Source organism: Lagenorhynchus albirostris, chromosome 7, assembly GCF_949774975.1.
Source record: "Lagenorhynchus albirostris chromosome 7, mLagAlb1.1, whole genome shotgun sequence".
In the NCBI taxonomy this organism is placed as follows: domain Eukaryota; kingdom Metazoa; phylum Chordata; class Mammalia; order Artiodactyla; family Delphinidae; genus Lagenorhynchus; species Lagenorhynchus albirostris.
In genome coordinates, this window is record NC_083101.1 from 5,979,110 (window position 1) to 6,222,902 (window position 243,793).

At 54.8% G+C, this 243,793-nt stretch overlaps 2 protein-coding genes across 12 annotated transcripts; both read right to left on the reverse strand.

Moving 5' to 3' along the window:
• Positions 1-31,139: 31,139 nt before the first annotated feature.
• On the reverse strand, positions 31,140-81,813 carry ASS1 (argininosuccinate synthase 1). Of its 7 annotated transcripts, none has more exons than XR_009541458.1 (17): positions 81,649-81,813; positions 74,449-74,558; positions 72,471-72,539; positions 70,623-70,811; positions 64,756-64,812; positions 62,717-62,791; positions 59,433-59,503; positions 58,831-58,861; positions 53,674-53,764; positions 50,728-50,812; positions 50,127-50,191; positions 41,903-42,034; positions 36,548-36,704; positions 34,995-35,040; positions 34,200-34,316; positions 32,621-32,686; positions 31,140-31,425 (listed from the first exon to the last, which is right to left on the reverse strand). XR_009541458.1 is itself a non-coding variant. In XM_060154060.1 (15 exons), the coding sequence occupies exons 2-15, from the start codon at positions 74,551-74,553 to the stop codon at positions 31,380-31,382; spliced, it is 1,239 nt and encodes a 412-aa protein (XP_060010043.1). In that variant the 5' UTR covers positions 74,554-74,558; positions 81,649-81,807; the 3' UTR covers positions 31,140-31,379. The 7 variants fall into 7 exon arrangements, 3 of the variants coding, with proteins under 3 accessions (XP_060010043.1, XP_060010045.1, XP_060010044.1); XR_009541456.1 differs by having other exon boundaries at positions 34,967-35,040; XR_009541457.1 differs by having other exon boundaries at positions 34,963-35,040.
• Positions 81,814-91,680: 9,867 nt separating this feature from the next.
• HMCN2 (hemicentin 2) lies at positions 91,681-242,298 on the reverse strand. 5 transcript variants are annotated; one of them, XM_060154065.1, is made up of 98 exons: positions 241,992-242,298; positions 221,559-221,629; positions 220,212-220,370; positions 219,267-219,389; positions 213,112-213,283; positions 212,344-212,450; positions 211,384-211,504; positions 209,092-209,355; positions 206,508-206,652; positions 205,892-206,013; positions 203,798-204,070; positions 202,553-202,694; positions 201,949-202,076; positions 201,118-201,231; positions 198,743-198,892; positions 191,451-191,639; positions 189,808-189,903; positions 189,373-189,500; positions 187,584-187,728; positions 184,177-184,289; positions 183,893-184,052; positions 182,697-182,862; positions 173,405-173,532; positions 170,731-170,985; positions 169,997-170,083; positions 166,593-166,787; positions 165,546-165,676; positions 165,062-165,209; positions 164,512-164,638; positions 163,531-163,685; positions 162,271-162,549; positions 160,484-160,765; positions 160,016-160,124; positions 159,616-159,785; positions 158,580-158,734; positions 158,043-158,139; positions 157,474-157,569; positions 155,746-155,922; positions 153,961-154,118; positions 153,013-153,136; positions 152,412-152,587; positions 151,302-151,398; positions 151,006-151,125; positions 148,453-148,614; positions 147,350-147,631; positions 146,142-146,309; positions 144,872-144,985; positions 144,353-144,439; positions 143,453-143,644; positions 142,428-142,601; positions 142,190-142,303; positions 141,611-141,753; positions 141,102-141,252; positions 140,035-140,253; positions 138,266-138,379; positions 137,673-137,860; positions 136,948-137,044; positions 136,015-136,176; positions 135,729-135,842; positions 134,553-134,755; positions 133,761-133,842; positions 132,047-132,178; positions 129,189-129,332; positions 128,941-129,100; positions 128,728-128,852; positions 128,085-128,268; positions 125,298-125,395; positions 124,487-124,753; positions 123,552-123,742; positions 123,006-123,087; positions 122,774-122,910; positions 122,012-122,153; positions 121,780-121,924; positions 120,783-120,910; positions 119,776-119,932; positions 118,857-118,978; positions 117,840-118,004; positions 116,466-116,573; positions 116,097-116,231; positions 115,649-115,783; positions 114,912-115,102; positions 113,315-113,528; positions 111,913-112,047; positions 110,719-110,909; positions 109,084-109,165; positions 103,584-103,853; positions 101,095-101,244; positions 99,520-99,657; positions 99,298-99,419; positions 98,730-98,967; positions 98,523-98,585; positions 98,290-98,412; positions 97,449-97,583; positions 96,222-96,350; positions 95,349-95,666; positions 94,494-94,613; positions 93,532-93,658; positions 91,681-92,522 (listed from the first exon to the last, which is right to left on the reverse strand). In XM_060154065.1, exons 1-98 carry the CDS (start codon positions 242,239-242,241, stop codon positions 92,177-92,179), a joined length of 15,219 nt encoding a protein of 5,072 aa, XP_060010048.1. In that variant the 5' UTR covers positions 242,242-242,298; the 3' UTR covers positions 91,681-92,176. The 5 variants fall into 5 exon arrangements, with proteins under 5 accessions (XP_060010048.1, XP_060010047.1, XP_060010049.1 ...); XM_060154064.1 differs by having other exon boundaries at positions 142,190-142,306; XM_060154066.1 differs by lacking the exon at positions 129,189-129,332 and having other exon boundaries at positions 142,190-142,306.
• Positions 242,299-243,793: the final 1,495 nt, after the last annotated feature.

Below are 243,793 nucleotides of genomic sequence, written 5' to 3' on the forward strand. Positions count from 1 at the left end.
CGGGGTGGGGGGCGAGAAGAGAATGGTGGGAGTCCCCGAGGGCTCAAGGTGGTGGACCTGGGGGTGTGCATGGGGGAGGGGGGGGAAGCTGGAAACCTACAAGGCCAGGCCCAGTTTCCCACAGAAGCAAACCACAGTCCTTAAACACTCCCCAAACAAATTTATGATGTAAATCTGGTTTCGAAATAATAACAATAATGATAAATAAAAAGAGTGAGCGGATGCGAGAGGGAGGGAAGGGGGGCTCAGCCAGGCCCCTCCCCTGGGACACCGAGGGGGGAAAAGCACATGGAAAAATTGAAATTAGTTGTGACAGCTGAAATTCTCTGCTCTGCAGACGACATTTGACAGGGTACTTAAAAAAATAATAAGAAAAGGGAAAGTGGATTGGGCTGCCCGGGGAAGGGGGAGATGGGGGGATTTCAAGTGACACAAGACGCATATTTCAAGCTTCTTAGATTGCAAAAGCTCTTCTTACCTAAGGGGCCTGCTGCCTTTATTTTTATCCAAATGGCTCAATTACCTCAAAGCCCCACAGAGAAAATTACCGATGTTTGCCTCTATTTTTCTCCTCTTGTCTCGACAACTGTAGATATTTTGTTTTCCTTCTTTCTCTCGTGCTCTCTCTCTCTCTGTTTTTTTTTTTTTTTTTTTTTTTTTTGTGGTCGGGAGTGAAGAGAGTAGGGGGGTGTTCAGATGGGCTAAGGGGCTGGAGGCTTTTGAAATTGCTCCTCCAAGCCCGCGTCGCACGCGCGCGCGCACACACACACACACACACACCCCACAGTCTTAGGCCACACCACAACTGGTCTTTGTGTGCGTGTCCATTTTGACGTTTGTCCTTTCCATCTTCCGATCGTGTCCGATCGCGCTGTTCCGTTATCCTCCCTGTGCCTCCTTTCCCTCCTCGGCCTCCTGCCCTGCACCAGTGGCGGCAGTTCCCTCTGGCCTCCCAGCTGCCCAGTGGGCACCCCGCCTTGCGGCTCTCTTTTCATCTCAGCTATTTCCAAACCCTGTAATAGACACAGGGAGGCGCCAAGGTGCCCATTTTCCAACCTTCTTATTGGGTCTCCATTTGTCATTTTCAGAATTGGTGCTCCAGGGAGCCGGGCCTAGACGCTGCAGCGCTCGCTCACACCTGCCTGCTCTGAGACTTGGAAGCTGCCTCCAGTTCCAGAAAGCTCCGTTTGGGGCTCTGGGGGTCCAAGGAATGATGTCTGAGCATCAGGCTCCAGGACCCTGGTGGGTGGGCTCTATGGGGGATTTGACCTCTCATTTGACCTCTCACTTGACTGGGGCCTGTGCCTCCCTCTCCAGCCCACTTTCCTGGCCTTCTTCTCCTCACCATGGCCCCAGCCTCCCCTTCCACCGTCTCCCTTCCCCCTTCTGGTCCCTCCCACCAAGCCAGGACCCTCTCTTCCCTTGAACCTCTTCTGGTTCTTTGACCTTGGGATAAGCCCTTCATTGGCCTGGCTTTGGGCTAAAAACTAAATCTCCCCCCACTCCCACCCCTCAAGGGCCTCCTTCCCTCCAGCTTCATCATGGAGTCTCTCTCTATCCCCTCCCAGCACCTTCCCACCCTGGGCCTTTGCAGCTGTGTCTCCTTCCTCCTGGCTTGTCTCTCTTCACCCACCTCACTCTCACTCAGCCTCAGATATCCCTGAAATGTCCCCTCCTCAAGCAGCCTTCCCAGCTCACTCCTGTCCGCCATCAGGGCGGGCCCTCAAAGCTCTCTGTAGCCTCTGCACCTGGGGGTACCACACAAAAAAGTGAGCTGTAACATAAACATAGGGGATAGTTTTTTATGAGAAATGAAGATGGGCAGTTGTTAACAGGCTTATTGACTGTATATAAACTCGACATATCTGGGGAGCAGGAAAATAAGCATTCCACTAGCATTTAAAGAATTATTTTCCCCTTAAAAAGAAAGATGTGAACAACCTGCGAAAGATCAATGAGCTCCCTGTGCGGAGAGACTATGCCATAAAAGCGCCCATGACGACATACTTTGTAGAGAGGGCAGTGCTGAGAAGCAGAGCAGCTCCTCCAGAGGGGAGCACGCTCCCCAGTCGTGGTACCCCATGTGGGTTACTGCGCAGCTTAATCCAGCATCAGTGTTGCAAAGCAATGTGTCGCAGGGGCAGACTTACTGGAACTCCGTGCCAAACCACGCGGCAGCTTTCTCGAGCTGGGGCCGGATGAGAGTTCCAGGAGGGACCCAAGACATCAGGGGTGTCAGGAGGTGCCCTGCAGAGCAGAGGGAGAAGAATTGGGGGGTCTTTGGGGCTGGGGGTGATGAGCAGAGGTGTGGGGGGAGCACGGGCCTCTCTGGGACCCCCTAGCCCAAGCAACTCCAGGAAAGGCCACAAAATCCATAGATGCCGGTGTGAGCGACTCTACAGCGGGGGATGAGGATGGAACGGGGGCTCCTCTTGTAGTTGCTGTGAGAGAAGGTGGACCCCCAGAGGCAGAGCAGGAGGCCAAGAGGAAGGACCCCTAATGCTGCCCCCAGCACAGGCATCCTGGGCAGCCTCCAGGGCCCACATCCCAGGATTGGAAGTGACCACCCACAGTCAAGGGCAGGGAGGCAATTAAGTTACTTTCATTTGCAAGATTTTTTTTTTTGTGGTGCCTCTGAAATCACACGCACCAAGGACGGTTAAAGTTTGCAAAGCAAAACTAAAGGAGGCATCAGAAGCAATGATGAAGAGGGTGGTAATTATACCAGGAACCTGGGAAGAGTGAGTTATTTTGACCAACGGTTCACTTTGACTTTGAGCTTCCAAAGACATGGCCAAAAGGGAAACTGGCAGAAGCGAAAGACCGGGTGGTAATAATAACCAGCATCTCACAATGTAGCAAGGCAGGCAAAAGAAGTAGGGAATATGATAGCAGCTCCGGTGTGCTGGGCACTTCCTTGAAGCCTAGGGCCTCGTCGAGACCTCTCCGTGGCCTCCTGGGGAGGCTGCCATCACCATTTTCGCCGTGCAGATGAGAGAGCTGAAGCTCAGAGGACTGAGCAGCATATCGGAGGTCCAGGAGCTGCAGAGGCAGGCTTCAGACTGGGGCTGCTCAGACCCAAGCCCACACGTGCTGCCTGCACCCATGGCTCTCCTGCCTCTGGGGAGGCGGCAGGTGGAGGCTACAGCGTGGCCCAGCGGACAGGGCTATCTTCACATGCAGGTGCAGAGGGGTAAGGACTTGCCATCCTCAAGACCCCTGGCCTGACAGCTGCCAGCCAGTGCCTGGGCCCCTTAATGGAGTCCTGATACAGTGCACAGCGGTGACAGTTGAGCCCAGAGATAGCAGGGTGCGTCGCACCTGTCTGACAGAATGGACAGGTCACCCGCAACCCTGTAATCCTCTGATTTCTGCAAGGCTGAGGCGCTTAACCCCTGCCTCTCCAGACTGGGCAGCGGCCACACCAGCAGGGCCAGCGAGCGGGGGGTCCTGAGGATCCAGAGCAGGGGACACTGGCTCCTCCCTCTTCCCATCCCAGGGAGGACCTTTCACTTCTGCCACCCAGCCAGCGCCTGCTTGGGCTGTTGGAGCAGCGGAGGGAGAGCTCCCTACCTCTGCTCTCAACCCCTGCCTCCCAACTCCTTCTCCACCTGGAAGCTAGTAGGGGTCTTTGAAAAAGAGAAATTTCGTGAGAACACCTTGCTGTTCTCATCCCTTCCATGGCTCCTTATTGCCCTCAAGATAAAGCCAAGCTCCTTACTGTGTCCCGCAGGGTCCTTCTGGCCCGGTTCTTGTCACTTCGCCAGCCTTTCCCCTGGGCTCCTTTCCGGTCCTCCAGTTCAGCCCTGCCTCAGGACCTTTGCATATACCGTTCCTTCCAACTGCGGTCCCGCCCCACCTCACCTCTGCCCACACAGTGTGCAGGCTCAGCTCTTAACCATCAGGTCTCAGCTTAACCTGCCTGATTTCTGAGATTGGGTCAGGGTGCCCTGTAATGGTCCCCAGCAGCCCCCGTCCTTCAGACTGTGATTCTCTGAGGGCTGGGGAGGGCCTGTGCTCACGACTCCAAGATCCAAACAGGCACCACCTCAGTGAATCCTCGTAGCATCCGTGAGGGCTGACATTGCAGCTATCCTGCTTTCCCCACCAGGAAAGTGATGCTCTGAGAGGCTGGGGCTACACGTCACATGGGCTGTCCGGAGCAGTGTGAGGATTTGAACCCGGGTCTGTCCAAGGCTCTGGAGCAGTACACCAGGCAGGCTTTGGGAGCTGGGAGAGACCTTAGCCGCCACGGTCCAAAACCCTCCAGGGACGTAAGCGGAAACTGAGTCCTAGAGTTGGGCAGTGACCCTTCCCCCTCCCAGGGTCCCGTCGCAAGTTGGTGGGGTGCCGGGAGAGAATCCTGTCCCCCGACCCAGGCCTGTATTCTTCTCTGCCCCCCACCCAGTGAGCCCTGTCTCTTCTCTCCTAGCGAGAGCCTCCCGGTGCAGAGGCAGGAGAGGGAGGCGATGCCTGGGCTAGGACACTTCCCTAGGAGCTGGGCTGGGAGCAAAGGGGCTGCTCACAGAGGTCCCCTCCTCACCCCTCCCCCAGCCCTGCCAGCAGCTGCTTAGCACAATTAGCCAACAAGTGGCTGTTTTGTGGAGTTACTGCTGATGTGTTTTAAGTGGCTTTCTGAGTGGGAAATGCTCCGTAGGAGAGACAGGCAGACTAAGGGGAGAAAATGCATTAGGTTTTATCGGTCTGTTTGGCACACATCTGACAGCGCTCTTTGAAACAAGTTCTCTTTAGCCCTGGGAGAATGATAAAGAGACGAGAGCAAGAGAGTGCAGACAGGCAGGCACGCTCGCTCGCTTGCACACGCACCCGTCCTCCGAGTGGAGGCATAATGGCCAGAGACATTGGAACGAACTGTCCAACAGATGGGGCCTGCCCTGCTCCGAAGGAGAGGCTCAGGCAGCAAAGACAGTCTTCAGGTGAAACAGAATAACTGAATTAGCCAACCATTGTGCGGTGAGAGGGTAGTGCGTCCGCCTCCTCCTAATGGCCGCCCAGTTGCCAGAGAATGAAACCTCTTCTGATCGCGCAGAGGATCCAAGGACAGAAGTCACCGAGAGATGGCAGAGGGAGGGGGGAGAAGGGAGCCCCCTACCTGGGTTGAGGCTTGGCCAAAGGTCCATCTCCTGGCCACCCTCATGCCCAGGGCTTCTGCTCTAGGCTTGGTAAGAAGTAGTGAGCAAGGAAGTAGCTGCTTGTGAGGGGATGCTGGAGTCGGGGGCAGGGGTCCTGGGAGCAGGAAGGAGTGTGGCAGACAGGCAGTTGACACAAGGGTACATAGACAGTGGGATATGGTCTGGAGTTAAAGCAGTTTTCCTTAACCTCAATTCAATGCAGCCATCTTTATTTATTATTATTATTATTTTTTGCGGTACGCGGGCCTCTCACTGTTGTGGCCTCTCCCATTGCGGAGCACGGGCTCTGGACACGCAGGTCCAGCAGCCATGGCTCACAGGCCCAGCCGCTCTGCGGCATGTGGGATCCTCCCGGACCGGGGCACGAACCCGTGTCCTCTGCATCGGCAGGTGGACTCTCAACCACTGCGCCACCAGGGAAGCCCAGCCATCTTTATTAATCCTCTTTTCTCCCAGGTCTTGCTTCTTAAAAGGAGAGGATTTGATTTAACCCATTGTCCATCCATCCATCCGCTCAATTATTCATCCATCCAGATGGACAGTCATTCATTTAACAAGCACTTTTGTTCAATAAAGGTTAAAAATATTTTATTTTGCTGTACATACAGCTTTGAGTACTGAGGTTGACATACACTTTCCTACTATCATTCCTTGTTCATAGTGAGCTCTCTCCCTGGAAACCCCCATCTTTCCACCTTTGTTGATTGACATTTTATCTACTTTCAAAGCCCATTTTGCATGCTAGCTCCTGGGTGGCTCGTTTTCAGATCCATTCACCTCTATTTGAGTTATAGATCATTTAATAAGTATTTTTTGAGCCCGGATTATGGGACAGGCATTCTGCTAGGGGCTGGGAATACAGAGTGAACGAGAAGCTCACAGGCTAGCAGACGGACAGATGATAATGAAAAATCCCAGAGATAATCCTTAATTATAGTCGTGACGTATACTCCGTGGAGAAGCTGCACGGACCTGTAGGGCACCTTGGTGGAGGGTCGGGAAGACTGCCTGGAGGAAGAGACCTTGGGGGGGGGCGGTGCTGGGAAGTGGGGCAGGAGGAGGGGGATGGGGGACACTGAGAGCCTCAGATGGGCAGAGAGGGAAGGAAAGGAGACATCTGGGCAGCAGAAGGGTAGTGAGAAGGCTCTGGGGACGGACAGAGGCCTGAGGAGTGGGAGGGGACACACGGAGGGCCAGTGAGCCCATGTGAGCCTGGGCACAGGGGTGAGACCAGGATGGGTCTCTGTTCCCCACGTTTCAATTGTAAACACTGGCAGTGACAGAGGGGCGGATGAAGGGAGATGCCAAGGACAGTCCTTGCCCAGGAGGAACTGGCCTTGGAGGGGAACACAGTCTGGGCTGGGAATCTAGTTGATGGAGGAGAAGGACACTCTTTTTATCAAAAGCAAGAATTTCATTCAACTCACCAAAACCTTCTTGCGGCCCCTGTTCCTCGCCCCACCCCCCAGGCCTCTGTTCTGGGCCTTCATCTGCTCTGTGCATCCCTGAGGGCCTTGGTCAGAGGCTGGAGGACAGGAAGGGCATAGAACGAACAAGGAGAATAAGAGACCGATATGTGTAACAGGCAGGCTCGGACTCGCCCTGCTTAAAGTTCCCTAAGTTGGATAAACCATCGTCAAGGGGCACCTGGGGAAAGATGGCGCCCCCTGTAACGCACTCCCCTCAGGGTCGCTTTCAACAAAGAGGATGCCTTTTTCTCCCTTCAGTAAAAGATGTACTTTCTTTTTTCTTTCTCATTACAATAGTAACAGGTATTTGCTGAAAGAAAAGGTCAAAAGTCACAGAACTCAACAGACCAGAACCTTGGGGCCCCCTTTCCTCCCACCCCCAGGTCCAGTCCATCAGCTAATCCTATTGGCTCCACTTTCAGAATCAATCCTGACTCCAACCCTGGCTATACCACTGCCGCTCTATCGCCTGGCCCAAGCCCCCATCATGCATCTTCTAGACCTGGCAGTAGCTTCCTGATGGTCTCCAGACTGAGCTCCTGCCTCAGGCTCTTCTCTCAGCAGCCAGTGGGGACCATGCCATTGCAGCGGGGGAACAGCGAGGGACCGTGACACATCTCTGCCTAAGAGCCTCTGGTGCCTTTTGTCTCACTCAGAGCAAAAGTCAAAGTCCTGGGACTTCCCTGGTGGCGCAGTGGTTAAGAATCTGCCTGTCAAGGCAGGGGACACGGGTTCGAGCCCTGGTCTGGGAAGATCCCACATGCCACGGAGCAACTAAGCCCGTGCGCCACAACTACTGAGCCTGCGCTCTAGATCCCGCGAGTCACAACTACTGAAGCCTGTGCACCTGGAGCCCATGCTCCGCAACAAGAGAAGTCACCGCAGCGAGAAGCCCGCGCACCGCAACGAAGAGTAGACCCCGCTCGCCCCAGCTAGAGAAAGCCCGCGTGCAGCAACGAAGACCCAACACAGCCAAAAAAAAAAAAAAAAAGTCAAAGTCCTCTTCTCTACCCACAAGACACTATATGATCCGCCCTCCGTCTCTCTCCTCTTCTCTCCCTGCCTTCCTCCCCTAGTCTTTCTCCCCTTCTGTCCTCTACCCACCCCCTTCCCCACTAGCAGCTTCCTTGCTGCCCTTTAAACCCATGACCTCACTCTCGCCTCAGGGCCTTTGCACCTGCTACTTTGAACATCCCTCCCCCACCCCCCATCTGGAGGGCTAGCTCAGGTTGCTCCCCAAATGTCACCACTTCAGAAAGGCTTCCCTCACTGCCTTGTTTCAAATAACCCCTTCCCGGGCTTGGGGGGAGAGGGATATGGGGAGTTACTGTTTAATGGACACAGAGTTTCAGTTTAACAAGGTGAAAAGTGTTCTGGAGATGATGGTGGTGATGGTCGCATGACAACGTGAGTGTATTTAATGCCACTGAACTGTACACTTGAAGATGCTAAATTTTTCATTATATGTATTTACCACAATTAAAAATAAAAATTCAATCAGGTATGCAAATACAGCAGATGGTACTCCCATGGGTAGAACTCATAGGAGGTGTAAATACCTGAAATGCAGCCTCTAACCTATGAGCAGATATTTTCATTCTTTGAGACTCTAATGTGGAAACAAGTGGATGGTTTAAATGCTATTTTCAATTACCAAGTAATGTCATGGCTCTAGGGGAGAGGGCAATGCCAGCATTCACTGCCATGGAGCTCATTATAATAAAGCAAGTCCCAATGAAAGAAAAAAAAAATAGTCCCTTACCATCACTCTCCACCTCTTTGCTCTGCTTCATGTATCCCACTAGCCCTCATCGTCATGTGACATTTTATGCTATTTGTTTCCAAGTCTGTGATCTGCTCCCCTGCGCCTTGAGTGTGGGCCCCATAGGCATAAAAACTTGGCTTGCCAACCAGGGCATCCTCAACGCCTGGTGGAGTGGAAGTTCACAGAATGACTGTGGCTGGACCAAACGCTGACCTTCCATCACCTTCCTTTCCCTCTTTCTCTGGTCGTCAGAGCAGGAAAGGGGGTGGCTTCTCTAGCCTTGTTCGTTCGTTCTTTCATTCATTTATTCAGTGCATGTTTATTAACTCCTGCTCTGCCCCAGTTGTCCTCCCCTTTAGGATCAGGACAAGATCTTATTCCTTTCTGTCCCTTCTGGTTCCCCCCAGGGTTAGCCCAACAGCTGACGCACAGCCCATCAGTGCCCACTGTGTGCAGTGCCTTGTGCCACAACTGAACTCCCTCCCGTTGGTCTCTGTCACCCTGGCTTCTGAGATGAGCCTGGCTGTGACGAGTTCCTTGCTATCATCCCGTGTGAGTGAGATAAGGAAGCCAGGCGGTGGGTAGGGGGAGATGGACACTTGCAGAGCTTGCGGGTCAGGGAAGACAGGTTTTATTTTTCTTAGGATAGTTTGTCCAAATGAATCAGGTGTGATTTTATTTTCCTTCTCCTTGGCCTGACTCTGGTGATGCAGGAGAGATTTAGAACAACAATGACAAAAATGTTGGGTTTCATCTGAGGGCACTGACTCCAGCCCACACTGAGGGAGAGACTAGAGACGTCAGGGAGATGGAGGCCCTCAAGGGCCCTGCCCAGCATTCTCCTGGTAAAAACTCACAGGCTATGGACCCCAGAGTTGGGTGCTGATGGCCCCTCGTAGACACATTAAAATAGTCTGAAGACTAGGGGACAGGCTGGGTCTGGGGCTCCTTCCTCTTAACCTCTCAAGCAGCTGAATGAATAATTTTAGTAAAACCAGTGAGACCCAGCAATTCCACTCCTGAGTAATAACAGATGAGTGCCTAGGAAACTAACGTACAAGAATGTTCAAAGGAGCTTTACACCTGTGCCTCTAGTAATTTTTGATTATATACTGAACATTGTAATGATGCGTTGTAGAGACTCTGGATTCTGTTATCTTCTTAGGAAGACAATTGGTTCTTATTGGAACAGGCAGTGTCATTGCTAGCTGATCACCTTGGGCTCAGGCATGCTTGGTTTCGTACCTTGTTAGAGCAGATCTATAGAGAGCCCAAGGTGTTTCTCAAATCCCTCTAACTTGGCAGGTGTGAAACTCTTAATTTTGCTTCCCCTGTGAATCTTGTCAGGGTTTGTTTTTTTGTTACTAGGACATGTAGACCTTACTGTAGGGCACAGTCCTCCTAAGGGGAGACTCTTCAGGTGTCAGAGCTGGAGGCCCACGATGTTAATGAGGTCTCTCCTCTCTGGCTGGACCAGAATGCCAACATCCCCCCCGCATTGCTTGATTTCAGTATCTCCGTCCCACTCCCCACCCTATAGCAGCTGCTCTCTGGGCAGACCCAAGGGGTCTTGTCCTGAGCACATACAGCCCAGATCTGGACCAAGGACTTGCTGAGAAACCCATCGCTGTGCAGCAACCTCTTCTCCAGCCCCATAGGTTCCAGCTGCTTTAGCAGCTCCAAACTCTGACCTCTGCCTCCCCAGCTCAGTGGGATGACTGTATTCAGCTCGGACCCCAGCTCTCCGGTCTGTGGTTGGGGCACTGGCCCCAGGCAGAGGGCCAGGTGAGTGCGGAGCTCACCTCACAGGTTTCCCTTCTCCCAGGGATTGTAGTCTTGACCTTCCTGAAAATAACCGCCTCATATATTTGATCCAGTTTTATGGCTGTTTATAGTGGGAGGGTTAGTTGGTACCTATTACTCCGCCATGGCCAGTAGCAGATGGTTGCTACCAGCATTATTCATTTGCTTCTTAAGTAACATGTTTATTTTGGGATAATTTTAGCTCTATAGAAAACTTTCCCAGATAGTACAGAGAGTTCCTCCATATGCTTCACCCAGTTTCCCACCCTGCAGTTAACATCTCATATGGAACCACGGCACATTTGTCAAAACTCAGAAATGAACATTGGTCCAATATTATTAAATCAGACTTAGATCTGATTTTACCAGTTTTTCCATTCATGTCCTTTTACTGTTCTAGAATCCAAACCAGAATCCCAGGTGCTAGCAGCTCGATTTGACTAGCCAGAAACCAGGAACTGAAATATCCATTAACAGAGGATGGGTGAATAAATCATGGTACCTTCATGGAATGAAATACTATGTAACAGTGAAAAGAAACAAATTGCTATATAGGCAACAACATGGATAGATAGATAACAGTGAAGTTACATCACTGCTACTATGTAACAGTGAAAAGAAACAACTTGCTATATAGGCAACAACATGGATAGATATCATAGACACAATGTTGAGTGAAAGGAGCCTTACACAAAGAGACACTGATTCCTTTAATGTAAAGTTCAAATTGATGATGACAGAGGTCAGGATAGTCATTACCATTTGGGAGACAGATCCTAGGATGAGCCCCACAATTCCTGGTGTCTACATCCTGTATAATCCTCTTCTCTTAACTGTGGGTGGGACCAATGATTTACTTTTGGCCGATAGACTGTGACGAAGGGGAAGGAGTTTTGTGGATGTAATTAAGGTCCCAAATCAGTTGGATTTTGAGTTCACCCAAAGGGTGGGCCGGACTTCATCAGGCAAAAGCCTTCAAAAGAGAGATTCTCCTTTTTAAGCAAGCTTCTGTGTTGTGAACTGCCTGTATGAGGGCCACATGGCAAAAGCAGCCACAGCTGACAGCCAGCAGGAAAACAGAGACCTCGGTCCTACTGCTGCAAGGACCTGGATGCTGCCAACAACCATGAGGTCTCAGAAGACAGTTCTGGGCCCCAGAAAGGGACACGGCCTGGCCGACGCCTAGACGGCAGCCGTGGGAGATCCTGAGCAGAGGGTCACAGAGCTGTGCCCAGACCCCTGACCCACGGAGACTGTGAGATCATAAGTGGATGCTGTTTCAAGCTGCTAAGTGTGCGATCATTTGTTGTGCTGTGATAGGTACCTAACACACCCTCGGAAGGAGAGTGACTGGGAGAGGGTATAAGGGGGCTTCCAGGATGCTGGAAATGTTCATTTCTGGATCTGGGTGGTGGTTATGTAGGTGTATTAAGTAGTAAAAATTCATCAAGTACACTTAAGATTTGTGGAATTTATCGTATGTAACTTATACCTAAATTAAAAAAAATTTTTTTTTCCATTGGCGAGCACGGTGGATGGCCAGCCCTGGTTTTCTATCCCTCCCTTCCTCTCCCACCCACCATCTTCTCTTATCTATCCAGGCACTCAGGACCACCAAGGCCTCTCTCCAAGTGTCAGACATCCTCTCTCCTCTTTCCCTATTTGTCATCACTTGCAGAAAATCTCACTTACTTGGGCAGCATTTAGAGAGCAGAGGCGGTAGCCCTTTTCAGGTGACCATCTTTCCAAAAATTTAAATCAAAACATGTCACCCCTTTCCAAAATCCTCCAGTGGCCCGAGACTCTGAGCGATTAGGGTCCTGCCCAAACTACCACCCATCTGGGACCACCCCTGTCTCAGCCACCCCACCTCTCTCTGCTTTGTTTGGGTGGGATCTGTTTTGTTTTTCTTTTTTGTTTGTTTGGTCACACCGCATGGCTTATGGGATCTTAGTTCCCCGACCAGGGATCAAACCTGGGGCCCCAGCAGTGAAAGCACCGAGTCATAACCACTGGGCAGCCAGGGAATTCCTTATTTCATTTTTCTTCAAGTGAGTTGCCATGTGCTGTTCTGAAGTTACATCAAATACTTTTGGACACAAAAGAGTATCCTCAACCCAGCCCCCTTCTTCCCTCCCTTCTTTCTTTCTTCATCTTTAGGCTCTTTCTTTAGGGTAAAGATCTTAATATGTACACAGTCCCCCCTCCACACACATGCCTACTTATTTAACTTAATGAGACCAGCACCTCTCATTCCTTAACATGTATGTGAATCAGCTGAGAGCCTTGCTGAAATACAGATTCTGATCAGTACACCCTAGGGAAATGGGCCCCTGATTCTGCTTTTCTAGTAAGTTTCCAGGTGACCCCTTTGGTCCATGGACCCTGCTTGGTGTAGGAGACTGGAGAAACACCCCGTCTTCCTGCTGGCCCCACTGGTGAGGGTGGCAATTCACACAATGACTGAGGAAAATTTGGACTCAAGGCCCTCCAGCTTTTGGTAAATTTCCTCCCTAAATAAAGGTCACTGTTCTGTCTGGGGAGTGAGAGGGTCTGAACACAGGGTGACTCGGTGCCTCTGGCCTCTGCCCTTGGTGGGATGGTTTCAACTGAGACAGAAGACTGTCCTGAGGTCTGGTTTCTACACGTGGAGTCAAGGGCAGGGAGCTCCCTCCTGGTGGCACGTTGGATCCACTGAGGTCCGATCTGAAGGCTGTGGGAGAGACAAGCTTGGCCTTCCAAGGTGCCAGTGACACCCCAAATACCAGGACTGCCACCCTCGCCCACAGGAAAAGCCAGAAGTGCTGAGCAGGGAGAGGAAAAACAAGAGACCTCCTTGAACTTGCTCTGTGACCTTGAGGAGCTCCCTCAGCCTCAGTTTCCCCATCTGAAACCTAGGTGGCTGGGCTCAGCAATGTCCAGCTCTTGCGGGCTCGTGCCTGAGACACTTCGGTGGACAAGCCTGGAGCTGTCCTGCGCCCACGTGTGCACGCAGACCTCAGCTCAGTGGCTGCCACGGTGGGGTTTCTGGGGGAAGGGGTCCTTCTCTGCTGTCCTAACTGGCCCACTCGGGGCTGTTTTTCACAGCACCGCTGATCCTGGAGATGCATTACATCTCCGCCCCCCCCCCCTCCCCCGAGGTCAGGGGTTGGGCAGCCCAGCTGGTAAATCGCCCAGGGGCAGCGTTTTAAAGCCCTGCCCTGTGTTTTGCCTCCTTGGGGCCTAGCTTGGGAGCAGCGCGGCTGGGGGGAGGCCACTGAAGTTTGATATGGCTCTGGGGGCTGGCAGGGGCAGAGGGCTCCAGCCAAGGGAGGGACAAATAGATCAATGCGACACTGCCATGACCTCATGACCTCAGAGATGGCTTCAAACCATGTTCTTAACATGCCCGAGTAAATCTGGGAGGGGATCTACCTCCCCTGGGGACAGTGGGGACTGTGTGGACAGGGGCAAGGGGGAGGTGAGGGAGGAGATGCCAGGGAAGTGACAGACGATGGCCCAAGTGGCTAGATGCCCAACGTCCCTGGGTTTGTCTGCTCTCCTCTGTCATCATAGAATGGGGTCACAGCATCTTACAGTTTGCACTGAACTCTCCACGCCCTGTCCTTGTTGCAGCAGACTCTAAGGGGGTGGGGTTCCTGGCCTCCTCTGACAGCGGGGAAACCGGGCTCAGACTTGGCTCAGCTCGCTGGTGGCAGAGCTTTTGAGGATCTGCAAAAGGGCCACTTTGGCTGGGGGACAAAAAACAAGGAGGTCCAGACAAGTGGGGGTGAGGCCACAGAGGTGGCCAGAGACCAGCTTCACTCTTTAAGGAGCCACAGGGGATGTCAGCTCAGGGTGGGGAGGGGCACGGCCTGATGCGATTACTGCTCTGGAATGCTCCTGGGGCGTGGGTGTGGCGAAGGCTCACGCATGGTCATCCGGGGGCTGCTGATGGATGATGGGGTTTAAACTTCCCTCCCAGCACCACTCCTGGCCCCCACCATCTTCCCAGACAATCACCTCACAGTTCCCGGACAGACCTGAGTTCCATCTCTGCCCACGACTTGCTGCGTGGATGTGGGCAAGGGACTTCGCCTTCCTGAGCCTCCATTTCCCCAGACTTACTTCTACGAGTGTGAAAGGTTTAGCAGCGCCTGGGGTGGAGAAGTGAGTATGGCTGCTGTCTTTACCCCATTTCCCGTTTCCTCGACCTCAGCATCCCTCCCCCCGATGACTCAGTGCTCCTGGCCTTGGACTGCTCTAGCTGCCCTCCAAGGGGGCCTCCGGAGGTAGACATCTCACCTGCAGGTCCCTGGTGCCCAACACGGTGGGCTGAGGGCACAGATGCAATGCAGAAGACTGGGGCATCTGCCTCCTGGTGACACTAACTGTCCTTGCTGGACCCTCCAGCCCTCCGGGTGAGGTTCATCCAGACGCCAGTGGGCCCAGGTTCCAGCCCAGGCTTTGCTACAACTGGCCCTGCACTGCATCTTCTCTTTGGGCCTCAGTCTCCTCATTTGTATGATGACTGGTGTTTCCCCAAAACAACAGGCACAGCTGGAGGCCCACAAGCTGTTAGGATTTTGCATGTAATAACATCAGACCCTGTTGTGATAAAAACACTGTCCTTTCAATTCTCTTCCAACTCTTCTCATTATGTCAGGGAGACTTGGGTTGGTGTTGATTTGTCTTTAGTGGCTTTTTAAAAAAACTTTTTATTTATTTATTTATTTAGTGTGTGTGGTATGCGGGCCTCTCACTGTTGTGGCCTCTCCCATTTCGGAGCACAGGCTCCGGACGCGCAGGCTCAGCTCACGGGCCCAGCTGCTCCGCGGCATGTGGGATCTTCCCGGACCGGGGCACGAACCCGTGTCCCCTGCATTGGCAGGCGGACTCTCAACCACTGCACCACTAGGGAAACCCAAAACTTTTTATTTTATATTGGAGTGTAGTTGATTAACAATGTTGTGATAGTTTCAGGTGTACAGCAAAGTGATTAAGTTATGCAACAAAGTGATTCAGTTATACATGTATCTATTCTTTTTCAAATTCTTTTCCCATTTTAGTTGTTACATAATATTGAGCAGGGTTTCCTGTGCTATATAGTAGGTCCTTGTTGGTAATCCATTTTAAATAGAGCAGTGTGTACATGGAAATCTCAAACCCTCAACCATCCCTTCCCCCTACCCTCCACCCCTGGTAACCATAAGTTCGTTCTCTAAGTCTGTGAGTCTGTTTCTGTTCTGTAAATAAGTTCATTTGCATCATTTCCTTTTAGATTCCACATATAAGCGAGGTCATATTTCTCTTTCTCTGTCTGACTTACTTCACTCCATATGACAACCTCTAGGTCTATACATGTTGCTGCAAATGGCATTATTTCATTCTTTTTAATGGCTGAGTGATATTCCATTGTATATATGTTTGGTGCCTTTTTAATCCTTGCTAAACTCACTTTTAAAAAATGTTTGGGGCTTCCCTGGTGGCGCAGTGGTTAAGAATCCGCCTGCCAATGGAGGGGACATGGGTTCAAGCCCTGGTGCAGGAAGATCCCACATGCCATGGAACAACTAAGCCCGTGTGCCACAACTACTGAGCCTATGCTCCAGAGCCCACGACCCACAACACCTGAAGCCCAGGCGCCTAGAGCCCGTGCTCTGCAACAAGAGAAGCCACCGCAATGAGAAGCCCGCGCACCGCAACGAAGAGTAGCCCCCGCTCGCCGCAAGTAGAGAAAGCCCACGCACAGCAACAAAGGCCCAACACAGCCAAAAATAAATAAATAAAATAAATAATAATTTTTTTAAAATTAAAAATTAAAAACATGTTTGAACATTAAAAATTGTTTTAAAAAATGTGGTAAAATACACATAACATAAAATTTACCATTTAACCATTAAGTGTACAGTTCTGTAGGGCTAATAATCTCCCTTTTTATCAGAGAGAGCAGAGTCCCTTAAAGAAATAAGAGCAGGGCTTCCCTGGTGGCGCAGTGGTTGAGAATCTGCCTGCCAATGCAGGGGACACAGGTTCGAGCCCTGGTCTGGGAAGATCCCACATGCCGCTGGAGCAACTAGGCCCGTGAGCCACAACTACTGAGCCTGCGTGTCTGGAGCCTGTGCTCTGCAACAGGAGAGGCCGCGATAGTGAGAGGCCCGCGCACCGCGATGAAGAGTGGCCCCCGCTCGCCACAACTAGAGAAAGCCCACGCACAGAAACGAAGACCCAACACAGTCAAAAATAAATAAATAAATAAATAAATAAAGGAGTTCCTTTAAATAAAAATTAAAAAAGAAATTGGGTCATTAAAAAAAAAAGAAAAAAGAAATAAGGGCAAGTAAGTAGATAATAGCAGTTAAGTTGGTCCCCTGCAGGAGGATGACCAGGTGTCCTCCCAATTCTTACACCTGCTGTGTCCACAGATGGAGCTGATGTGGGGCTTCTGCACACACCTGCAGAAGGCACTAAACATATAGACAATGGAATACTACTCAGCCATTAAAAAGAATGAAATAATGCCATTTACAGCAACACGGATGGACCTAGAGGTTGTCGTATGGAGTGAAGTACGTTGGCTGGTGGGCAGACCCAGCTCAGCCGGGAGGCCTGGCATTCAGGGCCTGGGCTCTAGCCTGTGACAGTCCCGGGTTCGAATCCTGACTCTGCTTCTCACCAGCTGGGTGGCTTTAGGCAGAGAGTCTAACCTCTCGGCTGCCGTGTCCACACCTGTGAAACAGGGCTGCCTCTGCCACAGAGGGTCTTGTGGAGGTAATCTCCGAGGAGGCACGTCATGGACACCACGGCTGCCATGGTCAACATTAACCAGGGCTAAGTAGGGGTGACAGATGCAGCTGGAAGGCATCTCTTTCTGGTTCTCATCCTAATCTCCAGACTGCCCCATGGTGGCTTAGGGCACAGGTCTTTCTAGAGGCTCCTTTTCATTTGGAAGACTACCCTCCTTGACGCTTGTTCCCACCCTGACGCTTCCCAGGACCAGAGAAAGGGAGTGGGGAGCGGGCCCAGGAGATCTGGTTACAGGCAGCTCAGCCTCACCTGTCTCCCTTCTCCCAAAGGGCAGGGCTGCACAAAGGGCCGTGTCACTGACCAGTGCGATAGAGTGACCAGATTGCAAGAGGGTGCCTGTGTAGTTCTCTTGTCCCCCTCCGAGGTGGGGGATAGCTTTGACAGGCTGCCCCCCCAGGGCATTCGTTTGTCCCCGGCCTCTTTCTGCATCTTCGGCCTCAGGAGTCAAGGCTGAGGCTGCCGCCTGGCCCACGTACCAGCCCCGGCCGTCCGCTTCCCAGTGATCTGCCCCGAGACACACATAAAGCTGCCTTTCAGAGCTTCGTTCAGGCCACTGTAGGGGGCCGGGGAGGAGTCCTGGGGTCCTTGGAGCTGGCAGACAAAGCCGCCTTGTTGGGAGGGTTCAGAGAGAGCAGGGACCTCCCCCCCGCCAACCGCTCCGGTGAGACCCTTCCCCTTAGGGTCTCTCCCGGGTGCATGGGGCCAGCTGCTCCCAGGGGCAGGGCATCAGCCTCACTGAGTCCTGGGTGCAGGAGGGCAGAGAGGGTGGGACTAAGTGGACTGGATCCCTGAGAGCAGGGCTCCTGGATTTGGGGGTGCTCTTCTCAACCACATAAGCCACCCGTTACCCTGGATGGTCTTAGAGCAAACCCAAGGCCCATGAGGCTGTGGGTGACCTGGCTGAGCCCACCTCCTCAGGCCCTCATTCTCTCTCTCTCCTGAACCCATTCAGCCCTTTCGGATGCTTGAATCTCAGGTCTTGGAATGTGCGGTTCCCTCTGCCTGGAATGCCCTTCCCAGCACTTCTCACGTGGCTGCCCCCTGCTTACCATCCTCGGAGGCCTCCCTGGCTCCCCTGTCCAACACCGCTCCCACCTCAAATCCCATTTACTCCCCCTCTCTTTTTTTTTTTTTTTTTTGCGGTACATGGGCCTCTCACTGCTGTGGCCTCTCCCATTGCGGAGCACAGGCTCCGGACGCACAGGCTCAGCGGCCATGGCTCACAGGCCCAGCCGCTCCACGGCACGTGGGATCTTCCCGGACCGGGGCACGAACCCGCGTCCCCCGCATCGGCAGGCGGACTCCCAACCACTGCGCCACCAGGGAAGCCTATTCCCCCTCTCAACGTCCCTCCAGGACACAGTGGAGGTAGGGGGAGCTTGTTTTCCTCACCTAAAACAGTGAAGAATCTAGAACAGCCAAGCACCTAGGACATGGGCAGTAAATAATTGTCGAATAAAAGAAGCAGCCCTGTTTCTGACTTACTTCACTTACCATGTGACATCACGTACACGTGGAATCTAAAATATGGCCCAAATGAACCTATCTACGAAACAGAAACAGACTCACAGACATGGAGAAAACACTTGTGGTTGCCAAGGGGGAGGGCTGGACTGAGAGTTTGGGTTTAGTAGATGCAAACTATTACGTATAGAAGGGATAAACGGCAGGGTCCTGCTATAGAGCACAGGAAACTATATTTAATACCCATAATGAAAAAGAATATAAAAAAGAACGTATATATGTGTATAACTGAGTCACTTTGCTGTGCGGCAGAAACTAACGCAGCATTGTAAATCAACTATACTTCAATAAAAAAATTAAAAAAGAAAAGAAGAAGCAGTCCTCTTCCCCGAGGGGGTGTCACCCAGCGAGTGGAAGCAGAGGCCAGGGCCTGGACCCTGCCCGTGTTTATCCCAAAGCTTTTCTTTGGGATAAATCGCCCACCCACAGCTGTAGAGTGTCGCCCTTGGGCCACTCCCACCGCAGGAAAGGGGAGAGGTCCCTGTGCCCCTACCTCTGTCTCATCACCCACCCTGTCCTCTGAGTGGTGCTGAAGGGCTGGGGCCTCTCCACAGCCATGACCGGGACATCTGTCTTCATGATCGGGGCCTGGCAGGGGCAGGGCGAGGCCCAGGGGAAGACCAGCAAAGACAAATGGGAGGTGGGAACCGGGCCCGTGCCTGTGTAAAACGGACGTAAATAAATGATCACACCAGGCATAAACGGCCGGCCTGGGGGGTTTGGAGTCCACAAAGTGATTTCTCAAACCTCAGGCAGGAGTCGGGTCAGCCGGGGTCCCAGATGGGAAGGCATCCTGTGTCATAGCCGCTTCATTACCGTCTTAACTGAGTGGCCGGCTGGTCCCTAGGAGCCCCAGTGGAGGTGACTAACATCGTGATTAGTCACAATTGGTGCCTGTGCCCACCCTCAGGGTCAGGATGTGGGGGAGGGGGAGTGTGTGGGGTGCTGGTGGAGTTGTGATCATTAATAATAATAGAACAACAGTTCTCGTTTCTTGGACAGTTACTAGGGGGCCTGGCCTGGTTTAAGCTCTTTAAGTGCGTTACGTATTCCTCAGGCCAGCCTCAAAATGGACCCATTTCACAAATGAGGAAACTGAGACTCAGAGAGATGAAGTGATCGACTCCAAATCCAGGTCCACCTGAGCTCTAACTGGAGTTTGCAGCCACCGTGCTCTCCACTGTTACCGTGGCTCTGCAGGGAGCCCTCAGAGGCCCTGGCAGCTCTGGCCCTCTTCCCCAGGGAGGCTGGTGAACACGGCCAGTGCCGGCTGAGTCTGCGCAGTCCTGGTTAAACACACAGGTACTTGGTCCCACCTAGATCCTACGGAGGCGAGACGGGTAAAGAGGAATCACCACAGAACACATTCATCAGGCCTCCCCCTTGGTGGATGCAATCAGCCACCATCTCTCCAGGCCTATGGTTTTCAAGTTTCAGTGAGTACCAGAGTACACAGGCAGCTTGTTAAACAGACAAGAAGTGCCCAACTCAGGAATCTGCCTGTTTATCAAGAAACATCGCACCACCAGTGGCAAAACACAGCTCTACCATTTCAGGAGTCACACAGGAAATGAGCCCAGAGCGCTGTCTCATCGGCCTCCCTGAGCTCGTCCAGAACGCAGACAAGTGGGCTGGAACCACATCTAAAATTCTGACTTGTTCTCACTGAGCTCTCCAGGCTGTCACCAGCTGGGACCCTGGAGATTCACGGGGAGGATGCTGGAGTGGCTCTCACAGCCTCACAAGCTGTAAAAAGAACATTTGAAAAGAAAGGGAACCTAGAGGTCGTGCAATCTAAGCCCTTTGTTTTACATTTGGGGAAACTAAGGTCCCTGAAGTTAAGGGACCTACCTAAGGCCACACAGCACGTTAGTGGTAGAGTCACTTCAACAATTTTCCAGGATGTCAAGCTGCTTGGGGCAACAGGTGTCTGGGGTTCCATCCCTGGAGGGCTAGTACTTACTGCCAAGTTCTCTCAGGCGCACATGAAGCCGTTACAATAAAGGGCTTTGTGTTAGCTGGGCTGATGTGTTCCAGCCTGGCACGGGGCCTGGAATATAGAAATTGCTCAGTTAATATTTTAGAAATATGCGCTGAACATCATCTACAGCAGTGGGCAAAACAGACGCAGCCCTTGCTGTTACGGGGCTCACAGCCCGTCAGGCCTCCGTGGCCTGTGAGCCAGGGTAAGGAAGATTAGGCAGTGGCTCCTCTTTTCCAGGGGAGCAGGCTGATTCTCTTCCTTTTCCTCACCTCTCTATGCCAAGACCTCAGTTTCACTGATCCCAGGTCGGACAGGGAACTACATGTATGAAGCGGGTGGAATGTGAGACATTAGGGAGAGGTAGGGACTGTGGCCAGCAGTGATGGCCTTTGAATCCTAGTTTTTTTCAAGAAGTATCGAGCCAGACAATGGAAAGCACTGACATACCTAAAGGCCAAGTGTGGCCCATGGCCGTGGGTTTGCCATGGCCAGCATGCTGTGTAGTACTGGATCAGGAGTCTGAAGACCAGAATTTATTTCTGGTCCTTGGCTGACTGAGTGACACTGGGTGAATCACTGGCTTCAGTCTCCTCAACCATGCCCGGAAGGACTGGGTCATGGTCACCTCTGAGGCTTTGCGCCAGGAAGCTGCCAGGAAACCAGGACGGACACCAGCATGCAGCGAGGCTGCTGTGGCTTTAAAAGTGCCTGGACGGCCCCAGTGGCAGCAGCTAGCGGTGCGGGCCACCTGCGGAGCCCGCCACAGCTGGGAAGATTAGTCTCTTCCACTAGACAACACCCATTACCATGTTCCAATAGCCATCACTTCCGCTAGGAGAGCTGCAGATGAGATATCGATTGCACTGACCCCAGGTGAGCCCTTTCCCCAGCCTGAGAGGCGTGCAGATCAGCTCTGCACACTGCTGGCGGCTGCCGGGGCCCTGCCGCCTCCTATCTGCAGCACCCCCCCCCCCCCCCCGCCACATACCGTGTGCTCAGGATCCAGGGGAAGCTGACAGCAGCCCCGCCAGGTGCGCTGATCTGGGTTGGCCAAGGCCTGAGTTCTACAGGTTCTTTGCTTTCAAGAGGGAGAAGGGGAGGGGGCAACCTCGAGAGTGAGGTCTGGCTGGGCGCCCGGGAGAGGGAGAAGCAGGAGGCCAGGCTGCAGGCGGGGCAGGACGGCCTGATGCCAGCATTTGGGTGGGCAGTGCCAACTTTGGGACAGGAGGTGACACGACCTCAACTCCACCTTTGCCCCTTGAGAATCCAGCCTCCTCTCTAGGCAGCCCGGCCTGCTGGCAGCTCCTAAGGTCTGTCCCTTCTCCCTCGGTTCAGGCGCTGGAGCACCGGAAATGGAAAGGGGATGCCCACGGGCCTGGGTCCTGGAGGTAGGCTCCCTGAGGGCAGAGGCTGTGTCTGCCCCTCCCTGCCGACCCCGCCACACTGCCCCCACCATGGCACGGGGCTGGGCGCATTGCCCACGTGAGAGGTGGAATGCCTTAGTAGAAATCAGCTGAGCGTCAGAGGCAGGTGCAGCCTCCTTCACGCATTCACGCATTTGTGGAATCCTGCAGGGCAGTAACCAATCAGAGCTCTCCTCTCACAAGCAAGATGCTCTCGCTGGCCCAGGCCATCCACGGGCACTGTGACGGCCGCAGCCCAGCTGGCTTGAAGCTTTCTTATTTGCCCAGCACACCTCCGTACATTTTTTAAAAGAAGAAAGGCATTCCCCTTTTCTTTTTTTAACCCTGTGATTTCCACCAGTCTCACCATGGCACCGAGGAGCCTTCTGGGCACTGGAAAGTTTCCGTAGCTTCACCTGGGTGGTGGTTACACAGGAGGATACACAGGGAAAAGTTATCAAGCTGTCCACCTCAGACGTATGCACTTTTCTGTGTGTGTACGCGTCTATGCGGGTGTATGCATGTGTGCGTGTACACGTGTATGTGCGTATGTGTACACGTTTATATGCACGTGTCTGTGTATGTATATTTTACCTCAACAAAAGCCAACTCTATCTTCCGCCTTTGAACAGGAATGTCTTGCTTCTTCCAGGGAAGCAGGAGGGGTCTGGAAGGTGGGTTTGGCTGGCCGGTGGCCTGGACCCCACCTTGGCTCCCCAGCCACCGAAGGTGAGGGGTCCTGGGGTCCTGGCTTGACCCACCCTGCTGAAGCCCAGCCTCCCGGCACCTGACTTCTCAGGATCCCCCCAGACATGAGAAACCCCCCATTGCCCAGCCAGGAGCTAGAGGAAGGGGGGGGGATTTACAAACAGTAAAGAAAATAATAAAATGATAACCAAGAGGGGATGGGAGAATCCCATCATTCATTCAGTACAGTTCCATTGAGAGCCTCTTACCTGCTAAGCCCTGTGCTGAGTGCCAGGTGATACAGTGGTGGGCACAGCAGACATGGTCACTGCTCCCAGGGTTGCCTGCAGCCTGCAAGGAAATGGAATTCATCCCAGGCAGGTCCAGGGCTGGGCATTTAAGGAAAGCTGGAGGATGTGGTTTCTAACCTCAAAGGCCAAGAAGGTCACCCTTGTCAGGGCCCAGGCTCACCAGCTCAGAGGCAGCAGCTACCAATAAACAAAGTGCACCCAACTGCCACGTTGTGACTTTGTAACAAAAAATTGAACTGTCACACAGGCCAAACTCGCATCGATAGCAGCTGCTCCCTCTAAGCGTGCTGCACGGGCTGTCACACTGTGGTGAGGAGCCAGGAGCCCTGAGACCAACAGTTGCTGAATAAAAAAGTGCTCCTGCAGGGTGGGCACTATTGTTATCCTGTTTTTATAGCCAAGGACACTGAGGGCCATCAGAAGTACTGAAGAAGTCAACCCAGGTCCCCAGTTAGGAAGTGGCAGAGGCAAGATTTGAACTCAGGTCTGCGCAGCCTCGCCTGTAAGATGGGGATTCCCCTCCCCGATTCCCTCACCACGATGGTTTTCCATGGCATAAAGGAGAAAAAGAAAGGGTCTTCTGAACTGTCCACCCAGGGCACACATGAAGGACAGCTTTTATTTGCCTTGACGAGATTTTTGTGGTGCTTCCGTGCCTGTATGTGGAGTGGTGACTGAGACCAGGCTCTGTCTCTGATGTCCCGCTGGGTGCCTCAGTGGGGCCTCCAATATCCCAGGAGGAAGGGCCCCTTAAGGTCCCATCCTACAAACAGAGAAACTGAGGCTCAGGGGGAGTGAAGTTCTTGCCCAAGTTCTCACAGTGGAGGGGGGGTAGCCAGGATTTAGCTTGAGTCTAGCCTCAGTCTGGTCCCCGAGCTGGGGATCCATGCCCCGCACTGCCCTGCCACCCTACCTGCTTGCCCACAGTTGCCTTTCGAGGATCCGCTGCTCCACTCTGGCCGAACATCTTCTCTGTACATGTCAGAGACTTGCTGCAGCCCAGCGCTTTCCTGGCCCACGCTCTTTTCCATTCCTTTCTTTAACACTGGCCATCTTCCCCCTACCCCTTATCTTTAAAAATTTATTTATTTTTAATAGCTTTATTGAGATGCAATTTATATCTCATACAAGATTCACCCATTTTAAGTATACAATTTAAGTTTGTTAAGAAGCCTATTAACAATGTGGAGAATTAATTGCACTATTATGGTACAAAGGGAGAAAAAGAAGCAAATGTGCAGGTACACAATGTAAACAAATTACGTTACCTGCGTGAAAACATGTTGCACATGCAAAATGGCTAGCAGGAAACTCATAAAAATATTAACCAAAATGTTTTGGTTAACATGTTGGATTCAGAAATGAAATTTTTTCCTAATGATTTTCCAAAGTTTCTGTAATTTTCGATATTATTCTACTAGGACAGTCTGGCTGAGCCCCAGTAAAAAATGGTGTGAGATTCCAACACCCCCATCTATACCCCAATATCTGTTTGCATTTCCTGATTGAGTCGAGCTAAGAACATGCCCAGAAAAAGATCTCCAGCGTTGGGAGTGACCTGATTCAGACATACTCAGCCTTCTCTAATGGTCTGGGGGCAACTCCATAAAAGCCTTATAGCCAGGGGTGGGGAGATCTAGGGTCTCCCAAGGACAGAATCTACCCTGAGAAGGCAGACTCAGTCCAGACCAGCTAACCCCTGCGATAGGATCTGCTAGCTGGGGGACGAGGTGGTTCTAGCGGCAGCTGGGGGGTGTTGATTGAAACTACTGCCAATCCAGACAATTTGACGACACCTGCACACTCAGGTGGAGAGCGGCTGTGTACACGAAAAAGTAAGAGTTCTAACGTCTCGGTGTCCAAACAACCCTACTCCAGATCCCCTAAGTGGTGGTTTCCTACCCACTTCTCCGTGGAGTTGGGGTTAATGGTCTTGAGAGCTGGAGCAGCAGCCAGTGCATGGGCAGGGGCTGAAGTGGAGTGACAGGAGGGACAGGGAGGTGGGTGAAGGCAGGTCCTGGGCTGTGGCATGAGGACTGGATTGGAATGGCCCCTGAACACCTACGCACTGCTCCTTGGGCTTCTAGAGCAGAGAAAGCCCTGAAGTGGGGGGAAGGAGTGTGTGTTCCTGAAGTTCTTTGGACGTGGCTTCTGAGCTAGCAAAGGTTGGATTGATAGTCATTCCTTCAAGAAATATTTATTGAGTAAATGTTATGGACCAGACATGGTGTTGGCACCTGAGACACAGCTGTGAACCAGACAGAGCCAGTCTCTTCCCACGTGGAGTTTCCTGTCTAGTGGGAGAGACATTCAACAATGCCCAGCACCCAATAAAAAATTATTAGACACACAGAGCAAATCAGTGCATAATGTCAGGTGCTGATATGTGCTATGGAGAAGAGAAAGGCAGGGTAAAGGGTATATGCCAGGTTTAGGCTCTATAACAAGTGAGCCTCGTGGCTATATCTGGGGGAGGGAGGAGGAGGCTCCAGGCAGAGCTTGGCCTGTTTGACGAACAGCAAGTAACACAGTGGGCTGGAGCAGAGTGAGAGGGAGAGTGAAGGGAGGTGAGAAAGAGAGGAGGTAGCGAGCCAGATCATGAAGGAATTTGAAGGTCATAGTAAGTGTATCAATTATCTGTTGCAGCAAAATAAATAATGAAAACTTAGTGCAATAGAACAGAACTTTATTTATTCTCATGTACCTATAGGTTGTCAGTCTGGTGGTTCTTCTGCTGGTCTCATGTGGGATCATTTAAGCAGCTACTGTCATCTTATGGCTTGCCTGGGCCTGGAGGTTCCCATACACTTCTATGTCAGGGAGTTGGTGCTGGCTACAGTAAGGACTTTAGATTTTATGCTGAGTGAGACAGAAGCCATGGTGGATGGGTGTTGGTTCAACAAGGATGAGACATTATGTGACTTAGGTTAATAAGATAGTAAACGGGACCCCAGGCCAGGGTGGCCTATGGGTATTTGGATTGTATTATTGTTAAATTGAAAAAAAAAATCATCTTCCACTTCTGTCCATGAAGCAGTAAGGTGGTCTAGAATTATACTCCCATCATAAACAATAGAAACTGGACAAAACACAAGGAACAACTATTTTCAGACATTCAACCACAGGCAGCACAGGACTGTGAAAAAAGAAAAACAAGATGAATCCTACTATTGTCTAGCTTCCTGCCTGGAGATAATTCCCGAAATGCAGAATGGAGAAGGCAAGACAAAAAAGTCCAGTGATCTTACTGAGCTAAGAAGACAGACGGGATCTGGGGCGACCAAGGCGGCTGGAATTGATGGGACTGATGACCAGAGAGGAGGGAGTTACTAAGAGAAAGAGCTCCAGTCATCTGCATAGTGTCCAGCTGAGACTTTGGCAGGTGCCACTCTCTTCAAGCAAAATCCCACGAGCATACACAAGAACAATTTTCAAGAAAGAAAAATTACTAGGAATCTTATACAGGACTGGGAATTGTTTAAGAGTCCTCCGGCTAGAGGAGAGAGACCTCATTGACTACAAGTCATCAAGTAAGAACACTAGAAAGGCCACACCTTAGAAGTAGAGCTAAATTATCCCTAGAATAAAAACTAGAGCTGCTCTAAAAGAGCTTAAAAACAAATCTTGAAAGGATCAAACTAATCTATAAGTAACTAAACTGCCTTCTCTAAAGAAGTCCAATACTCTTTAAGGAAATACAAGAAAACCTAACCATGCATTGTTACAATGCCCAGGGTCAAAGTTTTTAAATTATGAGCTATACAAAGAAGTAGGAAAAAAATCCCATAGTTAAAAGAAAAATCAGTCAATAGGGGCAGACCAAGCAGTAACGGGGACGATAGGATTAACAGAAAAGGACATTAAAGCAGCCATTATGAATTGTTCCATATGCTCAAGGATGTAAAGGAAAACATAACCATGAAATTGGATATACAAAAACGACTCATATAGTGACGACAAAAATACACTTGATGAGATTAATAGCAGATTTGATAGTGTCGAAGGTCAATGAAGTTGAACACATACCAACAGATACTGTACAAAATGAAGCTCAGGAACTTCCTTGGTGCTCCAGTGGTTAAGAATCTGCCTTCAGGGCTTCCCTGGTGGCGCAGTGGTTGAGAATCTGCCTGCCAATTCAGGGGACACGGGTTCGAGCCCTGGTTTGGGAAGATCCCACATGCCGCGGAGCAACTAGGCCCATGAGCCACAAGTACTGAGCCTGTGCGACTGGAGCTTGTGCTCTGCAACAAGAGAGGCCGCAACAGTGAAAGGCCCACGCACCGCAATGAAGAGTGGCCCCCGCTCGCCGCAACTAGAGAAAGCCCATGCACAGAAACGAAGACCCAACACAGCCATAAATAAATAAATAAAATTAAAAAAAAAAAAAAAAGAATCTGCCTTCTAATGCAGGGGACTAGGGTTTGATCCCTGGTTGGAGAACTAAGATCCCACATGCCTCCGGGCAACTAATTCCGAGCACCGCAATTGAAATTAAATAAATAAATAAATATTAAAAAAAAAAGATACCAGACAACTATTAAAAAAATGAAGCTCGGGCTTCCCTGGTGGCGCAGTGGTTGAGAGTCCGCCTGCCGATGCAGGGGACACGGGTTCGTGCCCCGGTCTGGGAAGATCCCACGTGCCGCGGAGAGGCTGGGCCCGTGAGCCATGGCCGCTGAGCCTGCGCGTCCAGAGCCTGTGCCCCGCAACGGGAGAGGCCACAGCAGTGAGAGGCCCGCATACCGCAAAAAAAAAAAAAAAAAAAAAAGAATAAGGGAGATTGATACAGCCACTATGGAGAACAGTATGGAGGTTCCTTAAAAAATTAAAAATAGAACTACCATACAACCCAGCAATCCCACTACTGGGCATATACCCTGAGAAAACCATAATTCAAAGAGTCATGTACCACAATGTTCACTGCAGCTCTATTTACAATAGCCAGGACGTGGAAGCAACCTAAGTGTCCATCGACAGATGAATGGATAAAGAAGATGTGGCACATATATACAATGGAATATTACTCAGCCATAAAAAGAAATGAAATTGAGTTATTTGTAGCAAGGTGGATGGACCTACAGTCTGTCATACAGAGTGAAATAAGTCAGAAAGAGAAAAACAAATACCGTGTACTAACACGTATATATGGAATCTAAAAAAAAAAAAAAAAAAGGTCATGAAGAACCTAGGCGCAGGACGGGAATAAAGATGCAGACCTACTAGAGAATGGACTTGAGGACACGGGGAGGGGGAAGGGTAAGCTGGGACAAAGTGAGAGAGTGGCATGGACATATATACACTACCAAATGTAAAATAGATAGCTAGTGGGAAGCAGCTGCATAGCACAGGGAGATCAGCTCGGTGCTTTGTGACCACCTAGAGGGGTGGGATAGGGAGGGTGGGAGGGAGGGAGAGGCAAGAGGGAAGAGATATGGGGACATATGTGTATGTACAGCTGATTCACTTTGTTATAAAGCAGAAACTAACACACCATTGTAAAGCAACTATACTCCAATAAAGATGTTTAAAAAAAAAAAAGAATAAGGGAGGACAACCTACTATGTACTAGATGTTATGCTAGACCCCTGAGCTCTACTAACACCTACTAACAGCCTGCTTTTCTGTGACTCTGTTCTACAAGTAAAAATAAGTAGTAACATATGTGATAAATAAAAATTCTCAGAATTCCCTGGCAGTCCAGTGGTTAGGACTCTGTGCTCTCACTGCCTAGGGCCCAGGTTCGATCCCTGGTTGGGGAACTAAGATCCCACAAACCACGTGGCATGGCCAAAAAAAAAAAAATCTCTGCATGTCTCAGCAATCCCTGGGGGGAAAAAAGAATACGGGAGGACACAAATCACCAAGGTAAGTAATGAAACAGGGACATTGCTATCAATCCTGCAAACAGTTAAGGATAATAAGAAAATATTATGAAAAGCTTTATGCCAATAAAACTGACAATCTAAATGGAATGGGCAAATTCCTCAAAAGACACAAATTACCCAAAGTTGACCCAAGAGGAAATGGACAACATGAATAACCCAATATAACTAAAAGAAACTGAATTTATACCTTAAAAGCACTGCCAAGAAATCTCTAGGCCCAGATGGTTTCACTAGTGAATTCTATCAGAAATTTATGAAAGAAACATTGCCAATCCTACACAGGATAAATATAAAACACATATCGTTCTTATTTTTAATCTTTGAAAAACGATATTTGACTACCTAAAGAAAAAATAGCAACATATTGTGGGGCAATTGTAGAAGCAATATATATGACAACAAAAGCACAAACTGAAATGTTCTAAGATTGTATTGTTGTAAGATTCTTATATTACACATGAGACGGTACAACATTAATGAATGTAGCCCGTGGTAAACTAAAGATATATGGATACTGTAGACCCTAGAGAAACCACTGAAAAGACAAAAAGCATAGCTAATAAACCAGCTACTAAGAATACTCAATTAAATCCAACGAAAGGCAGGAAAATAGTTTAGAGTGAAAAACTAAATCTATAAACGGGGAAAGGTTAAGTTAACAGCTATCAATATAATAGAATATTACATAGTTGTTGAAAGTGTTTAAGAGTTTTTGACGAAGAAAACTGTTTATGATGTAATGTTAACTTAAAAGCAGGGCAAAACACTTGCTTTTAAAATACTTTAGGGACTTCCCTGGCCGTCCAGTGGTTAAGGCTCCCCACTTCCACTGCAGAGGGCATGGGTTCAATTCCTGGTGGGGGAATTAAGATCCTGCCTGCTACATGGCACGGCCAAGAAGAAAAAAGAATACTTTATCCTAAATAACTCTGTAAAAATATTTATAAGCATAGAAGAATTTGACTGAGAAGAAATTCACTAAGTATAAGCAGTGTTTATAATTGGGTGGTGAGATGATGGGTGATAGTTATTTCTATAAGATTGTGTTTTGTTTTGTTTTTTTAATAAGATGCAGCCAATGACTGTTAAGGACATAAACACACAAGATTTGGGGGCTCAGCCAGGCCAGAGTTTGGTTCTTGCCTCTGTCACTTGCTAGCTGACTGAAAGCTGGCAAAGCAATTCCTCTGCATCTCAGTTGCCTCCTCCACCAAACAGAGATAAAAACATCTACCTCAGTGTCACTGTGAAGATTCAAAGAGATAATGTGAATAAAGTGTGTAGCAAAGTGTCTAGCACAAAGTTAAGATTCATTGAATAATTCATTTGTAACCTTCACAATAAGAGGAAAACAAGTTTTAAAAACAAAATTTCTTTTGAAAGAAACCCTCATTCACGAAGGCAATGGAGTGGAGGTCAGAACCAGAGCAACCAGCACTCAAGGCTTCCCGGTAACAGTGCTTCTGTCTGCAAATACCACAAACTCTCTCACCAGCTTAATTAAGCTCTAAACGGTAATTGGTTATGAGAACACCAGTGTCTCAGAGAATCCAAGTTAAGAAATGCCGCCAGCTTCCGTGAGGCCTACCGGGATGGGAACTGGGATTCTAAACCGGACGCCCACTCTTCCCATCACTCCCTTTTCCCCCTCTGCTTCTCCAGCCACAGGGCAGCCCACCACGCCTAAATCCCCTTGTCCTCGCTTCCGGCCGGTTCCCTGGGCCCCATTACTGGGACTGAGATTCTGATTGGCCCAGCTCTAGTCAGGTGCCCAGCCATGGTCCAATCAGATATGACCAAAGGGGGTGGAGTCAAGTACAAACATGGCGGCTTTGAGCCGTGGTTTGTGGAGGAAGGGTGGAGGGAACCGTGTAAGGCAGGTAAACACGCCCCACCACCACCACCAAGTTATGTCTGTGTTTTTGTCCTCTGTGCTCAGGCTGCTCTTCTTACTTGGGTTCTTTCTCCTCCTTGATGTAGGACGCTTAAGGCCACCCAGCCTCGGTGGGGAAGCCTGGTGTGGTCAGTTGTGGCCATTCCCGGGAGTTCACTGCGGGCTGCGGGCACGACTGCCCCCAAGTTTGTCACCTAAACTCGCCTTGGTTTCCCTGGCACGTGCCACAGGGGCACAGCTGGTAACAAAATGCCAGGCGTCTGGGCCAGGGGCTGACGCGGGTGGGCGCTTTCGGATTCCATGCTTTTTGCTGGAGAGAGGGGTCGATTCTTCCAGATAAACAGGTTCTCTGGTAAAAGGTGGCCTTCGGCAGTGCTTTAGTCAGAAAACACAAAGGTTGGTCTAAGAAAAGCATGATTCACCACACACACACACTCTTACTCCTCTTTCTGCAGAAATAAACAAAAGACCAATGTATCATTTTTTTTAATTGTCATATTACAGCTCCTGCCTGCAGCCGGCCCCCACCCCGTCCGTTCGCTGACCACTTCTGCAGGCTCCAGGGGACCAGGGAACAAAGCCGGGGCCTGGCACCCGCACTGCACTGCCAGCCCTGGAGGACAAGTCACAACTACAAATTATCACAACAATTAGCGGCTGCACTTGGGAGATGGGCAAAGCGAGGAGGCCCAGCTCCCCATTATCAGCCGGTTTATTTGGCGGTGACCTTGCTCTGGAGGCGATGATACTCCTTCAGCCTGTAAACCAGATTCAAAACAAAGAAAAATGTAAATTAACAATAACAACATGCACTCAGTTCAATTAATTCAGGCAGAGGTGGGGTGGCAGGGGCAGCTGTTTGCTAAGATGTGTGTGGAGTTGTCTTTTTTTCTCCCTCTCTCCCTCTCCTGCCCTGGCCCCTCCTGCCCTCCAATCAGGATAATGTAATTAATTTATCTTAGGGGGAAAACATTGCTTGCCATTGTTTAAGACAAAGCGTTAAACTGGCAATGGGAGAAATGAAGAGGCCATTATGAAAACCCCGTGTGTTCGGAGCCATTTAAAAGGGTTTATAGAGTCATAAAACACAAAAGGGGTGAAGGAGGCGGGGAGGTGGAGGTGACTGTCGGGTTGGAATCCATGTCTCTCCCAGTCTCGGCTCCAGGGACAGGAGGCTGGCTCTGAGAGAAAATGGTTTCGTGCTGGGGGCATGTTATCAGCGAGAGGAGAGAAACTCAAGCCCCAGGAGAAGGAAGATGGGGATTAAGAACCCAGAGGTGGACAACTCAGCCCCACCGAGCCCCTGCTGCTAGGCACTGTGCCGTTCCTGGGTGCCAGGGTCTGGGCAGAGTGCTTGATTTCCATGAACTCAGATCAAACTTTCACTGCACCTGTGAGGCAGGTATGGTTAACATCCTATGATTTCCAGAAGTTCAGAAGGGTTCCGAGACCCAACTGCAGAGGCAGGATTCGAAGCCAGGTCTGAGTGGCTTCAGACGGTGTGTGTCACCCCACTGGGCCATGGAGATCCATGGTTCCAGTTAGACCTGAAGCTCCTGTATGTGGACGTGAAGGCAGGAGCCAGCCAGGTGACCTTCTGTGGCTTCTTTCTACCCCTCGGCCATTCCCCTTGCTAACCTGCCCAGGAAAGGGGCTCCTAGTGGCTGGAGAGGGTGGGAGTGAGTGTCAGAGGCAAAGAGCCGAACCCAGAAACCGGGAACTCAAGTGCCCAGGACCCTCTGTTGCTCTTGGCTGTCACAAGGGTGCCTTGTGGCCCTGCAGAAGATGGGAGCAGGCTGGGTCCAAAGCAGGCGCTGAGGATGTGGCGGGTGGAGGGACAGGAAGGTGGCGCTTGTCTAGGGCAGAGCAGTGGTCAGAGCATTGGGGTCCCATCAGAGCCTGCTCCCCGCACCTGGAGGGTCTGAGGACCCATCAGGGCCCAGAGCTTCTCACCTGAGGGAGTTGATGTTGATGAAACCAGTGGCGTCAACTGGCTCGTACTGTCCCTGCACATTCATGCTGCAAAAGAGTAGGAGCTCGTCAGCATCCCCCGGCCTTGGCCTTGGCATCCAAGGGACCTCAGCCTCACAGACCCCCAGGCATTTCCTCAGTGTTGATCCAACACTCCCTGCGCTTTGGCTCTTCATTCCATTCCTTCCAATTCAGGGAGCCCTACCTGGGGCCGGGGATCATGCCAGGGCTGCAGGGCAGGGAGCCGTATCCCTGCTACGCACATGGGCAGGTTGGGTCCTGGTCCAGCCAGCGCCAGCCCAGTGAACTGCTCCCACGAACCAGAGCACTGCATCTGTAACCTCAGGACATGCACTGGAGCCAGCTCTGCCCTCGGGCTGTGGAGGGCTTCGACGAGTGCCCAGGAACAGCTGGTGGTGTCCAGTGGCCTGAAGGCCTGGGAGGCCAGGAGTTACACACCAAACAGCCTCAGATATGCGTGACGGCATCCCTCAAGCTGCAGAGAGGCCCCAGCAGTTAAGATCTGTCCACGAAGTCTTCTTCACCTTGTCTGCCCATTGAGTGATGGGCACCCATCACTCTAACCCATCCTCAAACATGGGCACCCACCCGATGCCAGCTGGTTTTGAAAAGTGCCCAGTCAACCCCTGCTATACTCAATGGAACAGATTTTGCCCCCCATCTGCAGTTTCCGTCTTCCAGATTCGACAGCCTTCATCTTTTGGGTGTTCTCACTTAGCTGCGCTTTGGAACCCTCCCCAACCACAGTCAGCCAGGTCCAGCCACCTGGGTGAGCATCCTGGCTCCACCCCTGCCACAGACCTCAGGGCAAATATTCTCGCGCTTTGAGCTTCAGTCTTTCACTTGTGAGCTGGGGCTCTCAGCCTCATCACTGGCTCCACGTGAAATGATGTACCTGCCACCTGGCACCAGGTAAGCACTCAGCTTTACTAACATCATTCAGTCATTCATTTACTCAGGGATTTATTAAGCACCTACTACCTGCCAGGCGCTGTGCCAGGTGCTGAGGAAACAAGAACCAGACAGGAGCAACACCCACGTGGGGGGCGGGGGGTGGTGGGGTGGCGAGTGCAGACATAAGCAATCAATCATCCATCTGCCTTCGATAATTACAACGGTGATATGCTCTTTGAGGACAAGTTCAGGGCGCTGTGGTCTCAGATCTGACTCCACGAGGCCACCCTCTGAGCCCCCTGGGGGAAGGGGGTCCCTCCCGTTTCTCACGGGCCCCTTGTTGCGTCCTGCTCTGAATCAGCCCCTTGTCTTCATGTCTGCAGAACTCCAGCCTCAGGACAAAGCAGTCTCAAGGTTCGAGGACAAGGGGGTGGCCTGTCCCCTCAGGAGCCTTCTCCAGAGAGGTGAGATCGGGGAGGAGGGCAGAGGGGTTCTGCCGTTTTTCTGAGACCCTGAGGCTGTGCCTCTGACCGGCTCTTTGTGGACTGTGGGCTTTGTACAACAAACGGGGTCTCTACGCCCGGCTGCCCCGCAGCTTGTCAGGACTTGGGCTCTGTGCCTCCCCCTGCCACGCCCTCGCCCTGACCTCCAGGGGACCTTGAAGCTGGAACTCCCACGCTCTCAATGCTCCCTCCTTTTCACCTCCATCCGCCCCTCCAGGGCTCAGGTGGCTGAAGCCACCAGGAATCGACTAGCAAGCTGCCTGTAAAGGGAGAAGATGTCAGACATCCGAGGGGCTGAGCCTGGCACCCCTCACCAGGCAGGGGAAAGGCTGGACCCACCGAAAGCGCTTTTGCAGACCTTGCTGGGGTAATAAACGAAGCTTATCATGACCCCGCCCTGCGCCTCCACACCCCCATCCCGAACCACCACACAGCTTCGGACTCCTGGCCTTGCTCCCGCTGTCTGAGGCGCTCGTCCCCTTTGGAAGGGCCCCTGCGCTCAGCCCAGGGAGAAAGCAGGGCTTGGACCCCCTTCCTGCTCCCCGCGTGCATCCATCCTTTCGCCACCGTCTCTCACGAGTCGAAATAAACTCTGCTACGCCCTTGCCCCCAAACAGGCCCTTCAGACCACCCCAGCAGCCCCTGCAAAGAGAGGCCCACATCCAGGGACAAACTTGTCCCACGGGACTGCTGAAGTACTCCCAGAGGTGTTTCTCGGGCACCGAAAAACCTCTTTTAAAATTTGTGGTTTCGGGGGGTAGGGGGTACCGGTGGAAAAAGTTTACAATGATTTTTTTTTTTTTTTTTTTTTTTTACCTCCCCTGACGGTCTACAGAAAACCTCTGTGCTTTTATTTTTGTTCATTCGAGTGGCTCTGACCTGCTCTATAATTACGGTACTTTCTACCTACTGTGCCGCGGCATTTCCAGTTCTGCTACCTCTCGCGGTTTCCTCGCTGGTCCCTGTGACGCTGTCACTCAAGGGCTTTCAAGTCAGCGATGTAGAAATCAGAAAGAAAAGGGAAATGGTCGGAGACACAGTGAGAATAAATGCTCCTGCTTTTCTCTTTTTTTCCCCGTTCCCTTTTTACTTTATTCATTTAATCTCCCTGAGTGAGACTGTAAGGCTTAATGAAGGGTTGGACAGATTATTAGAGGCTGTTGATTTGGAGGGGGAGGGAAGAAAGAGCCAGAGAGAGAAAGAGAGAAGATAATTTGACATTTACCCCGACTGATCTAAACTGATTCGGCTATATTTATGGCTTCTAAAGTGTTTAGGAAGATTGAAGGGGGGAGAGAAACGCAACACGGCAAAGAGAAGGGAGAGAGAAAAATAATATTGACCGCTAAACAAAACTCGTACTGTAATTCCTGACCGGCTTCCGGGAGGGGAGAGCTGGCCTCAGCGTGAGCCAAGCTGGACCTGGGACTTTATCAGGTGGGGCTGCCTGTCCCCACCTCTTGTTTGGCCAGGTGAACTCCAGACGGAACACCTTGCTCCTCGGTCAAGGCCAGTCTGTCATTCAGGATGCAAACACAGGTGCAGCTAATAGGCAACTGCTACCTTGGACCCAGCCCGCCAGGGCTCCCCAGCCTCTCCCACGTCCTTTCAGCGCTCTCAGCCTGGCCCGTCGGGAGGCAGCTCCTCAAGGTTCCCTCCTGGCTCTGCCGCTCCCCTGGGCTGTCTCCTCTTGGCCCCATCATCCAGTGTCCTCAGACCACGTTTCTCCTCAACTCTAGCCCTGTGTTTCCAGTGGCCGACTGTAGTTCTCCTGGCCTGTCTCAAAGAAAACTCATCCTGCAGTTGTCCAAATCCAAATGCATGATTTCCACCCCCCATTCCCTCAACTCAGTCATCGCCACCAAAGTGTACCCAGCGGCTCATGCCAGAAAACCCAGGGTGGTTCTGAACCTTTCCATCTCCCTCCCCATCCAAGCCCTTTCAATCCCACCTCCTAAATATTTGCCAACTCCATCTGCTGCTGTCTATTCCCAGGACCAGCAGCCTGGCCCAAGCCACCAGCACGCCCCACGGGGAGCCCTCGTGTCCACCCTTGCCAGGTTCTTGTAGTGCCTGGGATGTTCTGGGTTCTTCCAAGGCTCTGAACCTCTGCACAGGACAGTCTCTCTGGAAACTCTCCTGCCCCCTCTCCACCTGGTTCACTCCTTTCTTTTGGAGACCAGCTCAGAAACGACTTCCATGGGGAAACTTCCCCACACCCCCGTTATTATACCCAGCCCAAATATCCTGTATCTCCCCACAGCCCAGCACCTCCTTCCCTAATCCTGCGCTCGGGTGATCCTTTGACTGGGGCCTTTCTCCCCATCTAGCCTGTACATTCCATGAGGGCAGAGGTGGTGTGGATAATCTTCAGGACTGTCTCCCCCATACCCTACACGTGCCTGGGCCTATCTTTGCTGAGAAAGCCAGTCGGAGGAGATACTGGACATGAGGGTCTGTGCCCAGCTGGGGGCAGGGGTGGGGCGCCTACCTCACCAGCTCCTCGTTGTAGAGGGACAGTGGGGACTCCCGGCTGAGGATGTACACCTGGCCCTTGAAGACGGATACCCGCACTTTCCCTTCCACGTGCTCCTGGGACTTGGCGATGCAGTGGCGGACAAATTCACACTCGGGGCTGTGCCAGAAGCCTGCAGGGAGGAAGAAGCGAGTGCGCCGGGGAGGCCCACCGCGTGCCTCGGGCCAGGGCGTGGGGAGGGCTGGGGCCAGGTCATGGCAGACGTGAGCCTGGGAGGGCAGTTCCGCATCTGCCCTGTTCACTGTGGAGTTCCGGCATGACATGCACTTGTAAATGACAACAGTGAGGACCAAGCCCGCCTGCCCCTGTCCCGTGACCTTGTAGGGCTCCTGGGGGTAAGGAGGCACCTCTACACCCTGCAATGCAGTCACCCCCTAAGGGTCAGGGGCAGGGGATCTAACCTGCTGCTTCACACCACAGACATTCAGTGGTGAAGGGGCCCCGTCCTTTGCCCACAGGGGGCTGCTTTATCAGGGCAGCAGACAGTTGGGCAGGAGACCTCAAGCAAGACTCAGACATATGTTACCGGGGCCGAGCGATGGGGGTGCCCAGCTGAGTGGTGGGTTTGGGGTCAGAAAGACCAGGTGTGTGGGGCCTTCACCTCTCTGTGCCTCTGTTTCCCCATCTGCTGAGTGGGGATGACACGGCCTCGCCCTCCCAGGACTAGCAGGCGTATTGTACATGGAGGCCCTGGGCTCAGGGGCTGCTGCGAACGCTGCTGGGAAGAGCCCCACCCCTCAGGATAGGCAGACCCCTTGGAAATAAGTGACCGGTCTTTAAAATACCGCTAATATTTTCACACGCAAAATTCCTACAGATGAAGCACAGGCGCCATGCTAAGTTCCTTAGTGGGCCGGCTCTTTGGACCCTCCCAGTCGCAGGAGAAAAACCTCTCTTAGCCTCTTTCTTTTCTGCGTGAGGAAGTTAGGCTCAGGGAATTTGAGAGACTCTGCCACGATCACACAGGCTGTAGTGGGGGGCCTGGACCTGACCTCAGTCGGCCCCAGTTCTAACAACTGTGCTTCATGTGATCCTTTTGGAGCTTCCCTGTCTACATCTGCGACACCCCCGAGCTGCCTGAGACATGCGCTGCCCCCATCCCCCGTTACCCATATCTGTCCCCCAGATCCCTCAGGCCACAGAGGGCCGCGTGCTCAGTCCCCCGTCTGCCCAGGGTCTGGACAGTGGCTCCTCTCAGTTTCTGCCGAGGGCAGGGGGGCCGTGGCCAGGGTTGGGGGAGGGACAGCGAGAGGGGTAGGGTTTCTCTGAAACGGAGCCGGGAAGGTGAGCCCACCTGGGCAGCTGTGGGGCCAGATGGTGCGCGATCTCCTGCCCTGATAAAGGGCTGGGTCAGCCCCGGCTCTGCGGCTATTGTTGGAAGCCCTGGCCTCCAGGGGCACCTGCTGAGGCCCTCCGTGGGAAAGGGGAGCAGGCCTTCTCCACGACGGGTCCGGTGGCTTCCAGACGTGGGGGAGGGGCGGGCAGGGAGAGAAGGGGTTGCGTCCTCACTCTCCGATGTCCTGCCTTTTGAGTTCACCTCTGGTTCCACCTTGACAAGCCACGTGATCTCTTTGTGCCTCAGTTTCCTCATTTGCACAAGGAAGTAATACTAACCATTCTCTGGGGCGGTTGTGTGGATTCAGTGAGAGTTTTTGCTTTCAAGATTTGAACATGGCCTCTGCCGGCCCTCACCGTATACAGGGAGACAGACACCCAGAGAGGGAAAGAACCTTTCCAAAGCCACACAGCGAGATCCAGAGTGCTCCTGACTCTAGCCCAGAGCCCCGTGGGAGGGCACACTGATGGCCCCCCCAACCATGCCCCAGTGGCTCGACCATCTTTCTAAGTCGGGATAATTAGACCATTAGGTTCCCAGGCGGGAAGAGAGGTGGGAGATGGAGCCAGAGATATGGGGGCAGAGACCCCTGTGGGAGTGCCTGGCCTGGGCTTTATCTCAGGATCTCTCCCTCCCGCCACGGGGGCCTTGTGCTCAGATATCTCTTCCCAGCAGACCCAATCTGGGGTGGAGGGCAGTGAGTCCTGAGTGCCGCACTGGGGAGAGCCTGCGTGTCCCAGGCTGGGGGATGCACAGTGGGTGGGGCCTGGAGCTGGGACAAATTCTGTACCAAGCAGGACAACAACCCTCTGTGCATTATACCCATTTTACTGCTGAAGAAACTGAGGTGAGGGAAGAGGTGAGCTATACCCCCTAAATGAGATGGGTCTTGAAGCTGGGGTCATGCCAGAATGACCCTGTGGGGTGAGGCCAGTGTGCTCCTGGAGGGAGGGGGTCTGTATAAACCTCATAAAGGCAGATCAGGAAATTTGGGGGGGATGGGGTGAGAGGAGGGGGAGACAGTACTCACAGTAGTCAGGGCAGCTAGGAGTGGGACCGAGGCAGAAGGGCTTCCCCGGGCCTCCGTCTCCCTGGGCCCCGAGTCCACAGGGGCTCCGAGGAAGCTGAGTGCCATAGCAGAGTGGTGGCTCTATAACTGGGGAGCTAGACAGAATGGAGAAGGGACCTGGACCTGTGCCCTTTATTTTACAGGAGGGGAAACTGAGGCTCTGGGAGGAGACAGACCTACTCAACATCATAAAGCCAGCCAGAGGCAAGGCCCCATTCTCCTGCGTCCATGCTCAGAGACCATGCCAGGCAGTGTCCTGGAGGCTTTGCAAATATCCATGCATTGAGGCCTCACTATAAGACTATTATCCCCATTCTTCAGATGTGGAAACCAAGGCACAGGGAGGTCAAGTAAATTGCTCAAGCTAATCCCTGCTCTCTAGCCTTTATGCATCCCAAATGCGAGAAATCCCATCAAACAGACCGACCCTCTGAGCTGTTGGGGGGTGGGGACGGGCTGCTGCCAGAGGCCGACCCTGACATCTGTGGGAGCCTGGTCGTCAGAGGCACCTGGGCGAAGTTAATGTTAATAACAACTACCCGGGAGGAGCCTCCACTCTGAGATTTTATTTCCTTTTAAACCTAATCACTGTAACACTTGGGGAATTAGAGGGCTCGGTGGGTGAGAGCAAGGACTCAACCCAGGCAGCCTGGCCCCACACCAAGGGCCAAGCTGTGCTCCTGACACCCAGGGCTGCCCTGTGCACACCACTGCGCCCCTTGATCGCCCCTTGCTCATGGCCCCAGCCCAGCTTCCTACCCACCTCGGATCTGCTGGAGTGGCCGAGAACTTGGCCTCTGAAGCTGGCCTGTCCTGGGCTCCAAGCCACTTCTCAGCAGCTGTGAAACCTTGGGCAAGCGTCTTCATCTCACCTCTGTGCAGCTCAGATTAGATAATACCCGTCAGTGCCCAGCTCAGGGCTGGGCAGCAAGAGAGGTGGCAGCCGGGCTTCCCTGGTGGTGCAGTGGTTGAGAATCTGCCTGCCAATGCAGGGGACACGGGTTCGAGCCCCGGTCTGGGAAGATCCCACATGCCGCGGAGCAACTAAGCCCGTGCACCACAACTACTGAGCCTGTGCTCTAGAGCTCACGAGCCACAACTACTAAGCCCGTGAGCCACAACTACTGAGCCTGCGCGTCTGGAGCCTGTGCTCCCAACAAGAGAGGCCGCGATAGTGAGAGGCCCGCGCACCGCAATGAAGAGTGGCCCCCGCTCGCCACAACTAGAGAAAACCCTCGCACAGAAACGAAGACCCAACACAGCTAAAAATAAATTAATTAATTAATTAAAAAAAAAAAAGAGAGAGGTGGCAGCCGATCTAGCGTGGGGAGGGAGGCTGGCGGCCTGGCCCCCTCTCGGCCTCCACGGATGCCCCCTGAGCAGAAGCAGCCCCGGCCAGGTGCCGTCCCCCCATCGCAGCCTGCCGCGTCGTAACGACTCTCGCCACTTTGTAACCAAAATCCACCTTTCAGTGTGGAAACCCCGCTGAGCAAGAGAGCCCACAGGAGACAATGTTATTTAAACACCTGTCTGTACCTGGGAAGGGGGGGGACTGGGCTTCAAAGCTCCTGGGAACAATGGGAGGGAAAAATAATGCCAGCCAATAACCACCATGTCCCCTTGAAATCCCGAGATGAGTTCCAGCGATTAGGAGGTTTCAGAGGAAACAAAACCTCCGAGTGGGGGACGAGGGGAAGAGGTGAGGGCGGTGGAGGCTTCTACCAGGCAGTTACTGTTACTATTAACTTTCCTGGGGTCCCTCTGACATCCAGGTCCCCATAGACGGCAGCCTGTCCCCCCCAACAGCTCAGAGGGGCTGTTCGATGTGATTTCTCAAATTAGGGAGATGTTAATGTCATAGAATAGAGTCAGCCCTTTCTGGAAAGGGCCAGATAGTAAATATTTTAGGCTCTGCAGGCCACGTGGCCTCTAGCAACTACTCTGCTGTGCCGGTGTAGCTCTGAAGTAGCCACAGGCAACACGGACACGAATGAGCAAGGTGGTGCCCAAAACGACTTATGGACACTGAAATCTGAATTTCCCGTAATTTTCACGCACCATGAAACAGTATTATTTTTTAAAAAATTTTCCCAACCATTGAAGAATGTAAAAACCAGTCTTAGCTCATGGGCTGAACAAAAACAGGCAACGGGCTGGATTTGGTCACCCCGGTATAACGCGGGGGATGGATCTGGAGTCGGGAGGACTGCATTTCTACTCTGTGGCAGCAGGTAAGGCACGGAAACTCAGTCTGGAGCCCAGCCCACACTCCACACATGGGCTGGGCATTTGGCCGTCCCGGTGGCTTCCCAGTAGGGATCTGGCTCAGGCAATGCCCAGGCCCGGGGCCCCGCTCTCGGTCAAGGTAGGCTTTCCCTTGCTTGCGGCGGTTCTTGTAGCGGCTCCGGGTTCTGCCTGGAAACAGGCTGACCTGGGCTCCAACCCAGCTAGGCTACATCCAGTTGTGTAACTTTATATAAGCTCCTTTTGCTCGGAGACTCAGTTTCTGGCCGCAGCTCTCTTAGGAAACTTGGGAAGCCCCCTAGGATGACTTGTGTTCCCATACAGTGCCAGGTACCCGGCACGTGCTGGATAACACTTGGCAGCCATAGGCATGACACAAGATGCTTCCCTGGCCCTGCGGCCGTCATGCGGGTCGCAGGCGGCGGAGGCAGCGGGAGGCAGCGGGACAGCCCGGGGAACTGGTGCATTTCCCTCCACACCTTGTGAACAAGGCAGGTCCCAACATCCCCTCCTCGCTTCCTCGTCCCCTGCCCTCTCTCCACCCCCCCTTCACCCCGCATCTTCCGGGGGCTCTTCAGCAAGTGGCAGTGGGCAAGGCGGGACTGGAGGAGGGTGCCCCTGGGTGAGGGAGGGGAGGGGAGCAGCTGCAGGGTCAACGCACCCGTGTACACCAGCTCGGCGAATTTCAAGCCCAGGCCTTGTTTGATTTTTCGCACTTCCCGATCCATGGTGAAGGCCTCGATGTCTAAATGAGCGTGGTAAAGGATCGTCCCCGCTGGGGTCTCGTAGATACCTAGCCATTTTTCCAGGCAGGGGGAGAAGAAGAAAAAAGAGAGAAACGCGTGAAACCCAAAGTGTCAGCAAATGACAAAAAGAAAAAAATAATAATGACTCGTCTGACAGGAGACAAGCCGGTCGGACCCATTCACTCCCAGCTTGCCGCAAAATGCATCCGTCATTATATTCATGCTGGGGCCACGACAGTCCACTCTGCAGCTTGTGGAGAAAATGTCTAGATGCCCCCCTTTGAAGAGGCCCTCAGACGTTGGAAAATAACAGGGTTTCAGAGCTGCTCCCCCCTCCTTCCCAACTCGTGCCCACCGGCCCGCAGCTGAAAACCTGTAATTAAACCGAGTCTGGTGGAGCCCAGGGTCCCGGATGTCCCTTCCTGCCTTCCACCAGGGAGCCAGGGGAGGGGACGGCTGTGCACACGCATGCACGCGTGTGGACGTGTGCACACACATGCCACCTTCAGCCGGCGGCTCCCCTGCAGCTGTGTCTCTGCAGAGATATCCTGACTGCCTTGGTCACCTGTGCTGACCCCACTGTACAGCCGGGAAAACTGAGCCCTGGAGGAGAAGGGACTTGGCTGAAGTGGAGCTGGGAACCGAATCTAGGCCCCCGCGTCCCTGAGCAGCGCTGTCTGCTGCCCTGTGGACCAGCAGGTGATGGGGGCCAAACCCAGAAGGTCATGGGAAGACGGTCTTGCTAGGTCCCCTCCCCACGATCTCAGGCCCAAATCCTCCATTTGCTAAAAAATCTGCTTGAACTGCATGGTCTCCAAGTGACAAGGGGCGCCTGGCCCTGGCTGGGTGTAGCCCTGAGAGGAAGGTCTTGTAAGCAGCACCACCCCAGATTTGGGGGCACTAAGGTTCGAAGAGGCAGGATGGCCCCCGGGCACATGGCCGGGCTCCCTCTTCGCAGCAGTGCAGCCTCGTGAATCAAGTTCAGGTGAGCACCTTGGATAAACCTGCCCCGTGTCTGCTGTCCTGATGGAGGGCTAATAACCGCCCCATCCCCACAAATGCCACCCCCGCAAGTCCCTTTCTTCCCACCACATAACACTAACAGCGTTAAAGGGGCAAGTTTTCAGTTATCCTCAAAATTTACCGCCATCGTCTTTCCACAGAAAGGATTTGTACACCCAGGTTCATGGCAGCATTATTCACAAGGGCCAAAAGGTGGAAGCAACCAAAATGCCCATCAAAAGATGAGTGGAGAAACAAAGTGAGATAACTACGTACAATGAAACGTTCAGCCTTAAAAAGGAAGGACGTTCAGACACACGCTACACCATGGGTGAACCCTGAGGACAGGACACTCAGTGAAATAAACCAGTCACCAAAAGACAAATACTGTGTGGTCCCACTTACGTGAGGCTCCTAGAAGAGTCCGATTCGTAGGAACTAAGTAGGATGCTGGGTGCCAGGGGCTGAGGAGGGGAAATGGGGAGTTAGTGTTTAACGGGGCTTCATTTTGGGAAGATGAAGAAGCTCTGGAGATGGGGGTGGTGATGGTTACACAGCAACGTGAATGTTGTGCTTAAGGCCACTGAACTGTACACTCAAAACAGTTAAAATGGTAAGCTTTATGTTTTCTATATTTTACAATTTAGAAAAATGCTTTAAAAAAACCCCAAAACCAGAAAGGAGATTGTTTCCACTCTGAAGTCCAAAGGGGACACGGGCAAGACTGTGTCTGATGTGAGTAGCCAGAAACTTTCGCCCTAGAGAACTTCTCTGGTCTTTAATCTTTAAGTCTGGGAACCACAGGAATGTCAGGGCCCTTGAGGATCACCTGCGTTCCCCTAACTTAGCTGCAAATGCTGTATTCGAACAGTCTTAGGTGGAAGCTCGGCATGTACGATCGAAAACAATGGCCCACTGTGGGGAGCAGAGGCCCCTCTGCAAACCCTGGGCTCCACCAAGCAGTCCTTAAAATGCTAATCTGGCCCAACATACCAATTGCACAGATGGGAAGACAGAGGCCCGGGGGAGGGACATGACTTGCCCAGGGGGAGTGGAACCTGCATCTAGGTTTTCCATCTCTGCTCCAGGTTGCCTCTTAGGGCCTTTGCCAAGTGATCCAGCGCTCACCAGGCACGAAAAGGACACCCAGGTCTGAGGCGCTGTGGCCGAGGAAGACCCTGGGCTGTTCCCAAGGCTCCGAGGTGTTCCCTAGGGGAAAAGAGCCTCTTGGCAGGGGCGGGGGGTGAGTCTCTCTTCTGCAAACCCCTGATGTCCTGGTCTCGGGGGACATGCACATCAAAGAGACCAGGAGCTGATGTGATTACCATGTGCCTGTCCTGTTTCACTTGTGTGGCCGCAGCTCTTGGGCCACCTCTGCTGTCCTGAATCAGTTGTGGGAGTAAATGCCCCCCCGGTAGGAAAACACCCACATCCCCAAGCTTATGCACCAGGCCCAAGCCCTCGATTCTCTGGGGAGTTCCTCAGGCCCTCACTAGGCCTCGTCGTTACCCTTATAAACATGGTTCAGACAGGCTCCGTCACCCACTTCTGCAAAACGGCTCAGAGACACAACCCAGAAAGGGCTTAGAAAGGTTGATGGGGTTGGAGTCAGACGGGTGGCCGAGAAAATGACAGCATGAGGGGGGGGGGGTGCGGGGACACAAAAGAAACTATGAAAAGCAGACAAGAATTCAGCACAGGATTTGAGGCTGCTCCTTGTGGGGACAGCATGGTGCCACCAACAAGTGGCTCCCAATGGCCCCAGGTCACTGAGAAAGGCCTGATGCTTCAGCAGTGTGTTTCCAAAGACAGAGATGTGCAGAACTTTTGAAAATATCTGCCTCCCCCAAAATGGCAGAAATGACCACAATGCGAAAGGAGCGAGTTTTCAATTACCCCATAAACTTTATCACCAAGAGCCACCAGAAGCAAGACAAGAACAAAGCCCTATTTGTCTTCTCATCCTAGTATATACTAAGGACTCAATATAGATTGGACTAGAAATGGGCCTTCTGCTTCCCCCTCATTACTTTTGCCACATTTTGTAAAAACTCAGAAACTTTCAAAGCCTTCCTTACGCTGGTACACACAACGGCAGGCCAGTAGCAGGGGCCCTCCTCATTTTCAGCTCCTGGAGAACCTAGCTGCCTCCTGCTCTCCTGTCTTCATCTGGCCAGCTGTGGGCAGGGTGCAAGGTGTATTTGTAGGGCCGGAGCTGTAGACCAGAAGTCTCTCGCAACTTATACTTTTACGGAGAGTGCTCAGCTCAGCTCTGCTATGTGACCTTGGCCCACCTCACTCCCCTCTGAGGCCCCGGCCACCTGTCCGGAAAAGGAGAATGTTGCAAGTGTCTGCTGCTTTTCCTTCTAACTTCCACCGAGACCTGCCTGAAGGTGGGCCCCCAGACACCGACCCCCAGTGCATACTGGTGGTTTTGTCTCTGGAACACTGCAACCAGCTCGCTAGCACCACTTCCCCGCAGTCCAGACAGGGAACAGCACCGGTGGTTTGCAGGGCGAGAGGACATCCATACTTTCCACTGAGGAAGAGCTATGCTTGCCCTAGGGCCCCCGCTACTGCCCCACCTGAGAGGCTCCCCAGAAAAAGAGCAGAGAGTGCCTGGCAGGCAGAGTCACCCATTCTTGAGCCCTCAGAACCAGCCTCACAGCTGTCAACCCTCCAAGGCTGCCGCAGGAAGAGTCATAGGCAAGAAGAAATGCCGCAGCTGTGAAACACACCAGCACAGTTAATATTCCTGTTCCTTTTCTTAGAAGGTGTTAAAGTTAATTGTGACTGATCAAAAAGCCTGTTTTTTCAGGTTGCTGCTGTGGTGTGTGTGTGTACGTGTGTGTGTGTGTGTGTGTGTGTGTGTGTGTATCTTAAAGATCTTCCCTCTCCTCTCCACAGGGGTAGGGGGTACAGATGATTTCTGTGTATTTCTTCTGGAAAAGGAAATAACTTTAAAAAAACCAGTGACAGAATCCTGATGCTAAAAGACGATGGATTTGGGGCTTTTGACAGCCGGCATACAAACCACTGCGCAAAAAGAAGGAGGAAATGACAGGTGAGTCTCGGTGTCGCTGTGGAAGAGACAGCAGACATCTTCGGAGTGACACGCACAGCGGATTCAAGTGTCTATTTTCATCTCTCCGTGTTTACAGGAAAAAGACAGAGGTGTCAGCGGTTCTCCGTGGAGCAGCTTCAATCACACCGTAATTACTGCCAAGGAGCGGGTGGGGAAGAAGGGCGAGGAGCTGGGGGGTGGCCGAGGTTGGGGGAGAGTGGACCAAGGAGGAAGAGGTGGGGACCAAAACAGCTGCCACCGCTTAAATCCTTCTCACCTGTTCCTGAGGCTGCCAGGTTAGCCCAGATCGAGCAATTTGGCAGAATTGAGTGGGACCCGCCAACTCGGCTGGGGGTCAGGGGCGGAGCTGGGGGCTAGGGCACCTGGACCAGAGCCTCTGATCCTTTCAGAAAGCAGTATCCAGAGGGAGGGATTTGGAAAGGCCAGGGGAAGGGAGCTTGGCTGGAGCCCAAGGGCTCCCCTCTTAGGTACCAGGGCCAAGGATAGAGGCGGTTGCCATGGTGAGGGGGAGGCAAGTCCCAGTGGGGCTCTAGCCATCCTCTATGCTCCTGGAACCCCACAGGCCCCATCCTGGGAATCAGGGTAGGCCTCTGAGTCTGGCCATTCCAGGCTTCTGGGAATGCAAACACCTTTGCTTCACAGGTCTCCCTCCACTCTGGAACATTCCATCTGAGTGGAGCCTCTGGGAGGCCTGGACAGGTGGGCGGCAACCCTTGTTCCTTCTTAGCCAGAAAGTGGAGGAGTGAGGAGGAAGTGAGGGAGGACGGGAGAGTGGGAGAGAGATGGGAAGGGTGGAGGAAAGGGGGGAGTGGAGGGGAGAACAGAAAGCAGGCAGTGAGGAGGGGGCGGAGGGGGTCGGCGGCAGGCAGGGGTGAGCCCCACAGGGCAGGGCCGGGAGGAGAGGAACCAGCCGGAGAGAAGGCGAGGGAAGGACCCGTGCTGCCTCCTTCCCTGCTTCCCTCCTGCCTTCCTTGCCCCCCTTCTCCCCCCCACTGATTACATTTACTTCACTTAACTAGCCCCCCTCCAGAGTTAAAAAGATAATGTGATAATGACGATGTGAACAGCCACAATACAGCGAAAGCTATTCCATCTGCAGCTTCCCCAGCCCCCCGCCCGCTGACCCCATGGCCCCGAGTGCTGCCGACCCGGCCACCCCAGACCCAGGGCACTAGCACTACCCAACTTCCTACCCATCCACCGCCACCCACTCCCACCCCAAAACCCCCAAGCCCTTAACGAATTTCAATTGCGAGCTTTGTAAAATCAATACAAATGACATTTTCCCCTTGTATACCAAGGTACAGACAATAGCATTTTCCTGCTGCGCCCTCAATATAATTGACAATTAACAGCTTCTCCCATGACCGTGACCGTAGACCTGTGGGGGAATCCACTTCGTCCTCGTTTATTGCCCCGACCCCCTGCCTTTCTTTCTCACAGTGAATTATTGGGAGAAATAAAAAACAAGACCTCCCCCTAAAATTATGAAGCAACTTCCTTTTCTCACCCCCCAACCCAAGTCAGAAAATAGGCAAGTTAGAACTTCCAGAGGGAGATGGGGAGATCACCTAGTGTGCCCATCTCTGTTGGTGAGAGCCGTAGAGAGGGAAAGCAACTTGCCTAAGGTCACACAGCAAGTTCTTGGGACTTAGAACCCTGGTTGTCTTCCCCAAAGACTGTACCACGCTCAGGCTAAAGTCTATGCTTTTAGGGACAGCCCCCCACAGGTACACACACAGTACCTGGGTAGAGTGAGGGCTGTGCTCCAGGAATCTTTTCCTCAGGTGGGTGGTCAGAAGCCAAGGGAGTTGGAACCGAGTGCTAATCTCGTGACTCCCACCTTCAGTGGTGATGACGCCCCCAGTTCTGGGGAAAAGGTGGGAAGTCTACCATCCAGGCACAGCTCCTGCTATGGGTCAACAGGTCTCTGATCTGCACACAGCCCATTTCACAGATGAAGAAGTTGAGGCTCAGAGAGGCTATGTTGCTTTCCCAACGGTGATGGAGCCAAGATGGGGAGTCAAGGGTGGTAAACAGGGCCTGGCCTGTGCCCTTCAATGTGCCTTCCCAAGGTCTCCAGGGGCTCAGTCAGCCTCAGACCCAACCCACCACCCAGCTGGCCACTTGGGGCTCCTCCTACCTTCTCTACCACTCCTGCTGGAAGGCTCCCACTCCACTCTGTTCCACGTTCTACCAGTTGAAGCCTATTCTCCTGCCACCTCTTTCAGGATGTCTTCCCAGATCAGCCCAGTTCGCGCCTTTATGACTACCTCCTTCCGTTCAAGTTCACTTGCGTGCCAGTTCAGAGTGACCTCAGGCCAGCCCTTATCTTTCCATGGTCAGCAGCACTCATCTACATCCACAATCAATTAGTGATGCCTGCCTTGGGCGTGGGAGGGACGTGACAACAGGCGCAGAGTGGACATCTCTGAGCCACTCGGACGGTACCCAGAGGGCATAGGCTGCCTTTGCCCTTTCAGCATCCCTGCGGGGCTGCTGCCATCTATGAAGTTCCTCCCCTAGGCCACTTCCTGCTATTACACATGGGCTAGAACCCCGATCTAGCGGAGTTCAAGCTCTCAGCCCTCCACTCCATGCCTCTCTGTGTCTGGACATCAGTCCTGGTCCTGGTGCCTGTGACTTCGAGCCTTGGTTTCCCTGCCTGTAAAACGAGGGTGCTGGTCTCTGGCTCCCCAAGGTCCCTCCAGGGTCTGCCTTGCATAGTTTGCATTGTGCTGGCTCCCAAGGGCAGACTGAGACAAAGCGACATTTAATCAGATGTTAATATAGGTAAGATACAAAGGTAAGTGAGGATAAAAGGGAGCAGCTAATTAGTAATATTGTCCTCCACAAGGCCTTCCCGAGAGAGTTTCAATTAGGTTGTTTCTCACAGAGTATATGTGTGTCGAAGAGGAAACAACACACGAAAGAGGGAAAGCCACTTTCCTTCCTTCCTCCCCTTTTGAGATAAATTCAAACAGGTCAGAGCCAGAATGATCCCGTTCCCATCCCCATGCCTACCGCATTACACCTGGGGAAACTGAGGCCCAGAGAGAACAAGTCCAAGGTCATCTAGCAAGACACAGCGAACCTGGCATGAAAGCCCCAGCATCCTGCCTCCCGACCAGTGCCCTTTCTAACTGCTGAAATCCAGCCATCGGCTCTCTTTGGAGTTTAGAATCTTAGTAAAAACACCCTGAAAGACAAAGGGCCATGGCTATACCCTGGCCTGGCTTTATTTGGCTGTCATCCTTCTAAATTGACCCTAAGCAAAGCGAGTTAAACACCTGCCCACACAAGAGGCCTCAACCCCACCCCCGGTGCTTAGAGACTCGAGTGCCCAACCCAGGGACTCTGACTGCTGAAAGCTTGCCCCTCCATCTTGAAGTCCAGAAGCACGCGGCGTTGCTTTACCACTGGGGAACAGGAGATCCCCTCATGTGGATGGGGGGAGGGTGTGGTCCAGACAACACGATGAGTGACCCATAGGGACCCATGGGGCTCTGCTTACTAGGAGGAGACAGAGCTCCTGCTTGGGGACCAGCCTATCCTCCCTCCAGGCCCAGCCAGAGGTGGATATGGGCCGGGCAGCTTAGCCAAGGTGGCAGCCACCCAGCACCAAGGCAGAGCCCCGCCCCCATGCCCTGCCAGGCCCTGGAACAGGCCCTCAGGCCCTGGCTGGCTCACAGCGCCCACCCCTGGCGGGATTCCCACCCCACCAGGCCAGCTGGCCTCGTCAACGCAGCCTTAATGACCACGAAATCAGCCCTGCACGGTCTGCTTCTAAGCCTGGCCGACCCGCCCCAGGGCCACAGGAGAGCACGACCTCCAGGCCTGGCCCCCGTCTCCTCTCTCCTCTGAGCCTCTCCCTGCTCCTGGGACAGCTCTTCTCGTGATGCCTTCAGACATCAGTCCCAGGAGGGAAACACTCTGGCGGGGTGAAAGGACTCGCCCAAAGTCAGCCTGGGAGGAGCAACGCCCACATGTGACTGGGGTGCCAGGGGTCGCCGGGAGCCGAGGCCTGCGCCTGCGGCTGGCGAGCGACTTACCCCGCGACTTCATGCCGATGAAGCGGTTCTCCACGATGTCGATGCGGCCCACACCGTGCTTGCCCCTGTGGGGAGAACCGGCCACTCGGGGTCACAGGCAGGGCGTCAGGCACCAGCTCGGGATCCAAGACTCAGAGGACGTGTGAGCCAGGACCCCTGGTCCAACCACCCATTGGACAGATGCGGAAGCTGAGGCCCAAGGAGGGAAGGGCTATCCTAGGACACACAGCGAGTTCAACGTGCAACTTCCTTTATCTCTGTCCTGGGCCTCACGTGGCACCCAGCCCTATCCACTGCTCATCTTTCCTTCTACCCTGGTCTCAGATCCAGTAGAAAGCTTGGAAGTTCTGGACCGTCCCTAGGGGGCAGTAGACCCCTGGGGTTGTTACCTTCCAAGGCTGAGGGCCACCAGGATTCTCCCACGGAACCAGAGGACCTCATGGCTATGGGGCCGTGCCGAGGCTGACTGCGGGACACTGGCCTGTCCTCCCTGGCCCCTCGGCCTCAGGCTGGGACCATCAGCCCCCCCACAGTGGTCCGGGCTGGTGCTTGCCCAACATGGTGGCTTCCCAGGAGGCCGGGCAGGGCTGCGGGCACTCACGCGACTTCATTCAGGTACAGGAAGAGCTCCAAGGCCGTGCTGTGGGTGGTGCCGTCCCTGACGTTGGTCACCTTCACAGGGACCCCTAGGGCAGGAGGAGAGGGCAGTGGGCCCGTGGCTGGAGCTCAGCGGACGAGCCTGTGCCTGCTACCCCGCCCCTTCCCTCCACCCGAAACGCCTTAAATGGATGTGACAGATATGGACTCCAAATGACTCCTTGAAAAGCCCTGTGCAGGTTGAGGCCTGCTGGGGAGAGAGAAGGGGAGAGAAAGCCCCCCAGAATGAAAGGGAAAATGCAATAAAAACCTCTCCCCCACCCTTCCCATTCTCTTTGCTCCTTTTGCATTTAGGGGCTGTGAAATTGGAACCAGGCCCTGAACTAATTGAATTTCACGCTCCACCATTGTCTTACGAGGCAGTAACGGGGGTACCTTCTGTCCCACCAGTTACGGGGCGGGGGGAGCGCCTGGCTGAGGTGCGGCTGAGCACACACACACACACGCACGCACGCACGCACGCACGCACGCACACACACACGCAAACACGCACGCACGCACGCGCACACACACACACACACACACGGCCCCCGGCCACGTCTGTCAGGCGGACCCCCAAGCCCCAACCCTGTACCCCAGACCCGCACACAGCCATCTGATTGACGGGGGTGAAATGATGCCCGCGCCAGCAGGCAAGGTGCTGGAGGCGTCTGCATTCTGAGAAGTTGGGTCTGGGGTGGCAGGAGGGCAGCAGGGAGGCAGCCGCTCGGGGAGGGAAGGGCCGAGTCAGGGGGGGTGGCTGGAGGGGGGCAGTGTGTGGGTTCGGGGTTGACTCTGAATAGCAAGGGGCGCTTTCTCGAGCGGTGTGAAATGAGCAATAAATGTATTAGAGGACTAACAAGAGAGCTGTAACAGTGACAAAGAAAAGCTGTTCAAAGTTGGCGGCTAATCCCCCACCCATCTGCCCAGCTCATTACCATGTGGCCGGCCATCGGGTGCCAATCAGGTCTCAATAGCGGCTTTCGAGTCTTTATTAGCCGGGCGCCGCCTGGAGGGGCTGCGCTCAGGGGCTGTCAGCCTCACCATTCTTAACCCCCATTTCCAGGGGTTTTATAACTTGGTTGTAAATTGCTATTAAATGTAAGTCTGCCCAATAATGAACCTTAAGCCCCTCTCGCCACCCCCCGCCTCTCCCCTCTCCCTTTCTCTCCCTCCGGGTCCTATTATGGCCCTCGCGGGGCCTTGGATGGGGCCTGCCCCAGAGAGGAGCGGACATTGTTGGTGCTGCTGCCGGAGAAAGCCTCTTAGCCTTTAAAATAGTTAATAATTAGATTAAAACTTCAAATAAATTAACTAGAGAGTGAATGGGGAGTAGCCGAGGAGGGTTCCTCCCGTCTACTTTTTTCTTTTTTTTCCAGACAGTCCCCAGATCATTAAAATGGATCACGTTTCTTCTCGGGCTCAGCGCCTGTGTTCAGGACCCTATGCTGCCTCCTGCCCACCCTCACCGCCCTCCCAGTTTTCCGGGGGACCTGGGGTGGGGTGTGCTGCCTGGGTTCATCTCACCGTCTTCTCAGAGATGATGCCCAAAGAGGCCCCACGCCAGCACAGCCCTGGGGCAGAGAGAGTGGGCCTAAGCTGGACTTAGTGCTCCAGCTACCTTTAGGAACCTTAGACTAAGGGCCTTTTGGTCCCCAGGGGGCATGAAATTCAAGGGTTTGAACTGACAGCGGCGGGGCGGGGTGCGGGGGGAGCGATGAAAATGCCCGATGACTTGGTCAGGCTCTTGGGAAAGGCCGGGAGGAGGCAGTTTACTAAAGTGCCAACAGGCTTTTTTTCCCAGCGCCTCACTCCATACCCCGTGCTCGGCACCTGCGAGCATCCTTTCTGTGGCCCATTTTACAGGCGAGTGAGCCTGACGCCCAGAAAGGTGAAGCTGGTTGTCAAGGTCACACTGGCAGGTGAGAGCAGGGGACCTATCCGGGCCCCTGCTTGGCCCTCCCCATCCTCCGTCTCCGAGGTGCCTTGGGAAAGGCCTCTCTGCAGAGCCCCCTCCCTCTGCTCCCTCCCTGCAGCTGCCTGGTGCACAGAAGGGCCAGCCTCCCTGCCTGGGCTTGGGATGCCCTCACGCCCCCTCTTGGTTCCTCCGTCTCTGCCTCTCCGATTTCTGCAGCCTCCTGGAAAAGTCCTCTCCTTGGACACTCCGAGCCCTCACCTTGAACCTGGTCCCGCTCCTTCCATTACCCAGCATGCCTTTCTTTCCCTCCATCTTTCAGGGCAAGGGGGTTGTCCCTGGTGCCAGGCTCAAGGCTAGGCACTCAGTTCAGGCCAGCAAACACTTCTTGATGGTAGCAGACAAGATGAGGAGATCAGGACACAAGCAAGAGTGGCAGCAGCTTTGAACCCAGGATGGGGGGTAGGGAGACGCATCAAGCAGCTAACTCAGGACTAGCTATGGGGTCGGGGGGGCCCCCGAGGCTGGCTCTGTAAGACTCATAACTGGCTGAGCACCTCTGTGGTGCAGGGCCCTGCGCTGGATACACCTCGTCCAGATCTTATTCTATACCATGAAAACACGAGGCAGTGGATACTCTTTTATCCCCAGTTTACAGATGAGGAAACTGAGGCCAGGAAGGTGGAGTGACTTGCCCAAAGGGCCAAAGCAGTCGGCGAGTGGTTGCTCAGGGGCTAGAATGCTCCCTCCAGACCTGGTGCCCACGAACTGATGGACACCAGCAGAGGGTGCTTCTTCCCAAGCCTGGAGGCTTCCACAGATCACGCCATCTGGGGAGGCGGCAGTGGGGAACATTTGAAGCCCCAGCCTGGACCCTGGCTTCCAGGAACACAGGAGGGATGCAGAGGACTCGTGCCCAGGCTCCCGGGCAAAGAGGGGAAAAGAGCCAGGGCCCCAGGAGTCCACGCCTTGGAGTCCCGACGGGCGGGCACCTACCTTTCTTGAACTCGATCTCAAGGATGTCTGGGCTGTTGGGGGCTTTGGCCGGGTCCTGGGTCTTTGTGTAGAGGCCTGGAGGCGCTTGGTTCTGACAAAAGACAGAAAGAGGTTGGAGGGCGGTGTACCAGAGCCAAACCATGCCATGCCGGCCCCCGGACACCCTGCCTGCAGCCCCCTGCGCCCCTCTCCAGAGCCAGGGCGCTGCTGGCGCTTGCCATCGGCTGGCCAGTCCGGCGGGCCTCCCAGCCCCCCACCCGGAGCCAGCCCCGCTTGCCAGGGGCCTGGGAAACAAAGGGCTCAAGAAATCAGACAATTTTTCCCCTCAACTTGATCTCATCTTTTTCTTTGACGCCCCCGCAGCTGGAGGTAGAATAGAGCGGGAGGAGCCAGTCAGGCAGGAAAAGCGTGACTTCGGGGGAGCGAGGCGCTAGGCGGGCTTCCCGGGAGCGGCTCGGGCGCACACGCTCTCCCCGGCACCGGCACCGGGAATTGGGGTTTATTCTGCAGTGACCGCAAAGCTAATGACTGCGCGTGACCCCAGCAGGTGCTCTGGCGAGCAGAGCCGTCCCCGGGGTCCCCGAGGTTAATACTCACAGGGAGAAAAGAGAAGAGCAAAGCAAAAACCCATTTGAAAACACATCAACCTCTATGTATATTTTTTTCTTGGGCGTGTTGGAAAACGGGCCTCTCCCTCGTCTTGATGAAGCAGCGGAGGGGCCACGGGCTGCCTGGAACCCTCCAAGTCCCTCCTGCCTCCCGCTCCCGAGGCCCTGACCGGCCCCCCACCCCCCACCCCCGCCCCCAGGCTGTGGCTTGGACACTTGCCACGGTGGGGGCCGGGGCCCTTTGGACCTGACTGCTCAAGTCCGTCCCAGGGGGCAGGCCAGGGCCCAGCACTGTTATCCACCTGCGGACATCCTGGGAAGTGCAGTCCCTTAAATCTTGCCTTTCAAAACCCTGCAAACATTCCCATGCCACTTTGCAACTGCAGCTTCCTTTGTGTTCTCTGCAGCCCCGTTTGGTAAGAAGGTCAAGTACTGTTACCCCACCTATGGAGGAAGAACTAGAGGCGGAGGGGGACTGTAGGTGCAACCCTGTATGCTGTGTGGAGGTGGGGGGCCACATGGCCCAGGGCAGGAAGCCCACGAGGCCCTCAACAATGATGTGTTGGATTTCAGAGTGGTGGCAAATACCCCCAAAGCCAGGAGTCGAGACCTCAGGCTATGGGGTCTTGGGCAAGTTGCTTCACCCGTTCGAGCCTCGGTTTTCTCATCTGTAAAATGGGGGGAAATGATACCTGCCTTTGACTGCCTTACAATTTAAATGTATAGACAACTTTTATATTTTTTTGCTGGACATGAAAATCACCCGAGAAGATGCCAGAGAGGGCCTGGTGCGCTGTAACCTGCCCTGGCGACAGGACTGCTGGGACAGCCTCCTGGTGATGCCACCCTCCGAGAAGAGCTGCTCCAGGAGAGGTGGGGCTGCCAGGAGTTCCTCAGATCCCTCATCTGCGGTCACTTTGCTTGCTGGTTCTATGTCAGGGTGTGGCCAACCATCCCGGTTCCCATACCCTGAGAAACCCCCCAGTCCTGGGCGAACAGGGACAGGTGATCCTTCTAGCTTTACTTCTGAGCTCAGATGGATGAAGCCCTCACACCTCCAAAGGGCTGTGTGGCTTGAGGCCAGCTGCATCCCTTCATCTGTTTCCATTTGTGGGGCAGGAACAAGAACCCAGAACAGACCTCCAAGACAGACCCAAGGAGGAGGAGGGTCCTTAAGGACCTCCAGCCCGATGCCTCCATGGACCAGTTGGAAAACTAAAGCCAAGAAGCCGCTTGTCCAGATCATACCACCCCACCCCATCGGCATGGGACTCAGCCCCGAGGACCCCAGAATCCCTATCCTGTGCTCTTTCCATCACCCCATGCTGTTTCCCAGCCGCTCCGCCAAGAAACAGCACCAGGGATGTGGCTAGAGACAGCTCGGGCATCAGGCTGGTTTCAGAGCAATGCCCGGCTCCCCAGGCCCTACCGGGTCCTGCCGACCTCCACATTCGTTGGGAACAGACGGGCCCGAGGGCCATCCTTGGCCATAAGGCAAAGTGAAACAGGGCTTGGGACCTCCGGGTGACCAACAGGACTCCAGAGCTCCTTTCCCACCTGCCCGGGGCTCCTCACTGGCTGTCCAGCCCAGCCTGAACTCAAAGCAGGTACCAGCGCTGAGAGCCCGGGCGCCTCCACCTGAGGCCGCCTCCCCCCCCACCTCCACCTGTTCTGCGCCTGCCCGGCCCATCAGTTCCCAAACACTTGACGGAGCCACGAACAGGATGAGAATGTCTGCACTGGGAGGAGAGAGGAGGTGGGAAGCCCTCGAGGGACCAGCATCCCAGCTCTCTGCAGTGGGAAGTAGGAGGCTTCTGACACCCTGACAGCACCGATTAAATAAAATAACTAAATAGAAATAAAGAGACATTTGCTTTGCATTCCAAGGTGGCGCATGCCTGCCTCCTTTTTACTCTCCCTCCTAAAAGCCCAGTTCAAATGACAAATAGTTTGTTGCTGAGTATCAATAACATCTATTTATCCATCCCAGCGGGAGGGCTCACTTCCAATGTCATCTTGGGGGGGGGTGTTGGGGGAGGGAAGAGAGTGAAGAAAAAAAAGAGAGAGAGAGAGTGGGAGGGGGGATGGGGAGAGGGCGAAAGAAAGCATGAAACAGGGCCGAGAAGGAGAAATTGAAAGCAAATGGCCCATGAACTAAACCATGATGTACAGGCATGATCGATGCTGCAAATGGTTTATTCATCCATCAGATATGGCGGGCCCGCAACTGAATGCACTCTTTCACTGTGGGCTGTATGAAGTTAAAGCAAGTAAATTTCTATCTTTCTTCGCATTAGCTGCCTCATTGCCCTTCAATCAGCCCTCATGGAGGCAGAAAATGGCTCCGCCATCTGCCTTCGAACCCTCCCCTCAGCAGGTCTCGGGCTTTTTCTGGAGAGGGGGAGGGGGCACCGGTTCCCTGAAGCTCTGTCTCCCCAGCACCTTCCAAGGGGCCCGGGGCTGCCCGGGGTACAGCGGTTCCTCCACCGTGGAGAGTAGTGCCCCCGGGCCCCTAGCGGCTTCCCCCTCATTCCTGGGATCTACTGGTGGCAATGGGAGGACAACAGGCTCCCCTGGCCTGCACCCTGCAGCGGAGCCGCCTGGGAAAGCAGGGCCACAGGGGCCAGACCCTGGGTCCCTCTGCCTGGCCCTACACTTCTCAGCGGGAATGTTGTCTCCCCCTCGACTCACACGCAGCCCAGCCTTTCCTGCCTGATGAGAGGGGTCCTTAGGGAACCTTGGCTCCTTCCTCCCCAAATAATCTTAGTTGGCTTGAGGAGGGAGGGCAGGACCCCTGGCTCCATGATTGAGGCCTTGCCCTGTGCTAGGAACAGGCCAAGTGCTTTCGATGCCCCAGGAGAGAGGTGTTGTGATTGACCACTGTTTGCATAAAGAGTCAGAGGTTCAGAGAGGCTGGGTAACTAGCCCAAGGTTGCACAGCAATAGAAGCAGAGTCAGGATTCAGACCCAGGTTTCAGATCTCTGGGAGCCAAGCACTAACTTTCCCACCTTGACTGGGTGGTAGAATCCTGAAAAATGCACTCTTTATCGCTTACTTACCCATCCACTACCCTCATTTCTAATGAGGGGAGGGGACCTGCACTGCCCGGCACTGCCTGAGAGGCGATTTCCCCTCTGGCCTTGGCTCTGCTCCCCCAGTCCTGAGGTGAGAGCGCCACAGGCCGCTACAGAAGCGGTAGGATGGTTGCCCAGCGGGCCTGGAGCCTGGGGGACACCCACCTGCAAGCTGGCTGCCTGCCGCGCTCAGCCCCCTCCGTCCCCCCCACCCACACGGCACTGGCTGACTGCCTAATTAGGGGTGGCTGGCCCGAGTGCCCTGGGGTCGGCATAGCATGAACTGGAAAAGCCCGGGGCCGGCAGGCAGCCCCCAGGGGATGAAGGCGCAGGCTCTCCTGAGCGACGCGGCTGTGCTGAGCTGGGTGCGGAAGGGAGGCGCGGGTCGCTGGGGAACCACAGAGGCCGGAGGGCCACTCCTGCGATGGGGCGACACGGCCACCAGGCCTGCTCCCTTGCCGAGCAGCTGGTGCCCCGGGGCGAGTCACTTCCCTGGGCCTCAAGTTTCCTCACTCACGAAACCAGGAGGCTCAGAGGCAGCAGCGGAGGAAAGTGAGCGGGGAAAATGCCAATGCCAGGCCGGGCTCCAGAAACGGTCACTGGTTCGCGTTATATTATTGCCAACTCCGACCAAGAGGCCTGGTGCCTGTGGGGAGCCACCCGGGGCCAGGCAGGGCTCCAGCTCACCCCACCTCCCCCAAAGCACCCAGCCTCCTCCACTCCAGCTGGTCTTCCTGGACCCCCCAGACCCGGCCTCCCAGCACACTTCTCCCCTAACATCAGACGAGCACCCCACCCCCAAAGCAGCCGCCCGCCGGGGGTGGTGGGGGGGTGGTGGTGGTGCAGGGGGGCTGAGCCGGGCAATGGAGACACAGTCCTTCAGGGACAAAGAGACTTTTCTCTTCCCAGGGTAGATCTCCTCCATCTCCCACGGCGGGCGGGGGGAGATACAAAGGAAAACCCCCCAGGGAGAGAAATCCTAAACTTCAAACACGGCCGAGGCCCAGCCTGGGAGGCTGGGGACAGGGGCATCAGGGCGGCCTGACGCAGGCGGGCACAGGCCCAGACGAATGGGTCCTGAGGCTCTGATCTGTGCCACCTCCCCCGATGGCAGCAGCGGCCTGAGAGGGCACAGGCTGGGCCCTCCCACAAGTGTCTCATCTGCCTAATTGCTTCTTTATTGTCTCACAATCACGCTCTGGCTCTATGCTGCCCTGAAATATTTCCTTCTCCTATTCATCCCAACAGCAATTAGGAAAAGAGCACCAGAGAAGGGGGTGGATCTTAAAACGCAGTGTGGAGTGGCCAGGCGGCGGGGCGCCCGGTGGGGAGGGTCGGGGAACACAGGCCGGACTCGGCCCCAGCCCCACGCCCGGCCCCCCGTGAAATTTCAAATTAGGCTACAAACACACCAGACAGTGTCGGCACAGGGCAGCCACCGCTAGACAGCCGGCTTGGGGAAATGGGGAATTACCTTGGGGTTCTCCAGGATTCCAGCCTCGTAGCTGTAGGGGAGAAGAAAGATGGGGGTCAGTGGAGGGGGGCAGAGGGACACAGCCTTGACAGCCCTACCCCCAACGTAAGTCCGGTCTGTCCTTTTATCTCTGCCAAAGCAACCGCTACCAAGCCCGCCTGGAACTTTCTGGGCCACCGCAGTTGGCCGTGGGAGCTGCAGGCTACAAGCGAGGGCCTGGGACACTTCCCTGTCTTCAGGGCGCCAGATCCAGGGGGCCTTCTCAGAGGGCTGTTCCCAGATGCTGTTCCCTCTGCTTTCGATGCCCTTCCCGGAGCCCCGGCCGGTCCCTCCTCATCCTTAAGGTTCTAACCTCAAATGCCACTTGCTCAGAGAAGCCCTCCCTGACACCCCAGCCGAGGCCAGGTGCCCTTTATCTACGGCTGGCACTCAGCAGAGCTGCAGCGAGAGCTGGGAATGAGGTGGCCTGTCCTCCTCGAGGCCCCCGGGCTCCGTAAGGGCAGGGACCGCATGTCGTGTGGGCCACCACTACATCCCGGCCCGACGCAGACAGGCGCCCACTGACGCTAAGCAGAGCAGTGGACAGGTGGGCGACGTCTTACCTGATGTGCATCAGATTCTCGTCCATGCTCCACGGGTTCTTGGGGGTGACTGGGACGGGAATTCCATGTCGCTGCAGGTAAGAGGCAACACCGCGTTGGTGTGAGGCAGCTTGAAGTAGACACAAGGGTCAGGCCCAGCTGCCTTGGTTTTCTTTCAAGGTCAGAGACATCCCCAACCTCTGGCTCCCATGCAGGCAAGGCCCTGGACGCACCCCTGGTTTCCTTCCCCTCCCCCAGGCTGCTCAGGGAGGGAGTGAGGGCCCATTTCCAGACATGCCCAGGCAGAAACTATAAGACCCTGTGTCTGAGATGCTGTGGAGTGGATGCTGGCCTTGGAGGTTTCTTCCAGAAGATTCTGAGTCTATACTTCAAGTGCCCCCCGAAGCACTTAAGAGTGTGCCAGGCAGTGTGCCGAGGGTCTCCCAGCACCACCGGCTGAGCCCCACCGTGGCCCTATGAGCCGGGAGCTGGAATGGACCCAACTTCCAATATGGATCTCATCTGCACCCACAGAGGTGCTTAACGTTCACCCAAGGAAGCGAGAGGCGCCCACGAGAGCTGCTCGCTCAGGACACTTGTTTACGGGGCATGGCCGGGCGCTTCCCGGGGCCGCTTCTCCCCACTGCCCAGCAGTCACCACACACATCTCTCTGCAGCCCTGAAAAGGAAGAGCCCCCCTCCTCCCTGTTGGTTCTGATTACGTTTTGCTTCCCAGGTGATCCGTGCCTTGGTCCAAGGAGAAAAGTTATCCCTCCGGAGACCCTGGGCCTGAAAGGCTGTTGGTGACACTCGGAAGGTCTTTCGGGTTAAAGATGCGGCTGGCTTCCTGAGCTGCCCCGTGCTGCCCTGGCTGACACCTGGTTGGACCCAGCACGTGCATTACATCCTGCTTTCCTCTCCTGGGCTTACCGGGCACAAAAGCGGAGTGGCCCAGCCGGGCCCCCTTTAAGTCAGCGAGATCGTCCGCTCCGCCTCCCAGGCCCCCTTTCAGCACCTCGCCCCCTGGGTGGGTCCCCCAACCTGGCCAGCTCAGGGTCCCACAGCCTCCACCAGCATCGCCCCGTCTCCCTTAATGGGGCTCTGCCCAGGCTCAGCTCACGCCCACAACTAAGATTCTAGAGGCTTCCTCCAGGGAGCCGCTGTTTCCGTCATCAGAACCTTAAAATTTCAAAATGAATTAGGTTATCCCCTCTTGATTTTTGTCAAGCTTTACCCAGAGGCTCCTTTTAAAAGAAACAGCCCACACCCACCCTAAAATCTGCGTACTCTTCAATGCAAACCACGTGGGCAAGTGGAGCACCTCACTTAGAGGCCGATCAACGGCAGACGAAGCTGCCCAGAGTCAAATCCACACGCTTGCCCTGTGCCGTCTCCAGGTAGAGCGGCCAGGTGTGGGGACCAGGACCTGTGCCAGATGGGCTGAAATCCCCTCAGAGAGGACTCCCCGGGCTGGGCTGAGAAAACCAGCAGGCGGGTTCCCTGGAGCCTTTCTTCTGGGGGGTGGTTTGGAAACACTCTTGCCTTTCCTCTTTCCCACTGGGGCTCCATCCGAGCGAACGGGAGGTAAGGGGCGGAGGAGGGAGGAACAGGATGGGCAGCCCTTCCTCAGCAGTGAGATATATACAAATGCCAGACATAGTCCCTCAACCAAAGAGATTTGTTTCCCCTCCCCTCTCCATCCTGAGCTCCCCGCCAACACACACACACTGAAAATTCTGGATGCAATTGAGAACAGAAAACAAAACCATCTTCAGCATGTACACAGGAGACTGCCCTGCTTTCCAGCCCCCGACCTTGCACACTGGCTCTAAAAGAATTATGGTGACAGGGATAAGGATGGGGGTGATTCTAAGTGTTTTTCCCTTGGACGACGGATTTGCGGGGAGGTGGAAAGCGATGCTAATGCACGTTTCCGATGAGTCTCCTAACAGCACCTTGTGGCCTTGACGACTTAGGAATCCTGAAAGCAGGGCTTTTCAAAGCCCCATTGATTTCCGTCTCAGCTGAAGCAGCTGCCTGGCTCTGAATTTTGGACAGAGTCTGCTTGCTGCTCTGTCATTCTGGTCACTGCCCGGGTGCAGGGACACTGCCTCCGTCCTGGAATGTGGTCAGATTGCCGAGAGCTCCATTCTGATCCCAGCCTCCGAGGGAGGGTCGGTGGCCGGAGACACAGACTCATCTCTCCGGGGCAAACTTTCCTGTTTAAAAGGTTATTTGAGACAGTAGCTGAGTCTCCCCAAAATCTGGGAAGGAGGGACAACAATACCACCGAAATTCATCTTTTCTGGAAAAACCAGGGGCCGCTTTTGTTTGGGAGCTACGGAAATGAAGGGCAGCGTATGGGTCAGGCCTCTTGAACCACAACTGCAGGCGTAAGAATGTAGATGGGCGGGGGTCTCCATGCATCGCTCTTAGAGATAAAACGTGCTTCGTGTTCTGTATCAAGGAGACCAAGGAGGGGAAAAAAGCCTGTAACCTTGTTCTCTTAATAGCTCTGCTATTTGAAAATTTGTTTGGCAACATATGGGCTTGCACTTGTAAACTCCCCTTTTAATAATAAAACAACAGATGGTAGAGGAGATCTTTCCTCCGAGCTCTCCAGGTCTTAATGGGATGCTGGCGGTAGGGGCAGGGCTGCGTCCCCGCCGTGTCCCCTACCATGCGGCCCCTTGGCCGCGGCAGGAGCTCACAGCCAGCCCTGGTGACTGCTGTTTAAAACCCCGAGCAATTTTCTGGTGTGCGCACGGGGTTGCTTTCCCCTGTCTGACTGATTGAGGCTGTTTTTCAAGGGCTGCCATTGAGTCGCTAAAAAGAAAGGTACCCTGGGGAGTGGCTACGGATCCTGATGCAAAACTTCTAACATGGTTTACTGCAACTTGTACTTCAAAAGGGCTGGCGCGACAAAAGTCTTTGTCCGCCTCTGCCCCTCGGAGCGCCTACCTGTCCCTGGGAAAGCACTGGGGACAATTAGGTAACGGAGGGGCACACAACAGCCGGGCCCACACCCCCCATCCGCCCATCCCCTGAGCGACACACACCGCAGAGGTGGCAGTTGGAACAGGAAGTAGAGGGGGCCCGTCGCCCTCCTGCTCGGCGGACTGGGGGCTCCCTCGGGAGATGCCCCTGGCAGTGACCACACCTCAGCGGAGCCGGCCCAGGGAACAGGTGTAACGGGGAGGAGGGTAGCTCCCAGCCCCGTGCCTCTGGCCCAGACAACCCCCTTGGAGGGCTGTGCCTGGAGGGCACTGGGCCAGGGTCGGGGTGATGGTGGGGTCTGGCCATACCTTCGCATATTCCATCAGATCGTTGCGGCCCTGGAACCGGTTGTAGAACTCGGGCATCCTCCAGGGAGCGATGACCTGGACATGGGGCAAGGAGTCAGGCCCGGGCAGCCTCTCCTGGCTTTAAGCTGCAGAGCTGGCCGCTCTGGTAAGGGGCCTGAGGCTCCACTGGGCACCTGGGTGGGGGCTCTGTGTACCCCACGGGGTGTGGGCAGGGGAATGACACGGCCTGCCGTCCTAGAGGGTGGCTTTGGAGAGGCCCGAGCTCTGTGGCAGAATGGCCGTGCGTCCCCAGGCGGGTCCCTGCCCCTCTGGGCTTCAGTCTCTCCAGCTGAGACTTTGAACTAGATAGGCCTCAAGTTTCCTAATGGCACCCCTGTCCAGAGGGCCAGGAGCCCGCATCCCTGGTGACTAAGGAGGGGTTCACGTTGCTGCAGCTACACCGCCTGGCCCTGCTGCGGGGCAGTGAGGCCCATGCGACCTGCAACGTCCCCTGGCCCACCCCTCTTACTCCCCTCCCTTCCCCCTCCCCCGGGGCTGCTCTGGCTGGGGAAAGGAGGGGAGCTGGACCGAGTTCATCCCACCAGCCTGGGGGGTTGGGGACAAGTCCCCAACAAAATCTCCCGCTCAGCCGTGGAGCCAGCCAGGCCCCTGCCTCTGCCGACAGCAGCCTAATTGGGGTGGGGGTGTCACCTAGATGGACAAGCCGGTGTGATTTCCGGGCTGGGAAGCTGATGAGAGTGGCGTGCGTGGGGTCCCCCAGGCCTGGAATGAGCAGTGCCTGGGCGCGGAGCTCCCTCTGGCCTCATCCTAGCTCCTGGAGACCAGCCCGGGGCCCTGTCCCCAGCCCCATCCCACCAATGGTCTTGGCCTCTGCAGACAAAGACCCAGAAACCGGACACCCTGGCCCCCCAAGCTGCTGGGGGAACAGAGAATGGGGGTCGGGGAAGGGCCTCACGCCCACCCGCCTACAGCATCAACAGGCAGCTACCTTCCGGGGGGCTTCTCTGCCGCCTGGTGTTTGGGGTCAAAACAGATCATTAGAGTTCATTACCGCTCACCTCCAGGCCACTCTCACCCCCCAAGCAGCTGCTGGCTGGTTAAAGGGACAGAGAAAGATGTTCCACTTAAAAGAAAAAAAATGAAACCCCTTAGGGACCCTTGTGGGCTTGGGAGGGGCCCGTTTTCTGTAGCTTTCTCCCGAAGTGGGCTCAAAGGAGCTGGACACACGCCCGCCTGTGCCGTCCAAGATGGTACCCGGGTGCCACGTGTGACCACCACGGCCCGAATCGTGGCCGGTCCCATCTAAGTGCAGAGCACACAGTGGGTCTCAAAGGGTTAGTACCAAAAGAATGTAAAACATCTCAGTAATTTTTTTACATCGATAACATGCTGAATGGTACCACTTTGGATACATAGGGTTCAATAAACCATAGTAAAATGATGTCACCTGTTGCTTTTTAACTTGATTTCTTTCTTTTTTTTTACGTGGCCACTAGAAAAACCGCGGTCGCCCTTGGGCCTTGTGTTTGTAGCATTTAGTGTGTTTCCATGGCTCGGCCTCGCACCCTGGATGCCCAGGGGCCTGATCCTACTGACTCCCATCCCAGAAGAGAATCCAAGACCCCGGGGGTCACGGCTCAGGCAGCCGGGACGGGGAGGGCCTTAGCTGGGTGGCCCCCACTGGGGCTGAGAGGGCTGTGATCAGCCCAGATATTGGCCAATCGTGTCTCAGAATGGTTCCAATCTGCACCCGGGAAGCCAGACCCGGCTTGGCGAGGACCCTGGCGGACGGGCAGCCTCATCTTTCCCTCCAGTGCCTGACCCGCCCAGGCACCTGGGCAGTGTCTCGGGAAGGACAAATGGTCAGGGACAGAGTGCTGTCACCCTGCAGTTGGCGTGAGTGAAGGGAGCTCTCCATGGGAAAGAAGGGCGCCACCCACAAGGTCCCTGTCTGGAGAACCTCCCAGAACCCCATGCCCCACACCCCCAGGGGCCTCAGCCCCCACGCCCACCCTCTAGGGGGAGGAGCAACATCTTACCTTAATCTCGGGGGCCAGTGAGTAGCAGGTGAGCTCAAACCGGATCTGGTCGTTCCCCTGAAACGTGGAACGGGCCGGTCAGGAGCCACAGAACAGGGACCAGTTGCGGGGGGCGGGGCCGGGGGCGGGGGCAATGCCGCATGACCTTCAACGATGCACCCGAGAGCCACTCCGGGCAGACCCCCTGGGTGGCTCCCTTCTCCGCATGTGCTCACCTCCAACCTCACAACCTCCTGAGGTGGGTCCTACGAGCCTGTTTGAAAGATGAAGACTGGGCTTTCCTGGAGAGGGCTTTCTGCTCTGGACTTGAACCAGGGCTCCCCAAGTACAGAGCTGAGCTGTGCGGGCACTCAAGTGTGCAGGACGTGTGTCTATGTGTCCGCAAGATGCCCACATGCCCCTTGTGTGCTGAGCTGTGATGGTCGTGACCTTGTGTGCACTGGTGTGTGAGGGGGCGTGCACACGGGTCATCACGTGTGTCTGCACTTCAGGGGTTGCACACACATGCAGGGCTGGAGGCCTGTCCCCGCCGAGACTCCAGGCAGCCCCCGAGCTGCCCACACGTCAGCCTCTTCCCGAGGGCCTCCCACCTGCCTGGCCCCGCCTGCCCCACTCCCACGGTTCCACGGTGCTTTGTCCAGAAAACCGGGAGTCCTGTCTCCTCTGGGAGCCTCAGTTTCCCTGTCTACACAGTGGCTGGCTGGGGTAGGGGTAGATCCAGGTGACCACCAAGGGCTCCTCTGCACAGAGAGGGAAACAGGCCCAGAGGTGGAAGGGACAAGTCCAAGGGCACAGAGCCAAGCCCGGGCACTGGGCCCCCACGGCCCCCACCAGCCTTGGGCAGGCGGCCCTGCCTCCCTGTGCCCGCGTCCTGTCCTCAGAGACAATGGCTGCCAGCCGCCCGCCCGCTTCCCATCAGCTCGGCAGCCTGGAGGGAGGCTTAAGCGCTGTGGAAATATCAGAGGGACCTCTCGCCTACTGTGAAAACTGCACGGGCGCAGCGAGGCAGCGGCGGGAATAACATGTTATTTTCCAGAGCCTTGTCAGGCGACGCGGAAATACAGGTTTCAGCCCCTCTGCTCGGAGCCAGGGGCTAAGGGGCCAAGGCCGCTCCTCTCTTGGTATCTCCCGGGGCCACAGGCTGTGTGGGACCAGCCACCCCACTCACCCTCCATCCCATCCCTTCAGTGAGCGCCTACCATGCCCTGGCTGCCACACGGGAGAGCCACCTGGCACCAGCGGGATTTTTAACCCTGTTTTACAGATGAGTCAATTCAGGCTCAGAGAGGTGGAGTCACTTGCCCAGGGACACACAGCCAGCAGGCACCACTCCCATCCTAATAGCTCACAGTCAGGTAACGGGTCTGAGCTCCACGCATAACTCATTGAACCCTTACGGCAGCCCCTGAGGTGGGTTCTATTATTATCCCCATCTCACGGATGGGGAAACCGAGGCACAGGCTGTAAGACTTGCCCGAGGGCCAGTGACCCGCACAGTTCCTGGAGCAATGGTGTCTACAATACAAAGCAGACTTATTTTAGATTCGTAAAGCATATGGTCTAGTGTTGCATATCCTGGTGATTTTTTTTCTCCAGGGCTTCAAGTTTCCCCTAGCACAATGGCAGCCTGTGCCTCCTTGGACGGGCATGCCGGGCTGGGGTCTGCCCATCAGGATCGCCATGGGGACACCCATCTGTTCCCGAGCCAGAGACCCTCGCAGAAGCCAAACAGGCTCCCCAGGTTCAAAACTCTGTCCCAGACAAGAGCCGAGGCCTGTCCAGTCCTTCCCTCCCTGACCCCAGGAGCCCCAGCTCCAGGGTGGCCCTGGCAGGCTCCCCGGGGGCCGGGGAGGAGGTGCAGCAGGTCCCACGTGCTGATATACACGTGTGAGTGCGGGTGCCGCGCCCTCGGGGACTGCACGGGGCTCCCATCTGCTCCTGGCCTCACCATACAGATGGCGTCATTTCCAAACCCCTGCCGCCACACCCCTTCCCGAGCCTCAGGCTCCTATTTCCAGGCCCGTCTTCCAAAACTGGGGGGAGGAAGGGGGCCCTCGAAGGGCCATCCCAGCTTCTGGGCAGCTCTCTGGTGGGGAGGATGCAGGGTCCCCGAGGGGTGTGAAGGGGTGGACCCCCGCTCTCTCTGCACCAGGTGCCGCCTGGGCTGGGCCCTGGGTGAGAAGCTGCCTCTGGCCTCCAGGCCTTTGCACAAGCTGCTCCTGCGGCCTGGGATGCCCCTCCTCCTGTCTCAGCATCACCGTCACCCCCGCTGGGTCAGGGCTCCCAAGCCCCCTGTATGGGTGTCCCAGTGTGTGGAGGACAGCCAGGGATGGGTAGGTATTCAGTGGGGCGTTCAGTGAGCCAATGCATGAAGGCGACATCGGCGGGGCTGGAACAAGGGCCCGGAGGCCCTGAGTCTCTCCATCGCCCGACTCGGGAGCCAGAAGCTGGGAGAGGCCGGGGGCTCAGGACGGTCCCTGCTAGAATCTCCCCATCTGGGGAAGCCCCCCTGCAGTCTGCTTACACCCAGCTCTTTCTCTTCACTGCGAACCCCTTGCAGAAAGTTTGGCCGAGTGTCCTACCCAGATCTGCCTCTGGGTGCCAGCCTCCTACAGGCCACACTCACTCACTCTGGACACCCATCTCCTGCCGTGTAAAGTCACTGATGCGCCCCCCAGCCCCTCCCCCCAGCCAAGCAGACCACCGGCCCCTGCAGGTAGCTGGCCCCTCCCTCCCTCCCCACCACCCCCTGCCTCGCGCCTGGCATCCCTCCGGACCCCAGTCCAGGCCCTCCAGTTTCTCCTCACTCACACCGCCCTCTTCTAGTAAACTGTCTGCAGAGGCTGTTGGGGGCTTCCCCAGGTCCTATTAAATAAGGGGAAACTGAGGCACAGGAGTACACCTTGCCCATCGACCCACAGAAGAGATGGGAGATTTCGGGGTGGGGGGCACCGGACCCCACCATCCCCTGTGGCCTTCCCGCTGCTGGTCTTGGAGGCCCCCCAGTGCTGTTTCAAGTCGGAGTGTCCCTCTTGCGGACACTGAGCATGAACTGCAGGGACGTCCCCGAATCTCAAGAGGCTACGGAACTGCCGCAGAGGGTGTTCTTCTCAGAACCGAAGCCCCACAGAACCAGAGTGGGAAACAGGACCCTGGGTGGCCAGGGCCTCCTCCAGCCGCTTCCCTGCAGGGTCAGCCTCGGGAGGCCTCAAACCCAAACCTCTGGTGCCCTCTTGTGGCCAAACGGAGCAGCGCACACAGCCGCTGGCAGCTATTCCCAGCTGCATGTGAGCTAGTCTAGTGCGGGGTGGGGGTGGGGGGGCGGTCTCTCCCTGGACCCCAAGAGCCTCCCAGGCCAGGGGCAGACCCACCACACACACATTCACTCCACTAGCCCTGAAAGCCACCCTTCCTCAGTCCTGATGGTACTTCTGGGGGGAACTTCTCCAGGCAGGAGCCCTTCCATAATCCTCACTTCCTGGCCGCAGCTTGAATACCTCCTGGAACAGGGAGCTCACTGCCCGGCTGATTTCAGCACAGACAGCTGAGATGTCTCAGAGGTTCATTCTGCACTGATGTTTGTTCTCAAAGCCCCAGCACAGGTCTGATGATGGTGCGAGCAGAGCACTTCCCTCTCTGAGTGTTTACGATGTACCAGGTCTATGCCGAGCGCTTTATTGGCACGATCCTACTTCCTACACGCAGCTCCCCACTGCCCCATGAGCGGGTTCTATTTTATCCCCATTTTATAGATAAGGAAACTGAGACTCATGGGGTGAAGTCACACAGTGTGAAAGCAGGGGAGCCAGGATCTGAACCCAGCTGTACTGGCCCCAAAGTCCCAAGTCCTGAACCTCTGGGTTCCTCTGTACTCTCTCCTACCGCCTGAGTGGAAGGCGGTATGCAGGTCTCTGCCCAAACGGCCCGGTCCACCCACTGCTCCACCTATGATTCCCACCACCCCGCTCAAAATGTGCTCACGACTAGGGTGTTAGTGAAAACTAGGGCCACGCTCACCAGTCCGCTTCTTTTACAGGAGCCCATAGTTTCCGTCCAGAACACTCCCCTACATACCATGGGGGTGGGGGAGGGCCACTGGCCACCCCTGTCCAACTGGGGGTTTGAAGCCAAACCCCGCAGCATGGCCCCGGCCCAGCCCTGGCCCTGCTGCTTCTCCCAAGGCTACAGCTCCCACCACGTGTTCAGGACCCTCGTCTCCAGGCTTTTCCTCAGGCTGTTCCCTCCGCCTGGCACTCTCTTCCTGTACCCATTCCTCCTCCCTCAGGGCCGTGCTCTGCACAACAGCCTTCCCTCGGCCTCTGCCTGCTACCCCCTCGGCTCCCCTTGGCTCCCCTGGCACTGACCCTACTGCCACCCTCTCCTGCATCCATTCTCTCCCTCGCTAGGACACAGGTCCCCTGAGGGTAGGAAAAAGGGCCCGCGAAGTTCAACACTGTTCCGGTGTCCAGCACGCACTCAGCGCTGTACAGACGCCAGTACAAGCTGGCTGACCGAGCGCCAAGCAAATGAGTGAGCTTCCAAAGACACCACTACCGCCTGGTGGGGCAACTGTTTGCAAGGCCACCCCCAAATCACACCTCCTCCGTCACAGTCTGAGCCGTGAGCGTCCCTACATCACACTGAGCCAGGGCCTGCTCCCCCACTCCCGACTGCCTCGATCAGCCTTGCGGGGGGCGGGCCTGGGTCAGGTCAGGACATGCGTGCTGAGAGGTAGGCCCCCTGCCCCCTAACCTGGAGCAAGCTGTTGGCGGCGTGTCCGCTAACCGTGAGCTCATGACTCCAGAGTAACACTGCCTACAGTCACCTACATCGTTAAGAATCTTGTTTCTTGAGCCCTGCCACCTGCGGGACGGGGGCTGAGGGCTTTCCTGCCTTCTATCCCCAGGGTCGTCCTTCAGTCTGCACTCCTGCACACAAGGGCCAGAAGTAGCTGGTGTGTTATCGGTTGAACTGTGTCTCCCACAAAAGATAAGTTGAAGCTCTAACCCCCGCAATACTTCAGAATGTGACCTTATTTGAAGATAGAGCCTTTACGGAAGTAATCAAGTTAAGGTGAGGTCATTAGGGCAGGCCCTAATCCAGTATGACCGGTGTCCTGATAAAAAGGAGAAATTTGGACATACAACCAGACACGTGCTAGGGCAGGCGATGTGAAGATGCCCCGAGGAGACGGCCACGTGAAGATGTAGGCCTGGAGTGATGCACCCACAAGCCAAGGACACCTGTGCTACCCGAAGCCAGGGGAGAGCCCGGAAGCGGCCCTTCCCTAGCACCTCCAGGGGGAGCATGGCAGCCAACACCTTGATTTTGGACTTCTGAAACCTCCAGAACCGTGAGAGGATCCGTTCCTGGTGTTTATGCCGCCCAGTCTGTGGTGCTGTTGCCCCGGGAAACTAAGACAAGGCCTCATCCCCATATTGCAGGTGAAGAAGCTGAGGCTCAGGAAGGGCAAGGGCCTCGCCCAAGGCCACACAGCTGGGATTCAAGCCCTTTGCTACCTCGTGGTCTCTGACCCTGCCCACTGCGTTAAACGGAGACTCCCACAGTGACCTTGGTCCCTGAGCCTCAGCAGCAAATTTGCAAAACGGGGTGACACTGCTCAAACCACACGTGGAACAGGCACACGGGACTCACACACTCGGGGTGCAGGGCAGAGCCGTCCCTAACTCGCTACTAAAAACATTCCTCTTATTCAGACTGGACGGGCCAGTCTGTCCTCTGCATACCTGACTGTGCTGGGGGAGAACCTACAACTGCTTGAGGACCGTCCATTGCCTGGCTGCCTGTGTGCCCCTCGCAGGCCCCCTGCCTCCTTCTCCGTCCCCAGCCGTCCATCCTGGTCTCACCTTTCCTGTGGCGCCATGTGACACGTACTTGGCTCCCTCCTGCTGGGCGATCTCCACCTGTTTGCGGGCAATGCAGGGCCTGGCAAGAGAGGTACCCAGGAGGTAGCGGTCCTCGTACAGCGCGCTGGACTGGATGGCGGGCCAGACGAACTCCTCCACAAACTCCTTGCTGACGTCCTCGATGAACACCTATGGGGAAAGGAGCCCATGAGAGCGAGCCTTGGCAGGGATGGGATGCAGTCAGAAAGCAGAGTCCCAGGGGCCTCAAGTGGCCTGCATCTAAGGCAGACGCTGTTAATGGATCCCCGGGCGAGCTGTACCTCCACTTTTCCTTCTGCATCTGTAGTAGACATCATAAATCAATCCAGCATACAGTGCTGATACTCTCCCTCCTGCACTCAGGGCAGACATTACTAGTCGATCCTGATATACCATCCAGGCGAAACTGGATGTGGTCCTCAAATCCCTCCCAACATAGCATTCTGGGCCTGAGCTGAAACAAGATCTAAATCTAAGATCTAAATCTAGATGTAATCCACAAAAGCCAGGGATTATTTTGTCCCACGGGTGGCAGCTGGCAATATCTGGAGATATTTTTGGTTGTCATAACTGATGGGTTGTGGGGGTCATTCTGGCCTCTAGTGGGTAAAGGCCAGTGATGTTGCTAAACATCCTACAATGCACAGGACAGCCAGGCACATGTCAATAGTGTCGAGGTTGAGAAACCCTGATCTAGAGGAATTATTCTCAAAATGTAAACCCCCTAGAATTCCCCAGACCCTTTCAGGGAGACTGAAAACATTTTTTATGATAGTCAGTTGATATTTGCCTTTTTCACTCTGTTGACATTCACATTGAATATGCAGAAGTGATGATGGGGGAAGGGGCTGGCACCTTAGCACAAATCAGGGCAGAGGCACCACAGTCCTCAGACATGGTGCTCCTCAGGCCTTGCTCTCACAGTGCAGATTTCTCTTAAGAGTGGTCTTGAAAATGCAGTAAACAATGATTAACTTTTGTTATATCTCGACTCGAGTACAAAATGTGAAATATACACGAAGCATATCTGCTGCATTCACAAGTGAGTTAGCTCAACTAGCCCCTTTTCTCATAGAACATCGTTCTTGAACAAAGGACCGACGGACAAAACAGGGTCAGTGCAGACTTGGGTTTTTGGCCAACATTTTCATAAGAATGAAGTGACCCTATCACTTCAAGAAAAACTGAATTTGTTGCCAAGCTTTCCAGTAAGAGTTAGAATTATGGAAAACTTGTATCTGACACCGTGAACTTGACAGCTTCCTAATACATCTGATGTGAGTTTTATTGCGTTTTAGTGTGCTTTGCAGATATTGCGTTTCTTTTGCACTGTTAGCCTATGTGAGCAGGGACCACACTGGCCACGTTCACCTTATGGGCCTGCTCACCACGTGATTAGATGCTCAATCAATGCACTGATTCTGTTGAATGGATGGAAGGATGGGTGGATGGACAGAGAGCTAGGAGGGATGGACAGGTAGATGGATGAGGGATGGATGAGTGAGTGGATGTGTGAATGGACAGCAAGATAAAAGAGGGATGGGCAGGTGGATGGATGGATGAGGAAAAGACAGGTGGATGGGGAGGTGGGCTGGGGAGGTGACTGGGTAGAAGAGTGGCCGGGGGAGACCAGAAGATGATGCCCTTTGCACACCAAAAGCAGAAGGAATTGACCTTATACTCCTGGAAGCAAGAGGACCAGTTGGAAGGCGTGGGGGAGACAAGGAGCTTTGGGACAGGACCCCCCACAGCTGCCCCCACCAGGTCAAATCCCGTTTCCAGCCCCAAACCCTGCCTCCCGCGTGGTACCTTTCTAGCCCCAAGCTTCAGCGCCTTCTTCCTGGCTTCCTCAAAGTCTTCCTTCTGGCCTACGTTGGCCTGATGAGCAGAAGCAGAGAGGACCCATTAACCCAGGGGAAGAAAGAAGAGCTGAGAAGGATGTCCCCCCCGGCCCCTCCCCTACCCTGGGGTGAGCCGTGGGCAAGTGTGTTTCACACACAACAGCCCTCAGATGGCGGTGGTTTCGACTGGATCGCTGAGGTCAAAGTAGGAAGGAGAAAGGGCGCAAACCAGGGTCTGGAGAAGCTGTAACACTCTCCAGAGCTAATACTTGGTTGGAGGACGGACCGAGCCTGGCCCCGTGCACCCAGGCTGCTAGGTTGCAACATTTGCTGTCACTGCCTTGAAGGTCTAAGGCTTCCCTTGAACCCATCTAACTCTTCCCCCAATTCCCCCAAAGTCAGTACAAAGGTTGGAGAGTCAGCAGCTGCCCGACTCTCAGCTCACTTCCCCAGCCAAGTGCAGCAACGTGACTGTCCCAGGGCGCCTGAGCCGGCTCGAGGCTGAGGCCTGGGCTATGGGCACCCAGCTGCCCCCCTGCTGGAGCGCAGCCTCTGGTTCCGACATCCCCATCTAGACACGGGCATTTATTTTTTGCTGGCTGCACTCTGGCCTCCTGCCTAGACGCTGGCCCTGGCTTCTGCTCAACAGACTCTGGAATCTTCCCAGAGTCCAGCTGCAGGTGCTTTTCTGAGGTCACTCAGCTTTTAAATCTGCCGGGGGGGAGCCCGGGATCTGGACGGCCCACCGCTGCTGCTGAGGACAGGGTGCACACACCCCAGGCTCTCTGCATCCGCTCAAAGCCCTGGCTCTCTCTCAGCAGTGAGCCAGGCGCTTCCCCTGCCCCACCTGAGGGACACGGGGTCAGCACTGTTACGGATGGTAGATTGACTTCAACTGCAAACAAACGGTTCTTGACAACAGCTGGACTTTTCCTGTCCAGGGTGCCACCCTCACTTCCTCTGCAAAGAGAACCTTCTCTCCTGGGACTTCTTTCCACAGGGATGGGTGAGAGCACATCACGTCACCTGCTCACTGTAGGGACACAGCCATACTGACAAATGCATGGTGGGCAGGGACTCAGGCCAGTCAATGGGAGTCCCCCCTGGCCCTTCTGTCAGAGCCTCTGCAGGAAGCTCTCCTTGCTCTGGGAAAACTTGGATATGATGATGTGGGCCTTGCCTGCCCCGTGGAGAGGCCAAAAATGAAGCCAAGCAGAGATGGAGGCAGATCTGGATGAGCACCTGGATCCAGCCTTGCCTGAAGCCATCATACCCCTGGCCTTCTCAGTTACATGAAGAACTGTATTATTTTGGTTTTCTTTTTATTTTTGGTTTTGTTTGGCTTAAGCTGGGTTTCTAGAATTTGCAGTCATATGGAGAAAGATTCAGAGGTTATGTCCAGGTTTATCAGAAGTTGAGCTGGTTTAATTAGGTAGGTCTGCTACGGACCCTGGATGGATGATGGCATCATACATAACCTATGGCCCGTGACCTATTTGCTATGCCAGAATCAGATGATCTCCAAGGGCTCGTCTAGTTTAGCCAGTGTAGCCTCCTACACTCTTTGCTGAATTATTGAGGGCTTTGGGAAAGGGGAAGATTGTATGCCTTCTCGGGGCCTTCACCAGATCCAGGCCCTTGGTCCCTCTCCAGGGAGGCTGGCCCAGCAGCTCTGCCACGCTCACCCTGTGCCCCCTGTCCAGTTACTCGCACGGAGACTCAGCCTCCTCCGTGATCTGGGGGGCACCTCAGACCTGGGGGACTTCCAAGGTGTTCACTCGACAGATGCAGAGAAAGAGGCAGTAAACGAGAAGCATTTTCCTACAGTTCAGGACAGGCTTAGAGAGGGGGAGCTGGGTTTGCATGAGTGACAGTGGGCAGGTGGGCAAGCTGGATGGACAGCAGGGCCGACAGTAGAAAGACACACATGCCAGGCGCCCCCTCACCAGGTAGGCGATGACGTCATAGCCCTGCTCCTTCAGCCACACGAGGATGCAGGAGGTGTCCAGGCCCCCGCTGTAGGCCAGAACCACGGAGCCTTTGCCGGACATCGCGTCTGGAGGGAGGACACGAGGAAGAATGTGAGTGACCCAGAGCCAGCCCCGCCCCCTCCTCGTCTGCCAGCCCCTCCCGACAGCTCCCTTCTGGCCTGTCCCCCAGCCCCGACCTCGGCCTTGGGCAGTCTTATCCCCTGGACAGGCCGCCACCGTGAGGTGTGAAACAGGATGTTCATCTGACATCAGGACCAGCTGAGGAGCCGCTCCTTCCTGCAGCCTCACGCCTTCCACCCCCGACACCCTCTCAGGGGACCCACACACACCACACTGGGGCCTGGCAGGTGGAGGCATGTCTTAGAGCCAGTTCCCCACCAGCTAGAGAAGACGACGGGGTCAAGGTCAAGACGCAAAGGGGTGCACAGCGTCAGGAGACTTGGGAGAGGCCGTGGCCCTGAGGCCCGGGCAGCCCACACATCTCTAGTCAGAACTGCTCCTTGCTAGGCTGGGCCAGTGCGAGTGAGGCATGGCCCTGGCGGACTCGTATAGATCACCCTGCACCCGGACTATGACCGCATGAGGTAGGAGCTGTCATGCATGTCGGGGCAGCAGAGACTGGGGCTCAGAGAGGTCAGTGGCCAGCTCGAGGTCACAGAGCACGTGTCTGTGTCTGGCTCCAGAACCTGGGTTCTTCCCAGCATGCAGGGCTGCTTCCCAGCTCCACAGGGAATAGGATGCCCACCTGGACCTCTCCCACCTGGGCCCCGGTGAACCTTCACACAATGCGACTTTAGGCTCTTTTTAAAAGCAAGTACCTCTGAGAGGGGAAACACGAGAGACCCCAAACACCTCAATGAACCCAGCTCCAAAATGATTAGTTGGGAGGGGCTCAGAGACCAACTTCCCCATGTGCAGAGGGGGAACCTGAGGCCCAGAGGAGGAAGGTAACCAGGACGTACAGATGGTAGATCTGTCCTTCTGCAGCAGGACAGATGTGCCCCACGCTATCCCTCCCTCTCTTCAGCTACACTGAAGCTTCCAGAAAGCACCAGGGCCTCCTCACTCCTTTTGCCTTTGCAGCCACTGTTCCTTCTACCCAGAAGACTCTCCCTGAGCCCTAGGGCTGCATCAGGCCCTGCCTTCCCCCCACTCTCCACATGGCCCTGAGAGTAGATGCTGTTATGTGCCCACTTTGCTGAAGAGGACCGAGGGTCAGAGAGGCGAGGTCACTTGCTTGAGGTCCTGTGGTCAGCAGGGGGCAGGGCCAGATTTGGATCCAGTCCATCTGTCTCCAGCCTCCATGGACATGGCCCCAGCATCCTGCATTTCCTGGGTGTGTGCTTGTGTCTGGTGGGAGCATTTGCACTGGAGGCTGACCAAAGTCAGGGTCCTTAATAGAATCTATTGGGAAAGGCTGTGGACATCCCTGCACAGATCCATGTGGCCTCATCCAGAAGGGCCTCTCCCCAAGGATGCAGGCTCCTGTATACTGAAGGCTTCTCGTGTGCCTGGAGGCTTAGCGGCAAAGTGGTCACCCAGCCCTTTGCAGTAGAACCCAGCCCAGCCGAGGGACAAGAACACATCCTATGTGCTGTCCCCGGCATCTCACCAGGCCACCTTCCAGCCAGTCCCAGGGCTCACATGTCTCTACTGCCTTGTGGACTTGGAAGGGGAAACACTTCATGGAACAGTGAGGTTGGGGGCAGTTCTGATGGCTGGGTGTCCACAATTCCCCCCTTCAGTGGGCATTCAGCCACCTGCCAGGCTGTCCCAGGCCAGCTGGGGCCAGCAGACATGCCCACGGCAACCGCAGCCAGGCAACAGGCCATCCAGGATGGAGGGGAGGAGGTGGGAGGGAGGCAGGAAGGACTCATGGCAGGAAGTACCTGGGGCTGAAGGTGTGGGTTGCGGGCTTCCAGAATCTGTCTTGATGGCTCGGCGAACCACCCTGCAAATGCAGGCAGCTGGGTGACACCAGAGGCCATGAACCCAGCCTACCCAGCCCCTGGACTCCCCTTTGGGCAGCCTCGCTGAGTGGGGAGACTCAGGAGCCCCAGAGCCCCGTCCAGCGCCCTGCTGCAGCGTGCGTGCTCCCAGCCCTGTGTTCGTGTGCGAAGGGGCTGGTGGTGTGGTCGGGTGGGGGGTGTAATGTTGCGTATTTGTGAAGCTCTATTGAGATATAATTGACATGCAATCAACCGCATATATCTAAAGCGTACAATTTAGTGAGTTTGGGCACGTATCTACAGCCAGGAAGTCATCACCACAGTCAAGATAATGAAGGTCTCCATTATAAGCTGAGTCCTCCATTTGTGTTACCCCCAGTTTAGAGACAGGGAAACTGAGGCTCAGGTTAAGGAACTTGCTCAAGGCCTTGCTTGGCTGGCGAGTGGTAGAGCCCGGATTCACACCCAGATCAGCTAGACTCGTAAGTCCAAGGCTTCCCCTCTCTGGGAGGTGCAAGGAAGGGGATCCCTGGACAAGGTGTGGTCTGGGAAGCCACAGGTGGCTCAGACACCCTGGAGTGACAGGGAGAGATGATGTGGGCCCGAGAGTCACCCCTGCCGTGCCACCTCCCAAAGGCCCTGGGGCCAGAGGATGGGCACCGGGTGGGGGAGGGGCAGCTCCATGGAACAGACCTCCTGGGCCTGTCCTGTTCTGCCTCAGCGATGCCCCTGTGCCTGATGCATGGCCCATCACAGCACAGTCACAGTGTATTCTAACTGCTCCCGCTGCCCACTGTGAGCTCTGTGCGGACAGGGACCACCTCTCAGCGCCTGGCACATGGCAGGCACTCAGAGAAAGACTGCTGATTCTGCGGCCTGGAGGTCAGTTCCTCACCTATAAAAAGAGAGGGTTAGGGCTTCCCTGGTGTTGCAGTGGTTGAGAGTCCGCCTGCCGATGCAGGGGATGCGGGTTCGTGCCCCGGTCCGGGAAGATCCCACATGCCGCGGAGCGGCTGGGCCCGTGAGCCACGGCTGCTGAGCCTGCGCGTCCAGAGCCTGTGCTCCGCAATGGGAGAGGCCACGGCAGTGAGAGGCCCGCGTACCGCAAAAAAAAGAGAGGGTTACAATCCCCTCCAAGTTTGGAATTCCATGCACGTTCTCATCCGGAAACTTGTGAGCCCCTCCTGCTTGCCAGGCCATGTGCATGCACGGCTAGAGGGCCTCAGCCTCTGGGTCTGAGACAAGTGATGGAATGGGTGCACCCAGGAGTGTGTGCCTGAGTGCAGGGGTGTGTGTGTGTGTGTGTGTGTGTGTGTGGCGTTTGAGTCTGCGTGTGCACGTCCAGAGATTAGCTGGGCAGGTGGGCTGGGACAATGATATAATCTGACACTGGCATTGCTCCACCCTTCCTGGCGAAGCTCCCGCCTCCCTCAGTCAGTGAGGTCCCGGCAGACTAGTGGGGCAGAAACTAAAGGAAGCTGAGGCCTCAATGTGGGGGAGGGAGAGTGGAAGAGACGAGGGGCAGAGCACAGTGGCTGGGTCCTCCAGACCTGGGTTCAAGCAGCTTAAGCTGCTCACCTGCAAAACGGGGTCAAGAACAGCCCATCCCTCCACAGGCGACAGTGGATTCCGTGAGATTCCAGGAGGAGCCCAGAGCTGGGTACCACACCTGTGCCCACCAAGCTCTCCTTACCACTGGGTCCTGGCTGACCTTGGGCAAGCCCCTCACTCTCTAGGCGTCAATATCACCACCTGCTCAACAACCTGCAAGCCTGAAAGCCCTTCTGGTTCTGACACCCCAGGACACCGGGCTTCCTGCCTGAGGATTCGGCCTCCCCCAGCCCAGGGGGGCTGGACTCCTGGGGCTCTGGGGCTCCTGAGTCTCGGCCTCCCGCGGCCCCAGCTTTGCCGCCACCCCATCCTCCACGAAGGGCGCAGGGCAGGTGCCCCAGCTCCCAGGCACATGACCACTGCCAAGAACATTCATGCCCCCAGCTCCCGGGGCCAGCCCAGACATCCTGCTCCAGAAGAGGGACACCTGGAAAGGGAAGAAGAGAGCCTCATGCCAAGACGCCTGCCAGCCTGGCCTTAGTTGGCAAGGCAGCGGGCATTCTCCAGTGCCCCCGCCACAGACATCCCGCCAGCTCCCAGTGAATGTGCCAGGCCAGCCTGGGCAGTTGCTCGGCACTAAGAAAATTCATGCGGCTCTAAAACGTCGAAGCTAGAAGGATGACTAGAGCAGTTACTGTGTGTAGTGCCACACGTGCATCATTTCAAGGCGGGGACCGTTATTACCACCTATTTACAGATGATGAACCCGAGGCTCAGAAAAGTCAGTGACTTGCCCAGGTCTCAAGCTAGCGGATGGCAGTGCTGGGATAGAAACCCAGGCTGACTGCAGACCACCTGCTCTTTACTGCTCTCTGCCCTACACTCTCTGGTCTCTAGGAGACCACAGACCGTCTCCCCCTCCCGTTACTTGTCTGCCAGAAGACAAAATCCTCAACGCACCATCACCAGTCAGTATTCTATTTCTCTGTGCTGCGGCAACACGAATGTTCCCCTGGAACCCCTCCGCTCCCATTCTAACTCAGTCGAGCTGAGTTCATTATAGTTTCTAAAAAGCCTAGCTCCACCAAGGCCATAGAATTCTCCCTGACTTAGGGGTTTGCTCATTTTAGGACTGCAACTCTCATCCTCTTGCTGCCCTCATTCGTGTCTGATAGAGCTAGGGGGCAATTCCACACTTTGACCAGGAGGTCAGAGTGTCAGGATTCAGCCTGAACATTTGCCTGACACACTCAGCTCATTTCATCTGCATACTTGGTGAGACACAGAGGAAGGATTTCTGTGTCTGATGAGAAAGCTGAGGGCAGTAGGGGTGCTCTAGGCTACATACTGAGCTGGCTCTCAACTGCAAGTTCCTGGGGCCTGAGATTCAAATCAGGAATGCCAGGCTGTCTTCGGGACACCAGCGCTCCAGCGAACCTCCTCTGCCCACGGTGCGGGGGGTCCTTTGGGAGTGCCCTGGCTTAGGAAGATTGGGTCTCCGGTTTCGACGAGAATGTCCTGAGGTAGGAGGAGGTAGGAAGACTAAGTGGACCTCACCAGGCCCCAGTGACAGGCACTTAAACCCTTTTCAGAGCATTTGGTTATGGAAGAAAGCATGAGTTCATTCATCTGTTTACTATATTGAAATGCCCATGGGTGCCTGGCCTACCCCAAGTCTGGGGAGGGCGTCTGTCCCACAGGACGGAGCGAAGGCCTGGTAGATCAACCTTGCCCAAAGTGTTTCAGCAGAAATCAGAGCCGTAGACCTTGAATTCCAGAGGTTATCTCTCTCGGCATGGATGCCCACAGGCAAGGCGCTCGCTTCAGAGGCTGTGCGCTCAGCTTCTGGATGAAGGCATCTGGCTGTCTTGGCTTTTGCCTCCCAGGACCCACAGGACGAGGGCGAGATGGGGCATGGGAAAGTGCTTGCCCAGCCGGTGAGCCTGGGCCTGGCCCCCCCGCAAGTCAGGCTCCTGGGGCCCTGGGCCAGGGAAACGGTTACCATCAGAGCCAACCGACCACACATGCCCAGGGGAGGCAGGCAGCTGACGGGGGCACCTGTGGGTACTCAGGGGGGCTCAGACTGTGCTGAGTGGGGGCCTCCCTCCACCCCATCCTGTGCCTGGCCTGGGATCTAGGCGCTCAGCCGGAAGCATTCCCCACTCATTCACCAGCGCTCAGCAGAGCCAGAATTACTTCTCAGCGTAACGCACAGGTGGCTCCACCGGGACGGGACCCCCTGCCCTGGCTCTGAGACGGGGATGGGCGGGGGGAGGGAGTGTGGAACGGAGACTCCTCCAGTTCCTATCCAGGTCCCATGCCCTCTGTGGCTGTTTCTGCCTCTGCTGTCTCCCTCCCCCACCAGAACCTAAGACAGGAGGGCAGGGACCCTGTCTCCTGTTCTGAACGCCCAGCGCGGTAGCACCCGGTGAGTCACTCCCCAGACACAGGGAGTGAACGGACCCAGGCACCCTTCTCAACAGTATACATCCCCTTACTGTTTCCTGAGCCCTGAGCCTGTGCCAGCCATGACGAATGGAGAAACTGAGGCTTAGGACTCTGGGAGGCTGACCCGAAGGCTCACCCAGTTGTGGAGTTGTGCCTGCCTTCCGGGCTGGGGTCTGCGGGCCTCCAGAACCTGCCTTCTTCTGTCACCAGCCTGGGTGTGGCGGGGAGGGATCAAAGCCCAGGGCCGATTTGATCCATCCCTGGGGAAAGGACAGGTTTGCTCCTGCCCGGGATGTGCAGCCAGACGGCGCTGCTCTCGGGAGGAGACGCCCCACTTTGCAGAGAGGAGCACTGAGGCGGCCAGGTCACGGGGCCTCCTCGGGAAGAGCCCTGGCAGGATGGGAGAGGAGCTTCCTGCATTTCACAGAGACTCTCCTTCCCCGGAGGGCGAGGCCGCCCCAGGGGCCAAAGGCAACAGGCATCAGGACGGCTGACATTTCCTGACGAGCCGTCCCTCCCACAGGCCAGTGCCAGCCGGAAACCGGGCACCGCGGCGAGGCGAAGCCCCCGCCCCACCGGCCAGAGAACGCAGAGCCCTTTCAGAAGGCAGAGCCGCGCGACTGACGCCCCCTGCAGGGGAGGGAGCACAGCCACACCCAAGGCACCGGGGTGGGCCACCCGGAGCCCGGAGCGACCCGCCCGGGGGAAACTGAGGCTGGGGCTGTGGGAGGGGCCGAGATGCCCAAGCCCCGGGGGCGCGCGAGGCGCAGCGGTGAGGCTGGACCTCTGGTTGCGGGCAGAGGAAAAGAGGCGGAGACAAGAGACCAGGGCCAGAGAGGGGCCGAGAGAATCGGGAATCCTCACACCCTCCGGGTTCCCAAGGTCTCCACTTGTGGGGCTCGCGGCATAAGGGAAATTGGATCGGAGAAGGAAAATCCAGAAAGGACCTCGGCCCGCAAAGGCGACAAGTAACCCGACCTGCCCCTCAGACCCCCGGACTCGCGCCCCGGCCCCCTCTCCGCGGCCTAAGGGGGCCAGGAATCCGGCCGCCAAGCGTTTGAGCAACAGGAGTCCGGGCGTCGGCCCCCTGCCCGCCCGTCCAGGTCCGAGCCCGGGGCGCGCGGTCCCCTCCGCCTCCTCGGCTCGTTCTCGGTGGGGTCCGGGCAGAGGGCGACCTAGGCTGGGGAGTGGGAAGGGGACTCCTTACCGGGAGGCAGGCGGCAGCGGCAGGCGGTGGAGCAGGGCTGGTTGCGGCGCGCATCCCGGGTTATAAGCACGGGGCAGAGGGCAGGGCCGGGGGCCGGGGACAAGTCGGAGGAAGAGAGCAACAGACCCCGCCCCCGGGCCCGGCCCCCTCGCGGAGCGGCTCCGCGTTCGCGGCCGCCGGCGGGGGTCGGGGCCAGGCCTTGCCCCGCCTCCTCGCCCCTCCCCTTTCCCGCCTTCCCTCCTGCCCGGGGCTCTGGCGGCCCCGGCCCGCGGGCTGGCGGCTCCCCTGGGCGCGGTAGTGGCTGGAATCCTCGCGACTGACAGGGTGACAAGCCCTCCTGCCACACTTGCCGCCTGGCCCGTGGGGAACGCTCAAGCGCTTCGCCGTGGGAGTGGAATAAAAGCCCCTTAAGCTCGTGAGTTTCATGCCCAGTTTTGTGTCGTGGTGGCCTTTCTACAGACCTCAAAGCCCCTCCCTCCCCCCCTAGTCCCCGTGAGCCGGAGCCCATTGTATTGGTGAGAAAACTGAGGTGGAGGTGGCCCTAGAAGGTCGGGGTTTCATCCCTCAGTCCAGGGCTGGTTCCTGGCTGTCTCCCCAGAGCCTGGCACCTGACCAAACTCCCGAGGGCACCCAGTAAATAGTGAATAGAAGACTGGCCCACTGCTAACCCGTTGAACAGCCGGGAAAATTGAGGTTCACAAAATAAACGGGGAGTTGTGTCCCCAGTCTGGCCTCCAGAAGGTTCTGTGTCAGAAGTTTTCCAGCCTGGTTTATAGGCCCCAAAGCACCAGTTACTGCAACCACAACCCAGTAAAACAGCTGGTCCCAACCTGTCCAAGACAACACCTCGGTTAGGACTGACCCCCAGAGGGCGGCTTCCCAGATCCTCCAAGCCCCGAACCGGCCCTGGAGATGGGAGCCCTGAGGCAGCCCTGCCAGGTTAGCCATCCAGCCATCATGGAAAAGACGCAGGGGTGTAGGTCACGGTAAGGAGGCAGCCCTGTCCCAGGCCCCTTCCTGCAACCAAGAAGCAGCCACAGAAAGGGAGCCTCTGCAGAGAGGGGTGAAGGCTGCTGGTCTAGTCACTCTTAGTCCTCTGCCGCCCAGTCCCCTGTCCCCCTGCCGCACACTCCCGTCCAGTCACTCAAGCACCTCGGCCAGATGAGTAGCTGTGAGTCCTTCAGGAGGGAGAAAGCATCAAACCAACTTGAAAGCAAAGCCGCAGCTTCTTGTGAGCCCCCCAACCTCTGGCACCCAAGCCCCAGAAGTGACCGTGATGGCACTGTGAGCCCAGTGGGGCTGGGTGACTGTGGTGACTTGAGTCACCTTCCCGCAGGAGGTTGGGATGGTGGCTGAACCCCCTTAGCCCACTCACTGGGCCACCTTGGGGCCATGCAGAGCCGCCCCTGGCCTTCCACACTAGCAGCGGGCGAGTGAGGGGCAGCCACAAAACAACACTCCCTCAAGGGTCCCTGACCAGGGATCGAACCCATGCCCCCTGCAGTGGAAGCCCAGAGTCCTAACCACTGGACCACCAGGGAATCCCCTCTGCCCTGTCTTTAAGCCTCCATCCCCTGGCTTTGTGCTCTGTCCTTGTTTCTTCCTCTAAGATGTCACTGCCCTTCGAGAAAGTTGGGGAAGGCATGGATGGAGCGGAGCCACCTCCTTGGACTTATTGCAGAGGAAGTGGAGAGGGAACCTGGGGCAGGAAGACCTAATGTTCTCCCAAGCTCCCCAAAGTCATGGTGGCCCCAGAGAGAATCCCTGTTACCCAGACCTTAGGAAGAGGGTGGGGTGAGGGCTGAGCCCCTCCAGTCGAGGATGGATGGGTGGGGGGCATGGGGTGGAAGAAGAGATAAGTCAGCATTCCCTAGGATGTCTGGTTGGATCTGGGCCATAATAACCACAACCCTCACGGTTATCACTGAACACTCTTTTATGCTTACGTTCATTTGATTTTCACGACTACCCTGTATGAAGTCGCTATCATTGTCATCCCCAATTTACCGACAGGAACCTGCAGCTCAGAGAGAGGGTGTATCTTCCCCAAGGCCACACAGCACGTAAGTGGCAGAGCAGGATGAGAACCCAGGGTCTGGAGCTCTAGCCCAAACCCTCTACTCTAGCTCAGGCTTAAACTGAATTGGTGGAGGAGCCAGAGCCTCAGTCCCAGGGCCACAGGCTGTGGGGACCTTTACTCCCTGCTGCAGAAATGGCTCCAGCCCAGAGGACTGTCCCTTCCTGAAGCATAGGCACTGGTTACGTGAGGAGCAGTGAGGTCACAGCTCTCCTGAGAGGAAAACAGGTGCCCACTGGGCACCAGAGTGGATAGTTGCCCAGGGGCACAGATCAAGGTGAGAAGAGACTGAACTCGGATGGTTCATTTTTTTCCCATATGGGTTCCCCATTGTTCTAGCAACATTAGTTGGAGACTTTTCTCTCCCCATTGAACTGTGTTGGCACCTTTGTTGAAAATTAATTGACCATGTAAGTGTTGGTCGATTTCTGGATTCCCTCTTCTGTTCCATTATTTATTTATCCTAATGCCAATACCACACCATCTTGATTGCTATAGCTTTACCATGAGACTCGAAGTCAGATAGTATAGATCTTCCAACTTTGTTCTGTTTCAAAACTATTTTAGCTATTCCAGGTCCTTTGCATTTCCATAGACATAGTAGGAAGAGCTTGTCTGTTTATATAAAAAACCTGCTGAGATTTTGATTGGGGTTTGCAATAAATCTATATATCAGCTAAGGGAGAATGGACATCTTAACAATATTGAGTTTTTCAATCCATGATCGTGGTATATCTCTCCATTTATTTACGTCTTCATAAATTTCCCAACATTAAAAAATACCCAAACTTAAAACTGTTTATTCAAAAGGATTAATTGCTGTTTATATGAGCAATGAGAAAGAAACTCAGGTCAGTCTACATCTTGAGATGGTCTTCATTTGTGGTGAATTCAATATGTGCTTTAGATCAGAAGTGTATCTCTGAGATAATGTTGAAATATAGCAGGTGTCACAAAACAGCTCCTTATTTGACATGAAATCTCAGGTGAGGCTCTTTTAAGGATATAGACCAGCAGGACCCAGAGCTACAAGAGCTAGAGTTTCAAAGGTCCCTGCTGAGGGCTTCCCTGGTGGCACAGTGGTTAAGAATCCGCCTGCCAATGCAGGGGACACGGGTTCGAGCCCTGGTCTGAGAAGATCCCACATGCCGCAGAGCAACTAAGCCTGTGCTCCACAACTACTGAGCCTCCGTTCTAGAGCCCGCGAGTCACAACTACTGAGCCCAAGTGCCACAACTACTGAAGCCCGCGCACCTAGAGCCCATGTTCTGCAACAAGAGAAGCCACCCAATGAGAAGCCCGTGCACCGCAACGAAGAGTGGCCCTGCTCACCGCAACTACAGAAGAGCCTGTGCGCAGCAACAAAGACCCAACGCAGCCAAAAATAAAAATAAATATATAAAAAAAACAACCAAAAGGTCCCTGCTGAGCATCTTTTCATGTGTTTGTTGCCATCTGTATGTCTTCTTGGGAAAAATGTCTATTTAGGTCTTCCACCCCTTTTTTTGATTAGGTTGTTTGTTTTTTTGATATTGAGCTGCATGAGCTATTTGTATATTTTGGAAATTAGTCCCTTGTCAGTTGCTTCATTTGTAAATATTTTCTCCCGGTCTGAGGGTTGTCTTTTCCTTTTGTTTATGGTTTCCTTTGCTGTGCAAAAGCTTTTAAATTTAATTAGGTCCCATTTGTTTATTTTTGTTTTTATTTTCATTACTCTAGTGGTGGATCAAAAAAGATCTTGCTGTGATTTATGTCAAAGAGTGTTCTTCCTATGTTTTCCTCTAAGAGTTTTATAGTGTCTGGTCTTACATTTAGGTCTTTAATCCATTTTGAGTTTATTTTTGTGTATGGTGTCAGGGAGTGTTCTAACTTCATTCTTTTACATGTGGCTATCCAGTTTTCCCAGCACCACTTATTGAAGAGACTGTCTTTTCTCCATTGTATATTCTTGCCTCCTTGGTCATAGATTAGCTGGCCATAGGTGCGTGGGTTTATCTCTGGACTTTCTATCCTGTTCCATTGTTCTACATTTCTGTAAATCAAAGCTACAATGAAGTATCACCTCACACCGGTCAGAATGGCCATCATCAAAAACCCTACAAACAATAAATGCTGGAGAAGGTGTGGAGAAAAGGGAACCCTCCTACACTGTTGTCGGGAATGTCAATTGGTACAGCCACTACGGAGAACACTATGGAGGGTCCTTAAAAAAACTAAAAACAGAGCTACCATATGACCCAGCAATTCCACTCCTAGGCATATATCTGGAGAAAACCAGAATTCGAAAGGATGCATGCACCCCGATGTTCGTTGCAGCACTATTTACAATAGCCAGGACATGGAAGCAACCTAAATGTCTATTGACAGAGGAATGGATAAAGATGTGGTACATATATACAATGGAATCTTACTCAACCATAAAAAGGAATGGAATAGTGGCATTTGTAGAGACGTGGATGGACCTAGAGATTGTCATACAGAGTGAAGTAAGACAGAAAGAGAAAAACAAATCTCATATAATATCGCTTATAAGTGGAATCTAGAAAAATGGTACAGATGAACTTATTTGCAAAGCAGAAATAGAGTCACAGATGTAGAGAAAGAAACTTATGGTTACCAAGGGGGGAAGGAGAGGTGGGATGAATTGGGAGATTGGGATTGACATATATACACTACTATGTATAAAATAGATAACTAATGAAAACCTACTGAATGGCATGGGGAACTCTACTTAATGCTCTGTGGTGACCTAAATGGGAAAGAAACCTAAAAATGAGTGGATGTATGTATACATATGGCTGATTCACTTTGCTGCACAGTAGAAACTAACACAACATTGTAAAGCAACTATACTCCAATAAAAATTAATTAAAAAAAAAAAAAGGTCCCTGCTGGTGATCAGGGGTTGTAAATGGACTAGGCGAGAGTAGACGTCCTCCATCTGGGAAAGCATGTGTGGCTATTATGGGAAAGGGCTGGCATCCGTGGCATCAGTGTGAACAGGTCACCTCTTGCGCTAGAAGAGATAGGGCTTCTTGGGGTCAGAGGTATGGCTGCTCCAGAGACCGGCTTTGAGATGGATATTTTATTGGACACCTTGGATGACTTGCCAGGTGGAAGCCTATTCTCAGGCAAATGCCCAAGCTTTTGTTCAGAGAAGACGAAGACCTGGCATGTGGGGCATCTCTGATGGGTGGTACAAATGTCCTCATTTCAATAGGAGTGCCGAAAGCTCCATCTTGACTCAGGTGTCTAAGCAAAGTTTTATAGTTTTCAGTGTACAGGTCTTGCTTATCTTTCATTAAATTTATCTCTAAGTCTTTTAAGTTCTTTGATACTATTGTAAATAATATTTAAAATTTTATTTTCCAATCAGTTGTTGTTAATATATAGAAACACAACTGATTTTTGTTTACTGGCCTTGTCTTCTGCACTTGCTAAATTTGCTGATTAATTGTAGTAGAGTTTTGTAAATACCTTAGGGTTTTCTATACAGACAATAATGTTGACTGTGAATAGAGACAGTCTTCCCCTTTCCCTGTATTATCTTTGTGCCTTTTTTCTTGCCTTATTCCAATGGTGAGGACCCCAGTACAATGTTGAATAGAATTGGTGGGAGTGGATATCTTGGCTTGTTCATGATCTTAGAGGATCATTCATTCACTCTTTCACCATTAAGTATGATGTTAGTTGTAGGTTTTTATTAGATGTTTTTCACAGGTGAAGAAGTTCGCTTTTATGTTTTTGTCATGAGTAGGGGCTGAACTTTGTCAAATGTTTTTTTCTGCATCTATTGAGACGATACGATTTTCTCTTTATTCTGTAAATGTGGTAAATTACATTGCTTGATTTTCAGGTGTTGAACCAACCTTGCATTCCCAGACTAATTCTACCTCAATAAAGTTTGTTTTTAAGAAAAAAAAAAAAAGAGAGACAGGGGAACTTTGAGTTAAAAGACACGCAGAGGATGTAATCAATCATAACATGTAGCCTTTATTTGGATCCTGGGGTTTTTTTTTTAAGCAAAAAAGAAATACCGTCTTTATGAGCAATTGGAAGTTTGAACACTGACAGGATGCTTGATAGCAAGGAATTATTGTTGATTTTTTAAAGTATGATAATGGTATTGTAGATATCTTTTTTAAAAATATTCTTGAAAGTCTAGAGATAATGAATTCTGAAATATTAATGAGTTGAAATGATTTCTATGAAGACTTTGATGGTCCCCCATCATTCTTAGGATAAAATCTAGAACCCTGTACTTCCTCTTCTGCCCTCACCCACTGAACTCCAGCTGCACTGGCCTGCTTGCAATTTCTTCAATGTGCCAAGCTCTTCCTTGTCTTACGGTCTTTGCACATACTATTCCTTGGGGTTGCTTCTCTGACCCCTTCCCCTCCTCCCACCACATTGGTCCCTTGTCATACGCTGCCCCTCATGCCGGCACACAAGAGTTGCCTGAAATCTCCGGCAACAAAAGAGAGGAAAATGAGGGCTCTGGTCCCCTCCCCCTCTCCCCACTGCTGTGGTCTTTCTTTTTTTTTTTCCCTTTTTATTTAATTAATTAATTAATTTATTTTTGGCTGTGCCGTGCAGACTGCGGGATCCTAGTTCCCCAACCAGGGATGGAACCTGGGCCTACGACAGTGAAAGTGTCAAGCCCTAACCACTGGACCACCAGGGAATTCCCCTCACTGCTGTGGTCTTAGATCACCATCACCTCTCACCCGTACCTCTGCAGGAGACACCTCACCTGTCTTCCTGTCCGCTCTAATGCACCCTCCACACTGCAGCCAGGGTGCATTTTCCAAGGGTCAGCTCTGACTGTGGGGTCAACTTGTCTGAACTGAAGGGCACACTCAATGGATGTGACCTTGTTAAGTCCCCTGGCAACCTAAAAACATAGATGCAGCCTGTGGACCTAACCGTGGAGTAGGTCCCTCTTATCCTCCGTCTCTCCTCTGCCACTCAAGGGCTCTGCACTCGCAGGTCGTGGAGGGCCCAGGGTGTGTAGGGACCCCAAGCACCTCGCCCAGCAACCATCTCATGGTTGATACCAGAAGCCACTTTGCTGCTGTCCAGGCCTGGGCACTGGCCCCAGAAACAAAGAGTGTCCTCTGGGCTGGACCCCAGGTTACCAGTCCCTGCCCAGAGGGAACATAAAGTCCAGTGTGGGTTCTTAGAAAAGCTGCATCAGGGAGTTTAATGAGTGACCTGCAGGACTGTTTTCCAGCCCTGATGGTTCAGAGAAGCCTCAGAGGCCGGGCAGCTGGATGGGGCCCTGGCCAATGGTGGCGGCAGCTGGAAAAGCAGAGTGGAAAACACCCCTTTGGAGCTCAGCTCCCTTGGGAGGCACCTCCTCTCCTCGGCAACCATCCTGTGGATGTGGGGGGAGTGGGGAGCACGAGACTCGGAATCACTGCCTGGATTCCAGGCCAACTCTGCCCCTGGCTTGCTGTAGGACTTTGAGCAATCGCTCCTTCTCACTTGCCTGTTTCAGAGCCTCGAATGGGAAATATAAGAGAAGGTGGGAGAGAAAGGAGGCCGACAGAACGCACACTCCCTGGGCAGCTCCTCCGGGCTTGAGTTGCCGACGTCCCTCCTTTTCAGCCTCTGCATCTGGACCTTCCTCTCTCCCCATCTTCCCTCCTCGGAGAATGGAGGCAGGGGAGCCTGGAGGCTGGAGGCCTGGGCTGCAGAGTCAGATGGGCCTGCAGGGAGTCCTTCTCTTCCCCTCCCCTCCATGCTGTGTGAGTTTGGACAAGTGGCTCACCTTCTCTGAGCCCCCATCGCTCATCTGTGAAATGGACATAATATTCTTTGCCTCTGGAGTTCCTGGGAGAATTAAATAAACTCAGGTCTATAGGGCATTGAACAGTCTACAAATGGTATTTTGACAAACATGAAGGGCCAGGGTGAGTCTGGGGAGCACGAGGCAGGAGAGAGCAGCAGTTCTCAGCGCTTTGATGCCACGGCCCCAGGGCTGACACTTGCATGGGCTGCAACGTCCCTGGCTCCATAAAATATTAACAGCCCAGCAAACGGCAGGGGTCAAGTTGTGACCCATGGCCCCTAGGGCTGCACAAAGAGGGTAGTTCAGTCCAAGTAAAGTCTCTACAGGTTGGGCCCTGGACAAATGGCGTATGAGGGGGAACTGGGAAGCCCCTCCCTCCCTCCCTGCTTCCCTCCTTCCTGGAATCTCTCCCCACCCAGCCTGAAATTTCACCATTGGTAACTTCTGTGCTTTAAACAAGGGATTGGCAAACTATGGTCCCTAACTGGTTTTGTAAAGCTTGCAAGCTAAGAATGGTTTTTGCATTTGTAAATGGTTGAAAAAAAATCAAAAAAAGACTTCCACGACACATGAAAATGACATGAATTCGAAGTTAGAGCCCACAAAGTGTTACTGGAACTCAGCCACACTCCTCCTTTGTGTGTTTGCTGTGGCCGCCTTTGCCCTGCAACGGCCAGGGGAGTAGCTTAATACGTTCCCCAAAGCCAAAAAGATTCACTATCTGGTCCTTTACAGAAGATGTTTGCAGACCTCTGATTCAAAAGAAACCAACTTTGAAAGTGGGAGTGCCCTGGGGAAGATTCAGTTGGGGCTGTTGGTGGGAGTCAGGAGTCCCCGTCTAACCATTAACCGGTCACCTATCAAGCAAGTGACTGGGCCATGTTCCCTCTGGGCGTCCTTTTCTCCATCTGTAAAATGCACACAGAGATTCCTTCTCTGTTCACCCCAGCATTGCTGGAAGGCTCCGTTTATGAAGTCTGATGGTCATTCATACCTTAGTGGGAAATAACTCAGCTTTCCTTGTTGCCCAGATGAGAGACGGGGATGCTAAGGGGTAGGTGACAGAGTCACACTGACCAAAGACAGCCGGAAGAAAGGATCCCTCCTCTCCAGAACCACGTGCAAGACAGACAGCCTCCTTCTGCCAGAGACTGTGTGGAGGGACAGCTGGCAGGGGCTGCAGGCAGCCCAGGCAGGAGGGCAGGGACAGGGTCGGCGGGGAGTGGGAGGAAAAGCGGCGCTGGGCTTCTCAGGAGTCCTGTCCCAGCACACTGGAGACAGGTCAATACATAAATAGACATTCTAATCGTGTCCCTCCCCAGCTCCCCCTGTCAAAGCCAAGAGCCCTACACGGGCCCAGAGGCTCCCAGGATCTGCCCCACCCTGCTTACCTTTCTAATCACACCTCCCTCTTCCTTCCCCCCACCGACCCCCAGCTCCAGCTACCCCCCCAACACCTCCTTGCCAGACCACCACCGCAGAGCATCCTCCTGCCAGAAGGCCCTGGTATTTGCTGTTCCCTCTGCCAAAACACCCTTCCCGCAGATGTCTGCACGGCTGTCTCCCTCACCTTCCTCAGGTCTCTGCTCCGATGCCGCCTTCTCAGTGAGGCCCGCGCTGACGGCCTATTAAAAACTGCTCCCTAACCCGCACTTCCCAGCTTAGGTTTTCTCCCCAGCACCCTCGCTGACGGACGAGTACACATTTCACTCTTCATTTCCTTGCTGTTTATAAACCCTTCACCTTGAAGAACGTAAGTTCACAAGCACAGGGATTTTTACGTTCACTGCCTGGCACATAAGCAGGACCTAATGAATCTTCGGTGGATGACGGAATGATTAAATTTAATTAATTCATTAAATATAATTAGGACTTATTCTTAATTAAGCATTACTTTTCGCTACCATGGATAGCTGCTGTCTGTGTGATCAATTTCCTTCTCATGTAATTCTCCCCACAGCCCTGGGGGCGGGGACACTGTCGTGTTTTCATATTTTTGGATGAGTGAACTGAGCCCAGAAAGGTGCCGGAGCCGTCCTACGAATAAAGAGCAGAGGCTCCTGGACTCCTCCTCTGGTGCTCCTGGACCAGAAGGGTGTGGTCTCCCTCCCCGCCAAAGCCCCTCCTTACCAAAGCAAGATAACTGGATCAAGAAATCGAATTGGTAAAAGCAAACGTTTTTATAGTATACATACACACACCGGGTCAGGATGACAGTGCCAGGTATGGGCGGGTGACAACTGCCGCCGTCCCCACAGGGTAGGGTCTGCCCCTCCCCTCGGGTGTCTTGGTGCCGTGTCCCAGGCCAGGTTCCCCTGGGGCTTGGGGCAAGCCTGGAGAAGCTGGTCAGGCTTCACCCCAACCCTTTGCCCTTTGCCACCTAAGGGCAGCCTTTGTCACCTGCCTGCCGGGCTCCACCCCCACGGGGGGGGCGGGGGACTAGGGGGAGCTCGGGTTCTCGCTGTCCCAGGGTCAAGGCTGCGCGCAGGGTCGTGTTTGCTGCAGGTCTCGCTGACGCACGGGGACGGGAGAAGATGACGTCGCTTGCCACAGCAGGTGGCGTGGGCAAGGGCCACCTGGGCGGTGCGGCCGGGGCCTCTCCACCCCCCATCCCCGGAGGTCGCTGGCCCCAGAGCCGCTGCCCACGACCGCGACCCTCAGTAGGGGTAGGGGGACACGGCGATGAGCAAGACGAAGACGCTTTGGTGGCGCGGCGCCGCGGCGCGCACGGTGAGCCGGTAGAGGCCCGCGCGGGTGAGCGCGCGGCGGGTGTAGACCGCGCCGCGGCCGGCGCGCAGCGGGCGCAGGGCGAAGGGGCTGCGCGGGTCGGACTCGAGCACGCTGAGCTCCGTGAGGTTGGCGGGGACGCCGGCCTCGGAGAGGGCGGCCAGGCGGGCCACTTCTTGGAGGGCGCGCACGCCCAGGGGCAGCGGCAGCAACTTGTACTGCAGCGTGGAGGGGCCGCCCGCGCTGCAGTCCTGCGAGCAGCGCCGAAAGCACGTCCTGCGGGCGGGGCAGACCGACGGACTCTGGGTTGCCATCTGAGCGTGCCCGGTCGCATAAAGCGGATCTCACCCCCGACCTCCGCAGTTCAACCATGCGCCGACCCCCCACCCCACGCGCCCTGTGCCTCTCTACAAGCGCCACTGTTAGCCCATTTTAGAGAGCGGCAAACTGAGGCCCCAGGAAGCCAGAGACGTGCCCTTTCCCATCTGAGCAGGTCCCCCCCATAGGTGATAAAATTTACAGCCCTCCATGTCCCCCGGAGCCCCAGAGCTGTCACGGGGTCTGGATTTGGGGGGTGGGGTTGTACTCAAAGACTCGTGCTCAGCCTTGCCAAGGGCGCCCACTCCCTCTTTCCCCCCACCTCAGCCTAGGCTTCCTGGTTAGTAGAGTCCGGGGCAAGTCGCCACCCCAGGTTCCTTCCCCTAACAGCTGCAGCTGGTTGGCGCTAGCCAAGGCCCGTCCCCACGTCTGTGCGTGTCTAGGAGTGTCTGTAGCCATAGTGAGAGAAATGTATTTTGTGTTTGTGTAGCTGCGCATGTCTGAGCCCTGGGGTTTTGTGGGGGATTCTGGGTGGGGTTTATGCACCTGCACGTGTGTTCCTGTGTCCAGAGTTTCCTGAATGTATGCATGTGTTCCCATGTGTCCCTGTGTGTCCATCTCCCAGCACCCCTCCTTCCAGTTCTCTCCCGACTCTGGCGTCTCCCAGCCCCCTGTGCTCCATGCATGGCCCAAGCATCACTGTGCAGGGAATGACACTGTCCAGGTGAGCTCACACCCCAAGTGGCTGCAGGAAAGTGCTTGAGGGCACACTGCCCCGTGAGCTCAGGGGCCCCACCCAGGAGTCCTGGCAGGGTTGACCCACTGACCCTAAGAGGGTCTCTGCCTGAGGGTTTCCTTCCTGGAGGCCCTCCTTCCTCCTTCCGGCTATACAGGAGCCAGAGTGTCGGCTGCCCAGATCCTGGCAGGGAATCCTCCCCATTCACCCCCTTGCCAACTCAGCCCTTACCCAGGGCTGGAGCCCTGCTGGAAGGTGGCAGGACACGGCGTGTTCACACACTGGTAGCTGCCGCGGGTGTTGAAGCATATCTGGCCGGGCCCGCACTCGATGCCGTCCTCCTGACACTCGTCGATGTCTGGGCAGGGAAGTAGGTGAAGAGATGGGGGGTAAAAAGATGGAGCAAAGGGGGAGGGGCCCAAGAAGGAGCCAGGGAAGGCGTGGGGGGAGGGTTAAGTGGCAGCGAGGTGCACGGCCCCTTCCCCGGTCCCCAGCCAGCCTGACCCATGATAGCCCAGGTGGCAGTCTCCTAGCACCTCCCCATTTCCCCAGGTGGGCACTCTGGGGACCTCCTAAGGCTACAGCTGGGGTGGAGAGGCTGGGGGAGATGAGGGCTGCCTTCGGACTCAGAGGAGCCAGTGCCCATGATCCTCTCTGCCCCCCGTAGGAGCCCCACTCTCTCAGAGGACATTCACTGACCCCCGTGACAGAGGGGGGTGGTGGAGACTGGCAAGGCAGACATGATTCCCGCTTTACAGGGAAGAAGCAGCATGGCTGGCCAGATCCCAGAGCACCTTAGTTAGGGAAAATGCACTGGCCTGGGAGTTGGAGGACTTCCCTGCTACTCCCAGCAGCAGCTGCCTTGCTGCGAGCACCGGCTCTGTGCCCGCCCTCCACACGTCTCTCCCCAACATTTAAGGGAGGCCTCTGTTAGCCCCATCTCACCAGGAGACTGAGGCACAGAGAGGTGAAGTGAGTTGCCCAGTGACACACAGCAGAGCAGCAGCCGACCCCCAGGGCTGTTTTCAGAGCTGCCCATGCAGTTTCTTAGCTCCTGCTTGGAGTGTGGGTCCCGGCCTGGCTCTGGCCACCCGGGGGTGGCATTTACCCCCTCCCTGCCCCTCCCTCACATGAGATGGTTGGGAAGGGGCTGGAGAGAGCAGACTGGGTGGGAGAAGCCCCTTCCTGCTCACCCTGGCAGTTCTTCCCGCTGGGGAGGAGGCGGTAGCCAGCGGGGCAGAGGCACTGGTGGCTGCCCTCGGTGCTGCGGCAGGCGCGCCGGCACAGGTTCCTCACCCAGCACTCGTCCAGGTCTGGCCCGGGGCGGGGGGCGGGGACAGAGAAACACTGAGTCACAGACGCCCAGGTGGCCACACGACTAACCGCAGGGCTCGGGACAAGCCAGCGAAGTCCCTGCCTTAGGCACCCGGCCTTCTCCCTGCCCTGCCCCACCCAACCCTGGATTGCGAGGTTAGGAGACTCCCTGGGCTTGCTGCGCACCAAGGCATGGGGGGTGGAGACAGCGCTTCCAGGACACCCTCTGCCCAGGTGGCAACGCTGAAGCACATCCGCCCTCCAGGCTACCCTCCCCCTTCGCACCTCTGCAGCCCGGCGCCAGTCTCCGCAGGGCCCAGGGACTCTCCTCGACACCCCCTGCCCCTGTAGCAACCCCTGGTCCCTGTTCACATTCTCATGTCAACCTGGAACATACTCCTTCCCTGCCTGACTACTTCACCTCTGCACACCAAGAGGAGTGTTCTCAAAGTGGGTTCCTGGGAACATCTGCCCTCCCTCTGGGTAAAGTGTGCTGAAGTCAAATGGTTTGGAAAGGACTCCATCCGCTGTGGAAGCCCCTCGCCGATGAGCACAGCCAGGACTCCAAGAAACCTTGTAGCAAGGAGGCTTCCATCTGCCTGCACCGCCTACCCCGCTTGCCTGTGAACCCTGGGTTTCTGAACACGGGTGTGGTACCCACACGCCCAGCCCAGGAGCCTGAGACAACATAGCGGGGTGTGTCCCCGGTGGGCACGGCTGGGGCTCGGTCTTACCCGTGCAGACGCCGTTCTGCCGGATGAAGCCAGGAGGGCACCAGGCCCGGCCCGTGCTCAGGGCTCTGGGGCCCGGTTGGAGGGAGACCCAGGCGTGGTAGGACCCAGCGGGGACGGGGTCGCGGGGACGCAGCCAGGCCACCAAGGGGTCCCGGTGGCTGACGGTGGTCACGTTTGGTCCACTGCGCTCCAGCGGGGCGCAAGTCTTGCCGTCTCGGAGGAGGGTCTGGCCTGGCGGGCACAGGCAGCGGTAGCTGCCCTGGAGGTTGAGGCACTGGTAGGCACAGCTCCGGGGCAGCTGCCGGCACTCGTTGATATCTGGAGAGGAGCAGAGCCAGGCAGGGTGCCAAGGTGGCTCAGGGCGCGCGGCAGCCGCTCCACCGGGCTCCAGCCGCCTCTGCTGCTCTCCGGCCCTCCCCAGAATCCAGCTGCCTCACCCGTGCACACAGGCCTGTCCCCAAGTCCTCCCTCTCCTGGACCACCCCCAGCCTCTTCTCCCGCTCCAGCCTCTACTGCTCAGAGGGGACCCCCCACCGCCCCCAGCTCTGGGCTCCGGACCCCAGTGTCCCTCAGCACCCCTCCCTTCAGCCTCCTGTGAGGTCCATTCCACCTGCAAAGCCTCTCTGAGACCCACCCACTTCTCTCCACCCGCCTCCTCCTCATGGGCTCCCAGGGAGGGTGACCTGGCCGGGCAGGGGGTGAGGTTTTGGTGGAAACAGCAGGCAAAGCACGGATCAGGCACATGCTGGGCACGCAATCGGTGTCGGCTGCTGTTCTATTCACAGGACTCGGTGCCACCCGTCGTAACTGATCCCTGCCCGTGAGCTGTGGGTGCTGACCAGGGTCCCAGGGAGGGCGTGGCTCTCCCCATACCTAGGCAGGGCAGGCCGGGGCCCTGGGCCCGGTACCCCCTGGGGCAGCCGCAGCGGTGCCCGCCTGGGGTGTTCTCACAGATCTGGCTGTAGTGACACTCGTCCGTCTGCTCCAGACACTCGTCCACATCTGGAAAGGCAGGGGCGAGGGCGGGGGGGTGCTGAGCCCACAGTCCCTCCCCTTAGGACATACCACGCGTCTCCGCATCTGGGCCTCATCTGCGTCCCCATCTCCAACTTCAGTGCCACCAGGAGGAATGCCAGTGTTTGCCACCACCCTTCCTACTTATACCAGCTTTGGAGGGTAAGAAGGTTCTGGGTCCCAAAGAAGGAAGGGGCTTAAAAGGTGGGCTTTGGAGGCAGAGTCCTGGGTTTGGACTCAGCTCTGCCATGTCTCTTGATCCTTGAGCCAGTAACTGTCCCTCTCTGAGCCTCAGTTTCCGCATCTGTAAAAAGGGGTCACGATAGGACTCCTTCATGGGATCATGGGGAGAAAACTGGATCATATGCACCTGAAGGGCTTAGGACCCTGGTCTATGGGCCGGGCTCAAAAACTGGTGAGAAGAAAGGAAAGGAGGGCGGGAAGAAGGCAGGAGCAGCCCTAGAAATGGGATGAAATGGGATGAAATAGTGGGAGGACTGCCTCTTCTGAGTCCAAGTTTACCTCGCTCTCCCCCTCCACTGACGGCCTCTCTTGGGGAAACCAGGAGGACCCACAGTCATGAAAGCCTAGAATTCTAGAACAGGAAGGACCCCAGAGGTCACCCATCCAGGGGTGGCACCTAGGTTTTGTCTCAAAGGCCCACTGCCACTGATTCCTAGTAGCCACTGTAGCTGGAGCAGCCGTGTTGAGAAGGATTCAGAGGCTGTCTGTGGGCTGGACCGTGACCCACGAGGGGAAAGAGGGGAAGTGGCAGTAGCTGTAGCACACGTGTGCCATCCCTGACCTGGTCCCCCTTCATCAGACAGATGAGAAGCCTGAGACCCAGAAAGGAAAAGACACTTGCCAAAGGGACTCAAGTCACCAGCAGCCAGGCTGGGTCAGGACTCAGACCTCCTGAGCCCAGCTCAGGCTTTCTCCCCGGCCTCACTCGACTCCTTCCGCCAAGAGAGTTCCAGTTTCCCTGAAGGCCCAGCGTCCCAGTGACACACAGCATGCCCTCTGCTGAACCCTGGCAACCACTGGGTCCCCGGGAGTCGGGACAGCCCGGCGCCCTGCCCCTGTCACCTTCACAGCCGGCTCCACCAGTGGCCACCCGGAAGCCGGGCTCGCAGTTAGGGAGGCAGCGGTAGGACCCCAGCAGGTTCACGCAGCGCTGTCCCTCGCGGCAAGGGTCGGGCTCCCAAGCGCACTCGTCCACATCTGGGGGGGGGACGGGGGCAGGGGCTGCAGGAACACTTGTCCCCAGGCCCCGCCTACCCACACAGCCTTTGTCCTTAGGCCCAGAAGCCCCTGGCAGGAAGGTCCCCACCCCTCCTGCTAGCTCTGTCCATCATCTCGGCACCCCCAGACACACAGGGCCTCCTCTGAGGGGCCCGGAGGCCCTGGCCTGGAGCATCTGAAGTGAGGCTGTGATAATGCCCTTTGGGTGCCCCGAAGAGACTTGGCCACACCAGGCCCCGCGGGTGGGATGGAGGGACACAGGTGTGGGATCAGAGTCCAGACAGCGTCCCAGGGTCAGATTCATCGTCCAGCAATTTCACTATGGGGGCAAGCAGGGCAAGCAGGCCAGATGGGTATCAGCTCACTTCCAAGCCCGGTGGACTGGAAATGCCTGCTGAGGGCTGGGAAAGCTGCTGAGGCCGCGTCCAGGCTCAGCGGGTGTGCGCGCCGCGAGCACGTGGCGGCCACGTGCGTGTCTTTAGAGATCCCCATCGCCCCCAGTACTTGAGCCTCTCCCCTCTGTGGCCCTCAAAATGAGAAGTTCTCAGTGGGAACAGGGCATGGGAACCCCTAGGTTCACGTGCCCTGAGGGATGTGCCCCCTGGCCAGGGTCCCAGCCCCGGAATCTCCCTGAGCACACCTGGGCCGGGTCCAAGACGAGCCTCTCCACCTGGGGCCCACTCACCTCTGCAGGTCCTTTCGTCCCTGGCCAGGGTGAAGCCAGCTGGGCAGGAGCAAGAGAAGCGGCCGGGCACGTTGCGGCAGGAGTGGGTGCAGGGGCTGGGACTGCCCGAGCACTCGTCCCTGTCTGCGGGGTGGGGAGTGGTCCGGTGGTCTGCGCTCACGGGCCCTCCAGCCCTCCGTCCCTCCCAGGCTGAGGCCTCCCTCGTCCCTGCCGGGGTGAGGAGGGGTGCTCACCCACGCAAAACTCTCCCTGGGTGTCCAGCTCAAAGCCCTCTGGGCAGCCGACTTCATTCTCTTCTGCTAGGCAAAGGGGACAGACCCTGAGGACACGAGGGCCCCAGTGCCCAAGGCGCCCGGGGATAGAGAGCCCAGGCCCTTGTGGGGGCCCTGGCAGGATCTGGCTGGGGCAGTGGGGGGGTGGAGAGGGCACGGGGTCCTCACCAGCTTGCAGGGCCGTGGAGAGCTGGAAGCGCAGGGCCTTGGCCTCGGGGTCGAAGGCCGAGCTGACAGCGGAGGCCCGCAGGTGCTGCACCAGCTGGGGCTGGGGGCCCTGGGCCGCGTTGTACCGGATGCTGTGGTTGCCGCGCAGGAACGACAGGAGGCCGTCCTGCAGGAAGCTCTGCGTGGAGCCCACAAAGAGCCGGCCGGGCCCCGTCTGCACGTACTGCTCCTGGAAGTCCTGCAAGAGGCCGGCGGGGAGGACATCACGACGTCGACTTCCAAGGGGCGAGGGACCCTCCGCCCCCAGTGGGGATGCTGGGGTGTGGGGCTGGTGGGCCTTTCAGCTCTTCTTCCAACCAGCTGGGCACCCTCGAGCTGTCTGTGAAGCTGGGTCAGAGCGCCCTCCTGCCGTGGGGTTATTCCTCCCCTGGGCCCAGCCAGGCCACGCCCCAGACCCTGCTGGGGAGTCAGGAAGGAAAGTGGGCCCAGCTGCTCGGGGAGGGCTGGGGCAGGACAGGCCACTCTCTCGCGCGCGTCCCATCTGCACACCCCAGGGCTCTCCCCCCACCTGCACTTGCAGATCTGCGTCCGCCAGGCTCTCGGGGACGATGCCATTGACCACCACGTCGAGGAGTAGGAAGCCATCGGGATCCAGGCCCCGGGCCACCTGGGTCATTGTGAGCAGCTCCCCTGCAATCCATCCCCACCCAGCCTGGAGTCACCTCGGGGGAGAGGCCCTGGGCTCAGACCTCAGCCCCACCTGGCCCACCTCGGGGAGACCCCCGCTCACCTGTGGCAAACTCCACATGCGACTCCTGCTGGAAGCGGCCGCCCGTCAGGGAGTGGCCGTTCAGGGCATCTCCACTCTCTCTGGCCAGAGCCCAGTAGATGGGGGCGATGGTGACCACAAGCACCCGCATCAGAGGCCCTGGACGGGGTGGAACCAGAGGCTGGGTTAGAGCCAGACCCCGAGGGCAGCCGCTCTCCTGCCCAAGATCTCTCTGCAGCTCCCTACTGCCCCCAGGAGAGCTCAGCCCTTTGCCTCCCGACCCAGGCCTAGCCCGTGATTGCCTGGGCCGGGAATTAGGTCAGAAGGTGGGAAGCGGTGAAGACAAAAACTACTTCGCGGAGTAGTTGTGAAAATTAGCAAAATATATTTATACAAAAAAGTGCCTTTAATATTCAACTGAATTCAATAAATATTGAGGGCTACCGGGTCCCCACAGAGCATGGGACTGCATCGACCATCACTACATACACGCTGGACCAAGCAGAAAATCAACTGTCTCCTAACTTGCAGACACCTTCCGGAAGAGCCTGGAAGAGGGAGGATGGTTCTAAACCACTGACTTGGAAGAAAGAGCCCAGAAGTGCCCTGGACACGGATTCTCAGACCTTTTCCCGCGATGCCCAGCCCTCCTCTCTGGCCAGGGGGGGTCTGGGACTGGGGAAGGGGCAACGCTGTTTGCTTGGGGCCAGGGACGGTCCAGCTTCTCAGCCACACTGCTGGCTCAGAAGAGGCACAAGAGGGCTGACGTTCACAGGAGCCAGCTGGGCCCCCGTCCCTGGGAGCAGAAACGTCTCGGCCTCTCTGTGCCTCTGCTTCCACTAAACAGAGCCAGGCACGCCCGGCCTGGAGCCAGATGCTTCTCCGTGGTTCCTGCTCCTGAAGCTGGAAGAAGCAGCTACACCTGGGCAGCGTCTCACTTCACTCCCTCTCTGCCGACAGCCAGCCCGGAGCGACCCCCCCACCCGCAAGCCAGAGTCCCCTGACCCCCCACTGCTCACACAGTCTGTGGTCAAGGGCAGCTCTGGAGGGGCTGCTCTTAGCAAAGCCCCTGTCAACACTGCCCTCTCCCTGCTCTGGACCCCCATGAGGGGATGCAGGACCCCCTGGGCAGGGTGAGACGGCAGAGTCCATTACAGCAGCGTCTGTAACGTCTCTCCAGAACATTCCATTTGCTTAGGACACACTATTTTATGAATCTGTTTGGAAGTGGACATTTCTTGGTTCTCTGGGCCTTCTAGCTTATTTTGTTCTCCACGTTTCCCCTTTTCTGTCCCCTGCAGCCCACATCCCTTACTCCTTGCTAGTGACCCCTTCCCTTCGGTAGCAGCTCTTAGCCTTAACAGTGGGGAAAAAACCTCACACAGCAATCAGTGGTTTCAAAAGTCACAGTCTGACCCTGCATTCACATAATACTGGTAATTTCGCACTCTCGGGCTGATCTTAAATGCAGCTATTTTGGTTGGTTGGGGGCTGTGGGGTGGAGAGGAGGTGGCCTGCACCTCGATCCACTTTGACTCAGACTCAGCTCAGGTCGGAGGGTCCCCAGACGCAGGAGGTGCTCTGGCCCCCACTTACCCACACTCGCAGGGATGTGGCTGATGCTGCTGCAGATGGTGGTGACCCCAGAACGTGCCTCCTGCCGCACGCTGGTGTTGAGGACAGCCGTACCAAATTTCTGCCCATTGATCACCCCAGTCACGCTGCCCCGGCTCCCCCGGGGCTCCCCTGTGAGGAAGGAAGAGAACAAGAGCGACACTATCCACCGCTGTGCCCTCAGGGATATGCAGGTACTGTTTTCCATTTCATGAAGGAGTAAACCGAGGCTCAGAGAGGGGCAGTAACTTGCCCAAGGACACACAGCTAATGGGCGATGAACTCAACACTCAGGGAATCCTGGCTACTAGACAGAAGGGAGACATTTAAGAGGAGCCCCACACAGGAACGGTACCAGCTTCTAATTCTGGCTCTGCCATCACCTTCTTGAAAACCTGGGCACGTCTGGCCCCCAAGCCACACCTGAGTTGGCTTATCTATAAAGTGAGGAGGTGGGACCACAGATGCACCAAAGACCTGTTGGGTTCTAAAATGCCAAGTGATGGGGGCGGGGGGCCTGGCACACTGGAGGAGGCAGGGCACCGGGCCAGGAAATGAATGCTGCCACCTGAACGCTTCCCATTCCATCAGTGGCCCTGGCTCCAGCTGCCCTGCAGCAGGCCCAGCTGGGGTGGGCTGAGTTCCTAGCAGCCGCCAGGCAGTCTGCTAGCAGATGCTCTTCAGCACTAATCAAATGGATTCCACAGGCACAGGGGGATGCTTCCTCTGGCTAATGGGCCGGCTGCCTCGTTTGGACAGATGGCAAGAGACAGAAGCTAGCCTGACTCTCCACTCACCAGCCTCCAGGGGAAATTGACAACGAATTGCCAATGATCTGTCAAAAAACTAACATACAACACTCCACTGCCAAGATCCTAAGTGGGTAGATCGGGGGCTGGTTAATTCTGGATTCCAGGAAGCAACGCCATTTCCTGCAGCCCTTAGCTGGGGTTGGATGAGATTTGATGCCCATCTGGGATGTCTCTCGTCAATACCTGCAGCTCTGGGATTTATGGGGGGGACAGGAAAAGGCCATGAACCTTCCCCTGGCCTTGTAATAACGGGGTAAGGAGGTGTTGGGAGCAACAGACAAGAAGGCAGCAGCATGACCCTGGCAGTTTTAGAAGGGGACAGGAAATTGGAGGCCAGGAATGACAAGCCACTGGCAACCTTCTCAGACATGAGGTGACTCAGCAGCCTCTTGTCCCCCACAAGGCCAGGATGCCCCTCCCCAGACTTATGGGAAAGGAGGGAGAGAGTTAGGGGGCCTCAACGCCTTTGAATATCTTTTATATAGCAATGTCCCTTGAAGGAATTTATCCTATAGAAATATTCAGTCCAGCACACAAAGATGTGCACCACAGGACTGTGTTTGGAGGGGAAACTGGAAAAAAACAACAACCCACAAACCTGTTGTTTATTTAATGAAGCCAACAGCAATTAAGTTTAAAACATGTTCCTATGGGGCTTCCCTGGTGGCGCAGTGGTTGAGAGTCCGCCTGCCGATGCAGGGGACATGGGTTCGTGCCCTGGTCCGGGAAGATCCCGCATGCCGCGGAGTGGCTGGGCCCATGAGCCATGGCCGCTGGGCCTGCGCGTCCGGAGCCTGTGCTCCGCAACGGGAGAGGCCCCAACAGTGAGAGGCCCGCGTACCGCAAAAAACAAAACAACAACAACAAAAAACATGTTCCTATGGAATGGTATGAAATCATTACAGAAGGTGTGAACTAGGCTACTGTCCATGATAGAGTAAGAAAATATGGCATGTTGTAAACACAACTTGTACACTTGACCTCATTTGTAAAAAGAAAGAAGTGTATCTCTTTACATTCAGAGAAAAAGTGTAGAAATATATACCCCAGATAATTACCTGAGCTATTTCTAAATGAATTATGGGAGCTAACTGATCATTACTTTTATCTTCACACATTTAAAGAAATTATCTGGCCTTTCTACAATTAACATACACAAGGTACAAATTAGTTGTTTCCATTAAAAAAGTAAGGATGCTGTTATGGGTTGACCTGTGTCCTCCTAAAGGATGTGCTGAAGTCCTAGCCCTCGGTACCCGAGCACGTGACCTTATTTGAATGTAGGGTCTGTGTACAGAGGTACCCATGTTAACATGAGGTCGTGAGGGTGGGCCCTAACCTAATATGACTGGTGTCCTCATATAAAGGGGAAATTTAGAGACAGACACGAGCACAGGGAGGATGCCACGTGATCATGGAGGCAGAGAGAGGGGTGCCGCTTCTACAATCAAGGAACTCCAGCAAACTCCCAGAAGCTAGGGGAGAGGCCTGCAATAGATTCTCTATCATATATCTCAGAAGCAACCAACCCTGCTGTCACCTGGATCTTAGATTTTCACCCTCCAGAACTACAAGATCATATACTTCTGTTGTTTTAGGCCCCGCTGGGCAGGGAATCCCACCCCTGTCCACAAAGGTCTGGGCAGGGAGGTTCCATACCTCTCACGGCCAGGAAGGCCCGGGCTGTGGCAGAGCCCAGGAGGTTGTGAGCAACGCACTCATATGCGCCCGCATCCCCAGCCTCCACTCGCTCCAGCCACAGGCTCCCGTCCGTTAGGGTCCTGAGCCGCCGGCTGGTCCGCAAGGGCTGGCCCGCTCGCAGCCACTCCACCGTGGGCACCGGCTCTCCAGAGGCCTGGCACCGCAGGGCCACGGCATCCCCAGATCTCACTGTCACGTCTTGGGGCTTCACCTGGAACACTGGGGCACCTGTGGGAGGTCCAGGGCAGCTTTTAGAAACATCTTATTATTTTTGTATACAGGCACACGTTGGAGATACTGCGCGTTCAGTTCCAGACCTCTGCAGTAGAGCAAATATCACAATAAAGTGAATCACATGAATTTTTTGGTTTCCTAGAGCATATAAAAAGTATGTTTATACTGTAGTCTATTACGTGTGCAATAGCATTATGTCTAAAACTACAACCTATATATCTTAATTTAAAAATAACTGATTGTGGGGCTTCCCTGGTGGTGCAGTGGTTGGGAGTCCGCCTGCTGATGCAGGGGACGCGGGTTCGTGCCCCAGTCTGGGAGGATCCCACGTGCCGCGGAGCGGCTGGGCCCGTGAGCCATGGCCGCTGAGCCTGCGCGTCCAGAGCCTGTGCTCCGCAACGGGAGAGGCCACAACAGTGAGAGGCCCGCGTACCGCAAAAAATAAATAAATAAATAAAAAGAGGTCTTTCCTGATCACCCCCCAAAATTGCCTGAACTTTGAATTACTCCACAACCATGCTCCGCTTCATTGATGGAAGATGGGAGTTTTATTTTAATTTTCAGAAGTTTGCCTTTAATTTTTAGAAGTTTGATAGCAATGTGTCTCAGTGCAGACATCTTTGGGTTTATCCTGTTTGAGTTTTCCTCAGCTCCTTGAATTTGTAGGTTTATGTACCTGGTGAAATTTTGGGGAATTTCAGCTCTTGTTTCTTTGATTACTTCTCACCTGTCTTTCTCCTTTCCTTCTGAGGCTCTAATGAATGAATGTGAGATCTTTTGGGGGTAGTCCCACAGATCGCTGAGGCCCTGTTCATTTTTCTCCCCAGTCTATTTTCTCTCTGTTGTTCAGACTAGTTAACTTCTACTGTTATATCTTCAAATTTGCTAATTCTTTCCTCTGTCCTCTTTGTACAATTACACCCATCCACTGAGTTTTTAATTTTGTTTATTATAAATTTAGTGCTAATTTGGTTCTTTATATCAGTTTCCTTGCTGAGATTTTCTACTTTTTCACGTTTAAGCATGTTCACAGCTGCTCATGGCCACTTTCAAGTCCTTGTTGAGTTGAGATTTTCCTTGTTCTTGGTATGATGAATAAGTTTCAAGTGTATACTGAACAGTCTGAGTTGAAAGACCCTAGTTCTTTTAACAGGCTCCCTCTGACGCTGCCACGGGAAGGAGGTGTGGCCTCATTATTTCCAGGTGAAGGTAGAAACCCCGCTTCCCCAGCTGGCCTCCACTGACACCCCAGAACAAGAAGGGGTGCTTTACCATCGCTGGGCAGGCACACAGTTCAGAGTTCACACTAGGCCTCCACGGATATCAGACCTGGCTGGGAGGGTGATTGCCCCCACTTGGCCTCATCTGACACCATGACCCCCTGCCCACCCCGCAGTGCGGGGAGAGGGGTGCCTCGGGACAGCAAGGAAAAGGCAGAAGTGTAGGTTTCCCACTTGGTCTTTGTAGATGGGTGTTTGGCTGGAACAGGGTGTCATTAGCTAAGTTTTCTAGCTTGATATGCTGTCCTTTTTCTGGTCCTTTAGCAAGAGAGAGCAGACTTTTGGGGGGCCCTCATTTTTTTTTTTTTTTTTTTGTCTGAGCCCATTGGTATTTCCAGGTTGCTGTCTTCTCAAGCATCCTGCCCAGGATATATGAGGCAAAAAGAAAAACTAGGGATTTTGCTGCCATATCATCCCATAGGTCCCAAGATCCTTGGCCCACCCTTCTTTTCTCTACCTTTCAGAGTCTTTCAGTGTTTCTTTTCTATATAAAGTTTAGAGTTTTTAAGCTGCCCTTAGCAAGAAGCATAAGCAGAAGTGCCTCTAATTCCATCTTGCCTGGAACCAGAAACCTCCCTCCCTCACCCCCAACCACGACAAAAACTCTCAACAAACTAGGTATAAAAGGGAACTTCCTCAACCTGGTAAAGGGCATCTATAAAAACCCATAGCTGACATCATACTCAGTAGTGTAAGACTGAATGCTCTCCTCCCTAAGCTGGAGACGAGGCAAGGCTGCCTGCTCTGGCCACTCCTATTCAACCTTGTGTCAGAGGTTCTAATCAATGCCATAGGCAACATAGAGAAATTAAAGGTATCCAGAGGGGAAAGGAAGAGGTAAAACCACTCTACTCATAGAAGACATGTGGAAAATCCTAAGGAATCTGCCAAAAAATTACTAGAACTAAATACTAATTTAGCAAGGTTGCAGGATTTAAGATCGAGATAACAAAAATCAATTGTATTTCTATGTATTAGCAACGAAAAATCCAAAAAATCAAACTAAGAGAAGAATTCCCTTTACAAATAGCGTCAAAAATCATGCAATACTTAGTAATCAATTTAACAAAAGTACAAGACTTGTACCCCGAAAACTACAAAATATCACTGAGAGAAATGGAAAAGATCTAAATAAATGGTATAGAACAACTGGATATCCATATGCCAAAAAAAAAGAGGAATTTAGATCCTTATCTCACACAAACATTAACTCAAATGGATTTGGCCTAAATATAAGAACAAAAACTGTAAAAATTACAGAAGACAATGTGACCTTAGGTTAAACAAAGATTTTAAAAATATAACACGATCCATAAAATACTATTGGACTTCACCAAATTTTAACACTTTTGCTCTTCAAAGGCAAAATACAGGAAATGCAAATACAGGCCACAGACTGGGAGAAAATATTTGCAAATCATCTATCTGATAAAGGACTTGTATCCAGATTATGTAAATGACTCTTAGAACATATTAATAAGACAATCCAATTTAAAAATGAGCAAAAGACCTAAATAGGCACTTAGCCAAAGAAGTCATATGAAAGAGTAATAAACACATGAAAAGATGCTCAATATCATTAGTTATTAGGGAAATGCAAATTAAAACCACGGTGAGATACTACTTTGTAACCACAAGGATGGCTAAAATTTAAAAGACTGACATTACCAAGTGTTGGCAAGGATGTGGAGAAACCAAAACCTCATACACTACTGGAAGGAAAGTAAAACTGTAGAGCTTAGTTTGGTGATTTCTTAAAAAGTGACCTATACGGTGATCAGGTCACCCAGCAATTAGACTCCCAGGAATCTCAAGAGAAAGAACATATATCCACACAAAGACGTATACACAGATGTTCACAGCAGCATTATCCACAAGAGCCAAAAACTAGAAACAATCTAAATGTCTAGTGACTGGGGAATGGATAAACATAATGTGGTCAATCCAGACAATGGAATACTACTGAGCAATAAAAGGGAATGATGTACTGACATACACTGTAACATGGATGAACCCCCAAAACATCGGTAAGTGAAAGAAGTTGGAACCAAAAACTGCGTATGATTCCATGTATGTGAAATTACCAGAAAAGGTACATCTATAGGGACAGAAGGCAGATCAGCAGTTGCCTGGGGCTGGAGGTGGGAACGGAAATTGACTACGAATGGGCAGAGGGAACTTGGAAATATTCTAAAAATGGGTTGTACAATGCTATACATTTACTAAGAATCACCAAACTGTATACTTATAATGGGTGGATTTTTTCACTTAAAAATTGTGGTAAAAAACATATAACATAAAATTTACCATCTTCCTCATTTTTAAGTGTACAGTTCAGCAGTGTTAACTGTATTCGCATTGTTGTGCAACCAATACCAACATCCATCCCCAGAACTCTTTCATCTTGCCAGACTGAACCTATATCCATTAAACACTAATTCCCATTCCCCTCCCCCCAGGCCCTGGCAACCAGCATTCTGCTGCCTGTCTCTGAGAACTTGACTGCTCTAGGGACCTCATACAATTAGAATTACACAGTATTTGTCTTTTTGTGACTGGCTAATTTCACTTAACATGACGTCCTCAAGGCTCATCCATGTTGTAGCATGTGACAGAGTTTCCTTCTTTTTTAAGGGTGAATAATACGAATGGGTGAATTTTATGGTATGTAAATTATGTCTCAATAAAGCTATTTAAAAAAAATTTTTTTGCGGTACACGGGCCTCTCACTGTCGTGGCCTCTCCCGTTGCGGAGCACAGGCTCCGAACACGCAGGCTCAGCGGCCATGGCTCACGGGCCCAGCCGCTCCGCGGCATGTGGGATCTTCCCGGACCGGGGCACGAACCCGTGTCCCCTGCATCGGCAGGCGGACTCTCAACCACTGCGCCACCAGGGAAGCCCTAAAGCTATTTTTAAAAAAGGCAAAATTCTGGACGGTGATTCCCTCGAGAGGGGGTAGAGACTGGAAGGGGGCATGATGGGGGGGGCGGGTCTGGGAACTGTTACTGTTCTATTTTCGGATCCGGGTGCAGGTTACCTGGGCGGGTTCATGTTATGAAAATTCATTGAGCTGTACTCTTGTGACATGTACCCTCCTCCTGTGTGTGAATCTTCAATTAAAAGTTTCATTAAAAATCCTTATTTATTCCTGTTTTGTAAATAAGTTCATTTGTATCGTTTTTTTAGATTCCACATATAAGCGATATCATATGATATTTGTCTTTCTCTGTCTAACTTACTTCACTCAGTGTGACAGTCTCTGGGTTCACCCATGTTGCTGCAAATGGCATTATTTTATTCTGGTGGGGGAGGGATAAATTGGGAGACTGGGACTAACATATACAATACGCACTACTATATATAAAATAGATAACTAATAAGGACCTACTGTGTAGCACAGGGAACTCAATACTCTGTAATGACCTATATGGGAATAGAATCTAAAAAAGAGTGGAGATATATATATATATATATATATATATATATATATATATATGTGTGTGTATATATATGTATAACTGATTCACTTTGCTGTACGGCAGAAACTAACAACATTGTAAATCAATGATACTCCAATAAAAATTTTTTTTTAAATCCCTATTTAGACTTATTTTTAGCTATAACCTGCTTGGCAAACACAGGCGCTGTCACTATGATCTCAATGACAGTTTTGAGTTCTGAATAAACAGGCCCCCCAGGCCTGGCTGCTGGGTCCCCAGTACTCACCAGCCCCTAATTCCCATTCCACATTGGGGAGACAGTTCATGGGACTTCAACTGTGTGTTCTGAACAAAGATTCAGAATGGCCCTCCATTCTCATCACACAGCCTGGGCGGCGGCAGCCACAGCCTCGGCACAGCTGCCCCCTGGGCGCCCACCTCACTGGGTGCCCACCTCACCTGGTCCCCACCCAGGGCCCAGGAAAGGTGGGGCTGAGACTCACTCTGCAGCACAAGGACCACCACTTTCTCCACCGCGCCCAGCTCATTCTCTGCCAGGCACTGGTATCGTCCCGCGTCGTCCTTCTGTGGGTGGGCATGGGAGTGGGGGCGTGGCATTCAGGAGAGGAGGACGAGGGGGCGGGGAGCATCTGGGGACAGTTGGGCACAGACAGGGGCACCTGGAGCAAGACCCATCTAACCAGGAGGAGCTTAGAGCATAAGCCAGCCAGGGGCCCGCAGATTCCACCAGAGGGGTTTCCATGGCTGCCTGTCAATAGAATCCAAAGAGAATCCAGCCCCTTTCACCCCTGGAGCTTGGGGTGGTGACAACTCATTGCTCTAAGGGGAGCTATATGCTGCAGAAGCATGATTTAGATGCACCTCTTCCAAATTGTGTACGTTAAAGTATTATGACTCCACGGCACATTATTAGGAATTCCTTAGAAAACGGGTTTTGTGTTGGAGCAAGTTTGGGAAACACTGAGGTAGACAAGAACAGGTTTCAGCACTGCAGGCTCCCTGGGGCTTTTATTGTGCGAGTGCGCACTTCGAGTCTTCCAGAGGGGGAGGGTTTGCAGCACTTCCTGGCCTTGGTGATAGGGAAGTTTCTTCCCAGGATATCCACGACCATGGCAGTGATGCACCTCAGGAAGAATGCTGGCTCAGATTCGATTCCAGTGGCAGCACCACCATGAGATGGAGCTGGGGCAGCCTGAGGCCACTGTCCACGCCCAGAAGATAATATCCCGGAGGCCACTCCCAAGGGACTGTCAGCGGGCAGCACGGCATGCAATTAAGAGTATAGATTTGGGCATCAGTCCGAGATGGGACCGAATCCGGGCTCCACTGTTCACCATGTCTCTGGAGCCTCAGTTTCCCCATCTCTAAAACGGGGATAATAACCGATAAGATTGTTGTAAGCATCAAATGAAATCATGCTCCCTAAATGCAAGGCATGGTGCCTGGTCCACAGCAAATACTCAGGTCACGGCAACCCTTACTGCTGCTGCTGCTGCTGCTGCCTTTACCAGTCTGAGACAGGCTCCAAGATGGGCAAGATCAAGGACCCCTAAGATGAGTCCTTGACATCATCGAACTGTGGAATTCTGCAGCACCACTGGGACTTGGGACACAGAAGGGAAGGGAAGCAGGGGCTGCCCCTGAGCTCAAGCCTTTGGAAATGGCGTGGAGTAGGAATCAGGAGACCTGGGCTGGGGTCCTGCCTCAGGTGCTCACTGGCTGTGGGCCTCTCTGACCCTCGGTGTCTTCATCTGTAAAATGAGGCACTCTTATCCGCTTACTCTGCTCCATGGGGTTGTTATTAGTAACATATATTGGCCTTACTGAGGGGCCGATCACTCTTAAGCACCTGGTGTGGGTCATCTCACTGACTTCTCACTATAAATCTATGAGGTAGAACCATTATTAGCCCCGTTGAATGGATGAGGTAATGGAGGCACAGAGAAGTTAAGCCACCGGCTGGAGGTCACCCTAGTTAGTCAGGCGAGGATCTCTGGGTACAGGCAGGAAAATGCTTTGTAGACTGTAGAGGGTGGTGCCAACCTAAAGAACCGTCTTGGATAATCAGACAAAGTGGAGGGTTGTCCCAGGTGGCCCCAGCCCAGGCCCCGCCTTGCCTCGGTCCTACGGATGGTCAACGAGCCATTCTGCAGCCTGTGCCGGAGCCGGCTTCCCTGCAGCAGAAGGCCATCTTTGATCCAGTGGATGTTGGGTGCCGGGTCTCCATGGACCACACAGTCCAGCCGGACGCTGCCCCCAACGGGTTCCACCAGGTAGGAAAAAGCCTCCCCTTGTAGGACAGGAGCCTCTGCACAAGGTGACAGTGGACAAGGAGTGAGAAAGGAGGTTTCCTTCAGGCTAAAATTCCCATAAATTCATCCCCAAAAGCCTGCCAGACAGACCCCAGGAACCTATGGAGGTTCCTGCTGGCTCAGCACGGCTGTGTGGAGTCAATACATCTGGGATGGCATACAGCTTCCATGTCGCAGGTCAAGTGAACTAGACTGGCAGTGGCTGCCAGGAACACTGTGCTGAGAAGGATTTGAAGTTGAGTGCGGATAGTGCTATGATTGATTAGTGATGCCTGAGACAGGCACAGGAGGGGAGAAAGTGTATGAGTGTCATACACTCGCGCTCAGAGACGGATTAGCCCAGTGGCAGGGTACTTCGGAAAACAAGGGCTACACAATCATTAGGACACCTCTGTTGGACATAGCAACACTAAGACATCCCTGATTCTCATTTCATGCAACTCTTAAACCACTCTTGGATGCCCTGTGCTGGTTTTCATCCCTGCCAGTTTCCTGAGGTTGAATCTACCAACAGTACAGTTGAATCCTGGTGCCTTGGGCAGCTCATTCCCCTCCATCAAGCCCCACCCTCCCATCCTAAAGTTGGACATACAAGTCACAGTGACATGAGGGTTACTGTGTGGGGCTGTGGGGGGCAGGGCTGTGGGGAGCAACTGGCAGGCTGGCGAGATTCACGCATTGTTTGCCAGGGTACCTTGGCCCCCGTCCCCCTCCCACATGGACACCATCCAGCTGAGGGCAGTGCTTCAGGCTGATGAGTCAGATCTCAGTTCTCCCTAAAGCCGGTCATCTGGGGAGGGTAAAAAATACTGATGTCGAGGCCTCACCTTTACTGAGTCGGGGGTAGGGCCTCGGTATTTTATAAAGCCCCCCAGGAGATCCTACTGCCCAGCCAGGGTGGAGAGGTACTAGTTCAGCGATCAGGAGGCCAGTTTCTTAGAAAAACCACTAGGTTGGGTCAGCAGAGGTCTGGAGAAAGACCACATGGTCACTCCCTACCCTTCACGTGGACGAAGCTGACCGCTTGCACCCGGTCCACTCTGTTCTCGGCCCAGCACACGTAGGTCCCGCTGTCCTCTCTGGTGACTGCCGTCCGCTGCAGTGTGCTGCCCCCGTTCTGCTCGGTCACTCCCTCTGTGGCAGAGAAAGAGATGCCCCAGGGGGCTCTGAGCTCAGGGTGCCAGGGACCTCCTGCCCTGAACACTTAACTCAGGCCTCGGTGTCCAGCAGGTGCTTCATAAAGGCACAAAGCGTCCCCTCCCTGCTGGAAGCCTAAGCAAGTGGGATGCTATCGTGGCAGGCACAGGATCAGGTGATGAGGGTGAGGTTGAAGACCTGCCTTTTCTCATTTTCAAGTCCACACCGCGAGTATGGTGAGTGGCCAAGGGTAGGTCTTCGGGGGCCTATTAACATGTGGCACTTATAGAGATATTGTCATGCGTTACATATAGATGTATATATATTATATTTTTAAATTAATTTTTAGGGGGGCTGTACCACACTGCATGAGGGATCTTATTTTCCTGACCAGGAATCGAACCCGTGTCCCCTGCAGTGGAAGCGCAGAGTCTTAACCACTGGACCTCCAGGGAGGTCCCAAGATGGTTGCTATTAACAGCCTTTGTTTTCCCTGTAATCCTTAGACAGTGCCCCTCCACCAGGAATAAGGACAAGTGCTACACCGACGGGGCATTTACTTGGGCGAGGCCTTGCCACGCAAGCCTCCTGCATTAAATCATTCCACCCTCAGGACCCCTGTTATCTCTATTTCAAGATGAAGAGCTGGGCTCAGAGAGGCTGAATCTCTCTCCTGATCTCTCCGCCCAGGAAGCAGTGAGGTTGAGGCAAAGCCTTCTGCACAGGTAGGCAAAGCCTTCTGCACAGGTGTGCAAAGGTGGAGCACTCGTTTCCCAGCACCTGGACTTGGGTACAGGAGGATGTGAAAACATCACTTTGCAGCGGAGGAGACTTAGCAACTCATCCATTCGGCAGACGTTTATTGAGTACCACAGGGCCTGTGCAGGCCTTGGACCTCCCTAAAGGTCACTGGGGACCCAGGTGAGAGGAGAGAGCCCCCCATGAATGGAGTGTGTTGAGGGGCCCACAATGGGAGCAGCAGCGCTAGGCTGGAGCACAGGCCCCTCTCCCGGCCCTGAGGTCTCCAGGGTTGAGTCTTTTTCACAGGTGGCTTCTTGCTGGGTCTGACGTGTGACTGGTCACATAGGGCCACATGTGTGTTTGCCCTGTGCCCCAACGCAGGGCCAAGTCTGGAGACCCAGAACCCACAGGCTGACTGGTACCGTCTTCCTCTTCACCGGGTTGGGTCACCCCACCCCGCCCACCCTCTTCAACCTCCCAGGGTCCTGGGTCTCTGTCCCACCCGCCCCCAGCAGGCCCAGACCTGTGACCGGTTGGTTGTTGACAGTCCAGCCTATTCGGGGCGTAGGGCTGCCACGGGCCGCACAGTGAAGCCACAGCCTGTCCCCAAGGTTCAGGCTGCGGTCCCCAGGTAGGCTGGTGAAGACAGGCGGTGCCAAGATGGCGAGGTGCATGAGGCGGCGGGCGCGGCCCACGGCATTCTCGGCAGTGCAGGTGTAGGTGCCTGCATCCTGGCTCTGTGGGCAAAGGGAGGGGTCAGCCTGATAACCGCCCCACCCCAACATGGGCCAGAATGCCCCCGCGGACCTGCTCCCTGGCAGGTTCCCATGGACCATCCAGCCCAGAGAGGCAAAGTGACTTGCCCAAGGTCACACAGCTAGCAAACAGCTCGGCTTCACCACTGCACCTCCCTGCAGCCTTCCTATGGCTATGCGCTTTGATGAAATACAATTTATATTTTAAGGCAGGACAAGAAAAACTAAACATGAGATTCTCTGTCTTTCTGGGCCCCTCCTTCCATCCCTAACGTGCGGTGTGTATCTGCACTAGACATTAACCAGAGCCCCTCAAGGACGGGTGTGCCTGCTCCGCTGTAAAGACCTTGTTTTCTTTCCTTTCCTCTGACGCTAGCAACGTAACTTCCTAAAAGAATAGCGTTCCTTCCCAGCTCTGTATGGGGTCATGGTGACTCGCTGTTCATTTTGTACCTGCTTACCCGGACTGTGTGTCTTTGGTGAACTTTATGTGAAAGACGAGTATGTCATTCTGATGTATGATTCTTCGTCTTGAAAATGTGTGTGACCGTGCCTTTACTTCTAACAGGTCTCCCCGGTTATAATCCTCAACTTGGCTCCAAAAAATTCCCCTTTTTTCCTTCTTAATTTGACTGTTAATTGAATTTTCAGCCTTCATAATCTAAGCCTGACCACACGTTTGTAACAGTCACCATTTACTAAGCACCTCCTATGTGCTCAGAACGGAACCCGCACTCCGCTCACCTGTGCTCACCTCATCCATCATCCCCGAGGGGGGCCCTGCTTTCGGTGCCTTCTTCTCCGAGACGAGAAGTTCTGTGGTGCATCACAGCAGGGCTGGTGCACTCACCACTGCACATCTGGCTCCCCGTGGGGCAGGATCCCCAACCCCATGGCCCCCTCGAGATGTGCCCACCCAGCAGCCACCCATCCATCTGGACAGCGACTTCTTTTGTAATTACAGAACATGATGAGTACTGATGGGGGAAGGGAGCCGGGGTCCCACCCATGCCTGTAGCTCAGGTTAAGAACATTTGAGGCAGTTTGGGGACACAAAGTCATCGCCACGCTCCCCCCTCCCTCTCTTCCAGGGCTCCTTCCCTCCCCCAGGGACTAGCCATAGAGGTCCTGATTCAAATCTTGGTTCTGCCTCTTGGCAATAGCACGTCTTCAAAACCTGGGTACACTCTGAACCTCGGTTTCCTCATCTGTAGCTAAGGTGATAACACCTACTTCCCCAGGTTCCAGGATTAAGAAGCTGCACAGCATTCAGCACAGAGCATGGCGCTCGGGGGTGCTCAGCAGGTGTTTGCCGCTCCTGCTGTTACTATTATTCCCCTCTGCTCCCCGGGGCCAGGCCCTCACCTCTGAGTTCTTCACCAGCAGCTCCCCGGAAGGCTGGATGGTGAACTTCCCCTCAGCTCCAGACACAGGCTGGCCGTCCTTTTCCCAGGTGATGTCGGGCTCAGGACTGCCGCTGGCCGTGCAGGGCAAGAGGGCGTGGGAGCCTTCCGTGGCGGACAGGTCGGGAAGGCCAGCCTCGATCACAGGCGGGACTGTGGGGATAGGGAGGTCCCCTCGGTGACTGGGCTGGGCTGGGGTGGGCTGGGGTGGGCCATCCCTGCCCCAGTGCCCTTGGCACTTGACACACCCTCAGCCCCTTCCTCCATCCCTGTCTGCTGCCCCCACCGGCCCCGTGGTCTGGATAACCTGGGGACTCTCTGGAGCTTGGTGAAGAAGCTGTGACAGAGTGACCCATTCGCCCACATGCACACACAGTGACTAAAGGGACGGAAATGGCTGTTGCTACTGGAAAGCCAAAATGAACGAAGAATGACCAGACTGGTTTCCCAGGAGGGGCCAGAGGAGGCAGAGGGGACCCTGGAGTTACCGTCTGAAGCCAGACCTTGGGTGCAAAATGGGAGCCGTTTTTTTTCTTGAATTCCTTCTAGAACCACAAGCCGTGCTGGAGTAGGGGTGGACGCGGGGACATGCCCCGCCCGGGACCAGGGCTGGGCAGAGAAGGGAGGGGCTCTCAGGAGCCTCAAAGCCCCTAGCTCGCTGGGGTCCACTTCAGAGCCACCCACACCCCCGGGGCCCACCTTGCACCACCAGCCGAGTCTTCCCCAGGGCACTGCCTGCGCTGTTCTGGGCGACGCAGAAATAGTTCCCAGCATCCTCTGGGCTGACATGGATAATTCGCAGCTGTCCACTGGTTAGGACCTGGGTCCTCACCCCTGGGTTTGGCGGGAAGGAATTGGGGGCCGGTCGCTGGGGCGATAGGACCCCCGAGGAGGGCAGGAAGGCTGCTTGGGCTGCCCTGTCTGACCGGCCGAGTGACCTGCTGTGACCACAGGGTGACGAGGGGGCAGAGCGAGCACGGGAGCCGGACCCAAACTCCCAGCCCAGCCACCGAGTGCTCAGGCAGAATCAAGGGCTCTGGGGTGCTGAGGGGAGACGGGCGGGCAGGAAGTGAAGCGGGGGCAGGAAGGAGGACCGCAGGTTCATACGGTCATCCTCCCACCCACGCTGGCTGCCAAGGAGACTCACCTGCAGGGACGGTGAGCCCCTCCTTCTGCCAGGTGATGCTCGGCCGGGGGATGCCCGAGGCCTCGCAGGGCAGCAGCACCTCCTCCTCTGCCACCGCCCAGACCACACTGGGTAGTGGCTTTACCACGGGGGAGGCTGCAAAGGAACAGGGCTGCAGAGGTCCCTGGGGACATCGTTAACACCCAGGCCTCTCCCACCAGGGGCTGTCTGAGCACCAGAGAGAGAGACTGCCAAAGGGAACAAGGGGTTCCAGAAACGTCGGAAAGGAGGGCACAGGCGGGCTGTTTCTTTTCTCCCAAAGAATCCTCTAGCCCTCTGCCAGCTTCCCTGCCCCAGGAGCCATGGCTGTCTGGCCTCGGGGACGCTTACCTTGCACGGTGAGGACCACGTGCTTGTGGGCCACGCCGGCGGAGCTGCGGGCCGTGCAGGTGTATCTGCTGGCATGGATGGGGAGGGCCTGCCTGATCTCCAGGGCACCTGTGGACGGGAACAGGGCACAGAGAGGGGTGAGGGGGCCTGGGACAGATGTCCCAGGGGTGGAGCCGGCAGGGCTCTTACACACCCAACCCTGGTGTCTCTGTTACAGGCCACTCAATCTGCCTCCCTGCCCATTTGTAAGCAGCACGGGGGAACCTGGGCCTGCCTCTGCTCCCTGCTCAGACCATTACCGTAGGCAAGTCCCTTCTGCTCTCTGGTACTTCTAGTCTCTGGGCCAGGTGTACAATGAGGAATCAGACAGGATGCTCTCTAGACCCTTCTGGCTGTGATGTGCCAGGATCTGCCACTACCCGGCCTGGAATCCCTGGACTGCCCGCGCCTGGTTCCACGGGCCCTCACCCTGCTATCCTTGCTGCACTCTGCTCAAAACCTGCCTCTTCCAGGAAGCCTCCCCGGATTGCTGCCTCCTCTGTCCTCCCTTTGCCCTCTCTCCCTCAGCCTTGGCTGCTCAATGAATACCATTTTAACCTTCCCAGACCACAGGCTGTAAGTCAGGTAAGGTGGTTTCTAAACCATCCCCCGTGGACCCCTGAGGGCCTGCTGAGGGGGCAAAGGGAGCGAGGCCCACCTGACTCTGGACCACCCCACAGCCCCCATCCCAGCCTCAGACGGAACCAGAACCTAGCTTCTCTCACGTGTTGGGCTTCCCCATAACCACTTGTCAGAGGAAGTGTTCTATTGCTTTGGAAGAGTTTGAAAACCACAGATCCGGCCAGTGGTTCACAGACTTTAGGATTTCACTAACCAACCAACTAAAAAATACATTTAATTTAGAGAATCCCCATAAAGTTGCCAGCTTTTTATTTTAACAAGCAAAGACACTTAAAAAATTACCATGTACTATCATCTTAATCTCATAAAAGAAAGGCACTCTCAACACCAAATTATTAAGAAAAGCATTATTTCAGAATAAAGGCCAATCCTTCTAATGAGCTAAAACTAGCTTTATGAAAACTCTCATGTCGCTATTATTTTTCTCATTCTGCCATAAGGAGCACCAACTTAACTAGCATCAGGGACCGACTGATGGATATCAATACTCTAGTGCGTGGACGGGGACACTGAGGCCTGGGGGGTGGGGCGCGAGGGGGTCCTCCCAGGTCACACAGTGAGCGAATGGCAGAGCCAGGCCAGAACTTTCCATCTTCTCAACCACCAGGCCCCAGCGGGCTGCTTTCACAGCCTCCGCCCAACGCCCCTTAGTGTCCCCTCAGCAGCAGGTCCACGTGGCTCACCCTTACTTACCCGAGGGTGACACACGGTAGCCGTTCCCCCGCAACCCCAGCTGGGTGCCTGCTTTGCTCCAGGACACAACTGGGGCTGGCACCCCTGTGCTGTGGCACGTGAGGACCACGGACGCCATCATGGTCACGGTGAAGTCTGTCTGGTCGTCGGCAATGGTGGGAGGCGCTGAAACGCAAGGCAAGGCTTGAGGCCCTGCTGAGGTCCCCTGGGGAACACACAGCCACGGGGCCAGGTGGACGAGAAGGATAAACAGACTACGACACAAGGTGACATCAGTGACGAAGCTCCGGGGAGGGAGGTGCGGCAGTCACATTTCCTCACTCAGATGTGTTTTGCCGGGCGTGTGGGATAGTTATGAACTGCTTTCTATAGATACCAGCCAGGTATCTCAGGGAGCGTTTCACAAGACAAGTGGGCTTGGTGGGGGTACAGAGTGAGGGAGGCCAGAGAAGGTCTCTGGGGCATGTGGCATTTAACCTGAGATTTGAAGGAAGAGCAGATATTGCTTGGGTGAAGGGAAAAGTGTTCAGCAGAGGGAACAGCATGTGCAAAGGCCCCAAGGTAAGGAACAAAAAGTTGAGAGGCATGAATGCAACCCAGAGTGAGGCAGGCCATGGGGTGAGCTGAACCTGGGGGGTCAGCAGGGCTGACCTTCTGGGCCCAGGTGACACCATGCATTCTATCCTGAGGGCGGTGGGCAGCCATGGTGGGAGGGATTTTAACTGGGGCGATGACAAGGTCAGATTTGGGTTCAGAACATTCTGGACTTGGGAGAGGCCTCGCCTACGAGCTCCCACAGGCCAGGAACTGTGCTGGAGTTGGGTTATGTCAGTGTGGGAGGGCAGGATCAGAGAGGGCTTCCTGGAGGCGGTGACCCGGGAAGCACAGAAAGGCTCAGAGGGAAGCCGTGCAGGTCCCTGGAGGCAGAGAGAGCACCCAGGAGAGAGAGGCACTGTCCCCATCCCGGCCTCCTCATCTGCCCTCCCTGTGAACAGTCACTCCTGAGTGTGAACTCACCGTGAACCGTCACCCAGTAGAGCCTGTGGGCCTCGCCCAGTTCATTGCTCGCCACACACTCAAACTGGGCTGAATCCTGAGGGCTGGGGGCTGTGAGGAGCAAGGCGTTGGAGGGCAGGAGCCTGGACAGACAGACGGACGGTTGTCTGCTAAGTGACTGGCCGGGCTGACCTGAAACCAGCCAGCGTGACCTCCCTACCCGGGGAATTTGGAGGCGAGGGATGTGTTTCATGGCTATTTTCCCTTCCTGTAACCAGCCCCCAGCCTCGACTCTAGAAGTTTCTCCTAGAATTTTCTACCTCCCAAGGTCTACCTGTTCAGTTTGTGGGCAATTTTAATGTTTGCCTCTGGGTTTCTCCATAATCCTAAAAATGTCCTGCAGTCACCACCTATGATAACGTCTGCAGTAGTAACCATATCCAAAGCCCTGATCAGAACTGCTTGTGTTCACCGAACACCTGCTTAGTCACAAAGCTCCACGATGAGCTGGCACCTAACACAACACATATCTGGTGAATTAATTGGTGAACTGACCTCTTAATACTCCCAGGGATCATTTCAGGGTCTGCTGCATTTGAGAAACGGGGAGACCGAGGCTCCTGCAGGAGCCATGGGTCCAGGCTCAACCGGCATGAACTTGGGCTTCTACGTGGGTTCTTAAATAGTGACTAAAGTGGTTGCAAAGGCCATATATTTTCCATTTGGCTGTATGTCCCAAATGTCCCCACCTCCAACCAGGTATCTTAGTGTAAAGACCCTCATGGCCCTTTGAAGTCAGGACACAAGTTCTGGTGCTGGCTTTGGTGAGACCCGAGCGCGCCCCTGCCTCAGTTCGGGCCTGGCTCCCCTTCTCTGAGACAGGCACGCCCTTCCCCACCCCAGGCATCTCATGACGCTCCCAGAAGGACCAGCTCAGTACCGGTAGGCTCCCTGCTGCAGGCGGAAGTCCAGCTTCTGTCCATCCTTCCACCAGACCACAAGGGGCTTGGGAGAGCCTCTGGCCTCACAGGGCAGTGAGGCGGCGGTGTCAGCAGTCAGAGTCAGGTTGGAGGGGCCGGGGGCGATGGCTGGAGGCTCTGGGGAGAGAACAGTGATCAGGAGACGGGGTGTGGGGTGGGGGCAGGGCGGGGGTCTCTAAGGTAAAGCCCAGGAGCAGGAGATACTCCAACCACCTTCAGCCCATCCCTGAGAAAGCAGGAGCGAGGAGGCAGGAGAAACTCCCCGAGCGGATCTTCCAACGGGTTCCCAAAGCTGGGGCGATGGGCCCTTTGACCACCCCTGAGGCTGGCATCCCCCTAACTACACCTCCTTGAATGGGGCCTCCAGGGCGCAACTCCCCGGCAGCCCCACCCGAGGCCAGGGCCCAGCAGCGCAGCCTCCACCAAGGTGATCAATGGGATGGAAGAGCAGATCAGAGCCCCTGGCTCAGTGATCCTGAGTGTTCTACAGCTCGTGCATGTTTTCTCATTCAGTAGAATAGCATAGTAGTAAGTGTATATAACGTATGCATGAAGATAAATATGCATCTTTTTTTTTTTTTTTTTTTTTTGCGGTACGCGGGCCTCTCACTGTTGTGGCCTCTCCCGTTGCGGAGCACAGGCTCCGGACGCGCAGGCTCAGCGGCCATGGCTCACGGGCCCAGCCGCTCCGCGGCATGTGGGATCCTCCCGGACCGGGGCATGAACCCGTGTCCCCTGCATCGGCAGGCGGACCCTCAACCACTGCGCCACCAGGGAAGCCCCAATATGCATCTTTGAGTGTACACGCTCAAAACTTTTTATTAATAGGATTCATGGTCAAAAATATTTGGAGATCGTTGCTCCTGGCTCCTGACAGCTAAGATGAACCAGAAACTAAGCAGGACCCGGTCCAGACAGGGGGTGGACGCTGAAGGCAAAAAAAACACACCTTCCCTCCTCTACCTACCGAAGACCCGGAGGTCGCGGCCCTGCCGATCGGAACCTGCGGCGTTGGACGCCAGGCAGAGGTAGTGGCCGGCATCCTGGGTGAGGACTGGCTGGATCCTCAGGGAACCCTCAGGCAGAACCTGAAACCTGGAACACAGGGAGGGGTTGCCATGGATACCGGCAGACCAGCAAGTCCCTGGGGAGGAGCTGGACCACTGATAGTGTCTCCAGCGAGACCCTCCCCTTGGTCCCTGGCTTTCTGAGCGAGAGGATGCTGACTCAGGAGTCCTGCATCTGTGAGGCCAAGGTCGGTGGCGGGGTGGGGCGTGGGGCCACAGCCTTGGGCAGTAACCTGCACCACAACCCAGCATCAGAAAGGGTGAGAGGGGCTGCTTCAGGCCTCCCATGCTCCCACCTGGGCCCAGCCTCCCCCCAAGAGCCAGAGGGCAGTGGTACCCCAACCCTTTCTGAGAACAGCCCCTCAATTAGGTCGGAAAACTGCCCTTTCCCAGGGGCCATGTCTGTACTGTGTGACCCCGCCCCTGGCCACAGCCGGTTGGACGGGGGATGGACACATCATGCAGGCTGAGCCAATGGAATTCTCTGCCCTGGGAATTTGGAACTGGGATTCACAGACAGCTCACCAGGGTCTGCAGGTTGTGTGAACACAGCAGCTATAACTCGGCTGGGGGTGGGGGGGGCGGGGGGAGGTGTGTGTGGGGAGCCCTTCTGCCACGTTCTTAGAGAAAGAAGGTGTAGAAAATTGGTCTGAGAGAGAGAGAGGCATGAAGCCCTCACACACAGAAACAGACTAGCCACCAAGAGTCAAAACTAGACAGACAGACAGACAGACAGCCAGCAGGGGTTCTCACGCCCTTAATGAATGGGCACGTATGTCCTTGGGTTCTGAGAAGACCCATGTCCTTTCTGCTCCAACTGCCCAGGTGGGCTTCCGTTTACAACCCGTAAAGAGGTACCTGAGCCCCTCCCTGATGCCCTCCCCTACCAGCTCCCACCTGGGGCTCTCAGGATCCAGAGGGATGCCGTCCTTCCGCCAGTTCACAAGGGGCGGGGGGGCACCGTCTGCCTTGCAGGACAGCAGAGCCGTCTGGTTCACGGAGGCGTTCACTGCAGGTGGTCCCGGCCGGATGGTGGGCACCGCTGGAGGAGAGGCACAGAGGGGGCGGGTGCTGGGACCCTGTCGCTCTCAGGGAGGGGGGGCAGGGCGGGTGGGGTGGGGCCACTCACTGTGGACCTCCACGTGGAAGGCCACACTGGTGCTGCCTGCAGCATTGCGGGCTGTGCAGCTGTAGTTGCCACTGTCGGCCGTGCTCAGGGCCTGCAGCTGGAGGAACCTGCCCTGCTCTGGGAACTGGGTGTGGGCATCTGCCTGTAGAGACCCCCAGGGTGGAGAGACCCTCATCAGTGCTGGGCTGGGCCAGGCCAGCCCCCCACGCACCAAGACCAAGGAACCAGCGGGGCCGGACAGTGGTCTCTGCCCCATTCATTCTGGGCCGGCCTGCAGCCCCTGAACTGATGCGCAGCTGAGGACTTTCTGGGGAAATAGGCTCCTTTGGGAGGGAAAGCGCATCTTCCCTGGAGCTCTGCCTGTCAGGCATGTTGCAGGGGGGACCCATGCTCACACTAGGAGCTGGAGCTTCCACCAGATCTACAATCCTTGGGTCCAAAGCAGCAAATTGGCCCCATTTCAGGGGTGAGCGCACAGAACCGCAGTAACTGGCCCCAAGCCACACAGCCACTAAGCACAGCTCAAAGGTACAGCACAGATGTGCATCAGAAGCCCTGGGGTACAAATCTTAGCCTTGCCTCGGTGTCCCCATCCACAGTATGGGGGTGACAATAGTAACAGGGGTGGAAAACGTCAGGAGAGCAGGTATGCAAAGGGCCGGCCCAGAATAGGCCCTCGGCACCTGGGATCGAGTCTGGTCAGGGTCTGGGGCCTGAGAGGAACAGAAAGCGGTGCCCCGGGGTCCCCAGCCTGGCACCCACCTGCAGCAGGATGCCATCACGGTGCCACTCGATCTCCGGTGCGGGATCTGCCTCCACCGAGCACTCTAGAACCAGCTGTCCCGGGGCCAGGCCAACCACACCGTGGGGGCCTTGGGGCCCAATGACATTTGGGGGGGCTGGTGAGGTGGGTAGGGAGGACATGAGAGAGGGACCCACCCCTGCAGGTCCCATCCTGCCTCCCTCTCCCGCCCCCACTCTGGCAGCCCCCTACCTTGAACTCTGACCCGGAAGCTCTTCTCGATTTCACCAGCAGGGCTATGGGCCAGGCAAGTGTACAGCCCAGCGTCACCCACCTGGGGATGGGGCAGGGTGAGCAGCTACCTCCGGCCCCACCCTGCCCACCTCCTGATCTGGTTTCCCTCCTACACAGCTGAGGACCCAGGATTTAGCCTCAGGCCTGCTGAGTCAGCCATCCTGCCTTTCCCACCAACCCCTTCTCCTCTCTGGGATGTTTCTTCCCTATTACTGGCTCACCCTTGCTTTAGGGCTAGGGCAGAGTCTGCCTCCTCCAGGGAGTCCCCCTTGACTGTACCAGTTCTTTTCTGGTGGGGTTAGGGATTTATCTGGTTTCTGTATCAGCCTTGGGTCTGACCTGACTGGGAGCTCCCAAGGGCATGGCCCGGGGCCGGGGTGGGGGGTCCTCTTCACATCCTCATACCCCGAATAAAAGTGGAGCTTGGGCAAACCCTGCCAAGTGCCACTGGGTCCCTCCCCTCCTCTCCCCAGCTTCATGCCACAGCAGGCGGGGCAGCAGCACCTGCACACCCTCCACCCGGAGCCCCCGCCCGGCCCTCTTGCTGTCCTTCGGCCTGTTCAGGGCCTGCCCATCCTTGTGCCACGTGATGCTGGGTTGCGGGGTGCCCCGGGCATCGCAGAGGAGCTCCAAGGGGGTGCCGGGGGTCAGCAACAGCTCTGCAGGCTGGCCTGAGTCCTCGATGTGGGGGGGATCTGCAAGACACCCTGCCCTGGGTCAGCCATGGGGGCCATGCCCAGAACACTAGGATGTGGGGTTCATTCCCCTCCCCCACCATCCAGATGCTGACAGTACATGGGCCTGCAAACAGCAGGCTGGTGATTGTGTTGGAGGGTCCTAAACACGTCCGAGCATGGGCCCATCTGCCTGGGACAATGATTTGCGCTTAAAAACCAACAAGGAGGGCTTCCCTGGTGGTGCAGTGGTTGAGAGTCCGCCTGCCGATGCAGGGGACACGGGTTCGTGCCCCGGTCCGGGAGGATCCCACATGCCGCGGAGCGGCTGGGCCCGTGAGCCATGGCCGCTGAGCCTGCGTGTCCGGAGCCTGTGCTCCGCAACGGGAGAGGCCACAACAGTGAGAGGCCCGCGTACCGCAAAAAAAACAAAAAAAAAACAAAAAAAACCCAAGGATACAGTATGGAGGGAAACGCATCTTTCCAGTAGGGCACACTTGCAAAATCTTGTGCTTCAGACTTAGAGCCCCAAGATTTCGATGGCTTTGTTCCTGCTTTACAAGGTTCCAAGGACAAGATAGAGGGGCACAGCCCCAGGAGAAGGAAGCGTCCTGGCCCCCAGCCCCTGCAGCCAGGTCAGCGAGGCCTGCTCCCTAAGCCCCAAGCCGCCAGGGTGCTCACCTCTCTCACCGCCTCCATCGCCCCCCGAGGGCCCCCGTCCCGTCCCTGGCCCAGAGAAGCTGGCGCTGGGGGCAGGTGACCCACCCATCACCGTCAGCCGGAAATGCCTCCTCGCTTCCCCTGCCTCGCTCACGGCCACGCAGGAGTAGATCCCTGAGTCGCCAACTCCCGCTGTCTCCAGCTGTAGGCCAGGCCCCTGTTCCAGGCTCCGGGGCAAAAAGGGTTCCCCATCCTTCATCCACAAAACGAGGGGCGGGGGGCTGCCCCGGGCTTCACAGGGGAGGACCACCGGGGAGCCACGGACCACCGCCACGTCATTCTGGAACTCGACTGGCTCCAGGACAGGGGGCACTGCACAGGGCAAAAGAGTGGGCACGAGCCAACTTATCCAATGCCAGGTGGCCCTCGCCTCTGGACTTTGCACAGACTGTAACTATGGGCCAGAATGCCCTTCTCCTGGACTATTCCTTCTCATCTTCAGTCCTCAGCTTAGACCTCACCTCCTCCAGGAAGCCCTCCCTGAATGCCCGAGGCCAGGTGAGGTGTCCTCCTCTGTGCTCCTGTGGCACCCTCTCCTTACCCTGGTATCACTAGTTGCGTGGAATTTTAACTTTACAGAGCTGTTTCCCTCACCGACTTCCTGGTGTCAGGGCTACCTCTGCTCACTGCCATATTCCAGTGCCTGGCAAGGCCCTGGCACACTAGTGTCCAACAACTACTTGTGAGATCAATGAATGAGTGACCGAATGAATCAGAGACTGAGTATTTGCCCTGCCCTGACATCCCTGAGGGCCAACCCTTGGTTTCACCCAGATGGGCAGAGGGGAGGGGACAAGAGCCTTGATTCTCGCCCCTAAGGCCGAAGGACCCGCTAACCCACTCCCCTGCTCCTTACCGTGCACCTGCAAGGTAAAGTTCCTGTCGGCCACGCCCGCTGGGCTCGAAGCCACACAGGTGAAGATGCCGGAATCTGCCAGCTGCACCTGGGAAATCCTGAACCCCGAGAGCAAAGGGTGGGGGATGAGAGAGAGAGAGTGAGAGAGAGAGACAGGAAGAAAGAGAGAGGGGAGGGAGGGGGGAGGGGGGAGAGGGGGAGGGGGAGAGGGGGAGGGGGGAGAGGGGGGAGAGGGGGAGAGGGGAGGGGGGAGAGGGGGGAGAGGGGGGAGAGGGGAGGGGGGAGAGGGGGGAGAGGGGGAGAGGGGGGAGAGGGGAGGGGGAGAGGGGTAGGGGGAGAGGGAGGAGAGGGAGGGGGGAGAGGGAGAGAGACAGGGAGAGAGAGAGAGGGAGAGAGAGGGAGAGAGAAGGGGAGAGAGGGAGAGAGAAGGAGAGAGAGGGAGAGAGAGGGAGGGAGAGAGAAGGAGAGAGAGGGAGAGAGAGGGAGAGAGAGGGAGAGAGAGAGAGGGAGAGAGAAGGAGAGAGAGGGAGAGAGAGAGAGGGAGAGAGAAGGAGAGAGAGGGAGAGAGAGAGAGGGAGAGAGAAGGAGAGAGAGGGAGAGAGAGAGAGGGAGAGAGAAGGAGAGAGAGGGAGAGAGAGAGAAGCAGAGCGAAGGGGAGAGAGGGAGAGTCCCCACCTCACCCCCGACCCCTGCTGCCTTCTCTGCCCACCTCACTCTGCAGCCAGACTTCCTGCTTCCCAAATTCTGGAAGCTCCACTGGCCCACCCCCGGACAGCCTGTACTCCCACCCCCTTCTTCTAGACAATTCCTCTCAGCTTTCAGGACTCGCCAGACTCGTCTCTACTCACTGTCTCCACTGCCTGAACCCTCACTGTCTCTCAAACTCCCTTTTGCCCCGACCACTCCTCCTGAGCCGCCCTTGTCAACGTCCCCAGTGACCCTGAAACGTCTGTTATAACCACCCTAATGCTGGCAGCCCAGGCTCAGTCCACACTCACTTCCCGGGGCCCGCAGCCCATCCTGGCTTCCAACACCACCTGTTCACTGACAATCTCCAAACATCTACCTCCTAAACTCCTGACAGGAGTATCAAATGCCTGGTTTCCATCTTCCCTGTATGTCCAAGAACCTCTCCAACCAACAGGTTGGAACAGAACACCGGTCTCACCCCTCAGCTTGCCCCTCCCACTGTGGACCCATCTCAGAAAACAGACTTCAGCCTTCCGGGTTCCCAGATAGAGACCCCAGAGCCCTGCTCAACCCCTCCCCGTCTCTCCGCAAACACCGCCAGCCGGAGCACCTCCACCACGTGGCTCTGATCCAGGCCCCGCCACGTCTCACCTGGCTTGTGGCCGCAGCCCTAAAATGCCCTCCCACTCTGCCCTTGGCCCTACAGTCTGCTGTCCACACTGCAGCCCGAAGGATCGTCTAAAAACCTAAGTCACAACCGCAAAGAAATGAAAGTAGAAGCTCAAACAGATAAGCCAACACCCATGTTCACAGCAGCATTATTCACAGCTGCTAAAATGTGGAAGCAAACCAAGTGTCCTCGATGGGTGAAAGGATAACGTGTTCTACACATACCAGGCGATATTATTCAGCCTTAAAAATTAGGACGGAAAATTTGACACATGGTACAACATGGATGAAATCATGATGCTGCGTGAAATAAACCAGTCACAGAAGGACAACGATTGCATGGTTCCACTTATCTGAGGTACTCAGAATAAGGCAGGTTCACAGACAGAAAGTACAGTGCTGGGTGCCAGGGGCTGGGGAGCGGGGTGGGGAATTAGTGTTCGATGGGGCAGAGTTTCCGTTTGGGGAGATGAAAAGGTCTGGAGATGGTGAAGGTTGCACAACAATGTGAATATACTTAATGCCCCTGAACAGTACACTTAAAAATGGCTAAAATGGTAACTTTTCTATTATGTGTATTTTACCACATACACAAAATTTAAGTCACGTCATGATGTGACTTCTCTGCTAAAAACCCTCTCAGGGCTTCCCTTCTCTCCTTAGGAAAGCCCAAGTCTTTTGAAGGACTTACGAGGCCCTATGTCACCTGACTTCCCCCTTCATAACCGACCCTCCAACTCTGTTTCGAGAACACAGCCACACGCCCACCGCGGGGCCTTTGAACCTGCTCTTCCTGCCTGGAAGGAATGGAATTCTTCCTGCCATGGAATCCACTCACCTCCCCTTCTCATCGCCTTCCATCTCTGCTCAAGTGTCACCTCATCTGAGTGCCTATTGCTGGCCACCCTAAAATAGCACCCTCCACTGCCACCTCCCATCCCCTCACCCTACTTTATTCTTCTGAGCACACATCCCTTGTGACGTGTCACTTTTATATCTGTTTATTTTCCATTCCCCTCCCTCCCCAAAGCTGCAGGAGCAAAGGCTTCATCTTGCTCACTGCTCCATCCCAGTACCTGGAACTGCACCTGGAACAGCAAGCACTCCGTTAAGTGCTGCTGAATGCATGAAGACGTTGCTGAGGCACTTTCTTCCAGGAAGCCTTCCCAGATTTCTTCTACCTGGGGCCAGGCTGAGTTAGGTGCCACCAGATGTCATCACCCGGATCTGTACCTCCCCCACTGGGCTGTGAAAGCCTGAGGGCAGAGGCCCCTTTCATCTCCCACTCTCCCCATCAGAAACCTCTGTATGTTTATGTTATTTTTAGTCTAAAAACCATTCAGACGTGCTTTTAAGCCCAAGCTGCCTGAAGAGTGTATCTGGGGCCTGCCATCCGCTGGCTGGCGGGCAGGGGAGCCGCTCCCTTACCTGAGGGTGCGGCCCGAGCCGTGGAGGTGGGTGCGCTGGGAGAGAGCGAGGGGCAGGCCATCCTTGAGCCAGCTGACGTGGATGCGCGGGGAGCCCCGGACAGGGCACGCCATGGTCACCAGCTCCCCAGGCCTGCTCACCAGGGTCCCTGCGCCCTCTGCCCCCTGCTCGATGGTGGGAGGCACTGGTGGGTGGGCAGAGAGGAAAAACAGGGGCAGTGAGGGGGCCTGGGCGGGGAGGTGGGCTCCTCTCAGGGAAGTCCCAGGAGGTGGCGCCGATACCTCGACTTCTGCCACGTGCAGCCATTGTGTGGCAATCATCACGTGGGTCTCAGGCCCGCGCCCCACCCAGGTGACGATGAAGCCCACTGCCTGGGGGTGTGGGTCTCTCCTTTATCCCGACTCCCCGACTGCGCCCCTGGGCTGTCGCAGTTGTGCCCCTAGTCTGAGGATGGGGCAGAGGCCCAGACAGGTCAGGCTGGCCTGGCTCACAGAGTGGGCACGGCTGGGACTTCACCAGGGCTCCCGTATCTGAGCCCTGGCACCGCCCTCCAGGTGCCCCAGTGGAGGCCCCACGGTGGCCAGACTGTTGCCGCCCTGGGACGGTGGGGCAGCCCGGCTCTCCTCGTCCCTCAGCTGCTCACCCAGCACGTTCACGGTGTGCAGCCTGGCGTCCTCACCGGCCGCGTTGTGGGCCACGCAGGTGTAGGCCCCCGAGTCCGAGGCCCTCAGGCCCTTTAGCACCAGGGAGCTGCCCTCCAGGTAGAACCTGCCCCGGGGAGGGAGAGCCGGGAGCAGGTGCGTGAGGGCCTGCAGGCTTGCCTCCTGGGGCGGGGAGGTCACAGGCTGGGTCTTACCGGAGGTGGGGGCCGGCGCCCTGGCCCAGCGGGCCACCGTCCTTCAACCAGGCCACGTCGGGTGGTGGCTGCCCCTCAGCCTCGCAGTCCAGCCGCAGCCCCTGCCCCTCCAGGACGCTGTGCTCCTGCGTGGCGCCCGAGCTCCGGATCCGGGGGGCCACTGTGGCAGAGTGGGTGTGGTGAGGCCCGGGGCAGTGGCTGGGGCTGGCATGGGGGTGGGACACGGGGGGCGCAGGGTGCAGACGTACCCAGCACGGCCACCACGAAGTCCTTGCGGGCCTCCGCCAGGGCATTCTCGGCCACACACGTGTAGGTGCCAGCCTCGTCTGGCTGCAAGTGACTCAGCTGGAGGCGGCCCCCCCGGGAGACCACACCACGTGCCACACTGCTTTCTGTGGGACGGAGGGGTGTGGCAGGACCTCACCTGCTCAGGCCCACCGCCCCAGCTGCCACCACTGGGCCCAGACAGAGAAGTCTCGTGACTCCCGCAGAGGGCGCCTGACCCCCACACTCACAAGGCTGGAAAGACCCTGGGAACCTTGAATCACCCAGCCCTTTCCTATGCTCATAGGGAAACTGAGGCCCAGACGTGGGCCCAGATGTGGGCAGGGCCTCTAGCCATTTACGTCACGGCCTTCCCCAGCCTGGACTCCTTTGATTGCTCTGGTCCTTACAACCAACCCCTCCCTACTTCCCTCACTGGGCACATTTCTTCCCAAGGGACCCACTCCCTTTATTTTTTTATTTTTATTTATTTTTCTGGCCATGCCATGTGGCAGGCAGGATCCTAGTTCCCCGACCAGGGATCGAACCCATGCCTCCTGCATTGGGAGCTCGGCATCTTAACCACTGGACAGTCAGGGAAGTGCCCCCCCGCCGCCCCCTTTACAGTCCAGGACTTGCTCCTCTTCCTGTTGACGCTCAGGCCCAGCCCTCATCTCCCACCCTCCTTCCAACCTTTCCCTCCCCGCACTGATCAAGGTGAACCAGCCACTCACTGACTCCAACGTAAGTCCAGTGTGGGGCTTCCCCTGGGCCTCTGCTCAAGCTGCACCCCTCCCCCAGCCTAGAATCCCTCCCCCTCGTGTTGTCCAGCAGCACCTCTGCCCCAAAGCCTTCTCTAACTGCACCAGTCCAGACTGGTCTGCCCTCCCCCAGATCCTCATCTGTCCAGCCAGTCTTTCAACACAAAATGTATTGAGCAACTACTACGTGTCCAACAGCGAGAGAGCTCGGGAATCAAAGATGAGTGAAACGTGGTCCCTGTCCTCAAGGAGTTCAAAATACATCAGAGACAGCGACACAGGTACAATCCTGTGTGCCCAGCCCTGTGAAACCCTGACGGAGCATGGAGAGACCAGGCCAGGCTTCTGGAGGAGGTGAGTCTCAGCTGAGACCTGAAGGTGAGTCTGAATCAGCCAGGTGAAAGTGGAGGTGGTCCGGGGAGCCTGGGATGAGCATTTCAGGGAGGAAACAGCGCGTGCCAAGAGCTGGAGCTGAGAGAGAACACGGTCCACAGCAATTCCACTCCCAGGTATATATCAAAGAGGAAGGACAGCAAACGCCACACAAACACTTGTACACAAACGTTCACAGCACCCTATCCACCATAGCCAAAAGGTGGAAACAACACAAATGTCCATCAGCTGGTGGACGGATAAACAGAACATGATATATCTACACAGTGGAACATTCAGCCACAAAAAAGAAAGAAAAAAAAATTAACTTAAAAAAGGAATGAAGAACTGACACATACTACAACACGGATGAACCTTGAGGACACGATGCTAAGTGGAAGGAGCCAGTCACAAGAGGTCACGTGTTGTATGATTCCACGTGTTATATGAATTGTCCAGAACAGGTAAGTCTATAGAGACAGAAAGTAGGTTAGTGGCTGCCTAAGGCCGGGGCGCCTGGGAGTGAAGGCGATGGGTAAGGGATTTCCCTTGGGGTGATAAAGATGTTCCAAAATGATAAACAACAAGGTTCTACTGTATAGCACAGGGAACTATATTCAATATCCTATGATAAACCATTATGGAAAAGACTATAAAAAGAACGAATATATGTAAAGCTGAATCACTTTGCTATACAGCAGAATTTACACAACACTGTAAATCAACTATACTTCAATTTTTTAAAAAAGAAAATATACAGTTGGAAAAAAAATGTTCCAAAGTTGATTGTGGGGATGGTCTGTGATCATACAAAAAAGAATTGATCTAGATGCTTTCATTGGGTAAATTGTAGAGTATGTGAATTACATCTCAATAAGGCTGTTATTGAGAGAGAGAAAGACAGAGACAGACAGACAGACATAGGCATATGCAAGGAGTCAAGAGCAGCTGGGTCTGTCTGGAGCACGCAGCAGGGCAGGGAGAGGGGGGCTGGCCCCAGCCCCGAAGGGCCTCCTGGGCTGTGGTTCTGAGGACTCCGGGCACGAAAGGATTTTCAGTTTCAACAGACAACTGACCCACTCAGAGCTGCACTTTGTGATCCCTTCTGCCCCGGTGGAGCCTGCATTGGAGGCATGGAGGAGACCCGAGAGACCAGTGTAGGGGCTGCTGCCCTCACCCAGGGGTGTGGACAGTGGTGGCTGGAACGGGAAAGGCTATGGATGGAGAGCAGGGCTGGCACCAGAGGCATTTATGTTGACAAGACGAGGTGTCTACTGACCGATGGGTGGGTGGGTCGGGGGAGAGGAAGAGAGCGGGGCAAGGCTGAAGGCCTGGATGGGGGTGACCAACCGCTGGGCCGAATGGAGCTGAGTTACTGGAGAAGGAGCAGCTTCGGGGCCAACGCCAGGCCCACGGTCGGGCCAGCTAGACCCTCAGCACCCACTCTGCATTTCTGTCCCGTGGGAGCTGACTATGGACACAAACGCAAGAAGCCACTGAGCCCCCACTCAGATGGTCCTCAGCGTTGGGATTTCAAGGCCAACAGGGTCGAAAGACAAATCGGGGGGGATGGGACCAACAGGGCATTGCCAGCTTTTGATTTTGCCAAGTAAGAACCGTTAACAACCAACTACCCCTTCTGTTTTCACTGCCATTTCATTAAATAAAGGACTACTTGGCACCAACAAGATAAGGACTAATGCACTCACCAACAGGCATTCTGTCTTTCAGCCAGGTAACACTAGGTGCAGGGACTGCAGTCACGTCACAGCTCAGGACCAGGGGGCTTCCAGCCACCTGACTCACAGTCTCCGTCTTGGGGTTCGCAAACGTTGGGGGCACTGCAGGAGAGAAGCCAGATTCCCAGAATCCTAAGACCCTGCCTCCTGCTTCCTTCCTCTCAGGCAGATCAGGGATGCCCGAGAAGCCCTTCCCTGTGGTTAGGAGTTGACATTTTATGCCTTGCCATTGATGATGATATGAGTTGTTTTATTCGCAAATGTAAATACAACCAGCAGCTGGCTATTTCAAAACATTTACAAAGCAGAGCCCAGGCGGGGACCACTTAGCCCAAGGATGGTAAATTTCATGGCTATTGCACCAGCAGACCTTAGACTATGCCAGGGCAGACATCACTAATTGATCCCAACACTCTCCCCTGCTCAGCCAGGATGAAGTCGTGCATCCCAGGTAGCCACTACCAGTGGAAAAGAGATAGCTGTGCTCAGGATGAAACATCTTCTCCCTCAAGGACCAGACATTCCTCCCTTCCCACTGTTCATTAAGGTGGCCACCGGGAGAAGAAGCTATGAGCTTTGAGCAGCAGACCTGGTGTCAATAATTTTCAACACTGGTACTCAGTATGGCTCAGGGTTGAATCCATCCACTGTCCCCCTTTTGGAGAGGCTACTGGGTTTGGCATGTGCAGCAGACAGCTGGTGTCCCCACAAGCTGTCCATCCCATCTTGCACGGGGTCACTCAGGTAGAAACTACATTTCCCAGTCTCCCCTGCAGCCTGCTGTGGCCAGCTGTCAAAGTTCTCACTCATGGGATACAAGCACAGGGGACAGATGCAACTTCTGCATCACCCACTTAAAATAAAAATGCTTGCCCTCTACGTCTGCTCATTTCTGCTTCGTGGGCTGCGACAGGATGCGACATGGACAGGGACAACCCCCAGGGGATGGGAGATCAACAGGATGGAAGGATCCTGGTCCCTAAATTACCACTTGGTAGGTACAGATCTACCCTCCAGCCTAGACACTCACCTCTGGGCTTTTGGATGACAGAGGTAAACGTCTCTCTTACTTGATGCACTGTATTTTGGGGTCTTTTTGTTACCCAGCTGAGTCTATTCCCTAACTGACACAATAGCTGATCCTGAGGAAATCTGGCCAAGCCTTCATCCCTTGCTTCCCTAGGCAGCTCCAACAGGCTCTCCCTCATCCCCAGCTTGAGCTACACCCAATGAAATGCCATCTATGTTCCATTCTTGGGCTGCCGGGGCAGGCACCTCAGGGCTCAGGCGGGGGTGACATGGCCCCTGCACTCCGAGGGTCTGATCTCTTAGGGCTCCTGTCCCAGTGCTTCCACGCCGGGCCCCGGGCCCAGCACTTTCTAGACACAGTCATGGCAGACCACAGATGGAGCACTTCCTGGGTGCCACACAGGCAGGTACCACGTTTAGCTCCTTTCACTGAAGATAAAGCTGAGGTTTAAAGGGGTAAAGTCACTCTACTGAGTCCCACAGAGCAAGTCATTGGCAGAGTCCTATTCGGATCCTGGTCTTTTCAATTCCAGATCTTGTGCCCTAAACACTCAGCCACACCTTCCCTTTCCAGCTATGGCCCTTCCCATCCTTGGCAACTCCCTGTGCTGCTAGGGGTACCGCAGCGACACTGGCAGCCTGGTGCCCGGCTTACCCTGGACCGTGAGGATGAAGGTCCGCACGGCCTCCCCGGCTGTATTGTTGACTCTACAGCTGTATAAACCTTTATCCGACACCTGGGACAGAGAGAGCACATGAAGACAGTGTGCGGCTGCAGTGGGGATACCTACGGCTCCCCCAAAACATCCAGGTCCCAGAACCTTCCACAGCAGGGACTACCCAAATATGCTGGTCCTGCCTGGGAAGCCAAAGGGGAGATGGGACCCTCTGGCCTTTCCCAAGAGCCTTGAGATGCAGGAGGGCCGATGGAAGGTGGGTGCACAGGATCCAGACCCCACCCTTCCCTGGGGTTGCATGTCTGTCTGTGGAGCCTGGAGGAGAAGGTTCCCTCACTGTGGGGATGGCGCTGAGTCAGGAGACGGAACCCAGGTGCAATTCGAGAGGAGCAGCAAATGTTCATCCAAAGAACACTTGTGAGTGTCTAATCCATCCCAGGGAGGGGCGTGGGCAGGTGGAACAGACTCCCAGGAAGTCACAACCAGAGGGGCCTGCAAAGGCTTCTGGATTCTGGGGCAACAGGCAGGCGGATCTGCTCCAAGTGATTCTGTGAGTCAGTGTGGAGCCCGATCTGGGGCCCCGTGCTCTTCCCACGTCTCCCGCCCCGGACGCTGCTAATCATCTTGGATTGGGATCCTGCAGGCCAAGGAGGCAGCAGCCCCCCCATCTTGCCATCCAGCTGCCCCCCATGCCCACCCTCGGCTCCCCAGGACCAGGAGGTGACATTCCCAGGGCTTCCCGCGGCTGCCCGCACCACCAGACATCTCACCTGGGTGTCCTGGATCTCCAGCCTCTGCCCACCCAGCAGAGCTTGGGTCCTCTGTACCAGGACCAGGGGCTGCCCGTCCTTGTGCCAGGTCACGGCTGGCTCGGGAAGTGAGTCTGCCTCGCAGCTCAGGACGGCCTTGTCCCCCGCCTTCACCAGGACCACACCCTGGGGGCCACTGGAAGCCTGCCTGAAGGTTGGGGGAACTGGGGAAGGAGATGAGCTGAGTGAGGGGCGCGGCCTTCCCCGTGTCCTCTCTGGCCGCAGCCGCAGGCTAACAGCCTATGGAGAGACAAGGTCACGCAGTGGACCCCGCCGCAGGGGATGGCACAGACCCAGGGAGCTGGAAGAAGAGAAGCCAGGCCAGCATGCCAAGGGCCCGCTGGGTGACCTGGGAAAAGCCTCTTGCCCTTTCTGGGTTCAGCCTCCCAGTCGGGGGAGATGCTACGACAACCCTCCTAGGCTCTTTCCTACACAGGGCAGGCCCCAGCTAGGTTAGGGCCCTCCATGCGGGTCCACAGGCCCATGTCCCTCCAGCAAACCAGTGCAGAAGCTCCCACCCCAGCTGTGAGCCCACAAGACCTGGCATGGTGCCGGGCGCACAGTAGGTGAACAGGCACAAATGAATGAACCTGCCCCAGGGCTTGAAAGAACCCTCCAGGGAGTGCTGGCTCATGACATCTTGGGCCAGCTTTTCCCCAAGAGGATTCAGAAGACCAGAAGCCCCCCAGAAGGTTCCATGCGGAGAACTTCGTGATCCATCAGGCTTGGGAAGGGCCCTTCCTGGGCCAGCTCTGGCTGTTATCCTGCTGTCCCCGCCTCAGCTTCACAGCTCACGGGGCACCAGGCACTGGGCTAAGGGCTCACATACCATCATCTTACCCTTATACCAACCATCACCTTACAGCTGAGAGACCCAAGGCTCAGGGAGGGGAAGTGACTTGCCCAAGGTCACAGAGCAAATAAGTGGACAGCTGAGTTTCAAACCCAAGCATGTCCAAACGCTAAAAACTAGGATCTTAACCACCACGCCCCCCTGATACCACTGCAGCAGAGGGCACAGGGCATCCCAGGCTCCCCCAGGGCCAGCTGCCCCTCTCCTGGCTGTGCTGTCTGAGGGTGTGAGGGCTGATTGAAGGAGTGGGGGACAGTGCAGGTCGGGGGACAGACAGGACATACCCAGCACGCTAAGCTGCACCAGCTTTTGGTCCCGGCCGGCGGCATTGAGGGCCTCACACATGTACATTCCAGAGTCCGACGGCTGTGCCCGAGACAGCTGCAGCGTGTGGGTGCCTGCCGGGGTGGGGGAGATGCCCCTGGTACCAGCGAACAGGCCCCAGCCCCCAGCCCCCACGCCCACAGCCCTAAAGCCCTCCCCGACATCCAGTCCCGTCCCAGGTTTGGGGAGGCAGCTCTGCTTTCCCACAGAGCCTCAGAGCTGGGTCCCCAGCCTCAGTTCACTCACCAGGCAGGAGGAAGACTTCTTCTCCCATGGAGAGGGCCCGGCTGTCCTTGTACCACGTGACTTCAGGGCTCGGGTGAGCGTGGACCTCGCATGGGAAGGAGACGCTGCTGTTGAGGATGGCGGTGACCTGCTCCGAGTTCAGACCCGCGATTCGTGGTGGGACTGTCCCCGCGGCCACCAGGATAAAGAAAGACACATGACGACGCATGCCGGCAGGGAGCGGACGGCCACAGAGTGAGACACAGGGCCTTCACTAGCTCCTGGAGCTTCAAACCTCACTGTGCAGCAGCTCCTATCTGTCATAACCATCTTACAGATGCGAACACGGGGGCTTAGAGATCAGAGAGGGAGAGTCACTTTTCCAACGTCACTCAGCTGCTCAGTGGCAGAGCCAGACTACCAATTCAGGTTTGGGTCCTAGACCTTGAGTAATACCATCATCCCTCCGCCCCGAGGCCACAGCTGCCCCACATCTGGAGGCAGAGCTCATGGCCACTGAGACGTATATGCGTCACAAGAATGCAGAGGTGGGGAGGGCCGACCGACTCCAGGGCGGGGAGACCCCCACTGGGTGACATCTCTGAGTCTGTTTCCACAGCCCTAAAATTGGGCTAAACTCTCAGCTATGAGTCCGGGGAAAGTACTCAGCCCCACGCCAGGTACACAGCAAATGCGCAATCATGGTGCTGTAAGGCCTCAGAAGATCCATTCTTCTGGCAGCCCCCGAAGCTGCTTAAAATTATCTAGCGATCAGGGTCCCCCACATGCGCTCCTGGGGTACGGCTGGCACTGGCCCAGAGCCCAGGACACTGGAAAGACCGAGGCGCTGTGTCTGCCCGCACGGTGAGTCCTCGGAGCACGTGGGACAGACCCAGAGCACCAGCCCCTCCTCAGCTGGGGAACCCAGGGGGTTTCCTGCTCAGCCCAGCTCACCTTGCACCCTGAGGGTGAAGAGCTTCTCCGCGGAGCCCGCCGGGTTCTCGGCCACACACATGTAGCTGGCAGCGTCAGCCACCTCTGCCGTGGACACCTGTGGGCGCATGCCACCGGCCGGATGGCTCTGGGTCCCACCGGGAACTAGTGTGAGGGTTCCTCCCACCCATTCCAGGCACGGCAGGGACCAGGAAGACCACCTTTGCCTACACGGAGCAATGCTTAGGGGCTCACCCCACAGCCATCTAGGGCTTTCTGTGACATCTGGGGGCATGCGAAGCTGACGGATGAGTCCCCGTAGCAAACTAGATGGTGACAACAGTCCCCACCCCCAGCCCCGAGGAGGGTGCTGTGTGCTGTGTTGGACTCCAGGGGTGCCGTGGGGCTGTGTCTGGACGCTGGGTGGCCGAGGAGCTGCCCGAGGTCCTAGGTGCTGGGCACAGCTCTGTAAGCGTCCAATGGCGTTCCCGAGGAAGGCTGCCCTGTGCCGTGCTGGGCTCCAAGTGTGGCACGCCTGTGCGTCCTTTTCAGGCGCCATGCGTAGCCCAGCAAGGCTGCTCACGTACGATTATCTGGTGGGCTGAATTAAATCCCAGGGGCTCCAACGTGGTTTCAGGCAAAGAGCCTCGTTTGGCCCAGAGAGGGGTCAGCTCATCGGCCCTCAGACAAGCAGCGCTGCGTCGCAGCAGCCGCTGCCCTCAGCCCAAGCCGGGGGTCGCCCTGACCTGCAACACTTGCCCGTCCTCCAGGACCTGCAGCCACGGGCTTGGGGAGACAGGCAGCCCCATCTGGAGCCACGAGATGGTGGGCACAGGGTCGCCCAGGGCCGGGCACTGTAGGCTGACGGTGCTGCTGGCGTTGACAGTCACCTCCTCCACCAGCTCCTCTGTGGCACCCGGGATCACAGGTGGGGCTGGGTCGGGGGGAGAAGAGGGTGAAGAGCGGGCAGCCTCCCTGGGAAAGGTCCCTGGGGGGGCGGGCGTCGAGGCAAGAACACCGCTGGGTGCCGGGCACTGGCGGGGTCTCCTTGAACCCTGCCCACCAAGCGCTCCCAGGCCCTGCCGCAGCTAAGGAATCGGGCACAGAGATGGCTGTGATTTGCTCAAGGTCACACAGCTAGGAAGCAGCTCACTTGCAATGTGAATCCAGTCCTGTCTGGTTTCAGAGCCCAAGCTCGTAACCCCTGCCTTACCAACCTCCGAGTACAGTTGGACTGAACACGCTCTCTACTTGGACCCCCTCTGGGAGGGGGCCCCTCATGGGACCTGTAGACGTGAGCCCACGCCACGCCCGCCCGCCCCCAGGCCGGGCCACTCACTCAGCACCAGCAGCTGGTAGTGCAGCCAGTCCGCGCCCACCTCATTGGAGGCCTTGCAAGAGTACCTCCCGGCATCTTCCGCACGCACCAGGGGGATCTGCAGGACCCGGCCTCCTGCGGGGACGTGGGGACAGAGGCCTGAGCCAGGGCGAGGAAACCTGCTCTTCCCCCTGGAGGGGACCTGGGACACATCACCTTCCCCCCGGCCACTCCCGCTCCCCCACCTCATCTGTGAAACGCAGAGAATCGCCTGCTCTGCTCAGGTCACGGGTCAAGGGGATCAAATGAAGCGCAGTGGCAGCTTACTCTGTGCCAGGCCCTGGGCTGAGCATTTCCCTGGCCTCTGACCCCATGTGCCGTTACTACTCCCATCTTACAGACGGAAAAACTGAGGCTCCCAGAAAAGAGTGCCCAGCAGTGCTGAGCCCAGCTCCTCACTGAAGGCAGAGGGAAGGGGCAGAGAGCTTGGCACATGTCGGCAGAGGCTCTCAGGAGGCGGCAGTGGTTGGGCGTGGGGGCAATTGGGGTGCATCACCTGGGACCCTCTGTGCACAAGAGCCAGCCAGGGCCAGAGCCTGGCATCTGTGGAACTGGAGCTGGTCTCTAGTGGAAGCTGGGCTAGGGTCGCTGTGTGCTCAGGACTCTGGGTTGGGGGATCTCTGACCCAGGATGTGGTGGGCTGTGAGCAGGGTTAGAACCAGGGGCTCACTATGTGCAGAGCCAGGAGACAGTAGCCGGGATTTGGGGAGGCAGCGGCCACGGCTGGGGGAGGGGTCACTCGATACATGAGGTTAATCTGTGATCAGGGCCAGAATTAAAGTCAGCTGTGACTGTGACCACTGTGTACCCAGGATTAGGGGTCAGTGGCCAGGGTCAGAGGCCAATCAGCATGTGACTGAGCTCACTGCATCCCTAGGTCAGAGGGCAGTGCCAGGTTAAAGGTCAATCGAGCTTTCCGTAAGCATTGCCTCTCCCAGATCTCCAAGGGGCAACCTTCTTCTGCAAGTACCAAAGTACAAACCCTGGAATGACCCTGTTCATCCTGCAGCCCACATCATCCCCCTCTGCTGGACAGCGCCACAACTGGCCCAAGCCTGGCAGGACCAGGCAGGACCTGGCAGGACCTGGCAGGACCTGTCAGGACCCGGCAGGACCCCATCCGGGCTCTGTGTCTCGAATACCTCCCAGTTGTGGGCCACCCTAGGGAAGCCAGGCATTTCTAAGCCCCATCCCCGGAGCCTTTTAATTCAAAGTCATCCACAAAAAACTATTCTGAAATAAAGCAGTTGTTTACAAAAATTAAATAACCTTAAAGAAATATTTAAAGTTGTAAGAAGAAATTTAAAAGGTCACATAAGCCATGAGCTTGGACTCTGGGTGGTCATCAGAGCCCAGGGAGAGATTCTTCAGCATTTGGGGTCACAAGGTCTTAATAAAGGAACCGGCCACACCTCCAGAGAAAGGGGCCAGGACATTACAGATGTTGAAGCCCAGAGGTGGGCACGGCCGAGATGAGAACCTCTGTTCTAAAAACCAGAGGCAGAAAGGGACCCCATTCTAGCCTTCAAACTGGTAAAGAGCTTCTAGCCCCGGTTTACAAAAGGCAGCTAAGGTCCAGAGTGGTCACGTGCCCTGCCCGGGGTCACACAGCAAGCAGCACACAGGAGAGCTCAAGGACTTACAGAAAGGCAGAGGAGACCGGCTCTGATGTGGTTGTGACCTGGTGCCTGCCTGCAAATGCCCTGCTTCTCTCTGCAGCCCTGGCCTACCTTGCAGAACAGACACCCCATCTGTGGCCGAGAGGGGCTGGTCTTCCCTGTACCAGGTGAGCTCCGGGGGTGGGACCGCGTTGGTGTCACAGTACAGGTAGGCGGGGTTGTTCTCCACGATCTCCCGGTATTCCGTCACCCCACCCCGGGCCTCTTCCTCTCGGGACAGGGTCTCAAAGGCTGCACCGGCATCTCCCACCTTCTGGAACATGGGGGGTACTGGGGAGTGGGGGACAAAGCCATTAGGACCCACAGCTGAGGGACGGGGATGAACCGCTCAAAGAGATTCCCGTCCCAGCCCCTCCCCAGGCACAGAAATTCCACCGTTTGAGCCAAATCCTTCAGTCAAGGCAGTTTTTGTTTGTTTGTTTGTTTGTTTTGTTGGTTTGTTTTGCGGTACGCGGGCCTCTCACTGTTGTGGCCTCTCGCGTTGCGGAGCACAGGCTCCGGACGCACAGGCTCAGCGGCCATGGCTCACGGGCCCAGCCGCTCCGCGGCAAGTGGGATCTTCCTGGACCGGGGCACGAACCCGTGTCCCCTGCATCGGCAGGCGGACTCTCAACCACTGTGCCACCAGGGAAGCCCCAAGGCAGTTTTTAAATTCACTCACTGCTTCAACCAGTGTTTACTGAGCAACTACTATGCTGGGCACTAGGATAAGTTTCCTCTCTCTGGAGCTCGTGTCTAGTGGACTCAGTCTTGTGACACGCTGGTATTTCTCAGAGGAGAATGCCAGATTCTAAGCGTTAGCCAGAGTGTATGCCTTGGAGCACAGAGGCCCCTCATCACTGGCTTTTTGAACTGGGGGAGCCCTCAAGGTCACCTGATTTGATCACCCACATTTTACAAAGGTAAAACCAAGGCCTGGGGGGCAACAATGTCCTTGTCACAAGGTCAGTTCATGAAAGAGCCCAGGCCAGGGGCTTGGGGGCCACACATACAGACAGCGATAAGAACAGAACCCTCCCACCAGGCCACCCCAGAAGCACTGACACTCCCCACCCCCAGCCATGCGGCCTCCCAGTCCTACTGGCCCACGCCCCACCCCTCCCTGTGGCCCTACACACCCTGGATGAGCACGTTGAAGTCCTGGTCATCCTCGCCAACCACATTGGTGGCCATGCACACGTATCGCCCAGAATCCGAGACCTGTGTGGGCTGGATCTGAAGTAGCTGTCCTTCACCAAGGATGTGGATACGCTGGTCGGGGGTCACGGGCTGAGGGTGGAAAGAGCGGAAACAGACATCAGAAATGAGGGGCAGAAAGCCCCCAGACGAGTGTACTTCTATTTTCACACAATTTTTGGAATACAACATAAAGTGATAAGACCACCCCGACAATTTTGTAACACCAAATCCATACAACTTAAAAATTAGAAGAGAATTCAGTGACGGTTTAATGTTCGTGAGACTTGTTTCCTATAAAGAGTTGAATTTCTTATTAAAATACAAAGGGTGGGGTGGGGCCCAGGCCAGTTCTGGGGCCTGATGCCTTGACTGCCTTTTCTGGAAGCTTCCAAGCAGACGAGGGGGACCAGACTGAGAGCCTGAGGCCGCCAGGGTGTCCCGGGCTCACCCGTCCGTCTTTGTACCAGCTGATGGTGGGTGGGGGCGTGGCCCAGCACTCGCACTCCAGGGTCAAGGTACTATTGACCTTGGACTTCACTTCCTTCACGACGACCTCCCCGGAGGGGTCATCTTTGGAGATGGAAGGGGGAACTGAAAACCACAAAGCAGTCTGAGGAGCAGGCCCGCAGAAGAGGTGCTGAGACCCTGCGCTCCCCCTGGCCCCGGGTCTGTCCCAGAAACGGGGTGTTGGCTCTCTGAGAGTGGAGGGACTCTGGAAACCCACCCGCTCCTGGGGAGAGATGGTTACGGGACAGGTCAGGTCTGAGGTGGGGGGATTCCTGGGGTGACCTCTGGGAGCTCTCTTGGGGGTACCAGGTCTCAAGTTGTGGGGTCTCTGGTTGTACCACAGTGTGAGTGGCAGAAGGAAGCCAGGACTGGTGTGGCTCTGGGCGTCCACGTGGCCCAAGTCCTAGCTCATTGGTTCCCTCCTCCTAGGTCCTCGGCCCTAAAATGACTGAGCCGGCCCTGGCTGGCCAGTGACCATCAGAGGGCACCCGACTGGTGCCCTGGAGGGTCCCTGACTCACTGAGGACTTCCACGTGGTAGTTCTTCATGGCCTCGCCAAGCTCATTGGTGACCACGCAGGTGTACTGGCCCGCGTCTTCCTTCTGGGCATTCAGGATCTGCAGCCCGTGGGTGCCTGCTTGGGGGGCGGGGGGCAGCGGGCCACCCCCAGGCATTCACTTAGGCTCCCTTCCTCTGACCCAGCCCGATGACGCGTCACCTGCCCCCTGTCTCCCTCCTCTCCACCCCGAGGGCATCACCTGGGAGCAGCTGGACGTTGTTCAAGCCCTCAAACGGGGCCCCATCCTTCATCCAGGTGATGGTGGCGGAGGGAAAGGCCAGCGCCTCGCAGATCAGGGAGACGGGGTTGTTGATGGTCACGGTCACCTCCTCGTCAGCACCGTCCTCGCTCACTCCCAGGATGGTGGGAACCACTGCGGTGGGGCAGGGAGTGTGCTCGTGAACGGAGATCCCCCACCCTGGGCCCAAGGACCCAGAAGAGCCTCAGACCCTGGTGCTTGGCTTTTGCTACTTGCATCGCACGGAGGGGAAACTGAGGCTCAGAGGAGCCACGCACCGTGTGGCCATGCTTGAATTCAGGCCTGGGTGACCCAGAGCCCAGGCTCCCCATCACTAAGCAACACCATAGGGGAAGCTGGTCAGTTGTGCCTCAGTTTCCCCAGTAGTCTCTTAACATCCAGAATCTACTCATTTAACCAGAGCCTTCTCAATTCTGTTTGTGGTTCCAATTGTTACCACCCTCTGAGCAGAGGTGGGGATGGAGTTTTACTCCCTGCTGGGTAGAATAGCTCTGCTTTCATTGGTCTCCACATTTTCTCTTTCAGCTCTCGCTGGGGACCCTCCCTTTTACCAACAGCATTTTAAGAAACAGATCTGTGCTCCTCTCAACTTCTAGACCCCTGTTTCTCCTAACGAGACAGTTCACGCTGACGGCCCTTGGGAGACTGCCTGCCTGGGTGTGAGCCCCGACCCTGGGGCCTGGAGTCTTGTCACCTCTCTAAGCCTCAGGGCTCCATTGTTGACACGGGGACAAGCACATCTCCCACCTCCTAGGGTTGTTGAAAAGATTCAACTAATCAGGCCTGTGCAAATGCCTGGCCCATGGTAGAGGTTCAGCCTATAGGGCTGTTATTATTATTGTTGTTGTTGTTGACGTGGAAGAAAAAATAGTAAAGTGCTTTGTGGGAAGCTGTCTGTAAGGAGCTGGTCACCTTGGTACCAGCCTGCCGGCACCGATGGCGGCCAGAAGATGCTTAGCACTTACCCAGGACGCTAAGGTGGAAATGTTTGGTCTTCTCTCCTATGGCGTTGGCCGCGATACAGGAGTAGTGGCCTGCACTAGACAGGTTGGCCTGGAGGACCTGCAGGAGGGCTCCATCTGGAGAGATGCGGTGGGCCTCTCCGCCAGCCAGGGGCCTGCCATCTTTGAACCATGTGACCTTGGGCTGTGGGTGGCCTGTATGCAGAGGGAGAGGCAAGTGAAATGCTTCAAACAAGAGGTCAGAGGCTGCTCCAAGATGGGTTAGGGGACATCCATTCTCCACCTTAGTCCAGAGGCCCGTGTAACAGGGCAAGACACAGAAGCAGCCACCAGGCCTGCCCTGGGCCCTTTCCTATGTGGTTTGATTGCCTTTTCCTTACCCAGGTTGTGGGCAGGAGTGGCTTGGTACAGACAGGCAGGCCAGAAAGGCAAGTTATCCCTTCCATCCATCCACCCATCCATCCATCCATCCATCCATCTCTCCCAGCCCACAAGCATTAATGGGAGCCTACTCTGCTGGGCACTGGGGGAACCATGGTGACAAGGCAGCCCTTGGTCCTCAAGGAGCTCAGAGCTTGGCTGGGGTACACAGGTATCACAAGGCCACTATGGTCCAGTGTGGTCAGTGCTGGGATAGGGGAGTACTGGGACCTGTAGGAGCCCATGGGCCCAGAGGGTCGGCCAAGGACTCCTTGTGGAGGGTCCTGGAAGCTGAGCTCTGTAGTCAGATGAGTAGGGAAGAGTGTTTGGGGCAGAGGCACAGAGAGTGCAAAGGCCAAGATGGTGAGAGACCCTCCGTGGGGAGCAGTAGGGCTGGGGGCAGGCAGCCCAGATCTCCGGGGTCCCCCTGCTTCTCAGAGCTGCCTCTCACCCTTCTTCCAGTTCACTGCGTGTGTCCCTTACCCGTGACATTGCACGTCAGGCGAGCCGTCTGCCCCTCGGGAACCTTGATTGCCTCCTCCAGGTCCTCGTTCTCGATACTGGGAGGAACTGGGAGAAGCAGGGAAGACAGACACTAACTGACCACGCTGAACAACCACGGAGCAGGAAGCTGAGAGCCCATGGTACCTCTCTTCCATTTCCCCATCCCCTCACGCCTGCCTCCATGGGGCTGTGAGTTTAATAAGCCCCAACCCTAACCCTCAGCAGCTGGCTGAGGGAAGTACCAGTGCCTCTGGGAGAAGGCTCTGATCAGAGGAAGGCAGTTGGGTGGTATTGAAAATCTTTTCCCCCTTTCATCTGGGGTTAGTTCCAGCTGTTTCTGGAAAGTTCTATGGCAGCCTCAGAGAAGAGGTTGCTGATGAGGCAAAGAAAACAAGGCTTGGCTTCTCCCTCCTGCCGGTGCCAGACCCCACCTCCAGAAGCTCCCAGGCTGGAGGGAAAGGATTGGTGGGTGCCCACGAGAATGGGGCGGTGACATACCCAGGACCTCCACGCTGAAGTTCCTCCGCACCTCCCCAGCCTCGTTGCTTGCCAGGCACGAGTAGAGGCCTCTGTCTCGCTCCTGGGCCCAGGTCATCTTCAGCATCCAGCCACCTGGGGAGGGGGGGAGTGGGCTCCACGCACAGCTATGAGCAGCCTTCTGTCCCAAGCTGAGCCCAGGCTGCCCTCCAGGAAGAGGAGCACGCCAGGCATTATATTTAGAGGTAGAGGTGTCTGCCTCCCACAATGTTCCATTCCTCAGACGGGTAAACTGAGGCCCAGGAGGGTAAACAGATAGATGGAGCCCCCTGGACATTAGACCTACACCAGGGTAGACTTGAGGACCCTGTTCTAGTAAGAAGGATCTGTCACCTGGCTACCCTCTCTTCTGTGGGTTGGCTGGGGCTAAAAGGACAGCAATGGTTTATGTAGTCCTGGCTCAGATCAGAATCCTCATTCGACTCTGATGGACCTGGTAAAAGGCCACCTTCTCCCAAGGACCTCTCAGAGGTGAACCAGCTCCTCTCAGAGGAATGCAAGGATCTCCTAAGACCAGCCCAAGGAAGGTAGATACACATCATCACTGCTATTCTTGCACCCAGGGCAGACATCACTAATTGATCGCCACTCTCCTTTCTGCTGGGCCCAGATGCAGTCTCTGAATTCATATCATCACACTGAATCTGGCGGCCCCCACCAAGTGCTCAGAAGTGGGGCACAAGGGGAAACTTATATACCATCCCAGCTTTGGCTGCATGGAACAACTGACGGGTCATTGAGGCTGAGCTTCAGGGGGCCTGGAAGTCCCTGAAAGATTCTGATGGGATATTGCCTCTTGGGCCTCAGTTTCCCCATTTGTATTCCAGCAAGAACCATCACAAACCAACTGTGTGAGGAAGATGAATATTCAAAGGAGAAGGTGCTTAGATCAGCATTTCCCAAAGTTTGTTACCGTTCCATGCTATGTTTCATAGGTGCCGTGAGAATTTTTTTCCGCAGGACTTATCAGAAACTTTACTATACAGATGGTCACTGTGAGTCTCCAGGAGAGCAGAACAGGAAGCCTCTTCCAAACTTATTTAAATCTGATTTTTTTTCCCTGGAGCACCTCACCTGACCAGTGTTTTTGGGTGCACTCTCAGGGGACCAAAAGCTATAACGGTTATCCCAACCAAGCCTGGCAGTGCAGGATCAGAGGTCACAGGCATGTGATGGACAGAGGTAGAGGGCCAGACCCGATAACCAGATACTCCCTTGACTGACACCTTACCTGCCAAGAGGTAGGTGTCCTGCCCGGGGCTGATGGGTTCCTCCCCTCGGAACCAGAGGACCCCTGGAGGCGGGATGCCTGTGGCTTGACAGAGCAGCGTCAAGGGGCTGTGCAACACAGCCGTGACATTGGTCAGTGGGTCCAAGTCTCCAATGAGCTCTGGGGGCACTAGACACGGAGAAGAAGCCACGTTCAGGATGCAGACGGGGGCTGTACGCTCCTGCTTGTCTCCCCACCAATGCCCTCGCCGAGGACCCCCGCCCCCCAGTCAGGGAAGCCTGAGGAGCAGAAGCGACAAGATCAGAGCTGCTCCCACTGAAGGGCGTGAGTGATGGCCACGGGCTGGGCTTTGGTAACAGGCTTGGGCCCCAGTTTCCCCGACCCCTCGTTGGAACGCCAGGAGAATTCGACAAGGACATGTGTAGAGCGCTCAGCACACGGCCTGGCACGGAGCAAAGACTGAGCAAACGAGACAGGAGTTAGGGCAAAGGGGAACACCAGATGGGCCCCTAAATCCACAGAGCGGAGTTCCATTCAGAAAGGAAGCCACACCCTATCAGGCAGGGATAGGTGGGCGAGGCTGGGGATCCCAGCAATGATGGAGACATGAGAGGGTCCTCCCTAAAGGACCCCTGCCCACCTCTCCCTCCTTGTCTCTCTCCACTCCCTGCCTCCACCCTGAGGCATGCAGTAGGAGCTCAGTAAGAGATTGGAAGCACAAGGCTCTTCTAGCCCCCGTGAACGTGCCCCAGCCCTCTGCAGAGTCTGTTCCCTATGCCTGGCACTCTTCCTCTCACCCCGGCTCCCGACGGACCCCTACTCAGACTTTACATTTCAGCTAAAAGGTCACCTCCTACAGGAAGCTGCCCTGACTTCCCAGGACAGTGGTCAGGATCTTCCTGATCTCTCGGGGACCCCCGAATTCCCCCATCACATACGAGTCATGCAGGATAAAGAATGCCCGGAACAGAGGAGGGGAACAGCAAACACGGGAGACAGGGAGGAGGGAAATGAAGGCCATTTGGAACCAGTCCTGATTTTGAAAGCAGTGCTTGCAGCTTCTTCCAACAGGAGCCCTACCCAGAGGGGTCCGACTCCTGGCAGAACAAGGGGGTGGCCCCAGGAGCACAGCTTGGGGACAGAAGCAGCCTTGCCTTCTCCAGTCTGGTCCCCTTCCTGCCCTCCTCCAGCAGGCCGCAGGTCCTCACCCAGCACAGAGAGCGAAAACCTCCTCTCGGCCCTCCCGGCCACGTTCTCAGCCATGCAGCTGTAGTGCCCGGCGTGGACAGCCCGAGCCCGCTCCATGTGCAGCCTCTGACCCTGGCTCTGCAGCTGCAGGCCAGGCTCGGCCCCCACTGGCTCGCCGTCCCGCTCCCACGTCACCCTGGGCGGGGGTTTCCCTGTGGCGTTGCATTCCAGAGTGGCCTCTTTGTCCTGGACCACGGACACCTGTGTGTGGGGCTCCCAGGGGCCCGCGATCTGAGGGGGAACTGGCATGGGGAGAAAGCACGTCAGGGAAAGTGGGCCGCCGGGCACCAAACACGCGCCACATGCCAGGCTCTGGGCTCGCCTCCATTTGGCCTGTGTTCTTCCATGTCCCTTGCTGGCTGTGTGACCTTAGCCAGGTGACCTCAGCCAGGTGACCTCGCCTCTCTGGGCCTCCACTTTGCATCTGTATAATGGGGTCAGAAAAGTACCCCATGGCCCCCTCTCCCACACCCTGTGAATCGCAGGAAGGCCCGCCGTTCGGATAATGAGCTCACAGAACAGCCCTGAAGATTTGTGAGGGGTTTTCTTCCTTAGAAACCAGAGGCTTCCCGGAACTTAAACAGCGGTTAGGACTGGCCGAGGGTGAGGGATTATTCCACAGGTGGGGTTCTCCCCAAGATGCTGAACAGCATTTTTTTGGTTTTATTTTCTAGAATGATTTTTACAAGGTTGAGATATTTCATTTCATCCCAGCAGGACAAGTAGATGGAAACTTACATTTCCATCACATATAGGAGCTTCCTATCAATTTTACATTTCTTTAGTTTCCAGCTGTTCCAAGCTGTGTTTTTTTCCCCCTCTGGACCATTGGGGGCTTCTTGGGATCACGCTGCCCCCTGTCTCACGCTGAGGTCAGGAGCTGTAAGAAGCTGGCTGGGGGTAGGGGGCAGCTGAAAGGCCAGAGAGCTAAGGGGTAACAGGACAGTGCTCTCATCAGCCCTGTTTTGGGGTGAGGTCTGCCCTGCCAGGGCACCTGGCTGCCCGCCCTTTGGGCCCCACCTGGCCCCTTCCGCCTGGTTCAGGTCATCCCAGCCTGACTCACCAAGCACCTCCAGTTGCTGGTCCCGGCTGCTATTCCCGGCCACGTTGCTGCACTCACAGGTGTACGTTCCCTCCTGGGCCGGCTGGGCCTGTGCTAGATACAGCAGCCGCCCCACAGCTGACACCTGCCCAAGGCCGGCGCCGTCCATGGGCAGAGGCTGACCTGGATGCATGAGAAAGAAGCCCCTGGTCCTTGGTCCTTCCACCTCGAACACTTGTCCTCCCATCCATCCTGGCCAGCTCCTGCTCATGCGTCAGGTGCCCACCTAGATGTCACCTCCACCAGGAAGCCTTCCCTGAGCACCAAATCTGATCCCGGAACCCACTCTGAGCTCCCATAACACTGAGCCTCTCCCCAACACAGATAAGCCTGCAGGTGGCACGTCGGAATCCTGCCCTGGCGTGGGCTGCCCTGGACGGCAGACCCTGCCTCACTTTCCCCCTGGGATCCTTAGAGGTTCTCTGGGGCCTGGCATATAATAGTGCTCAGTGAAGGCTATCGAATGCATGACCCATCCATCCAGCTACACAGATGGGGGAGGGAGAGCAGGCAGCTGGTACACCTGGCAGCAAGGAGACCCCGGTGCAGGGAAGGATTTTGTAAACCAAGGGGCACTGGATTAAACACTAACTTCCCACATCCTGCACCTGTTCGGAGCAGAGCGGCCCTCTGGGCTCTGGCCATCCATCAGCATGTGTCCCCGCAGGGGGAGGAGACTAGGTGGCCACAGGACATTCTTCCTCACTCTTACATTCTATTCTCTGTCCGCGCTCTCTCCCCTGGTGATCTCGACTTGTCTTGTCACTTTGGGATTTATGCTTAGTCCAGACCTCTCTTCCCAGACCTGCCCTTGCAGCCTCTCCATCTGGGTGATGGCAGAATCACTCTCCTGACTACCAGGCCAAAGGTCATCTCCGACCCCTCCTTCTTCTTAGCCCCCTATCCCAGCCGTCAGAAAATCCGGCCAGCACCACCTTTGAAATGCATCGAGACTACGGCCCCCTCCCAACACCTCATGGACACCCACCTAGTCCACATGCCAGCATCTCTTGCCCAGAGTCCCTGCAGGAGCCCCCTCACTGGCCACTCTGCTCCCACCCTTGCTCCCAATGCTCTATTCTCATCATGCTGGTAGGAACCATCTAGAGTACAAACCAGACCCCTCCAGAAGCCCCATCTCACTCAAGGTAAAACCTGAGATCCTTACAGCCTTTGATCCACCCCCATCGCACAGGTGACCATCGCCTGGTACCGTCCCCTTGCTGAATCTGCTCCAGCCCCACTGGCCTCTTTGCTGTTCTTCAAACATGCTCGGTTCATCCCTGCCCCAGGGCCTTTGCGCCTGCCATCACCTCTGCCTGGGATGCTTTTCCCTACAATATCCTCATGCCCATCCCTCACCTTCTCCACATCTGCTTGGTCAAATGTCCCTGGCCACCCAACTTAAAATTGCAAATCCCACCTCCCTCCCCCCTCACGACTTCTCCCCTTTCCTGGCTTTTATTTCTCTCCATAGCACTTATCATGTCAGGTATTAAGTCATTTACAGGCATACCTCGGAGATATCATAGGTTCAGTCCCAGACAAATGCAAAAAGCGTATATGGAAATAAAGTGAGTCACATGATTTTTTGGTTTCCCAGTGCATACAAAAATTATGTTTAGTCTATTAAGTGTGCACCATTATGTTTAAAAACACGACGTACATAACTTAATGAAAAATACTTTAAAATGCTAACCATCATCTGAGCCTTCAGCAAGCCATAATCTTTTTTCAATAGTAATATCAAAGATCACTAATCACAGACCACCATAACAAACATAATTACAATAATGAAAAAGTTATAAATATTGGGAGAATTATCAAAATGGGACAGAGACCCAAAGTGAGCAAATGCTGGAAAATGTTGGGAAAATGGTACCGATAGACTTGATGGAGGCAGGGTTGCCATAAACCTTCAATTTATAAAAAACATGACATCTGCGAAACTCAGTAAAGCAAAGTACAATAAAACGAGGTAGGCCTATACTAACTTCTCATTTATTATCTGACTGCCTCAATCCACTGCCGTACGTCCAGCACCTAGAATGGGGCCTGGTACGAGAGGCTCTCAACAAACACTGGTTAAATGAATGAATTCCAAATATTTATTGAGCACCTGTTTTGTACCGGGCACTGTCTTAGCCACTGCTGAATTCCCAGACAGTGCCTCCCAGGGCTCACGGGCTCACGGAGGAGCAGACATTGAAGGACTAAGGTGGGTAATATGATGAGCTAACATACAGGGGTGGCGTCAAGGAGGCCTAGACTGGGGTGGAGGTCAGGGAGGGCTTCCTGGAAGAAGAGACATCTGAAGTGAGGCCTGAGGATCAATCCAGCTCTCATTGGCTGAGGAGGGGCTGCAGGGCCTTCTGTAACCAGCACCCACACCCCCTAGGGCTGTAAGCCCACCCACCTCCAACTCAGCTAGAATGGGGGCACCCAGCGAGGGCAGGGAGCAGCCTCCTTGGGTGGGGCAACGAGGGTAGGGCTGGGCGAGGTCAGCCAACCTACCGTCCTTCCTCCAGGAGATCTTGGGGAAGGGGACGCCCCAACATTCGCAGGACAGCCTGGCGGGGTGCCCCTCGGTCACAGTCAGGGTGTGAGGCTCTGGTGAGGGGAACACTGGAGGGACTGAGTGAAACAGAGGAGGTGAGGTGGGCAGCAAGTTGTGGGCTGGGATAAGAAAGGGACCCCGTGGGGGAGAGGGTGGGGTGGAGGAGGGCTGTATCCTAGAGCCCACTCAAGGCAGCCCCAACCCCAGGGGGTCCCTTGGGGAGGGACCCCAGCCCAGCCCAGGAGAACCTCACCCCAGACATTTAGGTTGTAGTGTTTCTCCGAGCAGCCTGCCTGGTTCCGCGCCTCGCAGGTATAGCGGCCTGCGTCCACCACCCCGGCTCTGTCCACCTGGCCGAGAGCAAAAACAACCCATCAGCGGGGGCGGCACAGATGGGATTACGCCCGGACAGACTGTGTGACCTTGGGCATGTCACTTTACGTTGCTGAGTCCCCCCTCCCACCCGGAACCACGGAGCAGTGGTAGCACCTGCTGCGCCTCTTGTACCGGGAAGTTTCTGGAAGCCAGGGCCTTGGTGGCCTGACATGGACCGGGCACAAATGGTGGCCCTGCCAGCCTCACCCCACTTCACATCCACAGCCCAGTCCTGTTCCAAGGAGGAGGCGGAGGGGACCCTGTCCTCAGGGGTCAGATCCTGACCTAGGGGGGCGAGGGAGCTAGGCTGTGGCTTTGCAGAATGAAGGGAAGGAGGGGGCGGTATTCCAGGCAGAGGAAACCAAAGAAAGGGGCTCAGAGTTGGGGATGATCACATCACAAGATGTGGAGGGGTGGGAGAAAGAGGAACAGGCTGCAGTGGAGGGTTCTCCCCGCGCCTTGGAGAGGTGCGTCCCTCCCGCCGCTGACATGGACGAGCTGTGCTCTGGGGCAGGTGGGGCCTCACAGGCGTTCTCTAGGACTCTCCCAGCCGCCCCAGAAGAAAGGCAACAGGTGCTCACAGGTGAGAGCGCAGAGGCCAGGGTGGTCAGAACACGACCGCCCAACGGGGCAGTAGTCCGGAGAGGTGGAGCTAAACTTTAAATCCAGGCTGTGACTCCAGAGGCCCTGACCCTAGTTAACCCCTGCCTTGCCGGGTCAGATGAAGGGCCTTAAATGCCCAAAGGCAAGGAGGCTTTCGAACAAGGAGTGAAAAACTCGTGGGGGTCCTGAGGAAAGTGCCCCCCCGCCCCGCCACTGAGGGCTCGGTCCTGGGGCTGGAAGCAGCTCTGATGGGTCCTGGGACGGGCGGGGCCTGCAGGTCACAGTGAGCTGAACTGATGCTCACGGGGGCACCTCAGCCCGCCCTGTTCAGGGCTCAGCTCTGCTCACAGTGGGGGCCCCCTTGGTGGCCTGGGAGGCCGCACACCTCCAGCAAGGCCTTGTCTGCGGAGAGGCGGATGCCAGGCCGGGGCTCCAGGGGGCGGCCGTCCTTCCGCCAGCTCAGCACGGGAGGGGGCACAGCGTGGCTCTGGCACTCCAGGGCCACTGACTCGTTGGCCACGACGGACACATTCAGCTCTTCTCCAAGGATGCTTGGGGGCACTGTGGGAGGGGGCGGGGCAGGGGCTGTCTCAGCAGCCAGGAGCAACCACCAGGGATGGGAAGTCACCATTAGGATGAGGGCCCACCCCCTGAGCTGCAGCCCTCTCGTCCTCCCTTGAGGACCTTCAGAGGAGGCCCCCAAACCTGAAGAGGATGGTGCATTATAACAACATCAATAGTCTGAATATGATTTTGTACTTTAGTTGTACCAGACGTTACCACTGAGGAAAGGGCCCACCCGCCCACCTGTCCACAACAGGGGAGTTCACACGCTAGGAGAGGGCTCTGGGGGTCCAACTGACCCCTACATGAAGGCAGACACAGTCCCAGGCCAGACCTCCCACATCCAACCCCCGGGGATGCCCCGGCCCCACCTTCTTGAGCCGGCGGCCTGCACCCGGCAAAGTCCAGGGCCTGACACTCACCGTGGACATGCAGGATGATGTCCCGGCGGTCCTCGCCCACCGCATTCACGGCGACGCAGGAGTAGCTGCCGGAGTCGGAAGCCCGGGCACTGGCCAGCGTGAGGACCCGGCCCCCAGGGAAGACCTGTGGCCCAGAAGGAAGTCCACGTGAGGTCCGGCCCTGCTAGCAGGCACAGCGGGCAGCTTGTCCCAGACCCCCGGGGCCCGCCACAATGCAGAGGAACCCCGAGCTCTACCCAGACCCCAGGACCTCTGCTGGCTGGTGGGGAATAACATCTGTCCTGGGAAACAGTCCCCTGGAGTGGGGAATGGCTCGGGAGCCCTTGAGATAGGGCTGGTCCCCAAGTGTAAGATGCACGACTGATTTCAAAGAGTTTGTACAAAAATGTCTGGTTAATGATGTCTTATACTGATCACGTGATGCAATGATACTTTTTGGATATACTGGGTGAACTAAAATGTATTTTTTATACAGCAGTTTTTTAAATATTCACTTTTTATTTATTTGTAAATAAATAAAGTAGCCAAAGGACACTTTTATTTATTTATGTATGCCACACTGTGAGGCTTTTGGGATCTTAGTTCCCCGACCAGGGATCGAACCCGTGCCCCCTGCAGTGGAAGCAAGGAGTCCGAACCACTGGACCACCAGGGAATTCCTTAAAATGCATTATTAAAATTGGTTTCACCTGTTTCTTTTTATTCCTCCTAATGCAGCTACTAGACATTTTTCAATTACATATTCGGTTCACCTTGGTGGTGTGCATTACGTTTCTGGAGACCACCTGGCTCTAGACTCCGTTCAGCATCTCCCCTTCCTCCCTCCAGTCGACCATCCTGGGCCATCACTGTTTCCCTCTCCCCGTGGCACTCCCAGGCCCTGACCTCTGCTCCCAGCACCTACTGAGGCACCCAGGAGGCGAGTCAGGGCCACCCACCCCTACTGACCTGGAGGCCAGAGGTCCCTGCAGTGGACACAGGGTTTCCATCCTTCAGCCACATCAGCATGGGGCTGGGGGCTCCCGTGGCGTTACAGGTCAGCCGAACCGGGCTGTGGAGCATCACGGGGCCCGGCAGGCTGGGTGGCAGAGTGATGCGCGGAGGCACTGCAGGGTGAGGGCGGCACAGGGCACAGGCTGAGCCCCGCTGGGGGTGAAGCAGGCAGGGCCCCTGGCTGGGTACCCACACGGGAGCACACGGCCACAAACAAAAGCTTTGGGACAGCCACTCCCAACATGGGCGCAGCGCTCCACAGTCCTTGAGGTTGCTCATCTCACCCTTCCAACTCCATCACGAGGCTTCCACAGATGGGAAACTGAGGCTCAGAGAGGGAAGTCACCTGCCCAGGGCTGACCAGCTAGGAACTGGCAGAAGCAGCACCTCAACTTGGGCCTTCTGGTCAGCACGAGGTCATTATCAGGGGGATGGTGTAAGGGTAACCAGGGTTGAGAATCCCTGGGCAGGTTTTGCTTTCCAACTCAGAGGTATCAGCCTCCAGACAGCCCCTCGTGGGCAGAAAATGGTCAGAAGATTCAGTTGTATCTGGGAGGCATGAGCCATGACACCCAGGGTCCCAGCCTCCTGTCCAGCTCCCTACCCACTGCTGTCAGGATAAAGACTCAATCTTTCCAGCCTCCATCTGGTCCCCAGCACCACCCTGGCCCCTCCTCTCACTGTTCTGTAAGCTCCAAGCCCCCAGCCTCCTTTCAGTTTCTCAAATTCTCTATAGCCTTAGCATGTGACACATGGTCTCCGTTTAGGCATCCAGCTCTCCAAGATGCCTCCTGGGACCCCCCAGGCCAGGTCAGCGCCCCAGTTCCAGGCATTCAGTTGTACGTCACTTTTCCTAGCTCTTATCACAATCGTCATGAAACAGTACTCTGGGTAAGTATCCGGTTACTGCATCCTCCACTAGACTGAAAGCTCCCGGGTCCGTCGTGTTCAGGGCTGCAGCCCCAGGGTCTGCCCAAAGCACGCACAGGCACACCTCGTTTTACTGTGCTTCGCCTCACTGCCCTTTGCAGATGTTGTGCTTTTTACAAACGGAAGGTTTGTGGCAACCCTGCCTTGCGCAAGTCTATCGGTGCTATTTTTCCAACAGCATTGGCTCACTTCTGGTCTCTGCGTCACATTTTGGTAATTCTCGCCATATTTCAAACTTTTCCCTTACTGTTCTACTTGTTATAGTGACCTTTGAGGTTGCTACTACGACTCACCAAAGGCTCAGATGATGGTTAGCATTTTTTAGCAATAAAATACTTTTTAATTAAAGCCTGTACTTTCTTTAGACATAATGCTACTGCACAGTTACTACAGTATAGTGTAAGCAGAACTTTGCTATGCAAGGGGAAACCAAAACATTCATGTGACTTGCTTTATTTTGATATTCGCTTTATTGTGGTGGCCTGGAACTGAATGAACCTGCAGTGTCTCTGAGGTACGCCTGTCCTCAACAGATGGAGGAATTGGTGTTTGAATAAATGGAAGGTTAGATGGATGGATGGGGGGATAGGCAGAGGACTGGATGGGTGGTTGGATCAGTGGAAGAACAGTTGGGTGTTTCCATGCATGGATAGAAGAATAGATGGGTAAATTATCAATGGATGGAAGGAAGGAAAGATGAATGAAAGGAAGGATGGATGGATGGACGACAGATGGATGAACAGACTGAGGGACAAATGGATGGAAGACAACTTTGGGGACAAGGATCCCTTTAGTCTCAGGGCAGCTCACCATTGACCCGTAGGCCATACTGCAGCTCTGTGCTGCCTGCCACATTGGATGCCACACAGCGGTAGCTCCCAGCGTCAGAAGACTGGGCTCGCTCAATGAGGAGAACTCTCCCATCAGCTGACACCGTCACTCCCTTCTGGGCAGAGACAGGCTGGTGGCCCTTGAACCAGGAGATATCTGGTGAAGAGAAGAGAGATGAAAGGGTCCCTGCCAGCCCTTCAGACTGTGCCCTGTGTCATGGGCATCCAGGAGAGGCTTCCTGGGTGGCCACGTGGTGTGCCTTTATTTCAGTCACTGGAGAAAGCCAGTGTTCTCCAGGAAGGGGGGCGGGGCAGAACAGGGCGGCGTTGTCTGAGATGGAACCGAAGGCAGAGAGGGATGCAGGCTGGGGCAGCCAGGAGCAAGGAGAGTCAAAGTCAGCCCAGCCCCTCACGTCCTCCCCCTGCCAGGAGACCACCCATGAGGGAGATCTTTAGAGGAGAACACGGTATACCCCAAAACAGCAGCCTCATAAATATGGACCAATTATAAACAGCTACATGCGCCCCCATGTCCACAGCAGCACTATTCACAATAGCCAAGACATGGAAACAACGTAAATGTCCATCGACAGAGGAATGGATAAAGAAGATGTGGTGCATATATACAATGGAATACCACTCAGCCATAAAAAAGAACAAAAGAATGCCATTTGCAGCAACATGGATGGAACCAGAGATTATCATACTAAGTGAGGTAAGAAAGAGAAAGACAAATACCATATGATATCACTTATATGTGGAATCTAAAATATGACACAAATGAACCTATCTACAAAACAGACTCATGGACACAGAGAACAGACTGGTGGTTGCCACGGGAAAGGGGGTTGGGGAGGGACGGAGTGGGAGGTTGGGGTCAGCATACATAAGCTATCATATGTAGAATGGATAAACAACAAAGTTCTACTGTATAACACAGAGAATTATATTCAATATCCTATGATAAACCATGATGGAAAAGCATATTAAAAAAGAATGTATATATATATATATATATATATATATATGTATAACTGAATCACTTTGCTGTACAGCAGAAATTAACACAATATTGTAAACCAATATACTTCAATTTAAAAATAAATTTAAAAAATAAAGTTAATAAAGAGATAATAAATAAATTAGTAACGACCGATTGTATCTTCAACTTCCTTACCTCCTGCCAGGGTCCAGCCCAGAAGAGGGTTTCCCCATGGCAGAGGGCAAATACCTCCAGGGCTCACCACCCCAGGCAAAGCAGGGTTGAGTTGGCTCAGATGGGGGACAGGAAACGGACCCCCTTCCTGGGCCCATCCTGTCTGCCGGGCACCCACACCTAGCCGTAGCTCTCAGACCTTTGCTCAACTGCTGGTCTAGAGAAGAGGCCCAGGCCCTCCAGGTCCTGTTTCTCACCGCCAGCCCCGGGGCGGCCCCGTGAAGCCACAAACTCAGCAGAAACCCGGCAGGTTTGTTTCAGACACCAGTGCAAAGGCTCTGGGCGCTGGCAGTGACTGGCATGTAATGGGCATTGCATAAACGGCTGCTGACAAGGAAGAGGGGAACGCTGGGGAGGGAAGGGGAAGGCCTGCTGATCTCATCCTGCTTTGTCCACAGCCAGAGTGGTGCCTGTGGCACTGCCCCGCCTCTTTGGATGGGAACTGGGGTTGGCTGGAGGTGGCTTTCAGCCAAGAGGAGGGGTCTTACTTACCAGGAGCGGGTACGCCTGAAGCCAGACACTCCAAGTTTACGGAGGCATTTTCCAGCACTGCCTTTTTGACCAGGCCCGGCTCGATATTGGGGGGCACTAGGGGAGACGAGGAGAGCCCCGGCTTGGAGGGGGTACAGGCTCTGGGTGGCTCATCTCAGCCTCCCCAGTGCCCCTCCCCAGCCTTCCCAAGGTGGGCTGGGCAACAAGGACAACCCTGGCGCCTGACCCCCCGGGAACAGCCAGCATTAGGCACACCGGAGAGGTGGACCCCAGACAGTCACGAGGAGTGACAAGGGCAAGGATTTGCCCATATACACAAGGACCTAAATGAGTCCCCAGATGAATAGAACAAGCAAAGATAAACATGAATGAGAACAAGGCTGTCCACTGAAAATCCGGCAGAAAACAACCAAAAGCGACCACGGAGCAAATGATTTTCTACTTCTAAAGTTAAGTACGTGACATTAATTTTAGAACCCCCAGCCGTCCCCAACCCCCCACGGCAGCCCTGCGGGCCCTCAATCACCCACCACCCCAGGTCCAGGCTCCGCCTCCACCCACATCCTCACCCAACACCTTGAGCGCCACGTCTCTCCTGCTCTCCCCAGCCAGGTTAGTGGCAGCACAGGAGTAGATGCCTTCGTCCCTCAGGTCCACCTTCTCGATCTGGTGGAGAGGAGGAAAGGCAGGTGTCTGCCAGGATGCGGGTGGGGCCTGGGGTCAGAGCAACACGGACGTGGCAAGTGGCCGGGCTGTTGCTGACCCCAGCGCAGGAGAAGTGAGGCATGGCCACAAGCTTGGTTCCGGCTGGAGTTCTGAGCCACACATTCAGATTCCAGGGCATTCCTCTGGTCTTGGGGATACTCCCCTCCCCCCATTTTCTCCCTCTGGGAGCTCAAACTCCGGGGACCTCAACTAGGCTTAGGGCTCCCTTCCTTCTTCAGACCCAGCACCCCAAGGTCCACTGAGCATTTCTAGGATGAGTGGACTCTGTCTGTCCTGCCCCCAGGCTGCCAGAGCTCCGCTTGGGCTCCCCGGGGCCGCTAAAAAGCAGCCCCTCCCCCTGTGCAAGGTTGGCCTGCCAGCCCTGGGGCCCTTGCACGTACCTGCAGGTTCCCCCCCGAGGCTGCCAGGGCCACACCATCCTTCCACCAGCGGAGGCTTGGGGTAGGTACCCCAGTCCCTGCACATTGGAGGGTCACAGGCTGCAGGAAAGGGGCTGTGATGTTCTCACCCCCAACTATGACCACCGACGGGAGCTCTGGGCAGAGGGAGAGGCAGGGAGGCCCAGTCAGGGTCAGGAGGGGTGCAGTGGGCACCCAGAAACCTCTTCAATGCCTGGGGAGGGAGGGAGTGGCCTTGCAGGGCTGGCCTCTAGCTTCCCTCCACTCAACCCTCCAGATACCTGGCCTTAGGGTAAAGAGCACCAGACTGAGAGCCGGCAGAGCTAGTCTTTCCCTTTCAAATTCTCCCATTCATCATCTATCCATCCATCATCCATCCATCCATCATTCATCCATCCATTATCCATCCACATGTGCACTGAGCATCTACTCTGTGTCCCACACTGCACTATGCACAGGGACACAGCAGAGAAAGTTCTGTGCAGCCCTCAGAGCTCCCAAGCTGGGCAGTGGAGATGAAGAGCCAAACGAGAAATCCCAGTACAGTAGGTGGGGGGTTATGGCCACGAGAGGCTGAGCAGTGCAGATTATAACCATGGTGGAATCAAGGAGGGCTTCCTGGAGGAAGGGGTGTTTTTTAGGACAGACCTGAAAGATAGGGAGGAGCTAATCAGGCAAAGAGGAAGAATGTTCCAGGCAGAGGGAACAGCATTTGCAGGACTGGAGGTAAGAAAGCCAACGTATTTAAACAGTTGAATGAAGTTCAGCGTGGCCAGCATAGAGAGTGAGCTGGGGTCAGGGGGGAGGCTAGGGAGGGGATTGAAGGCCTGTAGACAAGTGTGGTGAGCAGCTGAGACCACCCTCTCACACCTGTGTCTCTTTGGGGAGCTGGCAAGTCCAGACCAGGAATGCTGTCCAGAGAAGACCAGCTCCACGCCCTTCCCATGTCTGTCAGGCTGGCTTCACCCACCCCGGCACCTCGGGCTGTCATTGCCCCAGAACGCCAGGCCGCCCTCACCGTGCACAGACAACTCCACTTCAGCCCCTGCAGTGCCCGCTTCATTGGTGGCCTGGCAGGCGAAGAGGCCCGCGTGGTCCAGCTCCACGTGGTCGATGCGCAGTGTGGTCCCCTGGGAGGTCAGCTGCACCCCGGCCAGCTCCTCGGCTGGGCGGCCATTCTGCAGCCAGCTAAGGTGTGTGGGGAGGGGAACGGGTCAGCCTGAGGCTAGAGAAGGTAGAGGCAACAGGACAGGCCAAGAGGCCAGGCAGCATCTCTCTCCTGTCCTCACGTCCCGGGCTCCATGGCCTCTTTCATGCTCCTGGGAGGGGAAGCATCTCCCGTCCCCACCCACCCCCAAAGCATGCTCTCTGCCTGTCCCCCAGCCCCCCAGTTCTGGCCTCCACCACTCCATACGCACTGGATCGTGGGCACTGGGGAGCCTGAGGCCTGGCAGGGAAGGTCCAGGGGCTGTCCTACGAGGGTGGTCACCGGGCCCAAGCCTTCAGCCAACAGGAGCTGCGGGGGCACTGTGGGCAGGGGCCACCATTGGGTGTCTGGAGCTGAGGAAATCCCGGCCTACAGCCCTCCCAAGTCCCAGTGCCGACAGAGCCAGGCCCAAGCTTCCCCTCACCCTTCAAGCACTCCCATAAACGGCCCCTCATCCAGAAGGCCTTCTAGGGCCACCCAAGTTCAGCCTCCCCACAGGATCGGTCTGTTTATTCAATGTCTTCCCACCAGACCCAGGGCTCAGGAGTCCCGTCTCCCTGTTCCCTGCCTTATCCAGGGTTAATGGCTGTGAAGTGTCCGTGAAATGGAAGAAGCAGGCTAGGCGTGGGAGGAGGGGTCCACGGCCCAGGTGACTCGGGTGGGGCAGGCCTGGGCTCACCCTGCACCTCCACGGAGTACTGCAGCACGGCCTCCCCGGCGGGGCTGCTGGCCACGCAGCTGTACAGGCCTCCAGACGCCTCCCCCAGGCTCTCCAGGCTCAGCATGCCGCCGCCCGCCTCCAGCCACGTTCCATTGCTCTCCACCACGGGTAGCCCCTCGTGGTGCCAGGAGAGGGTGGGGGGTGGGTGGCCTCTGGCCACACACTCCAGCGCCAGGGGCCTCCCAGCCACGGCCTTCACCACACGGGGCCCTCCACCAGCGCCCTCGATGGTGGGCGGGACTAGGGAAGAGGCAGGGGGTGCTCAGGGACCAGCAGCCTGGTTAAGTCCCTCACAGACCCCAACCCATGTGAAATGCCTTCTCCTCCCCTCCACTAGCTGGAACCCCTGTTCAGACATCACCTCCTCCGGGGCGCCTCCCCCGGCGCCCTGGCTGGAAGCACTCTCTCCCTCCTCTGCCCGTTGGTGTCGTTCCCACCCCCCCCCCCACACTGCCTGCATCCTCTCTCCACAACCTGCGACCCCCGTGAGCTCAGCCTGAGCAGAACGACACTTGTCTCTGTGCGTCTTCAGTATCTGCACACGGTAGGTCTCAAGATCTGCTGAACCCAAAGGGGTGGGTTCCCCAGAGCCCAAGACCAGAGCCTCTACTCCTACTACTGGTCCCCTCCCTGGTCTGAGGAGGCGAGCAGACCCTAGCCCAGACGGCCCGGCCTCTGGGGGCTCCTAACTCAGCCAGTGATGGCCAAGGGGGTAGCCAGAGGGGGGGCTTCTCTCTTCCCCTTGGGGAGGACCCCCAGGTTGCTAAGCCCACAGAGTCATTGCCAGGAGACATGGGGCGATGAGGGAACGGGATGGGCTTTTCAACATTGCCTGGGTCACTAGCCCCACTGAAAATATAATGAAAACACACACGTGCATTTTCCATCCATTTCCAGGAGGTTCTCAGATCCCTGAATAAGAATCCCGGAGTTGGCTGCTGGGCTCAACCTCAGAGGCTGCCCGTAGACCCCACACACCTCAACTTCCCTTTGGGGTCCCCAGGACTCCAGCATCCAAGCCCTTTGTATCTTTGGGGACCAGAGCTCCGGAGCTGATTCCTCGAGAGGGACCAGAATGACCCCACCAGGCTGCACTCTGCCTTCTAAACTTCATCTGCTCAGACCCATCCCTGCCCTCCCGCACACACCCTGTCCTCTGAGTTCTTCACATGTCCTCAGAGCCAAGCCCCTCCAGGCAGGCCAACGCTGAGGTTAACAGAGCACAAGTCAGACCCTCGAGGTAGGGACTGGGTCCTCTCACCTCCCAGCGGAGTGACCTGGGCCAGCCCCAGAGCCCACCACGCTCACCCATGAGTGGGGGGACCAGGGCCCTAGTCCCTGTGCCGTGATTAAATTAGCTAGCGCTGTGACGAGCCCCAGGGGGTCTGGACCACAGTGCGTGGCTAATTAAGAGCAGTTAGTTATTAGCTGTGGTCGTGGGGGTGTGGGCGCAATTTCCTGAGAAGCCCTAAACCACGAGGGGGAGACCTGGATTCTCCACTCGGCTCCGCTGGGGCCCCGAGACAGGCCCTTCCCCTGGCGTCGGTTTCCTCACCCGCCTGAGGAAGGCTGGACGAGCTGAGATGACCCTTCTCCCTGGGTAACCCCTCATTCGCATTTTCCTGGGCCTCTGTCTGCTCCTTTCACCCACCTTTAGAGCCAGATGGAGGCCATCCCGGCCCAGACTCCCTCCCACCACTCGCCCCAGCTGACCACTGCTCCTGCTGTGACCCCGGGCCGCTCACCGAAAACCTCCAGCCGGGTGGCCTTCTCCATGACCCCCACGGGGTTGCTGGCCCTGCAGGTGTAGATGCCAGTGTCCGAGCCCTGGGCCCTCTCCAGATGCAGCTGTCGGCCGCCCCTGGTGTAGACGGCCCCGGCACTTGGAAGCAGGGGGTCCCCATCCTTGAACCAGATGATGTCAGGCGTGGGCGCTCCTCGGGCTTCACACAGGAGCCACATGGGGTGGCCCTCCATGACGGCCAACTCACTTGTCTCGTTGGAGCCCCAGATGGTGGGAGGTGCTGAGGACAATGGGGGGCGGGGGGCAATCACAGGGAGCCTGCCCAGCCCCGAGGTGGCTGGTGTCCCATCCCTTGCAGCCCCATGCACCTGTCTGTGGGCCACAAGCACCGCACATGTCACAGGCTTCTACTGCAGGGATGGGAGGAGGGGCGGGGGGCTCTGGGGACAGACAGGAGATACCGGCCAGGGACATGTTGACGTGGGGGGCAAGCCCGGCCATCACAAGGGGCGCAGAAAGTGGGGGAGGGGCCACAGGTCAGGCTCCGGACCCCACTTGGCCTCTGACTCGCTGTATGACCCGCATAGGTCACTTCCCCTCTCTGGGGCTCAGTCCCCCCATCTGTAACACGAGGGGCCGAACTGGACCCGGGGTTCCTACGGGGCAGGTCACACACCATGGGTGGTACCTAAGCTGACCCTCAGGGCATGTGGGCATGCATCTCGTAACAGAACAGCTACACCCTCCCCAAATCTCCTTCCTGCCTGATTACGACAAACGAAAAGGCTGTTTGGTGCGTTTGGTGCGACTATGTTCGTAACCTTTCTAGAACTTTCTACTCTGCCCTTTTTACCACATGCAGGCAGCTCACGCCTAAGGGTTTCCAAAATCCCTCTCCGGTTGCATTTGTTTTCACAGCTTCCTCCCACGAAGGCCAAGCAGCCCTGGTTCCTACTTCCCTTTGATGTGTTACGCATCCTTTTACATAAATGAGTTTCGGCGTAAAGAAAAGTGACTCGATTTAAACAATCATCCTGAGTGGTATCAGGAATAGGAAAACTTGTGAAGCTCAGATGGGGACAGTGGGATCTGGGAAACATTGGGCCGGATTCCCTCTGTTCTTCCCGGTCCACCCCACCCCACCGCCCCCCCAGCTTTACTGAACCGGGGGCTCGCTCCTCATAGGCCCCCGTTTGTGCCCTCGTCTTCCCTCCATGCAGTGGGCAGCCCGTGGTGGGGGCCGGGAAGGGGCTGGGCTCACAGTGGATTCTGAGCTGAAAGTCCTTGGCCTGCTGGCCGGCTGGGCTGAAGGCCACGCACCGGTACCACCCTTCATCCCCCAGGTGACTGGTGGTGATTCTGAGAACCTGGCCGTCCTCCTGCAGCTGGATTCGAGGGTCCCCCGGAAGGACAGGTCTGGAAAGATGGTCAAGATTGTCAGTAAGGCCAGCTGGCAGGGGCAGGCTACACAGAGGGGAGCCTGCTGCTTGGGAAACGGAAGCCTGGAAGATTCACAGTCGCTGATAGGTACCAACAACCCAAGTGCCCATCAATGGATAAACAGATAAACAAAAAGTGGTTCATCCCTACAATGGAATATTATTCAGCCATTAAAAGGGATGAAGTACTGAAACCTGCTACAACATGAAAAAACCTTGAAAACTGTGCGCTAGGTGAAAGAAGCCAGACACGAAAGACTACATATGTATGACTGCATGAAATCTATATGAAATACAGGGAAATTCACAGAGACGGAGGTTAGTGGTTGCCAGGGGCTGGGGCGGGGGAGGAACAGAGCAGTGAGTGCTAATGGGTATAGGGCCTCCTGTGGGGGTGATGAAATGTTCTAGAACCAGATAGAGGCGACGGATGTGCAACACTGTGGATGTACTTGTGTTTAGTACTGAACACAGCGTACTGAATTGTGCACTTCGGAATGGTAAACATCATATTGATTCCTTAAAATTTAAAATACCTTAAAAAACACCTTTGAAAAAGTTTTAGAAATGAAAGGAAGGCTGGCTAAGTGATGAGAAAACCCTGCCATTTGAAAGCAGGGTCTCACCTGGGCGATCTCAGGCTGGGGGGTGGATGTGCCCCACACCGCCCTCTGCCTGGGCCCTGGCTGGCTCGTGCAATGCCTGCCGAGCTCTAACCCTGCAGAGTTCCCTCTCCCCAGAGGCCCACTCCACCAGCCCAGGCCGAGGCTCCACCCCAACACTACCCGTCGGGGGTCACTCACTGCCCATCCTTGGTCCATTCCATCTGGGGCGTGGGGACCCCCGAGGTCTGGCACTCCAGCTCCACCCCTACACCAGCCAGGCCCAGCACCTCCTGAGGGGCCTCGGCTCCAAGCACGGAAGGTGGGACTGGGGGCGAGAAAGGGTGGGGGGAGAAAAATCCTCAACCCCTACAAGCCCCGCCTGCCGCAGGGCCTTTGCACGTGCAGGACCCCTGCCTGGTCACCCTTCCCCTCTCCTACCCGGCCCTCATGGGAAGCTCCCCCAAACCCCTGACTGGATCGGCCCCTGCTCTGTGCGTCCTCAGCTGCCGGCACCGCTCTTTCGTAGCACGTAATGCACATACATGATGCATAATGTCATTACGAGGCTAATGATGTGATTGTCTAATGTCTGCCCCCATAGTTATGTGAAGACAGGAACCAGGTCTGCCATGCGCCCCTCTATGCCCCCGGCTCCCAGCCGGTAGTTTCCCTCCCCCGCCCCACCTAAAAGGGGAGGGGTTGCAGGGCCAGACACCCTTGGGAGCTGGGAGGGCTCAGCCTCACTCACTGAGCACAAGGAGATCAAAGTCCCTCTGCGCAGTCCCAGCCTGGTTCTCGGCCCTGCAGGAGTAGAGGCCAGAATCGCCCTCCTGGATCCTGGGAAAGTAGAGGGCCCGGGCCCCGTCCAGGAGGCGGTGGCTGCCCACCTCGGGGATCTGGGCAGAAGAGGGCAGAGGGAGCTCGTGAGCGGGGTCTGGCCACCCCGCATCCCCCATCAGCAATGAGGAAACTGAGGCCCAGGGAGCTGGTTGGTGACCGGAACCCAGGGTTTCTGATTCCCATAACGGTGCCGTGCCCTCTCCACCAGGCAGCCCCTCAGGCTTCATCGTGGGCCCACGGTCTTCCATGGCCCTGAGTCCCAGTGCATCCCCAAAGACACCTGCCACTTGTCACACCTCCTCGCCACACCTGGCACGTGCAGGAACCCGTCCAGAAGGTCTGTACCCTATCCAAATCCCACCCACAGCCCATCCACCCCAGGGAACACCCACCTGCTGCCCATCCTTGAGCCACGTGACCTCGGGGGCCGGAAAGCCATTTGCGTCACACTCCAGCGTCAGGGACTGCCCAGCCATGCCTGACACATTGGCCCTGTGCCCGTTCTCCCGGATGCTGGGGGGCACTTGGGAGCAAAGAGAAGCAGAGGAGCTGCCCCCTCCCAGGACAGCCACGGCCACCCGGACCCCTCCTGGGGCATTCTTCCCCACCTGGACGGGCAGCCCCAACTCCCGCCCTTCCCCAGATTCTGGGGTTCCAGGATGCCCGCCCCAGCCCCTGATGTGGCCATCAGGAGCCACGTGGACCTGGGAAGGGCCACAGCGGCCTCGCCCTGGGACCTCGCGCTGGTCGTGCCCAGGAACTGTCTACGGGCTCTGACATCCAGCTTTGTAAGATGCGGGACCCCCGGGGATCCATCTGGCTGTACACCCAAACTGCTGTCATGGTCACCTAGGGGGGTACCCTCCCCCGCCCCGAGTCAGAATCTCTGAAGATGGGGCCTAGGTATGTCTTTGAAACAAACTTCCCGGGAACCATAAAACTGCTTCTTCCACCCCCTCCATGAGCCCGTGTTGAGGAGAAGGGCTCCCCTCCCCCTGCACACAGCACCGGGGCGGGGGGGGAGGGGTACGGGGCGGGAGCTGTGGGAAGCTCTTCCTGCTGCAGGGAAGAATAGGAACCTTGGGTAGTTTCAGCAGCTTCAGTGGGAGGTGGGCTCTGGGACTCTCATCTGCCCTCAGTGAGCCTTCTAAAATAAATTCACTAGACCATTTCAGAGCCATTTATGGAGTTCCAGGTTCTTCTCCTTACGCTGTCTCCGTGGGGGTCTCTCTGGGGAAGGGGATGCCCATGCAACCTGCCACTTTCCTAACACCCTCAAGCCCTCCCCAACAAGCACGGGGTGGGGGAGGGCAGGGACCTGCGGCCTCCCCTGCGGTGAGCTCTCAGGCTGGGGAGCTGGCGCTGCCCCACCCAGGCATCCGTGGGTACCACTGGGAGGTGTGTACAAGCCGTTCCCCAGCTCTGGGGTCCCTGCTCACCATGGACGACCAGCCTGGCTCTCCTGGATGCGGAGCCCGCCTCGTTGGTGGCCTGACACTCGTAGTCTCCACCGTCGGTGGGAGAGACCGAGGCCAGAAACAGAGAGCCTTCATCCAGCACTGCCAGGCCCGGCCGGCCACGCAGGGGTTCCGAGGACGGGCCCTTCCGCCACGTGATCTGCGGCTTGGGCGTCCCTGGCAGGGCACAGAGTCATCAGCACGAAAGCCTGTCCCCTTCCCTGTCCACACCCACACTGCCCCCACCCCCGTGCAAGTGATGCTGACCCTCGGGGTGGGGGGAGGTCTCAGGTACCTCCTCGCCCCCCAGGCTAGAGGAGCAGCAGGTGCTCACACACCTGCCACCTCCCCACCCAGTGCTGTGCGTCCACGTGGCCTCCCAGCGGCCCGAGGGCCACAGGCACAGGGGCCAGAGCCTTTTCTGGTTCCCCTCGCAGAGGCCCCACCTCATCTGCACTCCCAACCCCCTCACCTGCCCTGTGTTTTCTCTTTTGCCTGCCATCTCCAACTTTCTAATGTACCTTAGATGTACTTTTTTAGGCTTTTTTTTTTTTTGGCCTATTGTCTGTCTCCCCCCACAAGGTCCGAAGTCTTTGCTTTGTTCCCTGCTGGACCCCCAGCTGCAAGCCCAGCGCCTGGCACACAGTAGGTGCTACCTGAATGAATGAGCCCGCCGTGCTCAGTACCCATATTGTCCCATCGGATCCGTGCATAAACGGTGGAGGCCCCAGGTGGACCGGGCCTGTGCTTCCCCTCACAGGCATGAGGCGGACACCGCTGGCCACACGCCCCTAGCCCCACCGTGAGCGCCGCAGTCCCCCTGGAGGCCCTTCTCTGACACTCCTCACGTCGGACTGTGCAGCGTCTGGCTCTGCCACCAGGCTGTCGGCTCACACGGCCCGGCGCACGGTGGGTGCGGGATGAACAGCTGCCCCACTGGGCCAGGGCACACAGTAGGTCCTTAGATCGGTGTTGAAGGAATGACCCAGCATTCCAAGCAGCACACGTGCCCAAGAGGCATGGCGCCCAGTGGTCGCAGCGGGGCCTGGGTCACGGGAGCCCCAACCCTGCAGACTTGCTGAGTGATCTCAGGACAAGGGCAGCCCTTACCCACCGCCCTGCCTGCAGGGCAGGCAGCCTGCAGCCCTTCCATCACTCCCCATCGGGGTCATAATCGTTGCTAAATACCAGTTATCACGCACCACACCCCCACTTGATCTGCCGACTCCCCTGGCAGCTCGGGGCTCTTTGTAAGCACATTCTCTCTGCCTCACTTGCTCTTTTATCCTCACCTTTGGAGGGAGGGGTGAGACACCCCATCTGGGGGGAATGGGGCTGCGATCAAGATGCGGCACATCCGGGGCATCCTGGGTGTCGTCCCGTTCGGGAGGGCCCCTGCCCCCCCCCCGTACTGACTGCTCCTGCTTAAGTGCTGGGGGCTCTGCCTGCGGTCCTGAGGGAAAAGGAGGGCCACCCATGCTCTGCGGTCTTTGGGTACTTAATCCCCTGTGTCTGTTTTCTCATAGAACCCTCTGCCGTTTCCTCTGTGTCTGCCCAGGATGCCTGCTGGAGTGTCCCAGCTGCTCCCCAGTATGGAGGCACATGTGTGAACACATACACACAACACACACACATACAGCCCACAGACACACACATGCCCCTCCCAGTTCCTCATCTTTTCCCAAAGGCCCCAGCCCGTGCTCCCGCCACCCAGAGACCAGGACTTCAGAGCTGCCAGCCCTGAGGGGTATTGAGTTTTGAACCCTGGAAGCTTTTTTTTTTTTTTTTAAATGCAAACATCTAACCCCTAAATGAGCTCTAACCACACAGAACTGCACCACTGCTCTGTGATGGGAAGACTCCAGGGACTCAGGGCTGTTGCTAAAAAACCACTCATCTTGCCTCCACTCCCATTTTACAGAGACCAAGAGAGGAGCAATGTCCAAAATCCTGGCCTCTGTCCCACCCCACGAGGAGGAGGCGGGTAGTGCCACCCACTGCAGGTACCAGGGCTCCCATGGGTCATGCCCTCTGTGCTTCAGGCTTTCTCCTTTCTCCCTCAGAGCCCTCCGAGCCCAAGGTCACATGGCTGGTGAATACCAGCGCCCAACACTGCCCACCGGGCAGCCACCTGCTTGAAAGAGAGAAGGCTGAGGGGGGTGGGGTGGGACGCGGGGCGGGGACAGGCAGTTGTGATGGAGGGGACTTGGCTTATGCTGACTTGGCTGAAGTCAGGCTCAGAGGACAGGCCCCTGGCTGACCAGGGTTGATGCTGGGGTTGTGAGTGACTGTGGGGTATCAGGGCAGGAGGCCGGGGCTGGTGGTCCCACCTCCTACCTCCCACGTCCCGGGAGGGCCCTACAGGTTCCTTGCTGTTACCAGATACTGACACAAGGTGGCGCCCTGGTCAAGAGCGGGACGATGGCCCCTCCAGGTGGTCTGCTCCCACCTGCCTCCTACCTGGCCCTAGCTCTGTCCCATTCCAAGGACTTCCCTGGATCCCGTGGCATGAGGAGGTGCAGTGCAGACTACAACCAGCTCTCCTGGCTCCTGCCAGGCTTTTTGTAAGCTACCACTTGCTTCTTAGACACCCAGACACCTGCCCTTCTAGAGAGCATCATCTATGCACAGGGGAGACATTTTGGCCATTTTGACCCAAAGCCAGAAGCGACTCTGGCAGCCAGTGGGAGATTTCACAGAACAGTAGAATCCATTCAACACATTTCCGCAAGCTCCTACTATGTGCCAGGCACGGTGCTGGGACCTAAACTTCCTGCCGTCCACTGGGCCCACTGGGCCTGTGTGGAGGGACAGGTGTGACCCCACTGGACAGCTGAGAAAACTGAGGCTCAGAAAGGAGGTGTGAACTGCCCGGCACCGGGTGGCTATCTCAATCCCACACTGTGCTGTAGCCCAAAGGGGGTCCCAAAGGACTGGTTTGCCCAGGACTGCGTGAATCCATGCCCTGTGAGAAAGCCTGGGGCTTGGGGAGAGGCAGGGGCCACCAAGCACCGATCCTAGGACCCTGGGGCCTTCCTCAGCCCCAGCTGTTACAGTCCCCAGGCGCAGAGGGGCCCAGGGTTTAACGGACACTCGGGGCTGGGGTTAAAGCAGATTATACTCCCTGAGTCACCTTCTGGCTGTGACCTCAGGCAACCCTCTTAACCGCTCTGGGCCTAAATTGCCCCTAATAAAAAAAAAAGAGCTAATGCTAATACCCATCCTATAGGGCTGCTGATGGGATGAAGTTCCTGGCATGGTCCTGGACAGGAGTGGGGACCCCACAAGCCTCCACACCCACGCGCACTGCCCACAGTGACCAAGGGCGCTGAAACATGGGTGGGTCTTCTCCCCCTCCCAGCCCAGGGCCCAGGGCCCAGCCTCACCTCTGGCAGGGCACGGCAAGCTGGCGTTCTCTCCTGCTACCCTCTCCAGCAGGCCACTGGTCTCATCGGCCCCCCAGTACGGCGGCTCTGGTGGAAGGTAACGCGGCCACAGTCACACACCCAAACCCAAGGCCTGGTGCTCCCCCGACCAGGAGCCCAGGGCTGGTGGAGGGGGCATTCCCATCCAGAACCCCAGCTGGAATAAGGGGGTACAAGCCCCGCGTTCCAGCCCGCAGCCTCGGGGAGAGTCAGGGCCGTGGCACCAGCCCACCCCCTGCGGGGTGGCCCGTGGAACAGTGCCACGCACGACCCCGCGGGCTCGGGGGCTGGGCTCAGGATCGTCCTGCCCTGCCTTCTCTGAGTGTGTTTCAAATTCATCATAGTGAAAATGCTAGCACCAGGGATCCAGAACTTTCTATGCTCCGGGCACTTCACACGCGTTCTCTCACTGACCCCTCACATGTTACTGACCCATGTTACAGGGTCAGAGAGTGTAAATGACTGGCCGATGGCTGTCCAGCGGGAAAGTGGGAGGAGCTGGCCCGTTGCTCTTCAATCACCACCTCACGGCGCCTGCACCCCACCCCGAGGACGGAGCCCCCCCTGGGCTGGCGAAAGCGGCCCGACACGGCTTTGGGGGCTGGGCGGAAGGAAGGGGTCCAGCAGCTCAGAAGCCCAAGCTGCTGCTGGGGAAGGAGTGGGGAGGTAAGCTCTGGGGTTCAGGGGAGACTCACCCAGCACCCTGAGCTCCAGCTCCCAGGCATCCACCCCAGCGCTGCTGGAGGCCTCACAGCGGTACGTCCCAGCGTCCGAGGTTCGGATGGCCATGAAGTGGACGGAGCCATTGGGCCCCCCGCCCCGCAGGGCCACCCCATCCTTGGACCAGGTCAGCTGGGGCTCCGGGTTGCCCTCGGCCGCGCAGTTCAGGTCCAGAGCCTCCCCCACCAGTGCCTTCAGGAGCCGCGGGCCCGGCTGCACCTGGGGGGGCACTGACAGGGCCACGGGGAGGGCTGTCAAGGCAGGGGCCCCGGGTGGGGGGAGTCACAGAGCCCAGACTTACAGAGAGGGCCCGGCCTGCTGCAGGGCTCCCCACACCCCTGGCCGTCGCCAACCAGCAGAAATCGTCATTGTGGGGGGCAACTGACAGTAGGACATCCCGTGTGGATCCCCCCCGCAAGAGTAGAATCAGCCTTTCCCTTGAACACACATGTTGCCATCAAAAAATCGCTCCTCGGGCTTCCCTGGTGGCGCAGTTGTTGAGAGTCCGCCTGCCGATGCAGGGGACACGGGTTCGTGCCCCGGTCCGGGAAGATCCCACATGCCGCGGAGCGGCTGGGCCCGTGAGCTACGGCCGCTGAGCCTGCGCGTCCGGAGCCTGTGCTCCGCAACGGGAGAGGCCACAACAGTGAGAGGCCCACGTACCGCAAAAAAAAAAAAATCACTCCTCCGTGCTCAGCTTACTCTCCCCCCAGCCCCATCCCTACCCCCAGGCTTGCACCCAGCACCATTTGAGAACCACCAGCTGGGAAACACCAGCTCAGTGCTGGATGGGGACATCGAGGCCCAGGGGGCGGCGGGACTGACTCAGCCCAGGGGGCAGCATGTACAGAAGGGGAGGCTCAAATCCCAGCCCTGTCCCTCTCGGCCACAGGACCCCGCACTGGCTGGAGCCTCGGTTTCCCCTCCTCACAAAGAAGCCCTGGGATGGAATGAGATGCAGGACTAGAGCAGCCAGCAGGGAGCCTGCTCCACAGTGGCGCCTAAAACACTGCGGCTAGACTCACTCTCAGGGTTCCCAGCTCGCTCTTCCCCTTTCCTGGCTTGGGGAGGATAGTGGGTATTGTTTCTTCTGCATTTGTGTTTTTCAAGCAACTTTCCCATCCTCCATCCCAGCTGGTCCCTCCTATGGGGTGGGTGATGCTATGTCCATTTTGCAGATGAAGAAACTGAGGCTCAGAAAGGTTGTGTGACTCGACCAGTCACCCACTGCGTCGGCTCATAGGAGCTGGACCGGCCCCAAGGCTGGGTCTGTGTGACCAGGAATCCAGGTGGCTTCCGTGGGGCCAGACTGGATGAGCCTGGGAGAATTCTCAAAGACGAGGACAAGTGTCCTGGGCCCTCGGGGGAAGCTGAGGACACCCATTCCCTTCCCAGCTTCAGAGTAGGAGCCCAAAGATAAGACCATCTACGGAAGCTGGCCCCTGGGCAGAGATCAGCTCCCCCACCCGGAGCCCAGAGCCTCACTGTCTAAGAGCACGAGGGTGTACATGCCCTGCCCACTACCCCCCTAAAAACACTTGCTGAAAACAACAGCAGTTTCCACCGTGCTGAGTGCCTGATGTCATCAATACCCTTTCTGACAACTATGGAACAGGCATTATTACCTCCACTTTATAGAAGAAGAATCCAAGGCTCAGAGAAGCCAAGCAGCTGGCCTAAGGTCACACAGCCAGTCCGTGACAGAGTCAGCATTCGAACCCAGCTCTGCCGACTCTGAGGCCCTGCTCATCACCCTGCTTCCTGCTTCTCTGTTTCTCTCCCATGCTCACGCAAACTCATAGCGAAGCTTTGAGCCCCTCCCTCTCTGAACCTCAGCCTGTCCACCTGTAAAATGGGGAGTCAGCTTAGATCAGGGGTTGGCTTTTTCTGGAAAGGGCTTTTTCTGAAAAGGTTTTGCAGACCAGATGGTCTCTGTCTCAACTACCCAACTCTGCCATTACGGCGTGAAAGCAGCCACGGACGCTACGTAACCGAACGTGTGTGGTGGCACTCCAGTAGAGCTTGTATTTATGGGCACTGAAACCTGAACTCCATATCATTTTCATATGTCACGTTATTTGCCTTTTTTCCCCCAATCGTTTAAAAACGTAGACATCATTCTTCACTCGTGGGCCACATGAAAACGGCATGTAGGTCAGTAGTGGCTGAGGGCTGCAGTCAGAGGACCCCTGTCTCAGACAACTCATCCCCGTGCTCCTGGAGATGACAAGGTCCCTGCCTCTTTGGTGGAGTGACTCCACTGGATGGCTTCTGTGAATGGAACCTGGACACCCAGGTGAACATGCACTCCTGGGCCCCCACCTGAGCCAGGAACCAGAACCCCCTCCGTGGGTCCCCCTCCCAACGCCCAAGTCTCCAACGCCACGGGGCCCTGCCCTTTGCTCTCAGGGGGCCTCTGAACAGACTCTCCGGGCTCAACCAAGGGGTTCAGGAGAGGGGAAGAAGGGGGGTGAGGAGGAGAGATAAGGCTTGAAAAAGACAGGAAATAGAGTTGATGGAAGAAACACTGGAGGACCATGAAGAGGTGACAGAGCCTGGCGTGGAGATGGGGGAGGGGCACGAGAGGCCTAAGGAAGATGGGGGTTGGGGGGAACGGTGTGAGACAGAGGCTGCCAGCCAGGACCTTACCTTGCACCCTGAGGATGTAGTACCGAGCAGCGGACCCCGCAGGGTTACTGGCTGTGCATTCGTAGAGGCCGCTGTCACTCAACTGGGCCTGGGCCAGATGCAGGGAGCCTGATGGGAGGAGGCAATGCCTGTGGGAGTGAGGGGCACTGGTAAGACCCCAACCGACCCCACCTCTGCCGGAAAGGCCCAAGACCCAACTTGAACCAGCTACCTCCTCCAGGCAGCCTGCCAGGACTGAGGCAGTGTCCACCACCCACCCTTCACTCCTCCCCCTGCCCTGCCTCCACTTCCCCCAAACCACCAGGCCAAGGCCATGTCCCCTCCAACTTGCGTAACAGAAAAAGAGCACTAGGCTAGGAGTCCGCTGGCTGGGTTTAACTTTGAACCCTTCCCAGCTGGGTGAAGCGAGTCCCTTCACCTCTTGGAGCCTCCATTTCCCCATCTGTAAAATGGGCATATTGAGAAGTTCTGTGGCCGAGGCTGGTGAACAGATTGCACGTGGGCTCAGCCCAGGGCCTGGTACCTAGTCGCCAGTAACTCTTCCTCCTCTAATGCACATGCCTACCGCTCCTCGACGCTGCCCTGAGAGTGGGGATGAGGCCTCATTTGGAGGCCCCCTCGACGGCTTCCAGGGAGAAGCTGCAGCCCAGAGACCCTCTGCATCTAAGTGCCAGGTCTGGCCATGCTCTGAACCCAGGGCTTTTCAGTGTCCTGTTGTCCGGCGTTGTACTGGGCCCTCAGGAGGAAGTTGTAGAGGTCCCCCGTCGCTGCGCTCCCCAACCTGGCCCACCTTGCTGAAGTCACCCGGCCCCCCTCCCACAGGGATCTGGGACCCCCAGCCGGGCTCCTGCAGCTGGGCTGGACCCGAGGGGGCCTCTGCAGATATGATGTCACCAGCCCACATGTGCTGGCTCCGTGCAGTCCCTGCCCCCGTAGAACTGAGTGGGCAGCTGCGGCCAGTGGCCACAGCAGGGCCCCAAGTGCAAGCAGTGGGCACGGGGGCGGGGAGTGGGGGTGGTAACCTCCGAGGGCCAGCCCCTCCCCCGCCTATGCTCATCAGGGTACAGCTGGGTTCCAGTCCCGGTCTCCACTCCCCGCTCTGCTGAGTCTCAGATTCCTCCTCTGCAAAACGGGGATGACAAGAGCCCCCATCTCCCAAGCAGGTGCAGGCCAAGTGCTGGACGTGCACTTATTAAACAGGTCAACACTGCTGGCAATTCACTCTCTGGACAACCACGGGGGACTAGCTGTGCTCTGCTGGTTTTCCGTCTCCCCATATGTAAAGTGGGCTTGTAATCCCCCTACCCAGCAAACCCTTCATCCAGTTTGCCCTGAGCTTCCAGCAGGCACCTGGCGCAAGTTCTCTGAGGACAGTTGTGAGTGATATACCAGGCAGTGGTCTCTAGAGCCCAGGCACTGGGCTGGGACAACTAGGTCCGACGCTGTTCTGCCATGTGCTTGCTGTGTGACACTGGGCAAGTCACTTAACCTTTCTGTGCCTCGGTTGTCTCCTTTTGGAAAAAAGAGAGCCCTCATAGGGCTGTCCGGAGAACTGAAAGACCTAATTCACAGCACAGTGCCTGGAACAGACGTACTCAGCAAAGGTCAGCTGTTATCATGGTGATGACAGTGTATCCATAACGATACGCAATGCAGTTTTGCATCGTTTAAAACTCTTATAGAAATGGTACCACGTGTATGTATGTGGGTCTAATTCATTCACTCTTCACTGCTGTATAGTAGTCTGTTGTGTGACCGTACCACAATTGGATTAATTTGTTCTCCTTTTGGTGGGCATTTAAACATTCAGGTTTTCCTTTCCTCCCTCCCTCTCTTCTTTCCTTCCTTCGTTCTTTCTTTCTTTCACCACCAGAGTCCTCTGCACACTGATGTATGTGTCCCCACGCACAGGAGCAGGACTCCTGCGTCACAGGCTCACACACCATCAGCTCTCACAGGTAGAGTCCATCATTCCCCCTTGTAGAGCAGGGCTTCTTATCAGAATCCTCCAGCTATAGGTGAAACATACAGATTCCCAGGCCCCGTCCAGAGACTCTGATCTGTGGGGGGAGGCTGGAATCGGGGTCTTGCCAAGGTCCTCAGGGGGACCACTCCTTGGGAGTACTGCCCCAGGACACAGGGAAGTGCCCCTGCCCTGAGAAGCAGCCCGGCAGAGCAGATGGGAACAGGGCTTTGACAGCAAGTGACCCCCGCATCCACCAGCATTCGGCCTCTTGAAGGCTGACCTTGGGCCAAGGACTCCGTCTCCCTGAGCCCCGGTGCCCTCACCTGGGATCACAGGAGACGGCACGTATGGAGTGACATGGTGCACACAAAGCCCATGGTCCCTGGGACATAGTAAGTGCTCGATAAACAGCCCTGCTGCTAGTAAAAACCACGCCCCCCTCAACATGTCTGTGTTTCGCCCCCCAGCCCCCAATCAGCTGGGCAGCCCTAAGTAGGTCCCTTAATCTTCCAAAGTGGAAGAAAAAAGGAAAAAACAACACAGATGCTTTCTTGTCTCAGTGACAAGGAAACATTTCCCGTGTGGCTCCCCTCCCCTGGCTTGGCTTTTCTCATCCACAATTTTTTTTTTAAGTTAAATAATGTTGACACCCACCAAACACAAGCCAAATCAGTTTGAGGCTGAAACATACACACTGAGTCACACTTGGTACAGGGACACGGTTCCCTCAGGGGACTTTGCTGCAAACCTCGACTAGCCAAGCAGGGACGCATGGGTCAGCAAGAAGAGGTCTAGGCTGAGCACCAGAGTTCTGGATCTGAGGTCCAATTCTGCTACAGACGTGCTGAGCCAGCCCAGGCAGGGCAGACAATGTCTCTGAACCCCAATTTCTTCATATTTGAAAAGGCTGCTCTGGAATTCCTTTATCTCAGAGGTTGCCTTCTAGGTCTTCTAAGAACTTTAGAGAAGTTGCTTCCTCCCTCACCAAGCCCTTAAAAGGATAGGAAGTGGGAGCTTCTGGGATTAAAAAAAAATAATGAAAGAAACTTCCAAAAGTGGAAACAATTCTCAACAATAAATGTAGGCATCTTGTCTTTCTCATGATGACCCCCAGGTCATTTCCTAGAGAGGGAAGGCTGCTCGCTATACCACAAAGGAGGAAACGGAACGAATGGAAAGTCCATCTTATAAATGGTCAAGCTGAGGCCTGCAGAGCCCTCCCCATCACAACCCTCACCGCACCGGCTTGTGACCACCTGTCACCTGCGGGCCCTAAGAGGACACATCCCCAGCCATCTTATTTGCCTTTGTAACCCCAGAACCTAGCCCAGACCTGGCACAGAGCAAACCCCACTCGGACCAGATACAGGAAAAAGGTATGGCGCCTGGGGCAGACCAAACAGGACCTAGAGTTCTAGAGGTTGCGGGGCAGCCCTTCTGCACCGCCCCCGCCCCACGCCCCGGGCGCTCTCTCTCCACATTCCCAAGGCTCCTTGGGGTTGGGGGGCTGCAGCCCCGGGAGGGGTGTCAGGGGCAGGGGGGAGGCGGGAGGAAGCGGGGAGAGCGCTGCCGTGTGCCCCGTGCCTGTGGTGTAATTAGCAGCAGCCTCCCCGCTGAGGCGAGAGCAGCCAGATGGCTCCGTGTGGCGCCAAGATGAAAACATGGAGAGGTTCGAGGGGAATTTCCTGTTTATGACCTCCGCTGCACTGGAGGCTTCACTGTTGGCTGTGAGTGTCACACAGCCACGCAGATGATGCGGGACGGGGAGGGAGACCCACCTTCCCTGCCGTGTCCCCCTGGTCCTACGAGCTCCAAGGGGGATGTATCTGCCTGGAGAGACCAAAGGGCATCTGATAGAAAGTGCAAATCCCAGGCCACACCTTCGCTGCAACCCAGCTTGGGGTCCCCTCTCCAGCTCCTCTGTGGCTCAGGGAAGCTGCCCCAGCCAGAGCCCTTCTCTCACTTACACACTCCTGGAGGCTTTACGGCATTTAACACACCTGTAATCACCTGTCGCTGTCTGATGGCTCGTGAAGGGAGCGGCCAGGTTGCCCAGGTGGTTCCTGCCATGTTCCCAGCGCTTAGCACAGGTGCTGGCCCACAACAGGTGCTTGATAAATATTTGATGGCAAATCCCAGCTGTCCCTGTCCACACACGCACCCCTTCCCACCTTCGCTCACACTGTTTCCCACACCCCACCCTGTCTCAAGGCTGCTCTCCTGCCCCCAGACCCCGTTCAAGGCAGCACAGCCTCTAGCTCCTCCACGAACCCTTCCCTGACGAGTGCAGGCAGGTGACCCTTCCCTGCTTTGAGTTCCATGGAGCCGAGTTCTGCCAGTTTCTCGTACGTTCATTCATTCACTCATATGACAAAGAGCCACTGGGTTCCAGGTGGGCCACGGGGGTGAAAGAAATGCACCCCGTCCTCTGGCTGCTCAGAATCTGAGTTGTTGGCCTGCGCCCAGGCCCTCTTGCTGTGTCCCATGCTCCCCCTGCTGCCCCCGTTTCTAAAGGGCCCATCCAACCTCACTGTGTGAGCAGAGCCTTCTGGGCGGAGGCTGTCAAGTGAATGAACAGCACCCCCTGCAGAACCAAGCCCACCAGAAGCTGATCCTCGACCACAGCAGGCAGAGCAACAGCGCTCAACAGACGTCCGCCACGTGCAGATACCTGCCGGGCGCTTGTCCGCTGGGCCGGGGTGGGATCTGAGGCTGCAGCAGGGATTGCCCGTCCCCCCTGCCCCCAGCACCAGTCAGCCTGGACAGCACCTTCAACCACCAGTGGCCGCTCTGACCCTGACCCACACCATAGACCCTCATAAGGAAGCCCCAGACGGAAACCCCAAGCTGGAGCAGTTTAGGAAGAGGGGCCTGATATCAAGGAAAGGGCCAAGCACAATATGTGAGCGAGGGGGAGAATACACATCCTCTGAGCCCGTGCAACATAAACCCAGAGGTGCTAACAGGTGACAGCTGTCTACACTTGAGCACTTCCTATGCGCCACTGCACAGCTAAGCACTTCCGTGCACACTGCCACTTGAAACCCTCAACAGCCAAACCGCAGATCCTACTATCATCACCCCTTTTGCAGAGACCCAGAGAGATGAAGTCCCGCTGTCCATGGTCACCCAGCCACCAGGCCAGGAATCAGATGAGCTATGAAGACCCCCCAAGGTAAAGACCCCACGAGGGGCCCCTGGGCAGTCCGTGCCATGCCACTCGCTTCTAAGGAGGAAGCAGCTTTTCTCCTGCATCGTCAGAACCCAGCTGCAGCCCCCCACCTCTCCACGGGGCCATGAGAGGGAGTGGGTGTGCCGACGGCCCTGCAGCATCCTCGGGTGCTCTATCCTCTCCCTGTCCCCTCCCCTCCCCCGGATGCGGCTGGTTTGGCCCTGTGTGGGACCCTGGCCGGCTGCCCCCGGGAGCCAGTGCTGAAGCCAGGAGTACTCGCAGCTGTCCCAGATACACATCAGAACCAGAAACAAACATTGTTGCCTAGCAACACCACCTCGCCCCAGCATCCCTGGGCTGAATCATGGGACCAGAGCCACTAGGCACTCTCTGGCCACCATCGCCTGTCCAACCCTTTCATTTCTCAGGCGGGAAGACTGAGGCCCAGAGAGGGGAAGGGTCTTGCTCGGGTTCATTCAGAGAGTTGGGGGCAAGGCTAGGATGGGACCCTAGGTCTTTTGCTACCTGATGTCACACACAGCCAGAGCCCATGTCTTCTCTCTCCTAGACAGTTTCGGCACAGTCCTGGGCACAGGAGATGCTCAATAAATCCTGCGGACTTCAATTCTGAATTCACAACTCAGATGGTCCTTTCACAAACAGCAGTCCCACAGGGTAAGAGGCACCCGATAACCATTCCCAGTCTTGGACTCAGCCATTGGCTTTCAGGGCTATACCCCAAGGAAATGACCCAGGAGATAAAGAGAAGCATTTGTGCAAAAATGTTCCAACAGCCCCATTTATTACCGCCCAAAACTGGCAACGGAGCATCTGCCCCAAACAGAGAAAGCTTAGCAACGATGAGGGCTGAACGCCCTGGAATGTTATCTTGCCCTTTAAATGGAAAGCAATGACGTGGGCCAGGATGAATCTAGAAAATGGGTAAATGTGGAAAAATATCAATGATAAGGGCAGAATGGAAGAGGCACTCAATGTAATTCTCTAGAAGCGTCTACAAGAACACCCTGGAAGGGGTCGTGGACACAGGTGGGTGGCTTAGAGTTTCATGGGTACTCAAGCTCCTACTATGTTTTCTTGGCATTAGGACTTTCTGACTCAGGAGGTCAAGGCTCCCTGAGTTCAGAATATCCTCTAGAATCTCCAGAAAGAGCAGTGGCCTGCCCGACCTTGGCCCAGAAGCCCGATATGTGTGTGTCCACGTGTTCTCATGTCTGCATCTCTGCTGTGTCCGTGTGCATGTCCACATGTGTTTGTATCTGTGTTTGTGTCAGTGTGCGTGGCCGTGTGTCCATGTGTGTCTGTGTCTGTCTGTGCACCTGTCCATGTGTATTCATGTCTATATGTGTCCGTGCATGTCTGTCTATATCTGTGCATGTCTATGTGTGTCTGTGGGTGTGTGGGTGTGCACGTTAGGGCCCAGCCCGGGAAGTGAGATCAGGATCCCAGTTCCCCACACCCCATGGCTTCTGTTTCCCCCTCAAGGCACTAGGCATGGTGCCGCTCAACACACCCACCTCCAGGATGGCCAACAGGAGAAGAGGGCCACCCCCCAACCCAAACAGAGATGCAGGAGGCCTCAGAGGCTCGGCCACGCTGTGGTTCTCAACCCTGATTGCACCAGAGTTACCGAGGAGCTCTGAAGAAGCACCAGCACTGGAGGTCTGTTGGTGACCCTGACCGCAGCCCTTGGCCAAGGTTGGCACCCCGAATAGGTTCAGGCCTTCCCCCATCCAAGGACAGAGAAGGGGGCCACCACAGAAGAGGGGGCAGCTCAGCCAGGCAGAAGGAGCACAGAACCTGGAGGTAGACGAACACCCACGACTAATCGGAAGAAGTTCTCAAGCTTCCAGAACGGCAGCTTTGAAGCCGAGCCCTGGGGGTCCCTCGGAGAAGGAAGAGGAAGAGACAGAGGAGGTAGAGGGGAAGGGGAGCAGACAGACAGCAAAGCTACCCCCGCACCACCACTGCTCCCTGCGTGTTTCCCATGGGTTTTTAAAAACCTGCATCTTCTGTCTGAACGGCTGTGGGACTAAGGGGAACTGTGTGTCCGGCAGAAAAGGGAGCTTTGTTCTGCGTGGGGAAGCTATCAGATGCCACAGGGAGAGGCCCAAAGAACCCCGGGGACCCAGAGCCCGCAAATGAAGTGTCAATACAATCAAAGGTCTGTGAGGTTATTCACAATCGCCAGCAAGTGGAAACAGCCCAAGGGTCCGTCAACTGGTGACTAAATCGACAAAAGGTGCTCTATCCAGGCAACGGACTATTATTCAGCCACAAAGAGGACCAAAGCCCTGACCCCTGCTCCAACATGCAGGCGCCTCAAAAACACGATGCTAAGTGAAAGCAGCCGGACACAGAAAGCCACAGAGCGCACGATTCCATCTACGTGAGACGTCCCAAACGGATCAATCCAAAGACAGAGCAGATGAGTGGTTGCCGGGGGCTGGGCTGGGGTCGCGCAGGGATGGCAAGCGGCTGCCAGTGAGTGTGGGGATTGCTTTTGTGCAGGAGGTGCTGGAAATGTTCTAAAGTTAATCGTGGTGATGGTTGCACAACTCAGAATTTACTTTAAAACACAGAATTGGAAAGCATGCCATTGATATCTCAATAAAGCTTTTCCATTGAAAAAAGTTGGTGGGAATTAAATAACACATAGAATGATGATAATTTTTGAAAGCTGGAAATGATGCTTTAGTTTATAGCAGCAGCAGGAAAATGCCGTCAAAGTGATTTTCCACCAATGACAATGTGATTTTCCACCAAAGCATCACACATCCGTCACTGTATCTTGAGAACAGGGTTTCAACCTTGTCCACTTCACAGATGGAGAAACGGTCCAAGAGGAACCAGCGGCCACCTGAGGCCACACGACTAATACAGAACCAGCCGGGATCCACACTCGGGTCTGACGAACTCCAGGCTCTGAGCCCTTCCCCCCAGCCCCACCCTCCAGGCATATTTTCCCACCTCACGTAGGTGAACTCCTGGAATCTCAGAAATCTCAAGAGAAAGCCGTAAGCCAGCACGAAGTGGAGGGGGCCAGGGGAGAAGGGACAGAGCAAAACTCAGGATGGCAGAAGCAGCTCTCACAGATTTACGGCTCCCGGCTGATCTATTAACGCATCACAGCAAGGAGGGGTGGACAAATGGGAAATGCGGTGTGTGCCATTTCAGTAGCAAACCATAAATAAACAAGCACCCGCCAGGCGGCTGCCAGCCAAGGAGCCAGGACCAGGCTTTCTGCGGAGAGATGCAGGCTCCCCAGACGACCACTCCCTCCCACACCTACGACCTGGGCTGCAGAGACACCAAAGGGTGCACGGATGGGGGCAGCACAGCGCCAGCCCAGCCCCAGGACCCCAGCCGCGTGCAGGCTTCAAGGACGGGAGGGCGCACCAAACAGATGTTCTGAGAGGTAGAGACCCACGTGTGGGTGTCAGGAGTGGGATCTTGCACAGCAGGCTGCTCTGAGACCTCCTCCATCTGGAACTTCTCAAAGGCCCCGCCAGGGCTGATGTCACCGGCCAGAGCTGCCCCCTCGCCACAGCCCCACTCCTCGAGGGTCAAGGGTCCCAGGAGTCTGAGGCCTTCTTGTCCGGAACCACCCCACCTGACACCCCTGCCTGGGGAGGTGCAGTCAGGCTTTGAAGGATGCCCCAGCACCCCCTCCCTTTCTGCCCCCTCTCAGGTTCCCTGAAAGCCCCGCTGCCAGACACCTGGTCCGCGGAGCCGGCAAGGACGGTGCACGTGTCTCGTTCAGGAGGCTGTCTCAACCGTGGCTTCACTCTTTGCTAGCTGAGTGACCACAAGCAGGTCACCCCACCTCGCTGAGCCTCAGTTCCGCTCAGTTCTGCTCCGCTGAGCAGATGGAAGCCGATCCTGCGCGCAGCGCCCCTCGGCCGTGCGTGAAGCGCTGCGTGCGTGTTATTTCAGAGGCCTTCCCCTCTGAAGGGCATCCGTGCTCCCTTAAAGGTCAATGGCCAAAAGTGCCGTGTGTGTAATCGGATTGCATGCCCCTGGGGGTGTCCACAGGGTCCCATACACTGGCCGGGTCACTGGTCACCTGGAGGTCAGTTTCCTCAAACCCCAAGCTCTGTCCATCCCCAGACCCAAGGCCCCGCAACTGGGGTTACCTGTCGGTGACGGGTGGCACAGGGAGGGAGTCCTTGGCCCAGGTGACCAGGGGGGGTGGAGAGCCCTGGGCTTCGCAGTCCAGGGTCACCTCGTCACTGGCCTTGGCTGTGACACTCAGCGGCTTGTCTGCGTCACATGACCCGTTCACAAGGATCCTGGGCTTGGCTGTTGGTAGAATCATGCAGCGGATGTGAACAGAGCAGGGAGTCCGGGGTCGCGGCCCAGAGGGGACCGGCACGGCTCCCCCAGGAAGCTGAGGTGGCACTGCCACCCCAGAGATGCAGAAGGTGGGTGGGCTCTATTATAACGGCAGAGTGTAGGTTTGAGGGTGGGCTCGGATCCAATGGTTTCCCCTAGTCATACCCCACCCCCCACGTCTACCCCATCCTCCCGCTGGAAGCTCATCTTGCTCTGATGACCCTGACGTGGTCCCTCCTGCCCCAGTGTCCTCCTCTCGCTTCTCTCCATCCTGCTTCCCTTCCCTGGGGACCTTCTGGCAGGTTCTGTCCTCCCTCTCCTCTCTCTCCCTTATTCTCAGGAATAAACGGGATTAACCATCAGATGATGCCCAGTCTCCCTTTGTGCCAAGGGCCCCAGGGAAACACTGGTTCCAAGCAGTTCAACACACAGTTAATTATTTAATCACAGTTGTGATGGGCACTAAGAAAGGGACATTCCAGAGAGTTCACAGCAAGGGGATTTGACACAGCCTCAGAGATCAGAGAGAACTGAGATCTGACTGACGGGAGAAGTAGGCTGGACCAGGGAAGGGAAGGGCATTCCAACAGAAGGAACTGCACATGCAAAGGCCCTGAGGCAGGACGGATCATTTAAGAAACTGAAAGGAGGCCAAAGGGTCTGGGCACAAAGAGCTGGGGAGAAAGGTGGGCGAAGGGGGCTGCCAAGGTGGGAGGGGTCCAGTGTAGGGCCCTGGGTCTTTCCAAGCCTTGTTCATGTGACACTTTCCCCCCATCCGGTGGCAAAGGGCTGAGTTGGAACCTCTCTTAGAGCATGCCCACGCTACAGGGGACAGTGCTCTGAAGGACAGCTTTGGTCTACATGCCCTTCAGACGTGAGGAATTTAGAGGCAGGGTTGACGAGATATAAGGAGGATGCAGGTGAGGTCAGACTGTCCATGCCCCTGCCTCAGTAGCTGCCAAGCCCCTCTCCCAGGACAGGGGTGGCCCTCACTCACTGTTGACAGAAAGCTGCATTTCCTGGCTGGAGAAGCCCACGGCGTTGGTGGCTGTGCAGACATAGGCCCCTGCATCCTGGGCAGATGGCCGGGCGATGACCAGGGTACCATCCTTGCTCACATTGTAGTGGGGATCCCTGGAGGCCAGGGCATTGGTTTCCTGTGGTAGAGTCACAGGTGACATCAGCAGAGCCCCCACCCCACGGCGATTTGCATCATTCCTCTCCCCATGATGCACTGGGCCTACCTCTCTGGTTACTTTTGCGGTAACAGGCTTCACCTACCTTGGTCCAGGTGACAGTAGGGGTGGGCACTCCTGAGGCTACACAGGGGAGAGAGGCTGGAACGCCTTCATTGGTGATATGGTGGGTGGCCGTGGGCTGGATTCTAGGTGGCACTTTTAAAAACAAACCAATTTCATAAACCAAAGTTCATAGCAGCATTATTCACAACAGCCCAAAGGTGGAAACAATCCAAACAGAGATGATGGATAAACAGAATGTGGCGTGTCCATATGGAATATTATTCAGCCTTAAAAATGAACACGCATCTGACACACGTTACAACATGGAGGAACCTTGAAAATGTTACCCTAAGGGAAATAAGCCAGACACAGAAGGACAAATGCTGTGTGATTCCACTTACACAAGATACCTAGAACAGGCAAATTCATAGAGACAGGAAGCAAAAGGGTGGTGGCCAGTGGCTAGGCGAGGGGGAAATGGGGAATTGGCGGGTACAGAGTTTCAGTTTGGGAAGGTGAAAAAGTTCTGGAGATGGACGGTGGTGATGGTTGTGAAACCGTGCCCTACAGGGTTAAAAAAACCCATCCTGAAACTGTGCCCCATGGGATTCAGAAATTCCTGGCTTGTCTTAGGCTTGCTAAAAACTCCTCTGCTTGAGCCCCGCCTTCACTTAGCAAGTTCGCTTAATTGTTTTGTTGCAAATTGCAGACCCTCCAAGCTTCATGTAGCCTAAATAATAAGATGTTTGTCTGAGTTGTTTTCCGGGAACTTGGTGTCTAGTTCGAGCTCAAGCCGGCTAAGACTGGTTGGGACCACAGACCCTAAAACTGGGCCTGCACAGGTGTCTGGTAAATGACATTTTGACACCAGAGGGCCAAAAACCCCACCCTCAGATCATGCTAGGCGCCTCCAGTTTTGAACATGCATCCCAGGAAGAAGCAAGTAACCCAGATACGCCTGCACAGAACACTAATTACCTCACCTTTTCCCTACCTGCAATCACCTTTCCCCACGCCTAAGACCACCCTGCTTCCTTATCCCATAAATACCCCAAGCCCCCGGGCTTTGGGGAGGTGGACCTGAGGCTTGCTCTCCTGTCTCGGCGCTTGGCTGCCTTGTGAACACATCCTTTCTCTGCTGCAAACCTCGGCGTCTCAGCCCTTTGGCTTGCTGTGCGTTGGGCAAACGAACCTGGTGGCACAACAATGTGAATGCCACTTACGCCACTTCATTTATGCCACTAAACTGTAGGCTTTAAAATGGTTAAAATGGCAAGTTTTATATTATGTATATTTTATCATGATTGTTAAAATTTTTTTATTTTTTGGCCGTGCCATGTGGCCTGTGGGGTCTCAGTTCCCCGACCAGGGATCGAACCCGTGCCCCCTGCGGTGGAAGCACAGAGTCTTAACCACTGGACTGCCAGGGAAGTCCCTATTTTATCATGATTTAAAAAAAAAACAAAACAATTTTAACAGAAGAAGACAGCCACCACTGCTGTAAATTCATGCCCCAGACATAGGGCAGCCTGTGTTTAGGAACCAGCTGTGCCGTTTCTTAACTGTGGGACTTTGGATAAACCACTTAATCTTTTGGTACCCGTATTTCTTGGTCAGCTAAAAAGCTAAATTAACCCTAATTCCCTGCTCACTCTCTGGGGATGGACGGATGAGAAACGGCAGAAAATAGTGTTCACAGGACACAGTGAACTTGAAAACAAGTGCAAAATCTGTCCTGGGCGCCATCCAGAGCTGCAGGCATTAAAACAGGGCGGGAGTGGGGGATGTCTCCAAGAGGAGCAGGGGAGGGGGAAACGGGCATGGAAAAACCAGAACCGGGAGGGAAAGCCAGAGGCCAAGGGCTCTGACGGTAACACTCAGTTCCTTTAGGGTGGGAAATGCCCTTCTGGATTTTCCCAGGTGGCAAAAGCCAGCAAGTCGATTAGCGTTTGTTGAACGGAAATGAAATTAGCCAAGAGAGACGGGCTCGATCGCCACTGCACAGAGGAGGCTGTGCGGCAGGGTGGGAAGTTAGGGCATGAGGCTTTCTACAGAGGCAGCCTCTGCTGATCCTGTGACTTGGTGAGTTACCTCCATCTCGGAGCCTCAGCTTCCTTAACGTCAAAGAGGCGTGGGGTCTTTTGAACCCACCTCTTGGAGCAGTTAGGGAAATTAAGTGAAACCTGCACACAACCTCTCAGAGGTCTGGCACGTGACACACGCCCAACCTTTGATCGCTCTTATTAATCGGAATTATGAGGAGACAGGACAGCTGGGTTCTAAACCCAGCCTCTCCTGCACCTCAGTTTTCCTCTACCGAACGGGGAATGATGAGTTCTTCCCGCTCATCCCTCGGGGTTTTAATAGAACAAGTGAAACAAACAAACAAAAAGAGGATATTAACATATGCGGTAAATGACAAAACATAACCAGACTTAGTTTAAACTTCTTGTTTTAGGTTAAAAAGAACGGTGGTACCTGGTTGGGTGGGTGAAGGGAAACAGGGACTCTCCAACGCTGTGGGTGGGAAAGTAACTGGACAAAATACACGAAAAGCCCTAAAAATGTGCGATCTCTGTGAGTCAAAACTCAATTCCACAACCATAGTTTATCCGCGGGAAAGAATTGGTCACGTGGGCAGAGGTGGAGCACGAGGATTTTTTTGTTGCCGGACGCGCAGGTTCAGCGGCCATGGCTCACGGGCCCAGCCGCTCCGCGGCATGCGGGATCTTCCCGGACCGGGGCATGAACCAGTGTCCCCTGCATCGGCAGGCGGACTCTCAAGCACTGCGCCACCAGGGAAGCCCAAGCATGAGGATGTTTATCCCCAGGTGTTCATGCTGATGAGAAACAGGACACTAGGGGACAGGTTAGACACTCCTGGCTCATCCAAACAGGGGACATGCAGCCTTGAACCACTGCTTCTGAGTATTACTGACAGAAAAGAGTCATAAAATATCGTCACAAGAAACACTCAGGTTGCAAGACAATAATATTACCTGGTTCCAGTTGGTTTCTAACTATTTCTATGTATGTGTACACAAAGGATTTATACCTAATTTATATAAAGAATATATATCATGCAAAAATAATTTATATACAACATATCTAAAGAGTATATATAATGTATATATTATATAAATATATACAGAGTGTGTATATGTACATGTGCAAACTCATGTGTGTATAAAGTATGAAAGATACACACCAAAACGTAAAATTATTCTGGTTCTTCTTAGCTACTGGTATTAAGGGAGGTTGCTTTTTGTTTGGTTGGTTTTGTTTTGGGGTTTTTTTTTTTTGGAGGCAGGGGGTTGTCCAATCTCTAAATTTCCTACAGTGAATATGTACTATTTGTGCAATTTGTTTAAACAGAGATGTTCAAGGTCAAGCTCCCCCCGGGTGCCCTCCCCCATCGCATCCTGCCCCCACCACCCCGGGACTCACCCTGGACAACCAGCTGCACGTCCCTGTGTTGAGAGCCGGCCGTGTTGCTGACCAAACAGGTGTACCTCCCTGCATCCTCCAACAGCGCCTGGTCAAGGTGGAGACTGCCATCTGCTCGGACGGAATGCTGGCTGCCCGGTGGGAGCTAGTGAGGGCGAGGAAGCACCAGCTTGGGCCGAGGGCCCCACTCAGAGCCAGCTGAGAGACAGCACCCCAGAAACCTCACCGCCCACCAGGCCAGCAGGGAGCAGCCTGGCCCAAGAGGCCAGGGGTTTGGAGAGGGTGGGGGAATCTGGGGGGGCCGGTGATGCTCCTACCCCTTCCCTGATATTCATCCACCCCCCCACAGACCCTCAGGGCCAGGTGGGCCCGACCCCCGGCCCCCCGCTGACCCCACTCTCCCAGGGCCAACTGGTCCAGGGCGAGACACCTGACCCGAGGGGACTGATGGGAGCCTCCCCCAGGAGTGCAGGGTTGGAGCCAGAGCCTTTACGAAGTCGGGGCTGAAGCTCCAAGGCCCTTGCACACTGAGGCCACGGAGAGGAAGGACAACCCGTCTGTTGGGAGAGAACAGAGCCATGCAGAGCGGAGCAGGGTGTGGCCGCATCAGATGTGGTCCCAGAGAGAGAAGCAGAGAAAGCCACTCCTGATGGGTGCCCACGTCTGTCCCCATCAGGACCGGGGTGGGGCAGGTGGCGCTGGTCCAGAATGGGGCCTGGGGCAACCTCTATAAAGATGTCCAGCCAGTCCATCCTTGGTGAGGGGCCCCAAAACCTTTCCACCAGGCCTAAGCCCGCTTTAAGCCTCCCTGTCCCTGTTCCACGAACCCAACCGCACATTCTGCACTCCGGTTCCGGGAGAGGCTCCTGGGCTGTCTCGGTACCAGGCCCTTCCAGGCTGAGTGAGCTCAAGGGGGGGCCCTGCTCCTCGCACTCGGCAGCTGGCCAGGCGCAGGTCCACCCAGTATCCCCACTGAACTAAACGAGCTCTGCGTCTCCAGCCACTTCCTGTCCTGGTGTGGACAAGGCCCAGGGCCACCCCTCCCCACGTGCCCGTCGGAGTCTATTGAGGAAGGCTCCTCACTGCCCCAGCCTCCGTGCCCAGGCACAGTCCTCCTCGGGGTCACATCTAATCACACAGGCTGCGGAAGGAATCACCCACTCAAGCAGCCTCGGCAAAGCCTCCCTGCTCCGGGAGCTGGACCCTGTCTGCACCGCATCAGGGACCGGAACAACAGGCCCGGGACCAGGGCAGCCACCGGGTCACATAGTCACTGCCTCTCCGGGTGTCCAGCGTCTGCTGTCTGCTGGGACAAGGGCACCTCTTTTATAGCTTCCAGGACACAAGGACCGCGGGATGTCTGAGGATAGGCCAGAAGGATGGAGGAAAAGGGAGAGGCGAAGGAGTGAATGGCAGAAAGGAAATAGAGGGAAATAAAGAAAACCAAACGGATGGGAATGGGCGAAGCAGCCCCTGTGCAGCCAGCAGTGTGCCAGGGAGCCGGGCAGATGCTCAGCCGCTCGGGTCACGTCTCTGCCCTGGAGTCATCCCAACGGGGGTGACGAATGCATTGCGTCTGTGCCCCCGCCCACAGCACTAATGACGCACAAGCTCCTCTGGCCAAGGACTCTAGAGGGGGAAGGATGCTATCAGTGCGTTATCAGAGAAGGTTCTGGAAAGAAGCAGGAAGGAAGAGGACATTACAAAACAGGGGAACCGCAAAGCAGAGACCGAGGTGTGAACGTGACAGCGCCCTCCTCCCCTGCACCCAGAGGGGCCCTGCACTCACGGGCTGGCCGGCCTTGAGCCAGCGCCTCTCGGGGCGGGGCCTCCCAGCCAGGATGATGCAGGGCAGGGACACGGGCTGCCCCTCCAGCACCCGGACGGTGGAGGCACTGCTCGCGATCTGTGGAGGTGCTATCGGGAGAGGAGACAGTGTGGGTACACGAGACTCCTGTGGGTGGGCATCCGGGGGACAGAGGCCCCCCACTCCCCACTGTCTCCTCCCCAGGGAACCAGTGGAAGCATCAGGATTGGGGACCCCAAAGGGTCAAAGGGCGCACTTCTTGGGGCACACTGCCCAGGAAGTAGGGGTCCAGATGCTCCTCCTGGAGAACCTGGCTGTGGACCCACCTGTCCCAAAGGATAGGCAGTCATGGGGGGGGTGTCTCTGAGGGTGCCTGGTGTCCCCCCCAAACCCTCCTCTCCAGATCCACCAGCAAACCATGTCCAGTCACAAGGAGGTGGGCCTCTGCCTGGACCTTCCCGAAGACATTTTGAGCTTCACAGACATACGGGGCCTGGTCTTCAGGAATCACACCTGAGGGGCAGGAAAGAGGCAGGCCTGACTGTCAGAGCACATCACAGCTCCAGCCCCCACAGGCTCCAGCTCCCCAGGTGCAGACGCGCCCTTGTCACAGTCTGGCCCTGCGGGGGTTAGGTAGGAGGGCTGGGATGGCAGGGAGGAGAGGGCTGGGGGATACAGCCAGTCCTTGGAAGGGAGAGAAGGCCTCAGCTTGTTCATGGGTAGCATGGGGATAACTTATCAATAACTGCACGCTGTAGTGTGACTGGGAGGGGTTCATAGATAATGCAAATACAGTGCTCAGCACCGGCCTGGGACACAGTAAACAGGAGCCGTAGTAGTGACGATGATGATGGTGGTGAGGACGATGGTGGTGATGGTGAGGATGGTGGTGATGGTGATGGTGATGGTGAGGATGGTGAGGACGGTGAGGATGATGGTGAGGACGGTGAGGATGATGGTGAGGACGGTGAGGATGATGGTGAGGATGGTGAGGATGGTGGTGATGGTGAGGATGGTGATGGTGGTGATGGTGAGGATGGTCAGGATGAGGAGGATGGTGGTGATGGTGAGGATGGTGGTGATGGTGATGGTGATGGTGATGGTGAGGATGGTGAGGACGGTGAGGATGATGGTGATGGTGAGGATGGTGGTGATGGTGAGGATGATGGTGAGGATGGTGAGGACAGTGAGGATGATGGTGAGGATGGTGAGGATGGTGGTGATGGTGAGGATGGTGATGGTGGTGATGGTGAGGATGGTGATGGTGAGGACGGTGATGATGGTGAGGATAGTGGTGATGGTGAGGATGGTGATGGTGGTGAGGACAGTGAGGATGATGGTGAGGATGGTGAGGATGGTGATCGTGGTGATGGTGGTGGTGATGGTGATGGTGGTGATGGTGAGGATGGTGGTGATGATGATGGTGGTGATGGTGACGGTGGTGATGGTAATGATGGTGATGGCGGTGATGGTGAGGATGGTGGTGATGGTGAGGATGGTGATGGTGGTGATGGTGGTGGTGAGGATGGTGATGGTGGTGGTTATGGTGATGATGGTGCTGATGGTGAGGATGGTGGTGATGGTGAGGATGGTGAGGATGGTGATGGTGATGGTGGTGATGGTGAGGATGGTGGTGATGATGATGGTGGTGGTGGTGATGGTGGTGATGGTAATGATGGTGATGGCGGTGATGGTGAGGATGGTGGTGATGATGATGGTGGTGATGGTGAGGATGGTGAGGATGATGGTTACCACATATGACACTATGTGTCAGGAACTGTGCTAAGGGATTTACGTGTATTATTCACGCAATAGCTCCTTAAGGTGGCCTGTTATTAAACCCAGGTGGTACGTATTGTCATTATCACTATTGTGACCAGTGCAGAGTAGTGGGATGACGTGACCAGAGTCACCCAACTGAAATATGACCCTGCAACAGCCTGACCTATGGTCAGCACTGGGGGTCAGGGCCCTGCTCCCGGCTACCCAGTCTGGGGGCTGAGGGTGTCGGAAGCCATTCTGTCTCCCCAGCCCACCCTCCCTCAGCCCCAATCTCTTACTTTCAAAGAACAGCACTCCTGAATCGGGCCGCCCAGTCGTGCTGCCCCGCCCGGGCCCCAGTGGCTGGCCATCTCCACGGCGCCAGGTGACCATAGGGGATGGGCGGCCCGTGGCCCGGCACGCCAGGAGGGCGCTCCTCCCCAGTTCCACGGTGACATCCTGGGGCAGCTCTGTCAGCTGGGGCGCATCTGCAGGGAGGTGAGCGGTCAGCCTCACCCAGCCCCCAGGGCACTGTTCGGAGGCCTCTGCCTCCCCTCCGGTCGCTGGGGGCGTTTCCCTCTTCCAGCCGCGCCCTCATGAACCTGACTCATACCCAGGGCTCCCGGGGCCAACTTAAGTTTGGCAGGTCCACCCTGAAGAGCTCCTGAGGATGAGGAGGAGAGCAAGTGCCCTTTGGCAGGGTGAAGTCCTCACACCCTACGTGGGGTCTCAGGGACCCCGCTTTGCCCAGCCACACGGGGGAGCAACATTCCTGCTTCTGCTCTTTGCACCTCCTGGGAAGCCCACCTCAGAGGGGCTGCAAGTCACCCTCCGCCACAGGAGCCCCACCGGCTCTGCGCGTCACCTCCCTTGCCCTCTTCCTGGGCCACGGGGGCTTCCTTTCACGGGTCTCCTAGACTCCGGCAACCATTTCCCAAAGAGCCAACTTCGTGGGGAGGTCCTAGCTCATCTTTACCATGCTTCACCCTTCTCTGCTGTCGAACGTGTTGTAAGAAGCACATAAATCTCTACCACAACATCAAAAGAAGCCTATAAAGAACTTGATCTTATACTTTATGGTCCAAATGGGACACTTAAGAGTGAAAAGAGCCACATTAATAATTACACCAGGATAACAGATGCAAACAAGGGCAGCCCTGCTCACCTGAGTTATAAAACATCCAAGAAAAAAAAAATCCAAGCAACACACGAGGATTTATTTCCTTAACTTTTGCTCCACACGCTCTAAATCCTGTGACCTTCCACAAGGTAACCACTGTTAATGGTTTGTAGTGTTTCTTCCAAACTTTTTTTCTAAGCATTGTCTTACTTTTAGGATGGGGGCGGGGGGCGGGCATGGAAATAGGTTATTTCCCAAAACAGAAGCTCACGATCCTTTCCACCTTTCTGCTGGCCAGAAGCAGGTCCAACGCCAGACAGGTCCAGGCCCTGTTCCCTGTGGCTTCTGGGCATTGTCCTCAGGTCCCTGTCCCCAGACCCGCAACCAGGAAGGTCCCCGGCCTGTTTTGAACCCATTGCGTCCAGCATTGTGGAAAAACCTCCACCTCTTTTGTTCTTGCTGTCTCTCCCCAGAAATCTCCCCCATCCGTCCAAATCATGACATCAAATTTCCCTCTTGGCCTCAGGGAGTAGGGAAGTTCCAGGGAGATAGAAGCACAACTTGGAAAATCACTGCAAGGAGGAAGACAGTCTTGGACCCAACCTCAGACACCACCCGCGAGTTGCTTTTCTTCCTCATTTGGGGCCTGGCAGCTGCCTCAGCTCAGAATCCAAGAAAGCCTTCCATCCAGGTGCCTCAGATGGCGTCACTGGTCCTGCAGAGCCTTGGCCCTGGGGGCAGAGATTTGCTATTCCCCTCTTCCCATCCTGAGCAGAGCCGTGGCTCAGCTCCAGGGCCAGGTACCCCCAGAGCCTGCCTCCCCGGCTCTGCCCAGCCCACGGCAGGGCACAGCTCAAACCTCCCTCCTCCAGGCAGGCCTTGTCCTGAATTCCTCCCCTGAGAGAGGACAGCTGACTTATAATGGTAAGCAAATAACATGTACAAAGGGTAGCATTTGGAAAACCTACTAAGTGACAGGCATGGTGATGGTGCTTTTAGAGTTCATTCATGGCCTCAATAAACTCATGAAGTGGGTATTTTCACAACCCCATTTTACAGATGGGGAAACTGAGGATCAGAGAGATTAAGGAACCTGCCCCAGGTGCAGCTCAAAGTCAGTGGCAGAGCTGGGATCAGAGCCCAGGTCTGGCTGTTGCTAAGACCCAGGCTCTCAGCCACCGCACCCCCGTACCCCCTAGTACTCAGGGGTAACCTGGCATCTCTTCCATCTTCTTTCAGAGGTGAATCCCGACTCACATCCTGCCCAGAAAACTGTGACTCCGTCTCCTGTGCAGCCATCCCCCTGCTCCTCATTGAAGTCCCCCAAATAAGGCAGGACCTCGGAACCCTGTACACCAGAGCTGAAGGTCCTCTGGTCTCCTCGTTGTGCAGATGGGAGAATGAAGCCCGAGGGAGGGGCGGGGCGGGGGCGGGGGCGGGGGCGGGGCCCACCCTGATCCTGTGGGGACGGATTCCCAGCCCCATGCCCTTTCCAGGGTCCCATCGCGAGGCTCCGCCGCCTCTGCTTTCAGGCTCGAAGACCCCTCCTCACAGACTCAGGTGACCTTCGGCAGGGAGGGCTCGTGAGCTGGCCTCACAGCCACCGGATTTCCCCGTGCACAGCCCTTTCTGCCTTGACCTTGGGTTTCCGGGTCAGGAGCTGCGAGTGCCCAGAGACAGCCAGACATCACAGCAGCTGCCGCGCTCCCTGGAGAGGCACAGGTCTCATCACCTGATAGCTGCAGCGCTTTTGCGGGGACGCAGCTCTGTGCGGGGGAACCGGGAACACCACAGAAGACAGAAAAGCCCCACCAAGGATGCCAGCCACCAGGCTGGGATGGGGCAGGACAGGAGGGTGTGGCCAAAGCTGAGACTTTGTTTAACAGCACTGCTGGGCCACTCCCTCCACCCCCAGGGATTTCCCAGCAAAGTGAAATTGACAGAGGTGATGCCGTCCCTGCCTCTTACTTGGGCCCCAGGGCAAGGGACACCAGCGTGAAAGCCTGAAGCCTGGGCAGGGCCCCCCTGCTGCCCCTGCCCCACTGGACACCCGCGGATGAACCCCTTCACCATTCTGAGCCTCAGTTCCCCATCCAGAAAGAGGTAACCATTTTTACCCTGATTCCAGTATCTTAAAGTTCCAGGACTCTTTATCATTGTCTGGAGACCCTGTAGCCCCCCAGCCTCCTCCACCATCCCCCCAGTTCCTGTGGCTCAGAGCCCTGGGGCAGAGCTGGGGGCTATGCACCAGCTCAGGCAGGAGAGCTCCAATCAGTCCTGACTCAATTCGGTCAGAAGAGGGACGGCGTCTCAGGCCCAAAGTCTGTGTACACGGGCAGGGTGGCCACGGGAGAGGCTGGCCTCAGGCCCTGCCCTGCATTTAGAGGGAATTCCAGGGCATCTGTGAATGAGACAACGCTGGGGATGGCCTCCGCATCCACCTCCCGGGAAGACTCCTTTCCCCATAGAAAGATCATTCAGTCGAGCCTGGAGCCATAGCCCCATTGGCCAGGGCTGCAGGATGACTTTCCTCCCTAAAAAAAAAAAATATATATATATATATATATATATATTTTTTTTTTTTTTTTTTTTTTTTTTGCGGTACGCGGGCCTCTCACTGTTGTGGCCTCGCCCGTTGCGGAGCACAGGCTCCGGACGCGCAGGCTCAGCGGCCATGGCTCACGGGCCCAGCTGCTCCGCGGCATGTGGGATCTTCCTGGACCGGGGCACGAACCCGCGTCCCCTGCATCGGCAGGCAGACTCTCAACCACTGCGCCACCAGGGAAGCCCCCTAAAAAAATATTTTAACTGATATTTTATGACTGTTTATAAAGACAAACACAATCCGGATTCGTTTTTAATCTATTTATTATTCTTCACTTTTTTCTTCTGATGGCAATAAAATCAGAGCCCTGTCCAGCAGCCCTAAAAGTATCACGGGCTCTGGGCCCTTGCCTGTTGTGCCTGATAGAGAAGCCACCCAGATACTGACCGCACTGGCCACAGAGCCCAGCTCTGCTTCTCTCCTGCTCCCCCAGGCTAGCCAGAGGGTCTTTGCTCCCACAAAACACACCCCCAGCTCCCCTGCTCACTCACCCAGCAATCAGGGGCTTCCGAGTTGGGAATAAGAAGCAGAGACTAAAATGAGAGGATAGAAAGAGGGCTGAGTGAACACCCATTTAGAGAGAAATCCAGCAGGGCAAAGGGAACTTAGCTCAGGGCAGTTTTAAAGTAATAGAAAGAGTGGGACTTCCCTGGCAGTCCAGTGGTTAAGACTCAGTCTGTACTTCCACTGAAGGGGGCATGGGTTCGATCCCTGGTCAGGGAACTAAGATCCCGAACGCCGAGTGGCGTGGCCAAAAAAAAAAAAAAAAAAAAAAGTAATAGAGCACTGAGCTCCAGGAGCGGGTGCCGACCGTGGAGGCCAGTCACCAGCCGTGTGATAATCACTCCGCCTCACTCTGCCCCGCCAGGCCCTTGTCAGCCTGGTCCAGCCCACAGGCCGTGTATTGATTAGGTATTCTATTCATGCCCTGAGGGAAGCACATCATCTCATTAAATCTCTCAAGGACCTTGTGAACAGCCTCTATCAGTATCATCCCCATTTTACAGATGATGAAAGTGAGGTTCAGAAAGGTAAATAACTTGGCCAGACAAGCAGCAAGACCAGGACATTGATCCAGGACTCTTACCAGCCACACGCCAGGTCCAGAGGGGATGCAAAATCACCTCGCAGGCTCGGTCCACAAACAAGGCACCTGCTGGCAGTACAGGAGGAGGCTGCCGTCCTCCCTGTGCCCCAAATACCACCAGGAAGCCAGTTCCCAGCTGAACAGCAGGAAGTGGGCACAGCGCCCACGCGTTCTCAGCCCTGGCAGGCTCTGCCAGCCTGGCCAGGAAGGCTGCAACACAGCTGCCACCCAGATGGGCAGGAAATTGAATTTCCCACCACTGCTGCCAGGCCAGCTCGCCCCAGACACACAGGTGTTGGGCCACTGTCCATGCCGTCCCTGACCTCAAGGCCAGAGGCCACCAGTGGCCCCGTGCCCCAGAAGCCTGCCTCTGGGATGCCAGCCATCCCCCGCCCCACCACCTCTCATCTGGGGAAATGGCCCCAAGACCAATGGCTAACAGGTGAAGGAACAGGCATGTCAGAAATAAGGTTTTGCTGGACAGAAATTAGACACAGAGCAAAGGATGACTGCTTGTAACAATGCCAAGGGCAGCCCTCCCTGGAGCACCCTCTCTGCTCACCCAGAACCTACTGACTAATCACAGTGACAGTGACATTTTTCAGAGCCCATCGTGTCCGAGGCCTTTCTTATCTCTCACTCACACAACATCCAGAAATATCTTGCAGGTGAGGAGCCCGAGGCTCACAGTGGGGAAGCAACATCCAAGCCCTCCTTGCTGGGAGCATCAGGATCAAGTCCAGGGGCTAAAGGCCCGGACCCTGGGTTCAGATCTCAGCTCTGCCACTCACCAGCTGTGTGACTTTGGGCAAGGCACTTAACCTCTCTGTGCCTCGTTTTCTCCATCTATAAAAGGGATAATGTAGAGCCCATCTCAAAAGGTTGTTATGAGGATTCTATGCTAGTACATGAAATGTGCTTAGAGCTGGCCCGGCACGTGGCAGATTTCATGGAAGACTTATTATATTTTTATTATCAGGCTCTAGGCCTGTGGCTTTCCATACCCACCCCACCCCACCCAAGAGCTCAGCCACACGGTGCACTCTAGATAGGGAAAGTCTGAGCACATCAGTCTCCCCCTTAGAAACCTCTTACCGCCTCCACAGAACAAAGCCCAGACTCCACCAGGCTCCCTAGCCCAAGGCCGGGAGTGACCCACAACTGGGCAGCTGCCCCAGCATCCCCTCCCCACCCTCTCTATGCCTCACTCGCTGCCCTACTCCTCTTGCCATGGGGAGATCGGCACATGCTGTTCCCTCTGCCTGGAACACTGTTCCCCAGCTCGTCACCTGACTGTTTCTGGGTTCAGCTTGGACATCACCTCCTCCAAGAAGCCTTCCCGGCCTCCACTGTTGGCTTAGCCCCCTTCTCTGGGCACAGGACCCAAGGATGCCACTTCCAAATTCTCAGTACACTGAGTATTCTAACGGTCTGTTTACCATCTCTTCTGGACACCAACAACAACACAAAGGCAGATGCCATTGTAGCCCCAACACAGGGTCTGGGGCACAGGGCCTGGCTACAAGGTGACCACATGTTGGAGGAACAGATGATGGAACAGATGGGGAGGATCCCTAAGCCTGAGTTGGCACCATCTCCCCCAGGGCCAGACCCTCCCGACTGAGCCTCACTGCACTTCCCTAGAACTCCCAGCACCTGTCTTTCCCGTCATGGCCACAGTCAACCCTCAGAGTACAATCCGCCCCGGCTCAGCACACCAAGGAGCTGTGCCCACAACTTCCGTGCAATTCCCAGTGCCCAGGATCCAGGCCTGGAACTTAGACATCATGCCAATCACAGCCAAGACCATGTACCAGCCACAGAAGGATTCAAACCTCCCATCTGTAAAAAGGGGCTAATAGCTTCTCCCTTTATTAAGCACTCACAATGGGCCAAACCCTGTGCTAAGCATTGTGTATCTGATTTCACTGAAGCCTCACAGCCACCCAACAAAGGAAGTAGTGTGGTCAGCTCCATTTTACAGATGGGGAAACTGAGGGTCAGTGATCTGACCAAAGCACATAGATGGTAAGTGATGAAGACGAGACTGGAACTCAGGTCTCAGGGATGACGACACCCATGCTGGAACCAAACTATCTCTGTGATGGGCAGTGACCCCTGCCTCTTGGGATTCTCACACTTGAGTGGTCCCTCCCACTCACCACATACCAGTGTTGGTCTGTGTGGCCAACAGAATGTAGCAGAAGTGATGGTATGTCACTTCCAAGACTGCGACTGGTTATAAAGACTGCAGCTTTCACCTTGGACGCTATCTCTATCTCTATCCCTCTTGACTCACTTTCTCTGGGAAAACCCATGTCACAAGAAGCCTTCTGGAGAAGCCCATCTGGGTAAGGAACAGAGGCCTCCTGCCAACACCCACATGAGTGAACTTAGGGTAGATTCTCCAGCCCCAGTCAAGCCTTCAGAGGACCACATCCCCGGCCAAGGTATTACCTGCCATCCCATGAGAGACCTGGAGCTAGAACCACCCAGCAAAGCCACTCCCAGAATCACAGAACCATGAGACAATAGATGCTTATTGTTTGAAGCCACATAGTTTTAAGGCAATTCGTTACACAGCAAGAGGTAACGCATACACCATCTCCCTCTAAAATCCCCATCCCACGCGCTCTGGATCCAAACGATGCAAACTCCCCACTGGCAGGCTACGTGGTACCACTCTCTCCTCCCTGCTCAGAGATAGGGCAGGTGGTGGGGGACGGGAAAGGGGGAAGGCAGGAGGGGCAGGGCAAGTGGGGACAAGGTGTACACTCACGTCCAACGTCCAGCCGGATTTCTGCAGAGGCATCGCCCAACTCATTGACAGCTCGGCAGGTATAGACGCCAGCGTCCCTCTCCCGAGCCACCGGGATTCGCAGCATCCCAGAGCTGGAGCCCTCAGAGGCCAGAATCATTTCAAGACCCTCTGGACCAAAGATGAGAAAACATCAGGCAGGTACCCATGGTTACCACAGGAGGCCAGGGGATCAGGCTGCCTTCCTGACCCGGGGTTCCTGCAACTCCACAAAGCAGGGACCTCGGAGGGGTGTGGGTGAGGGAAGGATTTCCCCCCAGAATCAGGACCCCTATTGTTTAATGAGTACAGATTTTTAGTTTTGGATGGTGGTGACGGCTGTACAACAATGTAAATATACTTAATGCTACTGAACTGTAGACCTAAAAATGCTTAAGACGGTAAATGTTACGTGAGGCGAATTTTATCACAATTTTAAAGTCAGCACCCTTGGGTCCAGTTCCCTGAGCCCCTTTGTTGACCACGAGTGAGTCTCAGCCTGTTGCCCTGAATGCAACAGGCTCATCACCCATCACCCTGGGCCTCCCTCCTGGATCCCCACCCTCTGCCCAGGTGCAGACGGAGGCTCGGATCAGCTCTGGGAGGAGCCCAGGGTCACGGAGATGACCACTCGCCCCCCCAGTTCCGCCTCTTTGAGGCCTTATTCTCATTTCCCTCATGCACTGTTCCCCACCCCAACTCCAGGCCTACCCCTCCTGAGGCCTGAGGGACCACGCTGAGTCTGAACTGTTTTTACAACTTAATATTTTACACTTAGAATTGTGCTACATACATATACATAACACAAAATGTTACCATTTAAAGCATTCTGAGTGTCCAATTCAGTGGCATTAAGTACATTCACATTGTCATGCAACCGTTCCCACCACCCATCCACAAAACTTTTTCATCTTCTTAAACTGAAACCCTACTTATTAAACACTAACTCCCCATTTCCCCGTCCCCCAGCCCCTGGCAACCACCATTCTCCTTTCGGTCTCTATAAATTTGCATATTCTAGGCATCTCATAGATGAGATTCCACTCAAATAACTGGAATCATTTAATACTTGTCTTTCTGTGTCTGGTTTATTTCACTTAGCATAATGTTTTCTAGGTTCATCTGCATTGTGTCAAAACGTCATTGCTAAAAAAAAAAAAGTCATTGCTTTTTTCCAAATTAAGAAAATTTTTTTTCTTTTACTTTTTTACTATTTAAATACACCATACTAGAGCAAATGTCTCTGAAAATATCATAAATAAAAGATTTTTTTCTCCATTCGGCAAATTAGAAGTAGGGGGAAATTTCTACACAGCAGCTGCTATGAGCCTGATTTTTTTTCCTTTTGTTTTTGTTTTTTTTCCATTCTTTTTTTTTTCTTTGCCACGGGAGTCAAATTAAGAAAAAATTTAATTTAATTTTAAATAAAACTCATAAAATGTATTATCGTGACCATTTTTAAGCGGTAACTGTATTCTCATCATTGTACGGCTTGAATTTCATTCCCTTTTGAGGCTGAGCAACATTCCATTGAGAGATCCCCCCTTTATAAAGGGGCTCCCAGGCTGGGCTGGTAGAGCTCTCAGCCACCACAGGCAGTGACCTGAGCACAGAGTGAGGAGTCCTGAGGCCTCTGCCACCGCTAGCTGGTGACCATGGACAAAATGCTCAAACTCTGAGCTAACTCTGCCTGTCAATGTCAAGGTGGGGCTCTGACAAGATCACAGACAGGTGCTGCAAAGGCTGGAGTGCATCCAGGTGGGAGCCCAGTGTTCTGCCCCTGGAAAGTCTGAGGCCGGAGCCCCAGGACCCAGGTCCACTGGTGTGGGCGCAAGAGCAGCTTCTGTTCGATCAAACTCCGGCTCAACGTCTGGCGCAGACAAAACCCTCTACACTCGTTAATGCAGGAGAGCCTCAGAACAGCCCTCTTAACGTTACTGCTAGCTCTCAGATAACCACATCGCCATCGTCACCATCATGAAGAGCACTGAGCCCTGCCCGTGCGCCAGGCTCGCGGTAAACAATTTGCACATGTGGACTCATTTAATCCTCATCCAACCACCTATCTTTGACTTTCCAGCTAAGGAAGCAGGCTCAGAGGTACCAAGTCGCTTGTCTGAGGTCACCCAGGGGAGCCAGAATTCAAGTCGAGGTCTATTCTAGATCCTTCTCCTAACCACGGAGCCAACCTGCATTAGCTGCGTGGACGCTGGCCTGGGGATGGGAGTGGGGCTGCCAGAAACGGTCCTCTCTCTCCAGACACCCCATTCGGAGTGCCCCCCACGACCGTCCTGGAAAGCTGACCCTCCAGGGCCCCAGTGGGATCGCCCACAGGCCGCTCCCCCCACCCAGTGTACCTCGATACCAGATGACCCGGGGCGGAGGCACCCCGGACGCCTCACACGCCAGCACAGCCTCCTCCCCGACGGCGGCCAGCACCACAGCATTCGTGGCCGAGACGGACGGTGGGTCTGTGTGGGGAGCAGACGGGGAATTGGGGACCAACCCACAGACTCCCTGGAGAGAGAATGCAGCTGGGGGAGGGGCGGCGGGGACAAGGTGGGGCTGAGCACCTGCCTCCTCCCCACCCCCCACCAACCGGGACAGTCACCCCAGAAAGATGTAGCCTCCGCTGGTTTCTACAAAGCCAGTTACTCCCGGGACCAACCCCCCTTTTGTTCCTCATTGATCTTGAGATAAAAGCCGAAATCCTACAAGGTTCTTAAAGGCCCTACAGGGGCTGCCTGCCCCTCCCCTGCCCCCTCACTCCAGCCAGCCTCCTTGCAGCCCCTTGGGCAGCCCAGACTCATTCCCACCTCCAGGCTTTTGCCCCACCCGATCCCTCTGCTTGGAACGCTGTTCCCATTCCCATCTGCGGCAAGGGTCTGGTCCTGTGTGTACCAGCCGTTCCCCTCTCTGCCCAGGGGCACGTCACTCCATCACACCACCCTGCTCTGCGCGCCTTCTAGTATCTTCACCATCTGAAAGTACCTTATTTATCTGTTTGCATGTTTGCTTTGTGCCTCCCCATTAGAATATAAGCTCCACCTGGATGGAGACCCTGTGTTCACTGCTGTAGCCCCAGTGCCTGCCACAAAGTAGATGCTCAGTAAGTATCTGGGGATGGGAGGGAGTGAGGGAGGATGGGCTGGAGATCCTTCTCCTGCAGATACCCTTGACCCGAGTACCTGCATAGTATAGGGTGACCGTCTTCTCGTCTGTGCCAATGTCATTAGCAGCCTGGCAGCTGTAATTCCCAGCATCCTCTGGGGCCACTCCCTGAATGATCAGGGTTCCCTGGGCATCCACGCGGACTCTGGAGTCATGCCATGAAACGTGTTCAACAGCAAGGGGCTGGTTAGGTCGGGTCACATGGGGTTGCCCCAGTCCTTATTAATAACAAATTAACTAACGACATCACTGGTGACACCATTCTACACTGACCGCTTGCTCTGTGCCAGGCTGTGTGTTCAGCACTTTACGTATGTTCTTTTTTCCTTCGTGGGGCTCAGAAAGGTATGGTGACTTGCCCAAGGTCACACAGCCTGAATGGCAGAGGCAGAATTCAAGTACAGGTCTGTTGGATTCTGCAGCTGTAGCTCCTGACCCCTGAGCCCACACTGTTATGTTTCCCAAGTGATGTGTCTCCTCAGCCTCAAATCAGCCCAGGAAGAAGGCAGGGCAAATGCTACTCCCCCATTTATATTAATAGTTAAGAAGACTGAGGCTCAGAGAGCTCCCCTGGGAGTCCTCCTGTTCCCAGTCCCAGACCTCCAAGCCCTGAGCCCTCACCTGCTGTCCTCTTGCAGGGCATGACCCTCATGGCTCCAGGAAACGTGGGGTGCAGGGTACCCAGAGGCCGAGCAGCGGACCCTCATCTCCATGCCCTGGGAAAAGCGCTGTGACCTGGCGTGGATGCTGACCTGTGGGGCCTCTGTAGTTCAGAGAGTGGACAGGTGGGGAGGAGTTTGTCAGAGCAGTTGTGCTGGCCCAGGCACCCAGCCCTGGGCCCCCGGCCCCTCCCGGCAGCCACAGCCAGTGTAGACAAAGGAAGTAGAGGTCCCAAGGGGCCTGCGTCCTTGGGAGGGGCTTGCTGGGGAACTGGGGAGTGTTGCCAGGCAGCCTCCCAGGCACATCCGCAGGCCACACGGGGACCTGAATTCCCAGTACCCCCCCCCAGTGGGAGCCCTGAGCTCCCTGGATTTCTGCTCTGAGCTGAGCACCTTGAAGAGGCTTAGAGAGTTGTCGAGATGCCAGGGCTGGAGACCTGAGTGGACCTCAAGGTCTGCCCAAGTATTGGCTGCAAACGTAGGTTCTATCCTGGCCCTCGGAAAGCTCACAGCGCAGCAGACTTGTCAGGCTCAAACAGACGTCGTGGGCCATCTCATCTAGACATGGCAAACACGCCCCTCCCATACCAGTGGCCTAGATACGGCCTCAGAATCCTTCTCAACACACTCTAGGCAGTCAATCAAAAGTCACTAGCATAAGGGAGAAAACTTGTTCCAACACACTCACTTTTACACTTGGGGAGATAGCACCCCAGGGAGGAGGATCTGTCTAAATCCTGGGTGGACCTAAATCCTAGGTTAGTATCTAATCCAGGCACCAGCACTCCCGACGTGGGTTCTTCCCACTGCCGCCTCCACCCCCATCTGGGTGGCGCTACCCAACCCCTGCCGAGCATGTCTGATCTCTGGGCTTTCGGAACTTTCCACTGTTCCATCTCTGTCCTGCATATTGAGAGGGGTAGGTAATGGAGGTATTCAATGGCAGGGGAAGAGGACAGGACTCAATGAAATTGGCTTGGCCGACAGCAGTAGAAATTTAGGTCAGATATGAGGATGAACTTCCCAACAGTGAGAACCACTACACTTAGGCTGGAAGGCTACAGAATCCTCTTCCTCTGAAGGTCGAGAAAACACTGAAAGGGCTGACATTGCCCGCCAGAGGTGATGTCTGGGCAGAGGGATGGATTGATGGACTTTGGAGGGAAATGCTAGGTATTGTGTTGAATTGGGAGGACGGCAGCCTCACCTCGCACCAGGAGCCAGACGGACGCCCTCGTGACCCCGTTGGAGTTGCTGGCCATGCACTGGTACCGCCCGCCGTCACTGGGGGTGATGTCCCTGACCTCCAGGGACAGGTTGGCCAACTGGGTGACTCTGCCCGTCGAGGCCGACAGGACTCGCCAGTCCCGGACCCACGTCAGGTTGTAGGGGGCCTCGCCCAGGACCCGGCAGGACAGGATGGCGGTCTCTCCAGAGGACACGGTCACGTTGGGGACAGGGACCACCTGCGGCGGGGGGTCTGCAGGAACAGGAGTACAGGAGGCACTGAGGGGTTGACACAGGGAGGGGGCCATCCTGCATGCCCTGGTGGTGTCCAGACCCCGGAGCCCACTGCATTCCTCAGGACACATCAGCCAGCAGAGCAGTTCACCAGCATCTGCTCACCATGCCCGGACAGCGCCACCACACGGCCATCACACACCAGTCGAGGAGGCTGCGTGCGTGCGTGCGTGCGTGCGCGTGCGTGTGTGCGTGCGCTCGCACGCGCGCACGCCTACCTTCCACACAACACCCAACTGCAATATTTAGCAAGAGCTACACCACTCTTCACACCCTTTGAACCAATAATTCTGCCCCGGGGGATAAAGCCTCGGAAATCACCCTCAAGAGGGAAAGAGTAACAAGTACAGAGCGATTCTCTGTACAAGTAGCAGCCAAATGTGGAACTAAGGAAGGCCACTGCCCCAAAGGAGGAAAGAGCTAAGAAACCCTCCCTCTCAACAAGAAGAGGTCGTAAGAAGTGACAGGTCAGAGACCGTCTATCCAGGGACAGTCTGCAGGACCTGCAGGAAAAAAGCTGCATCCACATGTCAGTGACCATGATGTGCAAGGATACTAATGGGGAGATTTGACTCCAGACAAAATTAAGTAGTATTAAGGCATTACTTATTATTCATTGTATTAGGTGTAATCATAGAATCTATTATATGGGAAAATCTATGTTTTTAAAAGAGATACATACTGAAATGTCAGGATGCCTACAATTTAGTTTAAAAGAGTTTAGCCATATCTGTGATAACCTACAAGAGAAAAGAATCTAAAAAGAGAATGAATATATGTATAACTGAATATACATATATTCAGTTATATGTAGATAAAGAATGTATTCAGTTAGATGTATAACTGAATCGCTTTGCCGTACACCTGAAATTAACTCAACGTTGTAAATCTACTACACTCCAATAAAATTAAAATTTAAAATAAAATAGTTGGGCCATCAAATGAAAAGGCAAGTATGGCAAAAGATTAGCAATCATTAAGTCTAATAAATGCACGTGCAAACTTCCTTATACTGTTCTACTTTTCTGTACTTACCATTCATAGTAAAATATTTGCTGACCCGCTACAGTGTTAGATGAACAACAAATCAGGTTGTTTTAAGAACGTGTAATATTATCCCATTTTTGTTAAAATGCACACATAGACAAAGGTCTGAAAGAAAGTCAATCAAAATGCTATCAAGGTCATCTCTAGAACAGAGGGATCACAGGTCATTCCGATCTTTTCTGCTGGTTTATAGTTTCCAGTCTTCCTACAGGGAGCATGCGTGATTTTGTGTGAGTTGAGGACCACTTAGAGCGGCTGATCTCTCCCTGGGCCCCTTTTCTCCTCCTCAAGACAGCTTAGGTTCATTATTTTAAAAATAAAGCCCATTCATTTTAGGAGGGTCTGTGGCATTGCCAGCCTCCCTGAGCTCAACGGTGCCACGGCGGCGGGACCTGGAAGCATTAAGGGTTGGGAATGACGGGATGGACGGCGGCCCCCGTGAGGACCCGGCCAAGAGGTCAGGGGTGGGATTGAGGCTGGTGGCGGCGGACACAGTCCAAGCTGCAGCTGAGACTCACAGGCCATTCATGGGTGAAACAGCCCAAACGGGGAGGGGGGGCGGGGAGCCAGCAAGCAGGTGCCGTGTGGGCATCAGACTCTGGATGACGGACAGGCCCCAGCAGTTGGCTGGCATGCTTGCCCACAGATGGAGGAACCCTGGGAGGAAATCCTAGAGGGAAAAATCAGGAAGGGGGTGGGGAGGGGATACGCGGACAGGCCCAAAGAGACAGACCTGTGACGACAATCTGGGCCTTTGCTCGTCCGGTCCCAGCCCCGCTGACCGCCGTGCATTCATATGTGCCTTCCTCAGCCTTGGAGGCCCGCGGGATCTCCCAGCTGCTGTTCCCTGACCCCCTGTGGACAACGAACAGCTGGAGACGGTCCCCCAGCCTCGTCCAGACACTGGGGGGCTTGGTCCCCTGAATCCTGCCCAGAAGGGAGGTCGCAAATCCTACTGGAGACTTGGTAAGAAGAGGCAGACGGCCAAGGACATGCAAATCCCATGATATGCTATGTGACTCTAAGTGCCTTCCCCTCTCTGAGCCCTGGACTTCCAACCATAGCGGGGAGGTTCTCAAGAGGTTCTTCCTGCCCTGACCAGCACAGAGCTGGGCCTGCATAGGTTGAGTTTTCAGAAGCTGAGGAAGGCCCATGGCTCTTCCAGCAGCAGTGGGAGCCTCAGGGAACCACCCTCCCCCATCCCTGGCCAAGCTGGGAGGTGCCCAGGAGGACAATATGACTGAGACCAAGGTCCCACTCCTGCCACCCACTCCCCTTAGATCCCTCCAGGGCATCAGGCCCCCAGGAGCCCTGGGGCTGGGAACAACGGGCGGCCCCGAGCCACTCACTGAAAGTGCCTCTCCTCGCCCAGCCTGGCTCCATCCCGCCGCAGCTGTAGCCAGAAGGGGAGGGCGCTGTGCACAGAGCAGGAGACCACCAGGGGCTGGTGCAGGTAGCCGTGGATCCAGGGGGGCATGCTGACCAGGGGGGCACCTGTGGGCAAGGACCAGCACTCAGGATCCCTCCAGTGACACAGAGACCCACAGGGATGAGCCGGGGGAAAGAAGGCCGGGATACAATCTCTGGCACCACCATCCAGTGGTCACCAAGGGCAGGTCGCGTCGCCTGCTGAAGCCTCAGTTTCCACCTCTGTAAAATGGGGTTAATTGGGTGACTGACCTCATCGTGTTGCTGTGAGGAGCTGGTGAGAGATGGGGCATGGAAAGCACCTGGCACATGCATGTGGCAGGACCGGCTCCGTCCATGAAAACTCATGGGGTTTTTATGGTTTGTGAGAAGCCTGGCCAGCACGGACCAGCCTGTGCCACCATTTTAGCAAGTCTGTGGGGCAGAGAAGTCAAACCAGCCCTGAAATCTGACGAAATGCTCCCCAGACAGGACTCCCCGGGGGTGTGGGTAGGGCTGTGAGGCTGCTCGTCTGCCTGGAGGGTCAGTTTTACCCAAAGTTGTGGGAGGGAAACCTTTTTTTATTGAAAAGTAAGCATACTTGGAGCACGGCTGTGAATACAAAATTCACACGCATTTTTGAGATAAAATAAGAGATTTCCACGAAATCCCACAGCTTGGGATGAGCCTCTTGGGAACCCCATCAGATGCCACTGCCCCCTCGCCTGACCCTGGCCTTGGGGTGATACATATTCTCTCCCTGGCTCTTGGAATTACTTCAGTGGAAAAGTTTGAGAACTGTCCCCCAGGGTCAGTCTTGGACTGTCCATGCCTCACTGGGCGATCACGGACGTGTGCTGAACCCTCGCGCTGCCCTCTCCCCCATCCCCACCAGAAATGCTCCGAGGCTGAGGCAACGTGTCAGACCTCCTCTGAGCATAGAGCTGGAGGTGGGAGGGTGGCTGGTGACATCATGCTACAGGCTCCCTGCCACATCCCAGGGGAGAGGGGCGTTGGCCCATCCAGCCACGTCCTCAGCTGCGCGCCCAGCAGCCACCACTCACCCCCACGCACTGGAAGCCTCTGCCGGGCCAACTCCGGCTCCCTCTTCCTTGAGCTCGAAGAGCCCAGGGACCTGAGGCCCCGCCCTCCCCACCCCCATGTCTCCAAACCCAGAGCCTCCTTCTCTCAGTCAAACTCCCAGCCTCCCAGACCGGGAAAGTAGGGGAGGCACATCCCGCCCCCAACCCCGCCTCCACACTTTAATCTACAGCTGACATGGAGACCAAAAGCCAGCTCTAAACTCAAAACTCTGGGAGCCATCTGAAAGAACAGGAGAGAGAAACGGAGGCTGCTGAAATTGCTTCCTGAAAATTCCTCCTCAAAGCTGTAAAAAAAGGCCAAGGGAGGAGAAGCCCAGGGGCCACAGCAGGGGAGTGGAGGCCAGGAGACGGAAAGAAGGGGTCCCAAGCCCCCGACCCCACCCTGCCCGACTCGGGTCCGCCAGGTCCTCCACGTCGCCACCGGCACATTGGCACCCTCCCTACATCCTTAAATGAAGTGGGATGACCCCCAGCAAAGCTGATGATGGAGTGCCAGTGTCATCCACCTCTGAACTCCTCCCCGGTCACTGCCAGGGGAGGGGGGAGTGGGCTGGAAGAGGGAACGAAGCCCAATAAGGAGGCCGATGGCCAGTGAACTCAGACCCCACCCCACCCCAGGACCAGAGGCAGATCTGGAAAGCCAAAGACTTTGCCCTGCCCTCTGGGAGCTTCCAGCCTGGACGGTGAGACCTCAGGGACACACGGGAAACCAGCAAAAGCCACACACATGGGAACCAACACAACATGACCTACAATGACGTCACAGTAACAGCAGCTGTGCGGAGGGTCCCGGTCCCCGGTTCCCACGTCCTGTGTGCAGCCTCTTGAATACCCAAGAGCCGTCTTGTTATGTGCATTAGCTTACGGAACCCTTCGAGCAACCCTATAAAATGGGTGAGCTCGGCTTCCCCAGCTATAAAATGGGGACACATCTCAGAACTTGTGTAAGCATTCAATGAGCTAATGCATGGCAAGCGCTTGGCCCAGGACTGTCCCACGGAAAGTGTTCAAAATGGTGACTAGATGAGTATTACCATGATTTCGACTATGATAGCAATTATGACTAGGGAAGGGCATACCCATACCCACTGCCCTGCCCACTGCTGTGTCTACAGTGCCGAGTACCATGACCGACACAAAAGGAATGCACAGGTGGATGGATGGACAGGTAGATGGATGGATGCATGGACGGATGCGTGGATGGGTGGATGACTTTGCAGCAAATCCTGCAGCTGAAAGCTACATCTGAAGATCTCAGTATTTGGCATAATGTCTTGCAGAGCCTGCTGCCCAGAGAAGTTTAATGAACAAATATTTCCTAATCTAATCTAATTTAATCTAATCTAATCAGAAGAGCCTTCCGGAAAGAAATAAGCCTCCAAGGGAACCAGGGAGCTGGGGGTGGTAAGAGCCAATCACTCACCTGGGGCCACCCCACGGTAGGAAACTCCAGAGATGCGGAGGAGGGCGTTTCCCTCATGGTCCTTGCCCTTCACCTTGAGGTAGAAGCGCTCCTGGGGGGTGCGGAAGGACGGCCCACCCCACAGCTGATGGGTGGATCCGTTGGAGAGGAGCTGCATGGGCAAAGTCAGGAGGGACCGCCCTGAGCTGTGTGAGAGCTCCATTGAGTCCAGGTGGCCGGGTGGCTGCAGGCCTGTGGAGTTGATCACCAGGGAGATGGGCACCCCTGCAGAGGAAGGGTGAGGAAGGAGATGCTGCCATCTGTGCTGGGCTCCACGATCCTCCCCAAGCAGGGGCTCTAGGACCGCAGTCAGAGAGCAGCCTGCCTGGCTGACCTTCATCCACTCCCTCACCTTCTCTTCCCTGGGCTAACTAATGCCGGGTGGGATAAGGAGAGAAACGGGGGGGGGGGGGGGGGGGGGGGCTTGCTACTGTCCGTGGTCCTGAAACACCAGTGTCCCTTCAACCCACGGCTTCCCACGGCTACATCCCCTCTATTGTGCAGACTGGGGTGCTCACTGAGCAGAACTGGGAAGGGGTACCCCCACCCCTGCCCCACCACTAACTGCTGGCTGTCGTCAGGCAGGCTCTGGGACCGGCCGAGGTGAGACACACGCCCCGGTTTGGGAAGGCTGACTCCTGCCCATCCTTTCCCCATGCTCATCTTTCCTCTGGTTTCCTTTTCTATCTTGTTGAAATCTACTTTCCACGCTATCCCAGGACAGACAGAACTGGACTTGGGTTTTATAGTCTCCTAAGCTGATGTGGGAACAGTCAGGTCGCTCCCTTGGCAGGTGGCTTTTCATTGTTTTTTTCCTCTCACTGATCATAAACCAGGGACCAGAGGATGTGGTCCAGGAAGTGCCTTCACATTTTTGAAAAAGTATCAAACAACCTGGAAGGGGCACATACAAATCTAGAAGTCCAGATTCCTTTGAAAAATCAATGTGTCAGCGCTGGGCGCCATTCCCGCATTGCAAGAAGCAGCCAACGGCGTGCAGCAGCTGTGGCCCAGACCCCCACTGTCCAGTTAGCCACAGCCTCGCCCACTCCCTGGTGCCCCTGGCACTGAGACCCATCGCTATTTATCATTTGCGATTGCCCTGCTGTTTCTCTGTCTCTTTTGGATGTCTGGGACCCACATCTTTATCAGAAGCAGAAACCAAAGAGGGTCACGCCCTTCACCCTCTTCCACTGGAGACTGGCCAGTTTTCAATCCCCACTGTAGCACTTCATGTAGGATTTCTTTTCTCTCTTGGCTTTAGAATAGGAGCTAAGTTTCTCTGCCTCGGGCCCTCCCTCCCACTGGCAGAAACAAACACGACATGAGCAAGCAGACCCCTTTTTCACTTTGAAGATATTACTGCTGGTCCTGGCAGGGAAACCTACAAGGGCTGACAAGAATGACAGACATTAGAGGAGATACAGACTAGAAAGAAAGCCCTAAGGATTCAGCACACACCATTTAGGGGTCACTATTCTGTGGTCCAAAGTTAGCCTGACCCGGTCTAGTCGCCCCCATCTCTGCTCAGCTGGTCCTCGCAAAATCCTCCGGATGGACCCGTGGCAAGACACCATATTTTCCAGACTATAAATGGGGAGCCTGGTCTGGCTGCCAGGTGGCATTTTCTGGCAAGAAGCTCTGGCACCCTGAGCTAGAAGTCTCTGCCTGCTCTGGGGTCCAGCCTCCTCCAGGTGGAGTCATGATGGGGTACGGAGGCAACCTCGGAACCCAGTGCGCGGCTTCTCATTGGAAAACTGATCCTACGCCTCCAACGTCCCCCCAGGCTATCAGCCTCCAGGGGCATCTAAATGTCCATCAGGACGCTCGTTCCCTTGGAGTGAGACACTGGTCCCCCTTTCGGGGAAGGTGTCCACTCAAGCACCTCGGGATGTATTGGACCAGCCTGATGTTCACTGGAAGAAGTGGGGCTCTGGACAGACAGGTCTCGACAGAGAGCAAGGGGAAGGAGTAGTAAGCGGGACTGCGTGAGGTCCTGGAGGCCTTGGGGGGCAGGGAGGAAGTTCTAAAGGTAAACGGTCCCAGGGTCACCTGGGCTGGAGCCGACAGAGGGAGTGCTGGCCCTGGGCGCAGTTCACGGTGATGTGACAGAGAGGCTGGACCCAGCCTCTGCAGGCCCGTTCCATAGTCACACAGTCATGGCTCCCCCCAGAGCTCCCCCCACTTCCCAAAGGCGAGCCCCACCTCCGCAGAAGGCGGCCCTGAATCGCCCTGGGGCCAGGGGCACGGTACCTTGCAGGGGCCACTCGATGGTGTGGCTGAGGTCCAGGGAGGGCTGAGTGGAGAAGCCAGCTCGGAAGTCGACGTTGCTGATGCCCGTGATCCTGACCGAATGGCGGCCGCTGCTATAGACCTAGCACAGGCCCAGGCCCACGTCACCGGGGCATCCGAACCCAGCACCCCAGCTCCAGGCAGGAGGCGGGCGACCCGACCCGGCCTGGAGTCGGCAGCTGGAATTCTCCCGCCGTTGCATACAGGTGGGCAACTTACCCGCTCCCTGGGGGCCCAGCACGATGCTCCCCAAATGAAGTGGAAGGAACCCAGCTAGGGCACTGTCCTGAGTAGCACTCTCGAAGCTGCCCTGCCTTTCCCACGACCACCGCCCCCAACTCCCGCGGGTCTGGTCTGTCCCCCTGCACGTCTAACCCCTGCCTTGGCATGAGAGCTCTTGGCTCAAAGATGCTCAGAGTTTGAAGGATAGCAGTGCCTGCAGCACTGTGCCTGGCGCCCAGCAGGGGCTCCGTACGTTTGCCTGATCGGCAAGAGTCCTATCCTCCTGAAGCAGCAGCCTGCCCCTCCCAGGACACTCTGTCAGGAGCCCAGCCTGCCCCAGCACCTTGCCGATTACAGCAGACCCTGCTCCCCCCGCCAGTCCTGTCCCTCTGAGCCCAAGGTCACCCTTGCTGCTTCTGTGCACTCTTCACAGGACAGCTCAGTCACCCACCTGCACACTCAAGTGGTTTCTGTAAGCCCTTCTTAGAAGCTCCCTAACTAACCCCAAAGCGCCCCACTTCCTCTCACTGATGCAAGGCGGGATACTCCTCCTCTGTTCTTGACCCTTTACTTCTATTGATATGCCCACTTCACTATCCACGCTCCAGCTCTCAGCCTCGCAGGGCCCGGCGAGAGGGAGGTGGTATCTCGGGTTGGTGAAGCTGGTCTCCCCAACCCCAGGAACCCCAGGCCCCCTACCTTGATGGACCACAGCCCAGGATGCTCAGGCTTAAAGGCCACAACCTTGGCCGAGTCAGGGATGTTGAGGAGCACGTCGAGGCCCTCGTCCCTCTGCAGGATCCTCCCTGTGGAAGCCCCAAGGACCGCTTAGTCCCCAGCCACTTCCTGGGGGTAGCAGCGGCCCACCCTGTCCCCTGGAACCCACAGCGCTCCAAACACCAGCCTCGGGCTTCCTAGAGGAACTGACAAGAGGCCTTCGGTGGTACCCGGGCCTCTATCTTACCCTGATCTCCATCCTCATCTCTCCCCAGGTGCCGGCTGTACCCCTGGCCTCTGGACCTGAATACTCAGGACATCTGCAGAGCACCATGGGGCCAGGAGACCGGGTCCAAATCACACTGACCCTGGGCGACCCGACAAGTCACTCCACCTCCCGGAGCCCCAGCTTCCCATCTCTACGATGTGCCACTAATTCTTGCCCCCACTGACTCTCCAGGCCACCGAAGAGCTCCACTGAGGGAACACAGGGAAGATGCCATGTGATCCTTGAAGCTCAGGAACTGTCATCATTTTAATTCCCCTTAGCCGGGCTGCTAACGGCCTTCCTGCTTCCTCACCTACCACGGGTACCCTCCCTGCCCTTCACTTGGCATTCCCCCTACCCTCCTCGCTCCTGGAGCCTTCTGTCCAAACCCCCTATCACCCCAGGGCCTCTCTCTCTGTCCATTCTGGACTCCCAGCTCAGTCTCAGGGCCAAGGTGGAGGCCAGCCCTGGGGCGCACGTACCCAGCGGGTCTTGGACTTCGATCTCGGGCCCCGGGCCACTCAGGGAGATGGTGACCTCCTTCAGGCTGGGGTCAAAGGGGATCTTCCACGTGTGCTCGCCGTCTTCCTCGTGGTCCGTGGACAGCAGGTGCACCTTGGAGGTCTGGATTGCTGACTCCACCCACTTCAGCACCTGGAAGGCAGGTGTGAGAAGCTGACACTAGCAGGTGCCCGTGATGTCTTGCTTGTGCCTGGCCCACAGGAGGTGGGTCCCTAACACGCTGCCAGTTGTGTGCAAAATCCGGTCCCCCAGTGGCTTTTAGGCAGCATACAGGCTTTCCAGGTCACCTGAGGCCACCCCACTCCCCACTGCCCTATACTAGGCCCGGTTCACACGTCACTACCCTCTTGGCCTGTGGGCTCAGAACTGTGACACCTGAATGAAGGCATCCAGAGGACTCAGCTGGGCCAGAAGGAGCAAAGGGTGCCCTCTGCTGGGAAGACTTCCCTCCTTCCTCACATGGCCAACTCCTGTGACACCCATCACTTCCTCCAGGAAGCCCTCCTGATGCCTCCTACACACTGATGAACTCTGGAGATCCGGAATCTCTCCCAGAGCCATGTGGTTCACCATCCCCTGCCCAAGGGGCCTCAGACCACACCCTCACCTGGACCCCATGCTCTCTAAGCAGGACCATGTCTCTAAGCAGACAGCAAAGACAGCCCCCTCCTGACCCTTGTCACAACACTGAGAAATCTTATGTCCTTTGTTTCTACAACTGCTTTTATTCATTCTAAAATCTTCCTCTTTCAGACAGGTCCCATTGAAAATCAGGTAACAGGTAACTCTCTCTCCAAAATACCATCCCACTTATTTTCCTGAATAAGGAAACAATCAGATGAATCCGCAACACGGGACACTGTATAAGCAATACCTCTCCAACAAGTTAGTGGCATGAAAAAATGGCGGACTACTTCAGATTTAAGGAAACTTAACAGACATAAGAACCCAATGAAATGCACAGTCCTTGATTAAATCCTGATTTGACATTTTGAGGACAAGTAGGGAAAGTTGAATACGGGCTTGGCATCAGCTGATACTAGCAAAGTACTAGTCATTTTATCAGGTGATGTTGTGGGTTACGCTGGAGTCTATCTTTTTTTTGTTTTAATTTATTTTTGGCTGCATTGGGTCTTCGTTGCTGCGTGCGGGCTTTGTCTCTAGTCACGGCGAGCAGGGGCTACTCTTCGCTGCAGCGTAAGGACTTCCCATCGCGGTGGCTTCTCTTGTTGCGGAGCACGGGCTCTAGGCGAGTGGGCTTCGGTAGTTGTGGCACTTGGGCTCAGTAGTTGTGGCTCACGGGCTCTAGAGTGCAGGCTCAGTAGTTGTGGCCCATGGGCTTAGTTGCTCTGCGGCTTGTGGGATCTTCCCGGACCAGGGCCCGAACCTGTGTCCCCTGCATCGGCAGGCGGATTTTTAACCACTGCGCCACCAGGGAAGTCCCCGTTTTTACTTTTCTATATCTTTGACACTTCTCACAGAAAATGTTTAAGCAAAAATCAATTGAAAGGAACAAGTACGTCTTTACAAGCATGACTTTAGAATATACCTGAGCCACCATAGGGGTATCCTGTCGCTTACCAGTTCTAATCAACAGGAAGTGACTTCCTGGAATACTGTTTTGAGAAATGTGAAGCCACGTTCAGCCGCAATTAGAAAAAGGTCTGTGATCGAGCAGCAAGTCTGCCGTGGATCTGGAATTAGAACGTGGTGTCTGGCATGCTACACATTGGCCATCCTTGCTCTCAATGACAGTCCTCCAGCTCTGCCTACCATGTGATCTTCCGTGGAAGGGAAAGGGTACAGAAGGGAATTGGAAGAATTGCTCGAGATTTGGAAAATGAATATGTTTTGGTCAGACTGAGCTGGAACATGTGCGCCTAGATTTTACAGCTAGATTTCAGTTATCACTGGACGAGAATTCTGTGTTCTGAAAACTCCTCTGTTTTTTTATTTGGAGCTACTCCATTCTTCTGTTTCTGCCTAACTTTCTAAGGGATGTTTCTCTTGAAAAGATCCCACCTATTTTGGTTAAGAAATGAAGGCAAGGCTCTTCGTCCGTGTGGAGGTCGATCAGAAGCAGCAGCTAAGGCTCCCAGCTAGAAAGGCAGACAGAAGCTGGTGAGGTAAGCGAGGCAGCTCCCCGACAGCAAAGCAACAGCTCTGTGACCACTGTCCTTCTCCCCCCGGGGCCAGGCCTTCTCAGGGGTCAGGAGGCAATCAGAAATGAGCAAAGCTGCCAGAAGGGGGTGGCAGCACTCGTTGACAATTACCCAGATGGGTCACACCCGCTACTGTGTTGCAACTGTCATTACAAGCTCTTTCTAGGATTTTTTGATGGAGAGAAGATGCCCAAGAGCTCAGGCTACTGCACGGAGAGGGCTGAGACGGGACAGGAGGCCAGCGACCCCATCAGGAGGCAGCCCGCCCACGAGGGCTGCCCTGTAAGCACATCACCACTCCAGAGCTGGGGGAGCTGACCCTCTTGCCCACAGCAAGGCCAAGCGGCTGCAGGCCCAGGCCTGGGGGCAAAGGCTTCTGGGCCTGGCGATGGCCCGGGGACTCAGAGAGGAATGGAGGGAAACTTCTGAGCAGACAGCCTTCATCGAGCAATGTTTATTTGCGAAGGTAATGGCTTCCAGATGTTAGCAGGACAGGGGGGCCTGGGAGCCAGCAATGCACTGGGGCTCATCTCTGTTGCTGATGGGGAAAGAATGAGAGAATCTGGCGCTGCAACCCTGGCCAGATGGTTGCCGCTCAGCGGTTCACAGCAGATAAATCATCCCCCGAGTCTCCTCCCAAAGCATCTGACAGTCGGGGTGAGGAAACCGAGCGGGGAAGCTGGGGATGGGGGCGTCAAATGGGCCTCAGGAACCACAGATCAGAAAACTGAGGGTCCTTGACAACTGGGCACCACGGGGCACTGGGCCCAGCCTCTACCTTCCTGAGAACCTTTTCCAGAGAAAGCTCTTACCCCTGAGGGGGCTTCGCTAGAGCTGGGGGGGGGGGTGTGTTCTGCGCTCCACACAGAAGCGCAGGCGCTGGAGGTACGGCCACCACTAACCCTCCCCCAGGGCTCCCTGGTGCCTGGCCTCATGCAGAGGTCTTCCTCCTACCCTTGTCACCATCTCTCCAGGCAGTAGCCCTCATAACCCAACGGCGCAGCTGAGGAAACAAAGGCCCAGAGACGTTAAGTGCTGTGCTCAAGGTCACACAGCAGACAGGTGGCAGAGCTGGGGTCTGAAGACAGCATGTGACCTTAACCCCCTACCACCCCACCTCCTCTGGGAAGGGTCCAGGATGAGGTCATCTCCAGGGCCTGTGTCTCCTGATCTGTTAATCCAAACCACCTGTTAATCTGACCTCCCTTCCCCCTCCCCCTTACTGTCTTAGAGGGCAGTTCACCTTTCCCCTGGTTAATGCCCAGATTCTGAGCAATTTGTCATATTTGTACCTGCTGGTGCTGGACAGGGAAAGGGTCTGAGCCCCCAGAGTGGGACTTCCCAGGACCCCAGAGGGCTTCAGGATGATGGGCTCTCCCAGAAATTCTGACCGTTCTGTTGGACCTGGGGACAGGACGTTGAGCTGGGTCTGAGCTGGGGGGAAGCCTGTGGGAAAGATGTGCTGGGGCAAGGAGGTTCTTGGACCTAGCTAAGTCCTAATTAAAAATGCACACCTCTGGGACAGGCCCAAGGGGTCACGCTGCCTGCTTCCCCTGTCCGCTGAAGGATGGCAAAAGCTACAGGTTACCCCTCCCAGGGCGAGAGGATCTTCACCCTCCTTTAGTTACGCTGGAATCTCAAAGGTGGAAAAAGCTAAACGCCCGAAAGCACAGAGACCTAAGATTGATGGATAATCTCTCGGCGCCCAGCACCTAAAGCTGCACCAGCGCAGAGTACGTGCTCGATAAATGAAGGGAAGAGAGAACGCGCTCGATAAATGAAGGGAAGAGAGAACGCGCTCGATAAATGAAGGGAAGAGGGAACGCACTCTATGTGTCGTTCCTGCCATACTGGACACACTTTGAAATGGTCAAAGAACTGACTACACAGGCGGGGTTTGGGGGACTTTTGCAACTTCTTCTAGCCGGAGCCCCCTTGGCTTGGGCAAAGACACTGTTCCCTCTCCTGGGGGGATGACCACGGCCCTGGCTGCCCCGGCTACCTTCCCAGGCTTGCCAAATGTCTGGGGACATCTGGAAGGGGCCAGGTACAAGGCATGAAGCTAACGAATGACAGAGCTCTATTCAGGGAGGAGAGGGATCCAGGCCCCTAGCCAGGGGCAGCCAATCCTGCCCATCGGATGTCCTACCACGTCAGACGTGCCCTGCCCGGCCAGGCTGCCACGGCAGAAGGCTGGCACCACGGCCAGGAGCCAGGGGCTCGCCCCAGGTGCCATGGCTCGAGGGAGAGGCTAGGAGAGTCCAGCCCCACACCTGAGCAAGCGGTCCTCCACCGACCCACCCAGACGCCTGACGTCTGATCTGCCCCAGCAGGAACCCAGTTCCCGAGCAACTGCCCAGATAGGACACCGCCAAAACAGGGACCAAGCCGTCATTCCACTCTGAAATGCCTCCCACCCTTGCTTGGGTGGCTTAGTACCAGAGCACGCTGACACGCCAAAAGAAATAAATCCTAATGTGTAGCAGAGAAGCATAAACGCCATCTTTCAACAGGGAGCGAAGGCGCTAACCTAAACACGGCCCTGGAGATCATAAACATACAACATACCATACCCTCTCCCGGAGGCAAGAGCAGGGCTGGCCCGAGGCCGCGGTGGCCTCAGAGATGCTGTTCCTCTCATCTTCCTCTTCCTCACGCACAAGGGACTCCGTGTCATCCATTCACCAGCTACTTACCAAACACCTGCTCCCTGCTGCTGGCTGTACCAGGGGCTGGAGATACAGTAGCAGACAGGAACTTAAGGGCCCTGCCCTCAGGGAGCTCACAGCCTAATGGCATTAAATAATCGCACAGCTGCAAAATTATGATTCTATAAAGCAGTACAGAGAGCTGGGAGAGGGTATGATAGGAGAATTAATTTGATGGGAAATCGAGGAAGGTGTATTTCAGCTAAGACTGGGAAGATGAGGGGCCAGGGGAGGAGAAGCTGGAAAAACAAGCCACACGAGCAAAGGCCCTGGGGGAGGAAAGACACGGGGCACTGAAGAAAGAGCAGAGAGGCCAGCAGGCGGCAGCAGCGGGCAAGGGGGAGAACACAGGCGATAGGCTCCGAGAGGCAGAGCTCAGATAAGGGTCTGGACCTGTTCCAGGGGACAAGGGGGCGGGACCCGTTGGTCAGATTTGTTTTAGAGGATCCAGTGGGATGCAGGAGCGGCTCATACAGGCTCAAGAAAGACGATTATGAGCATCACTTCCCACGCTCTGTGACTTCATGACGGCAGCTTGAAACCAGCCAAAGTAGGAGTATTTACACCATGGAAGCGGGCATTCTTGTTCCTTCCAGAGATAGATGGTTGTGAAACATTTACCAACATGCCACTGGAAGGATCCCTCTGGCTCCTGGGGAGGAATGGACGTGCTGGGCAGAGGGAAAGCGGGGAGAGACCTGAGCAACTGATGGAGCCTGGAGGGGAGGAAGGGCAGGCACCTGGTCCAAGACCGAGATGAGGACGCAGACACCTGGTCAGCGCTGGGGCATCGGCAGCCCTGCACATCAGGCTTCAGGGCCAAGCAATCCTCTCCCTGCCAAGTCCCCAAGCTCGACTTCCTGTCCCAGCAACGCAGCCCAAATCTGATGGCCGCCCCCATGCTCCCCCACCCACTCCTGGGCTCCTCGACTCTGGGGAGAAGCTCCCCCCGCTCTGCCAGCCTTTGTTAGATGTAGCCTACCAGCCTGGACCTCCTGGGGGACCCGGGCTAAAACCCGGGGTGCTCCTTCAAGCCCCAATCTTTTTACGGGCGAAACTGAGAAACACGCAGCACCTGCTTTGGGGGCGAGCGAGAGGGTTTGGCCAGATGATGCCCAAAATCCCTGAGCACCGGGCTTCCTGCGCTTCCTGCCGTGGTGTGAGCGCTCGGCACCGCTCATCCGTGATGGCAACCGACCCGTGGGCCGAGCCGTCCAGAGATGCAGCATGTCAGGGTCGGCTCACCTCGGTCACCTGCTGCCTGTCCAGGTGGAACACCTGCCCGGAGCTGGTGGCAGCAATCTCCTCGTAGGCCAGGTAGCCAGGATGAGTACGGTCCCCACAGTCCCCCGTCAGCACAAAGACCACCTAGAAGAGAGACAGGCAGCCTGGCTCATGGCTCCTCTGCCACCTTCTACAGGTATGAGTAGCAAGGCCAGAACCAGGGAGGAGTGACCTGGAGAAAGCCCCTTCCTCTCTCTGGGCTCAGGCGATGCATCTGTAAAATGGGAATGATAGGAGTTCCCGCCCCGTGGGGGTCAGGACTGATGCAGGTCACATGTTCACCACAGGGCCAGGAATACAGTAGGTGCTCAAAAAATGGGAGCCGCTATCAAATCTACGAGGAAGGGAATGGAAACCTACTCTGCTCCAAGTGGCCCCTGGAGGCCGCAGAGCTACAAGAACCTTGGAGAACCCGAGTTTGTTCCAGAGGGGAGAGCAGAGAGGCGTCCCAGCCCTTGAGGTCTTTCCCAAGGATTCCAGTGGGCGGGCCCTCCTTCCTTCCCTGCACACATCTCCTTCCCAACCCCTCTCTGTGAAAGCAAGAAGCAAAAACCCCAGCACGTCTTCCAGACCCTTAGACAAGGCAGAGGCGACGCCAGGAGGAAGACGGATTGCCTGGGCTCTGACGGGGTGTGAAGGGAGCAGGGCGGTGTGGTCTTTATCAAAAATGGGTCTCGCCAGGGAGGCCTGCGGCCTGGCAGACGGGGCAGGAGCATGAGAACACACTTGGACTTCACAGCCCAGCTCAGTCAGTGGGCTGGTCGGCACTCCTGGCGGAGGCTGAACCCAGAAAAGCAGCAGCTCAGCTCTCCGGCGGGGGGTTGGGGGGGGGTGGAGGGAGGGAGGGGGGCTTGGGGCGGCCCTCGGAGACCCCAGCTTCCCCAGCACCCCCTCGTGGTGGCTCACCCGTGACTGTTTAAGCTGCAGCAGCTGCAGCACCTCGTCCTTCTTGTGGTAGTCCTTGGCGCGGGCGTCCGAGAAAACGTAGATGAAGGAGCCGGGGTTGGCGACCTCCACGGCAGCCTTGATGGCCCCCATGCTCATCTCTGGGCAGTCCCCGCCTCCCTGCAGGACAGGGCGGGTCAGCGGCTGCCGCCCACCTCCTCGCCGTGGGGACCACCCAGGGAGGTGGGGGTCCCCTCCAGTGGCCTCTGTCCTGCCCATCCAGGGTCAGGCCAGGGCCCCAGCCACTCCCTTCCCTGAGACACAGTGTAGCATCCAATCCGCTTCATCTCTCATTCATTCACTCATTCATTCATTCCTTCATTCACTCACTCATTCCTTCATTCACTCATTCACTCACCCATGCCCGAGCGACGCGGTCCCTCCCACAGAGTCTGGATGGGAGGCAGACTTTACATTAACAAGCACAGCACAGGCATTTAGGTTACCATTGTGAGGAGTGCTACCAGTGCGATAGGAGGGATGGGAGCCACGGGACATCGAACAGATACGCCAGAGAAGCCACGTGTTAGCCAAGGCTTGGAGGATACGGGGTAGAGGGGTCGCCAGGAGAAGGAGAGGTGAGGGGTGGGCAGAGGAAAGCATTCAAAGCCGCCTCCTCAGATCCTCTCTGTGACCCGCCCTGGAACCGATTCCACATAAACACACAGCCCTCGCCTCCCCGCCCACCGGCCAGGAGCTCTCTGCCCCCAGGTTCGCACACCCAGCACCGGAAGCAGGGTGTGCACGTGGTGACTTCAGGAAACGCTTCTCTCTTTGGTTCACTCATCCCTTCCGTGTGCCGGGCCCTGTTCTGGGCCCTGGGGGACTTGGCGGTGAGCTAGACCGATCCGTGGGACCCCTGCCTGCAGGAAGCTGGGTGGGGGAGACGTATGCTGAACCAGGGTGCACAGTGTGGCCCAAAAGCCGAGGAGGCCATGGGACATCTGACCCAGTCTCGGGCCAGGTTTTTGGGGGTCTGAATTGACCCCTCTTGAATCCTCCCTCAGTTGCCACATACCCCCTCCTTCCAAGCCTGCATCCATGCAGTAAATAATGACTACCTTCTACATGCCAGGCTCAGGGACTCCTGTAGGTACTTGGTTCACCGAATAAAGGAAGGAACCCCCCAAAGTACAAAATCTGCAGGACCCCCAAGCTGGGGGGGAGCCCCAGGCAGAGTTGGGAGGCAGGTCATAGCGGTCGCAGGAAGCACCACCTTGGCCCCCAGGTGGGGCAAAGACCTTGGCCTCTGGCAGGGACGGGGCAGAAGGACACAGAGGGCCAGCAGCCAGGGGCGGGGCGGCCTACCTGCACGTAGAGTTCTCTCAGCTCCCTCTGAAACACCGCTGGGTCGGCCGTGAGGGTCACCGGGCCAATATCTGCAGGGAAGAGAGAGAGGACCAGGTGACTTTGGACCCCCAGAAGCATAGCCCCCGTGGGCTGAGGCACCAACTGCGTCACCATCAGAGGGGAGAGGAGCTGAGGCCTGGACCTCAGAGACCTCCACAAATGGGGAAGTGGTAGGGGAGCAGCTCCCAGGGCTGCCAGGGTCAGATCTGGAAGGGAGGTCAGGCCACTTGGCCCTCTGCCCACTCCAAACTGGACCCAGAGCTCCAGGGGAGCAGAGAGATGGAGCAGGGGGCAAACCTCCAGTCCCGCCCCCAGACCCACAGTTCCCTATCTTTCGTGACTATGACTCCTCTAGAAACCTCCCCTCTACCAGCCCACCCAGCCCCCGCATCAGCGGGAAGGGAATTCTGGGAAGACAAAGAAACAGAGAATTGAGCAAATCAAGTTTTGGACCACAGAGCAACTGGCCAACAGCAGACTGACCCACAGAAGCTAAACCTTCCAGAAACTGCATCCATATATTAGCTCACTTGAAAAGAGCGGGATTAATTACAAGGGCTGTGATCCCAAATGTTGGCAAGGATGTGGAGTAACTGAAACTTTCACGCACTGCCGGTGGGAATGCAAAAATGGTTTAGCCGCTTTGGAAAACAAACGGAAGTTTCTACAAAGTTAAACGTGCACCTGCCACAGGATCCAGTCCTTCCACTCCTAGGTATTTACCCAAGACAAATGAAAACATACGTCCACACCAAGACTTGTACTCCAATGTTCATAGCAGCTGTTTTCACAATAGCCCAGAACTGGAAACAAGCCAGCTGTCCATAACTGGTGAATGAATAAACAAACTGAGGTACATTCGTATAATCAAATACCACTCAGCCAGAAAACGGAACGAGCTACCAATACAGGCAACCAGATGGATGAATCTCGCAGACATCATCCTGCACGAAAGAAGCCAGACACAGAAGGGCACCTACTATACAGTTCCATTTACAGAAAGCTCTGGAACTGGCAGAATCAATCAAAGGTGAAAAAACTCAGAACGGAGATTGTCTGTGGGATAGGGAGATCCAAGGAACTGTCTGGGAAGGCAGAAACGCTCTATATTGTGATGGGAATGTGGGTTCCACAGGTGTATCCGTTTGTCAAAAGTGTAAAGCAAAGATTTGCCCATTTCAATGTATGTTAATTTTACCTCACAGAAAAAGAAACGTAAAAAATGATCATCGTTGAGTGGGGGAGTGGAGGGTGGGAGGAGATACAGATGAAACAAGAATGGCAGATTTTTTTGAATATTTGGTGATGCTGGGCGAGGGGGATATAAGGATTCATTATACTATTCTGCTTACTTTGTATATGCTTGAAATTTTCCCTAATAAATAGTTTTTTATTCAAGAGCGTCATTGAAAGCCACAGCTAACATAAGACAAAGCTACCAGTGCACTGAGAACACGGCCAGAATTCCAACTCGCCATGTGGACATGTGCACAGTGCGGGTTTTGCAAGATGATGTGGACATCGGATTTCTTCAGGAAATATTTCATTTGAGTCCTTGGTGAACTCTAGTAATGGACTATTTTTAGTTCAAAAATTCTATATTCCAGTCACTCTAAGAAAAATTCCCATACTTGGCAACTCGTCAACAGACCTAGGCCTTCTTAGAAAAGGAAGCACATGGAATTATCCGGCATTCATCCACCATTACCAAGGGAGGGTCTGGACAACCAGCTCCTCTGCTATATACTTTCAGAATCACCACCTGGAGGACCCTGACTCTCTGCTCTGTATTTATTCCCACATCCAACGGCCCCTTCCGCACCTGCTCTGGCCTTTACCAAGCCTTCTCCACTGGCTTCCTCCTGAACTCTGCAGTGACTAATTCAGCCAAACCCTCACCTTTGACGTCAGGCAGAGCTGACTGGAATCCTGGCTCCACCCTCCACCAGTCGTGCGGCTTCTCAGAGCTTTCTTCACCGTCCCAAGCCTCAGTTTCCCCATCTGTAAAATGATGCATTTCTCCTAGCTGAGAACCATCATTGTGAGAATCCATTAATTCAGGGAAGGAAACACCTCGCTTGGGTTAGAGCAAAGGCTCAGCAAGCAGGAGCTGGCCCTGCTGATCTGAACGTACAATGCTTTTTTTTTTTTTTTCTTTTCTTTTTTTAAATTTTATTGAAGTATAGTTGATTTACAATGTTGTATTAATTTCTGCTTTACAGCAAAGTGATTCAGTTAAACATATATATATTCTTTTCCATTATGGTTTATCACAGGATATTGAATAGCGTTCCCTGGGCTATACAGTAGGTCCTTCTTGTTTATCCATCCTATATATACTAGTTTGCACCGGCTAATCCCAAACTCCCAGTCCTTCCCTCTCTCATCCCTCCTCCCCTTTGGCAACCACAAGTCTGTTCTCTATGTCTGTGAGTCTGTTTCTGTTTCGTAGATAGGTTCATTTGTGTCATATTTTAGATTCCACATATAAGTGGTATTACATGGTATTTGTCTTTCTCTTTCTGACTTACTTCACTTAGTATGATAATCTCTAGGTCCATCCATGCTGCTACACATGGTATTATTTCATTCTATTTTATGGCCGAGTAGTATTCCATTGTATATATAAATATATATCACATCTTCTTTATCCTGTTGTTGGACATTGAGGTTGTCTGTTGATGGACATTTAGGTTGTTTCCATATCTTGGCTATTATGAATAGTGCTGCTATGAACATAGGGGTGCGTGTATCTTTTTGAATTATAGTTTTGTCCCGGTATATGCCCAGGAGTGGGATTGCTGGATCATATGGTAGTTCTATTTTTAGTTTTTTGAGGAACTTCCATACTGTTTTCCATAATGGTTGCACCAATTTACATTCCCACTAACAGTGTAGGAGGGTTCCCTTTTCTTCACACCCCCTCCAGCATTTGTTATTTGTAGACTTTAATGATGGCCATTCTGGCCGGTTGAACACACAATTGCTGGGCAATCTCACACAAGGCAGACAGGCAAAGACAGTCTTTTGCTCCAATGAGGTCCTCAAATTCTAGTTTGACTGAGGAGAGTAATAATTTTACTCAACGTTGGTTATTTCTTTATTACATAATAATATACATTCATTAAAAAATATATAACATTAATGATTCTGACATTTCCTAAGCACTTACTATGTACCAGCCTATGTGCTGAGATGCTTCCTGTGTATTAGCTCACTGAATCCTCCCTCCCACCTGTTAAGTCCAACTCTTACCCACATATTACAGAGGAGAAATGAAAGCCCAGAGAGGCTAGGTAACTTGCCCAAAGACACACAGTCAGTAAGCAGCAGAGCTAGAATATTAGCTTAGGTCTGTACAACTCCAGAATCTGAGCTCTTCTTTTTCTTTTTTTAATTAATTAATTTTGGCTGCATTGGGTCTTTGTTGCTGCGCGTGGGCTTTCTCTAGTTGCAAAAAGCGGGCTTCTCATTGTTGTGGCTTCTCTTGTTGTGGAGCACGGGCTCTAGGCACACAGGCCTCAGTAACTGTGGCACGCAGGCTCAGTAGTTGTGGTGCACGGGCTTAGTTGTTCCGCGGCATGGGGGATCTTCCCGGACCAGGGCTTGAACCTGCATCCCCTGCACTGGCGGGTGGATTCTTAACCACTGAGCCACCAGGGAAGTCCCAGAATCTGAGCTCTTGACAACTGCTCTCTGTGAACTGTACATAGAAATTCCTCACATGCAGAAAAAGAAGGGAATTCTACCAACCAGAAATACTCTTATTTTTATATATAACCTTCAAAACTTTCATGCATATTTGTAAATCTTATATAAGTGCACACTATTTGAAGCAGAATTTCTATTTAAGTATAAATAACATACTATTTTTAATTTGACTCTTTTCACTGAACAACACATTGTAAGCGTCCTTCCAGAAGGTCAAATACTCAGTTCAAAATAATTTTTAATGGCTACAAAGTATTTCCTTTGTATAAATGTCCAATAGTGGTCTTGACCATAGTGTTTTGTTTCCAATTTTTATAATGATCAACGTTATTAAGAACATCTTTATATCCGCTACATTCAAGCACTAGTTCCATTGTTTCCTTGGGATACACGCCCATAAGCAGAATTGCTGGGCCAAAGGTAAGGGCATTTGTAAAGACTTTGGATGCAAATTCAGTAACCTCATTACTGTCCTCATCCCCAGACGTTCTTGCCTCTGACCCATCTACCTGTCGTTGCCAGAGAAGCCGCCCTTGGGGCCAGTTTTGCCCACATCACCCCTGCTCAAAAATCGACAGCAACTTCTCCTTGCCTGGAAACTGAGAGAAGCCTCTGCGGTACCCAGTTCTGAATCTGGATGGTCCTGCCCTCTCCCATCACAATCTATCACAGGTGTCAGACTACCCAACCGTTCCCAAGGCTGGACCAGCGCTAGGCTGACCACATTCTCTCCCATTCACAGCAACATGAGAAAAATTAAGTTGGTAAAGTGGGTTATCATAAATTAAATGTGCTCCAATTGGAAGGACCACCCTTTATTCTTCAGTGCATCTGCTTCCTGCTTGGGGAGCTGATGATCGCTCAGAACAGTAACAGCCAGAGGGAGTTGATTCTCTTCATGGTTCTACGGGCTTTCTCTAGTTGTGAAGAGCGGGCTTCACAAGTTAAAATGTTATGTGTATGGTGTTACAATTTTTGTGTACGGTGTTAAAATGTCAGTCACCTATGTCAGCTCCCTCTGGGCATTTTGCAACCCTCCTTTTCTTTTCTTTTAGCTTTTAAAAAAAATGACTCTATTGGGTTGAGAAACCCAAAATGAGCAGCCCTGTGGTGGAAGGTGGGGAGAATGCCAGACATAGCATCTAAGGTCTGACCTTCCATTGCCAAAGCCGTTCTGACATATTTTGTGCTTTGAGAGGGAGGAAGATTCTTCTGGGAAATTGCCCAATTCCAACTCCCGCACACCTCTCAGCAATGCTCCTCAACAGTTACCGCCTCATGCAACCTCCTGGGATCCCAAGCACTGGGCCAGCACATGCTGAGGACTAGGGATTGTCTGCAAACACAGGACGCAGGAAATTCCAGAAGCCCTGGAGAAGCCCCTGGGCTGGAGGTCCCTGGAAAGGACTTTAAGAACTCTGTCTTAGTTTCCTATTACTGCTGTGACAGATTACTACAGACTCAGTGTCATTTTTTTTTAATAAATTTATTTATTTTTGGCTGTGTTGGGTCTTTGTTGCTGCACGCAGGCTTTCTCTAGCTGCGGCAAGCGGGGGCTACTCTTCGTTGCAGTGCGCGTGCTTCTCATTGCAGTGGCTTCTCTTGTTGTGGAGCACGGGCTCTAGGCGCACGGGCTTCAGTAGTTATGGCACGAGGGCTCAGTAGTTGTGGCTCGCAGGCTCTAGAGCACAGGCTCAGTAGTTGTGGCGCATGGGCTTATTTGCTCCACGGCATGTGGGATCTTCCCGGACCAGGGCTTGAACCCGTGTCCCCTGCAGATTCTTAACCACTGCGCCACCAGGGAAGTCCCCAGACTCAGTGTCTTAAAACAACACACATTCATTTCCGGAGGTCAGAAGCCCTAAAATAAAGGTCTCGGCAGGGCTGTGTTCCTTCCAGAGGCTCGAGCGGAGAATCCATTTCTTTGTCTTTTCCAGCTTTTGGAAGCTTCCTTCATTCCTCGATCCTGGTCCTTTTCCTCCATCTTCAAAGCCAGTAATGTAGCATCTTTAAATATCTCCCTCTCCCTCTGCCTCTGTCATCACATCTCCTTCTCTAATTCTGACCCTCCTGCCTCCCTCTTAAAAGGACACTTGTGATCACAATGGGCCCAAGTAGACAATCCAGGATCATCTCTCCATCTCAAGATTCCTAACTTAATCACTTCTGCGAAGTCCTTTTTGCCATGTCAAGTATGAGATTTACAGGTTCTCTGGACATCTGCGGGGGTGGGGGGGCATTTTCCTACCTTCATAGCCTCCACCATCCTGTCTCCTTCAAGAATGGGCTTAGACCCCTATGTTCATAGCAGCACTATTCACAATAGCCAAGACATGGAAACAACCTAAATGTCCATCGACAGAGGAATGGATAAAGATGTGGTGCATATATACAATGGAATACTACTCAGCCATAAAAAAGAATGAAATAATGCCATTTGCAGTAACATGGATGGACCTAGAGATTATCATACTAAGTGAAGCAAGTCAGAAAGAGAAATACCATATGCTATACTTATATCTGAAATCTAAAATACAAGACAAATGAACTTATCCGTGAAACGGAAACAGATGCACAGACATAGAGAACAGACTTGTGGTTGCAGGGGGCAGGGGGAGGGAAGGATTGGGAGTTTGGGATTAGCAGATGCCAACTATTATATACAGAATGGATAAAACACAAGGTCCTACACACACACACACACACACACACACACACACACACACGAATCACTTGCTGTATCAAAGAAATTAACACAACATCATAAATCAACCATACTTCAATAAAATAAATTTTTTAAAAAAGAATGGGCATCTTTTCATGTGCCTCTTAGCCACCTGTATGTCTTCTTTGGAAAAATGTCTATTTACGTCTTCTGCCCATTTTGTGATTGGGTTGTTTGTTTTGATATTAAGCTGCATGAGTTGTTTATAAATTTTGGAGACTAATCCCTTGTCAGTCACATCATTTGAAAATATTTTCTCCCATTCTGTGGGTTGTCTTTCTGTTTTGTTTATGGTTTCCTTTGCTGTGCAAAAGCTTTTGAGTTTAATTAAGTCCCATTTGTTCATTTTTGTTTTTATTTCCATTACTCTGGGAGACGGATCAAAAAAGATATTGCTGCATTTATTATATCAGAGAGTATTCTGCCTATGTTTTCCTCTAAGAGTTTTATACTGTCCAGTCTCACATTTAGGTCTTTAATCCATTTTGAGTTTTTTTTGTGTGTATGGTGTTAAAGAATGTTCTAATTTCATTTTTTTTTACATGTAGCTGTCCAGTTTTCCCAGCACCATTTATTGAAGAGGCTGTCTTTCCTCCATCGTATAGTCTTGCCTCCTTTGTCGTAGATTAATTGACCGGGATGGACCTAGACATTGTCATACTAAGTGAAGTAAGTCAGACAGAGAAAGAGAAATATCGTATGATCTCGCTTATACACGGAATCCAAAAAAAAATGATACAAATGAGCTTATTTACAAAACAGAAACAGACTCACAGACTTAGAGAGCAAACTTATGGTTTCCAGGGGGGAAGGGTGGAAGGAGGGATAGTTAGGGAGATTGGGATTGATATGTACACGCTGTTATATTTTAAATGGATAACCAACAAGGACATACTTTATAGCACAGTAAACTCTGCTCAATATTCTGTAACAACCTAATTGGGAAAAGAATTTGAAAAAGAATAGATACATGTATAACTGAATCACTTTGTTGTACACCTGAAACTAACACAACATTGTTAATCAACTGTACTCCAATATAAAATAAAAAGTAAAAAAAAAAAAAAAAAGGAATGCGCTTGGGGAAAAAAATGATTTGACTACAAACCTATGTGCCAAACATAACAATGTTGAGAATGAAGAGATCCGAAGAGCCCCACCTTTAAAAAGATGGGGAAACTGAGGCCAGAGAGGGGAAGAGAGTCCTTCAAGGTCAGATGGGAAGATCTGGCAGTAGAGTTGATCAGCTACATCACACCAACAGTGACCCCTTCTCTTGTTCATCGTCACAGAACTCCTGCCCACCTCAGCGCCTGGCACATGGTAAGTGCTTAATAAATACTGTTCAAATGAGTAAATGAATAACATTTATTTACTCATAACAAATACTGTTTGAGTATACTGTTTGAGCAGCTCCAAGTCAGGACCCTTTATCTTTTTTTTTTTTAATTTTTATTTATTTATTTTTGGCTGCATGGGGTCTTTTGTTGCTGCACGCAGGCTTTCTCTAGTTGTGGTGAGCGGGGCTGCTCTTCGTTGCGGTGCAAGGGCCCCTCATTGCGGTGGCTTCTCTTGTTGCGGAGCATGGGCTCTAGGTGCGTGGACTTCACTAGTTGTGGCACACAGGCTTAGCTGCTCCGCAGCATGTGGGATCTTCCCGGACCGGGGCTCGGACCTGTGTCCCCTGCATTGGCAGGAGGATTCTTAACCACTGCGCCACCAGGTAAGTCCAGGACCCTTTATCTTTATATCCTGTGCCCAGCACAATGCCAGGCATACAATCAACACCCAGCAAATATTCCTGAATGCCAAGCCTGCCTGATCCCCAGGCGCTCCCACCACAGCACGCTACTGCCCATCACTCAGAGAAACAGATCCAAAATGAGGCAGAAAACCAAATGTGGTTATTTGGGGCATGCAGAGGGGTTGGCCGTATTAAGGGAGACCTGGCCAGATGGACAAAAGTGTTTGTGATTCCTCTTGAGTTACAGGGCAGGGCATTTTAAAAGCTCTGCCCCAAGCTCTGAACAAAGAAGGCTCTCAGGGGAGAGCACACTTACATACACAGACGCACTGATGTGCAAAAACTAGTCTGATTTCTTCCTTTTACTGAACAGATAATCCCCAAACCAGCTCTGGGTGCTGGTTGCTACTGACCAGTCCCATCATTCCAGGGCTGGACCAGCTTTCAAGATGCCCAGACGGGGCTGGGAGCACGGAGGTCTTCTCTCCATCTGTCTTTCTTGCTGCCCGACTGTCCACCTGCCCACCCATCCATCTACAGCTCCAGGCAGTGAGACAGAGATAGATGCCTTCTTGTCGTTAATTAATGCTGGTCCACGGCTTCATTTGTCATTCCTGGGACCTACCGCACCATCATCACTCATCATGCCAAAGCTCCCCAGGACAGGGTGTTTTCAGCAGGGTAACCATTTCAAGACCTGTCTTCCGGCAGGACAGAGTGAAGTACCAGGACAGGGCAGGACACCTGACATGTCCCCATGTGAGTTTGCCCACTGAGAGGGGTTCCTTGAGCCGCTGTCCATCTCCCTCCTTCACCCGGTCCAGGAAGGACTGGATCTGGATAAAAAGCCCTTCTTAGCATGATGTTGGTGTGGATGATGATGGTGACGATGCTGCTGATGCTGATGGTGATGGTGATGGTGATGGTGATGGTGATGCTGCTGCTGCTGCTGATGGTGATGGTGATGGTGATGCTGATGCTGATGCTGATGATGGTGATGATGATGCTGATGATGGTGATGATGATGCTGATGCTGATGATGGTGATGATGATGATGATGCTGATGGTGATGATGATGATGGTGGTGGTGGAGGTAGACGTGGGTGATGATGCTAACAGCAGCTTCAATGCATCGAGTACTTACTATTCTACAGTGTTTAGCTCAGTCCTATTAACAGCTCCCTGTTAGAACTGAGGATGCCAAGACCTTGCTGAAGGTCATATACAGCTAGCAAGTGGTAGTCAATAACTGTACTAGTTTCCTGTGGTCACCGTAATAAAATATCACAAACCCGGTGGCTTTAAACAATGGAAATACATTCTCTCAGAGTCCTGGAGGCTAGAAGTCCAAAATCAAGGTGTCAGCACCCCATGCTTTCTCTGAAGGCTCTTGGGGAGAATCTGCTCCATGCCTCCTTCCTCTTCACTTCTCGTGATACTAGCAATCCTTGACTTGTAAATACACCATGACTCCAATCCTTCTCCCTGTGCCTCTTCTCTCCTTATAAGGACACCAGTCCCATTGGATTAAGGGCTCACTCCACTTCAGTATGACCTCATCTTAACTAATTACATCTTCAATTACCCTATTTCCAAAAAAGGTCACATTCTGAAGCTCTCGGAAGGACAGGAATTCTGTGACGACACTGTTCAATCTAGAATAATGTCCAAGTCCACATATTTGGCTCCAAAGCCTGTTCTATTTGCCACTGGCTATACTGCCTCCAAAAATGAGGGTGATGATGATGATGACAGCTACCATTGTTTTAATTTTTTTTTTTTTTTTTTTGCGTTACGCGGGCCTCTCACTGTTGTGGCCTCTCCCGTTGCGGAGCACAGGCTCCGGACGCGCAGGCTCAGCGGCTGTGGCTCACGGGCCCAGCCTCTCCGCGGCATGTGGGATCTTCCCGGACCAGGGCACGAACCCGTGTCACCTGCATCGGCAGGCGGACTCTCAACCACTGCGCCACCAGGGAAGCCCCGTTTTAATATTTATTAAGCACCAGATTCTGTTCTATGCACTTGACATACATTCACTGAGAAAAACGTTACAGAAACCTATGAAGTCTCCTATTTACCATCTCCATTTTATAGGTGAGAATTTGAGGGCTAGCGAGGTAGAGCAAACTGCCCAAGGTCTTACAATGAGGAAGCATCAGAGACAGGATTCAAACCTGGGTCCGTCTGACCCCAGATCCAAGCTCTCAACCATGCAGGAAGCTGCAGACATATGGCCCTTGTTCCCCAGCCCCTTGTCCCTGTTCCTGGAGGGGGCGGGAGGTTGGTGACTGAAGGTGGGCACCTGCCTAACAGCTGGGCAGATGCGGCGTGGGTTCCCTCTGAGCAGGGCTTGCCAGGTGCAGGGATGATTAAACCCATGACCTTGTCTCCACTTGTGCTGCCCTTGAGCATATGAGCCCCAGAAGCCTGGCCCAGAACCACCTCTCCATAGGGAAATATTTTCCACTTGATAAGACGAGAGGGTGGAGCCTCTAGGACGTATGAGGGTCACGCACAGGAAGAACCACCCGGCCCTTCACGTGGGTGATCCTCCAGTCCGTCACCCAGTCTGTGTGTCCCAGTGGTCACAGTCACAGCCAGGCGCCAGAGAGCCAGTCTCAGAAAGACCTCACGTCCAGGACTCTTCCCCGAACCTGCCTTTCCCACCTCCTTGAAAGCAGGGCTTGAACCCTGGGGCCACTCTGGGTGTGCACATACCCCCTCCTCCCGCTGCAGGGGCCCCAAGCAGGGTCTCACCATCTGCCACCATTGTGGGCAAATTGTGTCCCCTCTCCGGGACTCAGTCCTCCCGTTTCTTTTCTTTTCTTTTTTTTTTTAATAAACATTTTTTTAATAGCAGAACATACTTTATTATTTTTTTTAATTTATTTGTTTATTTTTATTTTGGGCTGCTTTGGGTGTTTGTTGCAGCGCGGGCTTTATCTCTCAAGCTGCAGCGAGCGGGGGCTACTCTTCATTGCGGTGCGCGGGCTTCTCACTTCGGTGGCTTCTCTTGCTGCAGAGCACGGGCTCAGTAGTTATGGCTCGCAGGCTCTAGAGAACAGGCTCAGTAGTTGTGGAGCATGGGTTTAGTTGCTCCACAACATGTGGGATCTTCCCGGACCAGGGATCGAACCCGTGTCCCCTGCATTGGCAGGCAGATTCTTAACCACTGCGCCACTAGGAAAGTCCCTAAAACCACCTCTTCCCTGGGGAAAGTTGACAGCACACCTGGCGACCCAGAGAAGATGCTCAAACTCACTCTCTATCAGACATACGCAAATTAAAACAGGTTACCATTTCTTACCTATCAAATTAGCAAAAAAGGGAAGAGTGACGTCCCCATATGCCAGCAAGTGTTTGGGAAAAAAGCAGCCTCACACTCTCTTGGTAGGAGGGTTAGATGGTACAGCATTTCTGGAGGACGGTTTGCTGATACCAATTAAAATTTTTTAAATGTTCATATGCTTTAACAATGAACCAGTTGCAATTCTGAGAATCTATCCTATAGCTATGTTGTGGTTTTTTAATATTTATTTATTTTGGCTGCACCGGGTCTTTGTTGCGGCATGCGGGATCTTTAGTTGCGGCATGCGAACTCTTAGTTGCGGCATGCATGCAGGATCTAATTCCTCGACCAGGGATCGAGCCCGGGCCCCCTGCATTGGGAGCACAGAGTCTTACCCACTGGGAACACCAGGGAAGTCCCGTTCCTATAGATACGTTTTTGCAAATGTGTGTGTATATTGTAAGGAAACTGAAAGCAAACTATTTTTCATAATGTGGGAGTGGCTGGATAAATCGAGGTAAGATAAATTAAGATCCCTCCTGTAACACCTTCTGTAGTCATTAAAACAATGCAGGGGATCGATATTTCCTAACATAAAAAAGAGATCCATGATATAGCATGTGGGGGAGAAAAAACAAGTTGCAAAACAGTTTGCATAGTATAATCCCGTCTTTTATATAATAAAAAAACTAAGTGTATATATGTATACAAGTGAATGACACGCACACACGGTCTGGAAGCACACAAAATGATTAAAAGTGTTTGCATCTCTTGAGAGTCGTGTTATTAGAACATTTAACAAGCATGTATTAAATTTATAATTTTTTGAGGAAACTTAATAATTTCAGTTATTCACTGAAAGAGCTAAGCCCTGGTGCCAAATTTGACAAAGAGCACAAAGGAAGAATATCATTTACTGATCATACATATTGAAATAAATGGAAAACTCCTAAAGGAGACACTGGCAAACAGGATCCAGCTGTATATTAAAGAATAATCCGGGCTTCCCTGGTGGCGCAGTGGTTGAGAGTCCACCTGCCGATGCAGGGGACACGGGTTTGTGACCCGGTCCGGAAAGATCCCACATGCCGCGGAGCGGCTGGGCCCGTGAGCCATGGCCGATGAGCCTGCGCTTCCGGAGCCTGTGCTCCGCAACGGGAGAGGCCACAACAGTGAGAGGCCCACGTACTGCAAAAAAAAAAAAAAAAAAGAATAATCCACAATGACTGAGTAGGGCTTATGCAAGGAATGTGGAAATGGTTTAACATGAAGGAATCACATCCAGAGGTCAACAGGAGAAAGATCTTACAAATATCTCAACAAAGCCAGAAAGTCACTGGCTAAAATTCAGCACCATTCCCATTTGGGATTTTTGTTTTGGGGGTGTTTTTTGCTACCTTTAGAAAATTAAGAATGAAAGTATCTTCCTTCACCTGATGAAGAAAACCTCAAACCAAGAACCAGTATCATACAATGATATACAATCAGAAGCAAGACAAGACCGACTTCAGCTACCACCATTACTTAACACTGTGCTAAATACCACAAAACATTCCAAACAAGCAAAAAATTTGATTGGAAAAGAGGAGACAATATTACAATTTGGACAGGCTGTGATTGTCAACCTAGAAAACTCCAGACATTACCCCCCAAAAAATTAGAACTAGTTTCTTTACAAAGTCTTCAGGAAGGAAGTTGGAAACAAAATAAATATATGAAAATAAATTACTTTCCAACATACTAACAATACTCATTTGCAAAAAAGGTAATGAAAAAAATTCCTGGTCAAAATAGTCATACAAAACCCAAAATATTTAGAAATGATCTTAAAAAGAAATGGGTAGAACCTATAAGGAAAAAAAAAACCTATAAGTTTTTTACAAAAGGAAATAAATATGTAAAAAAAAAAAAAAGGAAGTGGTCTCTTAGAGGAAAACAATGAAATTTTTTTAAATGATAATTCTTCCCCAAATCAAGATTTAACACAATTCTGAGCAAATTCACAGTAGGAATTTCTTTTTTGGAAGTTGACTACGTTTTCTACTTTTCATCTGAAAAGAAAACATGTTCAAGAATATTTTGAAAATGGAGAAGAATAAAAAGAACATGAAGAAGCTGCAGGGCTAAGTAACTCTGGAAATGAGTTGCGTCTATAAGACTAAAGGCAAAAGAACTGTACTCTAGTGAACAAAGTTGTTTTCCATGGGGTGCAAGTTAGCAATGCTAAAACCACTATAAATGTGGACTAGAACTGAAAATTAAGTAAATGACGAGTGAGTGGGGAAGGGTGAGGGCCAGGTTAGTCACTGTCAGAGTGGGAGGTTATAGATAAGCAAGAATAGGAGGCTGGAAGGATCCACGTGGTAATCAATGAGAGCTGGAGACATCAGAATGAACTCATGTTCAGCTTAATACAGATACAGACAGTTAAACAGAGAAATATTTATAGATATGGGTATACACAAAGGTTACATATACAACATGTATCTCCTTGCTCTGTCAGCTAAAGATGCAGAAGCGGTGACACCCCAGTAGCAACAAGCACACCTAGCACTCAGATGCTGGTGTCTAATACCATTTTTCAATCAACGGAACCAGGGCCCCTTGGAGAAATTACTAATTCTAGGACTGGGGAAGGAAATACATAAGATGAGTCTGAAATATCCTGTAGTGCCAGAAAGTAAGAAAGTGCTTTAAAAAAATTCACAATAGGGGTATGTCAAAGGCACACAGACTGTGTCTGCCAAAGAGCTCCCAATGACTGAAGTTGGAAGATTCTGAGCAACAAAATAAAGCAGTATTGGATTATAACCCAAGGTATAAAACTATGACTCCATGCTGATATATATAAATGATTGAATAAACAAATAAATGGAAAAGAATCAACTCTCATGCAGAAGATTTCCAAACAATTGATGTAAATACCCCATGTTCAAGGAGGTGGATCACAACTCCCTAGTTCTTAAGTGTGGGCTGCGTGTAAGTGACTTTCTTCCAAAGAGGACAGTACAGAAAAGGAGAAAGAAAAGAGTACGCTTACAGTGAAGACACCTGACAACCTCAGTCAGGTGATCAAGGTCAGCATCAGCAGTGATAAGTCATAATGAGGGCATGTACCCTGGACATGATATGATGAGAATGGCATTGTTCCTCTGTGGTCTTCTTCCCATTACCCTGTCTAACCGGAGAAAAGCAACCGGCAAATCATGACTGAGGGACAAAACATCTGGGCAATACTTGTCAGAACTGTCCAGGTCATCAAAAACAAAGTCTGAAAAGCCATCACAACCCAAAGAAGCCTTAAGGGACATGACAACTAAATGGGATCCTGAATGGGCTCCTGGAACAAATGTTAGGGGAAAATTGAGGAAGTCTGAATAAAGAACGGACTTTAGGACTTCCCTGGTGGCGCAGTGGTTAAGAATCCACCTGCCAGGCTTCCCTGGTGGCGCAGTGGTTGGGAGTCCGCCTGCCGGTGCGGGGGGGCGCGGGTTCGTGCCCCGGTCCGGGGGGATCCCACGTGCCACGGAGCGGCTGGGCCCGTGGGCCATGGCCGCTGGGCCTGCGCGTCTGGAGCCTGTGCTCCGCGGCGGGAGAGGCCGCAGCGGTGAGAGGCCCGCGTACCGGAAAAAAAAAAAAAAAAAGAATCCACCTGCCAATGCAGGGGACACGGGTTCAAGCCCTTGTCTGGGAAGATCCCACATGCCGCGGAGCAACTAAGCCCGTCTACCACAACTACTGAGCCTGCGCTCTAGAGCCCGTGAGCCACAACTACTGAAGCCTGCGCGCCTAGAGCCCGTGCTCTGCAACAAGAGCAGCCACCGCAATGAGAAGCTCGCGCACCACAACGAAGAGTAGACCCAGCTCGCCACAACTAGAGACAATGCCCACGCGCAGCAGCGAAGACCCAATGCAGCCAAAAAAAAAAAAAAAAAAAAAGTAATGGACTTTAGTTAATAATAACCCATGGGGACTTCCCTGGCGGTCCAGTGGTTAAGACTTCACCTTCCGATGCCGGGGGTGCGGGTTCGATCCCTGGTCGGGATCCCTAAGATCCCACATGCCTCGAGGTCAAAAAACCAAAACATAAAACAGAAGCAATATTGTAACAAATTCAATAAAGACTTTAAAATTGGTCCATATCAAAAAAAAATCTTAAAAAAAACCCCAACATATCAGTACGGGTTTGTTAATTGTGATAAATGTACCATTGTAATATAAGATGTTAATAAAAGGGAAAACTGGGTGTTGGGTATACGGGAACTTCTTTGCAATAATTCTGTAAATTTAAAACTGTTTTAGGGCTTCCTCGGTGGCGCAGTGGTTGAGAATCCGCCTGCCAATGCAGGGGACATGGGTTCGAGCCCTGGTCTGAGAAGATCCCACATGCCGCGGAGCAACTAAGCCCGTGCACCACAACTACTGAGCCTGCGCTCTGGAGCCCGCGAGCCACAGCTACTGAAGCCCACGTGCCACAACTACTGAAGCCTGTGTGCCTAGAGCCTGTGCTCTGCAACAAGAGCAGCCCCTGCTCGCTGCAACTAGAGAAAGCCTGCGCACAGCAGTGAAGACCCAACGCAGCCAAAGATAAATATATTATAAAAAAAAACCTGTTCTCATTAAAAGTTTATTAAAATTTTAAAGCTGTCAACCAATGAAAAGATAAAGAAGATACAGCTTATATACACAATGGAATACTATTCAGTCACGAGAAAGAAGGAAATCCTGCTGCTTGGGACAACTTGGATGGACCTTGAGGGCATTATGCTAAGTGAAATGAGTCAGACAGAGAAAGACAAATACTGTATGATCTCATTTATATGTGGAATCTAAAAAAAAAAAAAAAAAAGTGAAACTCAGAGAAACAGAGAGTAGAGTGGTGGTTTCCAGGAATAAGGGAGTGGGAGACATGGGGAGATGTTAGTCACAGGGTACAAACTTACAGTTATCAGATGACTAAGTTCTTGGAATCGAATGTACAGCATAGTAATTATCACTAATAATACTGTATTATGTACTTGAATATTGCCAAGAAAGTAGATCCTAAATGTTCTCACCACAAAAAAAGAAATGGTAATTATGTGACATGATGGCGGCGTTAGCTAACTGCTATGGTGGTAATCATTTTGCAATATATAAATGTATCAAATCAATACATTGGACATCTTAAACTAACCCAATATTATGTGTCAATTATATTTCAATAAGGCTGGGGGTAAATTATTTTTTTAAGAATAGGAGGAAGGATTTACCCTATTCTAAAGCCAAATAATTAATGTTAATTAATGTTAATTAATGTTAATGTTAATTAATAATTAACAATGTGCTGCTGGAACAAGAACTGTCATACAATGGGACAGAATGGAAAGCCCAGGTAAATTAATAGATATAAAGTAATTTTGGATAAAGGCAGGATCTAAATGAATGAAAAAGAAAGGATTATTTGATAAAATGTAACTGTACCATCAATTATCCTGTTCTGGAAGAATTACATCAAATTGTTTTTAATACCAGTGCCAATTTTTTTTTTAATTCCAGGTTAAAAAATTAAATATGAAGAGAAAAAAAAGAAAACGAATGAAAAAACCTAGAACATGTACCTAACTGATTTTGTGATAGAAAAAAATCTGAGAATGAAAGTGAAGAAATTACAAAGGGAAAAAGGCAATAGATTTTGCTACATAAACATTTAAAACTTCAGAACATCACGAATCACAAATATTAAAAGACAAACGACTAGGAAATGCTAACCACATAACAAAAAACAACTAATATCATCAATATAAAGTCCCCATACTGACTGATAAGAAAACCACTAAAAACCCCGAATGGAAAAATGAGTAAAGGAACTGACAATTTACAAAAGAAGAAATTCACACACAGAAACATCTAGTAAACACTTGAGAACTTACTGAACCTCACTAGCAATGAAAATAAGAAGATATCATTTTCCATCTTTTGAATTAGGAAAAAAAATGTTATCCTAATCCCTAGGGTTGGGGGCAGCTGCTCTGAAACAGTCCCCTCAAATGCCTCTGATAGAAGTTTAAAACTCCCAAAACATTGGAAAACAATTTGAAGGTCTGCCTACCCACTCAGTGTGTTTGTAATGACCTAGGAATTCCACTTCCAAAATCTTAATCCAATGAAAAAACCAAAGATGCAGACAAAGATTTACACACCAGAGTGCTTTTTGCAACATTTTAATAGAGAAAAACCGAAAACAACCTAAATTTCAGCCAAAATAAAACGATTAGCAAAAGTCTAACTTTGCAGTTTGGGAACATCCCACTTTTTTTTCATTTAAAAACTTTTAAAAATATTTCCAAAGCACAGGTTCTGGTTTATCTCCAAGCATGTGCAGTCCAGAACCACTGAAACTTGCCCTGCAAAGCGTGGTCTTTGGGGTTGAAGGTAGGGGGTTCCTTTAAGAAGGCCCTCCCAGGACGCAGCCCTGGGGGGGCCTGAACTGTCAGCGAAAACCCCTGACTCTCAGCTCCTCTTCCACCAAAGGGAATTCCATTGGTTGATTCAAAAGACAGTCTAACCTAAACCACAGATCCAATCCCTGCTCAGAAGCCCACAGTGGCTGCTCGCAGCCCATAGAAGGAAATCTAAGTGCTCCGTCCTCAGTTCCACAGTCACGGCCGGGACCAATCTCACCTCTCCCCGCGTTCCCATTTCACCCCTCCTACGCCCTGGCTCCACACTCACACACACCTGCCCCTACATGTCAGCCGCCACCCAGCGAGTTCCACGTGCTCAGGGAGACCTCTGTCCCACTGCATCCCTGGCACCTAGCACTGACAAATGGTCCAAAGCTGCTAAGTGTCCCTTCATCTTCTTCAAGTCCTGCTCCAGTGATGCTTCCTCAGAGAGCCTTTGGTGGGTCCTTTCCCTTGCGAGCTGATAGTCAGGAGCCGTCAGGGGTGACACCTTCCACCCTCTGCCTGGCTTGTCGCCAGCAGACTGCCGGCTCCTGGGTGTGAACCCTGCCCCCTTCACACTGGAAGCCTCACAAGATCGGGCACACAGCAGAGGCTCAATAAACGCTGAGGTCCCCCTCCACTGGACCTGGGGGGTCTGTAGGGAGTATGGTTTGGGTAGCAGGGGCGGGGAGAAGGATGGGATTTTTTTGTTTCATAGAAGATGGAGTGAAGGCTGGAGAGTCATGCACGCGCTCAGCGCCCAGAGAGGAGAGGTTGGGGATGGCACGAGGGCTTCATGAAGACGATGGCCAGAGAGGGGGCAGTGAGGACACTATGGGTCCCGGGACGCTATGTCTGGTTCCAACAGGCTGCTCTCCTGCCCTACAACTGCAGCCAAGCATTTTAGAGACAAATATGGGTTATGAATCAGAAATTACATCAGCCTGGCAGGTGGCCTTGCGTAAGCCCCATCCATGTCCTGAGCCTCAGTTTCTCCAATTGTAAGAGAAGCGTTGGATTAAATGATCCCAAGCTCTCTCAATGCAATACCTTTGGAAGCCCAAGAACGACCCAGAAAGGGAGTGAGAAAGTTAGGGGGGTAGAGGGTGAACTGCGTCAGAGCTGAAACCCCCAGGACACACCTCACACCCCACGTCTTCACAAGTCCACCAGCCTTGCTGCCCCCTGGCCCCCAGATGGGAGCTGTCCTTCTGATGTTCCCAGGAAACGTTTTCTAGACCCCTGACTTCTGTGCTTTGAGCTGCAGAGCCCTACAGAGCCCAGAACTCCTGGAAGCAGAGGGACTCCACACTCAGCCTAAGGGCTGCATGGGATTATGTACACCGACTGCGGCCCATTTTTCAAATTTCTGTAATGATGCTGTGATTAATAAAGAAAAATTCTTCTAAAAGGGCTTACTAGCTCATACAGCCTTGGGCCATTGTGTATTTTTTCAGCACAAGAACACTTTGCAGAGCAATTCTGCAAGGAATCTGACATTTTTATTTTATTTTTTGGCTTTATAAAGCTATCCTTACTAGATAGAGAGGTGACTAATAGAGAGAAACGTGATAAAACAGAGTAAAATTAATCACAGGATCTGGGTGGTGGGCAGACAGGTGTTTATGTATTTCCCACCCACCCCCATTTTGCTGTAAGTCTGAAGTTTTTCATTAAAAATGTTGGAGAAAAAGCAGTCCTGCCACTCAGAAAGTGGGAAGTCTAAGCACGCTCCACAGCTGTTTTCCCTGAAACTCCCCACAGTGGGGTCTCCCAGGGATCTTTTCAAGGACATGCCCCTAACATCTAGCTGAAAGATAGGGGGCTGCAGGCCAGGAGGTGCTGTCTGCAGGGTAGAAGGTGTTAGGTGGGGGCACCTGGCAGTGAGGATACTGCGGGTAGAGGCGACGCGGCTGCTGTTTTTCTCGCGAGAACAGGTGAGGGGCAAGACGCGAAGCTCTCCCGCCTGGGTGGCTCTTCCGGCCCCCGAAGCCCACGACGGGAGCGAATTTGAAGAACGAATAAAGGCAAATCCGCAAACCTTGCGGAGGCTCATGCGCGCCAGGCCCTGTACACGAAGGACCCATTTCAATATCTCAGCAAGTTTGGGAGGCAGTTATCGCCCCGTTTCCTAAAGGGGGAAGGTGCGGCTCCGGAAGGTGAGGTCACTTGCTGAAGTCGCAGAGCCAGGAGGTGGCTGCGGGGCATTTGAACGCAGTGCCCCCGCCTCTCCGTCACTGGCCTGACGACGCAAGCTGGGAGACGCGGGAGAAGGGGAGAGCAGGTTCCCAGGGAAAGGACCCGGCGGCTGCAAGGCCTGCCCCAGGTGCCGGCCTCGGGCAGAGTGAAGGCGTCGAGAAGGCGCCCCCACCGGGCCGCGGTGCAGCCTGCAGGCGTCCAGTGCGCCCGGGGCGCCATGCGGGCGGGTGAGCGCACCGCGCCAGGGCACCGGGCCACGGGCGCGGCGGACGCCGGGGGCTCGGGGGGTCGCTACCTGGATCACGGAAGGGCACCAGCGCGTAGTTGCCGATGACCTGGCTGCCACGGCTCAGGCTGTGCTCCAGAATGCGCGAGGCGCCGTGCATCACCTGCATCAGGTCGTCCCACATGGAGCCGGTAACGTCTAAGACGATGGCCAGGGTGGCATCCCCCGTGGTAGGGGGCAGCGCCGTCCCGGGCTCGCCGGCCACCGCCGCTGCTGCCGAGACCGCCAGCAGCAGCCGCAGGAGCGGCGCCCGGGGCATCTTTGCTGAGCGCGGCCGAGGGGCTGCGGCTGCCGCGGTGGAGGCTCGCGGGGCCTTGAGAGCGCGACCGCCCTGGTGCACCCAGCGGCCGCCCGACGCACGGCTGCAGCGCGGCGCCTCGCTCCGTCGGACCGCGGCCGGTGCGCGCGGGACGTGGGTTTGCGGCGGGGTCCCCCTGCCGGGAGACCGAGGCGGTCTTAGAGCCCACCCCGTTCAGGGTCACGGGCCCCGCCTCCTCCGCTCCCCTCACTGTGACTCAAACTTTCCCGGCCCCGCTGCTCGCCAGTCCAGACCCGAGGTTAGGGGAGGACGCGGGGCAGACGGCAGAAGGGAGCTGGGCCCTCGGCCAAAGCCGCAAGGGATGGGGACGCACGGGAGGCCCTGGACACCTGCGCCTCCCGCCGACCGCGCGCCTCGCTGCGGGGGCTGGAGAGGGAGGGGGAAAGACGCTGCCCCTGCCCTGGAGGGCTGCCCACGGGCCCTGGCTTTTGTGGCTCCCTCCACCCAGCCCCCTAAAAACCGACCCCCCAATACACACACACACACACACACACACACACACACACACACAGTAACTCCCTTTCTTTCCTCAGGAGTCTGTGCTTCCCAGTTATTGTCTCTTACTGTTATTATAATCAAGCAATGGAAGTTGAGCAGCTACTATGTGCTAAGCGCTTTCACATAGTTATTATTTCCTCGAGTGCTCGCTGCAACCCTAGAGGGAGGCACTAACGCTAAACCCATTTTACAGATGAGCAGACTGAAGCCCAGTCATTAGCCCAAAGTCACTCAGCTCTCAAGTAGTAGAGAGTCGATTAGAAGCCAGCTCTAGAAAGTTTCCGAAGCCCCTGGGCTCTGCTGCCTCTTCGAAGTGTTATCAGACATTGTCTAAGGTCATCTGATGACTCCAGAGGATGGGGGATGCCACTCTGCCCACCTGCCTCGCTAGGTCCCCTGGATCCCATGTGAGGGTTCTGGGACACATGTGAGGTGCTAATGGTGCTGCCTGGGTGCCTATAGCCGTCCCCTCCCAGACATTGCTCCCTCCCACCACCTGGAGAGGGTCGGGCACCCCACCACTGCCCAGCTCAGCCTGTGCTCTCATAGCTTATTTCTGCGTCTCTCTCCCTACCAGCCTAGCAGCCCCTTGAGGGCAGGGCTGCATCTTGTTTCCCCCAGTCAGCCTCCAGTTCCCCAGCCCAGTCCCTGGCACGTGGTGGGGACTCACTCAATATTGACTGAATAAATAAAGAAGAGACAGCTTTCGTGGGCCTGCCTGGTTTTGAGAAACGCGGGAGGGAGCCCAGCTTGGTCCTCTCACTTTTCAGTCCCTCCCCCGAGAAGATCATCCTCTCAGGACAGGGACAGGCAGCCCCATGGACATGGCTGAAAGTTCTGGGTCTGTATGGGGGGCGGGGGCGGGTGGATTTCTCCAGCCCCTCCCTTCCAGAGCCCTCAACCAGGAGGAAGCGCCCCCCACCCACCCACCTCCTGCCCATAACTTCTCCTTCCCCCTCCATCTCAGCTCAGACCCCGCCTCTGAGGTCACTTT

What these genes read in the sequence shown, in the direction of transcription:
- ASS1 (XM_060154060.1), bottom strand. Translation starts at nt 74,553, where the DNA reads ATGTCCGGCAAAGGCTCCGTGGTTCTGGCCTACAGCGGGGGCCTGGAC. An exon ending in CACTGGCCCCCGAGATTAAG is followed by an intron (nt 62,792 to 64,755) that starts GTAAGATGTTGC and finishes CCCCATGTCCAG; the next exon opens with GTCATCGCTCCCTGGAGGAT. An exon ending in TGAGATCGAGTTCAAGAAAG is followed by an intron (nt 50,813 to 53,673) that starts GTAGGTGCCCGC and finishes CTCCTGCCCTAG; the next exon opens with GGGTCCCTGTGAAGGTGACC.
- HMCN2 (XM_060154064.1), bottom strand. Translation starts at nt 242,241, where the DNA reads ATGCCCCGGGCGCCGCTCCTGCGGCTGCTGCTGGCGGTCTCGGCAGCA. An exon ending in TGGGGTGTCTGTTCTGCAAG is followed by an intron (nt 138,380 to 140,034) that starts GTAGGCCAGGGC and finishes ACGTCCCCGCAG; the next exon opens with GAGGCCGGGTCCTGCAGATC. An exon ending in CTGCAGCAGGGAGCCTACCG is followed by an intron (nt 118,979 to 119,775) that starts GTACTGAGCTGG and finishes CTGTCTGTCCAG; the next exon opens with GCTCCTGCCCTCCAACGCCT.